The sequence below is a fragment of the Amblyomma maculatum genome, chromosome 6 (assembly GCF_055883805.1).
Source record: "Amblyomma maculatum isolate TAMU_Amacu chromosome 6, ASM5588380v1, whole genome shotgun sequence".
Lineage (NCBI taxonomy): Eukaryota > Metazoa > Arthropoda > Arachnida > Ixodida > Ixodidae > Amblyomma > Amblyomma maculatum.
In genome coordinates, this window is record NC_139349.1 from 35410470 (window position 1) to 35698827 (window position 288358).

At 45.3% G+C, this 288358-nt stretch overlaps 8 protein-coding genes and 1 long non-coding RNA gene across 20 annotated transcripts; 4 read left to right on the forward strand and 5 right to left on the reverse strand.

Annotated features, from left to right (window-relative positions):
* The first annotated feature begins 12873 nt into the window (after positions 1–12873).
* On the forward strand, positions 12874–16103 carry LOC146185495 (mitochondrial import inner membrane translocase subunit TIM44). The gene has a single exon (XM_084606437.1). The coding sequence runs from the start codon at positions 12960–12962 to the stop codon at positions 14343–14345; it is 1386 nt and encodes a 461-aa protein (XP_084462563.1). The 5' UTR covers positions 12874–12959; the 3' UTR covers positions 14346–16103.
* Positions 16104–18716: 2613 nt separating this feature from the next.
* LOC146185496 (cytoplasmic dynein 2 intermediate chain 1) lies at positions 18717–40625 on the forward strand. Its single transcript, XM_084607841.1, has 26 exons — positions 18717–18731; positions 21163–21865; positions 23087–23275; positions 23333–23361; positions 24055–24087; positions 24335–24424; positions 24493–24684; positions 24745–24905; positions 25031–25154; positions 25333–25441; positions 27562–27659; positions 28082–28205; positions 28342–28418; positions 28793–28872; positions 28960–29035; positions 29143–29269; positions 32253–32322; positions 34168–34211; positions 35339–35519; positions 36663–36750; positions 37464–37533; positions 37659–37717; positions 37796–37841; positions 38950–39127; positions 39430–39487; positions 40502–40625. Exons 1-26 carry the CDS (start codon positions 18717–18719, stop codon positions 40607–40609), a joined length of 3129 nt encoding a protein of 1042 aa, XP_084463967.1. The 3' UTR covers positions 40610–40625.
* An 11135-nt stretch (positions 40626–51760) lies between these two features.
* On the forward strand, positions 51761–107613 carry Rbcn-3B (WD repeat-containing protein Rbcn-3B). Of its 8 annotated transcripts, none has more exons than XM_084606438.1 (33): positions 51761–51883; positions 54615–54813; positions 55622–55728; positions 56561–56639; positions 58002–58170; positions 59021–59091; positions 59767–59886; positions 60449–60594; positions 62733–62756; positions 64157–64247; positions 64860–65025; positions 65931–66013; positions 66768–66927; positions 69549–69769; positions 73732–73927; positions 74819–75048; positions 76173–76308; positions 77205–77309; positions 80275–80406; positions 82289–82401; positions 83600–83746; positions 85147–85286; positions 89721–89939; positions 90705–90966; positions 91427–91648; positions 92691–92850; positions 93134–93337; positions 96071–96257; positions 96755–97025; positions 99594–99676; positions 100506–100605; positions 102428–102532; positions 104025–107613. In XM_084606438.1, exons 2-33 carry the CDS (start codon positions 54652–54654, stop codon positions 104208–104210), a joined length of 4797 nt encoding a protein of 1598 aa, XP_084462564.1. In that variant the 5' UTR covers positions 51761–51883; positions 54615–54651; the 3' UTR covers positions 104211–107613. The 8 variants fall into 8 exon arrangements, with proteins under 8 accessions (XP_084462564.1, XP_084462570.1, XP_084462569.1 ...); XM_084606440.1 differs by having other exon boundaries at positions 51803–51929; XM_084606442.1 differs by lacking the exon at positions 51761–51883 and adding an exon at positions 51897–52026.
* Positions 107614–112814: 5201 nt separating this feature from the next.
* On the reverse strand, positions 112815–160954 carry Oda (Ornithine decarboxylase antizyme). Its single transcript, XM_084607842.1, has 4 exons — positions 160825–160954; positions 114782–114933; positions 114450–114702; positions 112815–113755 (listed from the first exon to the last, which is right to left on the reverse strand). Exons 1-4 carry the CDS (start codon positions 160952–160954, stop codon positions 113640–113642), a joined length of 651 nt encoding a protein of 216 aa, XP_084463968.1. The 3' UTR covers positions 112815–113639.
* An 18916-nt stretch (positions 160955–179870) lies between these two features.
* Positions 179871–182354, reverse strand: LOC146185499 (endothelin-converting enzyme 2-like). Its single transcript, XM_084607844.1, has one exon. It carries the CDS (start codon positions 182352–182354, stop codon positions 179871–179873), a length of 2484 nt encoding a protein of 827 aa, XP_084463970.1.
* A 15004-nt stretch (positions 182355–197358) lies between these two features.
* Positions 197359–226232, forward strand: LOC146185500 (uncharacterized). Of its 3 annotated transcripts, none has more exons than XM_084606447.1 (8): positions 197359–197456; positions 198439–198471; positions 203306–203611; positions 204575–204887; positions 213401–213717; positions 216747–217163; positions 218131–218583; positions 221046–226232. In XM_084606447.1, the coding sequence occupies exons 2-8, from the start codon at positions 198460–198462 to the stop codon at positions 221331–221333; spliced, it is 2106 nt and encodes a 701-aa protein (XP_084462573.1). In that variant the 5' UTR covers positions 197359–197456; positions 198439–198459; the 3' UTR covers positions 221334–226232. The 3 variants fall into 3 exon arrangements, with proteins under 3 accessions (XP_084462573.1, XP_084462574.1, XP_084462575.1); XM_084606448.1 differs by having other exon boundaries at positions 197417–197524; XM_084606449.1 differs by lacking the exon at positions 197359–197456 and adding an exon at positions 197562–197812.
* Positions 226233–238542: 12310 nt separating this feature from the next.
* On the reverse strand, positions 238543–247275 carry LOC146185501 (uncharacterized). 3 transcript variants are annotated; one of them, XM_084606452.1, is made up of 5 exons: positions 247127–247275; positions 246506–246593; positions 245488–245733; positions 245040–245184; positions 238543–238881 (listed from the first exon to the last, which is right to left on the reverse strand). In XM_084606452.1, exons 2-5 carry the CDS (start codon positions 246515–246517, stop codon positions 238688–238690), a joined length of 597 nt encoding a protein of 198 aa, XP_084462578.1. In that variant the 5' UTR covers positions 246518–246593; positions 247127–247275; the 3' UTR covers positions 238543–238687. The 3 variants fall into 3 exon arrangements, with proteins under 3 accessions (XP_084462578.1, XP_084462576.1, XP_084462577.1); XM_084606450.1 differs by lacking the exon at positions 238543–238881 and having other exon boundaries at positions 240923–245184; XM_084606451.1 differs by lacking the exons at positions 238543–238881; positions 247127–247275 and adding an exon at positions 246953–247085 and having other exon boundaries at positions 240923–245184.
* A 13879-nt stretch (positions 247276–261154) lies between these two features.
* On the reverse strand, positions 261155–262340 carry LOC146185502 (uncharacterized). The gene is made up of 3 exons (XR_014707802.1): positions 262268–262340; positions 261404–261569; positions 261155–261242 (listed from the first exon to the last, which is right to left on the reverse strand). It is a non-coding gene; the product is annotated as an uncharacterized LOC146185502 (long non-coding RNA).
* Positions 262341–266845: 4505 nt separating this feature from the next.
* On the reverse strand, positions 266846–273287 carry LOC146185503 (uncharacterized). Its single transcript, XM_084605544.1, has 2 exons — positions 273041–273287; positions 266846–267196 (listed from the first exon to the last, which is right to left on the reverse strand). Exons 1-2 carry the CDS (start codon positions 273278–273280, stop codon positions 266846–266848), a joined length of 591 nt encoding a protein of 196 aa, XP_084461670.1. The 5' UTR covers positions 273281–273287.
* Positions 273288–288358: the final 15071 nt, after the last annotated feature.

Here is a 288358-nt window from a genome sequence, read left to right on the forward strand (position 1 = left end):
TGTGATTTCCACGCAGTACTAACGACGTCATACGCAATGTGTAGGAGTCGCATGTGTCTCATATGTCGTCCTTTCCGCCTCTGTCGTCCACACATGCGCATAGAGTATGCATGATTCATGTGACTCATGCGGAAAACACGAAAGCCACATAGGTACAGTCATTAGAAGAGGCGAATTCAACGTCATCAGCAACGTCAACAGTTTGCATCGAAGTGACTGGAAGGACACAAAGAACCTAAGTCTGAAAACTCCCGCTGCAAAAAAGACACGTTTAGCTTTAGGTACCAAACATATAAGGACGGTTTCCCGAAGGGCCTAGCGGTCTCATTTCAGACCAGGTTGCCTTCCAGACCTCTGCCGCTCCCGTCTGTTTCAGTATATAAAGATAAGATAGCGTTAGCCTTTAATTCAGTGATCGTATAAACCTTATCCGAGTTCATTTGTATTCAGTCGATAATTACAACACATTATGAAAGTAAGAATCGATCTCATGGTTAGATTGTCCCTATTCTGCTTTCACTGCTTCATATGCACGTGCTGAAGAAGTTTGATTCCCGGAACGCCAAACCATCATGTGCTTATGTTTGCGCTGTATCACTGCAGGATAAGTTAGTGGAGAGCCGTAGCAGAAACCTGACAAAAAAAAAAAGGCATAGCGTAAACGCTATGCATTAGTAGTCGGGCATGCAGCTAATATACCGTATTTACTCGCGAAAAGGACGTAACTTTATGTCCCCAAATAGGTCTCGTAATTTCGATGATGTTTTTTACACATGGGTAACCCAATATTAAAAAAATATTATGTGTAAAAGCGTGATAAATTCTAAGTTGGTGAAAAAATACCTCATCCAGCAAGACACCCATTCTAAATGCAACAAAGCATGCGTTACCGCACAGCTTTCATGCTATAGGGGACATAGTAAGCGACTTTTACCTGAAACCCGTACTTACAACTCACGTAACAGCCCACAGTGCTGTTCAAGGAGTGCACAGCCAGTGGATCACTCTAGCACAGTTAAGACACACCGAGAAGGGACTGTGCAGCGGTCAGAAAATTTTTGGATGGAGGGTGGGGTTCTGACGCCTATCCTCCCCCCATTTACGGCCCTGGACTTTATGGCTGTAGGGCCTGCTTCCCAGTAACACACTGAAGCATTCATGCCCCTCCTGAGGCTATAAATGTCGGCAAGGTAAAGGCGCGCACTTACCCTCACTTTTTAAGGCATGTGGAACATCTGGGAAGCCTTGCGAGATTCCAAACACGAGGAGCAAAGCGTGCCGCGTGGATATATAGTTTTTGCAAAATAGTTATATTATGCAACAGTCACCGAAAGCTTCCTTTTTATGTCCAACGTCGAACACCAGCAGAGCCATTGCTACTTGACGCATCTTAGTACCAAGCAGCGTTTGGCAGTGTCGTGACGCTGGGGCTATGTCGACCCGGCCTTCACTTGGTAGCGTGCAGAGACTCGGGGTTGAAGTAGGATTGAATCTTCGAAGTTGGTAAAATATATACAAGCAGGTTTAATGGCACTTTGAGAAAACTTATTTACAGGATTATTTACATGAAAAAGAAGGGTACATAAGCAAAATGACAAGCGTTAAGAGTTCATAGCGAGAAGCGACTGGATGAGCCGTTTACCCAGGGCCCAGAGCGACATTTCGTGCTCTGCAGCGTCCTTAAAACCCCCTATGTCCAGCCCCTCTCTGAAGATGCTGACCAACCAAATCCAGGGCACGCCCCTCAGGTATCGGCATCCAATCGAACACATCACTGCACTGATGGTCTGAAGCACTGACTGGTCCGGCATTCATTCGTTGGGCGTGATCACTTGTTGGCGGGAAAAGCTTGGGAACGGCGAGGAGAGGAGGTACATTTCTATTCTTCAGCAAAGAAACCACAGGCTGGTTCTGACAAGTGGTTTTACTTCTCAGAAACCCGAGTGCACGTGGCGCCGCATCCGCTCCCAGCATTGTCCGTTTTCGACAATTGCAAATCTTTCCTGCATTCCTGGGAAATCACTTAATGGCTGTATGCGTCATGCTCCTTTCTTGTCCTGCACGTCAGCGGACATGTCACTCTGTCGTCTCCTTTGGAAAGTAGGCATTCCTCACTGGACGATAGGGCTTATCGACTGGAAGGGTGAACAAAAGAAAGAAAGCACTTCCTGCATTTCCCGCAGGGGGACGTTTCTTTGTGTTTTTCCAGACGTTCTCTTGGCAGGGTCAATTTGGCATTTGCAGAGTGTCCACAAAGCAAAACAGGCTTACAAAACAGGATTCCTGGAAACAGGCTCACTTAGAGCCATTGGACCATCACCACATATTCACAGCACTTATCCATGCCCACAGGCGAACAATAGAGCGCGCAAATGCGGATGCTTGGTCGTAACAGCCTCCTCCCCCGCCAGAAGAGTCTCGGAGGGCAGCAGTCCCAGCTGCTGCATGAAGAGACGACTTAATGGCCTGCACGTGAACGCTTGAAGCTCGCTGTTGCTTGTCGCGTTGTCTTGATTGTTGTAGGCCAAATTGCTCGAGCTGTCTGAAACTCAACCACATGTCGAAGCAAGCACTCGGCTCCCGTCTGAAGAGACCAGGTTAAAAGAAAACTGCCATTGTTGTTCGAGAAAAGCCCACTCTCAAGACGTTCAGGACCCACGTATTCCTAGAAAACCAAACGTGCTGCTTTACATAGCCACACATATACAAGCGCACGAAAAAAAAAAAAACCTGATTATCAATTTGGATACATGGTGAGGAACATCTCGGACCGCTTAGAAAGAGCGGCTAAGCGCGTCCGCATTCCCATTTAACTTCCCCTTTTTGTATCTTATTTCAAAATTGTACTGCTGTAAAATCAAGCTCCACCTAAGAAGGCGACTGTTCTTCGATGTCGCAGTTTGCAGCCAAGCCAGGGGACAATGGTCCGTCTCTACGGTGAATTTGGCCCCTCCAAGATAGCACTGCAATTTTTGAATGGCCCATACAATGCAAGCGCATTCTTTCTCTGACGCGCAATAAGCCCTCTCTCTAGAACTCAGTTTTCTGCTCAAGTAGAGCACGGGGTGCTCATTACCGTCGTCATCTCTCTGGCAGAGAACAGCACCTAACCCTCGATCACTGGCATCACACTGGACCGTGAATTCTCGGCCATAGTCTGGAGCTCGCAATACCGGACGGCTAATCAGCACAGCCTTCAGGTTTACGAAGGAGGCTTCCTTTTGTTCGTCCCAGACTACATTTGTCGGTTCTGTCTTGCGGAGAGCGTCGGTCAGAGGGCTAGCCAAAGCTGAATAGTTAGGGATGTAGTGATTGTAGTACCCAGTCAGACCCAGGAATGCTCGAATTTCCGTCTTCGTGCTCGGCCGCGGGTAGTCTGCTACCGCAGAAATCTTAATCTCGCTGGGTTTCCTGAAACCTTGACCTACATTGTGACCCAAGTAGTCCACGGTCGCCCTTGCTAGGCAACATTTCTCGGCCTTTACGGTTAGTCTAGCTTGACGCAAAAGGCTCAGTACAGCTCTTAGATGTACCATATGGTCCGCCCATGAGTCGGAAAAAACCGCAATGTCATCTAAGTAAGGCACTGCGAATGTTTCACACCCCTTTAAAACCCTATCCATGAGTCGTGAAAAACAAAATGGAGCATTTTTGAGCCCGAAACTCATCATTGTTGGCTGGTAGCTGCCCGTCGGAGTGACGAAAGCCGCGTATCTGCTGGCGCGTTCAGTGAGCGGTACTTGCCAGTATCCTCGAGTAAGGTCCAGCGTAGTCACATATGCCGCTCTACTGACCTGTTCTACTCTCTCCTCAATATTCGGAATAGGATACACTTGATCCCTGGTGAGAGAATTTAGCTTTCGGTAGTCTACCACAGGCCTAGGGTCTTTACCTGGAGCTTCTACTAAGATCATAGGCGAAGCATAATCGCTTTCCGAGGGTTTTATTACTCCCAATTCCAGCATGCGAGTTACTTCCCTATCCAGAATTTCTCTTTGCCTTGGAGAAAATCGGTAGCACCTTGATCGCACTGGCACGTCTGAAGTCAGCTCAATATCGTGCTCAGTCAAATCAGTTCTGCCTGGCCTGTCCACGAAGCAGGCCTCAAACTCTGTTATTATCTCGCCCAGATCGGACAGCTGGGATTTCTTTAGTTCTCCTCTCTGCTCCGTCTTTTTGAGAAGCTCCTGAGCGTTGCTTCCTTTTCCGCTGAGGCAAATCAAGTTGTCCCCCATCTCCTCGGGAAGGTTTAACGTTAGATTTACCACGGCTTCCCTCTGCACATAAGGCTTCATAAGATTGCAATGATAAATGCGCACTTCTTTACGCCTACCGGGAATTTTCACTGCGTAGTTAGTGTTAGAAAGCTTTGCAACGACTTCAGCCGGTCCTTCCCACTGTACTTCGAGCTTATTCTGCCTTGAACTTCTCAGCAACATCACCTGGTCCCCGATACAAAACGTCCTTTGACGGGCTGTCTTATCATAGTACACCTTGGAACGAGCCTGGGCTGACTTCATGCTGGCCTCAACGAGTTCCTTAGTGTTATGTAAGCGATTCAAGAGGTTCAGAATGAATTCTACTACTGTTGGGTCTTCTCCGCGCCCCTCCCAGGCTTCGCGCACCATTCGCAAAGGTGAGCGCAGTGACCTTCCGTACACCAACTCGGCTGGGCTAAATCCAGTGGATTCGTGCGGCACTGACCGCAAAGCGAAAAGCGCTGCAGGCAGGCAGGTATCCCATTCGCGCTTGTTTTCATAGCACAGTCCCCTCAGGACTCGTTTGAGAACAGAGTGCCATCTTTCTACGCTGTTGCTCTGCGGATGATGGATCGAGCTATGCACTACCTTAATGCCGCATCGCTCGAGAAATGAGGTGGTGAGGACACTCGTGAAAACGCTACCCTGATCACTTTGGACCTCGGAAGGGAATCCAACTCGTGCAAACACTGACAGCAGCGAATCCACTACACTCTCGGACGTCACCTCGCGCAGCGGAACAGCCTCTGGAAACTTTGTGGCTGGGCATAACATAGTGAGGATATAACGGTACCCTGACTCTGTCACAGGAAGTGGCCCAACTACATCTATTACTAACCGGTGAAACGGCTCGGTAATGATTGGTACTAACACCATCGGAGCTTTCCACTTATCTTGCGCCTTTCCAACCCGCTGGCACGTGTCGCATGACCGTACAAAATTTTCCGTGTCCTTAAAACATCCAGGCCAATAGTATTCTTGCAACAGCCTCTGCTTTGTTTTCTTTATTCCAAGGTGACATGACCACGAGCTGCCATGGGAAAGTCGCAGTAAGTCTCCGCGATACTTTTGGGGAACGACTAATTGGTCCCGCTCTACTCCGCGCTTATCCTTGAATAAGCGATACAGCACTCCCTTTCTCATCTCGAAAGAAATATTGTTTGCTGTCTTAGTGGCGCGGTGGCGCTCCCTCATCTCCTGTATCTTGGCATCATTGGCTTGCTCTATAGCTAAGTCCTCTCGGGTTCCACTTAAAAGTCTCGTGAGATTACTAGACACTGGCGGCAAGAGGTTACTCTCAAGAACGTCCTCATTCCGCGTCTCATCAAGCTCCCTTTCAAGTTGACATATCTGAGATGCCTCGCTCTCAAAGTTTTCTGACCTGCTATCTTCCGCATTTACCACTGTTTTAACTGCCGTTTCCTCCGCTGTGGATTTTTCTGGAATGAGCAGTGTAGCTAGTTCTCGCGCCTTTGAACGTGTTAAGGCTTGCACAACTCTGTCTCCGAACAGGATGCCCCTCTTTCGCAGCAGCATGTCCGATTTGTTGGAGAACAAATACGGATAGCACTTAGGAAGCTTTCCTGAAACGGCAGCCTCGGTTGTTAATTCGCCGAAAGGGCCCTCGATGACCACGTTCGCGATCGGCAAGCACACACTCTGTTCCTCAACTACCTGTCGGATCCATGCACACTGTCCTGTATAGTCGGAAGGCGATACATACGCCGGATGGACAACATCCATCGTTGCGGCCGAATCGCGCAGTACCTTGCAAGGCTTCCCGTTGACTACTAGGTCATGCAGGTAGGGTTCTAAAAGCTGCATATTTTCATCGCAGTCCCTGACATACGAGAAAGCAATCTTTTCTTTCCGGCAGTTGACGGCAATGTGACCCTGCTCATTACACCTAAAGCATGTGAGCGGCTTCCTAGCCTCAAGCTTATTCTTTGTGTTCTGCACGTTGGTCACTTCCCCACTTTTCTCACTGCCGTCCTTTCTAGGGAATTTGCCTGAAGAAACCTTCATTTCTTCGTTTCCAACTCTAGCAAAGTGCCTTTCCTGACGGTTTTTCACACTGAACTTGGGATTGCGGGGCCTATCCACTGCTGGGTTGCTGAATTGTCGGCGCGAAGCATACTCCTCAATAAGTTCGGCAGCTTCAGTTGCCGACTTAATTTCGCCTCTGTCCTGTAACCAATTTCTTTCTTTTTCTGGGAGGCAGTTATAAAACTGCTCCAAAAGAATTCGCTCGACTACAGCGTCCCTATCACTGTAGGAATCTGTGCTCTTTAGCCACTCGCCCAAATTTACTCTTAAATTGTACAGGAATTCAGGGTAACTCTCGTTCAGTTCAGTTCGCGTCCTCCTTGCTTAGCCGCGCGACAACCTCCGCTGCCTCGCTGGGCAGAACCGTCAATAATCTCTGAGACCAAGTGTCTCGCTGGAAGGACAGTTTTTCGCAGGTTCGCTCAAAGTTAGCCAGATACAGACCGATATCCCCTGATATCACATATGGCTGCATGTACTTTGACATCTTGAAATCTGCCTCCTTGTTGAGACGAGGTACCGCTAGCTGGGGACAATCGCCCGACCTCTTGCTCAACTCTAGTTCTAATTTCCGGAGCTCAATTTCTTGGTCCAGCTTTTTTGCTTCTCTTTCAAGCTTCTCACGTTCGTGCTCCCTTTCCTCTTTTTCCCTCTCAAGTTCACGCTCCCTTTCCTCTTTTTCCCTCTGACGTTCGCGCTCCCTTTCCTCTTTTTCCCTCTCAAGTTCACGCTCACGCCTCTTTTCCTCTTTTTCCCGCTCTTTCTGCTGTCTGAGCTGCTCCTCCTTTTTTTGGGCGATGAGGTTCCATGCTTCACTGAGCTCCTCATCATCGGCTCCCAAATCTGTGATTGCCTTTATAATCAAAGGTTTTCGTGCCAAACCTCTTGTATCAATTCCCAATTCCTCACACAATTGCAACAGTTCCGGTTTCTGCAGCTTTTGTAGGTCCATGATCGCTCCGAGTGTCGGCTACTTCCAAAACAACAGTGCAAACTACCAAACCTAAAGGCGTTTCAACACTTTTTACCAGTTCTAAAATCTAACCCTGTTCTAGAACCTGGTCCACATCAGAAGAAAAGCCAAGCACTCACCCACACATGCGATCGATGTTCCGAGCTGCTCTCTTGTTGGCCGATTGTTGCGCCTGCTTGTTGCTTGAGATGCCACCTCCGATCACAAGATGTGGCTTGTAGATTCTGATCCACCTCGAATCACCAGATGTTGTAGCTTGTAGATCCAGATCCCACCTCCAGTCATCAGATGTTGTGGCTTGTAGATTCAGATCCCACCGCTGCCACCAGTTGTCGTGACGCTGGGGCTATGTCGACCCGGCCTTCACTTGGTAGCGTGCAGAGACTCGGGGTTGAAGTAGGATTGAATCTTCGAAGTTGGTAAAATATATACAAGCAGGTTTAATGGCACTTTGAGAAAACTTATTTACAGGATTATTTACATGAAAAAGAAGGGTACATAAGCAAAATGACAAGCGTTAAGAGTTCATAGCGAGAAGCGACTGGATGAGCCGTTTACCCAGGGCCCAGAGCGACATTTCGTGCTCTGCAGCGTCCTTAAAACCCCCTATGTCCAGCCCCTCTCTGAAGATGCTGACCAACCAAATCCAGGGCACGCCCCTCAGGTATCGGCATCCAATCGAACACATCACTGCACTGATGGTCTGAAGCACTGACTGGTCCGGCATTCATTCGTTGGGCGTGATCACTTGTTGACGGGAAAAGCTTGGGACCGGCGAGGAGAGGAGGTACATTTCTATTCTTCAGCAAAGAAACCACAGGCTGGTTCTGACAAGTGGTTTTACTTCTCAGAAACCCGAGTGCACGTGGCGCCGCATCCGCTCCCAGCATTGTCCGTTTTCGACAATTGCAAATCTTTCCTGCATTCCTGGGAAATCACTTAATGGCTGTATGCGTCATGCTCCTTTCTTGTCCTGCACGTCAGCGGACATGTCACTCTGTCGTCTCCTTTGGAAAGTAGGCATTCCTCACTGGACGATAGGGCTTATCGACTGGAAGGGTGAACAAAAGAAAGAAAGCACTTCCTGCATTTCCCGCAGGGGGACGTTTCTTTGTGTTTTTCCAGACGTTCTCTTGGCAGGGTCAATTTGGCATTTGCAGAGTGTCCACAAAGCAAAACAGGCTTACAAAACAGGATTCCTGGAAACAGGCTCACTTAGAGCCATTGGACCATCACCACATATTCACAGCACTTATCCATGCCCACAGGCGAACAATAGAGCGCGCAAATGCGGATGCTTGGTCGTAACAGCAGCAAGGCTATATCCTGGGTTAGTTGGAGTTTGCCATTGCTCATTTTGGCGCAGCATTAATGGAAAAAAAAAAAAGACACGCACTTGAGAGAAACACAGGACTAAGCGCTAAGTTGCAACTGGATTTTATTTGCAGAACATATACCTCCAAATAATATTCAGCGTGCGTGCGTGCGTGCGTGCACGCGCGCGCGCGCGCGTGTGTGTGTGTGTGTGTGTGTGTGTGTGTGTGTGTGTGTGTGTGTGTGTGTGTGTGTGTGTGTGTGTGTGTGTGTGTGTGTGTGTGTGTGTGTGTGTGTGTGTGTGTGTGTGTGTGTGTGTGTGTGTGTGTGTGTGTGTGTGTGTGTGTGTGTGTGTGTGTGTGTGTGTGTGTGTGTGTGTGTGTGTGTGTGTGTGTGTGTGTGTGTGTGTGTGTGTGTGTGTGTGTGTGTGTGTGTGTGTGTGTGTGTGTGTGTGTGTGTGTGTGTGTGTGTGTGTGTGTGTGTGTGTGTGTGTGTGTGTGTGTGTGTGTGTGTGTGTGTGTGTGTGTGTGTGTGTGTGTGTGTGTGTGTGTGTGTGTGTGTGTGTGTGTGTGTGTGTGTGTGTGTGTGTGTGTGTGTGTGTGTGTGTGTGTGTGTGTGTGTGTGTGTGTGTGTGTGTGTGTGTGTGTGTGTGTGTGTGTGTGTGTGTGTGTGTGTGTGTGTGTGTGTGTGTGTGTGTGTGTGTGTGTGTGTGTGTGTGTGTGTGTGTGTGTGTGTGTGTGTGTGTGTGTGTGTGTGTGTGTGTGTGTGTGTGTGTGTGTGTGTGTGTGTGTGTGTGTGTGTGTGTGTGTGTGTGTGTGTGTGTGTGTGTGTGTGTGTTTGTGTGTGTGTGTGTGTTTCGCCTCCATCGAAAAGCGGCCGCCTTGGCCGAGATTCGATCGTTGACTGTCACATGACCTTGTCACGATATACTCAATGATCGTTAATGTCACTAACCAATGACACAACTGATCATGACATGTGCTACGACCCTGTATTGATTAACTACTCCTTTATACTTCACTACACTATTCTTCGCATCATGACTGGTGACTCCACCAATTGATGACGTCACATCGGGCGACACATTTTGCAGACAAACTTTGCGGACATTTCCGATGTTGCCTTATTAAAATACAGGCGATTTAATTGTAGCTTAGGTCACCCCGATATGCTATATTCGCAATTACCATTGTGTCGCAGCAGGAAAATTATAACGACCAGCTGCAAATATACTCCCTCGTCGTTAGATTAAAAGAAAGGAAGCTTTAATACCGCAGTTATTACCTGGGAAAAAGAGGTTGTCTACTTCACATTGCCGCTACCACCCGACTATCAACACTGTGACTCTTGCCAATCCGCGTTTCCTTCATCCAAATATGCTTTTTTTTCTGGCTACTGGCAGTGAGCGAGCAACGACATCTTCTGGCTATTCCCTCTCGTTGATGTACAAAACCGCACGCGGCAATGCTGCCGAGCTTTCTTTTTGCGGCGATATATAAAAATAAAATAAAAATAAACAACCCATTATTCTTTATTTGGTCTCCAGAATGTTTGCTTCTTTCATTTCTGTATCGACCCCTCATTTCCCAAACAATTGTGTGCTTAGTGTTTTCTTAGTATATCATATGCTCCGGACTGGCACAATTTGTTTGTGCACGTTGATCTGTTTCAGCCATAACCTCATGCGATACTGCAACGCGCGAAAAGTAAATAAATTACGCGAAGAATTTACCTATTTTGAAAGAAGGAAATTTCCTTTGGCAGATGACTCCCCTTCCGGGCAAAATTTAAAATGGCGACAGATGCACAGGCCGTTTATGAGCGCAGTCTACTCGCGGAAGGCATAATAATGTTTGCACTTCTAAATATGTGCCGGCTTCAAGCAGAATTGCACTTAAAAGGCAACTAAACTAGCAGCTAGAGGAATGTAGACGTTTGTAGTTGCCAGTATGATTTCAAACCTAACCCTATATATACTAGAAATATTTATAACGGCCGGGTGTAAAGAAGTAGCGTGTATGATATGACTACAGATATTTTAAAAATGGCTGAAATATTCAAGCATGAAAGCTTTCAGTCATTCATAAATTATGTCTCGTGACTTCAAGTGTACAAGAAACATAGAATAATGCTAACATTATACTAATCATTGATAAGGGTGATGCCAAATACATGAAAATTGCAGACAGGTTGCCTTACTGCTCATTGCTTACAAGATGTTTAGTATCGTTATTGGTAGTAAAAAAACAGCTGCATAGAACTTTAAAAACACCTACCAGCTCAGTTCTTGGAAAAGGTAAACAGCACTAGGCCCTGATTAAAGTGAATAGTGATATAGACAAATGTCAAAAGTGCAGACACCCTGTGCACAATGTAACCGTGCGTTATCTCTACCAAGATTTAAAAAGCTACAACATATTTTCTCGAAAATTCGACGAGTGCAGGGTCGCAGATCGCCGCCTTTCATCATGTCAGCGTATCTTTAAGTGCGCCTAATTTGCTAGTTAACAAAGTAGGGAAAATTAGACAGTAAAATTACGTTTTTAACGCTAACAGAAATTTTTAATGTGAAACAAGTAGGTTAGGTCGCAAAATGCTGGTTAACATTGTACCCTTCAAAATAACTTCAGCATGGTGCCTTATTTTTTGTTCAGCCCCCCAAAAAATTAATGTCCACGAAATTAAAACAGGGTTATGGGACTATGCTCTAGGGTAAATAGGGTAAATAAAATTGTTACGGTTGAGATCCCGTTACTAAGGAAAAAACCGTAGCTGGCACTTGTCAAAACTTGTTACAAGATTTGCATCAGAAATTTCCCCCTGCATTTAGCAATAGGCAATAACTTTCATTTTCGGTAATTAGCAAATAAAGTGCATAACACAATTATATTGACATTGTCGAGACGATTGCCAGAAGCACAGCACTTGTCTAATTTTCAAAGAGCACGTTGTCGCTATTTCAAGCTTGGTACAGCTTACCTGAAACGCCCTATGTAACCTTCAGAGATTACAAAAAAGTTAAGTTGGAACAAATTGGCAGTCAATTGGGAATTGTTCAGCCATGGCGCAGGAGAGAGGTGTGTAAATGTGCTATAAGAAATACGAGCACACTTAAGCTCCGCCTTTAAATAATACGACACCGTTAATGTTTCCCGTCTACGCTTCCCTTGCTGGTAATCGTTCGTGTACACGCACTCTGCTACCCACTTGATCACTAATCCCTACCTATCTGATAGTGGGTAAAGGCAAATTGACGCACTCTCTCCACTGTTTTTTACTGCATTCTAACGATGGACAGTCTGCAAGTAAACTGAAAATGTGGGTATAAAAAGTAATGCAAGACAACTTGGTGCATATAGGCCATTAAAGCGTCAGAAATACGTTAAACCATTACAAATGACGACAACCTTGCTGAACTAAAATCGTTTGTTTGTTTGTTTATTTATTTTTTGTCGCAGCCAGCATCGATAATAATGCAATAGTACATAGACCGGAACTATTATCACTCGCTCATTAGCACTTCGGAGAAGCAAGTAACGAAATAGCTCTAAAATCCGGTCCTAAATTATAGCACGTATAATCAAAAGAAATGCCTGAAATCCGTTCTTTTAAATCGCAAATATTTGAGGTTGCATGCTAGGCATCATTATTTGCATTCTGAAAACCACTGCATTCAAGCACGTAACGAAAGGAGCATCAGTTTAAGAGCCGTGAGAACAATGTGGTCGGACGACACGCGGAACGCGCGCTTTTATGGTCCCTAGATTCTCGGTACTCTAGCCACCCTACCCTAGGGACTTATAGGGACAAAAGCCATCATGAGTCCGTTGTCGTTGTTTTCTTTCCTATTCCAATGCTGCAAAAGACCGCGTAATTTCCACAAATTATGCTGGTTCATTGCTTTAAAGTAACTGGCCACCACATATCTCGTATGTCTGCTGCAAACAATATTCCATGCACATGCAATCTGATGATCTCATTTCATGTGATTTCGGATAGCTTACTCGTCAACACAGCTCATTCACTTTCTTGTGGATGCTAAAAAAAAGAAAAGGTAATTATGACCTATAACCTTACATTGCGCTCAAAACAGAGCAACGACGAATATTGGTTCTTATATTTTATTTTTTACATAAACACGCTGGTGACGGTTTGTCGAGCGGTGCAGTGTTACAGTGCTGCCGTCTCCCTTTCTTCGTTGCATCCTCCTCGACTTGAGCCCTTACAGAGCCCCGTGAGGAACGCGAGGCCGTAGCAGCCGCAGTACAAAAATATTCGAAACCGAAACTCGTTAAGAATGTTTCTGCGCCGAGTTAGCCCTTTCCCGTTTCCGTGAAGCAACATTGAGAATCACGCGAAAGGCAAACATGGCGTTCGCCGTGCCGCAAGCATGGTTAAGTATTTCTCGCGTTGTGGGCTTGCACCGATCTTCATACGGCTTGAATTCGACGACTTCTGCGTTTCGGCACATCTGCAGCGTCCACCTTCTCAGGAACAGCAATGTAAATACCTCTCTTTTTCGAAATTCTCTCGCCGTGAGATGCTACAGCTCGCCTACGCAGCGGAAGGGCTTCTTTGGGCAAGTTTTTGAAAACATTAAACAAGAAATGGTGCAGAGCAAAGAGATGAAGGAAAGTTTAAAAAAGTTTCGTGAGGAAGCCGCAAGGCTTGAACAGTCGGAGGCCCTAAGGAAAGCGCGAATGAAGTACGAGAACATCGAGGCGGAGACGGCCAAAGGCTCGCAGCAGATAATGGAGCACCTCGAATCGCTCAAGGAGAAGATCAAGGAAGGCATCGAAGAAGCGCAAAAGAGTGAAATCGGTAAGAAGAGCCGTGAGTTTACCGAAGAGATCGCCAAATCAGCGAAGTCGGCGGCAGAAACACTAGCCAAACAGGGCGATCAGCTGGGCAAGTCTGGAGCCTTTCAAGCTGTGTCTTCGGGTATAAAGGCCGTGAAAACAGAAATTGACGAGGCGGCAGCCGTTGGTGCTCGCATATACAGGGCACCGCAGAAGCTTCGAAAGCGGTGCGAATTTGGTTCGAGCCCTGCCGAAGCTCGAGTCGTCGCTCCCAACGAAGAAGCCACGGGCGTCGAGCTGCATCGCGACTCTCGCTGGTATCAGAGTTGGCAAAACTTCCGCGAAAATAACCCGTACGTGCATAAGTTCTTCGATCTTAAAACGCGGTATGACGAGAGCGACAACCCTCTAGTTCGTGCCTCTCGCTCTCTCACTGACAAAGTGTCTGACATCTTCGGCGGCTTATTTCAAAAGACGGAGTTGTCTGAGGTGCTCACCGAGATATGCAAGATGGATCCCAACTTCGACAAAAATGGGTTCCTACGCATGTGCGAAACCGACATCATCCCCAATCTACTAGAAGCCATGGTGCGAGGTGACCTCGAAATTCTACGGGACTGGTGTCACGATGCCCCTTTCAACATCCTGAGCACACCTATCAAGCAGGCCATCCAGTTGGGTTATCACTACGACTCGAAAGTCCTCGATGTGATGAATGTGGACCTCGCCATGGGCAAGATTATGGAGCAGGGGCCTGTGCTGATTGTTACATTTCAATCCCAGCAGATCAATGTGGTGCGTAACAGCAAAGGAGAGGTCGTTGAGGGTGATCCAGACAAGATCCTGCGTATAAATCATGCCTGGGTACTTTGCCGAGACCAGAGTGAGCTTGACCCGAAGGCTGCCTGGAAGCTTATGGACTTGTCAGCGTCGTCAACAGAACAGTGGCTTTGAGTAGTCATTGAATATAAGCTTACTGTTGTTGCCTTCTTTTTTTTTTTTTTCATTAGATAGGAATTATTGCAATCTAGTTAGCATAGAATAAATGTACAGTCATGCTTTGAAAAATAATATACTTTGTACCATAAATTGACATGAAAGAAATTAACGGCGTAATATCCCTCACCATAATTGATGTCCGACCATTGCAACACTATTTGAGAAGTTTGCCTGCATATTGTTACCACCTGTTGGTGTAGGCAATAGAATGATTGACTGTGTTGCTGGCAAGACACAGCTATGTTGCACACATATTGCAAACAGTTCATATGCTTCACTGGCATTGTTACTGCATATTCCTTCTGCTTTTGATCATTGTCTTTATTTTGCTTGACAGCTAACAGCTTTTTCTTACGCATTAGCATTATCGTGGGAATATCATTTAGTTGAATCACCGTCTCGACAGTGAAAAGTAATGTGGCATTATCAATGGGCCTGATCCAAATAGTGTCATATCAAGCATTAGATATTTTATGTGGACAAATTTGTTGGTTATGTGTACAGCATTGTAGGCAGCCTGTTTAATTACATATCAGTATGGCACAAGCCGAACAATGTGCACAATGTTTTCTAGCTGTGAAAGGCCTGCCATCTGTGCAACAGGCATTTCTGAGCAATGCACTTAACTTAATAATATAAATTGCCTTCAGTACTGCTATCAGTGCATTCAGTCAGATTGTGTAATATTCAGTAGCTGTATTTACATGATTGTGCATTACAAAAGCCCTAATTGAAGTTTTTATATGGAAGGTAATTGGTGAAAATGTATGGTAAAGGCAGCGTTTCATTATTGTGCACTGTTTCTTGTACAAAAATTTAACTGCACTTTTGCTACTAGATGTGTTGTATGAAAAGAATTCTTTGTCAAATCCTTGGCTTTCAAATCTGCAGTAACAAAAACTGCATGCACCACTCACATTAGAAGTGAACAGACGAGTTGCGGGATGTAATTTTATTGGCCATCCAGTGTTTTTAGATTAAGAGATTTAATATCCTTAGATGTAAATCTTGCTCCAAAGCTGCTGCATGCAAGCATCAGTGTTCTTTTTAGCTCTTGCTTGATGGCACGATGGATCACTTTGACTGCAGAACTGTGTTTTGTTGGTGTATGGTACCACTTATGCAACTTCACTCGTGTGTTGACATAACACTTTCTTTTCCCTTTACAAAATGGTGCACAAAGCTGTTTTAGAACTTTCCTGCGTCCGCTGCAGTTTGTACAACTTCGTTTGTAATCTACATCGGAGAATTGTTGATGGCAGCGTGTATTCACTGTTGAGCATTACACCAAGAATGCTGTATTTTACTGTGATATGGCATTGTAATGCGTGTTTCCCTGGTTGTAGCTATTTTTGTCACCTCTAAGGGAATGTTTACAGCTGCATGTGTGTTAATGATTGTTTGAGGCAAAGAAGAAAGATACTTTAGGTTCAGCGTTTGGTTGACCGGATTTTTTGTAGTGGGTTTTGCATAGATGTTGCAGCCACTTTATTTAATTTGTTATTAGTCTTCAAAGGCTAAAACTATTAACTCTTCTATTTACAGTACCGTGGGAGCTCCTAAATACACTACATGTGATGGCGAAGTGTACAAATGCAAGCTTTTACGTGCCGAGTGAATGTTTACGTTGATTTTCTTCATTGCAATATGCGTACACAACTTTTGTTTTAGAGCTGCTGCCATTATTAAAAGTGTACATAGTGGACAGTGAAATACTGAAATTGGTATTTTTCATGACTTCTTCAGTTTATTTAGAACTGTGGAATGCAAGTCGGCTTATTATTTAAAATGGTGCGGAAAGGCATTCTGTAAAGAGATACATTGTGGCACTGCTTGTCCGCATTCATTTTCAGCGCTGTTTTTACGCTTCACTTAATTCAACAAGTTCGACCTTGATGATTTGAAAATTTGGTATCCTTTAGGTTATGTTAATAACGTATTGGTCTTTGCAAACACACAAATTATCACACAAAAAGCCACTCTGTGCTTCTTAATGTGTTATTGTTTAAGCTATTATTGAGGGGAAAGTCTCTTGTTCAATTTTATAAAATTCCTGAATGGCCAAGAGGGCCATGACATCACTGTTACATGACGTCGCTCAGATAATTCGAGCATCTGCTATGACCACACAATGAAACTACGGAATTCCTCATTTGTCTACAGGGTTGCAGCTTCGATTTTATAAAATCCGACACGAATCTGGTTCCCTTGAGCGGTTTTTTCAAGTGCAAGAAAATGTGGATGTCGCAAGGCGACAGGTCTGGACTGTATGTCGGATGTTGCAGCGTTTTGCGCTTGAACTTTGTCAGTTTTGTGTTAGCTACATCAGCGATGTGGGCATGGGCATTGTCGTGGAGCAAGATGCCCCCTTCGTCAATTTTTCATGTCGTTTGCTCTTGATTGCGACACGCAGCGGATTCAGCATTTCACAATATCGGAAGCGATTGATAGTCTCTCCAGGTTTTGCAAATTCTCTCAATAATGGCCCCTGATGATCGAAAAAAAGTCAACAGCATCTTTCTGGTGGAAATAACAGCCTTTGCTTTCTTTGGGGGCGGTGAAACGTGTGGTGCCTTTGAATGAGGAAAAGCATTTTCTTTGAATGGTGAAAGTTGGCTGAGCAGAATCGTTGTCCTTGTGCTCGTGAACTGGTGGTGAACTCGTGAACTCTGCACCACTGAAAGATGTTTGATTGGACGAGGAGTTTACAGGCCATATGTAACAACCACATACTGCAGAGTAAGCATTGGTACATTATAGCAACACTTAGTAATTAGCATCACGAACTACAGTTTGAAAACTGGCACAGTTTGTTGCGGCAGCATTTAAGTTGTCATAAACAGAGACATCCTGCATTGTGTCTGGAAATTTCCTAATTAGTCTAGGGAGTTTGGACGTAATCAAGGTCACGTGGCATTAAGGAACCTGTCACATAAGGCTGCCAATATTTAAAATGGGCCAAAGACCACTCCAAAAGTAGGTAGACTCCCAAAATTTGGCAGTTGCCCTTTCAGTAGAAGTTTACCCACACCAAAAATTTCAGAGTTGACTAAGGGCCAAGGGTCTAAAATATAGCCCAGCCTGTGAAAGTTTAGAAGTTGAACAACCAAGTGGCTTGGACCACGCACGCAAGAGTTAAGGGATTGAGGCAGATTGTTGGAGAAATTATGTTCAATAAATGGTCAGATTGGTGTAATCTGTCATTACCCAAAATTTGGGGATCGAGGATTAGTGAATCGAATAGGGGTTGGATTAGTCTAATTAATCGAGCTACCCCGACAGTTTGGAACTAAGACTAATGAAAGGGTGGATTAAGGGGTCGGATTAGTATCATCTGTGAAATTAATAAAGCAGAAGGTCCAAAAACATTCGAGAAAAAGTGATTACACATTCCTATATGCTATTGCCTTGCTTATATCAGTTAGTGCTTAGAATAACCCAAAAAATGTATCCTTTGTTACTGCACTTCAATTATTGCTCTAACAGTTTTGTTTTCAGCCATTTGGACATTCCAAAATATTTAGTTCATGCTCGGGAAAAGTCAGTTTTGAAGCTGCGCAACCTACCCGAGAAAAAACTAGGGGTATGTTTTGCCGTTAAGGGTATGACACAATAGTGTTTCACACACGCGAGCAATGTCTTGTCAATTTTATTAATTTTTATATACCATAGCTTAGCATCAGCAAACATTGTTTTCCATTGTGGGAATTTTGACATGTTTGAAGGCATTTTTCCTGTCTTCAGTCATTTCATAATTGATCAATTACACACACTAAATTTTCTTAATAAGAATTGGCTCTTAATTCTTAGCATTTTGACACGTTTGAATTCCCCTGTTCTCAATTTTTTACTCCTTTAATTAATTATGTACAATAATTTCCATCGCCTATCACACACCAATCAGTCATCAATTTCTATAACCACAAATTACCATGATACGATTTTTTTACGCAGCGCCCGTTTATTTGAGACACGCGGTGTCGACTATTACTACTACGCCGACGGCTTTTCGACCGAACGAGCTTATCAGCTATCGCTTATAATCGCTCCCGTGCTCGATCTGCCTCCTTTTCCCTCTACACCTGGCGCCTAGCCGAGTGTCCTTCAGGACCCCTACTGTGGGAAATAAAGTTTTACCAAACCAACCTTAGCCGCCGCTGAGGCGAGCGCCACCTGTGAGCGGCGGGGTACCGGGAATTGGTTTCATCGTTGCCATGGCAACGCCTCAGCGAGTCAACATGGCTTTGCCAAAATTAACCGGCTGGCCACAAAAAGCGCCTGCACGGTGTTTAACTCTGGGTTCTGTGATCCGTGAACTTGTCGAAAATGTGCGCAGAACAGGTAAGTTTTCCCCAGCTTTTTTTACTGCCGCCGAATTTTTCGTTTACTCTAGTTCCGGGGCCTCGGTCCACGGCAAGCGGGAGCTTATACGTTCTGCTCGAGTGAACGCGGACCGCTAGGAAGATGACCGGAACGTCGCAGTCTGCCGTCACAAAGTACAACGTCTGTTGTTCAACGTCTTTTTTTAAGGCGAAATCTACTTGTCTCATGAGTGGCATCCGCGAAATGTACCCGCAGAAAGTGTCACCAAGATGAGAATGTGATTTCGTATCCGAACTGTGACGCAACCGATCGTTGTGCACGGTTCTGAGTGGTGTCATGCCGTTTCGCTTCCCATTCGGCATCGATATCGTAGTCGAGTAGGAGGTTAGTTAGCGACAAGGATTCGAACTGACAGCATGTGTATCTCCAATTGTACGCCGCCAGTTGTAGGTGTCCGCCGAGAAGCGACACAGATACTGCGCCTTCCCTTTCCTCGTAAACCGAGCCAACTAAAGACGTTCGACACACAGCAGTTTCTCAATGCTAAACCGTTAAGCAAAGTCATGTCAAGCAGTGTTTTCGCACGTTTGAATTAGTTAAGGTAGAGTTAACCCCGGCTATTTACTTCTTTTTTTTTTTTTTCTTTTCGTGCCAACATTTGGAAGTGCTGAGCGTGAGGAAAGGGGGATCGTCGTGTTGTAGAGGTGCAAAAATGTCATAAATTGCTGACTTGTCAGTCAGGCGTCCGTAGCTTCCGAGGTGACTAGCATTGTAGGTCCTCGTTTGGATGTTTACCCCCTAATCGACTCTGTAAACTGTAGTGAAAACAAATGTCATGGTCGTTGCGAATATATTAAATGCTAGCTACAACGGCAGTCCGAAGTGCACGCGTACTGCCGCATTTAGCTGTGTGAGGTTACCGCGCGTAGGCACGTAAATTCCCCAGTGAGGAAGGACCTGTAACGTTGGTCAGCTGAAGCATACTAGATTTCATTTTCCACTCTGTACTGTGTCATGGACAAAACAGACAAAACAGCGCGCATATATATATATATATATATATATATATATATATATATATATATATATATATGCATGCGTCCGGTGCTCTTCCACCGGACGCGATATTCGGAGGTCGTGGGTTTGGTCCCCACCATCGGCACGTTGTTTTTTCTTCTACTTTGTGTTTAATTATCCTTCCCCTAAGCAGATTGCATTACTCATTTCTGTGATTATCCAAGTAAAAATTTAAAAAAAAAAGACAAAACATAATCCTCAATGCTTTCCTTGGCCTCGCCGACTGTTGGCTTCTTTCCTTCATATATATATATATATATATATATATATATATATATATATATATATATATATATATATATATATATATATACACTACAAGCGCCGCAATATGGTGAAAACTGACGCAGATGAGGCAAATACTTTGGTGATTTCTTACATCTCAACTTATATATTTAGTTTAAAGCAAACTGCAAAGAAAGCCTGCGGTGTGCGTCCGATATGCAGCCTTGTAAGTAATAGCCTGTCGTATACTCGGGAGTATTTATCGAAAGCCTTCTACAGAACCTTTGGAGGATGGAGAGAGTCCCTTTGTGTTATGGATATGCTTGCGAAATTATCTTGATCATCAAGGGTGCTGCAGTACAAGGTGCTCGTCCTAAGATTAAAAATACATTGCATTAGAAGTCCGTGGCTTATAGCGGTTCGTTTTCTCGAGCCCTTGTCAAATACGGAACAAAATCTTGAAGACACGTGCATTAGCAACGTTTGAAAGGACAAAGAATATACCCATGGTTAATACACGCCATTTTGCGAGGCCTCTATTGCACATCTCAGCTGTCTAAGGTAGAAATATATGTCATAAGCGACGTACAACACGTCGCTTATCGCTGCAGTCTCATCTTTTATTGTGGAAAGCATGATTTGTTGGCATGATCAACAATGGTCGACTCATTATAAGGATAGTTTTAACATAGCGGTGCATACAACGTGGGCGTATACGGGACCAGACAGGTGCTTACTACGCTTGCGTAGTGCCATGAGCGAACCTCGAATATGGCCCCTCGACGCAGCCGGTCGGCAATGATCGACTTGTCTTACCTTCGCCCAGAAATGCCAAAACTTGCTTATATTGTTTCATCTACTGTGACTAACAATTTTTCTGGCGCCCTTGCTCCCTGTTTCCTCCCATTCCAAACTTCATTTGCGCCGGAGCAAAATTAACGTACGGATGGTTTTATTTTTGATTTGTGATGCATGTAGTTTTATTGCTAACACCCTGAACAGCTGCTGATAGTCCAGCATTTTTCTGCTAGAAGCAAATTTACGCGAAAACGAGAAAGGGTGTCCTGAGTTGAGCTCACTGGTGTGTTTTGAGAAGGTTTGCATACGACATTAAATGGCCGCATATGTTTTATTTCTGTGTTGCCAGGCCTTGGCCTCGTGGGGTGACTTGCAACCCCTCCGCTCCAAGATGTCCCAGAAGCCGCGCTCGACCGCCGTAAAAGCAAACGGCGCGCAAGTCAAGGTATCAGAATCGCGTAGAAAAAGTACACAAGAGCAGAGTGGCGGTAGCAAGCAGCCTCGTAGCGACAGCAGAGACAATAAAGCATCCACCCGTCGCGAAAGTGTTAAGCCCCTCGGTCACCACGATACCAAGAGAAGTTCGAGTCAACATGAGAGCAGGAAGGTATCCGTACCGCAAGAAAGCAAGAGGCCCACCGGACAAGCCAAGCCCACGTCCAGACAGGTAGAGAGCAAGAAGCCCTCCAGTCACCTTGACAAAAAGGCGGCGACCGATAAACACGAAAGCAGGGCAGTCGGCGGTAATCCGAAGGCTCACGCTTCGCGCCCAACTAGAGAAGTGTCGAAGAACAAAGACTCCCTAAAGACTCAGCTGCCAACCACCGGCGTGAAGTCGCCGAGCCGTCACGCGAAAAATGGGGACAGCTCGAGCAGCCGGGGGCATTCGCGCAGTAATGAGAAATACCGAGGGTTAGAAAAAGTTGCCGTGACGTCATCCAGTGGTGCTCTAGAGAAACACGCCAAGGAAACTCACCGACCAGTGACAAGTTCCAGGCACGCATCAGATGCAGATGCCGAGGGGAAGCATGGTGACAGAGCGGAACCCAAGGGTAATCGCACTTTTCGTTTGAAATGTTCGTGGTGTGACTGCATATATCGTGCCTGACCATGTTCGTCATACTGTTGTTTCTTTTACGATGACATAATTTCGTTATCTCGCTTGTTTGTAAATATTCAGGGTGACAATAGTTTCCCATTATATACTAGGGCCGAACGGATATCTTAGTTGCATACGTAGTTCTGTAACTGTCACAATCTATATAATAAGCTTTTCAAGTTGCTCCAATTTGGCTAGTGTCCGCTTCAGACCACGTTCTAATTATAAATTCACAAGAAACACAGTTCCACTACGTTGGGATCACGTAGTTAATCTATGTTTACGCAGTGTCCATAAAATATTTTTACAGCGCATAATTCAGTAGAACATTATAACACATTATGCATGTGCTTCCATGTGGCTCATATGCGAACACCTCAAAATAGCTCTACAAAAAAAAGTACAGCATTCATTTGTTCATTCGTTTTCGACACTCTATGAGCTCAGGTGTGCTCATATTTCCTCGCAAAATGTTTGCACTCAGAAAACGTTTTAAGAGGATTACCGACGAGCGCATTTATCTAACTGTATGCAATTTTTCTTTGGCGTACCTGGGCAGATTTAACATCGAAATTCTTTTGTATAAGTGCATCAAAAGAGTAAAACATGAAAAAGTCGTGGGCATAGTACTAAAGGATGGGCCCTCCACACCAGTCTGCCACAGAAAGTATCCTTAAATAATGCCTAAACTGTGTTGCATGTAGAAGCCGTATATGTTTCTGCTGCGCTTGACGAATGTCGCAAATGTTACGCAACTGAAGATATCAGTCACTGAATGCTCCACTACATCGGGTAACACAGGTGACATTGCACAGTATTGCCGCTTCCTCGGTATTAGCGGGTTTCCAATGCAGCGCCACGATCTACAATTACGAATAATAATAATTCACAAAGTTAACGTGGCCAGAATAAAGTAGACAGTCATTTGTCTTCCGAGGCAAACAGGAGCGTTTGGCTTCAGACCGTTAAAGTTGATAAATGATCTTTTCACGATAGTTAAAACCGGGAAGCTATGTAGTGCCGTTGCTTGCACGGGAATAGCGCGCAGGTCATTTTTAACGTAATATGAACTATAGCAGTATATGTAACATAAAAGACTTCAGGAAGGCTCCACTTTTTGCTTCACTTAAGCCTGAATTATCCTGCCATATAGTTAACGAAATCTTCTTTACAGGTACACCATCAAACTCGTCCCCAAAAAACCATTCTTTGCTTAATACAAAAACTGAAAAACTGGATGCCCGCCATAAGGAGCAGAAGAGCCCCTACGAGAAACTAGGCACGTCTCGTAAAGGGCCAAAAAAGTCTCGAACACGCGAAGAAGCCGTGTCTGAACCGAAAGAAGAAGCTCAGGCTCGAACATGTGGGTACTTTGAGTGAAGGCACATTTTATTTATTTTTTTATTTCACCATCTTTAAGGTTACTTCAGAGATGTGAATGTGGTCAAGGTCAGACCGCGTTTTCCTTTTTTTTTTATAAAAAGTGCTTCATCTGTGTCGAAACATCGCCTTCTTTCCTTTCGTCCTTTCTTTTATGGCATAAAGCTACGGCCACGTTGTCCACAAAACCAAGAGCTGTAGCAAGACAAGATACTTATTCTGCAGACCATATGACGAAAGTAAGCGATTTTAATCATCGTATTATATTACGTTTTTTTTTTAATTGAAGGGGGGGGGGGGGGGGGTCTCATTTTCCCTCCTTTAGACAATTACACCATTGTCTCACTTTTAATGGGCTTTTTCTTTGCGTAGATGAACATTCGCATGCTTATTTCGTCTGCTTAATTCATGGTAGCAGCGTGTTTCTCTTTGTCTTCGAACTGGAGCTGGCGTTCGCAGGCCAATTCGAAGGAAACAGCCAGTACCGTTGAAACAGCCAAGGAGCCAAAACACGGAAGCGTCACTGAAATGTAAGTGCACACTATGAATAATAGCGCTTCATATTTGGCAGCGCGGCATCGCCACTTATCACTTTGCCTATTAATTTGACTCCTTAAATTCTTACTACGCGAATATAGTGGCTGTCAGCAAACGTCTTGTAACGCATTACAATTAAAAGTTGCGTCAAAACTCGTAAAGGTCAGTTAAGCAAAATCTATAATTCAATACGTTGCATGCAATGTCCCCATATAATCTCAACAGGTTGCGCAGAAAAACGAGTATATTGAGAAGAAGGTAAGAAACTGGTTGTGAAAGCATTCGTGGAGATTGTCTTCGGAGCGGTCGAATATTGGTTTTTCACTTGCAGATTAATTACACCGCCTGGTCCCGTAGAAGAGGTGAGCAGGCACACTTCTGCACGATTTCACACAGCTGTTCGTTTTCACTGAAAACAAAATATAGTTTCCCCACCGCACTCTCATCGTATCTTCGAGGTGCTTGCCTATGACTACCGTTTCTCGTGAATGTCGGGGCTTTCCAGGCCGTTTGCGAGGCGTCCACATCCGGTACGTCAAAAGTGAGGCATCCCTCAGTCGCTGATGACGCTTACAATTACGACGACGATTTTGAGGTGAGAAATCAAATCGACCGTTGCACTTTCGAACATGTATTGAATTCAGCCCTGTCGTGTTGTTACAGGAGTACGAATCTGACTTTGAGGCTGATGATGCACTTGACGATGAAAGCAGCGCCAGCAGCGTCACTAGCACCAGCAGCAGTGAAGGGGCTGAAGGAGGAGGGAGTGGCATCGGGTCGTCACAAAACATTCCCGTCGAGACAGCAAACAAAGACATTGTTCCGTCGTCGAAATATAGTGAAAGCAACGCAGAGGTATGGCATAGCACACCGTGCGGAGCAAATCGCGCGGAATAATCGTTTGAATATTTGCAGAAGTTGAAAGAACAGTCCCACTGGAAATCTGAGCCAGCCCTCGAAGTGGCAGCGAAGCCGCCCCCTCCGTTGATGCCAACGTCTTTCTCGACGTACAGCCTCGTCAGCTATCTGACAGCTCAGAAGAAAGAGGAAAGCAAGAAAGTTCTCAGCAAAGCCCAGTACGTTGCCTGTTTGCCTTGTAATGTGTTCTGCTGACCGCGCGCTGTCCATTCAGAGCACCTTGCGAGTGGTATAGCCGAATAAGAGCCGTAATGACTGTGGTGCTCTGAATCGCGTACTCCAGGCAGCGGGCCAAGGATGTCCTGGAGATGGTATCTCTGGACAGCATGACCTTTCAAGTTTTCGACATTCCACCGACTACATACGATGTCTACATCACGACATTCGGCCAGGCTAATGCTAAGCAGGTGAGCAGGTTATAAGTCTAAATTACAGTCCGCAATCTCCGCCCTTCTGAGGGTGTTGCGTATGTGTGTTTTGCCTAACTGCACAGCAAAAAAATAAAACCTTTCATACTTTTCGAAAGGTTGGCATTTGAGCTCCAGACGCGTAACGGTAACTAACGCGTAAATATTATTCATGAAGGTTCTGGTCCAAACTGATCTCGGCGATGAAGAAGAGTGCCAAACGGAGACTATTAAGCTCAAGGAGAAGTGGACCCAGCACCCTCCTCATGACTACAAAGGCTTCGGGGGTGAGCGCACGAATTACGTGCTTCCGTGACAAGTGTGAAACACAAGCGTCTTAGCACCACCTGGTTTGTGTTTAGTACATTAGTCACGCGCGTTTGCAGCGTTTCCAGCTTTTAATCACCCCTTTTGCGATTCGGCCGTCAAGGCGTGCTGTTTTCCAGGAGGAAATGGATTACCGTAGTGTTCTATCGCTGTGTCCACGTAATGAACACGTGCACTAAATGCCATGCCCAGAGCTTATCGTGAGCGTGGCATTGTTTCGGTTTTATCCTTATTGATTCGCAAGAATATTTCGGCTTGCCTAAATTTCTATGGTTTCACATGACCTAATTATTTTATAAATTACCTAATGCCGGGCTATCTGAAAATATACCTTATAGATATAACTAACGTTAGACGTTTACTGAAGTTAGGCTATTTTCCAGAGAGTGTCCGCATGCAAGCTTAATTACCTCGCACCCTCCATGCTTCACTGCGACGTAAAACTGAATTTGTATGCTAATACCAAACAGGCAATTAGGTCAGCAGGTCAATCAAAAGCTTTTAAGACGCGACGTTGACGAAGGAATTCAGTTTATTTGCACTGAAGCACATTACTTAAGATTTAATTTGTAATTTTAATGTGCGATTCGCTCACTCATAAATATTCTGTTTTCAAGAACGCCGACAAAATTAATTGTTATCACTAATTTTAACGCCTTTAACCACCACTGCAAAATAACTTCCGTGCAATTGCCACGACAAAATGTTTCCCGAGGCATGATTACATGGAAGCACGTTCCAGCAGTTACTTCCACCGAACTGTTCATAACAGAAGCAAACTACCTTCCCAGGTAGTCAACCAGCCGTGTCTCGAAGCCTTTTCTCTGGACGTATAACGTAGCGGGTGCGTCCGAACGGGAACCTCTAGAGTGAAGCTATCTGTTCTGCCTTGCGTGCGCAGTATTTAATTGTTTTGCTTTTTTTTAATGTTGCTATCTATTTTTCATACTGCGAAGGGCGCCTGGGTATTTTAGAACAGTTTGCTCATCGCCCCAGGTTTGCTTTGTATGGCGAATTTCAGAGAGCAGATAATAGGCTCAAAATGGGCTTCGCCTCTCACACCAGCCCGAGCTGATCCTCTTCACGAAAACAAGCCGTCCAGGCATGCCGCGATGGGACTCGGGTTGTGGGGGGGGGGGGGGGGGGGGGGAGGAGTTGAAGAGGGATTAGAAGAGGAGCCGAAAAGCGACAGGACAGTAGAAGAGACAGCGCACAAGATTGGCATTTAGTTCGCGGCAGTTGGGTCAGGAGGGGTCAGGAGTAGTCACAGCGGAAGCGATGCAAAAAAAAAAAAAAAAAAAAGAAAAAAGAAAAGAGGTACCTTACTGATCTAAAATTTGTGTTTGAATGTCACCAAGGGTTTTACTAAAGGTATTAGTTCGGGAGATAGATCGACGGGCATTTGGGACAAGAAGAGTGCCGAACAATTTCCTGAATCGGACTTAAGATAGCGAGATGGCTATCCCTGAACAGAAGACTCTAGTAAAACAATGACATGGGCTGGGCCAGCGTATCGCTGAAGCCAGGTTCCTAAATGACCGAATATATTAAACAAAAAGATAAATAAGGTTGTGTTGTATCAACATTCTGCCATATGTCGGAGTTGAAAGGTCTGTCTTATCTGGACAGTACGTTTCTCGAACTTTTTTGTTCAACAAGAAAAAGATAAGTCCTCGATGCGGTCTTCCCGCAGAAAATACTTCGCTTGAAAAGAAAGAAACAAACAAACAAAGGCTATGGATTGTCTTCGCCTTCTAACCCCCCCCCCCCCCCCACACACACACACACACTTCCCAGACCCCAATCCTCTTCGCTTATTAGTCTGCCCCTGGCCTCTGTGTCAATGTCTAATTCCATATTTTCAAGGGTATAGGAACCTATTTAACAGCTCCTGTTCTCCCGCTATAAACTGGACACCACCGTCTGTCATGCAGAGCCATTATACTTTTTTGTTTTGGTTTTCGGGTGCGTTTTCGCGTTTGCCCTTCTCCCTTCAAGTCGCAAATTGCACTGAAGGATTATTTTGTGATGGCTTCGAACAGCACCACATTTTCTGTGTCGCTTCTATTACTCCTTGTAGGAAGCACGGATAAAACGTCGCGTGATAGCGAAGCGCAGCACATAAAAAGCGGTGAAGATGTGATGGACCTTTTCGATTTCTTGAAGAATTCATCTGATGTGAGTAAGATAAGTGTTATTACTCTTTAATCAGACTGCCATCACATTTCTCAGAGGATGGCCACGATGGTAGTTGTGTTATATATCTACTTCTGTACTTAAATCTCATGTGTGCTTGCAAACAAATCAGGTAGTTCGAAATTCTTAGACAGTCCTAGCTGAATCATATGTAAGAAGGATGAAGTCGATCCTGTAAGACGAACTTTTTTTCTGCGCACGTTTGTATATTATACAGTGCCATCATTTTGATGCCGAAAGAAGCAAAAATTCTTCACAAATCACTAGAACTTTATTAATGTATAGCTGAGTTCACGTCTGTACCAAGATTTATTTTTACAGATCTTTTATTCTCACAAATTCTCGTAGAAAGGTCTCCGAGTCAGTTTGATTTCGATTTTTTTTTTCTTCTTTTTTTTTTGCAGCTTTTGCTTCGTGTAATAGGAGAAGACCTTGCTTGCAAGACTCGGCGAAACCTCAAGCAAGCCGCCGAGGTCGATGGTTTCAGCGATGGCTTTCTAAGGCTGGATCCTCCCCCCTTCGCCAGACGTGCGTTCACTTGCGATCTTTATGATTCATTTCTCGCCGTTAGTATGCGACGCGTTTCCTTCCAGTAAGATATTTTCTTGGGAGGAAGTTCCGTTCTAGGTCAATCAGTAATGCGCTGAATTTATTTCCGTTCCAGGGTCTCGAATAAGCTTCGTTTGCTTCTCTCGACTTTGTCCGAACTACCTCGCCACCGGTCACGACCTCACATCTTTAGTGAGTTGATCACGCAGCGTTAGTCTGTGTTCCTACTGTAGCCTGTCAGTATACATCTTTGAAACGTTTCTAGAACGAGATTAAAGAAACATCACGAGATGACCCGCATGAGCGAAGAGTAAATCTCATTCCGCGCGTGCTGCTTTCCTTCCTCTTCTTCTGAAAACTCGGAAGGTTTTTTCATCCAGACCGAGATTTTTATCTGATTCGTTTTATTGTTGTGCTATAATTTCTCCAATAAATCGCCGTTTTGTTCATCACTGAAACAGTACGGAACAAGGCTACGCTTTTGCACGCTCTACGTCGGCGTGTTTGGCACTGATTTCCGTCTCTTTTCTTTTTCCTTATGCTTCATGATGCCGCTGCGATAGCAGTCGAAAGACATTAGTGCCGCCATACCTGGCGACACAGTCATCTGCGTCTGGAACCTCAACAATCCAGTGAAACCAACCGAGTACGTGGCATATGCCAAAGTAACAATACAGCTCTGCCTTTGTGGCAAACCCAAGTGCGATGTAAACATGTCTCACCTTGTTTCCAGCATCCTGGTCTCTCATAACCAGGTTACTTGTTGTCACTGGTCTCCACTGAACGCCGTCTCCTTGGCAACGGGCTCGGTACGCTACAAGCCGTGCACCGGCACGTCTGTCCGCACACTCCAGGATACTCACAACTGGTGAACATGGATGCCTTTAGTTTCTTTTGTTTGTTTCGTTTCTCATAGCTGGATGGTTCGATCGAGTTGTGGGATCTGAAAGAAAAGTTCTGCCTCTCCAAGGCGGTCGTGATCAACAACGTAGATCTGCCCGGGTGCGAAGAATACAGCATGAAGATGCCAGCGTACTCTACAGGTAAACTCCCTTTGACTTGACACTCCTTGAAATCTTCACCGCTGCAGCCTCAACACTGTTGTGGTATTTGTGCCGCATTTACATTATTTTCATTCCGTTATAAGCACTGCACTGCCCGTGCATTATGTCACTGATCCGTGCAACGCGGTAAGGCATTTGAGCGTGCACTCTTAACATTATTCATCACTCCTAACATACAACGTAATAATTCACTAAAATGATGATAAAGAGATAATAAGATTATTTTCGTGCACACAAAGAAAAAAGAGAAGTAAACAGGTTGGCAATAACGTAAGCGAAGGGCCACGTGTGCGTCGAATACGTGAGAGGTGCATTTCGTCCCGGAGCACGCCTCTACATAGCTGGTGATTTTACAAAACATCGAAAGTTAAGGATGGCTGCTTTTGTTTTGTCCTTCGTTCTTCTATGAGTAGCGGGCCTGAGAGCCAGTTTACGGTTGTATGCCCCGGTGCTAGAGCGGCACGTGCCCTGCGCCTTGCGCAAAGAATTACCGTCGCTGGACCACTTCCTTCCTTCACAGCCACTCTCGTGTACTCACTTTCGCGGAGCATGCAGACTTTCCGGACAAAGCTACGCTTGCACTGCTTTAGAATTAACGTCGTGCCTTTTGAGGCGCATTGCACGAGACACGACAGCTTATTATTCGAAAGTAATAAGATCGTCGTGGTTATGAATGAGCAACGTGAACGCTTTATATTCGAATGTGCAGTACAACTCTCGGGGTCTTTATGTCGTAATTGAACATTTACTCTAAATTTAAGTTCCCCTGTCCGCCTTATATTTTCCACCAAACCTGGCAACCGCGTGACAGTTTATTTATCCTAGATGAACTTCAAAAAATACGAAGAAGTCTTTTCGGGAGCGGGTACGGGTTATTCATCGTGCTCTTGAATGAAATTGAGGCTTTGCACTTCGTGTATACACAGATTACACTGCTGATCCTAGTTCAGCGCTGGTGCTGCGGAGTTTGTATACGCGTATACGTTGTGATTCATTGTGAATAAATTGTAGGGCAAACAGAATTATGTAAGAATGTGCAGCAAATACAAATCCTTGTTTCCTTTAAAAAGTTGTTGGTGATTTATCGAAAGGCGTCTTTTATTGAAAACCATGATTGGGCGCTTTTGCTTTAAGCATCTGTGCGAGCATCTGGCCTATGCACCATAGTCACGGTGGTCGAGGCGCGGCTCTGGTTTATTTGCCATCGACTACCGCAAAGCTTAGCTCTTGGTCCTGCATCTCTCCGAGCTTGACATGCTTGTAAAGCATGTAATACTTTCACGGTTTTGCATGTTTCGATTTAACTTCCATCAGGAGCTTGTCATGCGTTGAGACCTAAACATTTGACGAAATCTACTGTGCCCAAGGATGCGGGATCGAATCCCGGCCGCGGCGGCAGTTTTTCGATGGAGGCCAAAAGCAGGACGCTGTTCAATGTCAGTGCAAGTTAAAGAACCTCAGGTGATCGAAATTTCCGCAGCCCTCCACTACGGCGCTCTCATAGCCCGAGTCGCTTTGGAACGTTAAAACCCGCAAGCCAGGCCAAACCAATGAATGAATGAAACAAATTTATTGCCTAGAATATGGTCGGTTAGGGCAGGTCGGCTTGGAGTGCCCCCAGACGGGAGCGAACCAAATTTGACGAAGTCACATGTGCGGAATTTGTGCCCCTTGCTGTTTAGGGCAAGAGATGTATCAATTCAACGCAGCTAGTGCAGAGAGAGAGAATGCTATAGGTTAAGAAAAAATGAAACCATGCATGTATAAAAATATGCGTATATGCAGGGCGACCGCGTAATTAGCCGTTAAGAAAGTCATGCAATGCTTGTCGATGGAGAGAAGACAAAAAAAAAAAGATTGTTAAGCTGCACAAATGCCTTTTTTGTTAAAGCAGGTTAAGGCGGCTAGGTCATGCAAGCTACATATCCGCCGATAAAATCAGGAGAAAATCGTCAGCGTTTAATAGGCTTTCTTGCTTTAGCAGATTGACACAGTGCTCAGCAATACTCAACGCGCATGCAGTAATGCCGCCTCGATGTGCTTTTCGAACACCTTGTATTCACTGTGGTTCTGTTTGTGTTGTGGCGTCGCAGGTGCCTCGCTGAGGCGCGCCACAGTACCGCCCGCGCAATGCACCCAGCATTGCAGAGGCTGCGCCTCGTCGTCTGGAAGTATCTGTCTGGACCACGGTGGTCTGGACAGTTAGAAACGGACGGCGAGGCGCGGTTTCTGCGGCGCTAGCACACGCGCTTCTATGTTGTACGAGGGAGCAGACTTGAGATGCCTGTCGTACTTTATTAGAACCCCCCTCCTTTCTATTGTTTTCCCCACTCTGAGGAATCACGTTTCTGAATTTATTATGTATAAGTACCCTATAGTGTTTTTTATAGTGCTTTGGTCTGTGAGTAATGTGCGTTTTGTTGGTTGGTTGGTCGGTTGGTTGGTTGGTTGGTCGGTTGGTCGGTCGGTCGGTCGGTCGGTTGGTTGGTTTTAACGTCCCAAAGCAACTCAGGCTATGAGAGACGCCGTAGTGGAGGACTCCGGAAATTTCGACCACCTGGGGTTCTTTAACGTGCACTGACATCGCACAGCACACGGACGCCTTGCTTTTCGCCTCCATCGAAAAGCTGCCGCCTAGGCCGGGATTCGATCCCGCGTCCTTGGGAACAGTAGTCGAGCGCCGTAACCACTGCGCCACCCCGGCGGGGCTTTATGTATGTATGTATGTATGTATGTATGTATGTATGTATGTATGTATGTATGTATGTATGTATGTATGTATGTATGTATGTATGTATGTATGTATGTATGTATGTATGTATGTATGTATGTATGTATGTATGTATGTATGTATGTATGTATGTATGTATGTATGTATGTATGTATGTATGTATGTATGTATGTATGTATGTATGTATGTATGTATGTGTGTATGTACTCAATAAAATCTCTTGGTATGCAGCGTCGCTGTTCGACTCGGAGTGCCACTTTGCCAAAGTCGTGGACATTTGCTGCTGGACGCAAGGCGAAGCGTTCGTATACCGCCCACTCATTTGCATGCTCTGCACTCGACCCACGTCTTTCTCTTTAATTATTCATCTTATCTTCTAATTGCAGACATTTTTTTGTGAGGTAAAAAGGAAACATCGTTTATTTGGGGACAGCTTTTCTATTTTACTATCTGCATCGTAGTGGAGGACTAAGGAGTAATTTCGACCCAGGTGGTCGAAATTACTCCGTAGCCCTCCACAACGACTCCTCTTTCTCTTTCCACTTGCGCACCCACCTTCCTTCCTTTCATTACGGTGCGGTTCAGGTGTCCACAGATACAAATGTGACAGATACTGCGCCTTTCCCTTCCTGTGAACCAATTTATTATTATTTATTATTATTTTAACAATGTAAAAACAAGCAGTATGTTTTACCGTGTGCGTTGTTTTCTCATTTATTCTGACAGCTGAAATGTAGCACTTCATAACGGCTTACGATTTCGCACTCAGCAAGAGCGGCAATTGCATAAATGGCCGTGTGCATGGGAGCATTGCATACCCTTATTGTATCGAACATAGTGACAGAGTAGTCTATAGGTGATAGAGTATACAGCTCACTCGGTCGGAAAGGCGTCGCCACTGCCGTAACCCAGAATTGAGAAAAATGTGCCGGTAGGATTGGCGCCGGCATGCGACGGCCACCAAGAACTGGTTGCTCTGACAGCTGGTGCCTCCGCTTTCTCATTTTGAGAGCGGCTTTCGCAGTGAAAGTTGCGCGTTTACATCGATTTCTCCAAGCGGAAGCACCCACAGAGGGCCACAGGCTACTATCGCGTCATATATTCTTAAGGCGGAGCTTAAGTGTCCCCTTAATTTTATTTCTTTTTTCTTTTTTTTTTTTTTGCCGGTCTTTAAAGTGTCATTCCCCTAAGCGTCTACAGCATTGTTCTGTTGTGCGCTGCTTCATCTAAAGAATGCAGCGCAGGGAAAACATGCAAAGAAGAGGTAAAAGAACAACAACTTAATTACTCACGACACAACAGTAGAAAAAAAAAATCTGGAAATGAACCTTGACCTTCCGCGTTACCTTTGCGCTGTTGCGCGATCGTTGGCACTAGGAGAATTGGCTTAAAAGCTTAAGCTTCCCTCACATTGCAAGCGTTCCTTCTGATGCATGAACGACACTTCCAAAAAATTAGAAAAAAAAAAGGTATGAAACAACTCTAACACGTTGTGAACAGTATTTTGTCTCCACCCTTTCTCTCGATCGTGGCGAATGTTCAAGGAGCCTGGCGTGACACATCTTCGGAGCCGAGTGCTAGGAAATACCTAAAATTCCTTAGGGGCAAGTGTCTGATACTCATCCAATTATAATCATACCTGTATGTGTGCGCGCGACGTCGCCTTTTTATTGTCATGTCCTCGTCTTTAGTAGCCTGCCAGGTACTTTACCAGGTGACCCTCTCCAGCATTCATCAAAAACAGCTTCTCCTCTTTTATTACAATGGTAACAGTGTAATAAATGGGCATTATCAGGTGTACCCTTTGAAACTGGAGGGCGGCCATTCTCAAGAATTTCCTCAGTATCACGTGACCAGGGTCACGCGATTTAGGTTCCCTATACATGATGACACTGGAGGCGCACGCATGCAAGGCTGTAATGCAATAGGAACTGCTTTAACTTTTTTCAGTATTTTTTTTTAACGCAACTGGAAGGTTTTTTCTTATAATATTTCTGGAACAAAGCGAAAGTGGGTTTCACGGAAAAGGACTTCGATAAAAATTCATGAATTAGAGTGTTGCGTTTGGTACAGAATATGAAAAAAAGCTGCTCACAACTTTATTTTCCCTCTAATAACAGCTATATTCCTTGGTCGTATTTTACAGGCACGGCAGGTCCGAGTCTGCGAAACAGCATCGGATTAGGCCGGGTATGTTCTACATTTCGATATAAGCGTTTTGTCGCCCTGAGATCTCTGACATACCTCAGTTGCGGAATTGCACCGTCTGCTCTACTGCCGAGTCCTAACTTCTTATAGTGAACACTGCGTACAGGGTCGGCCAGAGATCCCCAAGCCACCGTGTTCCCTTGAAAAGTATATAGTCGAGCACTTACAGCACCTGGGAAGCTGCCAAGATCCTCACGAGGCAAAGATGAAATTCACACTTCACATATTCTGAACTTCGTTGCGGTTGCAAATACCCCAAGCAAAGACTAAAACTATGTGGCCTGAGGAACTTTGAGTGACCTTGACCGTGCGCCTTTCATTGGTGACGCTTCTTAAAATCCCAGTTATGCTGTGACGCGCTCTTCGAAGATGTTAACGCGCGAAGCTGCAATAAACAATTTTTCGCCTCAGAAACCTCATGGATGACTTATTTTCGTATATGTAACCTTCTCACTGGCGTTCCGCGCTCGCGCGAGGATGTCCACCTCAATACGCTAGGTTATTGGAGGGGGGAAAAAAAAAAGAGTTCCTTCGCTACTTACTCTCATTTGCTACTCTTACGCGTTCTTGCAGATATATAGAATAAGTCTGCGTGACAAAGCAGCACCACACAGTGTCTATCGGTGACCATTATGACAAAACTTTGTTATCAACTCAAATAGTTCCCAGAAGTGTGCCAAACCTACTTAACGACATTTTCTTTTTGTGTTATTGCATTCTGCATGTTACAGCGGTCATAAATACTCATTTAGCGCGTTCATCCTTGGCTTGAATTGATTTTGTGGAGGCATGCGGCTTGATGTGTTCAGGGCGACGGCCGCGTCAGTAGACGTTTAGCAAAGCCGAGACGTATTAGCGTACACGTATACAGCTTGAACAGTTGTCTTGGTGTGAAGATGAGAGTGCCTCGAATATGCTCAGCATGAAAGAATGCTTTCCAATGCAACCTAGCTACAACCCACGTTCGTGCAGAAAGCGCACGCATTGATGTTATAATGCTAGTACATCACCGCAGTGATAAATCTGAGATACTGCCAATGTATGGTAAATGCAGCTCCCGCTTATTCTTGCCTTCTCCTTTCGCTCTGACCCGCCGTGCTCGCGTTCAGGCTCCACATCGGAAGGTTACCACGTCTGGAGTCTGGACGAGGAAGGCACGCTCGTTTCTTGGGCTGTGGCAGAGGCGCATAGCGAACCGGAGGGATCCCTAACGGACCTCGGACTGGCACCCGGGGCTAGGCTCAGGCTCATTCGCACCTCGGCCTTCCGGGTGGCCGACTTCTTGCCGCCGTGAGCTCTGCATTTATTAGTTCATGATTCTGGCTTGTGTCACAGCTCCACAAGGCCGCACTGTTGCGTAATGTTTTGGCAGTCGTGCATGCCATACTCATGTTGCTTTGATATTTCTTTTTAACTTTACAGGTTGGTAGATAGTTACTAGGCCACGTGGTGTGCTTTTTCATCTGATATGTAATGCTTAAGCGAAGTATTATTTGCATGTATCAAAAAGCGTTTAAATACTTACATTGTGGTATATGTTACCACAGTGTTGTGTAAATATTTCGTTTATTAGAATTTTTTTTAGCACTTTTAAAAATCACCTTATTTTTTCAGGGACACCGAAGAGTTAAGGTATAAATCTGTGTAGTGAAGGCAACCCTTGTCCTTACCTTTGATGCCCTGTGGTCGTCTGCAGGTGCCGTAAGGGGCTTTACTGTAGTGCTGCGGAGCAAGCTTCTTTTGCCTGATTACTTTTGGCTAAAGTTATACATGCAAGGTTGACTTTCGTAACACCCGTTCATGTCGTTAAAAAGAACGGGGAAAATACGAACCCTTAATGAGCCCTTGCAAACGAGCATGTGGGCATTTCTTTCGCATTTCTTCGCGGAAAGTCGGCGCTGCGGAAACCCACGTCTCGTGATGGTCCGCTCGGCTTTGTTAACGCAACACTTTGTTCATTCGCTATACACGGCCGGCCCTGGAGAACCGCGTTTGCTATTACGCTGATGACGTCTGCCGCGGGATCGTTATAACGAAGCACAACCACTTTGGGGGGCGCGCTGGCTATATCTTACGTACAATTGAGGACTCGGGGAGTTTTGCAAGCGCGTACACTGCGTATAGCTGCTTTATGCATCGCGGTCGTTCGCGCTTGCTTACGCTTCAAGACCCTGAGGCCCTTCGTGCAGGCTTGACTTAGAGATCGCGGCGCCGTTTCTTTATAGGTAGCTTTAAGTTCGCCGACATCAAAGCCGAGAACTACTTTCGTCTTAATTGCGCAGTCACCGGCGCGGAGGATCAGAGAGATTGGAGCACCTCTTGTTATGCATGCATGACGTATGCACGTGCGAGGGGAGAGATTGCATTCTAGGGCTTAGTAGGTCGGAACTGGGCTTTTTTGACTGAGCACTGATCGCTTCGCTTGTCACGCAGGTCCTACGACGAAGAGGCACGCAATGGCCTGAGGACCTTCGGAATGGCTCAGTTGGACGCCACGCGTGTCCTAGTCACCACAGACATTGTGAGTTGGTCGATGTTGCCGCGACCTTTGCCGTGTAAAGCTGTGTCGAAGGGCGGCGCTAACAAGTGCCAAACCGCCTGTAGTTTAGCCGAGAGGCGTGTCGCTTTGTTAGCCGCCATCTCCGATGAAGGTCGGGTGTCACTTCTTCAGCCAAAACGTTTTAATACGAAGGAGTGGCTTGACAGTGGCACATAGAACCCCTTGGTGCTATAGCGCTTTACCCGCCCACTCACGACAGTGTGTGCACAAAAATAAAACCATAACGCGATGTTTATGCATGCATGTGCAAAACCCTTGATTATTTTTGGTGCACACTATATCGAGAATGGTGATAGCTAAAGCCTTGAAGCAAGCACGATTAGCTCGTTCGGCCTAAAACGGCATATGGATATACGCGAAATCAGCGCAGCCTTAGGCGCTTCATGTGCGCTTATTAAATCTTTATTTGTTTTTGTTTTTCGCAAATAATGTGTGTGTCATGCGATTATACTCGATACCCTTTATTATTTCCAGTCGAATTGTAGGTCTTTTTTACGTGGGTGTAAGATGGTTCATCATTTCTTGAAATAAACATGTATCTTTCTCGTATAGTTTCTGTCCTTTCTACACCACTGTCTTCGCCGTTTAAGCGCACACTTTTCCGAGTGTATTCATGTTAGGTTATTTGTTTGTTTCTAACGGCATAATCGTTTTTATTTTTCTTTGCTTTCTAGGAGGTGGTTCTTCACTTCGACTTGTATAAAGCGAAAACCTCCCCTAAGGTGTTCAAGCCAAAGCAGAAATGTAAGTGTACTACATAATGCACAGTTTATGGATTACATGACGTGCACGCTAATTAAACATAAGTTTGCTATACTTTCTTTTTACTGATCACTATCGTGACATATCCTGCTGTTTGTTTCATTTAGCCTCCATTGCCCAAGAATGCTACATCTCCCTATCACCACACCATCCATCGTTTTTCCTCGTAAGTGTTCCACACACTTGTCCCTTTTCAACGGCATTAGATGCTGTTGTTTACTGTCTTGCCGTTTTTCTCTTACAGGTGGCGACCCAGAACGGCGCTCTGAGATTGCACTTCCTAGAGTACGGTAAGCCTCAAAATGAAAGTATCGTCACCTTCAATAAACGATAGAAGCCGATTCAGTTACATTCCTTGTCATAACTCCTCGAATATAAGTGCCTCGGCCAAAAAGGTTGCGTTGACTGCACGACAGAGGTACAAATGATAGCCTGTCGAAACATAACCTCGTCTCGGTATAACCATATAGATTAAACATTTAAATTAGAACACCTGTAAGGGTAAATAAGGTGGTGCAGAATTTTTGCGCCCGTCGCCCAAAATAGGCTCGTAGTAAAGCGCATTTTCGGTGTCATATGGTTGTCTATCATGAAAAATGCATCGGGGTTATGGTGTGTTTAAAGATATTCGAGAATGTACTTGGCCACACAACAGAAGCAGGCAATGCTTTGCTGAAGATCAGAGCGGCACATGCTCAGGACGGCACAATATATGCTGAAAAGTACATCAATTGGACTTCCAGGTGTATTATTGTACGCTGCAACTGCCATGTACTGGCTGCAGTTGATGAAATCTCTATACAACACTCCATGATTCGCACAGCTCATGTCTCGTAGACAAACTAGCCGTTTCTGCGGTTCAGGGAAATCATAAAACATTACCGAGAAAACCACCGTGCCTTTTCCCGGCTCCAAAAGGGGGTGAGTAAAACGGAGGAGCGAACTTTAGGGTGCCTTCAAACAGGTATACATCTCTGTCCTGCAATCAAAAAACAGTATACGATCCAAACACGGATGGGCGATGCCCGCATTGCGGGGAGACCTACGATATTTTCCGCATGGTGTGAGCATGTACTAAAAATAATCACATCCCCCTTCCCCTACCACTTCCCGAGATTCACGTGAGACTGCCCTCTCCAGTTGCTCTTAGCTGGAGTCTCAACGGGCTCTGGTGAAACGGGCGCGAGACGGGGCCTCGTCCCGCCGACCATGTAGGGGGGCCAATCTGCGGTTCTCAAACTCTAATTAGTAAACGTGGCGGTGGTGACGAAAGCGTTCACCACCACCACCAACAACAACAATACCAAAGTGCGCCATGCACGATAGGCCCACCATTGGCATTCGCGATTGCATACGACGAGCGCTACTGTCATTTTCTTTGTATTTTCGTGGTGACAGAGCAAGCCGTATGGGAGTGGGACCCCCTGGAGAAGGCAGAGTTGGGGGCGATCCTATGGAGTCCTGCTAGCCCGGTGTGGTTCTACGTGGCCACGGCGTCTGGAGAGGTGGCCGCCTGGGACCTCTCAGCGGACCACGCTGCCGGCCCGTCTGCAGTCTTCAGGTTTCCTTCTTCGAGGTGAGACCGGAGCGCGCTATACGAGAAGCCGCGCCACTTTTACACTCTATCGCTCTCATTTACTCAGCCAAGCACCTCTCACTTGAAAGAACTAAGATATATCATAGATCCATGCTTGGGTGACTTTTATATATAAGAGGGGCATTGCTACAGTTCGCATGGGGCCGATAGTAGATTACGGCAGGACATCGTAGCGTAAGCGTGAGACCCATCGAAAGAGCAAATGCCGTGGTGACGTTAAAACATTTTGAAAGCCTTGTATCTACTTATAGTTCTCACAGGTGACTTGACTGTCATTTCAGAGTATCGGTTACGGACGCTAACCACAAGCTGTCTTCGAGGACATTCGAACCGTGCCTGGTAAGATTGTGCGGAGTTACTTTCGTTACTGTACGTTGTAGTCAGTTGGATGGCGCAATTATTGCGTTCGTTACTCAAATATAATATCCGCACTGTGTCTTGTTATCAGTAATTTACGGCGAAGTTAGTTTTCTGCAACGGCATTTGTTTATATAAATCATGCTTGTACGTCTTGCGTACGATAAAACCACCCCCTTCCTGCGCAAAAAGAAAAAAAAATGTAGTAAGCATTCATTCCTGTATTTTGGAGCTGAAAACTTCATATTGGAAGAGATTGGAGACCTGCTGCACCACGCGGTCGCCACTACACGCGTGGAGAAAACTTAGCGTATAAATTTATCGCGCCAAAATAAAATTCTGAAAATTGTTATCGGCCGCGTTGGGACGACCTCTAATTTATTTTCTCTAAGTGTCCCTTGTCGAAAATCACCTGTGGAGGGTTGACAAAAGCGTGATTATTGGTCTAATACGTCCTACGATATGCAATTGCTATATGCTCAGCTTTGACCAACTTAAATGTTTTGTTTAAACGTAAACAATTGGATTTTACCAAAATTATCGGTTAAATAAGATCACTGAGCTGACCACAAAACACCTGCGTGGATTCTTGTCAATATATGTACGCTTCACAATTTTAGCTACTGTAAGCGGACCACACAAAACTATTAGTATAGGCCGCTTTTCGATGTAGGCGAAAAGCAAAGCGCCCGTGTGCTGTGCGATGTCAGTGCAGGTTAAAGAACCCCAGGTGGTCGAAATTTCCGGAGTCCTCCACTACAGCGTCTCTCGTAGCTTGAGTCGCTTTCGGACGTTAAACCCCACAAAGCCACAAAAACCACAAAGTAGCAACAGACATGGCGTTTGCGTGGTACCTTATTCTGCATATAAACAGAGCGAAACAGGCGATCGCAAACACTATCGCATTTCTATTTTTTCGGTTCAGCGTTACTGCTACTGCGCCTACTTCGGAGTTAAACACCCTAACAACTTTTGTATGCGTCTTTCTCCATCCAGGCTCTGGCAATGGATGACGGAACAGTACAAGTCCACCTCATGGATTCAAACGACGACAGCCACCACCTTGAACGTGACAAGATCCAAGAAATGTTACTGAGACCTTAGAAAATAAAACGCAGACATATTTTTAGCTTTTATTTATGGTTTTTCACGTTAGATTTAGGACTCTAGCACGGATAATTCCCCGTGGCTACTGGTTATTTCCGTTGTGGTAAGAAATTCGAATACTCTCTTTCCAGTTTCTTATCTTTTATTTATTTTCACGTAGTCGTAACGCCGGACACAACAAAAAACAACGAATGATCAGGCTGACGTATTAGGTCTAGCTAGGCGACCATGTGTACGAGGACAAAAACCAAGAGCGCTCGGAGGTCGACGATTGTTGGTGACTATTGACCTGCGCTGAATTTAAAAGGTTGGTTGGTTGGTTGGTTCATAGGAAGGGAAAGGCGCAGTATCTGTCACACTTGCTCTGTGGACACCTGAACCGCGCCGTAAGGGAAGGGATGAAGGTGGGAGTGAAAGTGGATAGAGAGAAAGGGGGCCGTAGTGGAGGGCTACGGAGTAATTTCGACCACCTGGGGATCTTTCCAGGCAAGGCACCTGCAATACTTTGTCGTGATTCAATATTCCCCTCGCCCGCACGACGATTGGCCACGCGACGCGGTGAACGCCATCTTCCCTCTTTCACGGGGAGATCTCATCCTTCCCCTCGTGGCCGCTTTCTCCCGGAGCTGCTGCGGAGAGGGCGGAGGTGAGAGGGACTAGCGTAGCGAGGCTGGCCAAAGCCTCCTTTCTGACGGATCCTCCTCCCTCTCATCTCGACGGACAGCGTCACATGGTGATCTCGAGATGGAGGCGAAACGAAGTGGCGTTCGTGTGCTGTGCGATGTCAGCGCACGTTAAAGATCCCCAGGTGGTCGAAATTACTCCGTAGCCCTCCACTACGGCTCCTCTTCCTCTCTTTCCACTTTAACTCCGACCTTCCTCCCTTCCCTCACGGCGCGGTTCAGGTGTCCACAGAAAACGAGTGAGACAGTTACAGCGCCTTTCCCTTCCAGTGAATCAATATCTCGACGGACAGCATCATATGGTTAAGGTGTCCTGCCCCGCCGGGGTGGTGCAGTGGTAAGACGCCCGACTACTGTGCCGGAGTACCCGGGCTCGAACCCGACCTCGGCGGCTGCGTTTCGATGAAGGTGAAACGAAGAGGCGTCCGTGTGCTGTGCGATGTCAGCGCACGTTAAAGATCCCCAGGTGGTCGAAATTACTCCGTAGCCCTCCACTACGGCTCCTCTTCCGCCCTTTCCTTACGGCGCGGTTGAGGTGTCCATAGAAAACAAGGGAGACAGTTACCGCGCCTTTCTCTTCCTATAAATCAATCAATCAATCAGTTGAGGTGTCCACAGAAAAACGAGTGAGACAGTTACCGCTGCTTTCCCTTCCTATAAATCAATCAATCAGATGACACGCCGCGACGTAGGAGCGCGCGGAGGCTGCAACGACCGAGCTTCCGTGTGCTGTGCGATGTCAGTGCACGTTAAAGAACCCCAGGTGGTCGAAATTTCCGGAGCCCTCCACTACAGCATCTCGCATAGCCTGAGTCACTTTGGGGCGTTAAACCCCAAACCCAACCCAACCCATCCAACAAACAGCTCGGCCCACTGGCTATGCCTCAAGGTGTCCTTTTTCACGACCGCGGATGTGGTCAGAGCTAGCGGCGTGGCTTTTCGGCTCTGAAAGTAGAACCCGAGCACCGTTAGAACCCCCACAACCTACGACAATCTCGAATATCGTAGAAACAGTCGCGCGTGGCTGCAATCATTCTGCGGGAATTTGATCTGCTTAGTCTTGCAAACGATATATGATAAGGCCCCTGCTGGCTCTTAACAATAATGCGAAAGCGTTATAATGACAACGTGTCAGCCCTAAAGCATGTATTCTACACCTTAATGCACTCTGCTACTTTGCACAATGTATATTACATGAGCAATGACTATGGAACGCTAATTTTCATCATTCTTCATAATTATATACATGTCCTTATACATACGTTGCAGCGCGCGTATACACCTGTGTGTCTAGTATACGCTCAATTCCGAATTTCGTGCTATGGAGACTGCCCCCATGCGGCTACCAATCAACACAATAATGCCACCTGCCAATTACCACCTGCCAGACACATGCTCGTGAGGATGACCGCGATATATGTTACCCAGTTTGGCAGGACCGACATAAGTATAAAGCCCGTTTCAACCAAGTGCGAACGTGCCTGCATGGCCTAAGAGTAGCGTGTTTGTCTAGGGATCCAATGGTTCGGTGTGTTCTATTCCCTTCTTGCTAACTGCTGGAACATGTCATCATAACTATACTTCGCAAATCATTACTATACTTCGAAGAGCATAACACAATCTTCAACTACCAGCACTGCTTTCGCATGGGATATTCATGCGACGGGCTTTACTAATGTCTTATTTTCATACATCGACGCTGGTTACCATACAAGTCGACGCCATGTTTTTATATTTTTTCTATAACTTTTGACCGCTTTTTTCACCACATGCTACTAGAGAAACTGAAACATCTAAGCAATTCACGGGCATGTCATTGCATGTATAAAAAATTTCTTGTTATTTCGAACTACGTTCCACAGGTATTAATCACTGCAACTCCTCCTTTATTCCTGTCACGTTCGGCGTTCCATAGGGAAGCGTGCTTGGCCCTTTGCTTTTTCTAATCTATATACTAAGGGTCTGCCAAACTACATGTCGTCCGGGGTTAGACTGTTCGCCGATGATTGCGTGTTTTACTGTAAAAGTTCTACTAATACGCCATCAGGCCTAATTGTGTGCAGATCAAAAACAAAGTGCATGTCCTTTACGCACTCCTCTTACCGTGTTCCTACTCTTATCTTAAATATGACAACGTTATATAACTTACTAATTAACTTGTGCAAATACCTAAGAATCTACTTCCAATCGGGTCTAACTTTGCATCAGCTCATCAATGTTACTTTCGCATCTGCTAACCTAACATTTGTAATCATCAGACATAGATAAAAGCAAGCGCCTTCGCAAGTTAAAATACTTCGGTACACCACATTAATCAGACCTAAAGATAAATACGCATCTGCTATCTGGGACCCCAGCCATACTACATGAGGCATAACATTGAATCCCTGCAAAGCCATGCTGCTCGTTTCATTTTTTTTTTTTTTTCATACTATTCCCCGTTCTCCAGTGTTACAACTTTAAAAATCATGCCGAATTGGATCCCTTATCACTACAAAGGAAACATGCTCTTTGATAAATTTTATCACCACGATAATTTACACGGAGACATATTTTTCAGTCACTAAGTAATTTTCCCTTGCCGAGATCCCCCTTCAAAATCAAACGCTCAACGTGTCACTCAGCTCATTACACAGAATTGTTTATAACCAAAACCATAGTCGATTGCCACTGAAGTTCGCTCAGACCAATTTCACAAAATGCTGCGTATTTATTTATTTATTTATTTATTTATTTATTTATTTATTTATTTATTTATTTATTTATTTATTTACAATACCTTAATTAAAGGCCCGCAGAGGGGTATTAAGAGAAACAATGCTGTAAGCTCACAGATAAGACAGGATGCAAAAACAAAAACAGCAGGATGTCTATACAGAAGAAATAGCGACAAAAAATGCATCGTAATTGTTGGTACACGCAATGTCACACTGAAGCTCGTTTCAAAGTTTAATAGCCAAAAGCAAAGGTGAGAATTTGAACAAGTTAGTCCTGCAATGTGGTAGGTATACTTTGAAGGAATGGTCGGGGCGTTGAGAGATGTATGATGCAGGGCGAATATGTTGAAGTCGAAAAGTGGAAGTGCTCTAATAGAGTTTGAAGAAATATATAAGTAAAGATTGCTTTGGAATATTTTTCATTTTGCCTTGATCTTTGTCTTTGTTCTCACATGTGTCTTAAATATTCACGCTTTCTGCTAATTTTGTGATTTCTTTATTTAGGTTTTATTTATTTTTTTGCGAGAATTTTGATTGCACTTATAGTATTGGTGTTCGCGCATTCCGCGTTGTTCTTTACTATTTTTTTATCTTTTTTTTTTTGTACTCACGACATGTTATTAATGTGTTTCGGTGCCCTCCGTATGTAATGCCCTTTACTAGAGGTCTCTTAAGGTATCTAAAATAAATAAGTAAATAAATTGCAGTGTGCCAATCTTCGTCCTTATAGCCACTGGCATGCATCGCGTGCTGGCGCGCCCGAGGACGAAGTTGGTCGCTGTCTTCGTATTTCGTTACATCGCCTCAAATATTCAAGTTATTTCAGCAACACTAGCTCCTAATTATTAGGTTATCTATATCATACAGTCAAATCGACATTATCAAAAATATTATGTCACTTACAACGAATTCTGGCCAATCCCCCACTGTGGGTATGTGCCATTACAACGAGGGAGAAGAAGAAGAAGAAGAAGAAGAAGAAGAAGAAGAAGAAGAAGAAGAAGAAGAAGAAGAAGAAGAAGAAGAAGAAGAAGAAGAAGAAGAAGAAGAAGAAGAAGAAGAAGAAGAAGAAGAAGAAGAAGAAGAAGAAGAAGAAGAAGAAGAAGAAGAGAAGAAGAAGAAGAAGAAGAAGAAGAAGAAGAAGAAGAAGAAGAAGAAGAAGAAGAAGAAGAAGAAGAAGAAGAAGAAGAAGAAGAAGAAGAAGAAGAAGAAGAAGAAGAAGAAGAAGAAGAAGAAGAAGAAGAAGAAGCCTGACGCTCTGCTGCAAGTTCTTCCCCAGCAGCTCGATCCACCTGAGTTTTGCCTGAATAAACACACTCCTACAATTGGTACAGGTGCTGCGGGGTACGAATTCCCATCCGCCCTGGAACTAAGAAGCCGCACATTGCCCTCTGCGTCCAGACGGATAAGACCACCTCGACATCCCGTCCCAACCACAGTCCTGTGTTCTGGCGTTCTAGGACAGCGTGACCCATGCCTCTTTAGTGGCACGGCCGACCAGGACGTCGACGATTGGTTGTTGGCGTATGAGCGTGTCGGCAGCTACAACAAATGGGACGACACTGTCAAGCTAAGTGACGTCATCTTCTGACTGCCGTGGCGAACCTCTGGTTTAGGAATCATGAGGCAGACCTCCCATCTTGGTCTGCATTTAAAAAGAATTTTGCGGAAGTGTTCGGCCGTCCTGCACTTCGCAAGCTCCGGGCAGAAGAACGCTTGAGTGAGCGCGCTCAGCATACTGAAGAGACCTTCACCAGTTATATTGAAGACATCGTTGATCTGAGAAAAGGTGTCAACCCACTAATGTCCGAAGCGATTAAAATCAGAAACATCCTGAAAGGCATTTCTAAGGACGCGTGTCAGATGCTCTGTGCAAAAATCCAGCCACCGTCAGTAACGTGATCACACTTTGCCAGAGCTATGACTAGCTCCGTAAGCAGCGCGCTTCTACCCGGCGGTCCAGTGTTTGCGACGATACCATCTCTACACTAGCCCTGGGCGGTTATACTCCATCAGAGGACACTCCTTCGATTCAAAAAATCAAAGCCTTCGTTCATGAAGAGGTCGCCTGCCAGCTGTCCCTGATCCCACAACTGCAATGTACTGTTCGTGACATGGCTCCGTCTTTAGCCGCTACCATACGGCGTGTCGTACAAGATCACATCACTGATGTCCTGCCGCCAAGTACCGTGCTGCCGCCCAGCCCCGTGCTGCCACAAATAACGGCTCCTTTGACTTGCGCCCAAGTTGCGGTCAGGCCGCTAATGTAATCCGCAACTGGTTCCTACCAGCCGGTCCCTTCCATCCTTCGCCTTTGTCTGGGTCTGCATTTCATGTCCCTGTTCCAAGGGTACGTTAATACCCTACGAACCCTTGGCGTATCGCGGACAACCGGCCAATCTGCTACTCTTGCTGGCTGCCGGGAATGTCGCACGCCTTTGCCGCCAACGCCTTCCACCTTCTCGCCCTGACCTCCAGAACTACTGAGATACCGAGCAGCCCTCGCCGAGAAATCCGCCCGTTCCGACTTTTTATCTCGCGACCTTCACACGTATACCATTCGTCGATCATCCTCCCCTCGTCGCCATTCACCATATCCGCTTCTTCGACGTTCTACCAGCGCTGTTGAGGGAAACTAACAGTCGCAGTTCCCGGGGCAAGAACTGCGCTTGGTTCGAGCTCTTCAAGTCCTCCGTGTTCTCCCGCTAACGTAATACAAGTGTTTATCAACGGCGTCGGAATACTCACTCTTGTAGACACGTGCGCTGCCGTATCCGCCATCAGTGAAGCTCTTTGCCGTCGACTTCGCAAGGTGACTACCTCGCTTTCCGACTTTTCGCTTCGCACCGCCTCATCACAGAGCATTTATCGCTCAGCGGTGTGCACGGCCCGTGTTCTAGTTGAAAACGTTTGATACACCATCGAGTTTATTGTACTGTCTCACTGCTCACACGACGTCATCATGGGCTATAATTTTCTTTCCGCTCATCGTGCCGTTATTGAATGCGCCTGCGCAGAAGTTGCCTTTTTTTTCCTCTTTTTGATACCACCTTGTCTGACGTCCCTGCCCGGTCTGGAAAACTCCTTGTCGCCGGAGACAGACATTGGTCCATTTTCTGCTGCCCTCGTTCCATTCTCTTGTAAAAACGTTACTACTTCGACTTTCTTCACACCTTCCGGCGACGCTTCAAGCCATCCCTGCCTCCTGCTTCCGTTTGCTGTTCTCGAGTTCGAAGATGGCCTTAGTGCAGTGTACAGTCGTGAGCAAAAGTGGTATACAACACTCAGCCAGTGACGGAGCTCGGGATTATTGTATAGAAATGCCATATAGCGATAGCGACAGGGACATCGACCATGACACGTGCATGTAGATAAAATGGGGCACCGCCACTGTTGTCTCGATCCCAGATAGATTTTGTTAGATGAAGTCACGACGCAGTTTTCCCGAGCTCCGCCACCGGCTGAGTGTTGTACACCACTTTTGCTCACGACTGTACGTCTCGAATCCATTTTCTTGCCCGTCCGTCTTGCTACGCGGCGAGTGTCTCGGCCATATTGAAGAACTTGATCCCGCTCCTGTAAATACTCTTCCTGTCATGCCTACTTCATTCGACGTTAATGTTTTCAGCTCTTGCGATATAGCGACCGCTTCGACACCACACGATGTTTTTCAACAGGCCATTGACGCAGATCTTCCACCCGCGCAACACGATCAACTCGCTGCCCTCCTACAGAGCTTCACTTCTTCCTTCGACTTTCCTAACACTGCTCTGGGTCGCACGTCTGTCGTTACGCACACAATCGACACCGGTACAAACGCACCTTTACGCCAGCGTCCTTATCGCGCATCGACCTCTGAGCGCCAAGTTATTGCTGATAATGTGGACGATATGCTTCGCCGGGGTGTCATATGACACTGTGGGCTGTTAGGTGGCTGTATATACAGCCACCTAACAGCCCACGGGCTTCTCCGGTTGTTTTAGTCACTATAAGAAAGATGGTTAAATCCGGTTTTGCGTCGATTACCCTGAACAAGATCACGCACAAAGACGTCTATACTCTGCCACGAATCGACGACGCCCTGGACCGTTTGCAGGGAACCAAGCATTTCTCTTTAGATTTACGCTCTGGCTACTGGCAGGTGCCGATGGCTGATGCTGACCGCTCGGAAACTGCCTTTATAACACCGGATGACTTATAGAGTTCAACGTACAAGCCTTTGGCCTTTGCAATGCCCCGGCTACTTTCGAACGCCTGATTGGCACTGTTCTTCGTGGACTCAAGTGACAGACCTGTCTGTGTTATCTAGATGACATCTTAGCTTTTCTACCGACATTTCTTCTCACCTCCGCCTGAAGCATGTCCTCACGTGTCTTGCCGATGCAGGGCTTCAGTTGAATTTGAAAAAGTGCTACTCTGCCGCTCGAAAACTCACAATTAGAGCCACATTGTTTCTAAGGACGGCATTCTCCCCGACCCCACCAAACTTCATGCAGTTGCAGAGTTTCCGAAGCCAACCTCCCTGAAGCAGCTCCGCACCTTTATCTGCCTCTGTTTCTACTTTCGATGTTTCATATTGAATTTCGCCTCTATCATCGCCCATATGACCCAGCTGCTTGCCGGCAGCTCCGACCTTTCCTCCTGGAAGCCAGCCTGCGATAATGCATTCGTCACTTTACTTTCGCCTCCCATTCTCTGCCACTTTGGTCCGACTGCACCTACGGAGACTCACACCGACGCCAGCGGTATTGGGCTCGGTGTTATCCTCATGCAGCGAAAGCCTGGTTTCAGCAAGTATGTGGTGGCATACGCCAGCCGAACCTTGACGAAAGCGGAGTGTAATTATTCCGTAACGGAAAGAGAATGCTTGGTCATTATTTGGGCCATCGGAAAATTTCGTCCCTGTGCGCAGGGCCGACGATTTCATGTAATGACCGATCAGCACGCTTTGTGCTGGCTGGCTTTTCTGAAAGACCCATCCGGCCGCCTTGCTCGTTGGGCTCTCCGTCACCAGGAGTATGACATTCGTGTCATTTATCGATCAGGCCTGAAGCATACGGACGCCGACAAGCTTCCCCGCTCGCCATTGCCTAGTTGCTAGGCAATGCGGGTGCGCTTCCTCGTCTGACCACATCTGCCCTTACGATTTTTCGTCGCTTGTCACTGTTGACATGGCCAACGAACAGCGGAATGACCTATGGATCAGTGCACTTTCTGACTTTGTTTCAAGTCCTAATCCCGGTCATTCATCCAGAGCATTCGTCCGCCAAGCCCATCACTTCTCCATTCGTGACGGCCTGCTCTATCGCCGCTGTTATTTCCTCGACGGACGGAAATGGCTCTTAGTCATCCCACGTCACCTCTGCGCTGACATTTGCGCTGTTTTCCATGCTGACCCACAGTGTGCTCACGGTGGCGTATTGAAAACCTACACGCGCCTCCGTCTACGATTTTACTGGCGTGGAATGTAACGCTTTGTGCATTGTGTGTGCGCTTGCCAATCTTGTCAACGGCGAAAAACTCCTAACAAGTCCCCTGCTTCGTTGCAGCCGTTACCCTGTCCTGCCCGCCCGTTTGACCGCGTTGCCATATACCTCTATGGCCCTCTTCCTACTACTCCCGCTGACAACCACTGGATTATCGTGGCAGTAGATAATCTTACTCGCTACACTGAAACATCACCGTTACCCTCCAGCTCCGCACGATACATCGCTTCGTTTCTTCTCAAAAACCTGATTCTTCGCCACGGGACCCCCGAAGAACTACTCAGCGACCGCGGACGCGTTTTCTTGTCCGACGCTCTTGAGGTCCTGCAGAAAGAATGTCGCATCATTCACCGCACCGCTACTCCTTACCACTCTCAAACAAAAACGGCCTGACAGAACTCTTCAACCGCACTGAGTGACATGCTGGCCATGTACGTGAACGAGGCTCATTCCAACTGGGACCGGGCTCTTTCCTTCATAACTAACGCGTATAACACTGCGATCCAGACTACCACTGGATTCTCTTCGTGTTTTTTTTTTCTTTTTCTTTTTTTTGTTTTTTTTTTTATTTTTTAAGGGCGCGAGCTCTTGCACAATGGGCACGCTTCTTCCCTACCGCCCTGATATTTCCTAATCCACGCCACTTTCGGACGCCGCCCAGCACGCAGAACAATGTCGTCAGCTCGCCCGTTCGCTTACAACAGAAAACCAGTGGCAACAAAAACACCGCCGTGACGCCGGCGAGGCTTCTTCACATTCCCCTGACTCCCTGATGTGGCTCTGGGTCCGTGGCACCACACCTGGCCTTTCAAAGAAGCTACTTGCTCGGTATCAAGGTCCTAGCTACCGGGTTCTTTAACAAACATCTCCTGTCAACTACGTAGTTGAGCCCATTGCACCGTCTGCTGACTTGCACCGCCGTGGCCGCGAAACAGTTCACGTGAACAGACTCAGTCCTACTACGACCCGTCTGTGCTTTCGGCCTCATAGGTCGCCGGGATGGCTCCTTCTCTACCCGGTGGGATACTGTATTGTGCCAATCTTCGTCGCTATAGCTAATGGCATGCATCACGGTCTGATGCGCTGCAAGTTCTTCTTGAGCAGCTGGGTCGCCTGAATAAACACACCCCTACAAAATAAATAAATAAATAAATAAATAAATAAATAAATAAATAAATAAATAAATAAATAAATAAATAAATAAATAAATAAATAAATAAATAAATAAATAAATAAATAAATAAATAAATAAATGTGCCGCCCGTGTCGGCAGCTCCCGCAAATGTAGCCATCACATGTGTTCTCATGACGTCCCACTAAGTGCCGAAAGTTAGTGCCCCGGCATATATGCTACCTGTCACCGCTTGCCACCTACCACCCAGCTGCCAGAGGCTAGTTGCCAGAGGTAGAGAGGGTACACTCTCGTCAAGAGGACCGGACAGACACACAGACACGCCATCTACGAACCTGCAATCTATGTCAGCGACCAAACACCACCTGCCAGGGTCATACACATAATTTTTTGTTGAATTTTTGTACCCGGCGCCGGCTTTTCTCGTAATGGCACTAGCAAGACAATTAACACAAACCACTATAAGTAAGTATGAGCTATATAAAGTGACACACGCACAAAAATCGCATCAGCATTTATCTGCCGTTTCCCACTAGGAGCAGTTGTATTGCTGAGAAAAGTCATACGTGCTTTTGCCGCACGTAACTCCGAGTCTGCGACGCCATCATAGGGAAGTCTTACGAGTGAGGTCGTTCAAAAAAAAAAAAAAATGATAATAAAACGTTGAACATTGTAGCGCCAAGCTGTAAAAAATAAATAAAACGTCGTGATATGCCATCTGCGTCGTCAAGGAAACGATCAAAACTGCAATACAATACGCTAGCGCGGGAAAGGGAGTTACTTCTTTCGCGCTATCGCCTAGGCCTCGCTAAATAGTGCCTAGAATATACTGACTAGTTTACATATTGGGATAGTATGTTCCTCATAATACATCTCAACGGCGTTCTGTGCTGACCAGATGTCTCTCTAGTGGTGCTCTAGTCCTCTAGTTTATTCCACTAGCAACGCACGTTTAAACATTGCCGCGCTTTTCAGAAAAACGAATCTTCAGCAAGAAGAATCATCAACACTCAAAATGTTCGTTATTTTTGTTCTCTGCAGGTCAGAAACTAATTAGTAGCTATAATTGGGAAGTAATGATTACAGTTTTAAATTTAGCAATAAGAACAGAACGACAAAAATGGCGCGTGATTTCCACGAACTGACATTTGCTGGCAACAGTGCTCTAAGGTTCCCCGCTTTTGGATCAGCGTATCGTATTCGTGTATCGTTGTTAGTAGTTCTGAGGATGACTGCTACATCCTAGAAGTCTGGTGAGAGCTTGCGTTCAATGTTCAGCTTCATACTGTGCTTTAGCTAGTAAGTACTGATGCTATACGGGCTTAAAACACTTATCGCCTACCCGCATAGGCTGCGCGGTGATCAGCGCAGCGCAGTAAATTGCACTAGGAGCCGTGTAGGTTTGTTATGTTTAATCTCACTGTTCCTTTTTTGCGAGTGGTTGTGATTGCTCAAATGTATCATCTCCATTTGGAGCGGGCAGTAATAATACTTGCATACAGCTGCAGTCGTACTGACTGTGATCGCGGCCCTGCGTGTAGTACTGCGCCCATTCTCTTCTGACGGCGAATGTCAACATTCACCCTCCTAAGAGGCGCATTGACTAATGTTATAGGCCCTGGATATGTGATAAGGCAGTTTTTATGCTCGAGAAACTCACCGGCGTAAGTTCGCCCAGCTCACCAGACCATTCGAGCGGGATCTTGTCTAGAGTCCCCCTAGGGTACCGATTGTGTATCTGGATGGCTCCGCCCCCTCTTTTGATTGGTGCACGTTATGATCTCGAAGCAGCTGTTCACGTGTGCCTTTGCGCTATCTGTGCAGCGCTGTTCTGTGTGAAATTAGTTTCTAGCATGCTATGTGTAGTGGCTGTACCAGTTCAAAGAAGCTAGTTTCCTACACACGCATATTATTCCCTAATATGCCCCTGGTAAGAAAGTTTAACGTCGTTATATGATGCACAGTAGTCAGTGTTTCTATGCGGACGAGTCACCCAATAGTTATTTCACAAGCGTTGCGGTTTGGAGTTTGCGCGATAAGCGTCATGCTCAAATCTGCTTCACACACTAGGGTCAAACAAATGATTCTCAATGAAAAATAAGTAAATATATATATATATATATATATATATATATATATATATATATATATATATATATATATATATGTATCACACACACACACACACACACACACACACACACACACTGATTATATTACTGCATTGAGGTTTATCACATCTATGTTATCTGAATGATTTAGGGCACAGGTATCACTTCCATTCATTTATTGCTACCCACTCACCTTTCCAAGCATTGACCTGTGTTTAGCTTAGTTTATGCCTACAGCCTAGTGTCAGAGCATATAATTCTAATGGTGCACAGTAGCATTACTTATTTGCCTGTCTCTCTTTACTGAGTTGCGATTTACTGAGTGTTCAAGCTTGGCGGCATTATTAATAAGGAGTTTCATTTATGAAGGTTAGTTTACGTTTGTTTCTTAGGCCACTGTTCTTAGCACATTACGCAGTTACCTGGGGCTCAGGCTGACAAAGCAGGTTATATTAACTCACAAATTCCTGACCCATTACTGTCATGCCAGGATTTTACTCAAGCTGCCAAATCCAAGGCCTGTATTTCGCATCAGTGCCTTCTGTGAGGCATTGAAATATGACATCAGCATTTCACTGTGAATAACATAAGCATAGTTTGTTGTTTTTGTCTATGTCAAAAGATAGTACTCTGAGCTGGTTGCCTCTACTTTCTCTGGCTGGTGTGTTTGGTTCAAATGATTTTTACTGGCTGCGCTGGCTTAATAGATATGCTATTCAGATAGTAAAAAAAATTCAGGGGGCACTTTGCGATCTAAAGTGCGCAGAGGCAAAAGCCTTTAACCACATCTGTCGCTGTCTTCTGTTTGACCACTGTTTGGTTTCGTTTGTTGACCTTTGCTGCTGACTCTGTTTAGCACATTCTAGACATGACACAGGGCCTAACAGCCCCATGTCGCTACGCTGGAATGGATTAATGAGACCTGTTTTGAGACAACTTTATTGACAAGTACCTATTGGAAGACTATTGGTTGACACCTGCAACCATTCCTTTGTGGTTTACACCACTGTACATGTACAATGTGAGCATTTAAGATGTCTCAGAGCTTACTAATTATCATGACTAATTAAATAACTATAATTGACTGATCAACTAATTAGCATGAAGTAATGAACTATAATTGACTAATTATCTAATTATCATATCCCAATTACCTTAATTGTATCAATTAATTAATGAATTGTCATTAACCAATGTTCAAAGACCTACTACTACATCGTTAACTATCAGTACTGAAACCATCTTAATCCTTCTGAAGATGATTGACAGCTGCTGCAGACGCACAGACATACGCACGGGCACATCACCAAGTCATGAGCCATAAAAGACTTTCGCCTTAATGCTGTGCGATGTCAATGCATACCAAAGCACCTCAAGTGGCCGAGATTATCTGGAGCCCACTACTATGATGTCCCTCATAGCCTCAGTCACTCCGGGACAATAAATCCCATAAATCAAGCTAAATCTATTTGGACGGTAAGCCTAAGGACACTTGATTGAATTTGAACACAGCGTTGAATTTCATTGATAGCGAAATGGAGAAATGCTGGTGTGCTGTGCAATATCAGTGCACATTAAACTGCTCAAGTGGTCAAAACTAATGTGAAGCTCTGAGTAGCAGTGTTTGTGATAGCCTATGCTCAGCTTCAAAGTATTAAGCCCAACATACCATTACCAAATATTTTTATAGAAGGTATTGTCTTGCAAACAGGCAATGGATTAATCTTGACTGTAACTCTAGATCATTACATCATGAAACATGCAGTATAAAAGATAGTCATGCATAACTAGCAGTACAGAAAATATGAGTGGTATGCAAAACTGGTTGCCCGCTATCATAAATTGACCACTGGCATTTCTGGCTCTTACGCAGAGTGTGTAGTCAGGCTGCTGACCAGCACAGCACCAAGATGACCATCTCCAGCCAGCTAGTGGTCCCTATGACACTGTGGGGCAAGATTGCCCCCACACACTGCATGTCGTCCGTCTTCGTCACAAAAGACCAGAAGATGATTGTCACAGGCTGCAATGACGGGCAGATATGTGTCTGGGACATTGTGGATGGTGCAAAAGTATGTTTCCTCCTGCTCTCATTTTAGATGCAAAACTCAGTGTTGTGAAAAGACAAGAAGGATATTGGTATTTGCATTTGTCAGCACATGTGCAGAACCTCAGTGGATATACATAAATCAATTAATATTCCAGTGCATAAATGTCGCATTACCTCCTATTGCAAAGGTGCCTGTTTTTAGTAGCGTTTGTATTGCCTGAATTCTTCTGCACATACCGTTTCTTGCACTTCTAATTGTAGTCTCGGAAAACCATCTAGCCAAACTTGATGCCCTGACTGTGGTATGCTGCTTGCAGACAATCTAAAAAATCTATTTTCAGCCAGGATTCATTCTTGGGGACTATACACCAAGTGTGGAGTATTTATAAAAAAAAATAAAGTTTTATTTTGAGTTGAAATTTTCCCCTGTGGGCTATTACACCCGGTGTGGCCTATATTTCGGAAATTATGGTAGTTTGATAAGTTTTAACTATTTTTTCTGTGCTTCTCCATTTCAGCTGGATTCCAAGGTAAGTAGATTCCAAGTGTGGGAAAGACGGGGGGGTACGATCATGCATTCTTAAACCATATATTACTGTATCAGGTCAGGGGTTTCTGAGAAGGTGGAGTTAAGGAGCGAGTTAAGTTGGTGTGACAGCAGGCACTCCAATGCATAAGTTCTTGGCCCTGTAGGTTTGCTTGTATTCGTTCCTTTTTTAAACTCCAAGGAGTGGAAATAAATGACAAGAAAATGTAGTGAGGTGCTGGCTTGCTGTGTGCTCGCATACTGTTTGCAGTATTTGAGCTGTTCTCTTTTTTGGCGCTCCCAGATTGTGCCACGCAGCATGTTGTTTGGGCACACTGGTCCAGTCCTATGCCTTGCCAGTGCCTCGCCCTCTGGAGATGGGTCCTTACTTGTCAGCTCCTCTGAGGCAGGGTACGTAGATACTGTTTTGCCAGAGAAACACAGACGTCTTTGTTGAACATGAATACATGACGAAATATGTGTCCTTGATGTTTGTCATGTTGCTTTTGCAGTGCACTAAGCATGACCAGAGGAGAAAACTTTTCACCTACAAAGCCAAAATTAGAAATCAAGACATGCTGAATCTATTGCCTAGTATGCTACAAAAATAAGGGGGAACTTGAAATTTTTTTTTGTTTTCAGTGAGACATCATAGTAGTCAGGGGGGAGTAAAAGTGGTAGTGAAAATGATCACTTGCGAGTGCAGTCACTGGCAACTAAATAATGTGGCACCCTGACTGTGGCACCCTGAAAGTCATGTTTATTAAATAACTGTATTGTGTGTTGATTTCACTCTGAAACCAGAGTTTTTTTGTAATCATTGGTTGTATTTTGCTCCCATGACAAGCAAAAACATAACTTCGTAAAGCTTCAGACTACTGAACTGGCTAGATGTTCCTGGTTAGATGTCTTGAATGCATGTTTAGATTTCTGCTGATGTTATGAAACAGGGTTCCATTTGGTAGCAACTCTACGGGCAGTATTGCTTCATTTAAAAGCATTCAACTTGTGATGCCGTTTTATAGAATTTTCGCTGCCTTGTATGCTTTATATTGTAGCTGTGGGAAGAAAATGCACTAAGCCTAACCAAGAGTTTAATTTCTCAGAGTTATCTTAATTTTTAAAGCCATGCTATATATATTCCAGTCGGTAACTTAATTATTTAAATGGCTGTGTGCTGCATGCTTATTTTCTAGTCATATGTGACATCTTCATATATAACGTTAAAATCCTGCTTGTGCAGTGAAATGTCTCTCTGGGACTTGACGGACGGCAGATGCCTGGAGAACACGAAGCTTCCCTACGTCCACACACGCATGCAGGTGGGGCATGTATTTCCTAAACACTTGCTTTGTACTGTTTCTAAGCATTCCATAACTGCAAACATTTGGTTAGGGTAAAAGGCAGTTGCCTTAAGTGCTCAAGGATGCAAATCAGTACAAATGCGAGGCGTATTTGAGGGCTGTAGGCCACACAAGGTTTGCTGTCGTGCTTGAACCTCTTGTTGGCATGAACACCTTTGTTTGCAGCATTAAAAGAAAGTGTGTTTGTGGTGCAGTGCTGGCATTGTAAACAAGCATGTTTTGTATGATATGTTATATAGAATGCCTTAGTTTTTCGACTATTCGCCTGCCGTGCGGCTCTGTGGTTTCGTTATTCAGTGGCACCTCTTACAACCATGGGATGAACAACAAACGCCATGTTTTTTTTCCGTTGTTAGTCAGGCGGCAGTCACGATAAAACATGCTAAATATTACGGTTAGTGCACACAGCCTCCTGTAATATCTGCGCTACTCAGCCCCTTCACACATAAAGAAAAACAAACGACAAAATACATCGCGATCAGGTCCTGGTGCACGTGAACCAAACACACACTGAACAAATCCTCATTGCGGCTATCACTGGTGGGTTACAAGCTTGGTGCAAACTTCACTAGGTACTTTTGCACATTTTAAGTGCAAAAGTTGTAAGTTATTGCGCTCTGCAAACTCAACTAGTAACTCCCCCCTGCTATTCCTAGAACCAATGCCATAGTCACCTAGTACTGCCTTGTCTCCTGCCTGCTTTTTCCCTACCTTGGCATTGAAGTCGCCTATTAGTACAGTATACTGCGTCTTTACTTTTCGCATTGCCGATTCTACACCTTCATAGAAGCTTTCAACTGCCTGGTCATCGTAACTACATGTAGGTGCATAGGCCTGTACAACCTTTAGTTTATACCGCTTATTAAGCCTAATTACGATGCCTGCAACCCTATCATTAATACTATAGAATTCATCTATATTACCCGCTATATACTTATTGACTAGGAAACCTACTCCTAGTTGTCACCTCTCTGGTAAACCTCGATAACACATTACATGCCCATCCTTCAGTACAGTATATGCCTCATTCGGCCTCCTAACCTCACTAAGCCCTATGACATCCCATTTCATGCCCTCTAGTTCCTCTAGCAGCACTGCTAAACTAGCTTCACTAGCTAGGGTTTTAGCATTAAACGTTGCCATGGTCAGTTTCCAATGGCAGCCTGTCCAGCGGAGCCAGGCATTCTTAGCACCCCTGTATTGTCAAATAAAAACGAGAGAGAAAACCGAATTGCGGGTTAGGTGCCCCAGGTCAAGATATATTATTGGTAAGAATACTTCAGGCCAATTAAACTACACCCTTGTATGTTTCTTTTTCAGTCGCACATTCTTTCGGGAGGTGAAACCTCACACCTATTCTGCAATGGCTACTACGCGGACATTGTTGTCCTTGACACCATGACCTTGACTGTGGCCTTCCAGTTAGTGTCACGTGTTGCCTCGGACTGGATCAGTGCCATGCATGTTATTAGGACCCCTAAGCGAAATGGTGAGCTGGTTTGATCGCACACTTTTGTCATTGACCGAGACATACATATACATGTACATTTCAGGAGAAACTAAGGGGAAATGCATCGCAAGAATGGAACAAAAGTGACAAAGAAGGAACAACTGACTGAATTTGTGCATGGTGGCTCAGCGGAAGAAAAGAAAAAAAGAAAGTGGGGCAGGTTTAAGCATGGTTCATGGTCACGAGAAAGCACTATGACGTTCCAGTTGAACAGCATGTTGAACACTCTTTCAGCGGCTGGTGTCACAGTTGCTATAGCAACAGTTGGTGTCACAATAGCTGTGGCAACCACGCAGGAAGGTACTACACAAACTTGAGAGGGATCGCTGTATAAGTGCTTTCGGACTGAAAGCGTGAAAATCGTAAACATGAAGCTAAATGGCTGTGGCATAACAGCAATAATGAGTTAGTACTGCCTATAGTATATCATTTAAAATTAGTTGGCTCCTTTTACACGAAAGGAATTAGGTACAAACTGCTTACCTGTGTACACCATGGTGGCTTGGCAACTTTAAATTGTGATCCCAAGGTTACGGGTTTGATTCCAGCTGTGGCAGCTGCATTTCAGTGAAAGCAGGATGTAAAAATGCCCATTTGCTGTACATGGTCTAAATTAAAAGCCGCCCCTTCCTTCCTACTCCCCCTATAGCGCACCTCATAGCCGATGTATCACATGAGGATGTTAAGAACTACATTTCACCATTTAGTTGCTTTGCTGAACTGTGCGAGGATCGTGATGAAATTAGTTTATTTTGTGTGTGAGATATGTTGTTCATTGGGCACTGTGCTTGAAGCCTGCTGGAATCTGATTTTATAATGTGCTGCGCAGATGATGTTGTCGTAGCGCTGTCGTCTTGTGGCATGGCCAAGGTGTGGACCTTGTCACCCGAGGATCTCAAGGTTTGTACTGTTTGCTCGGGCTCAGGGCAGGTTGATAAAAGGAGGCAGGCCTACATGGTCATTTAGCACCTGTTCTGACAAGCTAGACGTATTTATAAATGAGGCTACCAGTTACCGTTTAGCGCACTACACTGGCAGAACCCATAAGTGTGGCTCTTAAAGTTAAGTCCAGCGTTTCCTATGAACTCATGGTTTCATTTTTTTTTTTTTCATTCACAAGAAGCTGTTGAAAAACTTCATGCGTAAAAAAATGGCCAATCTACTGTTCATCTTGCAGATATGAAATTCTTAATTTATCGTTATTTTGCTATTATTACAGAGCAAATTGGAAGGGGCATTTGATGAATGCTTCATCACTGACGACATTGGTAAAAGAGGAATGTAAATGTTTTTAGTTCGAGATCACTACTTATTTGGGGACTCAGCTTTGCTATCGAGTATAATTGAAATAATTGGAATTATGTTTTTAGTGAATACCTGACTTGAATATAGAGCAACTTAGTCGCATGCTGTGACCTGTATATTCTATAGGGGTATGTGTAGCATGCAGAACTGCAACTGTTTAAAAACTCTGCAGGCCTTCATTGAAATGTTTAGCATTTAGTGTTTAAGAAAATTTATTGCGACGTAACTAACTACAAGTACTTTTCTGGTTATGTTTACCTGTCAACGCAGTCTTCTGACCCACTGTACGAGAGCGAGTCCAAGACCCTGAAGTGCCTGAATGCACTGTGCCTGGCTTGCTGTGCCTACAACCAGCGCACAGTGCTTGTGGTGACGGCAAAGTTCTGGCATGTAAGATCATCCATGCTGTTTATATCATACCAAGCCACATGTTCTTGCTTATCACGTGCCCTAGACCAACACATGCTAGGGATTCGTGAAGCATTCCAGTAACAGCAGCATTACATAGATATCTTCTAGCGTTTGAGTGTAGCATATGGAGTAGCTGTGGATTGGGTTAACTGGGCACCTAAGACTTCCCTGTTACATTTACTGGGATAGCCGTGCCAGTGTCACAGTGTGACAAAGCTTGCATCTGTAGCCTTGGACAGTGAAGCCCCCACCCTTCAGAGTCACCACACTATGCACCAAAATGCCTGTGCATGCAATTTCAAAATTATAACCTCTTGTTATATGCATGGAGCACCTATTTTTTCTTTTTAATGCTCTGTACGCCATCTATGAAATGATGAAGTGAGGATAGGTTCTTTCGTTCACCTTCTGTTCACTAAAATCCAGGTCGTTTTCACGCGAGATGGCTCAACTAGTTTTGAGCACGTGCATTTGTCTAGCAAGACATCATCCATTTATGAGCCCATTAGTGATTGTGGGCTACGTATACTGCTGTGCCCAGATCTATGATGCATATGACTTCTCGCTGCTTTGCTCAACGGACAACCGACCTGGTGAGCGGTGGATGGGTGGAGACTTCATCTCTGCAGATCGCGTGTGTGTCTGGAGTGACAAGGGCCGAGGTTACCTTTACCAGCTGCCAGCCAAGTGAGTTGCCTGTTGTCTGCTTTTAACTCGTCGCGGGATCTCTTCTGCTTAAGCTGACAGATACCCAGTTTTCACAAATGTTGAGGATAGTGCCTGTACTGTTCGCTTGGTTAGGTCCACATACCGAACAGTGGTTGCATCTGCAGGCCTGTCGCATACTTTATAAGATAGCTTCTTATTTTTGTCATTTTTTGAGAGGAGTTCTTATGTACCATTTTGGTGGTTGAGCTGCAACGCTGTTGTTCATGGCGTAACCGAGCGAATGAGAGCCACAAGAAAGTCACGAGCCAAAGAGAATTTCTTAGAAGAAGAGAAAAAAGAGCCACGGTCTCTTTGGCACATGAGAAAAATAAAGTGCTTTGTAACTGTGCATACATACATACAAGCATCTCTCGAATTATTTGCCTCAATATATAGCAAAAACACCTAAATAAATAGCTTCGCTCAAATTTTGCATTAGCAATTATCGTAATTGCCATTATAATTGTTTATTTATCCATTTGTCGGTTCTAAATGGTCCAGTATAGTGACTACAATGTGCCAAAAATAGCGCTTTTATGAGCACAACCGTTAGTATATGTCAAAGTTTATAAACATACTTAGGGAGTGTTCTCCTCAAATAAAGTTACAAGATATTCGTGTACATGTCTTCAATGCTTGAGTGTTTTAAAGGTTCATTTGATTAATATTTGGATTGAGTAAGAAGTTATGAAAATGAGAGTTTATGCTAAAGTTTGCTTACCTAAAAGCTGAACTTTGGAGAAGTGGAAATTAAAAAAATGTAGCTTTGTTTAACGTGGCATATCTGAAGCTAGTTTATCCATGTAAGGTCTTGAAAGACCCTGCACATCACTGCTTGCCTAATATTTCACCCTCTAGGGAAGATGTTTATATATTTGTTAACATGTCAGGAGTAGTAACTTGGTGAGGGCTCTTCCCTGGTGTTTTAAAGAAAAACTATTCTAGTTTTATTGCTAGTTAGTATAGTCTAGTGCACCCTGGTTTCTATCTCCTAAGCGGTTTGATATGGTTGATTGGCTATTTTCTGCAATTTTTTTTCTACTTTTAGCAGATTAGACTGTGCTACTGCTAATTTTTTTTTTTTTTTTTTGCAACCTGCACCACACAGACAAATTGGGCAGGACACGGATTATGTTATTACTGAAAGATAAATTTTTGAGCCCAACTCTCTATTCAAATCAAGGGTAGTTCATAGCCCCATCTAGTTTTCTGACCTCTTCTGATATATTTGGACTAACGTGAGAAAGAAACTATATGATTCATCAATGTTTCTCATGCACGTGTTGTCATATTGCTTTCTAGTATAGCACAAAGACTCGCTGCACCTTGTATACCTGTGTTATTTTTGGTATACCACCTCAACAGTTTGATAGATAAGGTAGAAGAAGACTACAATCTTACTAAAAACATGCTGGGTATGCTGGATATCTGTCTTATTTACAACCTCCTACGGGCAGTTCCCGGGGTTTTGAGTTCTTTATGGTTTCATCTACATGTTATTGACAAGGCATGCAAATAGCCCTGAAGTGCACTAACTGAGGATGATGCTCAGGAATGTGTGCTGACAGAATAGCTGGTCATAACCTGTTCCATGGCGGTGATGGTCATGAATGGCCCATATGCTAACAAGTCTTGATTTTATGCAACAGTGCACACGTTCCTTACATCTTTTTTTGATGTGTCGGTTGGACTACTACAATGCTGAAAAGAAGTTGAAGTAGCAGTGTCACAACAATCGCAAATATCTACAACAGCTTATTTGTGTGGGCATTATGAACTCTGGAATAGCACAATATTTTACGACGCATTTTTTTCTTTACACCAGCGTTGCTGACATATCCATATAATGCATTTTTGTAAGCTAAAGGCAGACCGCATAGAATGCTACTTTAATTTTTTCTTTTCTGTTTGAATTGTGTACAATAATGGAGGTTTTAAAAAATGGACGAGTTTTGCATTTCTGTGCTGTAGCAACGAATTCTTTTTCTCTGCTGCAAGCAGCCTTCGCTGTAGCGAATGCAACCGCGAGTGTTGTGGAGTACTTTTATTGCGGGCAAGAAAAAAAAAAGGAAAAAGGGCAACAAGTCAACCTTGCCTTGTTTCCTCTCTCCATACAGCAAACTGAAGGGAAAAGCAATTAGGTTGGTATAGACGACACTGGCCCCTTCGCTCGCACCTGCACCCCCCACTTGCTGTGCCTCCTTTTTTGCCTTGCTTTTATTTTTTTTCTGTGGGCCCGACGCATGCGCAGAAAGTTTCCTGCCTGCTCAGAATTGCACCCTTGCTGTTTGAGCAAGTTTACCTCCAACTCTTTCCTAGAGCTGTCGTTCTTTGAGCCTTGTGGCACCCTGCCTGAAAGGGGGAAGGGGGTGGAGGGGGGCACTGCAGTTCGTCCCTGATCATAGAGTTGGGGAAGACCTTTCCTTTCTTTTTTTCCCAATTTGGTGATTCCTTATTATAAGCATGTTAAACCGAGTCCGCCCCTTCTAGAACTCATGAGGCCTGTGATTTCTTTCAGAAGGAAGATTTAAAAAGAAAAAATAAACCTAGCTATCTACACGGATCATATCCGAGTAGAGTTCAGGTTGCATTCCTGCCAGAGTAACTGAGTCCAGTGCTTGCTAGCAATGCTCTGTGCAGTGTCATTTAGTAAGCATGGACCAAGTTGAATGAAGCCATTAATAGATCTCCAATACATATTGCAATGTATTGGAGATCTACTGGTAATTAGCGTCACCTTTACTATGCGCACAGCACTGCACTCAGCTAGTTCTTCCACAAACAACTCTCACGTTAGAACTACGTAAATTTTAAGTCTTTTTAATCAAGAAAATAAATACTTTCAGACAGGGTGGGCGTTGTTGTAGAAGTAATTAACAAAATGTGGTATAATGCCCTGAATAGAAAACCTGCACCGTGTTAAGCATGAGTTCAGTGCTCGAGCACGTTTGCTTTTCCTTTTAGTTAATATATTGTGCCCTAACCTGAAATTTTTGCAAGGTGTCTGGCAGTTTTAGTTAACCAGACTCTTGTCGGGCTGCAATATTTTTTCTTTTCTTTTATGCCATGGCTGAGCTTGTAAGTCAAAATGCATGTGTGTCTTCATGTTTCCTAATCATTCATGCTTTATCATCTTTGTATTTCCAAACACTCGTGAACTGTGAGAACAGCTTCGAACATCCATGCTATTTATTCAAATTGGTGCTTGAATGGCGCTGCAAAAAAAAAAAAAAAAAAAAAGAAGAAGAAGACTTCTCACAAGTTCACATATTGTTTAAGACAGTGTCAAACCTCGGGGGCCGGTAAACCTGCCACTTTCTTGACTGGCATGAAGCAGCAGCCTGAAGCGTTGCCAACAAACACCAGGAGAGTGATTTTTTTGTGCATTAAAGTCATTGCCTGTCGTTGGCAGCCCTGGCTGATCACTTTGAAATCACTTTAACTCACTAACTAGCACAGCGGCTCCTGGGGTTTTGACAAAAGCTGTGCTTGTCACCTGCGGACTACTATAAGCTTTCCTCATTGCTTGTGCTGGCCTTAGTGCCATTGCTGACAGCAAGGAGTTCCGAACTGGGCCAAGGTCTGAAGAAAACTCTTTCCTGTTCTGCGTCCTAGCCGTCCCCAATGACGAGGCAAGTCTTCTTGTTACTCACTCCATCACATTATCATTTATAGTTCAGATTTGCTGAGACCGGTCTTTCTTGTTATGCAATATGTATGAACCATGTCATCAACCATATTGTAAAGCAGCCCCGCCGTGGTGGTGCAGCAGTTAGGACACTCAACTACTGCGTCCAAGGATTTGGTATTGGATCTCGGCCGCGGCAGCTGCTTTTCGGTGGAGGCGAAAAGCAAAGCGCTCGTGGGCTGTGCGATGTCAGTGCACGTTAAAGAACCCCAGCTGGTCGAAATTTCTGAAGCCCTCCACTTACGGCGTCTCTCTCATAGCCCAAGTCACTTTGGGATGTTAAACCCCACAAACCAAACCAATTCTTACCGTCTAACATTATTCTGGGAGAATGGTGATGGTGCATTAACCAGGTTGCATTTATGGTAGCTGCCCCGGTTACTCTTTCGAATTGCCAGATCTCCGGAGACAGTTTTGTTGTATGCGTGCTTGCCACCACTTGTTCTTTGGGATCTTCTTGCCTTTTGCCTGTTTGATATATTTCTGCAGTACCTTGGCTGACGTTGGTACTGTCGCATAATGAGAGTCGTATTCTGTGCGCTGTGTTTCGTTACAGAGGCTGGTGTGCCCGCCTGCCATGGGCTACTTCCTGGGTACACGGGGTGGCTTCCACAAAGTGCTCCTGCGAGGAGATTCAAACGGACGAGTGGCCCTATGGAACGTCGTAGATGTAGCTGCCTCTGACGTAGCCCGCATGCGTCAGGAAGCAAATGCTGTTGTCCGTGAGTGGTTCTCTTATCTTTCATGTGATTGTCCTCTTGCAGCTTGCTGCATTGTGTGGAATCCTGGCATGGCTATGCGTGTGAAAACTCTTTAACACCACAGTGATAAAGCCTCTTTTCTAATATTTTTCTTGTCTCATGGAGGCTTTCCTGTTATGTTTCATATTGTGAAAGGGGGAGATGCCTTGTCCTAGTAGCCATTTTTGGGGGTATCAATAGTTAGTGCGTGTCTGTGAATAGTTGGCAGAACCAGGTATCAGGTGAGGAATCTGTGTCTGAACACATTTCCTTTCGGCGTTATCAATGCACTCAGCTATTTCCACGAGTGCGGAGTAGTAGTCTGTGTAGCGCCTCTCTTCAGGATAGAAAATTGAAGATTCCTGCAGCATATCACACACACCGAGTGCTGACTTGACTAATCAGCTTTAGCTTCTTAAAAAGAATAGCAGCTGCTCTGAAACGTTGTGAACTGATACCGTTAGCGATGGTACCATGAATTCATATGGTGCCTTCATAGGCCACGTTTGCAGTGCCTTGATATTTTTGTCAGTACATGAGTAGTCACTAATAAATAAAGGTTAGGATGCAATGCACAATCAGTATTTTTTTTTTTCGTTTGCATCCGTTTCCTCATTGCAGTCATTTAGCTAATTCCGTGACTTGTCAACCAGTATATTGGTATAGTATAACCGACAATGTAACTATGTATACCTGTAGGGTAAAAGTAGACACGCCCAGTAGTACTATAGTAAAAATGCTGAGTTTTTTCTGGCTTAGTTTTGGATAAAGTTTTTCATTTGTACTATGTAGTTTTGTCATTATGAGTGTCTAGCACATACAGTATAGTTCTCACGAGGTTAAAATGTGCCATGTGGTGTCATTGTTTTTTCCTGCCTATGTCCCAGAAATGGAACCTTTCCTGAGTCTAGCTCTACAAGAGGCTTGGGACGAAATGAAACCTCCACCACCTGGCATCCTAGACAAAATGGTTGGTCACTGCACCTTTTGTTTCCTAGTGAAAAGACCGTATGAGTCACAATAACCTCATACAGGTTTCTCATACTAAACTCGTACAAATGTCGTACAATCTCATATATTTCTCATACATTGAATGAGATTTGTATGAGTATAGTATGAGAAATTTGTATGACGTTATTGTGACTCATAGGGATTTTTTCACTAGGGAATTAGCTTGCTGTTTTGAATGTCAAGCATGACTGTACTGCTACAAAGTTACAAGTTTTCTTTTGTAGCCTTCAAGTGTTGCAATCTTGCAAAGACTGCTGTATTGCACTTTTTTTTTTTTCTGGAAGGGGCTGGAAATTGAAATTGCCATCGCTGAAAATGTGCTGGGAACATTCGTATTTTGTACATTGTTCTCTACAGATTTATAAATCGAGTATTTTTTAAAAATTGTCCACTTTTTATTGAGCATGTCGTGCTTCAATGCAACATGCTAACTTTAAAAGTCAAGTGCAGGAAACTGATTTCATCATTACAGTGAAAGAGAAATATTTGATTACAGAGGATTGATTGAAGAAGTGCAACTATAGGGGTTGGTAGTGAAGTATTGTCACTCAGAGGGTGACAAAATTACTTTACCGAGTACCAGATGATGCTTAGATGCACAGATAGGCTTGCTTGCGCCTGAATTCAGCAGCAAGGTGGACTAGTGACTTTGGTTTGCAAACAGTGTTTACGTTGCTCACTCCATTGGAAATCATTGTATAAAACATGTGCAGGAGCTGCCTGGAGAGAGCCAGGAGCTGAAGCTCACTGCCAGTGTATACCTTCCCCTTCAAGGACGCCTGGTGGTTGGCAGGGAGGATGGCAGCATTGTGGTGGTTTCAGCCACTCAGGCTGTCATGCTGCAATTACTCTACGGAAAGCACCACCATGACGGTGAGGAGCAGATAGAGATGAAGAAAGGGGCCCTTGATTATGCGTGTGTACAGCGTGCATTTGCTGAGACCTGGCATGTATATGCAGCGTGACATTGATAATGTGTGTGTAGCTTGACAACTGAGGAAGCCCCTGTGGTTGTTTCAATGCCCCTCTTGCGGGGGTTGTTTCTTAAATTCTTGGCTTAAGTTTTGAGCACAGGAATAAGACGACGTTATGAAACATTGGTGCTTTTCAAATGTGGTGCCACGATGTACAGCGCTTGAGTGCAGCATGGGCCGTTTATGTTGGCTGCGAGCAGTTAGGTGCAGGCACTGTTTTCTGTCGCATGAAGGGCAAAGTGGTTTGATTTATGGGGTTTTAACGTCCCAAACCAACTCGGGCTATGAGAGCCGCATAAAGGACAGAGTCTCGCTGCCATTCCTTGGCATAGGAGTTCCAAAACTTTTTATCTTCAAGAAACCTTGTGATGCTTTCAGTATGTGCCAAAGAACCCCCCCACAGTTGATTAGCGTTGCTTACTGTTTCATTCACTTTTATAAGCATTTCCCTTTCTTCCTTTCAGCAGTTAGTGATAATCGTATATTTAGCTGTCTTTGTGGGTGGCCCAGCTGTGCATGTGTACCAAAAAGGCACCACTGCCCACACCGTGAAGCTTGCTGACCATAATTAGTGCAATGCCCATGTCTTACTTATGGTTCGACCTCTGACTCTAAGATAAGGACACAGAAAATTACAGTCACAAGACAAAAGGATTCCACAGCATGCATATGCTTGACCAGCTTGGCTGCCGGCAGGGTCATATACCGTAAAATCCGCTATAATATGAGGTATTTTTTCCCGATTTTATTATGTCGGATTTCTGCCTCATATTATATGTGTATCCAAACAAATTTCAGCCTATATTTGTAGTTCCGGCTTTGTTATTATTCAGTGCTATCAGCATCAAGATTACTGCCAGAGGATGTGCTTTCTAGTGCTTCGATGGTTTCAGTTTCACCACACTGACCGCGCGATTCGCACGTGACCAGGAGGAAGTCGATTGTACCTCGCATGATGTAGAGATAGCGAAGGGATCACTCAGCATGTTGCACAGCTCTCACGGCCTCTCCAGCCATGCTGCCCACGTCCTACAGCCGAACCGCAGACGATTCACCAGCATTCCCAAGGAATGCGTCGGTCGCAACTTCGAGGAATGCGGGAAACCAAATGCGTTTAGAAGTACTGAAGAGAAAGATGTCTTTAGCAATTGACTCTTGACAGATGGTTCACCAGGCAACAGCGATCATGAAAACCTTGAATCCGACTATGCTTCCTGAGTGCGTGTGCCCCGCACCTGTGTGCAGTGCTAGGCGTAAAGAGGCGTGAGCACGGTGCATGCTGGGCAGCAACTTGTGCGCTGCAGCCTTCTGTCCGAGCTGTAATCGGTCTACTGGCTTTAGAACAAACTGAGGACCGTATGATTTCCACAATTGCCAGCGTGAATGTGAGCACGCTCTTTTCCTTATGGTGCATGCAATTCTCCGATCAAGAGTGTCAACGCGAAAAGAGAAGCAAACCAGTACCGGCATATGAAGTTTTGTTGCTGTATTCGTCGCCTTGTGTGGAGTGGCGCTGGATGCAAAAGTGCGGAGTGTGTATGTCTCGGGGCAACCGCAAAGTACAGTGCAAATAAATTCTTTTGCTGACCTTTCCTCACTTGCATTATACGCAGATGAAAACCTTTTTTTTTCCTTTTTGCTATCCCAAATTACACCTCGTGCTACACTCGAGTTTTTACGATATGTTGACATGTTTGTTCTTTTCCTGTTGGTATCACATCCACTGTTGCTGAAGTCGTTTCCTTTGGAATAAAACTGGGTTGCTAGCCATGGCTTCTTTCTTATTAGCATTGTCTTCTTGTAGTGATTAGCAAATTGCCCCAAAAGCCGGCAATATATTATTAGATACTGCATAGAGCTGCTGCAGGGGCACTTGGACAGTAGAAACAAGATAGAGTGAGAGGTGGCACGAGACATTCCCTGTCATCCTTTACTCTTTCTTTACTTAAGGCATAAGCCTGTTATCGCTCATGACTCGCCGGCATGTCCGTGCGTGTTCTGTGCATCTGCACCAGCTGTTAGTCATCTTCAAAAGGATTAGGATGGTTTGACTGCCGATAGTTGATCAATCATGATCAATTAGCCATTGTGAATTAGTTAATTAGGTAATGATAATTATATAATTGATCAATGGTGATTAGTTAATTTGTCATTTATAACGAGTGATTAGATATTGATAACAAGTTAATTAGTTATAATTACTTTATTAGTAAATTAGTAAATATTAGTTTATTAGTAAATTTTGATACATCTTAAACACACGCACTGCACATGCGCAGTGTCCTTGTGCACAAACCTCGACCGACGCCTAGCAGCCATCACAACTGTGCACGCGCAGTGACATCGCAATTGCGCAATGACCTTTCACCTCTATGCACTTTAGATCGTCGAAGTGCCCTCGGATTTTATGTGTGTCTGCACTGGCACTAGGTGGACATTTGTTGGACCTTGTTTTCCTTCAACAGTCCTTAGTCAAGGTGCGCCAACTCTTTCTTATTTATTGCTGCCCTGTGCAAACAGACCATCCACAGCACCAGCTGCTGCATGGTCATGCGGGCCGAGTGACGTGCCTCCTCTACCCAAATCATGTGCACTCCCGCTACGAGATTGCACACCTGGTGTCTGGTGGCGTCGACTTCTCGGTCTGCCTGTGGGACCTGTACGCAGGCACCCTGTTGCATCGCTTTTGCGTCCACGCTGGTGAAGTCACACAGCTGCTAGTGCCACCCAGCAACTGCAGCGTGAGTCTCCCTGCTGTGCAGTTTTTCTCTGTTTCATCCGACCGGACTGGAACGAAAGAGGAAGTGGATGTTGGCAAGGCATGTAATTAGGGGGAAAGTTGGCATGTTTGAAATTCGGATGTTTGCGGGTATACAGTCGTGGCAGTTGATGCAGAAGAGGGCTAATGGTCTACTCCCATTTTGCAGTGAACATAGTTGTAATGTGGTGATGATGATAGTTATGATCTTGGTGACCTTGAACTGACTTCGGATTTCCTGGCTGTGGCACCGATTGCATGGCTGTATAACTTAACTGCCAGGTGAATTGTTGCCAGTGCTTGGCACGTGACACTCACCTGTCTGGTTGGTGGAGGAAAAAAAAATTAACAATTCTGTAACTGAAAGAAAAAAAAAATGGGCATGGTTTAACTCTGGTCAAGCTGAAGATTTGTGAGAGTAATGTTTGGTTTAGCTTGGTTTATTGACTTGAACAGAGCCATGGTGTATATTATGTAGTTACCTAATTTGTTTCGATGAATACGCTCTTGTGATCAGTAAAGAAGTGTGTCTTGGTTTCTACTTTGTTGATGGCGTATGTTGTTTCCCATGTAACTCTATGGAATACCTGTCCAAACTTGTGGCCAAATGTGTGGTTGACTTGGATTCTTGCGGGCATAACTCCCAGTGACACCGCTTTTCCACAGCTTGGACGAATGAGGAGTCCTTGTCTTTGTTGATGTCCCCAGTCACGAGAACAGACTCCTTTTCGTTGCACCCAGGGATACCAGTAGAGATCACTTCCAAGGCAGTCTGATCGTTTGCCTGTGGAACGAGTGCAAGAGCGAGCAAACGCGATTGAGCAGCATTCACCTAGTGCATTGATTATATATATACACACCCGCCTCTGCAGAACCGCCGCAGAGCGAGCGCAAGAACGAGTGACCATCATTGCGTTTCTACAGCAACGGCGCTGCCATGGCAACGGCGTGCCAGCTGTGGCTGAGCGGCGCGTGGAGCTAAGGTCACGCTGAAGAACGGTTGTACCTAGTGTAGTATTGCTCTCGCAATAAAAATGGCAAGATTTTTAATGATGGGTGCCAGGTAACAGTAGAGACTATATTTATCTAGAGTGCACAATAATCAATGTGTTGTTATGTATCTTAAATTGTAGACAATTCTCATTGTTTTATCTTCTCATTAGCAATTTTCTTTTCCTCTATTATTTGGTCACGGCGATCATTTGTGCAATCCTTTTTTTTTTTCTTTTAGGCAATCCTACTCTTAGTAAACTGCGAAAAAGATGCTGAAAGGCGTTGTACGTTGGAAAGACATTAGTATTTATGTCTTTCCTCTGCAGTCAAATTCAGATCTTTCGAACTCGAAGAGGACCTCAGCACAATTTGTTACATATATCAGTCATTTGAAGTGTACAAAATTGCAGTGAATACACTTATTTGTAACATGGAAGCAAGAATACAGGGCTGCCTCTCTATTGACATGGTTCTTACAGCGATATGCCACCCGCCAGCATGGTGGTGACAGTGCAGTGCTCACTGCAAGATGCTAGGCCAAATCGGCTTCTCACTGAAGCTGCAGCGAACAGTCCAATGGAACTAGCCATTGCCTATAATAAATACAATCCTGTTGTCAGTGCACTATAAACAGAGTAATCTTTTATTAGAATTAAGGTATGATTTGTTACTACTGCACCTTTGATGGTGAGGCTAGTGAAGCACACCATGCATGGGCCACTGCTAGAATTTGTTGGTTAGGTTGGCTTTACCATACGACAGCAATGTTTGGTGTGGTTCAGTTTATGAGGTTTAACGCCGCAAAGCAACTTGGGCTATGAGAGATGCCATAGTGGAAGGCTCCGGAAATGTCGACCACCTGGGGTTCTTTAATGTGCACTGACATCACACAGCACACGGGCACCTTGCTTTTCGACTCGATCGAAAAAGCGGCTGGGATTTGGTCCCACATTTTTGGGCGCAGTAGTCCAGCGCATAAAGAAGAATACTAAAATTACAATTTTTTATTAAAAAAATAAAAATAAAATGTGTTTTTAAATTTTTGTTGTGAATTGTGCATATATTAAAGAAACTTCTCACCCTATTTGGTTGTTATCTGCAGGGTAGAAAAATTAACATTCAGTTTTCTGCGAGATGGGGTGCACTCACCATCGAAAGTGCCTGTGAACGCCGATTTCAAGATGCAGCTACATAGAGGCCAAGAAACAACGCAAAGTGCATTTCTGAGTTGGTACACCTGCGAGAGTACAGCAGACAACTAAAAAACAAGACCTTGAAGAAAAGGCAAATTTTGGCCCGTGACAACACAGGCCTGGCTGGTAAACCGAAATAGAAGTTTGGATTGATGAAAACACATCACGTAACACAGCACGTAATCTTCGAATGCTGTTTTTCACACCGCTGGGCTTGGCAAGCTGGAGGCAGAATATGGAGCCTAGACCAAGAGGAATGCCCAGCAAGCCGCCATGGAAAGAATGTCACGAGTGCAGACAGGGACACTGGATGGCTGTAAAGCTGAAAAATTGAGGCAACTCAAAACAGTCGCCACAGAGCAGTGTCGTGCTAAAAAGGGTGGCCCAACGTATACACTAGCTCGCTACGATTTATTAATATAGGCCATAAATATGAATAGCATGTTCTGAAATCTTTAAACTGATTTTTCTCGGTTCGCACCTTTTGCAAGATCACAATCACAGAGAAAACTACCATTTCCTATCTCTTTCGCCAAAGGCTGCTTTCAAAGTGGTTCCTGGAGTAAAATTTTCTTAGGAACAAGATAAGGTACTTTTTGGATTCCTAATCATCATCATTCTCTAAGCTAAAAAAAAAAATCAAATATGCGACATGTAATGACAACAGAAAAAATTAAGTTCTTTCTTAAAGTGATCAGATGCTTAGAAAATTGTCATACAGAGCCCATAATTGGCCCTTTTGTGCACAATGAACTACCCAAAAGTTATCTAAGAATAAGTGGTTATACATAGTACATCTTGATTAGTTTTGAAATGATAGTTTTCCTAAGCTGACACTACTCCTCATTGGGACAGCTACAACATTTATTCTATTTGTGCTAAGGGGATGAAACTTGGAACTTAAGAGAAAGGTAAGCCATCCCTGAAAATTTTATCGAAATTTATGCAACAGTTCAAAAGTTGACCCTCTAGCCCCAGCATCCCCTCTTAACCACAGCACCACCACGGTGGAGCTGACAGCAATGTGGCTCGGAAACTGGGCCCTGTAGACTGAAGGCCACCTTCAGTAGATACCACACGTTCACCTCAGCCTGTTATTTCACAGTGCTAGCGTACTTGAGTCATCTCTATGTGAAGAAAGAGTTTGAAGAGTGCCAATAGCAGAAACCCCTTAAAGAAGTGAGGCATGCATGGTTCACTGTATTGAATGGTTGGCAGGGTTGGAATTCGGTATACTGCATGACTTTCCTATATTTTTGCAGAACACATTTTCAAGGGGATAATCTGTCTATTCGATATAGCCAATAATTCAGAATATCTGGATTCGATATATATATGCTCAACTTTATTTTTTCAACAGATTTGCTTGCTGAAGGAGCGGGTTTTATTACCTGAGAAGCCTTCGTACCTGTTTATATTAAAGATGCAGCAACATGCAGACCAAAATGCAAAAATAAACAAGGGACACACAGTACTGTTAAGGTGCTCTGGTTCATCCTGACAGCAATCAAGAAGTATGGAGCACTTGTGTAGGACCTAGTTGACATAGCTTTTCCATCACGCATTAACACTACAAGTTGCTTACTTTTGTTGAGGTTGTGTCTCTGTGCTCTCGGAAAGGAATGGATGCACCTCGGAGGAGCACAGACAGCTGTCACATTATATCCTTACAGTAGAGCTTAAATGTCCCCCTTATATTTTATTGAGAGAGGAGTGGCGTTACTGCACATTTATGCTCTTACTTGCTTTCAAATTGCAGAATCGAGTGGTGCAGAGCATCTGCAGTGTAGCCAGCGACCACTCTGTGGCGTTGGTGAGCCTGAAAGAACGCAAGTGCGTCATGCTGGCCTCCCGGCACCTGTTCCCCGTTGGCGTGGTGAAGTGGCGGCCGTTCGACGACTTCATGGTGGTTGGCTGCTCAGATGGCTCCGTGTACGTCTGGCAGATGGAGACAGGTGAGCTCAGGGAATGCAAAACGGGGGAAATGCAGAATGTTATTCGCTGCTCAAAGTGTAAAATCAAAACAACTTGAAAGGATACTGAAATGGAATGCCAGGTCCAACTAGATGAAAAAATCAATGCCACGTCAAAGCAGCACATATGTCATTTTTACTGAGAAGACAGCTAAGATGAGCTAGAAAGCTTTGTAAACACAAAATAGATGCTGTGATTCCCTTTGCGAATTTCTGTTTAAGTTGAAGTCTTCATCTATCACAATTATCGTATCGCTTCCATGTACTATGCCATTTTTGTGAGCTTGTGTACTGTAAAAATAAAAAAAAAGCTGTGCAATGTTCAACAAATGATGCTGAGATGTGAGGATCTGAAGCACATTCCACCTGCTACCTACATGCTACCCATTCAGCCTCAGTGAAGCCATTCTGCTTAGCAATCTCAGCAACATAAGCCAAGCATAAGGTCTGAAACCATTCTTGCTCTCTTTGTATGGTGTGGTCACTATCAGTTCAGAATGTGAGCAATGGTACCCATTATCATGTCCCCATCTATTGATAGATATTTTAACAAAAGGTCGAGTGTTTTTGTTTTTAGTGACTTTCTTTGATTCACTTAGGGGGTGGTCACATGCACGCACAGACACACGCACGTATGCGTGTGCACAGAGAGAGAGAGTTGCTATACCATCATGCTGATACGCCTTTAGTGAATGGTCCACACTGATTCAAGCCCATTTGCTGGATAAAATTAAGGCTCTATGTAGTGCGTGTGTTGAGAAAATGAAATTGGGGGAATGACATGGTGCTTTACGCAGAATTTTGTTCGCAGGGAGTTTTATTGATCAGAGCTTTCTTTGCTGGCGATGTTACCTTGTCTTTTTGGTTGTACAGGACACCTGGATCGGGTACTTCAAGGCCTCGCAGCGGAAGAGGTTCTCAGTGCATGCGACGAGCACACGGGACACCCGGGTGAGCGCATGACAAACCCTGCGGTGCACCTCTTCCGGGGCCTGCGTCACCGGAATATGGCTGCCATTCGGCATGCTGCCCAGAGAGGTCTCCACCACCTGCAGCAGCACCACCCGCCATCCCATCACCACGGCCACAGTGGCCATCATCAGGTCAGGACCACAGGTGGCGATAGACAACCTGCAACACTGATCACCTTTGAGAAACGCAAGATATAAATTAAGCAAGGAACAGTAGGACATATGCTGGTCGTGTTCCTTGTTTAGTTCACGTCTTCAGTGCTGCACGTTTCTCAGCATAAAATCACAGCCTCTTATCCAGCTTTTCGTTGATCTGCAATGCAGCATAGATGAAAAAAAATGAAGGGAGAACACTTTCTCTTGGTGCAATGACCAGAATGCACAAGTGATCATAAAAGATCACTTGAGAAAGAGGTGGTGATAGAAATGCATATGGCGAAAGTATCTGGTTTTGCAGAAAAACAAACCTCTCGGCGGTCCTTCCTTAAGTGAAAATTGTGGAAAGCAGTTTGTTTATGTTGTTTAAGCTTTGAAGCATCCATATCCTTAGAAATGTTACTGACACCTCAAAGAGTGCAGAAAATGTATGCAGAGACTTAGTTGCCTTTCTGGCTACCAGAACCTGTCTGAGTGGAAATATTTCCAGGTTGTCTAAAAAGCCTGTATGGAAGTGTTGTTTTGTCAAAGCCAAGTTTTTCTTCGTATAAATTCTTGCCTGATATTCCATTTTAAGTATTGGGAAAAAAAAAAAGTGCTGAAAGTGAAATGTTCTGTCATGTCAGCTGCTGAGCGGCTTCCTTTGGGGATTACTTTATAGTGGGTGGTACAGTGCAAAGACACGAAGCACAAAAGAAGAGAAGCACAACAGACGAGGGAGAACTGTGTTTTTCGGGAGCATGTATGCTGCAACTGAAGACGTTCACATTCTCATGCCAACCTGCATGAATATTATTTAGGTGGACTTTAAGGAGTGGGTGCTGTTATAAACCAATCACACTTTATGGGTGTGTGTTCCATGTAGGCATGGCCAAGTTTAGTATGGCCCGCTTGAAATGGACTGCTGTGTATGCTTCACTGGACATGCTCAATCAAACATGCTTCATTAGGCATGCTCCACTGGGCAAGCTCCAGAAGACATGGCAATGGCTGTTTTCATGAAGAGGGTAACTGTGGTCTAACTTATGGTCACACAAATGTGAAAAGTGGGAAAAGTGCCTTTAAGCTCCTCTTTTGAGTCTAGCTCGCTCTTTTTGCAGCATGGCATGGGCCACGAAGTTGGTGACAGTGCTCATGCCAGGTCACGGGCGCATCCACTCATGATTCAAGGGCTGAGGACCAACCCTGTCGACCAGGACAGCCACGTGCTCTTCTTTGACATTGAAGCACTCATCGGTGGGCATCTGTGCAACCCTGAGCTTGCAGACAGCGGATTAGTAGTTCTGACAAGAATGCGTTCACGTTGAATGGCTCGTTTTGCTTCTCTTGCGCTGGCCTGGTTGGCTTTCTTTAGTACAAATGCTTTTACCCATTAGCTTATCATGCATGACATTCAATTCCTGCAGTTCTGCACGGCTGACTTTTCCCATGAGCACAAGTTTGCAATATTTTGTTACGAATTGTTTTGCTTACTTTTTTTGAACATGAATTGTAGGTAGATTGATTAGTTTGACTAAATAGTGGCTTTGTTAGCTCTGAAGTGATGGATATACACTTGGCTTACGAAAGTACAGTAAGGTATGGCTTTTTTATTTTTCTTTTTCTGATGTGTTAGTGTTTTCTGTTCATTATCCCATGCATACTCATTCCTGCATAGAGCTAGAGCTTGTCACATTTCAGCATGCTCTTTCTGAAGATATGAAGGATCTGCACAGCCCAGACTAGATGCATATTGTCTTGACTTTAACTCCAAGCTGAGCAGCATTGGCTGGCAAAGTTAACTACTATGGTTATACTTGAGTCGTCTTTTCATTGTTCAACCTCTCTTATGCAGAAGGCAGGAAATGTAGTCAGCACAAAAGTGTTAGCGCGCAAGGTTCTGCAAGGAACTACAAGTTGCGAAGCATTTGCAGGATACCTTTTCACTGTTTAAGCAGATGCATCGTGAAAGCTTTTCTTTTTTTTTGACTCCCTTTGACTTGCGTCCCTGCTTGCTTGAAAGAGCATTATTGTGGCTAATGTGTCTCACCAGCCAGCCAAACTTAAGTTGCCTGATTCCACTGCATGACCTGACACCCTTTTTCTTCTGTCTCCTGCACCATCTGCTGCTGTGTGCATGTGCTTGCATGAAGGCATCCTGCACACTCTCAGGAGCAAACAACGTAGAGACGCCTCCTTTGCTCGAGTAGCCAAGCTCACCTGTCGAGATATGTCTGAGCTGCTGGCGGAATTCAAAGGTGCGGGCCTTGTCCGGTGGCTTTTGCTTTGTCCATGTCTTTTTCTTGTCTACCGTTCCTGTGGTGTGCATTGTATTTGCACTGTGCGTGCTTTTTTCTTTTTCTTTGTGGAGTCGGGGTTAGGGAGGGGGATAAGTTTTCCGCTTATAATCTTCACAGTGCACAGAAAAGCTTGCTACACGCACGTTGTGAAGCGAGATCTAGGATTTTGCTGTGGCTTTATACTTATCCTCTTGCAGGCACATTTGGCCCCGTGCTTCTTTGGTGGTTGTGAGATTTGCGTAATCTTATAGACAAGCGTCATGTTTGTAAACAAAGATGGCGCTGCGATCGGCAGCGACATGGGGTGTAGGCAAAAGCACAGCGTGCCTACACTGCGCCAAGCGACGCTGCCTTCGAAATTAGTTTGTGCATGTGAATACTCTGAAGCTAAGCTTCGCTTCTGCATAGAAATAGTAGTTTGGTTTATGCCTGGAAAGTACTTCAGCACGTTATCAGCCGATTACTGCTGGAATTACCTGGCAAAGAGCGCTGCATTGACCATGGCCTCAACAGCGCGTGGCTACAGTGCGTATGCAACTGCAGTGAGTGATTGAGTTAAATTAAAACGAGAAAGCGCAATGTACAAGAAAGACTAATAGTCAACATTGCTCAACTCCCAGGCCTATTCCTAGCGCATGCAAGGAAGACGACGATGTGGATGACTGGAAGTGTGTTTTCAAATGCCGACTCTTTTGACTGCGCGCCTTTCTAGCTTCTTCAAGCACTTTCACTTAAGGAACAATATTATCGGCAACTATATATAGTGAACTAGAAATTACATTTCTAGCTCACTTTACTGCCAACTTAAGTCATGGAATTTCATATTTAATAAGAGCCCAATCTTTTAGTAATTGTAACATGTTCGCATAGTGCGCTGCCAACTTGTTTTCGCCTGCTCGATAAAAAAAGACGTTTGACGTCTGTCTCATCTTACAGACATAGCCAAGGTCATTCACAGGTTAATATATACATGAAGGCCTCTGAGGATTAATACTCTCATTTTTTTCTCTTCGCTCTCTAGGAGAGACGCATGAGTGCAGATGCAAATTAATGTTCTCCACGATCACTTGCAGCGAAATTTGCGCGATCTGCTGATGTTTTTGAATATACTTGATATTTGGAAATTTTTTATTCGAATGCGCATCATCTATTATGCTTACTTTACACCCCTCATAGCCGATTCCACTTTGGGACTGCCCGGATCATAAAGATGTTACTATAGAACCGGTGATGAAGAGTCACTCGAAACTCGCGAAAGTAAAAACGAGGAAAAGCTACTTTACAATTAAGTCCACAGGCCTGTTAGATTGGCAATATCGCGCTGGAGGGACCACTCAAGGTAATTGCAGTAACTTTCGTAGCAGCTTTTATGTCTTTTTCTGTGTGAATACATGCTCAGGTAATACTGCAGGTGAATGGAACTAGTGCAGCTTCCCTGCCGGATCATACGCACACGGAATATCGCGTATAAACTTCTTATGACTTGATAGTATATCAAAACGGGCACGAGTTGCAGGCATTTATTGTTATTGCGCTCTTCATCGTGCCACCGAAAAGTAATCATGACAATTAAGGGTTGCAAACGAACTCATCTAGTTGCAATGCAGAAGTGCAACGCACGTTGGCCGCCGCTGCCCTTCGTTCTCATCTTTATCCGACCGCAAGAAACATGTTAAAACAAGTGCCATTTTGTTTTTTGTGCCTCGTGACGCAATCAACCGCACCACAACTTACAGAAGTATAGGGAATTATGCCTGAAAACGCAGTAAGTGCTGCGCATCTAATGCAGACGGTTCGGGCTTTTGCCTACACCACGAAAGTCACTGCTGTCGCTAGCGCCGCCGCATCTTTACTGATGTCACGGGCTGACGCTTGTCTATAGTCTGCATCGCAGAAGTTTCGCCTTTCACAAGTATTGTGAGAGTGTCGTCCTGGCACAGTGGTTGCATAGAGCAGCAGAGCTACCTTGTTCTTGGAAACCATCCTTAAATAAAAGTTAACGCCTTAACATGCCTTGAATATTCCCAACGCTTGGATTGTTGTTTAGACAGCGGCGCATCATGCAGACTACGAGACAGCACTGATTAGCCAGAAGAATTATGAAGGTCGGAAAAAAAAGAAACTATAGCTGTAGAACACCAGATAAGTAATTGCCCTGTTTTTACCTGTGATTTCAAAGACCTCATCATAGCACTCAGGCCTTATCACGGCTTAAATACAAAAAGGCAGAAGGCAGATAATTTAACAGCCTCTTCTATGAACCCACTGCACTGATCTAATGTTCAAAGTATTGGCCTTACAGCACGAGCCATCTTTTGGCCATGGCTGAATTTGGAAAAGCTCACTTTAGGGATTCAATTGTTGGCCATAAGCCAAAACATTTTGCAGTGGCCCACCTCTGATAAGCATTTTTTATAGGCTTAATATTGCTCCCATGAATTGATTGCGATAACCTTACTCTTATGGTCTGCCTATTGGCCATGGGCTGGTTTTGACAAGTAAACTTTCTGATGGAGCAGGTATTGGTTACGTCATCTTTTATAATAATGGTCCAGGACAGGCATGCGCTTTGTGTTTGTATACATGCATTATCTGACAGCAAATGGCCTTTAGTACAAGTAGAAGAGCATTTTGCAAGTAGGGAAAGGTTCTAAACTGGCCCTTTACATGCATTGCTCCTTGCCTTTTGAACCACATTTGTATTTACTAATTCACTCCTAGTGTTGGTCACGCTGGTTGTTTAAGGGTGTCGCTGACAAAGACGCGTAGATCAAAATCATCCCAGTACTTTAGACGTGCAAAGTATGAATGCACAGGAAAGGGCTGTACTGCACTGATTTAGCATCCCGTGATGGGCCTGTTCCAGCACAGTTGCCATGGTGAGGGCTTCTGATGTCCTTGGGGCCCTTTGCATTGCTTTCAGTGCAACTGCTGTCTGAGGAGTACTCGGGAATGTCGCCTGGCACTCTGGAGTCCCAGGGGCTCATCAACCAGTCCGAGTACCAGAAGTACTTGACCTTGTCTTCGTCACCGGAGACTCACAAGAAGCTCTCAGGTGCATAGCAGTAGCTAGTCCCTATGAAATAGTAGAACCCACCGCATTTTAATTCATAGGGAATAGTGCATGTTTGTAGTGTAAGAAGCTTGTACTATTGGGATCTGCGTAAAAGTGGCCTAAGAAAGTTGCCACCTTGTGGATGGGTGAGTGGCTGTGGTGACCGAAAGAAATGGTGGCAGCGAAGGCCGCAATGAACTTGCGCGTAGGGCCTCATATCCAAAGCCTGACAGTAACAGCTGGCAAGTGATACTGTAGTACAGTAGTACAAATACAGCATTACATATTGCGCAAATGTAGAATGATAAGAAATGCCGAAAGAAAAAAAGGGGGTATCAGTTGTTTTTTTGAACTCGCCTAGCCTTGGAGTTGCATGACATTGAATTAGCTTCCAGTCAACTCAGCTTCTGCTGTGCTTGTCAATTTCACCACCAATTAAGGTAGCCTTAGGCCACCACCTTACCTACTCCATTTCAACCCACTTGGAAGAGGGATTGTTGAGGCATGAAGGAGGATCCCAGTTTAAAATTTGACCCGTAAGTTCGTTCACATGTACGACGGCTCTACATCACTAAGGTTGCTGTTGCTCACGTTTGAGGATGTGTAGCGTCATTGTTTTTCTTTTTTTTTTTTTTTTTCATTTCACACCCTGTAGTCCAAACACTTTTTAACAACATACTTATAATTGGTTAGTACGACCAGCATGCAGTCTGTTTATGAATGTCATTCTTAGCTTTGCCCCTTCTTTGCTGTATTTCCAGTGTTTACAAGCACCTTGGCCAGCTCGGATAATTTAAGCCTGTGTTGAGAAAGAAAGGAGGGGTGGGATGCAACTTACTCAGTAATTTTTAAATTGAAGCGTATATATATATTGATGGCAGAAATTAAAGAAACTTTAACTGCAGGTTGATATGAAGGCTTAACTAGATTTACTAGATTTTATATACTTAGACTTGCACACACGTACCATTTGAAACATGATAAATGTCTACACCCATTCTAATGATTAATCACTTTTTCTTAACATTTTGAGGGCAGTTTTGAAATGATACATTCTCCAAGAGTGTAGTATGTGTAGTAGACAAACTGGAGACCTGTGTCTGGCAAAACATATAGACACTTCAGTGTGCGAGTTCTTTGTTTTCTTCCATTTTTAGTGCCCCTTTGCAAGAAATTGCACGTACAGCATCCAGAGTTCTGTTGCTGAAGAAACTGGTGTTCGTTCAACTGATAAAAGTCTCCTTCATTACTTCATGCCTTACTGTTGGCTGTGTCAGTCACAGCAAAGATATCTTCTCTATGTGTGTTTCTTCTCTTTAAACCATAGATTCATGTGGGTGTTTGCTAACAATTTGTTTCATTGACAACATAGTTCTGTTGCTGAAGAAACTGGTGTTCGTTCAACTGATAAAAGTCTCCTTCATTACTTCATGCCTTACTGTTGGCTGTGTCAGTCACAGCAAAGATATCTTCTCTATGTGTGTTTCTTCTCTTTAAACCATAGATTCATGTGGGTGTTTGCTAACAATTTGTTTCATTGACAACATATCTGTGTTTAAACCGGTATTGTGAAGTTTTTTTTGTCTTATTGTGAAGCACATTAGCTGTGCCTAGTATGTTTTGCATGCTCTGAATATCGCTGGCACATTTTAATCTCGATTCAGTCTGCATTTCACTCGAAATGTGATATACACACTGCACCAGTCAAACTGGAGTGAATGTTGCGTTCTGCCAAATGTTTCTTCAGAGCTTGGTTATTTATGTAAACAGTACAGCTTTTTCTCGGTATTGCAGAAACCTGAAATTTCTTTCCAAGGCGTCATCTGAATCGTAGCTTCGCATTAGTCATAAACACAACTAATTCCCTTCTTGTACCATGCAGGCTTTATTGCAAAAGTAAAAGACACTGCAGAAACGGCCGCATCGAGAATTCAAGCCAAGGCAGAAAGCGTCGGCATCAAAACCTCTCAGGCTGATTCCTCAGGGGGCGGCAAGGTATGCAGTTCTTGTCACATTTCCTTTTGGAGTCCAGTCATATCCTCATGGCCAGTTCAACAGTATGTTTTAGAAACCTAATGCATTTTAGATTTTTGTTTCCATTTCACTCGTGCCTAATCTTTAGGTGTGTGCGAATACTGAAATTTTCAAATATGAATTGAATTTGAATATCGGAGTGAAAAACAATTGAAAAATTTTCAAAAATAGCAAACATTGTTTACCTTTATTTTTTAATATTTGCACACCTGTACTAACTTTGTTTTGGCTGCACGCAGAATGTGGAGCCCGTGTATTGTGCTTGGAGTTTGCCAACAGCATCATCTTTAACGGACTTCTTCTCCTACTCATGCTGTGGTTTTCATGGTTGAGTTTATGAGGCACAAAGGGCTCGAACTGTACACCCAACTTTTTGTCACACCACCTTGTTCTCATCATGTACGTAGAGCTAAGGCGTGCAAATCAGTCCTGTGCAAATAAGTAGTTTTCTGGTTTGAAGCAAATTCGAAGAGAATTGAAACATTTTTTTTTTATAATGATTTTAAAAGAAATAGTATTTCAGACAGTTCATGTGTGCAAAAAAATGAGCTGGCACAGTAATCATTGTCAAAATCGTGTATTTTTCCAACACTCAATTCTATTAAATGAGGTGAGGAGGCTTTGTACTGAAGCTTTTTGATTCAAATTGACAGAGCCAACCTACACACGGAGCCAACATAGTTTGAAATTGAATCTGTACCTGACTGTCGTATGAATATTTTAAATTATTGAATATCCTTACAGGCCGATAAGTTTGCAGCCACCACAAATGAAAGCACGGGGCTTAGAAACATGGCATGAAATTTTTTCTTTTTCTTCTGAGCCTATGACTCGTGTCTAGTTTAAGGGTCAGAGTCAGAGCTCTGCATCTATCAATCAAACATGCCATGTGTGTAAATTCCAAAGCAGTGTGTAGTGCAAAAAAGTGCCCTTCACTGCAGCGATGCATTGCCACAGATATTGTAGAGTTACAGAGGAGTGAAAGCGTAATTGAAGGCAATTGTTTTAGAACAAAATTCCTGCTTTCATAAAAGGGATTTACCATGGCTACTGCAGTACCGACCGAAAGTCATTACTGGTCATGTTGACTTGCGAGTTAACCCTCTTGCAACTGTAAATTTAAGTGAGAGTCCCCTTGGTCCTTTCTCTCGCCCCACAGCCGGGCGATGCAAGGAGTGCGACAGGATCAGCAGCGGGTGCCAGGCTGAAGCACCTGAGCCTGGCTGAGACTAACCTGACCATGGAGATAGCCCAACTGTTGCTGTCTCTTCTGCATGCGTGGGGCCTCGACAACGACCTGGACAAGGTAAGGGCTGCCCCCACGTCATGTTTATCAAATACCGATATACATTTACCCACTCTCGCATTTTTCTGATGGCTCAGCAACTTAAAACCGGTTGACTCTCTTGGAGGTAAACATGAAGGGACCGGAAAATTCGTTTCGCGTCCATATTTGAATTTTGAATCCTGGTTCCTTGTGGTGAATTTTCAAGGCCTGGTTCCTCCAAGGCCCCTCCTGTTCCATTCAAGGTGAACCTTCATCTTATCAGAAGTTTGTCTTAAAGGTGCCCCTAAAATAAGATATATGCGAGCATGCTAGGTACATATTGTATACGTTACATCAAAACAATGAATAATAATAGCCTTTCTCGGAGCTGATAATTGCAGATAGAGAATTTATTGCACTATCTATGAAGTGAGCTGTCGGCTGAGGGCATTAAACATCATCAAGTTATGCTGCTCAGAAATGGCATTGGCCAAGTTTTATTGTTTCATTGCCCCTTTTTGTGTTTGTGTTTGTGAGAGAAAAAAGGATAGGGGGGGGGGGGTGCGTTTTTTTTTTACTTTTATTTTTACTTTTCATCCTCCTTCAAATGCGTCACGGATGCCTGGCTGGGTAGCTATGCATCTCTCTTTACCTCATTCCTTCTGTAGCATAACCTTTACCAGTACCTATAGCAAGCACACCTCTTGTCTTTCCTGATATCTGACCATCTTTGCACTATGAGCACTGTTGCATAGGGTTGCCATGGTTCATGGTCACTTAGAAGGTTTATTAACCAAAGGACATGCGGAACAGTTCGACTTAAGCAGATATTTTTATATCAAGTCCTGTGGGAAGTGACCAAATGGTCTCGCATTGTTCATCTTACCCGAGATTTCACCTCAGTTGAGTTATCTTAACAGGAGTCTACTGTTCTCTGGGTATATAGCATTTGCGGTTTAGCTGAACTCACACCACACTTTTATTGTTTTGAATATATGTGAAAACAGTGACTTTTCTTGCTCATTTACGCTTGTGGTCGACTATTGTGGCTTTCCAAAATGATGATTGCCAGTCCGATTCACCATTCACAGTGTTCACACACTACATGCTTGTAAGATTTCTTGATAACACATAGCAAAAGCACTCACACGTTTAATAGTGCTAGGTGCACCTGATTGGCCTGATCACACACACTGACAACTGATTGATATCTTTTTTGAGCTGCAGCTTATTTCAGAGCACAGCTCTTCCACTGAGCATATGCTCCCACAGTATTCTAGCAGTGACTGTTTTCATCCTAAGCGATTTTCACCTGTTATGGTCTAAAAGCTTTTCTTCTGTATAGAAATGAAAAAAAAAAAGTTGCCAGAGGCCATGAAAGTACTTTTTAGAGCGGCAGCTTGTAGAGTGCTGAGTCTCTGCACTTCGCAATATTTCAGGTGTGCGAAGGGAAGCTAGGCCTGCTGTGTCCCATGCGGCCCATCTGCTTTGGCCTGCTGTCCCGGGGTAGCCACATGAGCCTGCTGCTGCCCACCCACACATACCGCATGCTACCCTCCCAAGAGGCAGCAGCACTCAGGTAGAGACTAGTTATGCTGCTAGCGACTCGTCGGTTCAAGCAGTGACAGTCTAAACGAATTCTAAAACTCCGCAGACCTTTTTTTGTTGTTCCTGTTTTCTGTGTCCTTGTTCGCACGTTTGCGTCTTTTATTGCAGCAGACTGATGTAGAAGAACCGAAAAGTGAGCAAGTTGGTTCATCATTGAATGACGAAAAAACAGCAGTGTCTTTAGTCTCAGCGCTGTTTTCTCTACAAGCTCGTTTCGATTTCCGTTATGGCTCTGAAACAACTTACATCAAACATTCAACCATTCCCCTGATGTGCGTTAAACCAGCTGAGCACCGTCGATACGAAGCTTACATAGCAGCATACTTACAGGGCTATTGAGGTCGTTTTCGGCATTTGTGCTGCCATCTCTCATGTCGGAGCAGAGTAGCACATGACACCAGATATCACGCCGCACACGCCGCACCAACTCAGGACTTCGACAGCCCCTGCTCGACAACAGAGTGAGCAAGCGCGCTTGGCAGCCTTGGATGCACGCAGTTCCTGGCCATAAAAGAAAGGAGCGGTGCTTAGATTTGCACGAAAACGTTTTTCAAAATTATTTTTTCGAAAATAGGGGCGGTGCTTAGAATATGGGGCTGGTCAGATTCCCAGAAATACGGTACCTCTTGCGTGCATCCACATGCTGCAGTACACTGCAACTGCATGCTGGTCACACGCAGTTTCACCACACTGCGCACTTCATTGCAAGATTTCACCATATTGGCTGTGCAGTGAGACATCCTTAAAACGCAACGGGGGTGTTTTTTGAAGAGGCGTCACTGTTACGGTGGTGCACTGCAAAAAGGACAGTAGAGGCTTTTACGATTTTTGGAGCACTTCTTCAACGTTCTTGATAGTGTACGCAAACCAAAACACCCCGCCGGGGTAACGCAGTGGTTACGGCGCTCGACTACTGTTCCCATGGATGCAGGATCGAATCCCGGCCTCGGCGGCCGCTTTTTAATGGAGACGAAAAGCAAGCATCTGTGTGCTGTGCGATGTCAGTGCAGATAAAAGAACCCCATGTGGTCGAAATTTCCAGAGTCCTTCACTACGGCTTCTCTTGTAGCCTGAATCGCTTTGGGATGTTAAACCCCACAAACCAAACTAAACCAAACCAAGCAAACCAAAACACCTGACAAAAAAATAAAAGGAGAAAAACAAAAATGTCATTCTCACTTGGGTTTCATCTTGGTTGCAGACGACCATCGTGCAAGTGTTCGTCAGATAAAATAATGCTTATGCCAACGGTTCTTGAAAGTCCAACTTTCAGTTAATTTGAGCTTTCCTCTGGTCTCTTGTAGGTCGAATAAATGTGAATTTACTGTATTCCCTTGCCAAATAGCGGTATTATCGAGCTGATCGGTTTAATTTATTACAGTGTACAAGTATGGTAGACTCTGTTTAAGACAAAGTGAAAGGGACCATGAAATTTTGTTCCTTAATAGAAATGCCCCCTGAAAACGATGAGTGAGCATGCTGGGTTTGTCAAGTACCTAGTACTTCAGAATCATAATTGAAATTGCATGTACCTGGCAGTGAGAAGGTAGTTTAAAACGAAGCAGATACTACAAACAAACCTCGATATAGCAAACGGAGATGTTATGAATAGTTGTCTCTCACGCCCTGCCTAACTATTTCTAATCATCATTAGCCGTACTATACCCACTGTAGGACAAAGGCCTTTCTCATACTCCTCGAATTATTACAGTCCTATGCTGGCTGCATTCACTTCAACCCTGCAAACTTCTTAACCTAGTCCTCTCCCCTAATCTTCTGCTGTCTCCTGCCAGACTTTCCTTTCCTTGAAATCCAATTCGTTACCCTTAGCGATCATCGGTTACCCTCTCTTTGTACTACACGCCCTGCCCATGCCCATTTCTTCTTCTTGATCCACTAGAATGTCATTAACTCGAGTTACTTCTCTGACCTACTCTGCACACTTCCTATCGCTTAAGTTTTACCTGCCATTTTTCGTCCCATACCTTTCTGTTTTGTTCTCAACTTAAGTAGAACCCTTTTCGTTAGCCTCCACGCTTCAGCACCATAGGGGAATACCGGTAGGATGCAACTGCTATATACTTTCCTCTTGAGCGATACCGGTAAGCTGCTGGTCATAATCTACGAGTACTTGCAAAATGCACTCCATTCCAGTCTTATTCTCCTAGTTATTTCCCTTTCATGTCCGGATCTGCGGCTAATACCTGTCCCAAGTAGACATATTCACCTACCTCTTCCAGTGCATCGCTGCCTATTGTAAACTGCTGTTCCTTTCCTAGGCTGTTGAACCCCTTAGTCTTCTGCATATTTATTTTTGTGCCTACCTTTCTGTTTTGGGTGTCTAGGTCTTTGCAGTTTGTCCCCCGAGTTACTTAGCAAAGCAATATCATCAGCGAATCGAACTGCAGATTACTGTGGTACGTATTCTCCATCAACCCTTGTCCCTAACTGCTCGCATTCCAACTTTTTGAATACTTTCTCTAAGCAAACTGTAAATAGTACTAGGAAAATTGTCTCCTTACCTAACACCCTTTCTTATGGGGATTTTATTACTTCCTTTATAGAGGACTATGATTTCTGTGCAGCCACTGTAGATATCTTCCAGTACCTTCACATATGGCTCATCTAATGTCTGCATGGCCACCAAACTTTTGACTTAATCAAATGCTTTTTTGTAATCTATGAAAGCAATGTATAGATAGCATTGGTCATAGTCGAAAATTTTCTATCACCTGGTTGATAATGTGGATATGACCTGTTGTTAAATATCCTTTACAAAAGCCTGCCCTGATCTTTTGGGGGATTGAAGTCTAAGGTTTTTCTAGATACTATTAACAATGACCATAGTAAATACCTTGTTTGCAATGGATGGTAGACTGATCGGTCTATTTTCTCAGGTCCTTGGCATCCCCATTCTTATGGATTAATATAATGTTAGCATTCTTCCAAGATTTCGTTGCTTTCGAGGTTAATAGGCGTTGCATACACAGGGCAACCAGTTTTTCTAGAATGATCTCTCCACATTCCTTCAACAAACCTGCAGTTATCTGATCTTCCACCTCTGCTTTCCCTTTCTTCATTGCTTCTAATGCTTTCGTTACTTCATACTTAATTACCGGCAGAATGTGTAATTGCTATGCACTACCGCTATTCTCATTATCACCGTTTTCTTTAGCTACCGTCAAGGCCAGTATAGAACTCTTCAGCTACATTGACCATCCTATGCATTTTAGTAATGACATTGCCTTGTCTATGCCTCGTTACCTCTTGACCGCTTTCAGGCTACAGCCCTTCCTTAGGGCATGTTAAACTTTACTCACGAAATGGTTTTTATGGCAGTTACTTTACACTTGTTGATCAGCTTTGATAGCTTACCCAGTTCCGTTCTATTTATTGGGTCGGGGGCATTCATGCTTTGGCGTTTCTTAATCAGATAGGAAGAGTATTCCCCCCCCCAACTACCTAACCTTTGCTGCGAGTCTTTGTTCAGCTATTTAAAGAACTTGTAAGTATGTGCCTGTCTTGTGCACATATTTGACCAATGACAGCAATGGCATGGTATTGGCTGCAAATATATCCCGTTAATTGGTACCAAATTGCCATTTTTTGAGACTGAACAAAGCATATGGAAAGATAAGGGAACGAGATAGAAATTTTGACTACAAGAACTAAGTTACATTTTGATGCGTTAATTGGCCTGGACATGTTATCACTGTATTCAGAATTCGCTTGACCAAATATAATTTAGGCCTAATTAAAAAATTCCTGCTTTCTTGTATGATGCGTCACTTAAATAGCAGCGCTTTCACAACTGGTGCCAGTTAAAGGGAGGCATTCATGAATTTGCAGATTATCTAAATATTACATGTCAGCTTTGGTATTTGGCCATGAAGCACCCTTCAGAAGCACTAAGCAAAGCACCGTCTCTAGTTGAATGACCACACAAAGCTGTTGCTACTTGTTATTTGGTAATATTTTTGAGGCAAAACTACCGTGTCGTTAAAGCTAACCAAACTCATTGTTTGCTTTCAGCACCTCTAATAACATGTTCCAGTTGAGAATATATAAGGTGTTTCGTGGAAATTAGGAACTATAACGCAGTAGATTACAGTGACTGGTCATGAAATAACGTTGAGAAGTAGGATGTTGCCAGACACCGAGCACCTTAACAGTGACGACTGAAACTGAAACTGCATTTTCTGTGCCACCTGTGCACATGTTAATTTTCAACATAGCTTTGCTATGTGTTCCATTTGGTTTGAGTGTACAAAATGAGCCTTGGCATAGGGGAAGCTTAGGTGAAGGCTGCATTTCTTGTGGCTACAATGGCACTGGTGTTATTGATGTTTATGTCGCAGATGTCTTAATCTTTTTGTCTGGCATCTCATTGTCGACTTTGATGCAGCAACAAGGGTGAGTCCCGCAAGGTGATAATTCCAGTACCCAAGGAACAGATTGAGGAAGAGGAACGAGCGCGGCGCTTCTCATCTCGCGGTCACTGGGAGCTTTCGACAGCTGTCACCACTAACCACCTGCTGTCGGTGATTGCTCTGGCTAACACGCTCATGTCCATGAACAGTGCCACCTTTGTGCCAGAGCAGGAGAAGCGTCGGAAGCTGCACAGGCAAGTGCTACTGTCATGCAACTTTACTAGTCAAAACCTTGTCAGCACAAGTTTTGCAACCTGTTCTAATTTTTAGTTCTAGCTTTGAAAAGTCTCTTCCTCACAACTCGTACAGTGAACTGCTGCAAACATCTCTTGCTTTTGGCTAAAGGCAAACAAGAAGAAAGTTCTGCTGAGCTGGAGTGCTGGGCGAAATCGTTTAAAATTTATAAAATGCCGATGTGTAAAATGCCTTGCATAAAACGGTCCTAATGGTGGCAGAACGGTTATGTCAGGTCTGCCAAAACTTACAGAGCATTGATATTTATATTATAAACTTCAAGAAATGCCTGGTTTGTCATGTGTATGCAGTGAAGGTTGCCAAGAGCAAACAGTTTGCTTGTAGCAAGTACCTACTCAGTGTAATAGAAAGGCGGCTTTATTATCACACGTTTGGTTTAAAGTACTACCGCCTCCCTCGCACACGTTCACATAAACACTTGCAGATAAGTACATAAGTACAGATACGTGCACGCATGCTTTCTTCTCAGCTTCTTCTACCCTGTGGTAATCGTGATGGTAATGGTTTGTTTGAGAAAGAAAAATGTTACAGACTGCAAAAATCACCACATTCAGTCGGGCATGTGCATGTGGCTAGTGAAAATAGGGGGCCGCAGTAGAGCGATAGACAGTAAGTGTAGACGGAAAGGTAAGGGTGGGGCCTTATTTGTGTCATGCGGAGTATGAGAGCACGCCCCGCAATTGGAGGTGTGTTTTTCTCCACAGGCGGCTGAGCCGTGCCGACAGCCGTGCCTTCATGATGGCCTCCTCTGAGTCTGGAGGTGGAGGCACGGGGGGTCTGGACAGCAGCGGGGCCCTGGCCGTGATCCAGGAGGTTCTGTCGCAGCAGCAGGCTCACGTCAAGCAGGGATGGAGCTTGCTGGCTGCGCTGCACTGCGTCCTGCTGCCAGACCTGGTCCGCACGCCCGACTTCAAGCGGCCTCAGGTGGAGATGCTCGCACGCCGCTGGCAGGACCGCTGCCTGGAGGTTGGTCATTGCTGCCTGCCCCATTTTATTTTGTTTTCCATGGTGCACCTGCGCCATTTTCTTCCTTTTTTTCAGTGGTGCGTGGAAATTTTTGAAACTTAGAATATTATATGAATATTATTTATTATTCATTCTGTTCCTTTATATATTTTGGGTAGCTCTTCGCTTAATGTGGTAGCTTATGACTGTATGCTAATGGGTATGTAAGGAATTAATAATTAAATTTATTCAATTACTAATTTGTTAGTAATTAAATTAAGAAAAAATTGTAATTACATTAATCAGTTGGGAATTAGTACACTAACTGCAAGTTCACGTATGGGAACAAGTAACCGCAAAGGAGCTGCTGATGAGAGCCATTAACGCTATATCACATCATACCTGTAAAGGTGGAGGTTTAATGCCCCCTCTCCCCCCCCCCCCCCCCCCCTCTTTTTTTTTTTTTTGTTTTGTCGCTCAGGTGCGCGAGGCAGCACAGGCCTTGCTACTTGCTGAACTTCGCCGTATCGGTCCCAAAGGGCGCAAGATGGTCGTGGACGAGTGGGCGGTCTACCTGCCCAACTATGGCGAGGCCTTTCTCTCCCCACACAACGTCCTCAGTGCCCCTGCTTCACAAGGGACTCAGCCCGGGCAGCAGCCAGCAAGCGGCGTGGCTGCCAGCCCAAACCATGTCAATATCGAGGTGGCTATCCTGGTGTTAACCTTTCTTATTCTCTATTACAGCAGGTATTACTCTCATCGCTTAGCCCATAGGGCAAGCAAGAAGTTTAACTTTTCTTACCTTGGAAAAAGTATACAACATAGTTTGTTAGCACTGGCTACCTGCATGGTCGAAACCTGGCTGATGTTCATCAAACTTGGGAAACTCTGCAGCCCCTGTGAAAAGAAAAAAAGCAGTTACATTAACTGCAAAAATAAGTTTACTGTTATTGCTCTCCAAACTTCTATGTCTACAGGCTACTGCATGCATGCAGCGTGCCTTATGTAGTGTCCTGTCACCCATCTGAGGAAAGATGCTAATGTTACATAATTTGAAAATTGAGAGGGGTACACTGGTCTAGAGTGGAGGTTATTGGTGTTCATTGTGCCGTACGAATTTGCAACAAGATTGTCTACAAAATGTGCACTTCTAGTTTATTTGATTTCATTTCCAGCATCCGCTATCAGAGAGGTGCTGAGGATCCTCCAAATGGACTTGGCATGGTTTGATAGTGGGGCCTGGATAGTACGCTTACAAGGAAAGCTTCTTGTTTTTCCAATTCCTCATGGTTGTTAATCCATCTCCTTTGTCCGTAAATTGTAGTCGTATTTGCCATGTGATGTTCCTGGCATGCCGCCTGCTTAGGGTTGGGGTGACGGTTATCCCACTGAGGTTCAAGCACTGGCAGATTCCAGACAAGAGCAGCTACTGGACTACTCCATTATTGAGTACTGCTCACTGCTAGGTGTTCCGTTGCCACAGTTTCTGTTCTGTGTAAATAATTGTAAATATGTTCTCCTTTGTGTAACAATACTGAAGAAAGAAGGAACAATGTTCCTTTCATACTGACGAAGCCTGAACCTCAAGGACCATCATTTGTCTCTTTCCTTTGTTCTTATGTTTTTCTGCGTATATCTCCTTGCATTTCTTTTATTTGCGTCTTCTGTTTCCGTCTAATAATAGCAAGAGTGCTGGACTTCATTTCTATTGCTATTGCTTAGTATTCATGCCATTTGGCTTCCAGGGTAGTGTTGCAAGCTATCAAGTTGGCACTGGGGCGGCCAGCCGGGCTTCTTCGGGAGCCAGCACACCTTCGGGGGTCCAACCCAAGGCAGACACCCAGTCGATTCGAACTAGTGAAGGACAGAATTCATCGGAGGAAGAGGATGAAGAAGAGAGGGAAGGTAAGACTGGCTACTAAACTTTCTTATGTTTGAGCAATCTGTGCTTCCATCGGCTGATATTTTATGAATGTCTATTTCTAAGCCGATCTTAGCATAAAGTTACTGCTTTCTGTAAGGGATTGCTTCAGAGGAGTATCATCCAGCTTGGTCAAAGAGCCGCTTGCGTTCCTTGCTTGACTGTTTTTAGTGAAAAGCTAAGTAATCATCTTAATAAATGGATTAAGAGGGTAAAGCACGACATGGTGCGGACTGACCAAGAACTTCACTGTTGCCAACCCTGCAGGAGGGGAGGGAGCCTCCAAGCATGCCTGGAGTGCGGCTGAGGGCCGCCGTAAGCAGTCGACAGCCATTGTTCTTCTGGGCGTGATCGGGGCAGAGTACGGCCACGAGATTGAACAGAGCAAGCGGAAGGGCGCCGATGACCAGAAGAAGAAGTCTGTCGTGGACGGATTCGGACCCACCAACTACTCCCTCGCATGGCATACCAGTGAGTCTTGGTTTTGGGAAGTTTCAGGAGAGGGTAGCCACACTGTCTCGTCATTTTATGCATTATGCCCACGTAGTAAAAATATACTGGAGTCTTTCACATGTGCATGATAATGCCATGGATGCATTGAGTTGCTTGGAGCCTGTCACTTCCTGGCACCTGGTGGTCACAAAGACAAGTGTTCATGCGCATCTTTTGTATATTTAATAATGTTGCACATCCTCATCATCATCACCATCATCATAAACAACAACCTAATTTTGGTCACTGCTGCACAAGGGCCTTTCCCATTGATCTCTAGGTAAATCTGTTGCTGCCGCGCCGCTTCCACAAAGCCTCCACTTGTCTTTCTTTCATTCCTTTTGCTTTCATTCTGTTTGTCCGTTTTCATTCCCCTGGAATCCACTTTACTGTGCTAGCTGATTAGCAGTTATCTGTCTTGCGCTTTACAGGTTATGGGGCTCGCTTTTTGCACTTCGGGCGCATATGGTCACGCGACAATAAGGACAATGTAGAATCTACTTCACGGCTAAATAGAGTCATCCTAGACCTCCTTGCCTCTATGCACATTTTTTTGCAGTCTGTCATGACGGAATGCGCGGCGGTTGCGCACTCATTGTTCATTTGTAATTCTTTGCTTCTTCCTTTCCTTGTGGTCGCTGAAGAAGGGGGTTATCGGGTGCTAAATGCGCACTGAAAAACTCCCTTGCTACTAACAGGGCATTTTCAGCGTTGTAACTTGACTAATTTTTCACATGAAGCAGTGCTACAGCTGAAAATTAAATTCCTCTCTGCCCCCTTCCCCCTCCTTTGTCTACACGCCACCCTACTTCAAATATCCTAGCTTTCAGCTTCCTTTCTATATGTTCCATCTATATACATTTGGCCATGTTAATTCCTAATCCTGTTGCTACTAAGCGCACTTCTCTCTTGCTCACCCGCAACCTTGCCCTATTGCACAGAGGTGGACCAATTAGTAACCTTGACGGTCTGCACAGGGTCACTCAATGTGACAAAGCATAAAATTTTAGCATGCAAGATATGGTTGCTTCGTATGGGCCAAGCACATATATAATTTTTATTTGTCCTTGTGCTGTGCCAGTGCACGTGAAAAATCCCCAGGTGGTCAAAATTAACCCGAAGCCCTCCACTACGACTCCCGTTTCCCTCTTTCCACTTTCACTCTCACCTTCCTCCCTTCCTCTACGGGGCGGTTCTCCACAAAACAGGTGTAACAGATATCGCGCCTTTCCTTTCCTGTGAGCCAGTTATTATTATTATTATTATTATTATTATTATTATTATTATTATTATTATTATTATTATTATTATTATTATTATTATAATTATTATTATTATTATTATTATTATTGTTATTATTATTATTATTATGCTTGCTGAGTAGAATTTCTTTTGGCTTATCATATCTAAAAGTAACTTCCAACTTTAGCGGAGAAAAAAAACAAATACACTTTTGGCGCACACTCATCATTTCCTTTCGTATCGAGCAACCATGTGCATACTATGCGCGTGGAGCAGCGGGAGCAAACGAACAGTGGGCGCAGCTCAAAGAGGTGGCACGTCTACATGCTAGCTTGCTTCTTTTCAAGAATATCCACTTTTTAGTTACAATCTTATTGTTCAGGTCGTCAAGGCAAGGTTCTGAAACAGCGGGGCTTAGCAAAATTGTCATACGGGAGTAGGGAGGGGAAGGGCAAGAACAAAACAGCTGTGTCACTGGCCACATAAAATTTCCGCCACCTCTCGTAGGCGGCTTACATGCTGCCGCAGCAGAAGCAGCAAAAAAATTTTAAAAAGAGGCATGAAGAAATACTTAACAGCGAACGCGCAGCCCACCGCTCTCGCTATGCTTCCCATCCATGCTGCTTGGTTGTTGGAAAGAAGGAAAAAAAATAATTTCTTTTAAAAAGCATGCAGAGGGCGCAAGAAAGTGAGACTAGGATGCCCCTACTTAGGCGTGATGTAGGTTATATGTCGTCCTTGTTGTCACGTGATTCCATGCGCCCAACTTGCAAGAAATGAGTCCCTCAGGTTACTTTCAACACACATCTGACAAAGATTTTTCTCTTAACTCTTATCCCTAGTTCTTAATCCAATGCTGCCGTAGATATGAAACAAATGACAACAGAGAGTTTGTTCCACTTTCCTTGGCACCCTCCTTTCGAGTTGGCTTTTTGTCACTTATTCTCTGCACCCTGCCGTGGTGGTGCAGTAGCTAGTGCGCTTGACTGCTGTGCCCAAGGATGTGGGATCGATTCTTGGCCTCGGCGGCAGTTTTTTTGGTGGAGGTGAATAGCTAGGCGCCCATGTGCTCTGCGATGCCAGTGCAAGTTAAAGAACCCCAGGTGGTCGAAATTTCCAGAGCCCTCCACTGCGGCGTCTCTCATAGCCTGAGTCACTTCGGGACGTTAAACCCCACAAACTAAATCAAACCAGAATTTGGAACTAACATGCGTGCATATGTCATGACTCGCTTTTTGTCCCCTCAATATTTTATATTAGCCTCTAACTTTTTAAGTTCCAAAGAAAAGCTGTGCACATTGTTCGAGGACCAGTTGATTGCCAAAGTGAGCCGTGCGTGCGGCCATCAGTACCTGAAAGCTTGTTGCCTCTCCATCCTGTTCTAACAAAGGCACTGTAGCCCTGGTTGTTCCTTGTCGGTGCATTGTGATAGAGTCCGACAGCCTGTGTCTGCTGCCCCTTTGGCAACAGGTCAGGCGCTAGCATACCTCCTGCTGACGCCAGCTTCACCAGCTCTGCCCGCACACACCTCGCTGCGACGAGCAGCCATCGACCTAATTGGCCGGGGCTTCACGGTGTGGCAGCCATACATGGACGTGTCTCGCGTGTTGCTCGGCCTGCTTGAGCTCTGCTGCGATTCGGACAAGCTCGTGCCCAGGTCAGTACTACTACTTCTCGCGCTAACCTGTTAGCGAGGCCCTGGTCTTCTTTAGCGTGGCAATCTAGGAAAAAAAGGGATGGTGCAGTCTTATTTTTATTTATTTTTCGTATTTAGTTGTATACCATGTTAAGGTAAGGGTGCCTGCTCAAAAGCTTTTCTTTTTAAAACTTGTGCTAGACGAAGAAAGAATTGCACCACTTATAGAGCTTGATTTTGTCTTTCCAGATCTGATAAGGAATCATTAAATGAGAAAAATGATTAATCTTACATCTGGCTAGGTACATGGACTAACAACAGGTAAAGAAAGTGTAAAACATAGATAGGCTAATTCTGATTGCAAGGACATGCTATAAGTTGGCATCTTGATTCAGGTTTTTCTTTTTTTTTCTATTTTCCTCATTGAAAGAAAAAACGTCATAATTGTCACATGCGACTTTGGAAAGGCAAATACTCGGGCCCTAGACCTCACATGACAGTGTTGTCATTGCCTGCAGCATGTCGTACGGTCTGCCGCTGACGCCGGCGGCTGATTCGTGCCGCACAGCGCGGCATGCGCTGTCCCTGATTGCCACGGCGCGTCCGCCAGCGTTCATCACGACGCTGGCACGCGAGGTGCACCGCTACAACACGCTCGCCCAGAATGCACAGTCACTCAATATTTCGCTGCACCAGACGGTGCTAAGCCGTGCACGTCCCGAGATCCTGCGCATTGTTGAGCTGCTCATCGACAAAATGCAGACGGAGGTGGCGGACCTACTTGTCGAGGCAAGTCTTTCACTATTGAGTCATGTTGAGTGGCGCCATGCGCCATTCCTGTTGCTCTCTCAGAGGTGATCGTCACATGCTGCATGAGACTACACGTGCACCTGTTGTGTTGGTTCCCTTAACGAGGTAGGCTCGTTTGCTGTGCCAAAAAGTCTGCCTTGGTCGGATCAAACTGTACCTAATATTTCCCACCGGGGGCCAACCATATAAAATGCTGTGCTGTGCGCTCCAACAAAGCACCTCATTTGGTTGATACTCTTACCATGTTTACACACGTTAGATTATTCTTTTATTGCGAAAGCAATACTACGCCAGGTCTAACCGCTCGTCGTTGTGCACCATGTTCGTGGTACCCCGCATAAAAAAACAGCCTGCCATGACGTTTGAATTTGCGTTAACCCTATGCATGGGCAGGAGCTGCCAATTTGGGTCGCTCCTTTCATACGGGAGAGTGATATCAGAATTAGCCTGCCAGAACTGTTTGCATTCTTGTTACCCCTACGACATGCAGGCACTTAGGGGTATAATGTTATCAGGCAAAAGAAGCTTCTGCCATTGCTTTCATAATTCAACTAGGGTTAACAAGAGCTAAACCACAACTAATTTTTTCTTGATGTATGGTATGGGATGTATTGATTTTTTTTTACCATGTTGGTGCTAATTTGGGACGTGCATTTGTTACGAGGGGTGAAATTTTCTAGGTGTTATTATTATTATTATTTTTCTCAAACTTTAATGACTAACTTTCACAGTGTGTCTGTTATGTGAGCAAATAGGATGTTTTAAGATATGGCGAGAGGAAAGGATACTGGCTGCACCATAACTGTCTAACTTGAAGTTGTTACCAAATGTATATGGGGAAATACAGGAGAAAAAAGTCGTTTGAAAGTACAATGCCTACTGTACAGGGTTTTGAATATTTGGGGGCTGGGATTTAAAACAATCCTATGCAAAATCTACTACACCGTTCGAGCTGAAATAACGTTCACAAAGTAGCAAAATATCGTCTACGTTATCTGATAAGTGATTCAACATCGGTACTTGCCTAGATTTTCCGAAATCGTGAAAAAACTGCTCTCGGCGGCATGCACAATTTTCGCAGAAGAGAGTTGAAAAGCTATTTTAACATGGTGCGTCATCTGTCGAGCAATGAGACAAGCTCCATCCGGGCCATTGGCGCGCTTGCCTTGCTGCCCGACTGATGACGCACCATGTTAAAATAGCTTTTCGACTCTCTTCTGCGAAAATTGTGCACGTCACCGAGAGCAGTTTTTTTCTCGATTTCGAGAAATCTAGGCAAGTACCGATGTTGAATCACTTATCAGATAACGTAGACTATATTTTGCTACTTTGTGAACGTTATTTCAGCTCGAATGGGTTAGTAGATTTTACATAAGAATTTTTTAAATCCCAGCCCCCAAATATTCAAGACCCTGTATATTTAGACATGTGTCTACGACTTCGCTGGTCAACTCTTGCTAGCTTTTCTTGTGTAAATTGTGTGCAACCTTTTTTTCTCTTTTTTCTTTTTTATTGTCACCTTTCTTAGCATTAGCAACCCAGCTGATTAGTGATGTTCAGTCAGTGTCATAAGGGTTACAACAAATTAAACGCTGCAGTGGAGGATACCATAAAGCGAATACTGCGAACTTATTAGGGTTACTTTTCTTTTTCCTACTTTCTTCTGCAGACCTTCACTTCACGTAGCACTTTATGATAAAGTGCCCCTAGCAATGCAAGGTGAAATTTCAGCAGCCTTTTAGTGTCCATAATGAAAGAGTAGTAATTAGTCATCTACGAGGTATATTATTGTTGAAACTGCTCTGAAGGGTTGCAGGTGTGCCTTTAATTTTAAAACTTGGATTGATTTTCATGCACCAGAACTACATTCAAGATCCAAGCATCCTTAGTTGAGGAGGATTTCGGATCAGTCTAGTCGATTTAAGAAGATGATGGCATATTGGCCAATGTATCAAGCACTCACCAGAGCATGCTAAACATGGCCACGCAATTCAGTTTGGCTTAAGTCATAGGAACAGTGTTGGTACTTAATAATGTTAACATTTCAGCCACGTTTGCAATGTTAACCAGGTCAACAAGTGTCAGCTGGAGAATAGGAGCTCCTAGCAACCAGTTTTTATTGCGAAAGCAATACTGCGCCAGGTCTAACCGCTCGTCATTGTGTGCCATGTCTGTGTCCATGATATCATTAAAACATCAGCCTGCCATGACATTTGAATTCGCGTTACCCCTATGCCACGGGCAGGAGCTGCCAACTAGGGTCGCTCCTTTCATACGGGAGGGTGATATCAGAATCAGCCTGCCAGAACCGTTTGCATTCTTGTCACCCCTACGACACGCAGACATGTAGGGGAATAATGTACAGGCAAAAGAAGCTTCTGCCATTGCTTTCACAATTCAACTAGGGTTAACCAGAGCTACACCACAACAACTAATTTTTTCTTGATGTATGGTGCAAAGTTTCCAAGCCAGCGAGTGTATTGTTTCCCATGTATAATTAAGCTTGTGTGTCTGTGCATTCCTGCCTTTTCTGCTTGCACGACTAAGGTGATGGACATTGTACTCCACTGCCTCGATCCGACACAACTCAAGTTGCGTGGCCTCAATGAGCTCTTCCCTGCCATCTGCAGGTATGTGTCGAGCTTGTATCTCCTGGGAATTTGTTCTTTAGTATAGTTTTTATCCCCATTCTCTGAAAGTAAATTGCTGCAGGTCTTTTTTTGTAGTCAAGTTTAGCTTGTACCACCGAGCACAACAGTGACCACAAAGTGTCCAAGTATGAAGCAAGGCATATATGATTGTGGCTAGTAGTTAACGGACCTTTATTTGCCAAAGCGAGTTTGTGGACTATGGAGCACACTGTAGTAGAAGGCTCCAGATTAGTTTTAACCACATTGCTTTTTGCATGCGTGTGTGTTTTGCATCGCTCCATATTTTTATCAAAAATGTCACCAAGGCTCTGCGAAGTATAAGCGATAACTAGCAGAGCAAACGTGGCACTGAGCAGAGCTTAGTAGAGCATGTGTAAGCCAGTTGGTGGGACATTCTAAGGAGCAGAACCGTGGAAACGACAGGACAGTACCTGGCTGTCGGTACCGCCCCGTGTTGTTGCCTTGCCTCTGTCCTGTCGTATCTGTGGTTTTGTTCCTTACAATGGCTCTTCAAAGCTGCCCGCTTGAATGGGGCATAGGTTGGCATTTAGCCTCCCAAAACTTCATTGACCGATACCAACTTGTTAATTTTGTTTCATATTTAATAATCCGCAAACCAGGTGTTCCAGTAGAGCTTCGTGTAAGGATACGTGGTTTGTAAATAGCTCACACTAACATACAAGATCATAAGGAGGCTGATAAGACATGCTTCGTTTCTTTGCTTGGTTTTTATTGTAGGCTTTTTGATTTTCTGGAAGCTTTCATTCGTAACACAGTGCTCTGAGACATGTTTAACATGTTAAACCAGGTTTAACAATGTCAGCTACTGTGGGGCAACACGGCGCATTGCTGTTGGTGCCAAGAATGGCAGCCTGACCCTGTATGAATTGAGGGCCTCCAAAGCACAGGTATGTAGCCTTTTTTTTTTTTTTCTTTTTTAAGTTTAACTTTTACAATTACTTTTCCGAAATTTTAATCTGAGAGCTAGTGTATGCTCTCAAGAGACAAAAATACAAAAGTTCTGTTTGTGGCTGTTTTAGAAGTGTTAAGAACTAAATGCCTTAATTGTCATTGTTATGGTGTTTACAGTTCCACTTAGCTGAAATAGTAGTAGCGGTAGAAAACATTTATTTAAGAGAAATAGGGGGTTGCGGTGGAGTTTAGGGTGGGGTTGGCTGAGTTCTCAGTCCAGGACATCGTTGGCTGAAGCCGCTGTCTGAGCTCTCTCAACCAAGGACCTTTGTGCCATGAGGTTTAAGCTGGACATTAAGGGGTTTTATTTATGTTGAGTTTTTTAGTAGCAGTATTGAATAGTCTGGCAAGTACGACCCTGCTATAATAAACTTAGATGTAATAAAGACAAACTGATCTCCCATTTCATCTTCCGTAGATGACTGTACAATTTTTTTTATACAAAAGTCATCTTTATTAGAAGAAAAATTGTTACTGTGTATGTCGCTATGATGCCATACTTCCCTCGCGATGATGCCATCGCAGCACGTGCTCACTTTGATACACCTCAGAGGCACATCCATGTAGATGGTGTAAATGCAAGAGCGAAAGTCTGAGCCAAACAAAAATTGAAGAAAAAAAAAAGATGGCGCTCTTTGAAATGACTTAACCACAAGGCTTCTGCACTTCGAGGAGCAGCCGACTTTTCTAAAGTTTTGCTACCTGTCAGCGTAGAATGCATGCATAATGTTGACTAACAGGCTTCAGGTGGGTGAGAGCATTTTTCTGTGAGAAAATCCTACCTGGCATGCCAGTGTATCGTATTTTAATGCGTGGTGACCTGGAAAACTTATCAGCCAAATACGAGGTGATGATGCATGCAAAGGGTATTCTTGAATGTAGTGCCTTTGCCATTGCTACTGACGGGTATGTAGCACCTCCTCTCTACCATCTCAATTCAGTTGAGTTTAATACCTTAACTACCCACGCAGGGGTATTGCATAAGCCCCTGGTGGATTATGCAGAAAAATAAGTACAATGGTTGCCATGTAAGTTCAGCATATAATATTATCTGTTACTGCTTTGCAAAAGTCTGATAGACAGGTGATAGCAGCAATGATGTGGGAAAGGTCGTTCCAATCTGATGCTGGTTAGTGAAAGGAAGCAGCGAATCTCGTCGTATGGGACCGAAGCCTGGCAACTTGAAGAATATGGCCAGTGCAATAAGATATCCGAGCTGGTGATGTGATGTAGCCTGCGTAATCATGGGCGCTGTGAAAGAACTTATGAAACAGGTTTATGCTGGCGATGCGGCAATGAAGCACAGGGCTTGCTAGGGCAGATTCTGGTTTTAGAGACGACAAGCTAATTTGATATGAATAGGTATCGTAAATGAATCTAACTGCACATTGTGTGTGTGTGCGGTTAGATTTCCTCTCTTTCTTTTTCCACTTTCCTTCTCTCCACTTTGCCACCTGGCAACCGAGGCTTCAGACGAACAGATTTTCCTGACATGAGAGCTCCAACACTAATGCATTAAAAGGAGAGCATGACTGGTATCGGGCATCTTACCAAGAGACGCCCAAATCTGCAATTTTTTTGCAGAATCATGGGAAAATAGAGGGGCGCTTTGCATGGGTTCTCTCTCCGCATCAGTATCGGGAGACCTGCTTTTCTCCCGACGTAGGGATTGCTTTGATGAGATGGCGAAGTTCCAAACTGTGCTGAGTGCATGCACCGCCTCGTGGCACTGAGCTTCTTCTCACCCCGTATCTTCAGGTGATAACGGCCCATTCTACATCTGTGGTGGCCTGCACGTTCTCCCCGGATGGCAAATACCTGGCCACCTACTCCAGTGGGGAGAACAAGCTATGCTTCTGGCAGGTGAGACCATTTTCACTGCCATTTGTTGCCGTACACTCACTGCACACTACTGACACTGTTACTGGGGGGCAACAGCGGTTCCTAAGATTAGTTTGGTTTGGTTTATGGGGTTTAATGCCCCATAGCGACCCAGGCTGTGAGAGACTCCGTAGTGGAGGGCTCCAGAAATTTTGACCACCTGGGGTTCTTTAACCTGTACTGACATCACACAGCCCGCAGGTGATTCTTTGCCTGGTTCTTAGTCCTTAGCAGGTGCGGCGTGGCAGCCGTGCTTGAAAGAAGAGGTTGTGAAGAAAAGAAGCGTGTGGTAATGCATGCGTACAACTGCTCAATTGAAACTTTATTTATGAAACTAAACAGTAAATTGTGGCTTTATTTCTGAAACTGTACAGTTAGAAATGAACCATTGCTAATTAGACTTTACTACTTAACTTGGGAGAACAAAAATATACTAGACTAGGCCACGCGACTCTCGCAATAGCCCTTAGCTAATTTTACTGGGCACTTATTCTTTTTTTTTCCTTTAAATTTGGCTACGTTTAGCTGAGACATCAGTACACCTTGCCCATTTGAAAGCTTTCAAGTGGGTATGGCTGCCAGATGGTCAGGTTAAAACAGTGATTGTGTGACAACAGTGAAGAAGCTGGCATTGGACTGTCACGCTGTTGTATGCTTTGTGCAGTTACGCTCGCCTTTTGGACTCCTTTAGAATGTGCGAAGTTGACCACTTTCGTTTTCTTTTTTTTAGAAGCATTGCTTTGAGTAAAGGGTTGATATAAAATTTTATTGCTGTGCATCCTGGGCTAACTTCTGGCATTACTATAAAAATTCTACAGGTTTAGAGGTGCCACATTTTCCTTAATGTATTTCTGCTTTGTAATTATGTGTAAGACATTGGGGCACAGCATGAATTAATTTAACTTAGTCTGCCAATCAGTTGCGGCAGTTTCAGGTTGACGAAAGATGGTTACGGCATCACAAGTACACGATCACATGGGACCTCCAAACATTTTAAAATAATTTCTCTTTGTCCAGTCACTGTCATTCCAACTTCTTGAGCAGCTTAATGTAAGAGTTCACATGGCTTAAAACTACAAACCAGTAAACCTATTTCCGCTTTTTTATATGCGTCACATTATCTCATACTTTTGGCATCTGAACCTTCAGTTAACGATCAAAGAAAAATTATTGAGTCCTGGCAAATTCCATGTAGTGATCCATTTTTACTAATGTAATATGCATAGTTGGAAAGTAAACTGCACCAAGAAATTTTGTATCTCAACCTCTTTTAACAGTTCAGGGTCATTACAATCTGACTAAGTGTCAAAATCTCAAAATTTGTAAGGAAGGGAAGAAAGTAGATTAGGGTCACACTCAGTGGAAGTGTTCGACGTGCTGAACTAGTTCAGAAGTGCATATAGCCCTGACGTGCAATATTCTTGACCACACATACTTAATTGTGAACTCCGCAATGCCTTTCATTTTCGCGCAGACGGCGGCTGGCCTGTTTGGGCTGGGCAACGCACAGACGCGTTGTGTGCGCACCTACTCGACGCCACCCCTGCCGGACAGCGTGCGGGCCAACCCGCTCAAGATGGCACGGCTGGTGTGGGTGACAAGCCGCATTGTCACCATCATGCTGCCCGACGGGGCCGAGCACAGATTCAGCCTGAGTTAATCCACTTTATCCTCTTCGCCAGAAGTACATACCTACCCCCCACATTCGTTGCGTTGGTGTTAGCGTCGGGGCTGGCAATGCTGCACATGGCTGATGAGTTTTTGTGTCGCTCAGCTGCAACCATTGCGGTAATTGGGGTCAGCAAAAAGCAGTGAAACATGTGATAAACAACAGGAAATGGGCCCTCCTTTTTTTTTTTCCAAGCTTCGCCTGCTTTGTGTTCTGGCGCGATCACTGCTGTTGCAGTGCACGCGATTGTTGCACAAATTCGAGAGAGTAACAGAGTCTTACCTAGCTGGGAGGATATGTTGAGAGTAAGGATAACTAGTTTTGTTTGAAAATAACAACGTTCCAGCTGCCAGCATGGAGGAGGGCTCTTCCACGCAGTGACTGCCTTTGCTTTATGGGGCAAGTCTTGGTTGACCTACGAAACTTCTTTGCTAATATAATTTTTTTTCTAATTGTTTGTGGAAAACGTTTGAGGGATTAAAAACTCTTCCGTAATAAGTTACTACTGGCATTGAGCTTGACAAAACAGTTTTGGAAGCTATGTTGGCAGTGCAGTTCTCAGTCTTGTAGCATTTTTAATGTTTTATAATAACGTGGCAACCCTTACCAGCCTGTGCATGACAGAAGTTTACAGCTTTAAAATCTGAAGGTAGGGCATTGCTGGCAAGTATGGTACATTAAGGTAGCACTTCACAACAAAATGTGTAGTCATAGAAGCATTCAACAACAAGGTGTCACTTTAATATATACCTGCATGAACCTATATTTTTTGTTTTTAGGATGAGTGAAAATGCAAAATTTGCATGAAGCTACTGAGCTGCAATCTGAGGTGGGCAATGTATCCGACCATAAAGTGATAGACGTGAATTCTAAAAACGCCATGTTAGGTAACTGGGTTCTTTGTATGTTTTTAGTGAACCACTTGTGAACCAGTAGACCTAAGCCTGAACTTTCATTCAGCTTTTGTTGAGGAGCACGGCATATTCTATAAGACGAGGTATTTTTCTCTAGACTCCCTTCTTGCTGTCATGGGGCCCACATGGTCTTGCCGTTTTTCTGCGGCTAGGAGTCGAAAAATGCTTGCTCCATAGTTTTATTTACAAGAACTGTTGTTTTGCTTCTGTTTAAGGCACCCCATTATTGCCTGCCCAGTTAAATTGTTTCTGGCAATGGCATGTTCGAAGCATAGTTGTTGCAGAGATGGAATGTTGTACATTTGTTTATATATCTCTATATTTCTATATTTACATATGTTGTATACATAGGCAGGTTTTACCCTGCACCATGTCAGTACTGTTTAGTAATGGTTTCTTTTAATGCACTGCAGTGTGGTTTATTTTTCTCCTTTTCGTAAACTGATGTCCTGACATTGTTTTCTACTTTTCCTCTGTAAATATTGTACTCGCTCTCAAGCTTGTTAAGCATGCCTGATGCGCTCCTCCGCCTTCTTTTTCTTTTTTATTTGAGTGATGTTGATGCTGTTGTATACATATTTGAAGCACGGTTTTATATTTCATGTGTTGCCACAATAACTGAAGTTTGAAACGATAAGGCATAAAAATGTGACAGTTGCACTCAGGTTGTGCAGTATGCGATCTTATATGGCCTTGATCGGAATAGTTGACACCTGTAGATATTTTCCTCCTTTTTATATTTCCGATAGTGGTGATGTGCAGAACGCTGTCAATCCAGGTGAATTTGAGAAGGTACTTACCTGGACGCACAGTGAGTGTTATCATTGCCATGTGCTACTTCAAGGGTCTGTGCAGAATGTCTGAAATGCATATCACTGCAGGATTTTCCGGATTTTTTTTTTTTTTATGGTTTTAAATTATACATATATACAGTCAATTCTGGATATAATGACCTTGAAGGGGATTGCAATGTAGTTTTCTGTGCAAAGCATAGTAGTAGTTAAGCCTATACGTAACCTAGGAAGTGGAAGCATTGATGTGAGGCCTTTCAGCATACTGGGGCTCAGTATCCGGCTACGACGGGAAGTGCACCGTTGGTTAGTGTTGCTGGGTTTACAGCGTGCATCAAAGCTGCAGTGGGTGATGTTTGGATATAACTGTTGGCCTGTCGTGACAGATTTAATCTTGTTACCTGTACTATATAAACAGGGTAATATCTCGTTAAAGTTATAGTGCACTTAATTTCCACACCACTTACAGCTACTAAGCAGGCCACGCAGCAGGTCCTGGAAGCTTTCAGTCAGCTTCGTTGGCTTCACTGTATGAAACTGAGCAATCCGGTGGAGTTAAAGGGCTTATTAAAAGTTATTTACTAAAAGTAGAAAACGGCTCTAGCAATAAGTGTCCCATCAGTCCTTTTCACAATGAAAATTTTTTAAGCGAACTTCATTAGCACCAAACTTATTTGCGATCGAAAATGATGCTTCTCCTCTCCTCCATCCTCTCCCCAGCATGCAGAAAAAAAAATGAAAATTTTTTTTATGCACTGTGGTCTTTTAGAGAACATTTCAGTTTCTCACCAATCTTGTATAACTTGTGCTATATTCCTGACTTGTGGTGTATCTCCACTAACTGCCAATTTGTGAAAAAAAAAAAAAATTCTGGCCCATTGCATGCGTTTTCTTGTAGTCAAGCTGCACTTGTGTTTGGTTCAAATTTATAAATGGCAATTGTGTGTGAGCATATGTGTGAAATTTTGTCCAATTATTGGCATAGGATTGCAATAGCACACATAGGCAATGATCCACTATTATGGCATGCAAGTCAATAATGCTGAAAACAACTGTTTTATGTGTTTGTGTCAAACAAAGCATATCTTTTTTCATTGATGTTACGAGCGAACTACGAGATGTTTTGCCGGTGCCCTGTAAATCTTCGTTGGAAGTTTTCAAGTACCCCTGCTAATTGTTGTGCTAGCTGATGAATTATTGTATGTGAGGCACATACTGCTGCCTGTGCAAGATGAATGGATCCTTTTAATTCTTGTATTGCTCAAGTTATGCGAGACTCTTGTGTATGTCATGCATGATCATGCGTTTTGTTTTATACATGCCTAGCTGGTCAAATACTGTACTGAGCTTATGCACGGATCTGTTGTGTTCAAGAAACCTGTAGTATCATTTTGCTCGTCAGGGGCATTATCTGCTGAACTTCTTAGGAAAGGAGGGCATAGAACAGGGCCATTGTCAAGTCAGTTTTGCTGAAATTTGTGCTTGTTGGTTCGTTTCCTTCAGGCTTCGCTTATAAGTTGCTAGTTGTAATGTTTCTTCATGGCGTTAGATGTAGGGTGCCATCAGAGTAGTCTGTGTCATCAAAATCAAATACAGTAAAACCTCGTTGATGCGTGTTTTTTTAATCCAGAAAAAACATATAATCTGAACTGCCCGATTTTGAAGAAAAAAAAAAAATGAATTCTGAATGAGATACACAGGCATTTAGAATTAAGATTTCACAGCATATAAGTGTAGGTTCACATTTATAAACATCAAGTATGTACAGCCCCTTTTTTTGCTCTCGCAGAATTCAGTTCGCATTTGCTTTGGCCTAAGTGCGGAAGATACTTAGCAACAAGTCCGGTTCACAGAAGGTGATGACGAGACGGAATCACTTCTTGGTTGTTTCCGGATGCTTTGCCCTCTTGCACCAGTGACATGTGGAGAAGCCATCGTTTGCAGTCGCGTTTTTGCTGATGCCAAGTCCCCCAGACCTGGCCCGCTCGTACTCAACCGAATAGTTGTAGTTATAAAATTGTTCACCTCTATGCCCCTAGGGCACTGCAAAGAAGCCACTGCATTTTTCTTCATTAAGTCATGTTTCCGCGGGAACGGGTTCCTCGTATATTGGCTCGTTGGCTTTTTTTAATGCTTCGCACCTGTGCATTTAGGCACTGCAGAAAAGAAACTGGCGGGTGAGTGCCGCTAATCAGTTTTTTATGTTGCGAGCGCTCGTTAGCACATGTTCGGACAGTTGCAAAACGTATTACATGACCACAATTTGCCGAAATTTCGAACATAGCAGCCGGGAAATCGTGTTATGCGGGAACATATTAACCGGGAGAAAAATAGTATAACTCTATGTAAGATGTTTTACTGCCCACGATCTTGTGCGTATGAAACAGGAAATTTTATGAACTGGGAACGTATTAATGAGGCTCTACTGTAGCTATATTTTAGCTTATGGAAAGTGGCAGGCTAATAAATGACTAGGAGGCTGTGTATTTGCTGTTCTCTAAGCATGCGTATTCCAAGAAGTCATGTAAGTTATGGTTGGTTGTGTTGGAATCAAGTATGGAAAGTATTGCCAGTAGTACCATGTATAATATACCAAGGTTTAGTTTGAGAAATTTTTTATAGGTTTACGACTGTTGTCCTAGTTTAACATTTTTATATTGTTGCTTGATTTTCAACTGTGTAAGCTGAACAACTAGTACACAGAGCTCACCTGCGATTGCAGAATGCCTTAGGCAGAGAGTTTGTTGTCTAAAACGGCATAAATTGTTCAGTTGTCTCTTTCCCATACTCCATGCTTTGTCGAAGCGTCTCGGCATTGGCTGCACTAAGCTAAGGCCCTAAGTACTTGTGAACTTTGCAAGTCTGCGTGTTGTATTCCAGTCCCCTCTCCGCACACGTAATGTCAAAGTCGTTTGTTATTAGATGCATGGATTTGAGCATTCACTTGCTTTCTACTGTAGATACTTCCATTTACAGGTTCCTGGCCGTTGTGCTTCATGCTATGTTTTTTCTGCTCTCCGTGTTTCAGGATCACATTCTCTATGTCCTAACTTCTTAACAAGCTGCTGCTTCCGCGAGCCATCTGACAAAATGTAACTGTGGGACGTTTCTGTTTCCTTTATCCTCAAGACACTTCCGAGTGTGCTGCTGTTCTGGAAGGCAGCTCAGTCTTGGACACTATAACATAGGGCAGTCTCCAGGAATGCTATTTAAGGAGACTTTTGCGTGACGTCTAGTTTTAAGAACCGTCAGCCCCAACGTGTGCCTGCAGTGGACTGTCAGAATGTGCGAATGCCCTTTCGTATCTAGTCTAGCATATAACAGGCTCATGCAAGATGTCATTGTTCAGCGTAGCATATTTTGCATGCAAGGTATAGAAATGCTCGACAAGCGTGGCTGTTTCATTAGCTATGCTTTTAAGGTTCCATGAGAGTTGTGTATGTATATTATTTGGATTGTGTACAATAATTGACCATGCTTTTCAGGTCGACATATTGTGTGCATATATAGTTAATAAATGTGTTGACTTGAAGAGTCTTGGGAATTCCTTTGGCCCATTTACATTAGAGAGTACACGTTATGCACATGCAGTTTTTGTGTCGCATGCTATGGTCTGACTGGTTCACGCCAAATGTGTGACCTCACCACGTGCTAACACAGTGCATTATTAATGAAATAATCGCACATTAAAATTAAGGTACAGTTGGATAGAACAGAACTGGCAGGGCTGTCAACTTAGCAAGTTTAATGTAACTGACACAAGGAAATATGTGCCGATGAATGAAGGTACCTCAAGAAACTCATGATAGCTGATAATTGGAGGTCCATGCTAAGATACAAGGAAGAGAATGTCATTATCAATATGGATAAGATCATTAATGTAGCTGAGGATTTCACGTATTTCTAAAGTAGCCTAAGTAATCGGGACAATAAGTGTCTGAGGCAGGTGTCGAGGACTTCTGAAATCTCGCCAATAAAGAAAGTAAAGAAAGCCTCATAAACGGTACACATGGTAAACGCAGCTGATGAGGAAACTGTTTTCCACTTTGAAACTGTTTAACATAAACTTTATCCGAACTCTGTGTTCACAAACAGCTTATGGGTCTGTTTAGGACAGGTGAATAGTTCGCAGCACGACAAATGCAACTCAGTTGAGAGTGCAGCATACTGTTAGAAATTCCTTTTTGTATTCATTTTTGCATATTTTTTCACACGTTTAGTATTTTCCTCACATTTTTAGTCTTACCCTGATTCTCTCTCTCACAGAGGATAGGAAATCGAGCGAACTTGAAATGCAGGCCGAATTCTGTTTTGCATTCAATTTTTTTCTCTCTGTCTCACTGCCGAGGATCAGATAAATGTAGATTTATTGAAGGACTATAGGAAGACTGTGCTTTAAAAATCGGCCTGTATATGCAATGCCTCCAGACCTCAAGCATACCTGGATCTTGCAAGATGCTAACATTTTAATCTGCAAGAAAGGGGGCGTGAAGGACTTGGCTGCAGCTTACTGTCTACTCTGCATTTGCATAAAAGATAATTGTCAAGGTAATTGCTAATAGAATCAAATCAACTTTAGACATAATCGGCCACAAAGGACCAGGCTCGCTTTCGTTGAGCCTACTCGACAGTGGGCCATATTCACACCATCATTCAGGTGATGAAGAAAGTTTAGACCAGCCCATATAGGCCATGTCCAGTTTTCATATATAGCAAGAAAGCATGTAGCTCTATCGAGACCCCAGCAGTCAATAGTCGGAGATAGAAGTTAAAGGAGAATGTCTTTGCAATTTGCTGATAACACTGCCTACTAAGCAACTCAAGGGGGGGGGGGGGGGGGCTACAGTAATATTCAGAATTCTAGGAGAAAAAGAAACAGCAGCTGGTAGACTGCAAACTGTTGAAAGTTGCAAGAGAATAATCTACTTAGGGCAGGTACCACAGATCATGTCCACGAGAGAGAAATAACTATGAGAATAAGGGTGCACCACACTTGGCAGGTGCTCTAAGATCATGAATGACAGTTTACCAATATCCTTGAAGAGAAAAGCATACAATTTACAACAGCTGTAACATTTTAATCTGCAAGAAAGGGGGCGTGAAGGACTTGGCTGCAGCTTACTGTCTACTCTGCATTTGCATAAAAGATAATTGTCAAGGTAATTGCTAATAGAATCAAATCAACTTTAGACAATCGGCCACAAAGGACCAGGCTCGCTTTCGTTGAGCCTACTCGACAGTGGGCCATATTCACACCATCATTCAGGTGATGAAGAAAGTTTAGACCAGCCCATATAGGCCATGTCCAGTTTTCATATATAGCAAGAAAGCATGTAGCTCTATCGAGACCCCAGCAGTCAATAGTCGGAGATAGAAGTTAAAGGAGAATGTCTTTGCAATTTGCTGATAACACTGCCTACTAAGCAACTCAAGGGGGGGGGGGGAGGGGGGGGCTACAGTAATATTCAGAATTCTAGGAGAAAAAGAAACAGCAGCTGGTAGACTGCAAACTGTTGAAAGTTGCAAGAGAATAATCTACTTAGGGCAGGTACCACAGATCATGTCCACGAGAGAGAAATAACTATGAGAATAAGGGTGCACCACACTTGGCAGGTGCTCTAAGATCATGAATGACAGTTTACCAATATCCTTGAAGAGAAAAGCATACAATTTACAACAGCTGTACTTTCGGGGACAGAAATGTGGAGGCTTAACAAAGAGGTTGAAATTCAATTACAGGCATACCATTGAGAGATTGGAAGAGTGCATAGTGGGTCAGGTAGCAAACATGCATAAATGATATTCTAGCTAAAATATAGAAGTGGCCACATAAGAGGTGTATAATGCAAAGGCAATGAAAGGGCTGGTTTATAAGAGACCACGACTGCAAGCTTGTGGGCATAACGTGGCCACAGGACAGGGTAATAGAAAAATGCTCAAGGCCCTTGGCCTGCACTGCCCGCAGTGAGGCTGACGATAGCTTGCTTGCACAACACCTTTCGCAGAGAAACAAGCTAAGCGAGCACCACCGTAGGCTTCAGTTGACCGACCTCACAGCATGACAGCAATGTGGTGCGGAAAATTATTTCGAGAGGCCACCCCAAGAATGCCCCTTGACTTTTTTATTGCATGTGGCCTAGGCTGCGCATTTGCCGTCATGAGAAAAACTACTTGCAGAGGCATGGTTCGATATAGTAATCTGACAAAATTGTAGTTCGCCACACTGCACATCAAAAGAGTAGCATGCTTCACTTCACAGTTCAAATTCTGTCCAAGGGTGTTCAATTGAGAGTCCACTGAATGTCTGATATTGTCTAGATCAACAGGTGTAATCATGCTCTGAATTCACTAATCAGCATATATCCGGGGCTGGTAATATCTCATTGCCAAGGCAATTAGATCCACTGCAGAAAACTTCAAGGAACAATTTAGGAACAAAACTAGCTTCGCTTCCTAGTAGAGGTAGAAAATTCTTCAAACCTTTCAGACTTACTTGGCTGCAAATCTTTCGTTCAGAAGCAGAATGCTCCTTATTTTAGGAGTATTTGCTTGTATGAAAATAGATGCCATATGCAAAATGATCCTCACAAATGTAGCACCTATAACACACCAGTGGTAGCAACACAATAGACATGAATACCAAGAGCCTCCAAATGAGTGGAGGCAATATTGGTTTAAAATTTACATAATTTTGCAAATTACAGTTGCAAGGAATTGTTCAACTTATTATGCATTCTTAGTTGCCCTCATGCTATTGATGTGAACTTTACATTGATAAACAGAATATCAATCATTTGCAAGTGTTTCCCAGCTTTTGTGAAAATATTTTCATGGCACCTTGTATGCCTCACATTTGGGTGAGAGATTAAAAATGATATGCAAACAAAAGGTCAGCAAGACAAAATGTTTTATTTGTACTAGAAGGAAGAACCAGAAGGTAGTGGAGAACAGAAAAGGAAGGATGTGTTACATGCAAAAACAAAAAAAGAACTGTGAAGCAAAAAAAAAAAAAAACTTCACAATGCAAAAAACGTGTATGAAGAAATGACGCACACAAGGCCATTTGTCTTTTTTGAACATTTTTGGCAGTTTATGCATTTTTTTTTTACATTTTTGAACTTTACGAGTTTACAAGACGTCCTGCTAGCCTAGCACAGGAGGAAGCCAGTTGACCACAAGCGAGGTAAATGGGTGCCTTAAATTTCAACACACCAAGTTTTGTTTACTGTGCTAATGGAAATAGCCCAACCTCTAGTTTAAACCCCAACACTGACGGGATTGGTCCCAAACAAACTTCTAAATAGATCCCCTACAGCAACTAGACAGGTGCAATCATACAACGCACACGCACGCACCTATTCTCACATAATCATGCCGCCACACCTTCGGTAGGTCAGTAGCTCAACAGATGCACAAACTCCTAATGCAAACTACAGCCTCGCTTGTGGATATCAAGCCCTAGATTTAACGCGCGGTCTCTGAAAATGCCCACCCTGAAACAACATCCCAATAGTTGATCGCTTTGCCCAACCCATTAAAAATTTTGCCACAAAATTTTGAACCCTTTTTTCTTTCTTTCTAGTGTACGAACTCGAAAGGTTACACACTTTGGATCTCCTCCCCGAAAGAGTTGCAGAAAAAGGAACAAAACGAAGAAACTATTGGTGCAGCAGTAGTGCCAGGAAGCGTAGTGGGTTGCCGGTGTCTGCCATGTCTCACTCAATGGCGTAAGCCATGTATAGGAGCCCTTCAGAAGTGGACTGCGGCACGAGGGGATGTCCTGGGGCCAGAACACTGAATCCCAGGAACATGAACGTGCGCACAATGCCAGCTACACAAAAAGAAAGAGCATAAGACAGTTTAGAAGCAAGCAAGAACAAATCCTGCAAATGATGGCCGTGCCTAATCTAGGGTGCCAACCTGGCAATGCCTGCACCCAATTCGATAGAAAAAAAAAGCTGTCGAGCACGTATGCAGCAAGTGCGAACCGATAATTCCTGTGCACAAGCGATCACAACAAGCAGCCAGTTCAAGGACTGTTGCAAACATTGCAACAGGAGCTGCCAGACCGCCTCCAAAACTACTAACAAGGCAGAGCATTTCCTGGGATGAGAAAAGTGCCACCCCAAATTGTCTCGAAAGCATTAAAAACATGCTGTATTTCGAAAGTCTCTTGATCAGGCAATAATAAAAAGAGCAAGTTGTAAGAGTAAACACGAACTAAACAAGGCGTAAGGCAGGCAAAGTGATGGCTTAAGGCAAAGAAAACAAAACCTGCCACGGGGGCAGAAGAAAGTTACTGGCCACAATATAAGCAAACTTTTTCCCAAAGGCTGTGTAAGATTCACCTCTACACTTTCAGCAATAGGCAGCTGAGCAACAGCAAAGGAAAATCAACAGATGCTTTAGGCCTGGCAGTTTGAACCGGCCAAATATATCTCCAGCTTTAGAGCAATAGTGCAACTCTTTCTCAACTAACAACCCTCAGAAGCTTAAGAGGAGAAGCAGCCTAAGTGACCTAGTACCTCTGTCGGTGCGATCCTTGTTGAAGAAGACCAGGACATGGGTGCAACCCAGCTGTTCCTCGGCAAACTCGAGCAGTGTGACGAAGGCTTCACGGGAGCCATCTGGCAGCACGCAGGACGGCAGCTGCACATACAGCCGGCCCTCGCACAGCACAGTTTCCCAGTTCACCTCAGTCTGCTCCGTCAGACGGCAGCGGAACGTCAGCCGCACCGCTTCCTCGCTCCACTGCCGCGCAAACAGCTCTCCTCCCTTCTGCAAGAGGTCGCACCGTACAGTTAGCAATTCAGTTCGACAAGAGAAGACAGTGGAAGGGAAAGAACTCGCAACTGACTCGAACATGGGAGTTGTCCACAGGGGGCGCTTTCAGAGACCCCACGCCGCTGCCTCCTGTGCTTGACAGCGACACGTCGGCGGCATGGGGCGCATCAGGAGCACCACAGAGGCCCAGCACCCAGAGAGATACAGTAGTGACGCAGCAGCGTCCTGCATTCGGAAAGACAATCTAACATCAGCACAGCTCATGCTCTGCTTAGGAGTCCATATCATAGTGGGGCCATGACTTTCATTGCCATGTACAGCCTTTTTTCCCCCCATTGTCAGACATTGCATGATTGCACACCCAAAGCCCATTCATTATTGGCATAACTTTGTACTGAATCCATGTCCATGTATCGCAAAGTATGCAGTGCACAACTAGCAAAATGGACAGCAGCACCCCCACATAGATTTCATGCTAAAGAAACATGCAGAAGCATTAGCCTACCAATGGACTACTGCAATGCCATGTTGGTTTATTGAAAGTCCTTCAAAAACAAAGTAACACTGTTGTCAGAATTTGACTACATAGATAAAATTGCCCTACCGTAGCACATGTGTTTACTTGGCTTACTGAACGTTCAGTGCACAGTTTGGAAGAATGTCAGGCTTGGAACGTACCAGCAAGATGAGCTAGACACATGCAGCAAACTCCAGTTATTAAAAACTGAACATACCATTGAAGATAAACACTATGACCCAAGAAAAACTGCCTGCTCCAGGCAATACTGCACCGAAATTTCATACCTACTAAATCTAAGATGTTTTTTACACATACCATGACATAGAAGCACTGCACAAGCAAGCTCATTATCCTGAATATCAAGCTATGTTAATTACTGGCTGCTTAGAACTGCGAGTCATTTTAACTGCAAAGGCCCCTGTAATTGGTGGTGCATATGGTAGTCTTTTATTTATTTTTATTTTTTCATAAATATTCAACAGGCCACAAGAAAGAACAGCATGCTTGTTTTGAACATTCCAGTACTTAGGCCGTTTTTGGAAGTTGTATGCCACAAAAACTTTGATGAAGGCTTATGTAACATTTGAAGCAATATACAAGTTTTGCAGCTACTGTAGCAAAAGTACAGCACAGAAGAGCTGGATATCCAAACCATTTAAGTGAACAGCAGGCATGCAATCCACACAGACACACACAACAAATACAGAAGACACAGCAAAGCTTCTAGAAAATGGGTGTGAACGAATTTATCTCCCCTTACCTTGTGCAAGCTTCCCTAAGCTAAGCTAAGATTTTAGGCAGCGTTTAGCATCAGCCTGGCATGGCATTAGGCAATGTCCATTCCTGTGTTCCATCTTTCATTTGGAGTAAGAGAGGCAGTATATTCAGTCTGCAACAGCCACTCCACTCGCAACTATAACAGGCGGCGAATGCACAAACAGCTAACAGTTGACTTACAGTCAATGGCAGTAGACACGAGGCCTTTATCTCCCAAAGCCACCTAGTGCTCAGCTGTTATCTATACTTCAATTTAAACATTGGCAAAGCTTAACCTTATTTATAGTAGCGGGAAGTAAGCCTGACCAATTTTCAGATGAAATTCTGTAAACAAATACTTAAATTATGGACACCTTTCTAGGCCTCAAAAGCAGCGATTGCAGTAACGTCAAGGCCTTCCCGTTTCTTCTGAGAAAAGTAGAGCTTTAACAATGTCTAATCATTCTAGACAGATATAAGTACTGCATTGCCGCGATAAATTCCACGAGACATTCTGAACGGTGCCCGAAAACAAAAATTGAGGTGCAAGAATCCATATCAGGAGCAGAAAACGTCACGGCCTAGAAAAATATTGCCATTCGTAATGGAACAGAAGCGGAGAGATGAGTTTTGAGGCTCGAATTTTTTCAGACAACGGAAGGAGCAACGCAGAGATAAAGGCGCACGAGAAAGGCCACGACCCCACGCGGTGCCTGAATATTGGCGAAGACGGGATTCCACTATTTACATGTCTGCACGGGCAGCAATGCAGATTGTGCCCAAACAAAAATGAAGATGTCTTGCAAGAAAGTAACCTTGGCATCTGAAAACGAATTTTTTTCCCTATGCAATAATCAAGGTGGGGGGAGGGGGGTGCTCAATCTGATAATGGCATTATTACAGTTTACCTCCTGCAATCCACTGCCCGCATTAGGAACCTTTAAAACGGGCACTGTGGCAGTGCCACAGTTAAAGCTATGTCATCGTAACACCCTGCGGCGCAACACAATTGGGTCACAGCATCGACGTACGCAAATGCCTGAAATCCCAACAACGAAAAGAATCGGGCGAGGAGGCGAGGGAAGGCAGTGTCGCGGATATGGCAGCCAACGGGAAGTTCCGCCGAGGCACGGTCACGGGACAACAAAAGACACGATAGCATTCAGTTTGGATACTGCCGATCCAAACAGTACGCAACGCCTGTCACTGGACAATGCCTACGCGCAACGAACTTTACAATGGCAAGCCGTCTGCGGTAAGGAAGTGATCAAAGCTCAACATAAACAATAATTTCGTCCCGTTTCGGAGCGTCGCAGTTTATAAACGTATTTAACTGCGCGTAGAAACACTACGCTAAGGCATCGTGAAAACTTAAAAAAAAAACTTGTCACGGCATCTGTTGGCTTCCTACAAGTCCAGCTCTTCGCTGAAGCAGCGCCATGAAGAAACTGGGTAAGCAGACCGTAATCAAGGTCTGTCACGCTCGCCTCGAAAGTTAGGCTTAGCCCGGCGAAACGAGGGACAAGTTCACAAGGCAATTTCCACCGGCAAAAAAATTCCATAAAGACGAAAACAAGAAATCCTACCTCATGGTGTTGTCCGGACAGCTACTACTAAAATTACTACAAACACCTGGCATGGCGGCCTCTTTACTACTTAAACTTGATAAGGCGAACTCAGCCGAACGATTCATACCGCCCCAAAGGGTGGCGTGGATGCAAACTACACGCTCGCCCTCCGCGACTTCCTTTTTATACCTCCGCAAGAGTGACGTCACTGATAGCGCACGCCGCCTGGTGCTGAAACATGGCAAGCATTGCCCGCAGTTTCGTTTTCGGGTACAAGCTCCGCGCTGCCACGGCCGCTGCGTGGTTTCGCTGAGCTGCTCTGTGCGACTGTAGTGCGATTCTGCGCAGCTGTAGCACAGTTTATTTCTGCTGTTTATTTTTCGGCATTACGAAGCGGCAGAAGCTCCGCCCGTCTGTCCCGTTTCAGCGAGCATCACGCGAGGGCAAGGTTGGGCAATGCCGTTCTCGTTCGTTGACCGGAACACCGGTCAAGGAAAGAGAGCGTTTCTCCTCTCCCATGCTCTGCCCCTTTCTCTCAAGGGCGGTGGGAAAAGGTAGAAGTAAACAATCCTCTAGGTCAGTTCAGAACAAAGTAGGCGCGTTTGCTAGGTCAAAACCCTTGTTGGTTTTTCGTAGGGCGATGGCGTAACGTGATGAGCACTGGGACATTTTCCTCTTTTGTTTCTTTTTTTTTTTTTCTGCGTAGCCTTTATTTCACAGAAGCAACAGCGCTTTTCGCGAATGACTGTTCTGATGCTAATCGAGTGTTGGAACGTGTATCAGCGCTCTTAACTTTCAGTGGTGATAATTTAGAATATTTTATTCACACATTTATGTTTGTTGCACAAATCGCGTATTTTCAGTGGCATTTCCTATATTATTCCAAAATTCAGCTAAGTTACTGTCAAAATTTTATTCCCGTACAATATTTTGCTGAATGCGAGCGTTTCTTTTTCCAACCGGAATGCCTGCTGCGCAGTTCCTTGAGGTTTGAAGAGCAACCTTAGCTCTCAAAAATTCCTTATAAATACAGATACGAATTAAAGCATAATGATTTGTTTTGTTTTTATCGCACGAACTGATAGCAATTAAAGCATAAGAGATTTGTTTTTGTCTTTTTTCGGTTGGCTCTCTTTGCAAATATATCTGTCGCGACACATTACACTTTCCCCCCATACACGTTTCGGGTTTGGTAACGAGCAACCACGATATGGTATTTGAAAAATAACACTTTGAGCCTTCAGTGAAATCATGGTTATGATTATGCCAAGTACGGTACTGAAAGAGAAAAATTCGCCGTGGCGTAGGTCCACGCTGCTGCCCCAGCCATGAGTAGCGTTTCACGAAACAAATTTGATCGCCGTAGATAGTGCAAAATATGTCATTGGTTCATACTCATACACTGAATTCCTCACCTTTAAAAAAAAAAAAAAAAAAAAAAAGCACGATTTTCGCTACAAACTAATGGAGAGGTAGCTGCGGAGGGCAAGCTGTTGACTTTCACTAAAAAATCGAAATGCCTGGTTGCAAGCGGGCACTGCATCCCAGGAGGTATATTTTAAAATTGGATGCAACCTTTAAAAAACGCAGCACTTGCTAACTATGGGTCATCGTACTTGGCGCGTGTTGCTCCGCTGACCAGTAAAAGGAATTAGTTCTTAAGTGAAATTTGATCGCCAAATGCATCGAAATTATTGATCTTAATTATAATTTTCTCTGTTGCTTATAGCTTTTTGCTTGGATAACCAGAAAAGTTTCATCAGTGGGCTACCTTCTGCCACGTAAGAATTGCGTGTTGCGGTTACTGATCTAATGACACGATATTCTTGAGCTTTGAAAATATCGTTATGTATTCATTGCAGTGCACTGTTATGGTAATGTCGCCTATCTGCATTCACAGTATGCAAACGTGCCACGCCGCCTTTGTCGACTGATCGAGGCAATACACATCCTACAAAGTGATGACGATTTGCTGCAGGTTGTATATCTGCGCCGAGAGATGGATGTATATGCTGCATTGGATACACTAAAGTGGATCAAGGTTTTTTAAAAAAAAAAAAAAACCAAACCGCTCTTCCGAATTGAAATCCGGTGAATAATGGTTAACAGTTACGTAAAGTTTACCGACATTAAAAAGACAAAGATCATGGCGTCTTGCCCTATCAAGTCCTGGAGCATCAAGGGACAAGAAGTGGAAGCTGTGACAGATTTTCTCTTCTTGGGCTCCAAGATTGCCTCGGAAGGAGACTGCAGCCATGAAATTAGGAGACGGCTGCTTCTGGGAAAGAGAACAATGGTTAGCCTTGACCGCCTAGCAAAGAGCAGAGACATTAGTCTGCCAACCAAGATCCGTATAACTCGTGCTATGGTCTTTCCAGTTGTGATGTATGGATGCGAGAGTTGGACTGTGAAAAAGGCTGACCGCCGAAGAATTGACGCGTTTGAATTGTGGTGCTGGCGAAGACTCTTGAGAGTTCCTTGGACTGCCAGAAGATCAAATCAGTCAATATTGTCGACTATAAACCCTGACTGCTCATTGGAGGGTCAAATTCTAAAGTTAAAGCTCAGCTACTTTGGTCATCTGATGAGAAGAGAGGAGTCGCTGGAGAAAGATTTGATGTTGGGAAAGGTTGAGGGTCGCCGGAGAAGGGGTAGGCAGCGAACGCGATGGTTAGATGGCATCCTCGAGGCACTGCAGATGAAGTTATGTGATGTTAGGAAGATAGTGAGAGACCGGAAAGCGTGGCGTGACATGGTCCATAGGGTCACGAAGAGTCGGACACGACTGAACGACTGAACTGAACTGAATTTTTCTTCCGCTGAACTTTCGCAATTTGGTCGACATTAAATAATTAACTTTTTAAAGCTGACCTGACGCTCAGGCGTCTATTGGAAAGTTGTCAAGAGCCTTTGAAAATGGTCTGACCACATATGTGCTTTCTTTAGTGTGGTTTTACGTCACAAGCGAAGCTATGAGAGACGCCGTAGTGGAGGGCTCTGGGAATTTGGACCGTCCGGGGTTCTTTAACGTGCACGGACATCGCACAGCACACAAGCGCCTAGCTTTTGGTCTCCATCGAAAATCAGCCGCCGGGGCCAGGATTCGATCCCGTATCCTTGGGAGCAGTAGTCGGACGCCCTGAAACAACTGCACCACCACAACGGGGCCCGACCAAATATGTAGAACCAAAAAGGAATATAGTACAATCGGCTAGAACAAAAAAAAAAAAAAAAGCCAATTCTGCAGCACAAAGGAGCCCCTAATGCCAATAGCACCAACCGATTTTCGTGAATAATCCCTCCGAACCTCCAAGCCGAACAACACAGAGGGTGGCGGATGAATGGAGGTTCACATCAAACTTTAATCCGAGAAAACCCGTCGTCATGAGGGTCGGTCAATACCTTTGGATGAAGAACTTCCTCTGAGGAGCATCTTCCGCATTTTTCTTGACTTGTATACTTCGCATAACTCTCAACATCAGCTTTAATAAAATCCGGAAAAACGCTTTCATGTCTTTCTCTCTTTTTTTTTTTTTTTTTTTTTTTTTTTTTTTTTTTTTTTTTTTTAGCGAAAGCTACAATGCGGTGGGTTTTCAAGCCGTCGGCGTGACACTGTGGAATACGAAAAAGAAGATGGAGAAAAAAGAAGAAAAAGAAGTAAAAGAAGAAGAAGACAGATAACTTGGTAGTTGGTAGAAGCGAACGACAACAGCGAGTTGTTGGGCAGAAGGTTCGTTCGAACGTTGTGGCGGCAGTGTGCACTGGAGTTCGACGTACAGACAATGTCATGCCACTAGGAGTCTTCTACACCTGAATGAGAATGGTCAACAACGAGAGGCAAGGGGTGCTCATACGTGAAGTGATTCCCCTATGGCATAAATAAAGCTGAAACCATAAAGTAAACTACTATGCGCAAAAGCCATATCTTTACTTTGAAGCCGCACCCAAGCTATAGCCATGCAGGTTGCTTCCGCGTAACGACAAGCCACAGCTAATTTTTTTTTTTAACTTAGATTCATTTTCTGTAACATCTGTAGTTCAATAAAGTCGTAGTTATATCAGCTGTTATATTGAGTTTATTTTTGTCGAACATGAAACACTTGCAGGCGGCATTACCGAAATTTCAGACAAGCTGTTACAGAGACTAGCCGGAGGACTTCAGTAGCAATTGCAGAAGTACTTTCTTTTTTCTTTAGTCAGAGCGGGCAAAATAATAGGGGAGAGAAGAGGGGAGAGCGGGGGGGGGGGGGGGGGGGGGGAATCATCCTGACTGCAAAGTAGAAGAAGCGGAATCCATTGAGCAGAAAATATATCTCTTGAAAAAGCACAACAACGCTGACAGTAGCTGAAATGTAATTTAGGCAGAGCTCATGAACAAAAACATGGAAGTAATTAAGAGTGCAGAGTGTATTTTGCTAGCGGCTTGACTACTCTTTCTGTAAGCGACATTTTCGTTAGTTCGGTGACGTTACCGTGTCTTGCCCGCGGTGTCAAAGTCACGGAGGAAAGTTTCCGGGAAGGCTGCAATAACCATGCTCCATCCTAGTGTACTTGCGCGTGAAAGTTGTCTTATCGGTAGGACCGGTTGTCAGCTGGATATCTTCAGCATGAGGCGGCGCTAGACGTGTCCAATCTAAGAATAAGAATAATGTGTTACTTAACATCTTGATGATGTTGGGTGCGCCGGCAAAAAGCCAGTAGAAAGGCTTGACGAGGCCGACGCACCCTACAGAGGCATTGCAGTGGTAAATAGCACAATATCACTTTTACAAAGAAGATCAAACATAAAACAACCGATTTTTCATTATATATACATTCGTTCAGACTGTTTATTTAATTGATGCGGGAGAGTAGCTCAGCATTTGGTAACCATAATTTGTTCCGGTATGCAACGCCGTCAGTTCCCTGCTCCCGAAAGGCTCGACTTAGAAATGTCTGTGTATGCTAAGCAATGGAGCAACCATGTGCATTAAATATTACCCGTAAACAATTAATATTCAATATCCAAATAATTTAGCGGGAGTCGAGTGCAGCAGCCATATATATTTTCACATAAGTGCTGCTTCCAGGTATAAGCCTGGAAGCAGCACGAAAAAGACAGGGTCAAGAAAAAATAAGCACTTGCACGACTGAAAAAAGCTGAATGACAAGGGGTGGAAGGGCATGAGTCAGCTCATGATAAAAAAAAAAAAAAAAATTTAGAGTGGGCTAGCCGGGACAAAAACGAGGACGATAAAAAATCAGCATAGAAACGACATCGATGTGTGCTGTCCTGTCGTTTTGCTGCTTCTTTTCCGTCCTCGTTTTTGGTGATTGATGTTTTCTATCACAAGGAGGGGGGGGGGGGGGGGGGGGACGGTGGCGATTGACCATTGACCATTGGTCACGCACTCTGCATCTGGATTTTTTGCAACGTTTGTTATCCACAGGAACCCCAGGCCTTAAGTAAAAGGAATAGATTAAGACCTGTGAAATATTTGCCAATGCTGTGAATTTTACGCAATGTAGCGTAAGATACCTACATACCTACCTACCTGGAATGACACTGCATGTAGGGAGGTCATGAACAGTGCAGGCATTGAGCTCTGTAGGTCGCCAACAGTGAATTGCGGGTAGGTGGACAGCCAACAGTGTTTTAGATTAAATATACCGCTAATAGCCCTGCAGCCACATATGCAGCCAGACGTTACTGCTGGTAATATGCCTTCCCAGAATGTACAGCCGTGAGCAAAACTGGAGAAACCATGCGCTTTGAGAAAACTTCCCGCAAGCTTTTCTGGTATTGAAACGATTATTTCTGAGATATGCATAATGTACCTTAGAGCCATGGTTATAGCCTTGACCGCCTAGTAAAAAGTAGAGGCATTAGTCTGCCAACCAAGATCCGTAGAACCCGTGCTATGGTCTTTCCAGTTGTGATGTATGGATGCGAGAGTTGGACTGTGAAGAAGGCTGACCACCGAAGAATTGATGCGTTTGAATTGTGGTGCTGGCGGAGACTCTTGAGAGTTCCTTGGACTGCCAGAAGATCAAATCAGTCGATATTGTTAACCATAAACCCTGACTGCTCTTTGGAGGGTCAAATTCTAAAGTTAAAGCTCAGCTACTTTGGTCATCTGATGAGAAGAGAGGAGTGGCTGGAGAAAGATTTGATGTTGGGAAAGGTTGAGGGTCGCTGGAGAAGGGGTAGGCAGCGAACGCGATGGTTAGATGGCATCTTCGAGGCGCTGCAGATGAAATTATGTGATGTTAGTAAAATAGTGAGAGACCGGAAAGCGTGGCGTGACATGGTCCATAGGGTCACGAAGAGTCGGACACGACTGAACTGAACTGAAATATGGTTGCCATCTCGCCAAAGTAATTTTGTGCGGAACGTCGTTTTATACAGAAGAAAAAAAAAAGAAATCGTAGCGGTTCGCGTGATCTCTCCACTTTTCCTCACGGGTGCACATACATGGAGAATATAGGCCCGCAGTGTGCATTGTGCCTTCTCTTGTGTCTACTATAGGTTGAAATAACGCACTGCGCTACAAAGGACGAAGATTAAACACGTTATGAACAGGACAAGCGCACGTGTCGTGTTCATTACGTGTTCAATATTCATCTTTTGTAGCGCAGTGCGTTATTTCAATCATGTCTCTGTACCAATTCGCCCTACACACTCAGTGCATTGTAGGCAAGCTCAGTGCACGATGTGCTACACACAATGTGTCATGGGTTCTTTCCGTACTTCGCCTGCGCCTACCCTACATTGCAGATTAATGCCCACTGCCCAGTTTCGCGTCGCCAAGCGTGGATGACGTCACAACCAGTTCCGCCATATTTAGTGCCCTGCAATGACAAGTTTCTAGAAGCAGCTTCAAGCGGGCGCACGCTGTGCGAACATATCTAGCTGTGCGTTCACTGTGCTCGTGACTATCGGCTATCTGTTGGACGTTAGAACGCAGATAAAAGGATATTCCAGCAGACGCTATCTAAAGGCTCAAAAGTCTCCCAGTGACAACTACCACAGGGAGCTAGGCCTGCGCTTACACGTGACGGTCACTAGAAATAACGAATAAAAGAGGTTCATCAAGGGTTTCGAGGGTGACAGGGAGCCACCAGGCCTGGCGGATGTTGACATATGTCGTCGTCTTGCTGTCGATTAATGACTGCGCAGGACACGCCCGCTAGGGAAGAAAATACATAAAATAGGGGACAGACACTAACATATGCATGTAAAGTTGCTGGTTAAGCTCCTTGTCTGAATGCGCGTCAGGCAGTACGACCGTAGGCCAAAGTCTCTCCTAAGCGAAGGGAAAGCATGACAAGTGATTTTGAGGAACTCCTCATCCCTCTCCTCGTCCTTGCCGCATTACTCTCAGGCTCGCGTACGTCTAGTTCAAGTTGCTCACAGCACCAGACAAGCTGGAAATTTGTAATTATACGGTCTGTCGCAACGACGAAATATTTATTTTTATTTCTTGGAACAATGATTTTGAAGTCTCGCACTGAAATAAAAATGGCTATAATTTTGAGCTTACGAGCAAGCGGTATATCTTTGCAGTGTATATAAGGTTGCAACATTTTTTTCTCTCCTAAATCGTAGAAGTTGATCTGCACGATTTGTAATTGCTCTAAACGACTAAACACATTAAGAACAAATGATGAGCGCAGCGAGGGGCTTATTCGATGCGCCACCAAATATGACAGAAGTTGACGCACATACGGGAAAATGTACAAAAATATGCACAACTTAATCCATTGTCATTCCTACAGCAAAAAAAAAAAAAAAAAAAAAAATTAAAGAAAATGACGTTTGACATCGGTACATGCAGCGTCACTGTGTTATGAATTCTACATTACAGGTCTTCCTGCTTTCTCAGAAATATTTGCAGAAATTTTGCTGCTCTTAAGAATTTTTGTTGCATGCGGCTGACATTTTCTTGTGTAGGCTCAAGTAAATTTGTGTTTCTCTCCCTCTTTCTCTCTCGCAATTTGATAATGGCCGCTGATGCTTCCATGCGGGACCATTTATGAATCACCCTATCTGGCCTATATACGGCTTTCCACGCGTCCCCTTCCTATTCGCGAATTGTATGCACAAGGCACGCCGCTGTTGGCAGCACTGGCTATCAAATATCGGTGTGCAATTTCTAGGTTTTTGAATGAATTTAATTTCGGTTTGGCAAAGCATGGGGCCGCAAATGAAAACAGTATTCGCAGGCCTTTTGCAAACATCCCCGCGTCAAAGGACGAAAGCAACCGCGAATGTCGCCATGCGGTTGTACAGCCGCGCATCTTAACTCGGCAAGCAAGAGGGGAGCGTAGATAAGGTCTTGTATGTGTTCAGTACACACACAAGCTACCAGCCCATTAAAGATAAAAAAAAAAAATGAGAGCGGTGGCTTGGCAAAACGACGCAAGGTTGTTCCGATAAGGTCCGAGGAACAAAGCGCTACATCCGAGCACGGCTATAGTCTGGAGCTGTTCTTCCCGCATGCCTTTACTACTGACTCCTTATCACTGGTCCTGTTGATAAGGGATTTGGAATTGCTCGACTAGGCTTTGTATGGATTCTTGAATTATTGCATGGGGGAAGGAAATAACTTAGGAGAGGCCCTGACGTCACTTTTTGAAGCCGACGCGCCCGCGCCGCGACCGGACGTTGCAATGTCTCTCCTCCTCCTTTACCCTCCCGCATTTTCTACCTCCGCGACGCTCCCGTACCTCGGGCCCTTAGCAACGATGTTGCTAGTTGCCCGAGTTTTCATAGCAACAGCGATGCCGTTGCTAATGACCCGACTTGGCTAACCCTAAATTTTGACGTCACTTCCGCCACACTTTTTCCAATGCATTGGGAATGGCAAGGGCCTCTTCTAAGTAGTTTCCTTCCTCCATGAATTATTGTATTATCTGGAATGCCTGAATTTATTTCTATAATCCTTGAATGCTTCGGTGAGTCAGAATGCGCCAGATTCCACAGTGCCGCAGAGTGATATCGTCTGTTGGCAAGACTTTAGCGGGAGTCAAGTGTTCTGCTATAGACTAGTTGTCATGGTGTCGAAAAAGCAGACATGCCGCCACCAGCCAACACCACCAGTAGTAATTTAGGGGGTGTTGCACCAGCACCTCTTCCTGGGTGAATTTTCTTTCAAGCCACACTGTCCCGCCTCCTCCGCAAATAATGATTTAAAGCTATGCGGGCAACATAGCGCGGCTTTCCCTTCCTCCTTTCACAATTGCCCTAGACAAGGGTGCAGCTACCAGCGCGCTGACAACAGGCATAAAGAAAAATAAAAAAAAGAGGCCCGTATGGGGGACATTGTGCATGCTCTGATATGCTTGACAACCCGCGTTGTCTGAATTCAGGCTGAACTTCTCAGCCGTGATTCACCACTTCCACATGCCGTCGTGAATCTCTGTCCTCGATGACAGACGACCTCCATGCACATATAGTCCTATCTGATTCAAGGGACGACCCATATTCTTATAAAAAGGCGATAGACAATGACTATTCGTGGGAAGGTGCAAAATATTGGCAATCTAAGATGCACTGTAAAACAGCGCGCTGTTTTTAACATGTTACGATGAGAAATTAAACCTGGTAACAGGTGTGGGTCATCAGGTTTCATGTCACTTATTTGTGTATATTTTCGTTACTTTTGGAAGCATATAGGAACTTTTCGCCTCTTTGTAACCCGTGTCATTGCTCTCATATGCCCACATTTCGAGGCTTCAGTCTTTTGTAGGCAGCATATGTATAGCAAAGGAAGGTGTAGAGGCTTGCTGAACTCAAAAACATGTGCACACGTTTCAAATCTTATAACTCTTAGTCACCGTTTCTGCTTGTTTGTTCCTAACCTTGAGTTCTTTGTCGCATGTTCCTAGTCTACTTATTCCTTTGGTTCTAATCTCGAGTTGTTCCCAATCTTCAGACAAGTGTCAGCCGCAATGAGTAAGAAACCCGAGCGAGTCATCCCTCTGAGCTGGCACGTGCTCTTGCAGCGACTAGGGGAATCAAACCTGCCAAAAATCTCCATTCGAGAGCAACAACACACCTTCTCTGACCTCGCGAAGGGACATAGTTATTCGTGGCGATGGACACAGTATTCACGCGGTTCCATATTAGAAGCAGTTTCTTGTGGGTGTGGAAAGGACGGAGCCCGTGGAACGAACCTTCCGTAACATCGGCGCGAAATAAATCTCTATGAAGTGTTTCTCTATAATCGGGCATATATAGTGAGAGGAGCATTTTTAGTTTTGCCCACGAGCAAATTATTCTTTTCCTGTGAATGTTCGTCGACATATACGCGCCGTCAGTCCCTTATGCAGTGTTGAGCTCCCTTTTTGTTTGTTGAATGCACCGTACGTCTTCTGCTTCCTGTTGTCTCTTTTTGTGAAGCGACTCTTCCTCGGAAAATGAGAGCGTCCGCGTAGTGAAGGGGGAGTCAAAGGCAGCCTAAAAACCACCGCGGTGTCACGAGTGTATTCCTCGCTCGCAAGTGCGCGCGAATATTTGCGGTGCGATACAAAACGCCAAGAGCAGCACATGCTGTTTGGCTTATTCGGTCATATCTTAGACGTGCGACGGCCTTGACAGAAAGCAAGGACGCTCAGAGAAAAGAAATTCATCGATGGTTTTGTATTTGAAGTAACGCAATTTTCAGCGGCTTATAGGGTTCAATCGACCGGTAATACTTTACATAATTATATCATTAGTTTAAGTAGTCCTACTATCTAGGTTTTGTATCAGACGAGCTATTCATAGTATTATGCAGATTCCAGTGTCACTACACACCGGCTTTCTATTCTGCGCAGTGAAAAGTTATGTTGAAAAGCCAATATGTAAAGTGGTAAAAGTGGCGGCGATGCTCTAGTGGCCTCTAGTATCTTAGCATCTAGGCTTATAGATCCTAAACGTGTTGGTACTGATGGCGTTCCAAATGCGTTTCGATATTGATCACTAATTTCTAGTACTGTTCCTGTCACTTGGAAGTTGGTGAAAGTGCTGCCGTTGCTCAAATCTAGTAACGAACACCCGGTGTTTGCAACTACAGGCTCATTTTGCAAACATCTATAATGTTAGATAATATCATTCATAAACATATTACAAAGTCTTTGGAAACAAATAAAACAAATAGAGTATTATTTAGCATCCAGTATGGTTTTAGACGGTGGTTTAATACCTGTAGGTTATTTCATTTCTGATCAATATCGTCGTGATTTTCCGTCTACTTCCGCCCTTTCTCCATTGCAGTTAATAACATTATCTAGCCGCAGTCCATTGAAACTGGGAAATTTTGTGTGTGTGCTGTTCATGCTCAGATTCGACTTTCTAATCCAGCCCAGTGCACACAAACTTAAAGTCGACAATTGTTATGCTAGAAATTATTTAATTACAGCTTATTTTCTTGTGCCATCGTTGTTTGGAACAGGCTGCCAGGCTCATATCGCAGTTTCCATTGCATACGTTCAATAACGCAATCAGCCGCTAATGATCCCTCACTTGATCAACTTCCCTCAATTATTAGTATACATCTGCTTTTTCATAATATCACCCCCCCCCCCCCCCCCCCTCATGCTATAGCTCCGGGAGAAGCTGCAGTATGTAAAAACAAACAAACAAACAAACAAACAAATAAATAAATATTTCCCGAGTCTTGTTAGAGGTGGCGGATGAACGCTTTTCGTGACGTGGAAAGCGACCCCTTTAGCGCAGAGAGATAGTACGTTAGTAACTCCCTTAACACCATTGTGAACGAGGTCATGTCGATATCAAATATTACACGAAGCAGATACTGACGTCGGTCTGTATAGATAACTGGTTTTTAATGATAAAAAAGTCATATTTGTCTGAAAATGAAGCTATTATAAGCTATAGAAAATTCTAAAGAATTAAGTACAGATGTCCTGGGCCGATTTCGAAATTAAAGTACGTACGCTGACACAGCTCTCATTCTTTTTTTTTTTTGTTTGTTTGTTTTTGATTGTTTTTTGCCCGGTTCCTGGAGGCTAATGCACGGTTATTCGGGTCAAAGCGGAGGTCAAAGAGTTTTTTTTTTTTTTTTTTTTTTTCCCATTGGCAACTTCATAGTTTGAACTGAGTGACGAAAGAATTCATCAAGCCATATTTTTTCCACAATAAGCGCGTCTTTTGATGGCGCGCAAAGATCTGCGGACGCAACTATAAATAGTCGCAGAGTCGGTTTTCGGTAACGTAAAAAATATACGGAATCGTCCTCAGTGTATCCCTCCGGTGCCTCCAATCAGTGCGATCGATGGCAGCCTGTGTACCTAAAGTAAATACAAAGCTAGTCGAAAAGGCGTCAGATGCAAAGTTTACAGGGATCATTATCATTCCGCTGTGTAGCTGCGATGTGCATCGTGGCGCCTGGCGCATCCGCCGGTTTTGGCGGATGATTTCTGTGTACAGATACACCGTCGCAAAAGACAAGCAATAGAAACGGGAACGGAATAATGCTTGTCATTCTTTGTTCAACGTCCTTAACCCCCCTGCAGCCTTTTAAAATATTCAAGATGAACGAGGGAGACAGCCCATCCTGAACAAACCGTCTCACTCAACCCGCGCTGCGAGTTTGGTTCCATGCCAACCGGGTTAAAAGCTGCCCGAAGTGCCGAGGTGGCCGTGCGATGAAACATGGTGTTCCCATTTCCTGCACGGAGTGGCGACTTTTGTTTAACACTCTACAAATTCACCCCCGTCCTCGAAAAAGAACCAATGCAATTTATAGACCACTTGTTTAGTGAACCTCCCGCGCAAGCCAACGTCAGTCCTTCAGATGACGGCCACAACACGAGTGTTGAGCCTGTTAACGACTTTTTGTTTTCTGTGGTTCTGCTCTGTCGACGATGAAGAAATTTCGAAAAACAAGCCTTCTATAGTTACGGGTCGCCTTTTATTTTTTGTTCACTACTTTTGTTGCTTTCACTGGGTTCCATGCAAAAGAGGTCATATACGCGTACTCCTCAAGCAGCGCCGTTCGTATCGACGTTTGGACCAAGGACCTTCTCTAGCTAGGACTCTCTGCAAGATTCTAGTGGCGCTAACGTAGCTCTGAGGCAGTAGAAAGCCACAAAGGCAGTCCTACTCATCGCCTATATGCCCCGGACGACTTTCCATAGGTGGCCTGGAACGGGAAATGACCTGCTTATTTGTCACCAAAAAAAAAAACGTGCATTTGTCAAGACGTTTATAAGAAGGGGCAGTGATTACTCACAGCAAACATTGATCATCATTAACAGCAGCAGCCAGATTATACGGTAGGAAATATAATTCCAAGAGATTCCAAGGTACTCCAAGAGAGGGAAATATTGCAGGGACAATAGCACAGAGTTCTCAAATTGGACATTGTCCCAAAACTCCGCAGCCATCGAAAAGCATCGACCCCGCACATTGTTCCGCCGCTCAAAATATATACTCGGTGAGTTCATCTCAGTAAGGATCCCTCCTTGTGGGAAGACCAAGGCACGAAAGGGAGACATACGTTCTCCCTTGTCTTTCTATTGTGTTTTGCTTTTCCCACGCTGTGTAACGCTCACCACGCTATATACGACCAACTACCCCAAACCATTAGTGTGGTTATTTCAGTTTCTTTTAAATTATGTCTTGCTGTGCTCGATTTCCGCTGCTCTCATGCACTTTGCACGAGAAACGCTCTCATGTAAAGTGCAGCAGTGCAGCTGCACCTTCGCATGACCGGTGCGGAGTTTGGAACTACCTCCGCGGAGGCGATAGACGGGCTCGTAATCACAGACCAACAAGGACGATAGGAGAAACCTAACCGCGCTCATTACAGAAACAGGATAACGATACGCAGGACGGACACAGTAACAACGCATCTGAAAAGGGCACAATAGAGCAAGTTTTTCTCCTCTGCTGCTACAGTATTTTCTTTTTTTTTTTCTTTGCCCGTCTTAATGAATGTTCCAGGCAGACTGCATATACTATAGGTATCATGTTAAAGCCTAAATTATGTCCAGTCCTTCTGGACGAATCATTAGCTCGTGTACATGTCCCTACTTGCCGCTCAATGCATAGATAGCTATGTTTTCTGATCGGCTGTATGAAGGATATTCTACGTGCTTCACCGTCATGCTACTGTATAAAACTAGTCTTGGAACCTTGATTTCCTTTTTTTCGCATAGAGTAACTGGAGTCGCAGGTATAACCTGATTATTGCCAAACCGTTCTAAATTCGAGACGATTCATGTATGTCGTCATACGCGTTCAAGATGCATTGTATCCGGGTGCAATAGACCGGGTGCAATAGACCGGGTGCAATAGAGAGTGTGCATCATCTATGGCAGAGTGGAGGACGCGTTTACTGTGTCTATGCTTGCGGCTTAGAATAAACTCGCTCAGTTCTTTAAATTTCACATATCAGAGGCGACATAAAAACGTCGAAGTATGTCCCTGAATTGAATCCGGCATATTAGAGGAAATTAACTGCCAAAACACTAAGTGAAAAAAAAAAAAATGGACCTTTGCTAACCTTTCTGTCGCCGATCTGTCACCGGTATGTTTGCATTTCATTTCAGAAACACTTTACCGTTGTGAACTTCCAATTTCGATATAGATGCGACGTATTTTTTTATGAACTGTGTCAAGACCACTCTTTCTTTTTGAGGCTGTTGATCATTACTTTAGCATCCCTTGTAAAAGGTTTAAGATTGTTTACACCATCAATCGCGCGCAATTTTTCATCCACTGAGTTATTTATAGCCAGTGCGATTTCATCGGCAAACTGAATGCTGCTTTAAGGTGTACTCTCATAAACTTTAGGCGTCGATCTTTCCTATCACACCCTCTGAGTACCGCTTGCAAAAACGATTTAGAGCGGATAGGCTGCGGTACCCTACCTGACGCCTCAACTGACGCCCCATCTGACTGGCATTCTATTAAAACACCCCTTTAATGGAGCACTTGGCTGCTTCGCGGTTAGTATGGATATTGTAAAGAATTTTTTACTTAATATATATAAATAAAAAGAGGTTGGTGCCTTGCTTCTGTGGGACTGCGGAAGACGCATTCACTCGTGTGGTCTCCCGCATTCAACGCTTTGTTTATGCGCGCACGCACTCAGCTTTCGCGACGGGAAAACGACGGCACCGTCTCTCTCAGGGGAACGCGCGGCATGACAAGCTACGACCGATCCGGGCGGAAGTGCGACAGCCGAGCTTCTCAGGCAGCCGGCACATTCCTTTCATTGTCCTATGACGACAGCTGCGTCGCGGTGTTATGCTGCGACAGCCTGGAGCCTCAGCTTTAGGCCTCCTACGAAGACTTGGCGCTTAGAATAGCAACTCCTTAATTGTGGTACCAATGGTATTTGTGGATGTGTATTTGCGAGAAAAGAGGGACGGGACTTCATTGTACGAAGCTGTCCAGTCGAAAAAAAAAAAGAAAAAAAGACGACTAAGAACAGTGTCAAAAATGCGACAAAATACGTAGGTCTGTCATGAAATCAGACTTTTCTTCTTCTGTAATTTTTCTGTAATACTTTTTTGTATATTCTTTAGTTCTGTAAGACACACAGCTTAGATGTTACTAAAAAAAGTTCTGTTGTCACAACAAGTTCACGGTAAAAAAAACCACACAGAAAGTTTTTTTTTTTTTTTTTTTTTTTTTTTTTTTTTTTTTTTTTTAGAGTTGAGGCTACAGATTGGGATCCCTTTAGAACTATCAAGTCGGGGCAGAACTCGATAAGTGATATCAACGTTTGGAGCAAGCGCGTTATTCAGCATTTCAGGACGCTACCGAAAAAATTTAACTTGATGGTGATCAAGAATTCTTTGTTAGCCATCTCGTAAGTCACCCTGCCGCTGTGACGCAGTGGTAAGATGCCAGAACCCGATCGCCGGCGGCTGCGTTTCGACGCAGGCGAAACGAGGAGGCGTCCGTGTGCTGTGCGATGTCAGTACACGTTAACGATCCCCAGGTGGTCGAAAGTGCTCCATAGCCCTCCACTATGGGACCTATTTCTTTCCGCTCTCCCTCCCACTTTTCTCCCTTTCCTTACGGCGCGGTTCAGGTGTCCACGGAAGAAGTGTGACGATACTGCGCATTTCCTTTATTATTAACCAATTGTTATTTATCATCTCGTAAGCCTATGGAATAAAAAGAAGGAGCTGGAACAAAAGCTCAGCCAGAAAAGATCGAGGTGACTGCCCCGCGCGGTAGTGCAGCGGTTAAGATCAAAATCAAATCAAATCAGACTGCAACCATCAGCCTAAATGGACTGATGGTTGGTTGGTTGGTTCATAGGAAGGGAAAGGCGCAGTATCTGTCACACTTGCTCTGTGGACACCTGAACAGCGCCGTAAGGGAAGGGATGAAGGTGGGAGTGAAAGTGGATAGAGAGAAAGGGGAGCCGTAGTGGAGGGCTGCGGAGTAATTTCGACCACCTGGGGATCTTTAACGTGCGCTGACATCGCACAGCACACGGATGCCACTTCGTTTCGCCTCCATCGAAACGCAATAAAACATTAAATTAGGGAATAGAGGGACGCGGCAAGGGTCCGTCCTCTCTACGACCCTGTTTCATGCGGACGGTTTGATGCTGTAGGTGAACAAGGGATGAACAAATTTAGAGCACGCTTTAGAAAACTATAGATATAATAGAGGAATATCGCGATCCGACTGAGTTGAAATGCTCGGCAGGAAAATCAGAGGCTCTTTTTCTATCATGTCAAAAAAGGAAAGGAACGGTTGAAAGGGCTATAATGTTGCTTTACGAGTGTATGACAATTCCATTCCGTCCGTAGACAGTATTAGTGTCCAAGGGCTGCGCATACAAGCAAATGACAAAGTCACTGAATCAATCATGAGACTTGAAGCCAGTAACTACCAGACGTGCCGGCTATTCAAGCGCATTTTCAGCAACCACGTGGCGATGAAGAAGGCCATTTTTTTTTTAGATTGGCTCCAACCTTAATCATAAGACGTGTGCTATATGTTGCCTCCTATCTCAAACTGGGCAAAGCAGAAAAGGGCAAAATTGAAATCAAAATCATAAAATGGATCGAAAGTGCACTGGGCCTATGTCTTCTCCGAACACTTCGAGTTTAAAACTTCTAAGCTAGGTGTGTCCACCACCCTTAATGAGTTCGTAGAACTTTTAAGAAGCAAAACTGGAAGAATGAATGAATGAAGCCTTTATTGAAAGGAAGGGATGGCTCTCGGCCGCTGTTTGGGTTCTTGGGGAGTTGGGAGGGATGGGAGTGTAACTTCTTCGTCTTAACGGTTCTTCAAGCTGTTGCTTGTTGCTTGCCATGCGGCCGATCTTCGCGCTGTGAGTCGACCTCTCTCACACTACTCGAAGCAGGCCGCTCTCACTGCCGTATGTAGCAATGGAGTGTTGTATTTCGGTGCTTGATATAACCTGACCTGCTAATGTGGGCATGTCGTCGTGTGGAATATGCGTAATTTTGTTTCTTCCTTGTGAAAACGATGGACATTGCCATATAAGATGTTCTAGGTCTGCTGTACACTGTTCCTGACAGTGCGTGCATATGTTGTGTTTGAGTGTTTCGTGTCTTCGGAGAAACCACTTGTCAAGTATGTGCGGTGTGTAAGCAGCGTTTGTTATTACTTTGTTGAGAAATATTTCTTGTGGTCGAGTGAGCCCTTTCGTGTCCTCAAACACCGGCGTTGGTGTCGCTTCATGTAATCTAAGCTTACTGTCGTGTTTTATTTTTGTGCGTACATAGTGCATCATCGATCTGCCAGAGGAGCCTTTAGTGAGCATTGTTTGGTAAGGATTTAAGTCTGTCGGTGTAGGCATGGAGTTGGGGTGTGGGGCATTGTACGTTTCAGCAAGCCCACCCGCTTGCGCGGCGGCCGCTTGCGCGGCTGCGTTTCCCCCGTCCGTGCCAGTATGTCCCGGTGTCCATATAATTTGAATTTCTATTCCAACTTCCCGCATTCCCTTCAGCCTCTTTCTGATGTCCTTGGCCACTGCGTCGTCTGTAGTTGGTGCCGTCAGCTCTGCAATCGCTGCATATGATTTGGTTAAAATTCGATAACCATTGAAGTTATCTTTTCTGGCTGCAGCGGTAGTAATAGTATTTATGGCTCCCCATATGGCAAGCAACTCGTAGTGTAAAATTGTTCCTCCAGGTAGGTGGCACGTGTGCTGTCCGTTGTGCTGAGGCGCTGGCACACACACCCATGCCACACTCACCCTTTCATTTCTAATTGCAGTGTCAGTGTAGATGTCTATTGTATTGAGTGGTCTTGTGAGGGCAGTTCTCTGTGCTCAAAGTTGCCTAGCTACCACATTCCGTCTACTAATAGGTCGTTGTGGCCTTAGTGCGATTACCGGCGCCTCCCACGGGGGTGAAGTGTCTGTCCCCAGGGGCCTCGGAGCAATGTTGATTCGGTTGTCCCATGCCATGATCTGCTGCCCTTGGGTCGTGTTTTCCAGTCGGGATCGCATTCTTATTTTTGCTTCTCTTATAATGTCTTGTATGGGTGGTATGCTGACCATTTTAAGCAGCTCTTCATTTCTCGTGTGCTTAGGAAGCCCAGTAATGGTGCGAAGAGTGGCCCTGTGTAGCTTTTCGATGTCTTTAACATCGCGATTAGAAAACTCATAGACAGGTGCCCCGTACAAAATCCTGCCTACAGCAACCGCTCTAGACTAGGGATAGACTCAAAATTCCACCGCTGCCAAACAACATGTATCCGGCATCACAAAGGCAGACGCTAAGATAGGGCTGTGGCCTTACAGGTCAGACTTCAAGGAATATGCGATGTGCTCGATACGGTCTCTGCTTAATACGATAGCAAGGCAGCACACTCAGCAATAGTAGTTCGTGAGAGTGGAGATCGTACTACTGATGCAGAAGTTGTCATTGCTCTAGCAACAATACAAAATCAAAACGGTACAAGGGTGACAGCAAGGCAGACATTAAGAATTATGATACGGGCAGAATCTCTGCTTCAGCCGCCAAACTTCCGAGAGAAGGGCAAGTGCCAGAAGAACGAACCACACTGATCTGGTCCCCGACTCATCGGGGCCTGTGGGGGGACGAGAAGGCGAACGCGATCGCCCGAGGGCTCAATTTCCGGTCACGCGCCGCCTCCATGCGAGGAAACCCTCCGTACGGGTAAAGAACTCGCAACATTCCAAGAAATCATTTCTCATAACAAGCTCGGTAGTGAGACCTACCCTGCAACGCATAAACAGGTCAGCAGGAAAGAGGAAATCATCTGGAGGAAATTGCAAACCGGAGTGTTCCCATACCCTCAATGTACAGTAAATGGCACCCAAAAGTTTTTAATACTAGATGTACGCAGTGCAATAGCACTGCAGATGTAGTTCACATGGTCTGCATGGACCTGCCCTTCGTATAACGACCCGAATAGAAACGTAGAACCTTGGGAGATCTTGTTACTCAACCACGAAGCAGACGAGCAACGCAAACTCATCGGTCTCGCCCTGAACGGCGCCGAGTCCTAAGGGATTCCGGCCGACTGTTAGGGGGATGAATGGGGGTTTAGGCTAAAGCCTTCCCCTGTCATTTTTGACAGGTGCGAATAAATGTTTATCTCCCTCCCTCCCTCCCTCCCTCCCTCCCTCCCTCCCTCCCTCTCTCTCTATCTCTCTCTCTCTCTCTCTCTCTCTCTCTCTCTCTCTCTCTCTCTCTCTCTCTCTCTCTGTATGTAGATGTTTTTCGACTGGGCATTTGAGGTTTGAGGGACGAGGCGTAGTGGTAATTTAACCACCTAACCTTCCTAAGCTTATGCACTGTAGTCGAAAGGAACGTGTGCGTTTTTCTAGCCCAACTCCGTAACCTCTGAGCCATTTCAGCTACGCTCGCTGTCTCCGCAATAAATGCCAGGGGAAATCCACGTTGATATATTTCATGCTACCTTATTGATATCATCGATCTGGATAGGTGGCACACAAACTGAGACTCGCTCAGCTATTCCTGTTATTATATCGTCTAAGTCATCGACTGAGTGATACCTATATTATAGAGACCAGAATGCGCAGCTTTTAGCGAATATCCTAGCTTCCGATAGAGCAATCGATAAGAAAAGCTTCATATCTATCGCTGCTTTCGTTCTTCGCCTGCATAACGTCAGTCACGTTACACCTTGCTATAATGAAGATTTCTCAATCATTAAACTTGAATCATGCATGCAAATAAAGGTGAAAATCCCAAATAGAAATGATAATTCATGGCTCTACCACGCAACTGTAATCAGCCGGGAGACCAAGATAAGTCATCTTGTCGAACCGTTGGTTGGCGCACTGGAGCTTCCACTGAACCCTTGTTCAGTTTGCTTTGTGTTCTCCCGTAGAAAAGGAAGGACAACTAAACCCTCGAGAACTAAGCGACAAATGCCCCTCAACAAAGGCCCAGTGGAGTTGACCGACTGTCACGGCTGTTCGGCTGACCCATGATTACCCAGTTAATCCCCTTACTCCGGCCAGACCAATTGTGGTATCACGCTAGCAGTAGCATTGGTGTTAAAAGACGTCATGATTGGCGCCTTTGGTAGAAGTTCCTGTTTTTAGACGCATTTATGGCTTTATTCATGCTCAATTACAAGATAGGTAGAAAGGAGGATGGCACTCCGGATTAGTTTTGGGGCAGGGGGATGAGAGGTCTTCGGGGTGTCCTCGGTCAGGGTGCCCTCGGTTTTCTAGAAAAAGAAAATTAAGACGCGTGTTTTGCCAATCGAAACGGATGTGTTCCAGACAGAGCTGTCGCGATGGGCGAGACAGACCCCTTGGTATTTCTCGGCAGCCAGTTCGCCGGCGTCAGTGGCGTGACAGAGTCGCGTACACGAATCGCGAACGAACCGTACGCTGAAGCTGCTAGCGTGGGAAACGTCGGTTTGTGCCGATGTAGACGGGGGAAGGGATGGAGGGCTTTGTCAAAGGCGGACATTGATTCTGCCCTCTCTCCAGACATAACAAGGCGAAGGAGGTCGTGGAGAGGGCTGGTGAAAGAGGCAGCCTGCGCAGTGGAGGAGTGCTATGCGCACCACATGGAAACGAAAAGTATTTTGCACCGACACCGCCAAGGGGAGGGGATTGATCGCTTCGCGATATGGCGGGAAAAGGTGACCTTGTGCCACTTTGCGCGCGCGCGAAGTTCCCACTATATATATATATATATATATATATATATATATATATATATATATATATATATATATATATATATATATATATATATATATACTTTTTTTTTTTTTTTTCTGCCGGCCTTGCCTAGAAGTTGGGAGCATTCGCGGAATCGGCGAAGAAATTTCCTGCTCCACCGCTTTTTGCACGACTGCTACTTGTCTTAGAAAACTTGGTACACCACATTTTAATTAATTACATTTATTTGTTAACCAGTGTAGTCAGAGTGCCAGTTTATGGCAAAACAGTAAGGGAACGAAAAGCAACCGACTCGGTCTCAAGGATAGACAACAAAACAGAATAATATCCAGAAAATGATCCCTAGCACAAAGAAACACGTTTTTTACACGATGGCAATTGCTCGCCTGATAGGCTCGGACGGGACAAAATAAGACGATATTTTACTGTCTCTGAATGGGACATGGGAGTTCTCGGAGTTGTGGGTGGTCCGCCTATTCCGGCATCCCAGTGGCCTGCGCCGCAGCGTGGGCCCTGCGAACCAGTCCTCGTTGTTTGCCCCGCCGGGGTGGCGCAGTGGTTACGGCGCTCGACTACTGTTCCCAAGGCTGCGGGATCGAATCCCGGCCTCGGCGACCGCTTTTCGATGGAGGCGAAAAGCCTGGCGCCCGTCTTCTGTGCGATGTCAGCGCACGTTAAAGAACCCCAGGTAGTCGAAATTTCCGGAGTCCTCCACTACGGCGTCTCTCATTGCCTGAGTCGCTTCGGGACTCAGGCTATGGGTTAAACCCCACAAACCAAACCAAACCAGTCCTCGTTGTTGGTCGGGGTCCTCGCTGTGCAGAATGGCCTCCCACTGCTCCAAATCGGGAATAGGAGGTTTATCGATAAAAAGATATAATTAGCATGCCCACACCATGTGAAAAGCAGTAGCTATTCTAGCCACCATAGTGTGGGCACTCTTGTGTGTACAGTGAGGGGTGGTGCAGGGTGTAACGAGAGTGTCTGTTTGAAGCCGGCGGAGGGTGTGTTCATCCGCCTTGTCTAGAGTTTTGTGAGGTGTGATGTACGTCTGTCTCGCCTGTCTGTAGGCCTGCAGGAGTTCAGCAAAGGTGATTATGGGCTGTGTAATATGCTCTTTTTCCTCGTCGGCTAAGGGGGAATCCCGATGTAAGAGAGCTCGGGCGTGCCGTTGGGCTGCGTCATTCCCTCCCGTGTGCTCCGTGTGTCTTGAAAACCATATGATTGAGGCCTGATTACGAGGGTGTTTTCCTAATAGCGTCAGACATGATTGATGGATTAGTCCGCTGGTAATATTCCTGCACGACATTTGGGAGCCTGTGAGTATCACACGTATAGTACAATACGCATGGGCATGACCTTGTCGGAGCTGTAAATATTAATAATAGTATCGGAGCTGTAAAAAAGGAACTATTTGGTATATTGGAAAAAAATGGTACCGTCGGATAGAGCGTCAAGGAAAAAAAAAAAAAAAAAAGGTGTGCAAGTGACAAAATGGTTGATGTGGATTAATTAGGTAGTTAATTAGATCCAATTAAGTGTGTAACTGGGAGCCAAGATGGCCGCCAGCTAACTTTCTGTTTCGGTTCTTTGCTTCCGGTCACGCGTATCAGTGAAACGCCTCTTGTTGTTCCCTTGAATCGCGCCGTAAGGGAAGGGAGGAAAGGTAGGAGTGAAATGGATAGAGCGAAAGAGGTACCGTAATGGAGGGCTGCGGAGTAATTTCGACCAAATGTCAATTACAAAAAGGAATCCAAGCTTTGTTTTTCGTACAGTTACGACAACACCATCCTGAACTCTGTCACTGAGTGTAAGTATTTGGGTGTCGTTATATCATCACATGTGGAATGGGCGGCTCATGTGGACTATGTGGCAGACAAAGTGATGCGAAAGCTAATGCTCCTGAGAAGGACCCACTCTGCAAAGGAAGCCAAGATTTTGGCTTATGCGACGATTATACGTGAACGCGGAGTGGTTTCCGTTCACCAAAAATCAAATATCTACGCTCGATGCTGTTGAACGAAAAGCCGTGCGTTTTATCTGTAACAAATATAGGCGAGCCGACTCGCCGACGCAGATGCTGGCCGAGATCGGCCTTCATACATTAACTAGCCATGCGATGCTTCAACGTCTCAAATTTCTGTATCTCATCCTGCATAACAAGATGAAAGTAAATCCTGACACCTACAATTCGTTTAATACTGTCAGAGAAACTCGACATACGCATCAACACACACTAAAAGAATATTTTTGCTAATAACACATAAAGTTTCTCGTATTTCCCGCGAGCTGTGCGGATCTGGAACTCACCGGGCAGTGGTCTCACAGTCCACAGTCAACAAATTTGTTGAACTTGCCGGAAAGTCTGTATTGTCAACCACGATGAAGTGATGACATCATTAATTTGTTTGTTTTACTTTCTATGTATAACGTGAACCTGTGATGACGTCAACCTGTGAGTGAGTGTATCTTTCATTTTAATATTTCATATATCTTGCCTCTTTTTCTTTTTCAAGTTGCAAGAGTTTTCGATTACACCCTTCTGTACGTATATGTGTGAATGCCTGTATAAGCAAATGTCTACAGGCCCTTGTAACCCACTCCTGTAAAAATCCCTCATTGGGATTGACAGTATCTGAAAATAAAATAAACAAATAAAAATATTGTGGAATTGTAAAGAGGAGCCGCCCCTGAAATTTCTAATACAAGTTCCTACTCTCGAGCAATGGTCAGCTCAGACCTAGGAGTTCAAACCCGGGTTATTGAATGGGTACTCAGGTCGCTCTCAGTTGTGGACAGATAGCCACCTAGCACACATCATCTTCATTTTGCCTTTTCTGACGAAATAAATGTTTTGCAATCAAATGGTACAATAGGTACAGGCTTCCTCCTGGCAACGTCCGCGGCTTTTCATTTTTTATTTTTTATTGCCGGCTTGGCAAGACCTGTGCAATATATCCTTTAAAAAAGCACTTCCTCTACTTGGTGGAGCGTCGATTAAAACCGTTTGTAAGGTCACTCATTATACAAGTTCACTTTGGCTCCCGAGTACATCTCTGATATAGACAATACTCTCAATAAAGTACTGCCTCGTAGGGCGAACATCCACGTCCGCATTGAGAACTGCCATCCGCACCTTCCACAGACTGCAGTCCCAGTAACATAAACATATCTAAAGGTACGGTGACATTTCATGAACAAGGTAGAAACTGGATGCCACAAGACGACAACGAGAAATCTTTCTTTCTCTCTTTTCTTTTTTTAAATGTTCGTTGGAGGATGTCCTATAGGAAAATCGCGTCCAAGCATTCAAGAAAGATGTGTTCAATACTCTCCGGTTTTCTACAGAGAAGTCAAATTACAGACCAAGGAACAGAAATGTCATTTTCTTCTAGCCAAGGCTTAACCGGCAACCTATTAGTGTGAGGCTGGAAGAAGGTTTTCACTGAAGACCGAACTGATTTTTCCTTAACACTAGCTCTTTATGACGTCACCGCCTAGAACTGCACTATATATGGAATGGTATAGGGGGGCACTGATGCCCGTCGGATGCTAGCTTCGGCAGGCTTGTGGCATAATGGCATGTATAACCTGTTGACTAATATTTATTATAATGAATAGCTTCACAACAGTATTAGACTTCGCGCTTAACTGTGGTTACTTAGTGGATTACTTCCATATGGAAACTATTTTTTGTAGTAATGTTACTGAGGATGCTATTAACAGGGTAGGGACCGTCTCCCGAATAAGCCCAAATTGACCCTAGCCTGGAAAAGGTGAAATTTTACAAACAGGCTCGCCATTCACTTATCTGGTTCGATTCGGAAGCTTAGCAGGAGTTACATATGATTCACAACGTTAACAGAACATAGTTTTTTTTTTTTTGCCGTAATTTTTCTTGCATGCGCCCCTCTTATTAACCTTATTAACAGTCAATTATATAATACCTTCACATTCTGAGCTGAAATTGGCCGCAGCCATCCGGCATCGTAATTACGGTAACTTGATAGTCCAACCTGCACTTACTAGCAAAAAAGAAATCTTCATTGGCTTCATTCTCCGGAACTGTCATCGGGAGCGCGACGTCACACTAATATACAGGGCGTTTTTGATTTTGGAGAATAAATGTGTGCGCATTTATGTCTCGTGTATGCGTCCCCTCACCTCGATCTCAGTCATCCATTTTTCCACTTTTTTTTTTCCTATTCCGGAGCGCCAGGTACACCTGGTCGAGGTGCAGCCCTTGTCAGAAGTAGAGCCGAATGGGGTTTGCTTCTGAGCCGTGTACAGTGGAAGACTTCAGGTAGACCTGGTCGAGGTGCAGCCCTTGTCAGAAGTAGAGCCGTATGGGGTTTGCTTCTGAGCCGTGTACAGTGGAAGACTTCAGGTACACCTGGTCGAGGTGCAGCCCTTGTCAGAAGTAGAGCCGAATGGGGTTTGCTTCTGAGCCGTGTACAGTGGAAGACTTCATCCGTAGAAGTTGCATGTTTTGTCACGGTGGCCTATAGTGGTTTTAGTGGCGACACATAGGGGAGGTTCGGGGGATCGATCCCCAGCACCACCGAGTACCCACCGGACAGTGGGTACAACCTATTCCGTATAGTCCGGCCATCGCCTGCTTCGGGTGAAATCTCAGGAAAATATAGTTTTCTCACCTTACCTCATGTAAATTTAAAAACAAAAATGCCTTGTACCACGAAAACGTGTGGAGAATTTTTCTTTGGGCGAAAATCCGCCATTATCATCGCCAAGTTTTAGCGGGACAAGGATGAGAGTTGCTTTCATCCTCAATGAAAGAGGGATGAGAGAGGGCTTGGAACGCTGGCGACGCGTAACGGGCCACACAGTGCAGCCGTGAACGGAACCCCTTAATATCTTTACTTTTGACCTGCTGCCAATCTCCCTGCCATTCCCCTCAACCAGCAAGCAGAGCTCATTTTTGCTGCCTACATCGTTATTTACTCCCTGCATGGCGCTCTCCGACATGCTGCTAGGGGCACGTACTGTTTACAGGCTGCTCTAACTGGAGTTTTCAGTGACCGATGATGACCAGCATACGTATAAAACCTGAAGATTGACATACAAGTGGTCCTTCTTTCTGCTTTGAGTCCTTTTTCGCCTAAATACATTTTATCTAATTGCGCATGAACACGGCTTAAGCACGGATCTCTGACTCTGTTCTCTCCAGGCGCTCACGGCACCGTTAGGAGGGCTTTGTTCGTCATTTGACGAGCACTAAAACCGTTTCTCTTCTTGTCTTGGCATCGGTTCCTGCCAAATTCCTCTTGAGCAACCGCGCAAATGCAAGCCGTTTCAAAACATCCTTTGTGCTTCCTATTCTTATTGCCTATTTTTAAACGGTCCACCTCCTGTTTTTTTCCGTTGTTTATAAAATGGCTGGGAAACGGTAGCTCACTTGTCACAGATAGGGATCTTATACAGTGAGATCACGGCCTTACTTAAGAGAGTGATAAGGCCAGAGATGCTTGAGGTCGGCGCGTCAGTCGAAATGCGTGCCCAGATGAAATGCATGCGCTGGGTCCTCTAGGAATAGGTAGTCACGCGTCTGCGTTCTCGGCAGTGTTCGTAAGACACACGTATATGTAATGCCTATGATGCGGCGTAATACGATGTGATATGATTTGTTATAATGCATGATGTGTCAGATATCATATATTATACGAGAAGTGCTACATTGAGTCTACTGGGTTTTGATGTTCCCAACGTGCGGGAACCTTCGTTTAGGTTTGGCAGGCCCGTAAGTGCACTTTTATGTACGTAAAAACTTCAAAAATAATATGACGTGATGCACTACATTGTTACGAGGAATGAGCGTAATATTTACAAAATATGCGGGGCATGCATGAAAGTCAAGAACAGGCTTGTCCCAGAACCAGTCGATCCTCGCGCATCCACCTCGTTCTTCTCTTTCACATGAACAACACCTCATTCATGCATTCCCCGCATATTTTGCAAGTTTTACACTCATTCCCCGTAACAATATTTACCTGTTGGAACGCGCCAATATCCACCTCAGTTCAGTTCAGTCGTTCAGTCGTGTCCGACTCTTCGTGACCCTATGGACCATGTCACGCCACGTTTTCCGGTCTCTCACTATCTTCCTAACATCACATAACTTCATCTGCAGTGCCTCGAGGATGCCATCTAACCATCGCGTTCGCTGCCTACCCCTTCTCCGGCGACCCTCAACCTTTCCCAACATCAAATCTTTCTCCAGCGACTCCTCTCTCGAGGCACTGCAGATGAAGTTATGTGATGTTAGGAAGATAGTGAGAGACCGGAAAACGTGGCGTGACATGGTCCATAGGGTCACGAAGAGTCGGACACGACTGAACGACTGAACTGAACTGAGGTGGATATTGGCGCGTGTGGATAATTACCACGTATGGTGCGTTACAACATTCACTTCGCACCAGTATCTGCTCTGGTGCGGTACTGCAGTATCGCTACAGTATCTGCATTCACTGCACCAATATCTGTACTCACTTACCATGCGTTTTCTTTTCTTTTTTTTTTTCAGAGTCTTCGTGACGTTGCAGAAAAACGTAACTGCAACTGACAAACCGAGAATCGGGTGATTGATCTCAACTCGATTCAGTGGATAATGAATATTGTATAGCTGCCACAGAGTTCTGTGGAAATCTTTCAAATAAAATAGAAGCGCCCTTATATCTTCAGGGTACACCGTACTTCGCTACAATGCATTCATAATACAGCTTATTATCGAATGTGCTCACAGGCCATGTGTGCCCTTTCAGAATTGTCATGCTAGTGTGTTCTGCGAGGGCGCAATCTAATTAAATCACTGTGGAATGCAGAGAAAAAGAGTACGGTTCTTTTGAATGGTCGGAATTCTTTAGCAAGAAGCAGTACTAATATAATAGTGGCTGTGAGCTGTAGGCAAATGCGCCAGGATTCCCGACATTACATATGTATTGAGCTGTCCATACATCGTTTCCTTATCGTTGCCAGTTACTGCAACGTATAGCGTACAAAAGAATGGACCTTTAGCAGCACGCTGTTAGAATCACAAGATCTTCACGGACGTTCTTATTGTCGTTGTAGTATAGAAGAAAGTAGTAGTAGCAGTCACTGTAGTAGAACTAGTTATTATTGCTGTGGTGATCGCAGTTGTAATAATAGTAACAAAGTCGAAGTAGAAACAGATGTTGCGGTAGATGAAGTTGTGATGGTATAGTACTCATAGCAGTAGCACTCTCAGTGAAAAGTAATAAAAGGGCTGGTCGCGGGCATCATCGCTGCCTATAACTGGTGGGCATGCAACTCCACCAGCAAAGCTGTATACTTACGATAAAGACAACGTTATTTGTCATTCCTGCCGCGTTCCCAACGATATGAATGATAACAGCCGCTAACTATTCTCAAGAATCGGTGGCTCTACCACCCTCTCCCCCCTTCATTTCCTACACGTTTTGTCCACGGGGCGATTTACTGTTGCCCCCAATCCGCCTGAAGCAGCATATTTTTCTTCAAGGCCTGAGAGGTTAGAACCTTGTTGTCCTAACGCTCTCGGGAACATCTCATCCATTCACTCTTTCTCTCGCCCTGAACTGAACCGTCGCGCTGTCATTCACTCCAACCACGCGCGTGGCTTATCGATAAAAAAGAACATAAGGGCTGAGCGCATTGTGTAGTCAGTCGTTTAGTTTGCTTCAGGTGATCTCCACGGATCCGCGTTCATACGATTCCGACCGGAGGTACAGTTCCAGCCACTGTATCGGAGGCCAATGAACTCAGCGCGTGTGCTTGTGTCTAGTGACCTCTATGGGCTTTCTATGCAATACTCAGCACCATTCAGGAATGCCGCCCCGTCGCAAGGCACCGGAATCGCGTATTGCCTGCGCGCCGCTTTGCCGTACTGTTTATGTCACTAGGCCGTCTCTGGGTCGCACGAGCAACGCGGGCAGCCGGTGCATGGGGTGATTCACGGGCACGTGGAAAACAACCGCGAGAATAGCAACGGCCGCCTTCCTGCGCAAGCGCTCGGAAGCCGCCCGCGTTTGTGGTGCAAGTGGTGCAGGGTGGTCGCCCGTCGGAATGCGACACTCCGGAGGATCCCCTCGCTCTGTCGTCACTCGAGATGCGGCTGACGTTGCCACACGGCATGGGCGCCGCTTTCCCCGGGACGTACCGGGACGATAAATGCACTGCATCCTTTGTCAGGAATATGCATATAGGTCACTAGGCTGGCTTCTTTTGGGCCAAGCAATGTAGCTTGTTCTGCCAGCTGTCAGAACTGGTCAAGTGTAGGGACAACTATCTTCCAGGGCATGGTAGCTACAGGGACGGCGCGAGGGCCTCACTACGAGATCGTGTAGAAAACCAGGTGACATATCTGTTAAATACAAACTATAAAAAGCGGGGAATATACGGAGTAATGTGGCGCGAAGCTGCGGCTGCAGGTAGATTTTGTCTGTTGCTTTACACCGATCGCATTTATCATAGCGTCGTTTGGTATGATTTAATATGACATGTAGGCTTGCATGGTGGGAGGAAGCTTGTGAGGTGGGTGTGTGAGTAGCTGGTGGGCTCATCTCATACACTCCTCTCATAGGCTCTTGGTGGCTGGATTCAAGAACTTTGCATGCGTTTTCCTTTGTACGTGCATATTCGGGTGTTTTGATGTAATGGATGTCAATGTCCATTCAGTCAATCCAAGAGTGGAGGAAACCTACAAACACTGCTTCATTGCTATGTCCCTAATTGGCACACTGATTATGTCTCGAAAGGGCAGTCAGCTCGCAATAAACGCCGCGTCATGCGAATAATTTCACTCTTCTAATCGTAGAAATAACGGCACGATACAGAAAGGTGTCACGAGAAAATCTATGTTTTTTATCACTGTCAAAAAGGTGATTGCTCAAAGCCGTTTACTAGACCCCTTCCCCCTTCAAAATGACGCCGTTAAGAGTGATTTTGTGTATTTTGTACAACTTCACAACTGTCTGATGCATGCAGGTATGCAGCGTATATTGCGAGCACGAAAGTATAAGGCGTCAATACAGATTTTCAGTATATTAGGCAAAATTAGAAAAAAAAATACTTTTGCAGTGAAAGTCCGCGTGTACTCGACGGATTCTGCTTTCTATCGTTCTATGTCCCCTGGCAGCTGTACAATGTCCCAATGGTCGTGGGACCTGGCAGCACAGACCTCATTGTTCTCGTATTGCGTGCATGGATCAGTAAATGTTTGCTCTCCCGTTTGTTTGTTTCGTCTCGTATGTAAACTACGTCTCAAGTGTTTGTTCCATTTCTGGAGATAGTTGGCAGCTATTCTTCTGCTCTTCCGTTTTTACGATGATTGTTGAGTAAGTATGGTTTATTAATGAAATTGAAAGACGGCGCCATTGAACTTAACTGTGCACATCACATTCCTGCATACAATGCTCGAACCACAACATCGAAATGGAGGTGGGCAGCGGAGCGTTAGGTATTGTTACTATTCGTTATGTAGAAAACAGGAAACAGGCGAGTTTATCTGTACCCTATAGAAACAAATATACATTGCGCGCTCGTTAGTAATGCGCTTCTTGCATACATGGAACGTACCGCCGGCCGACGTCATACTGGCAGTGTAATCCCACACTTCGCCTCGGAGCCCCAGCGGGCGCTTCTTTGTAAATATAGCCGCTGCGTATCATAAAAGGGTTAATCCTGTTATCAGTACACTGTAAATAGAATAATCACTCATTAAAATTTAAGCACAGTTGCTTTCCACAACGCCACCGGCAGCGGATCCCTCCAGGCTAAGGCCGCCACTAATCTTTAGTTACGTTGGCTTCACCGCATAATAGCGACGCGGGGTATTAATATGAGATAAAGAGACCTGATGTTATGCCCAAGCGCACCCCACGTTCATCTCATCTCAAGATTTCGCAACGTTAGATACATATTCCAGCAGGTGGCCAAGGCCAGGCAGTTCCCACGATCGACGTCGAATTTCCGTCGCCTCTGCATGCTGTCCTGAAAGAACGGCGTATGTTGCTGTTCTGCCTCGCATATTTTACTGCCCGCAAGACGCGGCATCGAATCGGATTTGTGGATTTTTCCTATGTTTTGTAGAATGACGGTGCACATTGAGGGTTTGAGTCTCGTATCTCATAAGTAGGATATACCAATACAGTATGTAGTGGCATAGGTATTAACAGTGCCCCTTATACCTCGCTAGTGTGGACAGTGTCGAAAAATTGTGTTCATCCGATGGAAAGGACATCTAAACGTTACACTTTAATGTCATAGTTTTTAGTTCCACTTAAAGAGTTTAGAGGGTTATTTGTTTTTTATTCTTTTCTTCGTGCTTTTTTGTGATGTGCTGTTTTTCATTCAGCTATTGAATCAGCTTCCTCTACTCCACTACCCCTTAAAACCTGGAAGCCAGGGCGGTAGTACACGTACTGAATCAAGTTAAAATGTTACAGCTCATAAGGCACAATTTATAGAATACTCGTCGCACTATTATGCTTCTTTCCTTCTTTTTTTTTTTTTTGACGTTGATGTAGTCATATAGGAAGAGGTAAGGAATAGCAGGAGACGCTTCCCCCGCTTCACGACCAGAAAGTTTTGCACGCCTGTCGCAGGCGGAGGGCTGGAAACGCACCTGGCGTGCAGTTCGCGGAGGGAGTAGCTCACTCTAGTATAATTGTGACTCGCTTGTCTGCCTCGTGAAGAAGAAAAAAAAATAAAAAATATCTAGAGCCGTCGTCTTCGCTGTCGAGAAGAAAGGAAGAAAAATGCGGCCACGCTCGTTACGCGTGATTTTAAGAAAGTTTCCTAGACCGGATTTATAGCTCAGGCGTTGGGATGATGCAGGCGCTTGGGAAAGGCGGTTCAGAGCAAAGATAATCAAAACGCGGTCATTTTATGCAAATCTTTCCTTTTTTTGTCTTTTACCGATGCGCGTCAAATCGGTTTAAGGGGTGATGTCCCTTAAACCTGTCCATTGAATTTGCGCGCCGTAAGCTGTTATTTTATAGTTCCAGCTGCAGCTGGCGGAAGAACTGCAGACTTGCTTTTTGGTTCCTAATGACACTGTTGCTTTTAAACTGTCCATCTTCGATCAGTTTAGTGGACCTGTGCTGCCAGAAAATAATCCGAAGCGTGAGACCGCAGAGATCGATCGCAAGACGAAGAAACACTGCTGGTGTCTAGTGGCGCCAGTCTGCTAAAAAAAAAAAAAAAAAAAAAAGACAGGAAAATTCACTTATATCCATGATAAAAACTTAAAAAAAAAGGAAAATAACCTTGACGTCTTCTTACACCCCACTTTGTTGAAAACTGCAAATCTATTTCCCGCTTAAGAGGAGAAGCGAAAGTAATAAACAATCAAATACTGACAACAGGTTTGGTAATAATGCAAATCGGGATGACAGTGTTCTGAAATAAATAACAATTAAATTACCACATAAATGCCTCAAATTTAAACAATTCTACGGGAAAGCACTGCGGATGCTTCAGACTCGATGCTATCATAGCCGCAGTGACCGCGTTGATTGCTTCATCGGAGGAAAAATAAAAAAAGATAACACAGGAAAAAGTGTAAGAACCGCGCAGAGGGAAATGTTTTCACAGCGTGCTAGTATTAAGTCGGTATGCGCAGAGGCAGAGGCCACGTGACCCCTTCCACCGAGGTCATTCTGCTTTGTACGCAGTTAGTTACCTGTACAGCGTTTCGTCGATAGCAGCAGCCATGTCGTCTTCTTTTCTTCCCTCTTCGTCCCACTGCTTCCTCAGCGCAAATAAAGCACAGCCGCTCTTTAGCACTTTGGGCAGGCCAGTGGCTCCTCGGTTCCTGACGCCACTACTTGGCTTTCACACTGCTGTTTACAGCGCACACGCACGACTGCCTCTGTGTATGCAGGTACCGCGCGCTGTTGCCGCTGTCAACCGCGACGCCTCTCATTCAGAGTCGGAGTGCAAATCGCTCTCTCTGTCTCTGCTTCAAGTGCCGGGTCCCACCACCGTGAGGCAACAACAAAGGTGGGGCGGAGGATCGGAATAGAGTGACCGGGGAGAGGAGGCGAAGCACGCGCAACAGGGGGTGTTGGCAACAGCCGGCGAGAGTGATGTGGTGGAAGGTGAGGATAAAAGTTTCGTAATATGGAATTACCCTCTCTCTCCCTCCTCTATTTCTCTCTCCATCCACCCTTTCCGTCTGATCTTCTCCTCTTCGCTTCTTTGAGGATGATGCGGGAAAACAGCGATCGATTCTCTTGAGGGCTTTCCCAGCAGCATTCAGCCGGATTACGCTTTTCTGTGTCGCCCGACCAAGCGACCGAGTTATGTTGTTGCTTGCGCGCGTGCCTTCTTGTGGCGTTTGTCAACAGTGGGCGAAAAAGCACGAAGCGGCCGTTTTGGGCGCAGGAGGCGGGGGGACACAACAGTTACGTCATGGCACGCCACGCAATCATTCGCGTCACGCGACTCAGTGGCACGTCGGTCGCAGCGAGTCGTTGCCAGGGATTTATTTACTGTTGCTTTTGTATAGCCCCCTCACTCCGCCGCGCCAACAATGCAGGGTAGGGTATCTGCTCTGTAAGAACCTTGCGGGCCTTCGTAGTTGTGCCCTCTTCCGGTCTTCCCAGTGCTCCAAGAAAGAGATGCGGATTAATGGTACTGAGAGAAGTGTAAAAGAAATGGAATAGAGAAGCGCTGTTACATTGCAAGAGAAAGAAGAATATAGACTCCACCATTATTCTTCAGTGAAAGTCTTTTGAAGCGTTATCCGGCAAACGTTAGATTTTTTGATGCTTACGCAAGTAAAGTTTACTTTTGCTATCGCGCACATTGGCAGCAAGCATTTCTATTACGCAACGCGACAGACGGGTTTAACGCGAATGCATCGTGTATTTTATGCTGTCCGCGGCTGCACATGTGGTCTAATTCACGGTGGCCGTTCTGTGGCACGGGGCGAGAACAGCTGGTGACATTATTTATGGGAAGGAAATTGGGGCCCAGCTGACGTATGTCTTTTCGAATGCAATGTGTTTGCGTCTGCGACGGTCAGTCACACACTTATGTTTGGAAAAGTGCTTAATGATGACTGCAAATTTCGCGTTTGAGCGTGCCTCGTGCCGTTACAGCGAGCAAGTAATATCGCAGGGGGTGTAGCCAGTTTCCTACAGACATTTATGCCACCTGTGTTAACAGCAGGAAATGTAGTATATGTCATGGTGGAATTTGCATTCCTGCTGTCGCATTTCACTACAGCTATCAATTGCAGTATTTATATATATATATATATATATATATATATATATATATATATATATATATATATATATATATATATATATATATATATATATATATATATGATTGTGTTTAGATTGCTGAGAATGCATTTGCTGACGACTTGAAAGCGATATATGTCGTTATATTGTTTGTGAATTCTGACCGCTTGCGAGACTACCAGCACCTGTGTGACGACATCACAATCGCCCTGCATGCCAGTAAAGTGAAGGGGAAAATTCCGCGCTGGTTGACGTCCACAGTACTTAGCATTTCCGCATACGTATATGTGTTTATGCTGTCCTAGAGATATATACGGATCTCGATTCGGAAGCCGATAAACTTTTTTTCTTTTTTCTTTCTGTCAAAGCATTGTTTTATCCACTTGAACAGTAATGACAGGGTAATTTTCCTTTAGATTTGGAAAGATTGCCTTGATAAACGCCGTTGTAAAGGTGCTGTCCATACAAGTTTGTCACAAATAATGAGACATTTGGAGACGTTGGTAGGCGGAGTGTAAAGTCCAGAGCCGACGCGTGAGCAATGGGTGACGCCGTAAGGATGGGCTTTTTTATTTACACCAGCCTGAACGCTCTTTAGTTTAGCGTGTTCTGAAATCGCACAGCGCATAGACGCTTCTGTATTTCGTATCGATCGCAATGCAGCGGTCCCAGTCGACATCCGAACCCGAGACCTGGAGATGAGTAACCAAGCGCCAGAGCTGCTATGCCAGCGCGGTTGAAGAAACGGTTGAACTGCAATGCACTACTGCATTTCAGTAAGGCGGGCATTACCAAATTGCCTTTTAGTTCTCGCGTTTAAAAATACTATTCCACTTCATTAATAAGTAAAAAAAATAATAATAATGCAATGCTAGCGGCGAGCAAGATTACACTTATATTTAGTTTTTAACATTCGGAAAAAAGTTCTGCAAACAATAATTGAAATAACGCATGCCGTCTTCAGTCTCTAAAAGTTCGGCCTAGTCAGTTTTCCAGGTTGCAGGACATGAATTCTTGTGAATTGCGATGAATTGCTTTGGAAGTTCCCGTCTACGTCCAACCACAGAAAAGGACAGCTATATCACAGCACCGTTTGTCATATGACCTTATAGTAATGTGACGGAAAATACTCAAAAGCGGCCAAGAATGACTGTGGCACCGCTTTTCTTTCATTAGTATAGTAATGGGAAACCGCATACGAATGAAAGGCCCTATGCAACGCTGACGACGCCGATTTCAAGCGGGATTAAATTTTCATGGATTCGACCATGCGGTGGCCTTCGGCATTCCAATAGGCCTGTGTCGTTATACACGACACACTGCGCAGTTTAGGAGTTCAGACAAACGTGCCAGGTGCGAACCAAGTCTGAAGCCCGGGAGAGTTGCCAGAAGCCTGCGCTGTTTATTGTTGTTCGACCGGCGGCCTCTTCTCGAAGCAGGGCGCGTAACATTCATTCACCCATTTACCCCGCTGGCAGATCGGGGTGCTTTCCACCAGGAAACATTTCACAGATCTTGCTTTCCTATTGGGTCCTGCCTGAGGTTGCGTGTTGTGTTAAGGTTCGTTGAGGTCATCGGCATCTGTGGATGACGTAGTCAAAATGCGCGATATTGGCTCTTCCGGAGGCGCCCGGGAAATGTGAATAACTGCACCATTTATGCTGTCACACGGCGCACGTAAGCCCGAACTCTAGCAAAAACAAAAGAGCATCAACATTAGCGACAGCCACGTTGCTGGAACGCACGACTCCCTCTGGCTCAACAAGCAAGCTGCAGAGAGAACCGTCTAGTTTTATGCTTCTCTCTCCTTATCAGATCACTCCCACTTTATTAAATAAATGAACTCTCAAACTGTGTTACTGTCTGATGCCAGGCAGTATACAGTATCGAAAGCACCAACAACACAATTAAGCAATGTTTGGACACGTACACACTTTTGGCCTGGAATAAGAAAGAAAATACTCATGGCATGGAACAGGTGGTCACAACTGCTGCATGATATCTGGGGAGGGTGGGTGGGTGTTCATAAAATTAGAGATTAAGTACATCAGAGTTTTGGTATCATAACTAGTTCTGACAACTCGTGTAGTTCGTAGAAGCTGTGTCTCATATACCGTGTAGTGCTGGGCAAGCACAAGGCGGATGTGCTAAATGGATCTTACATAGTTGGATTTCTAATGTGTTTGGCCAGTTTAAACTTATTACCAGTGAACATTAAGCACGTTGTGCCTTTGAAACACGGAGGCCACGTGTTCCAGCCGCCCCAGGGTTTCAATACATCGAATGGCTCGTTTCTGGAGAATAGCAAGTCTGTCAATGTTGGTCTTAGTGGCTGGACCCCAAACTAGTAAGCAGTAGTTAAGACGAGACTGGATGAGGGTGAATGAAGTACAACTGTCGTTTTAACCGTACAAGGATTAAGTGCCTGATCTTCTGTAGCATGTCAACGTATCTAGATACGCTCGCGTGTATCTTGCTTATATGAGGCGTCCAGCTCAAACGCTCCTCGAAGTGAACACCCAAGGACTTAAATGAACACACCCTGTCTCATATAGCGCAATTAAATTTAATATAAATAATGCATCATCAGGTTTATTTCTAGGTTTAAAGATGACGCATTTCGTCTTACGAACATTTCAGTGGTAGTTATTTGCATTCAGCAAAGACGATAATTCTTGCAACCATGTATTCGTCCGCCCTGCGAGAGCGGCCAAATTATTGCCCAAAAAACACACAAACAAACAAACTGGTGTCATCAGCGTAGACAATAATCTCTAGTAAATTTATCAATAATATCTTGCAACAAACATTTCTCTCGCAGAATTTTTCTGCACTTCCAAGACAGCGTTTTCTCTTAGGTCCGCGCTGTATTCAAACACGTTGAAGCTTATACTGAACAAGTGTAGTTCCTATCTGGTAAAAAAAGGCTCGCAAGAAGTCGGAAAGTTTTGTTTTAGAATATATGCTAGGCCACCTTTATCATTATTAGTATACCGTTTCTGTTAGGTACCTCTATTCTCTAGCTAGAAAATATTATTTATCATTTTCTTCAAGATGTTTTCTTTATTACTGAAAAAAAAAATATGAAAGTGTACCGGTGTCCGGCTTTTGATATATGAACATGCTTTTTCTTTTTTCAGCCGAAGCCTATTTTGTAACTCGTGAAGGTCTGCACGTAAAGGAGAAAATAGCATGTCTTTGATGAGCTCAGGACAATTTGAACAATATAACTCTCCACTTTCTTGACTCTTTGAAAATAGAAATGTGCTAACGCGCGTGGAGGGCGATTTGAACGCAGTTGTGTATGCTAAAGAATTTGCAGCCGATTGCCCCAGGCATTCGACGAGTGGAGAGCGTTATTGCTGGCTCGCGAAATATCCGATGCAATGTTGACGTCACGCACGACGGCACTTGCTTTTAGAGACGTCGCACCTCCTTGTGAGCCGGCTGCCGCGATGGGAAGCCAGAGAGGCACTCGCTTACTTCCTGAAAGGCAACCGGTCTTCTGGTCCTACATGGCGCTTCGGAGCAACATATGCACGCACTGACAGACAGTCGTTAGCGTCTTGCAAAACTGTTCGACCAGCAGTTGCAGCCTATTTAAACGCAGCCCCTTCGACCATTTTGATGATGCCAACCCGATCTGGTGCCCACGTGCCGCTCCGCCTTGTAACATTAAACGTGCCGCAATTCTCTGAATATTAATGACTACAGACGGATGCAACTCGTCTGCGCTGACCGTGGACACACATATCCCCCACGACAAAAAATAGTGCGCTGTCAAAGCTTTATTTTTTCGTTATCCAAAAAAGAATCTAAACACAAGATCAAATTGTAAGCTGAAGAATTATTTGGGGCTCTGACTTTTTAGGTATTATCAACCATTGTAAAATGGGCTTCGTTTGCTATTGGGATTTCTTCATCTGGCAGCAAGGCATCACTAGGGGTGTTTATATAGGCATAGTCCTTCAATACTTATCCATTGAATTACTCAGATATAGGTTTTAGCTATAAACCCCACAGGTTGTCACTGCGCTGCTGAGATGAAGACGAGTTCATTTGTTGAAGTGTTGACTAGCAGACTGAGGCTCCGCTCAACTATTTTCCAGTTTCCCTTTATCTTCGTTCGCAATTACGCGAAGCCGTGTTACACTAGAAATACTAAATACTAAGCGCAAATAACGTCACACATTACGAGTCACAAATAATGTTGCACAATATTAGTTTATGATTACTTTTCCGCCGAGTTTGCTTTTCTTAGCTCTTTGGCAATCGTGACTGGAATAGCACCGGTGCCGATAACGGCTATTTCAGCAATTACTTTCGGAAAATGAGTGATTCAGGGGTGATATAATTACAGTGCCCATATCAGATTCATCAAACCAAGCGCTCAAAAACTGAAAAGGAATAGCGCGTTTTCATTTGCTCTCTTCTATGATTCCATGTGGAGTATTCAGCAACTGTATATCGTCCGTGCGTCATCTGCTCGTTGGTCAATATTTTGTTTCCCCGTAGCTACTTTGCGACATTCCCGTGGCACCTGAAGGCATCTGATGAATAGCTATTTCGAAGGTGCACACGGAATGCCAACTTTCAGTGTGATTCTGCGTTGTCTGCAGCACGTGACGGGACAATGTTATCCATTTTCGTGTCAATGGTATCTAACTTATTCTCTGGTTACCATGTTCTAGAAGTGTCTCGAGGCCTTCTAACTGAAAAATCCCTTTTCTTCTATAGATATATAAATTCTGCAGAAATTTGTGCATGTTTTGAAAGCAATGAATAATGCACATTCTTTAAAGCGAAAAATCGACATCGGTGAAAGCGCAGTCTGTGCTGAATATGAATATGCGTATACTCGTACTCTGAGATGGCACTGATAAAGAAGCCCTAAAACCTCCCGGCATATAATGATATTCCGTTCAAACCTCTCTAACAGTCGTCGAAATGCATTCGCAAAAACCTACCTCTTACATTGATTACATAACATTTTCTAAAATTCGCTTTTATACCTGTATTGTTCTGTACTTGTTAGTATATAATAAAATACTATTTTTTTATTATAATAGTCGCAGATACCCGCCGGGTTGGCGCAGTGGTTGCGGCGCTCGACTACTGTTCCCAAGGATGCGGGATCGAATCCCGGCCTCGGCGGCAGCTTTTCGATGGAGGCGAAAAGCAAAATCGCCCCTGTGCTGTGCGATGTCAGTGCACGTTAAAGAACCCCAGGTGGTCGAAATTTCCGGAGTCCTCCACTACGGCGTCTCTCATTGCCTGAGTCGCTTTGGGACGTTAAACCCCACCAACCAAACCAAACCATAATAGTCGCAAATGATTATTTATCTACCAAAATAGCAACGACTACTTCTTTATTGTGTTACGTCGACAAAATAGGCAGCAATAAGGACATTCCATTTCCTGCAGCTTGCAAAGAGTCATTATTCTCAACTGGCAATATTTGCTTTGAGAGCTAGCTATATATATATATGTAGTTCATTTTCACTTTTCTTACTGGAATTCTGCCGGTATAGGCGTTTTCTTTTTAGTTTTGTGCACGCTGATATGAGGTTCCCATGTGGGCTGTGAGGCCTTCTTCTTCATAAAACTATTTTGTATAAGACTGGCAGATAAGTATTGCAGAACATTGTAATAATGCGAAAAGGTTATATGTTCAGTCAGAACAAAATTCAGCAGCGGCGTCCATGGCATGAAAATCACGACCGTACCTATATATACCACCTGCCAGGGGCATATGCTCATCAGGAGGACCGGGCAGACATACAGAAAGACAACGACTTTTCGGGGGAGTAGATTGTGGCCCCTTGCCGCAATTGAATCACACTAATGCAAAAGCAGCTTACCGGTATCGCTCAAGAGGAAAGTATACAACAGTTGCATCTCACCTGTACTCACCTATGGGGCTGAAACGTGTAAGCTAACGAAAAGGGTTCTACTTAAGTTGAGGACTACACAGAGGGATATGGAGCGAAAAATGGTAGGGGTAACATTAAGAGATAGGAAGCGTGCAGAGTGGGTCAGAGAAATAACTCAAGTTACCGACATTCTAGCGGAAATGAAGAGGAAGAAATGGGCATGGGCAGGACATGTAGTGTGAGGAGAGGATAATCGATGGTCGCTTAGGGTAACAAACTGGATTCCAAGGGAAGCGAAGCGTAGCAGGGGGCGGCAGAAAGTTAGGTGGGCAGATGAGGTTAAGAAGTTCGCAGGGGTCAAGTGGATGCAGCTAGCCCAGAACCGGGTTAATTGGAGAAATATGGGAGAGGCCTTCGCCCTGCAGTGGGTATAGTCAGGCTGGTGATGATGATGATGATGATGATGATGATGATGATGATGATGAAGGCAAAAGCATTAGAAGCGTCACTACGAGGAAAACCCGGCGTCCTTCGAAACTCTTTAAGCATGCTTTTGCCAGGTGGTAGTTGGCAGCTGATATGGCCGGACACTGACTAATTGGTCGGCGGGTTGTGACGTCACAGGGCCACATGTCATGGCTGAATATGCTGGAACTGCCAGTTTGGGCAGCGGGTTTGAGATGAAAATCGAACACACCGGTATATTCTTAGAATATCAGTCAGACACGCCACTTCCAGACCCTGCATGGATTTGTATCCATGTCGCTCCTGCCAGCTTGTGCAGAATATATCACTGTCCTCCCGAGCATGCCCCTGACGCGACATTAGGCAGGTAACATGGCCGGACACTTATTGGTCGACTGCAGCATGACTCAACGCTTTGCAAAGTAACGTAATGTAAAGTGCAGAGTTTGTGCGGACAGTAAGCGCAGTCATGATTCATAGTCATTATGCACCGTAGCATGACTCAACGCTTTACAAGGTGATACTGAATACTGTAAACTAACACTGTAAAGTAAACTGTGGCATTTATACTTAAACCTGCTTATTTGTGTGAATGCGAAGGCAACACAATGCCTTGGCATTCACACAAGTACGCATCAAGGCTTAAGTATCAATACCACTGTTTTGTATTGCATTATGTTGTACAACGTAAAACGCGAGCTATACCTACGCATATAAGGTGACGTAGAAAAAAGAACCCATCTCGTATATTCTTTTTTGCCGTTTCCTTCTTTTCTCTTTCCAAGCTCATCGTTAATCGGCCGACCTGGCCAAAGATGCTGCCGGGGTCGAAGAACTACCGACCTGCAACTAAGGCGACTGTCCTATAATCTTCGGCGTCTAACCCCCGAAGTGGGGTGGTCACTCTGTTGGACAAAAAGGAAGTTCTCTCCCTCTATCTGTGTAGCTATATGGTGGTTGAGATCAACCTTTTCAAGCACAAATCGTCAGCTGCACTGGACATCACCTGAATAAAACAAGCATGCTAATTAGCTACATCAATGAAGAAAATATTCTAATTTACTTCTTGTTGGCTCGGATGGTTAGCAACTTCACAGCCAGGGACAGGCGGTGCCACTTCTGTTCTTGAAAAGAAGAAAGGTACGTTCTCTAAAGCAGGCGCGAAGAATGTCAGTGTTTGATAGCAAACGCATCGTACAGTCCGCGTAGTATATACTTCACAAGTGATTTTTCGCCAGACACAAAACACTGATGACAAACAAGTGCGCCTACTGTCGCAAACAGCAGGCTTGCAACACCTTATATAGAGTTCCACAACTTGTTCACAATAACTGAGACACACACGCAGCATGTAGACACCACATGGCAACACGCCAACCCTACCCGACCAGATGCCATCTAGCATGCGCATACAACATGCCATTGCGGCACATGGCAGTGAAAGCGGCCTGCTTCGAGCAATGTGTGTGGCGTGTGTAGCGGGGGGGGGGGGGGGGGGGGGGGGGTCGACTCTTACCGTTTACGAAACGCAGCAGCTCTGAAGGATGTGAAGGACCGAGAAGCTGCTCCTCAACCTACGTCCTATCCCTGCTAATTCCAAAACAACCGCTCTTGCGTTGCAATAAAGGTTTTAGCCATTATCTTTGTCGCACAAATCCAAAATTGAGCGTTCGAGGAGCCAATAACTTTAAGTGCAAGCGATCGATCTAGTCTAGTCGAGCCGACTGCAGTCCAGTGCAAACGAAGCTTCTAACTGGGGACGTGTTGCAACGCCTACGATGCCTGCGTTGTGGACCATGACATGTTTTTTTTTTTTTATTTTGCTTCCTGGCATGGAAGCAATAAAAAGGAAGGTAATCGCCGACTACATAGTCATCATTTTTAACACCACCGACGTCAAAAAAAAAAAAAAAGAAAAAGAAAATGTGCCGTAGCACAATAGGCCACACAGTTCCAACGGGACAAGTTTGATATCGCAGCACGTGCCCATCCAACGCCCCCTTCATTTTTGTCAAAATAGAGGAGGCGCCGGCCCAGCGGACGCTTCCTTTGCATTGAACATCCTGCGCATCTCACGTGGCCAATTTGTTCAGGAGAAAAATCGTTAGGTTTCGCGGCGCTACATGGCTTCAGAGACCTTTCTTTTTCTTCGATTAAAAATGGATATAGCATCGCATTATCCGCGGCGATGACTTCGCTAAAAACTGTGACATAATGCATGTCCATTATTTATAGAAATTTTTCCGCATAAAACTATTTTTTTTTTTTAAATGAAATCTACTCTTGCACTTATCCGGAAAATACAAAGATCTGGAACATGTATTCTTTGATGGTTCACTAATGAGCCAAATTTCACGGAATAAATCGGAGTGGGTCAAGCGCAAACTGTGATTCATTTGGCATAGAATGCCTTGCTTTAGCATAGCGCGTGAGAGGTATGGTAGAGGCGGCAATAAATGCATGCATAAGAGCATCCATGTGCGCCAAATATATCTGCTAATAATGCAGCCACGCAGTACGTGGCTGCATTTCCCCTACGCTGCATCCAGTGCGGCTGTCGGAACCATCGTGCGCTCGCCGTGTTCTCCAGACCGTGGTTGAATGCCATCGCCGGAGGCACGTTGACAACGACGGGTGCTACCTGGCGCGCGTCTACGCTCGACGCCATGCCGGCTACGAGCGCAGTTCTCTCACCCTCCCGTAGCGCGTCCTCGCCAGTCGTCACGGTTCGCCAGCCACCCTAGTCAGGGTTCGCCGAATTGTGCTTCTCGCGTGCGCTGGTTAGAGTATGCGTGATCGTCTAAGCTGCCGAGAAAAGGCGCGAGTTACAAAGATGCTTTTCTAGAAGGTGCTGTTTTGTTTCAGCCTTTTCTATTGCGCTGGCAGGCTTCTTCGCGCAGTTTGTTTTCCAAGGCGGAACAATAACCGCGCCAGCCCCACACTGGCACATCACTGCGCAGAGAGAGAGAGAGTAACATTGGTTAGGCTTTGGTCTCGGCTTAGTGGGGGCCAGATCTCTGTGCTGTTCCCTTGCAAAGCGACGCAGGCTACATCGGAAGAGTAATCAAGGAAAATCAAATTAATAGACAGTTATGGCAGTCCACCATGACACACGGGCATCTCGAGAAGTGTTATGGGTTTATATATTTGTCAGTGCCATACTATATATCGATGCTAAACATGGTAATTTATTTGTATGCGCCAAAGTCCTGGGCTACAAGGAATGCCGCTGCGCATAGTGGACAGATCAATCTTAATGCGAAAGCACTTCTTGGCTCTTGAGTGGCACCAGCAAAGCGTGTCATCAATGCATGTCACCAAAGTGTGTCACCAGAGCGTGTTTTCATAAACTGACACCTGAAAAAAAAAATTATGTCCACGCTATGGATCGAACCACCATCCTTCGGTGTGCCAGCAGGGCGTGCTGATCCCTACTCTACGTCGGCCTTTTTTTTTTCAACATGATATTTATTACAATAAAACAATAAACACAATAAAACTATGTTTTATAAACTTTATACAAAGTACAAGCGCAACAATATAACATCAGCATGGTGTAGAGTACGACAAAAATAAGCAACAATGCGCTAGCTAGGTAGTGCAGAGTACAACACTAAAAGGGAGAACCATTCTGGTTCGACATTAGTCAATATATATATATATATTATTTCAGTCACTTTTCTATTTCAGATAGGCCGAAGCAGCAGCTACCGACTAGCCACAGCTCATCAACACTTCGTCTTCTTCCCACGACACGATGACCGATGATGATTACGTTGATATATATATATATATATATATATATATATTTGGTTGGTTTTTTGGTTTTGGAGTTTAACGTCTCAAAGCGACTCAGGCTATGAGAGACGCCGTAGTGGAGGACTCCGGAAATTTCGACTATCTGGGGTTCTTTAACGTGCACTGACATCGCACAGCACACGGGCGCCTAGCTTTTCGCCTTCATCGAAAAGCGGCCGCCGAGGCCGGGATTCGATTCCGCGTCCTTGGACACAGTAATCGAGCGCCCTAACCACTGCGCCACCCCGGCGGGGCATATATATATATATATATATATATATATATATATATATATATATATATATATATATATATATATATATATAATCTGTAACGTCAATTACGCTGCGCCGCGCTGTGTTACGCCTGGGCGAGGCAGTAGTGGAGGAGGTTGACACTACGTAATGTTGTCGTGGATGGCCATCCACGACACTGTAAAACATCTATCCCTTACTCCCAAGCCCTTAGATTTAAGCGCATCTGCTTACGCACTCAAGATTTTGAGGAAAACGCCAACCGCCTGCGGACGGTCTTTAAGAACCAACACTATCCGGCTCCTATCATTAACGACGCTGTTAATAAGGTTACCGAACTAAGTCGCGAGAATATTGTCAGGAAACGTCAAACTGCAACTCTGAATCTTCACCCCTCAAACCTCATACAAACTTTCACAAATAACGCCCCTAACATCAATAAAATTTTGAAAAAGCATTTTAATATTATTGAGCAGAGTGACCGACTCCAAAATTTTCCCAGATCTCCACAGGTAACCTACAGACGGCCGAAAAATATACAAAATTATGTAGTCCACACTAAAGTCAATAAACTCACCTCCCGCAGGTTGCCTACCTTGTGGCAAAAGTCGATGCCAGTTGTTCAAACACATGCAGACAACAAAACAGGCTAACAGCACACATTCCGCTTTCCAGATGCAATACATAGGTCAAACCCACACTCCCTTCAGAATCAGATTAATAACCACCGCGCACCTACCAAATCACTACCTAACCTTCCCCTATCCAAACACACTAATCAAACAGGTCATGAATTTGAAAAACTAAACGTTACTCTACTACAAAGCAATATATATAGTTCCCTTAAATGAATGATCATCCCCACTGGAATGATCTTTCATAGATAGAACATACTAGAAATATCGGTCCATCATGCGTATTTTTCTAAGACAGTGTAGGTCACTTAAAAAGAACATCTCTAAAGGATAATCGACAAGCGGGAGTGAGGTGCTTCAAATGGGACTTTATAGATAATTTACTCCCACGATGGGGCTGGGACAGGTAGGTCACCGCCGCTTGCAGCGGGGGCTAGCCTGTTACAGGATTTTTATCTGCTGTGGGCCGTCGTTGCACCCGCCACCGCTTCGGTGGTGGACGACGGCTGTTGTTGCGGCGCGCGTCTTTCTCTCCCTCTGCCTTGTCTTTCTTCTCTATTTTCTCTTCTGTCCGCACGAGGCAGCGGAGGTGGCTCAGCTACAGAGCCAGTAGCAGGCCCGTGCATTTTCTTTTCCTTCTTCCTACAGCCACAACAACAACAACAAAAAACGCGAGTGCAGTGAGGCATCTTTTAGAATGCAATGGCAAGTGAAGCCTCTTTTTCATGATCGATTGCAAAATATTCAGAATATTACTGCGTCCTTGGAATTAATAAAGCAGTGTTCTATTGTTTCTGAAACATTACAGAGACGGCAATTCACCGTATACATGAAAATGCCAGTTCCGTCTAACCATGTGCACGCTAGGCCGGCGCGCAGAGAATACAAAGGGACTAGTGCAACTTGAACAAAAGGATGACTGTTTATTCACAGAACTATGGCCATCGCCAGACTTCCTGTTTTGACGCTGTACAGAGATATACGACCACGAAGTACAAATAGGGTACAAAGAGCGTATGTACAAAGTATACGGTGCACAAAGGGGGGTCATGCAAGCAATGAATGCCTTCATCTTGTTTCTGCATTCCCTTGAATCCTCAATGCTAGGCTGCAGTGCAACTAGCGTGCGGTGAGACAGATAACGTGTAAATATACGGAACAGAGATAATTATGGAAATCTGGGGCACATACAAGCTGCCTCGGCATATTTTGACCGCGTATTCATCGCATTCTTTGTTTCGAATTGTCGAGAGCGGCGCGAGTCAGGCAAGTCCTGGGTCCAAAGCGTTGTTACCGGGGCGGCTGCCGAGCAAACACGGGGCTCGATCCTCCTCCGTCTCTCCTGGTTCCGTTTTATGCTTTCACTTGGAAGGCTTCCAAAACGTGTGGCGTCTCAGCTACCGTGCCTGCTGCTCCGAGGCGGACAATGTGCGCCTGTTTCCTTCCCGCGGCGAATCAAGACACGTGCGGCCGCTTAGCATCTGAACCGGCCGTATACGGTAACGGTGGCCGCTTGTTTATTAGGCTCCATCATCAATCCACTTCACTTCAAATCTGTCATCGAAGATCATCTGTATCCGCATTAATATTGTTTTGCTAGCCTACCCCTCATGTAATGAATGTCCTTTATGGACCTTTCAGGAATAATAAATAAATGAAATAAACAAACTAAACCACTGTCAAGAGTTTAATATATATAGTAAAAGTTCATGATCACACCTTTACTCATTTATTGGGCTGCAACTTTGAAGCTAAGGAGAAGGCTTGGGGGAAACTTGAGGGAAACTTGAGGCCAGTGCAGCGATGGAATGGAAAATTATACGTGTGAAACGTTCACGACATGGTGAGAGCATCGTTGGTGAGAGAACTAACGCGTTACTGATATATTATATCCCAGCTGAAATAGTAAGGGTTCGAAAATTTTGAAAATATTCGAATATTAGAAAATTTCTAGTATCGAGCATAGTATATTGCTATTCGATTCGCTGAAACAATCAACTGGTGCATACAGATCGAATTCGTTATCATGTTTCCGAATAGTTTTCACATCACTGGCACAAAGTTACAATACTACGTGCAGGTTTTCTTTTTCTTTCTTTAACCACAAATGTTTCGAATACAGGCTGCAGATGCCGCACAACTTGCTGGCGACGCCTGTCTGTGCGGGAAGTGGAGCTCAGTCCACGCCACATGTCCATCGATTCCTGTGGCAGCATTAATAAAGCTTATTTGTGTATGGTCTTCCAGTCTAAGCAACACAACAAAACACAGCCATGTTAAGCCAACACTGCCTTAATGTTCAACATCAAAGGCCATCGATCAAACTCTCCTTTCTCTTCAACTTAAATTTGGCGCTAGTTTGATCATTTTTTTTTTCCTATGCTTATATGACATCACTGTCAGGGTTAATATACGCTGGCTTTGCGTTACGTGTCCGCTGGTGGAGATCAAGGTTGCGTCTTTCTACAACTGCGGAAGAATTATAGAGCAATCGCTAACACTCCGCTGTTTCGCAACAATGTCACCTTGAACGAACATCCGCACGACCAGTTAATAATCATAAAAATTTGTAGTTACTTGGGCCGGTCCAAATAAAAATCACATATATTTGAGAGAACATCGGTCTCCACATACCCTCATCGTCATGTGAATCTAACTGTTTTGTGCAAAGTTTGGAAGTAACAGAAATGTTGGAGCCATTGTCGAATCGGCATTTACCTGCGCTCTTTTTATGCTGTTCGGTATGAAAGCTAGCCTATTTAATTTCGATTCGGCAGTACATTTTTGGAGCTGCCGCGGTAAGATGTCGAAACCTGCTACATTGCCCGGCTTAAGATATCCTGCAGCAGAATGCCATAGATAACCGCTGAGCCAAAAGTGCTTAAAAGGTCGGTAAAGACATGCCAAAAACATCTCGCAATGATCCATTATAACTGCCCTCTTCCACCTCTGCTTGCTCCGACGCGCGCGCGCGCGCGCGCGCGTGTGTGTGTGTGTGTGTGTGTGTGTGTGTGTGTGTGTGTGTGTGTGTGTGTGTGTGTGTGTGTGTGTGTGTGTGTGTGTGTGTGTGTGTGTGTGTGCGTGTGTGCGTGCGTGTGTGTGTGTGTGTGTGTGCGCGCGTGTGCGCGTGTGTGCGTGTGTGCGTGTGCGCGCGTGCGTGCGTGCGTGCGTGTGTGTGTGTGTGTGTGCGTGCGTGCGTGCGTGCGTGCGTGCGTGCGTGCGTGTGTGTGTGTGTGTGTGTGTGTGTGTGTGTGTGTGTGTGTGTGTGTGTGTGTGTGTGTGTGTGTGTGTGTGTGTGTGTGTGTGTGTGTGTGTGTGTGTGTGTGTGTGTGTGTGTGTGTGTGTGTGTGTGTGTGTGTGTGTGTGTGTGTGTGTGTGTGTGTGTGTGTGTGTGTGTGTGTGTGTGTGTGTGTGTGTGTGTGTGTGTGTGTGTGTGTGTGTGTGTGTGTGTTTTAACGTCCCAACGCGACTAAGGCTATGGGAGACGCCGTAGTGGAGGACTCCGGAAATTTCGACCACCTGGGGTTCTTTAACGTGCACTGACATCGCACAGCACACGGGTGCCTTTCTTTTAGCCTCCATCGAAAAGCAGCCGCCGAGGCCGGGATTCGATTCCGCGTCCTTGGGAATAGTAATCAAGCGCCTTAACCACTGCGCCACCCATAGATAACCACTGAGCCAAAAGTGCTTAAAAGGTCGGTAAAGATATGCCAAAAACATCTTGCAATTATTCATTATAACTGTCCTCTTCCACCTCTATTTGCTCCGACGTGCTCCTCGCCACGCGACAGCCGCCACAAAAGCGGGACACACTTGCGTGGGCTCAAATATGGAGGCGTAGAGGCGGCACTGACCCTTTCAAAGAATGTCCCCGCACCCTATCACCTGTTAGACCACAGTGCACCTAGTGGGAGAAGCGCGAAACGCCCGGCGTGGCTACGAGCCACGCTACGCTGAAGAGCCGACTTAGTAGCTCATCTTCGCCTCGCTTGATCTCGGAGAGTCGACTAGAAAAAGCAGGGCAATCCCAGAGTAGATGAGATATGCCGCCGCGCGTTAGAGTCGTACAGTGGGGGCAAGTAATCATTTCCTCTGTATACTAACGCCAGCGGGCCATAATACGTGGCGTGTAAGCCGATGGGCGATGAGCTTATTCAAAAAGACTTCTTGATTTCGGGTGAGGTGGGTTTTCCGCGTAAAAGGTGGGTCTGGTGCGGCCACCTGCATGCGATGCTGACTGAGGTATGATTTGAGGGACGATCTGTGCAAACAATGAAAATTCTGTCTACTCCCCTTTACCCCCATTCATGGCCATGATCCTTCTCATTCAATAAAGGACATTCAGTCAATCAATCAATCAATCAATCAATCAATCAATCAATCAACCGTCTCGCTTATGACGTCACACCATCTGTTAGACTACAGCGCACCAAGTGGGAGAAGCGCGAAACGCCCGGCGTGGCTGCGAGCCACGCTATGCTGAAGAGCCGACTTTGGTGGCCTGCTCTCGCGCTGGTATGACGTCAGCAGTCACGTGGTGTAAAGCGTAACTACCGCACCACGCTACGCTGAAGGCTCGAAACCTGGCGTAGTATTGCTTTCGCAATAAAAATATGAAAACATGGTCTTGACCTGGTTAGGTGTAGGTGTCCACAATTCCGTGGCGTCAACTAAAAAAGTATAAGGCTCCTTCCTTTCCCAAAACCTAATTTAAATAAAACTTATGAAAAAACCGCGGATTGAAAAGCAGGTGTTAAAGAGGTTATCGCTGCAACACTCGCAGCTTTCGCTTTATCACTAAGTTAATGCCATACTGTTGTGCCCAGCCAAAGCAGCCCAGAAATTCAGCCGGACGCCAAACTTCTCCGGCGAACGCATCCATCACAAAATCCGGATACTTCTCTGCAAAGCATCGGTGCACTGGAGGCGAGTCGTGCCAAGGGGAGAGAAGCGACGTGTTTGAGCATGAACTGAGCATCCAGACAGCTCGGCGCCGTGGCTCTGGCGGTGGACCCCTTCTCGCCCCGCGGCATATTTGAAGCAAGAACGCAGCAAGCTCTCCCTTTGGCCCTGCGAAAGTGCTGCCGTTGGATTGGACCATTTGAGCGTCAACGGATTTTCGGTTACGGAGACTGAAATGCTTCAGCTCGAGACTCTGAGAGTGAGTTCGTCACTAGCGTCCATCGGGAGCAGTTCGCCCTCTGAGGGAGCGGACGCGGCGGGATCTCCCCGGCCGTCGCCGCGCGAGAACAGCCGCGTATGCTATGTTAGCTTTCGGCCCCATAACCGATCTCGTTGTGTAAATGCCTGCAATTAGTGTATAAAGCCTTTTCTTCATCTCACCAGCGCCGACTTGGATTCATCGCTACCGCCCAGGGAGCTGACAGCCCTCGTTCACAAAACGGGTGAGGAGCGCTACGCAACCAACTCCTTGGCACAACCCTGTTGACGGTTGTTGTTGTTGTGGCTGTAGGAAGAAGGAAAGAATATGCACGGGCCTGCTACTGGCTCTGTAGCTGAGCCACCTCCGCTGCCTCGTGCAGATAGAAGAGAATATAGAGAAGAAAAGGAAGAGGGAAAGAAAGACGCGCGCCGCAACAACAGCCGTCGTCCACCACCAGCGGTGGCGTGTGCAATGACGGCCTAGAACAGATAAAAATTCGGTGCCAGGCTAGCCCCCGCCGCAAGCGGTGGAGACCCACCTGTACCAACCCCATCAGGGGAGGTGGGCTACTGTGTGATAACCCCACCGGCACAACATTGGTGGCAGCGGTGGGATACTGTATGATAACCCCACCGGCACAACATTGGTGGCAGCGGGTGCTACTGTGTGATAACCCCACCGGCACAATACTTAACCCCATTTTTTTTTTCGCCGTGCAGCAGCGCCTGCTCGTTATAAAGGCCGTTCGAATTATACCGGAACTTTCATTGTGGGGTGCAGTCGAGGAACAATATTGCGAAAACAGCACATTTTTATTCCGCGATAATCCGCCTTCCTCTTCACTACATTAAAAGCCTGGTTGCGATGTCGCGCACGTTAAAGATCCCCAGGTGGTCTAAATTACTCCGTAGCCCTCCACTACGGCTCCTCTTTCTCTCTTTCCACTTTCACTCCCACCTTCCTTCCTTCCTTCCTTCCTTCCCTTACGGCGCGGTTGAGGTATACACAGAAAATAAGTGAGACAGTTGCCACGCCTTTCCCTTCCTATAAATCAATCAGTTTTCTTTTTTTAAATGATGAGGCAGACAAAATTGTTGCGCGGAGGAGTCCAAAAGCGGCAGTGAGTGTACACCTCGGCTCACTTTGGCTCCAGCCTAAGAAGTTACCGGAAGAAACGGAAAGCTAATTATAGCGGTGTCATTCATACCGAACGAAGATTGCTTTAACAGCGACAGAGTTCCAGCGAAATCTGTCTGGGCGCCACACTATGGTATGTATATAAACATGCATATCAGGAACGCTATCTCTAGGTGTGCTACGTGGAAGACGAGTGTTTTGCTCGGAGCTGAGCGAGCATACTTTGAAAGAAGTGCGTCTTCTCGGAATGCTCCGTGCGCGCCGCGATAAGCGGATAAGTCCGATCAAGGCGACACTCTCGTCGTCCCTCCAGCCCAAATGCGTTCAGTGCGCAGCCTTACACTCGTCCGGCAGGGTGACTGAGGAGCGAATCGAATGTCCAGATATCAGTTCTACTCTGATAGCTCCAAATGTCAAGTTCCGTTTTGTGATAACGGAATAAACTGTAGAAGTACGTGTAGTGGTCACGTTTCTCGAGACTTTCTTCCTTAAACATTGTTCGAACCCGACCTCGGCGGCTGCGTTTCGATGGAGGCGAAACGAAGAGGCGTCGTGTGCTGTGCGATGTCAGCGCACGTTAAAGATCCCCAGGTGGTCGAAATTACTCCGTAGCCCTCCACTACGGCTCCTCTTTCTCTCTTTCCACTTTCATTCCCACCTTTCTCCCTTCCCTTACGGCGCGGTTCGGGTGTCCACAGAGCAAGTGTGACAGTTACTGCGCCTTTCCCTTCCTGTGAATCAATTTATTTATTTGTCCCCTCATTCATTCTCGGGTGCATGCGAATAAGAAATGAGGAGTTGGTGGTATTATTAGGGAAGCTTTGTGTTGCGTTCACTAGAGAATTATGCGTCCTGGCGACGCCAAAGCACGAAGCAAGATATATCGGCGTAAGGAGCCATCTAATGATGGATGCGGGACCGGATGCAATGCGCCCATCGCAGCGCCTCAAGCATGTGTCTTTCCTGGTGCCCGCTTTCCGCGTTCGATAACAATTTCGTGGGGCTACGTCTTTGACCAGCGGCCTTGAAAGTGTAGCCAAGTCTTGCTGACGTACTTTCTTGTACCCAGATAAGACAAATTCTCCCGCACCCCATGCTCTACATAGGTTTGGTTTTAGTTATAAAAAGAGATAAAAGTTTGTTGAGACGCGTTACTATGCGGTTAGAGTGACTTCTTGTCGGATGTTCACACCAATTTTTCGGGGTGTTTGTTCTTTTTTTATACTTCTTTTATTTCTTGCTAACCTTGTCTTGAGGCGTTAAACCCCATAAACCATAAACCAGTACGGCGTAGCCCTAGTCGTTCTGGAACGTTAAACCTTCTGATTCCAAAAATCAAGCCCATGTCGATAACCAGTTCTTGCGTTGTCTGTATGGCTTCGTTTTTCCGTCCCATAGGCTTGCAAGAGAGTTAGACCATGTCGATAACCAGTTTGTATGGCTTCGTTTTTCCCGTCCCATAGGCTTGTAAGAGAGTTGGTCAACACGGCATCCTGTTCATAAACGAATGAACTGCTATAGTTTCATCTGAAAGAAGCGTTTACGGCTAGGGTCAAACGGGGCGCCCCTCCGCGCATATATAACTTTCTCAGTGACGCTGTGGGTTTGCCTGTAATTCTTGTAATCTTCCGGAGGCTCCAACATCGCGCACAGAGATCCACTACACTTCGCTTGCCGCGTATACAAGCAGCCTCTCTCGCACCGCCCTCAACTCTTGTGCAGCAAGTGTAGCAAGTGCGTGCTCCAGAGGAGCGTAATCTCATGCACGCATATGAAGAGGGGGTCCAAGAAGGGAAGAAAGACACACACCTTATCGCGCCAACAAAGAAGTTTCGAGAAGCGGCGCGGCGATGTCAGCAGCAACGTCGCTGCTGCCCTTGCGAGTGCTCGTGTAACGGGCTCTGTGTCACAAGGACGTGCGTGCCACTTGTCGTAAGGGAGAAAACGGAAGCGGGGAGATGCGTAAAATAGTGTTTTTACGCGGCATGGAAGACAGCCGTCGTAAACGACGACGGAGATGAAAGGAGGAGCAACCTCTGTGCGAGTGTGCGGCAGGCAATACTGCTTCCGCGGCGTCGTAAACATGGGGAGAGGAAGAACAGCGTTCATTCGCAACTAAGGCTTGTTTCCCCCGATCGCGCTTTAACCAATGAGTTTCATTGCCAGAAACTCACAAAACAAAGAGAGTAAAAAACATTGAACGAAATGAAAAATAAAATCTCAATGATCACGTTAAGGAATGGGCTATGTATGACCCCTGCTCTAGACTAATGTTCCGCTGGTGACTGGCGCCGGTACTTTCCGCCTCGTCCAGGTAAGCACTGTACATTACACGGCTGCACCTTGCAAGATATATGGCATTATGGTGCCAGGGTGTCCTGCGAATAACATGCGAGCGTAAGTGTATTGCGAAACATGACAGGATGAGGAAGGGAGATATACCCCCAATTCAAGGTCATTAGAGATAATTAAGCCATAGCATTGACACTCTGTCGAATTACGACCTTATACATGACCATGTCATCCTAAACAAAAGACATCACACGTCCCAAAACGTGCATTAATATGTACACTACTTGTCGTTATGAATGTCATTCTTCGAAGAGTCATTGCGTCCGACACAGCCGCATGTGGAATCAGAGCGGCGCAGACGCAGATATGTGCGGCCGTGTACGACGAAAAATGAAGCTCCGAAGATTGTGGCCACCTACTCCCATGCTCGCTTTAACAATGGACGACCACATTACATGCGCGGTTTGCCTCTTAACCCCCCCCCCCCCCTCCCCCCCCTCCCTGGCCAGGCAACTCCTTTCTTCTTACTCTGAGCGTATCCTTTTCCAACCTTTTTGCTCTTCGCTTGTTGTTTGCAAGTGGTCAAAGTTTACGCCTAGTCGACGTAAAACAGACCAATAAGGAGAGCGTTCGGAGTAATGAGCGTATTTCCCTAGCCGGTGTGGCAGGATCGAACTGAAGTTAAAAGTACGTTCTATAGGCCTTCGTGTCTTCAGTTGCCTTCGGCTGCGCTCTCAGATCTCGATTGAATGATCACGCAACATATCATACGTGATGAAACTGCTGAACTAGCATTCGGTCCGTGCTTATTTCATTTTCTTTGTTTAGTTCCGAAGACAATGGGAAGGACTCTGATAACGACCTTCCGTGCTTTTGTCAACCATTTGCGGATTTGAACGGTATCACGCGTCACTCGGAGATCTTGCGCGCCCACTGCATTTTTCCCGATCATATGATATCGCGTAAGAGATACTCTGACGATCCTGAAGTGGGTCGCCGCGTGTGTTACCTTAGCGGCTGGCAAGTGTACTACCAAGTTCACTTGGACAGCTCTGACAAAGCATACATTTTTTAAGTGTAGAATGATACACAACTCAGCAAGGTCACTGCTCGATATGCTGTGCAAAGAAAACGCGAAGGACATAAAGATTGGTAGAGATATATAAAATGTGATTGAAAACAAGACCGACCGAATGTTTGCTCTCAAAATAACGCCGTGCTGTTAAACTGTATATCGGGCCGTAATGAGCCATGCCTCCGAGGCCAGCAAACCTGTGATTTTCAATGCCGTGTACAAAGCTCTCTTTAATTACACCCATAAATCCTTATTTCAGGTTGTTTGCAATCCTAAATTTCTCCTTTTTCCGCCGATAGATTTTGTGGTACATTTCCTTAATTATGCCTCTTCCACGAACCCAGAGCGCACGATTTTTCAAGTACTTGTTGTCTCTATTTTGAGCTTTGCGCCCAGTACGAAAGTCCTAACTTAAACATGCACGGCGGAAGGAACGATCCAGAACTTATCTCCTTTTGTTTTAATGAATCAACATTAAAATATTTCTACGAAATTAACTTTAAAAAATTTCCCTCCCTGAGGTCTTCTGAAAATTTGTAAAGGTGCAATTAGACACAATCTTAGAGCAGCATTTTTTTTTTAAAGCAGAAATATCCTCGAACGAAACATCCCTGGCACGTCTGAATTACCATGCTGCTATTGGGGATTGCGGACCGTAGGAGGACACCGTCTGTGATCAACCTAGTCACAACAACAAGTTTCCTTGAACACGTGACATAATCACGTTGTCTCACTGAAGGTGAGTGCCTAGTTTGAGCTAAACGCTCCGATTAGTTGACGCAAAACAAGACGTCGTTGGCCTGTACTTGCAAATGCCTGTCGTGCGAGCGAAACCTAGCACAATAGCCGCATGACTCCAGCGCTGAACGTTCCTGCTCGTCGGTAATGTAAACAAAAAATATGCAAGTACGTCTCGGGCATAATGTTTCATCGTTACAGCTAAGCAAGGCTCTGCGAAATCACTGCACGACGTCGAAAGCTAAAATGGTTTGCGATGGTTTCGCTTTAAACTGTACAGTAATTTTGGCTTTCAATTCAGGAAGCCGAACCGCAGTATGATTTGTGTGTGTCTTTCACTTCACTCGAGCAAGCAACGTCATTGAGTGTATTTTCATGACCAGCGTACTTTTTTTAAGGTGCTGGAGTGTCCTTCCTGCGAAACAAATCCTAGCATGCAGCCACTGTGTCTATATAGGCAACATGTGCTCGTTCCTAGTTTTTTAATTCTATGCAGTGTCGCTTCAGAGTGAGCACGAACCGATCAACCCATTACCCGGCTGTAAAACTTCGAGACAAGCTTTCTCACGTCTGTACGTTGAGGCGTCAACTCGGAGCGCTCCTTCGTCGTTGGCGCGGCGACTCGCGCAGTAGGCGCGGCCTTCTCTTCTTGACGTCACTTGCCGGTTTCTCAGTTTCTAGGCGTGAAACGGGAGAAGTAAAATTTATTGAGGTTGTCTAATGTGTACATTTAAAGTCAGCCCAACCTGTCTCACCACATTTTTTTCTTCTTTTTTCTTTTTTTTTTTTCATTCTTGCTCGCTGGCTTCAACTCTTTCAAACGGGCTCGTCTGTTCGCGTCCCGGTCTCTCGACTTCATCGCTTTATTTTGCGACCTGTGAAACGAAAGTGTTTAGAATAAACTAGCGCCAGTGCGAATGTACAAAACGCAGAGATAAAGATGATAAATGTGGAAATTGCAGCTAGGGTTACGACAAAGTACGTACAATTTTGTGAGTGTGACTGCTGCATCGGGCAACAGCCATGCAACAGCAACCGAATCGAATGCAAATCGAATATCGGTGTGATTATTTGGTACCTCTTCGAAAGTTCGCGCAAATTCGTACGAAGACCACCTACATCACATTTCACTTGAAGACTGCCAGCATTTCCACGAGTCATGAAATTGTAGAATAACCTGCGAAGGTTATTCTAGAATGTAGAATAACCTGCGTACGCCCTAATAAGCTCTAAGTCATTAGCGGTCAAAATAACCCAGTCGGGCGGCGTTGCAGTTGTAGTGGGTGCTTGGCGTGCGCTTGTATGAGAGCTCTTCTCTCCGGTCGATCTTGAACGACACGACCTTTGCGTGTCCAGCTGTCATTTCATTCTCTTCCTACTCATTTCGGAGGCGGAGCGCTCGATCGTTTAATCTTAGGTCATATTTCCGGCAATGCCATTAAAGCCATGTATCCGCTCTTCCTCAACGCTAAGTGAATGCCTGGACAGCTTACCAGAAACCCTTAGCCCGTTTCGATTACGCCGGCCCCGCCCCCATTTCTACCTCGCGTCATGCTGCCTCATTCAATATGAATCAACTAGCATGGTCGAAATGGACGATTCATTTTGTGATGACAGGAGTAATGCGCGTCTCCTTTTTCGAGTGAAAGGCAACAAGATATGTTCCCCTAAAACCGAGACAGGATTACCCAGAGTTCACTGCGGGTCGTTATGTGAACACCGCTTTTTCCGGAGTGTAGAGGAAGAAAAAAGTTCATAAGGCTTTGGAATGGCGGAGTGGGCCAGAAGGAAATGTCTCACTATACGTACTGAGGAGTCGTGTTACAAGCTGGCGATCCCGAGAAGTAAGATTAGAAGGGGCCAGCATCGGAGACAGACCAACCCACTTAAAGAAAGAAGGGATAGCGTTAACTGCTGCTTCCTACCACGCTGCTTAGCAGCAAGTTGCCGTCGAAAGAAGGGTTCACTAAAACTGTGCGGTAATCTAGCGCAGAGAACCGCCATACACATCTCGTCAGGAACTAATAACATCCGCTTGCAAACGCGAAAAAAAAAAAAAAAAAAAAACATCGCTTGTTAAATATTACCGGAACTATTCCTGAAAAAAAAAAAACGCCAAAATATCGCCCCGCCGGGGTGGTGCAGTGGTAAGATGCCCGACTACTCTGCCGGAGTACCCGGGTTCGGATCCCGACCTCGGCGGCTGCGTTTCGATGGAGGCGAAACGAAGAGGCGTCCGTGTGCTGTGCGATGTCAGCGTTGTTGTTGTTGTTGTGGTTGTAGGAAGAAGGAAAAGAAAATGCGCGGGCCTGCTACTGGCTCTGTAGCTGAGCCACCTCCGCTGCCTCGTGCGGACAGAAGAGAAAATACAGAAGAAAAAAAGAAGAGGGAGAGAAAGACGCGCGCCGCAACAACGGCCGTCGTCCACCACCACCGAAGCGGTGGCGGGTGCAATGACGGCCAACAACAGATAAAAAAAAATACTTATTTATAAGAAGGGAAAGGCGCGGTAACTGTCTCACTTGTTTTCTGTGGACACCGCAACCGCGCCATAAGGGAAGGGAGGAAGATGGGAGTGAAAGTGGAAAGAGAGAAAGAGGAGCCGTAGTGGAGGGCTACGGAGTAGTTTCGACCACCTGGGGACCTTTAACGTGCGCTGACATCGCACAGCACACGACGCCTCTTCGTTTCGCCTCCATCGAAACGCAGCCGCCGAGGTCGGGTTCGAACCCCAACAACAGATAAACATTCGGTGGCTGGCTAGCCCCCGCCCCGAGCGGCGTTGGCCCACCGTCCCAACCCCGTAGGGCCAGAAACTGCCACCAGGACGTTAAAGATCCCCAGGTGGTCGAAATTACGCCGTAGCCCTCCACTACGGCTCCTCTTTCTCTCTATCTAATTTCACTCCCACCTTCCTCCCTTCCCTTACGGCGCGGTTCAGGTGTCCACAGAAACAAGTGTGACAGATACTGCACCTTCCCTTCCTGTGAACCAATTATTATTATTATTATTATTATTATTATTATTATTATTATTATTATTATTATTATTATTATTATTATTATTATTATTATTATTATTATTATTATTATTATTATTATTATTAATCATTTAAACGTGTTCCGCGTATTGTGGTGCATGGGAGACACAGACTTGGCGGTCGATCACTATAGCTGTCGCTGCACATATTCGTCTGCCACTGCAACATGAGGCGCTTAAGGCACCGATAATGACTGCTTCTCGTTCTTTTTGTTTTCTTTTCTACACTCAAAATTTCAATCATGAATTGCATGTGTTTTTCTTCACCCATTCCAAACTATGTCAAATATTGGACTAAGATCGCAGAGAAGTTATTCCCTGAACTAACGTCGAAACTATGACGCACAGCACCGAAATATCCGTCAGGAAAAGTGTCCGTCCACAATTTCATTCGGTGTATCAAGGAATAGATTTGCCTTACTTCCAGGTGCGCAATTCCGTTCTCTCAACGTTCATTCATTCATTCATTCATTCATTCATTCATTCATTCATTCATTCATTCATTCATTCATTCATTCACCTTTATTCATAAGGATGACGTGAGTACTGGTTGTCTATCAGCGAGTTTAACGGCGTTGCTGACAGGTGTCTCTGAACGCAACCTAAAGATAGCATGCACTCACTGAAAGCAGCAAAATGATTAAGGTGAAGTTAATTGCATAGTGTAACCGTGGTTATACCGTCACCTCCTGGCTGGTTTCGCGGCTATTGAGAGTCGAAAACGTCACATAAAGCAACCTAAAAAGTAACACACACCAGGAAATATGTTAATTAGTAATTTAATTTGAAAGTTGTGAATTAAAAAAATTCACAAAAAAGGCAGTCAGAGGATTCGAACATATGTTAGAGTGCCGAGATAAGTGATGTTAATCCACTGCGCCGCAGGAGGAGGAGGAATAACTTTATTTGGTGTCCGGCAGAGCTTAACGCGACTGGGCCTGATTTTTTTTATATTTATTGCCTTTAAGGCTGTACGATAAATTATAACAAAACATTACAAAACAACAGTATACAATGCAATATACAATACAATATAACACAATAAAGTACAATACATGTATAATACATTGCAATAAATACACGCCATGTTTTCACAGTGTGCAATGTAACTTTTTTATTTGCCTCAGGTTTTCAAACAGGGCGGCAATTTCTTCAATGCAGTCTCTGTCGATCAGGACTTTATGGAGTTTCGCAGCGCTCTCCGTCACAGAAGCGACTTGAGTGGCGGGCTTTAAATGCGCTCTTATTCGTTTTGACAATATTTCCGTTATTTGTCGCCATGGGAGATCCTGCTCGGAGGACTCTACTGTTGAGAGAACGGAATCACGCCTTCCAGGTGGATTCAAACCAGGCATGAATTAGGTTCCCACGCTGCCGACCCCTGAGCATCAGCTGTAGTGGACTATTTGGTCATGGTCATGCCACAATATGGAGGGCTCTTCTTTGCATCGACCAAATTGCCCGAGTCTCTTTGAGATGTTGAAGAATCTAAACTCATATTTTCTTCTTTTTTATCGATTGCGCAGGTGCACTATTTTCTGTTTTCGACTTCTATCTACAGAAACATCTCTCAATGCCTGTCAATTATCTATTTCTTTGAAATGCACACAGTCATGTTTATTTTTTATTTTAACAGATTTGCAGCTGCCTCGACCGGGATATCAGGTAAATCACAACCATGAGCTTCTATATTGTCGTACAGAGGGGCATGACAATAACAGATTCGTAAAGTGTGTTCTGAGAGCGGAACCTTAGCGTATATGTCGGCGTTCTGGTCTATGTTGTCATGGTGGAAGGCAAAAGTAACCACGTGATCGCCGATTCAACCCTCAAGCAGGTCGACCACTCGATGTGGACGCCTGGGTATTTGGCCCTCCTCACCGTCCCTTACCAGATTTTCTTAAAGAATTTGGCTTGTGCCTGTACTTGCAAATAACACTTTATTCTGCAAGGCGTGCTATCGCAATTAAAGAAAAAAAAAACATGGCGGAGATTATATGCAACAGGTATATTTGTAAACGTTGGTATACACCACGCTTTGATGGACGTTCGATAAACGAGAACACCAAAGGTCGCCTATCTGCAGTTTTCGTTGATGAAAGCACCATTCATTGTATCCAAATTTATGCTAAACCCATATCACTATGAAGACAACACGGGGGAATCTCGAGTAGCTCAACGTATGGGTGCAGCGCTCACAAAACGAAGTATGTGTTGCTTCGTTGTGTCAATGACTTAATTTTTGTTTAAAAACATTACTGTTTAAAAATATGGTAGTAATGAGGACAATGATAATGACCAGTTCATTCCGGGCGCATTGAAATCACCAGAAATGATCATCTTGTAAACATTTATCCCTTGCTTAACTATATAATGAATTAGTTCTACATATACGGTCTTATAACTATTAGGAGGGCGGTTAACAGCGCCGAAAGCAACATTGAAACCGAAGCTTGATTTTGCACCACCCACTTCCAGTTCCTACGCGGTCTGGCAGCGCAGAATACTCAACGGCGTTCTTGATGAAGACTGCCACGTCACCACCGCAACCTTACTACATAACCAAGGGTTAAACAATCAGAATCCTGAATAGTTTCATTCACCCGAAATCCTCTAACACAATTACAGAATGTGGCACTCGAACTGATCCAATTTGTTACCAGGCTTCCAGCGTTTATGTTGAGCAATCACAGAATGATTCTAAATGCAGTCTATTGCGCTGCAATTGCGGCTGCCAAATTATTTAACAAGCACATATTTTTCTGGGTGTAAAGTGCAACGGACATCAGTCAAAACCTTCATTTCTTCTTTTGTCAGCGGTTGATTTCCACATATCTTTCCGTTATCTGCCGTGCACGCGCGCTGAAATCTTCGTTGACAAATGAATTGCTTGACTGCGACTGCTGTAGCTTAATCTTGACTAAACTACAACCATAGTTTGACGTTAGTTTGACGTTATATTAAAGAAGAGTGTTCATAAAGTGGCCATGGACAACATTAAGTCTAAGGCAATATGTCGCGAAACAACTTTTTATAAGGCAGAATTATGCATGTTCAAGTGTATTACATTAAATGGTAGCATAACCCCTGAGCAACTAGAGCAAAGCGATGACATAACTATGGGAGGTATGAGGTCTATGGATCAAAAAGTAATCTGACTGTTACATAGGGCGGCAACGGAAACTCGGTACTGTTTGCAGTGCACTGTAGGTCTTTCGAAGAAATTGAAACCGACTGAGGAGACGAGTACCCGTAGGAGCACACGTCTTGCGCAGACTTCTAGTCAATCTGCATCGAGTTTTTGTGAATTATACTAACACTATGTATACGTATACCCCATACATATGTATGAAAATAACTCGATGCACTGCATAAGGTCACGTCTCCTGTACGGTACACTATTTTGAGCACTATTTACGGTGTTGGGCGCTGATTCGGTAAATGTTTGCACTTCAGAAGAAATTACATTTTCTAGCTGGGTTCATGGGCGAGCCAGGTGGGCACTCAAATGCAGCCGGAAAGTCAGCGTCGTTCTTGACCGCTTCGTTGCACGTAACCTGCGCGTACTGTGTATTCTCGGAATCGTGTGGCGTGCAGAGAATGTAGCACATGAGTACGAAAAAAGTCTGCGCCTTGTTGAACATATGCAGTCGCAGGCGGTCTGGCTTTCGCAGGTGGCGCAGACCGTCTAGGGCAACACCAGCCGACGCGGCGAGGTGGAACAGATCCAGCTTGTCGGTGTGGTACCTGTCGGCGAAACAAGCTAGCTTCTTCTGAGCGTCTTCATGAGGGGGGGATTCGGTGGGGAGTCGAGAGAGGAAAGCACGGAACGACGCCGTGGCGAGGATAGTGCCGAGGGCACCGAATTTGGCCGCATCGCTCAAATGTGGATCGTAGACCGGAAGCATCGCGTGCATAGGAGGGAGCGAGATCGCACCCTTCCGGTCGTCGAAGAGGCTGTATTGCTCCTTCGCCACAAGGTCCTTAACGTAGGTGGTGGAGATGAGGTTCCTAAATGTCGCATTCACGCGGTTTGAAACTGCGGCGACATTCATCCAGTTGCTGAGTAGCGACGATGAGTTGGAAATCCTCCATGTGATGTTGAACGCTTTGTCCAAGGCCTTCATCGTATCCAGGGTGTGGTCGACGATAAATTCGGACGCGTCGAAGTGCCGCTCGTCTCTGCTGTTACTCTTTACCCGGGTAGCTTTCTTGCCTAGTCGGTCCAGTATGGCAGCTCTCATAGAGAAAAGATTGGTTTGGCTTCTGTCCCCGCTCCAGGGCGTAAAGAGACGGAAGGTGAGCGGCCCGACAAGGCTCTCCACAAGCTGCAAGCAGTCGGCCTGCGACCTTTGCTTTTCCGACTCGTACATCTCCGCAGTGGTGTCCTCGTAATCGTACCAGCTGCTAGCGAGGGCTTTACTCATGTAGCGCCTCATAAGCTGGACCACGCACCAGCCCATGTAGTAATGCAAGTGTGGCGAGCCTACTGTGGCTAATATCTCGTCAAAGCTTCTAACGTAATTCATATTTATCACATGGACTTGCGCTACACTCGACAGCTTTAACTTATTGGCCGCCACAAGCCAGCTTCTTTGCTCGATGTTTCTGGTAACCGCGGCTAGAGAGTCGACCGATCGCAAAAAGGTTACATTGGGTGGGCCGTATAGTTGTTCTAGCCCGACAGCAGCAAGAACGTCGTTCTCAATCTCGACAAACTGCTCATACCGCAGCTCATGGTACCCAGGACTGCTGCTATTGCCGGAGTAGATAGTTCTAGTTTCCTCGAATAATCGCTTGTAGACACCGTTTAGCAGCAGCCTGTCGCGCGTTTTATTCCATGCGCCCAGGAATCCTTCATCGGGTGCTACCTCGAGCATGTCGCCTGCGGCACTGTTTATTAGTCTTCGGATGCGGAGCAAGGCGGTAACTCCGAAGTGGGCGTACACTTCGACCACCGTGAGCAGGAGGTCCGGCTTCAGCGAGACACTCGGCCACGTGACACCGACGCGCCGCAGCTCGTCCCGGAAGGCAGGCAGCTCGTCAGCTGTGCCCGCAAGCACGGTAATGCAAGCCCGGTACACAGATAGCACTGCCGAATCCGCATCGTGCTCTTCTTGCGCACGATCCGTCACGTGCCCCAGAATCATGTCCATCTCTGCGATGAACCTCTGCACGTGGCTGCGGTAGACGGAGACGTTCTGGGAATGCGCCCAACCGTGACACACGTAGCCGTAGAAGTCACTGCAGGCGTCTTTCCCTTGGTCCACACTGTCCTTCAGAAGAGCTTCCAGCGCAGCACAGGAGACAGAGGTACAGACAGTCTGATGCGCATCTGGAGGCACCGTAACCAGCAAAACGATGGTTAGCACGACGCAGAAAACGAGGACAGTAACCGACATGACGACGTACGCAAGTATCGTGGAGCTCTGGCTGTCGGCGGTCGAAACCGTACGTGTATCGGTTTCCTTGCTGCGTGTCGTGTTCGTTGCCCACGCTTCTCTGGGGGACGCAGATGTGAGCATGCTGTCCGCGCGCCATGACACCTTGCTGGTACGCCGGATAGGCCGTAGAGGACACGAGGGTGGCGAGAGAATCAAGCCGGTTCGCAGTTCTAATGCGGCTGGTGGGGAGTTCTTGGCTAGAAGCGAGGGAAGGCTCGCAGATGAATCCGAGCTCGCAGTGGGTGATGCAACGACGGATAACCCGTTGCCACCGAATGGAAGACACAAACCTTCCGTCCGCCCGTCTGCAGGTCTTATGGATGAATCCGAGCCGTGTGTTGCAGATATTGGTAGACGACCTCCTGTATTTTCTTCGGACGATAGCGCTGCAGCAGGAACTGCGGAGCTTTCATATATGGTGGGTGACAAGTAAGAGGTAGGTGACACGAATGTTTCCGAGTGCATGGTATCGTCATCTTCGTGGCGCGGCATTCTATCGCGGTCCGCTACCTCTGAGGCTACTAGCGCTGTCAGCCTATCGGAAGTGTCCTTTTGTCCTCTTCCATTTGCAGCAGAGGACTGACTCATCTGCAAAAATGCAGGCGTGTTTATTAAAGCCCCGAAATGACGTACATTGGCTCTCAAACAGTGCGAAACGCTTACTGTCGTTCACCGCTGCCAAATGGCACATGTGCCATGGACATTACCACCGCGCGTTATGGTAGAGCTCTGTGAAGGTTTCTGTCTTTTTTTGTGCGAATGGGCTTTGAATCAAAGCCTGCAGTGTACCGTCTACTGTAGATACTATTCGGTCGCCCGTAAGCTTTTTACAAGCTCAGAATGCAGTCAACTTCACTTAGAGATAAACAATTAAAGGCAAGTCAAAATCTTACGGTGATCTTTTCCCCTCTTGAAGGTACTGATAAAAACGAAACTGCGTATATGAACAAGGGGAACTGGATCTAGATTCGGTACTTTATTGTAAAAGGGTTGTGGAATATTTAGGGTGCAGGCCACTGTATTTCGTAGCGTCCTTATGCGATAAGAAAGGCACAGGCAATCGCCGCATTCAGCTCGAGGCCAACAGGGTGGGGGCATGATTCAGCTTGATTCAGCAAAACGACCCACTTCTGACAGCACTGTCCATCAGACGGCGCTTGAGCAAACGTTATGGTCAACCGAAAAAAAAAAAAGATGGCGCAGAAACGCGTGACTCCACACGGAGAGACAAAAATTTGACTTTTGCGTGCGTGATTGGAACATATGCATAGGGAAGGGCGGGGAAACTGGGAAACTGTTTTGTAGAGACAGCTACACGAAGTGAGCAGAAGCGCATTTCACCGCGCCCAGCCGGAGCCACAACTGCACATGAACCGTTACCATGACAGCCGGGTTCGCCGAGCCGTGCCGGTCTCGTAGCGGCGCCCGTGCGTGACGTCACGCTCCGTTATGCTCATCATCGTCATACTGATCATCAGGCGTGGTCATCGTGATCATCTGCCTATCGCTCAGCTGAGAATATAAACCGCGGCGCGTGCGCTCGCTAGATAAACGCACAATTAAAAGAGGCGGACGACGAGCGCACGGGCTGTGAACGTCATCAGCAGAGGCTACGCGAAGAAGCGTCGGTGGATCTAGAACTCATCACATGGCGCGAGGCCGCCCGATAACGTGCGGATGAAGTAGAGAAGTCTCTGAAGAGCGGGAAGAACGTCTTGCTAAGCGGAGGCGTCAAGTCTCAGATTGGCAAAGACGCAGACCGTTTAACGATACAACAAGAAGAAGCCGAAGCTCAGCGAATGTATGAAGGTGAAGTTCGATTTTAATTTACCATCGGAACCTCACATTCAGACTACCCAATGGGGAACAACCATTGAACAACCCTAACCTTTCGCTACGTATATCCTGGCCTAGCTGAGATAGCCACAGCAATTTTTTTCCTTTCGGGAAAGTATACGGGCCAAACAACTGTCTGACTGACGATACACATCTGAACCACGCCACAAAGAAAGAAATGAGAAGGTAGAACAGGGAGGAACTAAATGGCCGGCGGTCTCAAGTCAGTTGCTTACCCTGACGACCGTTGGGCTTTAGAAGGCAGTGGGAGGATACACATAATTTTGTATTGAAACCAAAGGTTACCAATTTCTTGCCTTCGTGCTATCACTAGTTGTGAGAGCTACATTTTGGACGTAAGCGGCATGAGTCTCGGGCTCCTCCTCCCCTTTTCCATCCTATTTTCTGGCTATCGAGCCACGGGAGACAAATTTTGTCAATTCAGTTCACGCAGTGTCATCAGATTCAGACCCCCTCATCTACAGAGCAAGTTGGTGCTATCGCAAAAGTTCTTGCCATAGAGCAAGAATATGTCTCTCTTTCGTTACCAGACATCATATCGTGTCAACCTGAATTGACGGTGGGCTTGTCTTCTATAGGAAGTCGTTGGAGGAGGAGTTCACTTTCTTCCGCCATCGCCGCCACTTCACTGTACTATATGCACTTGGAGCATGGGTACGAATCTGCGAAGGCGCAGACAATCTGTCGAAGTGTCAGAAAATCAAAATTGGGGACTTAAACCACAAAAAAGCCTGGGGAACAAGCAGCGGGCAAGGAAGGGCGACTAAGGGAGGAGACAGGAATAAGGAGAACCGGGACCAAGAGTCAGAATACAGAGTGCCCATTGCATTGCCAGTTTTTGATCACGGAGCAAGGACGGATGCTGCAGATAACCGACAACAGTTCGAATAAGACAGTTATCAGGGCAGAAGAGCGTGTTGTCGGGCACCACGATGTCTTGCCTATGAAAAGTGTCGGGTGCCTTGTACGCGCAGTTCCCGCGGACCATCTCTTCTAAAAATCATAGGGGCATCGAAAGAACATGCGTGAAGCCCGCTGTCGGAGCCGTAAATCACGAAAGAATCCTTAGATAAAAACTTACTTTACCGAAGCGTTGCAGTAGTCGAGACGAACACCTCGGTGCGTCTTGGACGTCGGGGCTTCGATCTTCTTCTGCTTCGTAGTTCACGCGCTTGCACGCGAGCATGAATCGCGCTCACGCTTGATCGGTGTGATGATGATTTCATTGCGAAGGCCACGTGCCTCATACTCAAATTTACTTTACTATCAAGGCCTCTGCAAATGATTCCAAAAATTAGGTGCCACAGTAATATGTGGCACTGCACAACACAGAAGCCAATCTATTTCGTTGCCTATATCTATACACGTGAATTACAGAGAACGTTTTGCAATTCATGACTGTACACCGATTGTTTCAAATACTTATCGACATAAAGATAGGAGGTAGAAAAAAGAGACTTCTTAATGTGGAAAGTGATCAAGCGTTGAGTTCTCAATCGCACTGTCTGCCGAGGTGGGGACGTATAAGAAAATGTGAGGTTTTAAGCCTGGCTTTAACCTAGTGATAAAGCGAAACCTGTGAGTGTTGCAGTGAATTTTGCTGCGGACACCTGGATTTAATGTGTCGCCGTCACAACGTTCGAACGAACCTTCTGTCCTAGCAACTCGCTGTTGTCATTCGCCTCTACCAACTACCGAGTTCTGTCTTCTTCTTGTTGTCCTTCTTTTTCTTCCTCTTCTTCTTCTTTTAGATGTATGGCTGATATTGGCTGCGAAGCAATGGAGCGATTGCCTCTGAGCAGAAAGTGTTACTATGGAGGAAGCGGAGGAGCAATCTAAACGATAACTATGAAGCGACATTTTCCAGAAAGGAGATCGCCAAGGTGGTGCAGCGTTTCGGAGAGTATACGACATGCGTCCGCAGCCATTATGCAAAGGACAATGAAGTACCTCAGCTTCCATTACGAGAAACACTCTCAAAACACTGCTCATTGAAGTGGCGCACATTGTGCAGTGTCGCCGCCAGTATACTGCGCCTGATAGAGGAGCTGCGATATTTTGTTTCGCATTGCGCCTCCGTCTACATGCGGCTTTCCAGCTTGTATACAACCCAGATTCCTTATTCACTATAGTCACAATGACGCACGTGTCTGTAGATACACGTGGCAGAAACATTGAAAACAACTCTGTCATGACAAAAAAAAAACTGGCACGAATTGATTATGACAAAAAAAAAAAAAAAAACGTCGGGCCTGTCTCTTTAGGACGAAAGCAGGATTACACACTCTCCCGCTCCTAAAACTTAGAAGGGACGAGGTGGAGAGTGGATGATTCACTCGACTCCAAACAAGGAGCTGCTCAAACTCGGCGTTCACAATACATACGAAGAACTGAAAGAAGCACTACAAACTGTCCAAATAAGGCGCCTGTCTAGCACGCCCGGCGGCAGGAGCTAGAATACTCGACAGGCTAGGCATTGAGTACGAATTCCTAGGTTTCCCTCAAGCTATCCACGCAACGTCCTAAAGAAGATCACCATCAAACTTCTGCTTTGAAATAGGAACCCTACAAACCCTAATCAAGGACGAAGTACGAGCTAAGAAAGAACCTGCACAAGATCCTGAGCTGATAAGAGAATCTCATCTCTTGATAGATATCGAACTAATATAGACCCCATCTCATGTAGAGAATGCGGGAAATGGCTGCTCATCAACGCGCTATAGATTTAGCCAGTCGAGCGGTGACGCAAAGTTAGGAACCAGAACCCTTCCTCACAGACATGGAGGTTTGGGAGAGCGCGGTCTCCAGCTCCGACCCGGCCTCAGCTAGAGGCTGATGGAGTGGGCTAAGGTTGCCTCTAGTCATAGACTGCTGACCACCAGACAAGATAGGAAGCCGCCCCAACCCATGAAACCTGTACCGGGCCCCCAAAAACGTTTTCAGCACTATCATCCTTTGTACTCTTTCTGCTTGTCTGACGGCGCCCTATATACTCATCCTTTTCCTCTGACGGCACCGGTCACGCGGTGTGGTGAGGGAATTAAAGCACACATTTAAAGGTAAGCCGTTTGCTAGAGTGGGAAGACCCCACGCGAGCCCCGACGATTGCTGCTCTTCTGTATAAAAAGATGCGCCTGGCAAAATTTCTCGGACAATATTACAATCATATCAAGGAGGGCAAGGAGGGTACTCTATGTATATTTCAGGAATATCCGCATCACTTTCAGAAAAAGCTGGCATGCAATTTCGTCAAAGCATGGGTATGTGTATCCTCTCTCCACTTTTGCGCATGGGTATGTGTATCCTCGATGAAAATTTCCATCGCAAACTAGACTCCAATCTGACTAGCAGATGCATGCTAAATGGGAAGTGAAATGGTATGATACCACCCGGAATGCAGCAGAAAGAACGACTGCGTCGCAATTCTGATATGAATGAGGAGACAACTGGCGTCACATGGAGGTCTGTCAGTGATGCAATGCGAATAAACAGCGTGTTAGAGCGGATGGGGGAGGATAGACCCTGCCACGGGTGAAGAGCACGGTGGGGAAGAGTGACTCGAATTTCACAACTCCGTTTGAACGTGTATTGAGGCCCTGCCACAGGAGAAGAGTGACACGAATCTCACGGTTCCCCTTGAACATGCATTCTGGTGGTTTTGGTGTCTATCAATAAACTTATTTGAAATATGTTGTCTGGCACAGGAGAAGAGTGACACGAATCTCACAGTTCCCTTTGAACATGCATTGTGGTGGTTTTGCCACGGGGGAAGAGTGACTCGAACCTCACAGTTCCCTTTGAACATGTATTACGGTTGTTTTGGTGCGTGCCAATAAACTTGTTTGAAATCTGGTGTCTGGCACAGGAGAAGAGTGACACGAATCTCACAGTTCCCTTTGAACATGTATTATGGTGGTTTTGCCACGGGGGAAGAGTGACTCGAATCTTACAGTTCCATTTAAACATGTATTGTGGTGGTTTTGATGCGTATCAATAAACTTGAAATCTGGTGTACATGCCATCCCACTCGCCGATTTGGTAGCTTTGGCAACGGCTGTCGCGACGCCATCTTTATGATACAATCTAATGTTGACAACAACTCCAAACGGATTTTCGCGTAACAGGGTGGTAAGGGTTTTTTTTTTCTTTTTTTTTTTCACGTTACGATAAAAAGTAGAAAAATACTGAAGTTTCTTAGCGAATACGTTCACAACCGAAAAAGCTTCTTGGAAGGTTTATAACCCTGTGGTTTATAGCCTTCTAGTTCACTATAGTTTATAGGCTCCAAATGCGTCGCGCGGCGGTGCTGCTGATTCGGACGGGAGCGCCATCGGTGGCAGGAAAAATTAGTTGTGGTTTAACTCTGGTTAACTCTAGTTGAATTGCGATAGCAACAGCGAAAGCTTCCTTTGCCTGCTACATTATTCCACTATCATGCCCTATCAGTGTATACGTGCAACATTATTGGGGACACTTAAGCTCATCCTTTAGGAGTACGACGCGAGAGCGTAAGCTACCAGCTCACTTATAAATGAGAAGGGCTTAATGCTGCTGAACCTAATGTGGAGCGAAAGCATTAGCTGCCGGTGACAGAGCGTTCTTCTTCTTCTTCTTCGTCTCAGTATTCGCGGCTGTTCAAGGTCAAACATGGCCCTTCCCGGGACGACGCGATTTGCCGAAGCCTGGCGCAGTATTACTATCGCAATAAAATAGAACCTGCTAATATGGGGCCTGCGCAGGCCGCCCTTTTTCCTTGCACTGCCACATTCCCGCTCATTTGCATGCACGTGCAGATAATCTGTGTCGGGTCACAGCGTACCGTCAGCAGCGAGGCATTAGAAAAATCTGCTTGCTTGACTTTTATTTTCCGTAAACTGAACCCGAATTAGGTTGAAAAGTTTGTTAACAACGTGCACTCTCATATGCAGACGGCCGACAACTACGATTACACGACTGGACGCGATGTGCGCATTGGAAGTCAGCGATCACATTGCATACCCCGCGTCCTTTGTATTTGTCATTCTAAGTGATAGCTTATACAGCTCGTTCGTTCGAAATGCCGCCGGCGAAGTGGTGTAGCAGTAGACCGCACCACGTCTCCGAAATAATCGGGGGCTGCGTAAAAAATCGCATTATTGTTATTTGTGTCTCGAGTGATTAATGATTGGTAGGAGTGTAACAATTAGCGTGGACGAGTTTATGAAATCAATGTAATTATATTATTTATTTGATGAATGAATGAAATAATGATGATGACGAAAACGTTTATTTATAGCCACAACAGTTTAGACATTGGTGAAAGCCATGCACTGTCCGTGCTCTTTCGACAAGATCGTGTTATTCTTCGAGATCCGAGCTGGATAGGGCTGCCTCCCAGCCCTCCTACGTTGGTTGATTAATTACGCCAATACTGGTATTTTTCTGACAAGTCCATACTATGCGGTATAAGTTTGTCCTCTCGCCACAAAATTCGCACTGCGCCTGATAGGAAAGAAATGAAAAACTTAAAGAGGTTGTTCAAATGTGTCAAAATGTTCAGAATCAAAAGCCAATGCTTAATTATGCTAAATAAAATTTAAACTGTTAACTGATCAATTAATTCACTGAAATAATAGAAAAATTAAAAATGCGTTCAAAGGTGTCAAACTGCTCAGAACGGAAACCCAATGTTAGCTGATGCCGAGTATCGACCGTATAAAATTTAGGAAAAATAAATGTAACACAAAAAATATAAATAATATATTTCTTAGGGAAACTCGGAGAACCTCAAAGGCAAAAAAGAATTGGAATATATAGGCAAATATTACTAAAAAAACGTGCTTTCATGCAGGCGAAGTACGGTGATCCTGACATCCCCAATACTTCCTCATTCATGACTCAATCCGATTAAGCAGCATGGTACCGCTTTCCTACTCGGCGCTGAGACCGTTAATATGTCTCCACTGAGACTTGGTGACCTGCGACTGTGACCTTCTACGGAGTGACATAAAATAACGAAGGTGTGTTTTGTACTCCAGAAACCTATAGCAGAAGGCTCTATGATTAAGGCCTATATGACATTTCACCCGTGTACATATAAAGCTAGATGAACGGGCGGCAAAGCCGGAAACTCCACCACAATGCCCTTACGCTTTCTCAATCTGTGCCCTCTGTATTGCATCTGCGGGGGTAGGTTCGAGCGAGGAAAAATAAAAAACAGACAACGGCAGCACCAAAGAAAAGCCACTAATTATAAGGTGCAGACCTTGAAAAGGGAAGAGCTTCGAACAAATGTAACTTGGGAGGGCAGAGCAGTGTCCTGGCAGTGTAGACAGCACTCTCCGAATTTAATTACTGACAAAATGCCATAGTGCTGATGACCTTATACACTGCGCGGTACACAACGAATCGTCAGGGGATTTTTGTGTGCGTAGACAGCGGAGCGCTACACGTGCCAGCCCAGCGTTGCGCGTGTGCACGTGGGAATTATGCTTGCAAGACGACAACGAAGAAGAGTGGAGAGCTGACGTTTGAGGAAATCGAGGTGTGAAGAGAGACAGCCAAGCCGAGAACGGGGGATTCAAGCACGGAGGTGGCAGCTGACGGACTGTGGGTCCGTACCGCAGAGATCACTTGCTTTAAGATACTATCACCTGGCTACGCTTCTCCTGCTGATGCCAAGCTCCGGGGACTGCTGACGGGAGTCCACCGGCGTCTTCCTGTGGTTCTCTCCGCCCCTACTTCCACCTGGCTCCATTTCGCCGTTTTTTCCAACGAAACACCAGCAACGCGCCGCGATTCATCCACCCACGTCCGCCCTGTCTACAAGGCATCCCCGCTTCAATTGGAAGGATCATGATAAACTCTTTCCTTTAACCTGTATAGTGTTTTGCGCGTGCTGAGTGTGTGGTTGTTTTCTTTTTTAATCGATATTTATTGCCTCAGGGCACCAGTAGGTTATGAGATGAAGGATGAACAAATGATTAAATGAATGGAAAAAAGTTGGCTGATTTTATGAAGTTCATGAGTGAGCGATGATGAGGTCCCTGGTCCAAGCGACATATGAGGTGGTTCTCTGAGCTTTTTTTTTTTTTCTTGTTAGCTCTTTATCTTTAAATTATAAACACGACTTCGTTTTGTTTTGGTTGATCTCTCTGTTGTCTCGCTCGAACCTGCACGCGATAGCATTCCCCTTTTGCAGTTGGGAATGCGTTTCAAATTCGAGACAATTGGCGCCCGCGACAAGACGAAGCCGTTTAACTTCTATTGAGTCTTACTTTAAGAATGAGAAACCGATGAGCAAGCTAAAGGATTTAACTGAATTAGGCAAAGAGCTGGGGTTGAGAGATGCCGATCTACATTCTTGGGTTGCCGCTGAGTAGGAGAAGGAACGCGATGCACGTGCAGCCGAAAGCGGTCCAGCCGAACGCGAGCAAGCCAAGGACCAAGCGGGAACAGCACGCGAGCATGCAAAGCCAACGCTGAGAAGCGTAGATTGCAGCTCCAATTGAGGCTCGCAGAAGCTGACGGGGGTAATCGAGAACCCACATCGGGGCCTTCAGCAATGGTTAGCCCGCGCAAGTTGATCCCGCTTTTCGATGATCGCAGGGGTTACTTAAATACATACCTCAAACGTTTTGAGCGTGTCGCAGAAGGGCACAGCTGGCTCAAGAAAACATGGGCTACATCACTTAGTATGTCTTATGGGGAGGCTCTGCGTATGTTCGGCCGATTGTCTCCAACATATTTAATGGACTATCACAAAGCACTATGATAGCCCACTCTCCAATGTTTCAGGCTCACAGCAGAGGAATATCGCGAAACATTTCGGGAATATTATGGGGGTTACTCTAGGAATAATGCACAAAAGGGGGCTAGAAGCTGCAGTCGCCTTCTAGCCCCGACGTGCCAGCCCTAACAGACAAAGCTGTACCTGTACCCGGCGGGTTCGGACCACAGGGAACAAACACCGAGTTACGTACTCGAACAGGCTTTATTTTGCCCGAGTACACGGCAAAATGCAGCACTCAATGCAACCGCCGTAGCGAGCGAACATCCCGCTCGCGTACGGAGGTGAAATAAAACCACCGAATGGGGAAGCACACGCAAGGAGTTGAGGGAGGAAAGAGGGACGAGAAAGGGAGGAAAGAGGGAAACCCGTGGCAGCGTCGCTGCGGGAGACTGGGAGGCAGTGGGAGGCGGACGATGTGCCCTCCCCTTACCATCCTCCCTAACAGCGCGCATTAACTCCCGTGATAATTACGCCTGGCCGTTGTAATGGAGCTGGGGATTCATTTGCATCCCCACAAAGTAAGCCGCATGAAAACAAGCAAGCAGTACGCGACACGTTTTGATCGATGACTCGAGATGCCGGATATGACCACAGCGTACTATGCCTTGCGCGGCTTGATGGAAGCCGAACAGTTCATGAGGAATTGTCAGAGTCGTCTAGCGATTTTCATTCCAGAAAGAGAGTGCTAGACGCTGGATAACATGGCTGAGACTGCAGACAATTTTCTGCAGGCCCAGAGGCAAACAAACTTGTTATCGTTCAAATAACTGTTCGAGGTGGCATCCCGAGAGATAAGGGCGTTCAATAAAGCAGACAATCAGGAAGGGGTCTCATTTTTAACCTACCTGGAGAAAGGGCTGCCGACTGTTGCTCTAAGCCACGGAGTTTCTTACTCTCGCAATGAAGGCATAAAAGTGGTTTGGCTTGAAGCTAAGAGTATGAAATTCTATGCCCACATGTTTTTGCCAAGTATCCATGATAAACTTGTAATGCTATGGAAAGGTCCCTTCGTGGTGGCTGGGAAAAAGAACAACGTAGATTATTAGATCGAGTGTGGCCACACTAAGAAATTTACTCCACACCAATATGCTTAAACGATGCGAAGAGCCTACGTCCCAAAAAATCGTGCAGGCGCCATCTATCGCGTAATAGAAGAAGGCGACTCAGAAGAACTACTGCTTACCCTTAGCATGATCGAACCACGGTTTAAGGGATTAAAATCGTGCAGAATTTTGCCAAGCTCGATGACGAGAAATGGGAGGAGATTCGAGGTTACTTGAAACGTATGCAGACATCTTTGCTGAGACTGCTGGAAAAACTAATCTAGAGGAACTCAGGCTCTACTTCTGAAGTCGTGAATACCCCGCAATACCAGTTGCATTTTGCCATAAAGGAGATAGTCGAGAAAGAGACGAAATTGTCAAATTAGGGGTCATTGAAAGTTCAAAACCTCCGTAGGCCCCCCGCCCCTTTCGTTCTGATTAAAAAGAATTCGACAGCACCTATCGCACTTACATCTACTTTCGACGCATCAATGACATTCTTGTGTCTGATGCAGACCCCATTCCAAGAACATACGTAATATTTTTCGAGGTTGGAACCAAGGTGTCTGTGTATATATATATATATATATATATATATATATATGTGTGTGTGTGTGTGTGTGTGTGTGTGTGTGTGTGTGTGTGTGTGTGTGTGTGTGTGTGTGTGTGTGTGTGTGTGTGTGTGTGTGTGTGTGTGTGTGTGTGTGTGTGTGTGTGTGTGTGTGTGTGTGTGTGTGTGTGTGTGTGTGTGTGTGTGTGTGTGTGTGTGTGTGTGTGTGTGTGTGTGTGTGTGTGTGTGTGTGTGTGTGTCTGATGCAGACCCTATTCCAAGAACATACGTAATATTTTTCGAGGTTGGAACCAAGGTGTCTGTATATATATATATATATATATGTGTGTCTGATGCAGACCCCATTCCAAGAACATACGTAATATTTTTCGAGGTTGGAACCAAGGTGTCTGTATATATATATATATATATATATATATATATATATATATATATATATATATATATATATATATATATATATATATATATATATATATATATATATATATATATATATATATATATATATATATATATATATATTTTTTTTTTTTTTTTGACTTTGTTAAAATTTAATAGCAAGTACCCTTGGAGGAAGCCTCAAGATCGAAGACAGCGTTATATCCAGTCGCTATAAGCTCGTCTACATGCCCTGCGGCATTAACGCACCTTATGCGCATTATGTCACAGGACATAGACAATGTCATGCATTACATCGACGATGTTCTCGTAGCGACTTCTTCATGGGAATAACATGTCCTTGCAGTTTAAATAGGCTGTTTAGCAGGGTACGCGAGGCCGGCCTCACGGTCAAACCAGAGAAAAGTGAAATCGGAAAAACTAAATTAACATCTCTTTTCTTGGACACCAGCTTATAGACAACCCGAAATTTTTAAACGGTGGTATAGGAAAGTTTTCAGCGTAAATGCCGCTTAAAAATGTTAAGACCAAGAAGTTACACAGCGATTGAACGCGAATGTTTGGCGGGGCTGTGGAAAGATTTCACATATTCTTGTACGGAACTTTAATCATCAATCAGACTGACCATAAGCCCTTGCAATATCTAGCGAAGGCAAAGCAGTTGAACAGCAAAAGGTACTGTGTTGGAGCTTAACATTACAAGAGTATAACCTTTCTGGTACAGTATATCAAGGGCTCGAAAAACGCAAGCGCTGATTGCGTGAGTAGTTTGTAAATTGCCTAAGGGTGATTCCCAACGTACAGTGCTGCAATCCAGCGTTTTCAATGGGTATACCTTCGCAAATTTAATGTGGTGGTGTTTTTTTTTTTCTTCCTTATCCCCCAGTTATAAGTTGTTTCATGCGGTCAGTGTTTAAATTTTAGCCTTTATATATGTGTCCGCGATGATTGGAAAGTTTATTTCCTCTTTTGCCATATGTACAATGCTTGGTCCTATGTTCCCTCTGTGCGCGTCTACATGTGCCTCCATATATGACTGTGCAAAATGTCTAATTCTGTTAATAGGCACGACAAATTTCAAATTCTATAACTGCTTAAAAGAACATACAGTGATAACCACAGCTCTCTTGTGTATACGGCGTATCCGACGCGCACGAGAACAAATTTTTCTACACACCCACCGGGGAGGAAGGGGGAAGGCACCCCCTGAATTCACAACGAACTTGAATGTAACTGTTAAGAAAATGGTTAAGGATGGGCACATCTATTTCTGGTTGTTTAGTATTTTTTATTAGTAGCAAGTAATAAATGGCAGCATCTTGCAATGGTTCATACTTATTTTACTAGTTTATTGTTGAGTGAATTATCGGGACTTGGAAAGTGCCTGTACTTGCACATATACTCGAGTCGATAGACATATATTATGGTGAGGCTACAAAAAAAATATATAAAATAATATGCCTCTGCCGGTTCGAGGGCCTTCGAAATGCCCGTGTGACAGCAGTATAACCAGTGTTTTTTTTTTTTTTTTTTTTTTTTTTTTTGTGGCAGACGTAAATTCATATAGATGTGCCAGTGTAATGCCATGCACATATCATCCAGCTGATATTTCTCGACACATTCTATGTGGCCATTGTTCTTTAGTCATTGTTGTGCATAAATACGACTTCAGTCCATGTGTAAAGTTCAGTAAGTACTCGCTGGCTTTCTGAGTCAGAGTCATAAACACTGGTAATCAGTTCTACTCGACACATCAATGACACAAATAAAAATTAACACTTACTACTTATTCTCCTCTACCATCCAGCCCCCTCTCCCACTCCTGACACCCCTAATTTCAATTCCCGGGGAAACCCCTGCACGAGATGGGAAGATCGACACAAACTCAGTGCGTGCGCCTTTGCGCTCTACACGCAGCTTGTGCTTTTCACCACGTACCAGCATCTCTTAGATCACATTATGTTATCACGCTGAGAAGAAAAACGAATCCCCTGCAAGTATGGGCGCTGCTTGTCATCTGATTTTATACAGAGGCGCAGCAGACGACGCGCTAGACATGTTGAAAAGCTAAAACCCGTGGGCTTTATGAAAAGCACGACTGCAGCGCCGCTATATAGTTCCAGCAGTTCCAGCGCCGTGCACTGCCGTCCACACATGCCCTTCCAGACTGGAATTGCTGTTCCAGGCGGCAAGGTGGCGTCATCTTTCGCACGTACGAGCAATCGACCACGGGCTAGGGAGCGCATGGAAGGCGCTGGCGTTGACAACCGCACATAAAGGTAAGGAGGCAAATGTGCAAGGCGGGCACCACAGGAGTATCTTCACGAATAAAAATGCGACGAATCAATGGCCTCTGGCGACGATACAATGAATATAGGCCAGTTATGCCGTCCAAGGCTAACTAAAATAGTGTCCGTTGCCTTAGTTGGTCTCATCTGAGGACAGAAGAAAATGTACAGCACAGCGACCTGTATGCAGGCAACCTAACAGTGTTACCGAAACTATTCTGCTTCGCTGTAGTGCAACTTAAATGTAGCAAACCCCAGAAATGTGTTACGGTAGAGCTATGCAGCACACAAGAGCCGCACCCTGTATTAATTTATAAAGATACGAACTAGCTACAGCTTTCGTTCAATGACCGCTTCAAGTATATTGGCGGTTTTTCAGCCAGTACAAGCCGCAGCGCTTGTAGTAGCGTCGCCAGTTGGATATACCGCGCTGCTCCGAACTGCGGCCTGCGTGAATCTTCCAGGTGTAAAACTAGTTTTTGTGAGAGCGGGCCGCCTGCCGGTCGCTTGTCTCACGGTTTCGCTCGTGCCACGCGTCGTACGTCGACGATGCGTGACCGAGTGGTGCATGCGCATTTGTAGGGCCGCCATCTCATTTCCTCGCAATGTCACTTCCCTGCAACAAGCTTCCTTCTACAGGAAAACAAACCGATCAGGCAGCGGCTGCCACTTGCGGGTAGCGTCCACGCCTCTCTTCCTGGTTTACGCTTCCACGTCATTGAAGAAAAAAAAAAAAAAAACTGCAAGCGCTTCCATTTCATTATGGAAGGTTACGCAGTGCGGAAATATAGGGTTGACTGTAAAATTAACACAGCGTTTTGTGCTGCCAGAAAGGTGATGATAGCGGTAGCCAACTTGCCACATGAAGCAAATCTCTCATCATTATCCCGAATAAGCCAGTTAACAGGTTGGGAAATCAAGCAGAACTATTTAAATGAAATCAAATCGAAGGTGGAGTGCGCAAGGGTGGAAGAATTTGCGAACATAATGACACGTCTCGATCACTGCTTCCGATATGTCGGGTGGCGTTGTGTACCCAGTTTTCACAACATAACATGTACCCAGTTTTCACAACAGTAAAGGGAAAATTTTCATCGCGGTTTCCGGAAACTGAAATGTGTTAGCCTGTGCACAAAATTTCTTAAGCGGGGCATTCGTTATAATAAAACCATTAAATGCTTCAAACGAAGTATTTTTCACTTGCGACGATAGCTAACAAGCGCAATGTCCACCCTCTAAGCACCGCCATTTCAAAGCGTGCTGAACTTTCTGGCACCTAAGATCTTACGGATAAGAAGCGAAAACATAAATCCGATTCCTGCGAGCACATTTGAGGAAAAACAGCATAACGCTTTTACACAAAACCAGATGGCCGCCATTGTTGTTTTTAGACAGCAGGCAGGCAAAAACGTGGTGCTAGCGTACACTTCAAACATAACTTCGAATATTTCTTTCTCTTGCATTAAGATAAAAAGCACTTTAATTAAATATAGTTACTCATTTATATTAGATATTTTACGAGTCTGAGATAGAAACAAATTGTAACAAATAACTCAAGAACCAAAACCAGGCACGTGGCGGCGCTAAATCGTACCAAGCTTTTTTTTGTTGTTCGTTCTTTTATTTGTTGTGTCATTACTGGCGCTAGGACTCGTATATAGGGTAAGCTTGGTCGCAAGTGTTTTGCGCGAATTTTTTATTCGCAAGGAAATTTTCCGAACAATTATTCGGTAAGCTGTTGTACTGTTGCGAGCGGCGGGCGTGCGTTAGGCCTGCCGTCACCTCATTTACGTTTGGTGGGACCAGGTCACGGGGCGCATTGTCCGTTGTCTTTTGAAGCCCCCTGGAAACGCGGCTAGGCGGGTGGCAGAGGGGAGATGTTTTAATTTCGCGCGTTGCGTCGCGCTCAAACGGAACAGTCGTCAGCAGTCGTGTCGTAGCGTTCCTCGAGCCCTTCACCTCTTGGAGGCGAAGTGGTATTTGCACCAGCGCGCCTCGGAAGCCCGTCAAAGCGACCGGTAAACACCGCAGCTTCTCCCTACGGCTTTGGTGATATGGTGGAATGCCTATCCCGGCAGTACCCTCAGTCGGTGATGGCGGACTATCCTTCATTGCTCACTTGTTAGCGGGTTTGATATCTCCTTCATGCGGCGTGACTTACGTTAAGCCAAGAAGCCTAATGACCCCGTATCACCTGTCGCAGTGACTATTTGTGCCGAATCGCCGTGCTTAATTTAATGAAGCGCTTGGTCGCAGCAGTTTCGGAAGTGATTTTTCCCGGTCGCGGCGGTTTCGGCGGCGCATAGATATCCTTGGCTGTGTCGTCTTGATTTTGAGTCAGACTATTGGCGATGCTGGTCCCCTCAAGCGCCTTTACGTTCGCTTTTCGTTAACGTAGCTCTGCGAATGATTTTGATCAACGAGTCCGTGTGTCATTTCTGCAGAAGGCTCATTTCCCCCTGCTTTCTGGTCGAGCGCTGAAAGTGCGATCATTGGTCATTAATTCTTGCTTATTTATGGCTCTTTTGCAGGGTTATTTCTTTCTTGCCCTATGTTTGGCGCATTATTATGGTTTATTTCTTTTGATTCTTCAGTTGCCAATTTCGCTTATGTGCTTTTTTTTTTTCTTTCGCTTCTTTTGTAGAGCCGAGGCAGGTTTTTTGCCATGGATAAAAAGGTAATGAAGCCCTTTTTGTTTGTGCTTTGCTAATTATATTTTTGCACGTTTTATTTCTTTTCACGTTTTGTGTGCGCACTCGGAAAGATACTGCCTAGTCGCGCAATGAAATTGTGATTGATCCCCTATAGAGATTGCAACATCTTAACTGCAGATACATCACTATGCTTTGGTGTTCGCACGTTTAAGAAACAAATAATTTAAAGCACACCACCGTCTTCCTGGTTTCGCAACACCCCTTGCTGAGCCTGCACCTGCTTGCAATTGCTTCTGTATATATGGCAGCAGAGTGGTTTAGGCTACGTGGCCTGGCGTTATTATTATTGTTCATTTATTCTTCTGATATATTTTTGCATAGCCACTGAAGTTTTGTGCATGCTTGCTAGAAGCAGCTTCCTATTTAGCACAATTTTTGCCAGCTATTCTTGTAGCGATGTGCTACGTGTGTTATTGGCTTATTTGATTAGATGAAGGTTGTTGCTGAAAATAATGATGGGCCTTCCCATTTAACTTAGTGGCAGGATGTTCCCATTTATTTTTAATCTAGTATTGGCATTGTGCTGTACAGTGTGTCCATGGAACACCAAGTGATATACACGACGAAAAGGCATTGAGGTCACGGCTTGATTTTTGACATCCGTCTATTTTCTGCAATCTTAACGTCCCAGTAAGACTTTTGAGACAGTGAAAAAATAACCGGTGCTGACTGTATCATAAGTTTTATTTCTTGTTACATAATCACTTTGTTCACTTTGTCATCAGTGGTTACTGTGTCGCCCTGGAGTACAAAATAGTTTGCATTAACTTTTGCTCTGTTGCGATGTGTCAGTAGTTAGATGCTTTACCGCTTATCCTGAGGATACGGGTTTGATCCTTGCTGTGGCAGTTGCGTTTCAATGGAGGTGAAACACAAGGCGCCCTTGTAAAGTTGTCAGGCTTTATTTTTTTTCACCTGTCTGATCATTATCAACACAACAGCATTGAAGACCCCATCACCAGCAAATCCGGTGTCAACGTCGCGCGAAAGATCACGGGCGTACCTGTGAAAGGTGATAGCTGGCAGGTGACTGGCTGTGTATTGACTGGTAGTTGGGTTATGTGATGTCACGAGACCACATGACATGGCCAAGCTGGCAAGCACTGCCAGCTCGGCGCTCACCTTTGAGATGGGACGATGAGACCAGAATCCAGCCTAGCAGGACCCTTCGACCCTATTTTAGACATGCTGGCCATAGTCCATACAGGCACTTTTGTACGACTTGGTTAGGTTAAAGTAGCCATTTATGCCTGTTTTGGAGGGAGGGGGGGTCTTATAATACGCTAGGTTAAAACTGTAAACCATTGAGCATGTGTTGGCTAAATTACGAATTAAAGAATTAGCAATTAAGTGAGTAGCAAAGTGTAATTAGGTGAATGAGGTAGCCATTGTTGCATTATAAGCATAGATGCAGAGCTTAATTTTTGGCGTCTCTCATAGCCTGAGTCGCTTTGGGACATAAAATCCCACAAACCAAACCAAACCCTAATGTTTGCACAGACCAATGAAGATAGTAACAAACTGTAAGCTTCTCCAGAAGCTGAGTCATTGCGGAGAAAAAAAAGGGGGGGATCCGATGATGTTTGTGGGGTTTATGGGCTTAGTAAACAAGCTAATCTTAAGCTGCGTTTACACTTGTGGATACCATCGGGATCTGGTCGCTACATTTTTCGTGAATGTTGCGGAAGCTAAACATTCATCTCCCATTTTAGGCAGAAACTTAAGTATATGCTAGTATGTAAGCATGATGGCATTTGCAGTTCAAGTTTTGTGGTTTCTAAGAGATGCTAACAGTATTGTGTGTGTGTGGTCAGAATTATTACTGAGTTGAGGCATTGCATTTTTACTGACCCACCTGTAAGAAAGTGTCATGTTCACATTATTGCATTGCATCCCAGAGCTCCATATGATGGAGCCCATTTTCACTTCTGACCTTCTATACCCTGCAGGAACTTATAGCAATGGTAGAGCAGTTTTGGGGCCACCCTCTCTTCTTATACAGGGAAATATTATATTTCCCTCCTAAAATTATTCATTTTCTCTCACAAACATAACATATTTTCAATGTTTGTTAGTTCAGGCATAGATTTGACACAACTGCCTAACTTTGGCATTAGAAAGTGAAGGGGAAAAAAATTATTTTGGGTACAGAAAATTCACTAGGCATGTCTTGTTGCGAGAAGGTTCCATGCAACATGTATACAGCTGCACTAGCGACGGAGTTGGGCTATTGTGGGGAAAGCGATGTACCAGGTGGCCTAGTGCACAGTCTTATGGCTAGACTGTTTTGCAGAATGCTGGTTACTAACGCGTCGCCTCTGGCATCTTTCCTTTCGTTGCCAAAGAATATTATTGCAAAGTGTAGTGATTTCAGTAAGACCAAGAGAAAATTGCAATCTGAAAAATTGTAGTCTGTGAAAAATGTTTAGCACAGTTGTGGCATTTGAATGGAAACTCATTGTACTGCTTGTAGCTGCATGATTGCAGTGTTTGCACTGAAGAGATCACTTGCGCAGGAGCCCGGAGAACACCGGATCGCCAGTGCTTGTTCATTAACTCATTTTGTTACAGCAGGAAATAAGAGGCAGTTTATTAAGCCCAATTTATTAAGCTATTAGTGTGAGCATTATGATTTATTATAGGATAGGGACAGCATATTGCATATAAACATAGCTGCCTGAATGTCATTTAGCTTAGCTACACAAAAATGTGAAAACAAGTGAATATTGGGGAAATTGGGTGAATCTACATTTTGTTGCTAGTTATGTTAGGAAAAGCCACAAAATACCATCATCTCTTCATTTAAAGTCACCACCCCCATCAGAAGAAAAATAAAATCAACTTGCCCCCTGTGACAGCTATGCTGACTATGAACTTTCTGGAGGCAATAGAAAGCGCATTCGCTCTCATAGTCATTCTAAAACAATCTTAGTCGCATGTTTTTATTCTGATGCTTTTCAATATGTGCAGTTCGTTTTCTTTTGATAAGTATGCTTATTCTGCTTGTTTTGGCATTGATACGAAAAGATTACTTCCACCTCTCACTTAATGGTCAGTGCACTGCAAGATAAGTACCATTTTCCGGCGCAATCGGCGTGAAATGATGGCACCTTTGTTGATGCGGTCAAAGGATACTTCTTGATGGAGACTAAAAAAAAAACAAAGGAAAGTCTTTAGCCGAAAATTAAAGAAAACGAAATCTGAAACTTGAAGAAAGTTTTTCAGCTTTAGGCAACACGTCAATGCAGGTACGCAAATGGTCGTATATGTGTGCTATGGATTGTTCCTTGCTGTCATTAAAAATGCATGGAGTTGAATAATATCGGTGTGGTAATGAAAGTGTTCTTGCTTGGAGCTTCTGAAATCAGACCTACGTATTAGCTGTAGAATTGTTTATTAATAAAAGTAAGCACTGCGTTAAGCATTTTACTTTGAATAAGACGCACTGCAGCAGTCGTCTCGAAGAGACTTACGCATTAGCATACAGTTACATGAAAAACTGCATACATACTTTATAAACCCCCACATTGTTACCAAGGCATACAAGCCTTCCTTGTGGCTTAGTCGCTAGGCTGGGATCAGACTTGATTTATATTATTGTATGTTTTCAATAAATTTCTATGCACTGAAAGAAGTATGGGTTATTAGCATTTCAATGGCATATTATGTGTTGAGTCTGGAGGCTGCATATGTGTAGTGGACACCTGTGCGTGAGGCAAAAGTGAATCGCTTGTTGCAGTTAATATATTATAACCCTATCAGTTCTTGCCTACATTATCGTACTAAAGAGCTTGATCAGTTAGACATCAGTTAGGAATGGTTAGGCATTGCATGTCCCCTACTAATTATCTTTAAAGTGTTCATCGAGTGCTGCGTACACAACTGCCCACACATAGCATTGCGTTATCCAAGGCGAGTCAACTAAACACACTGGATCTGACGCGCATGTACCTTCGAAAATAGTATTTTACTAGTAGTTACTATAGTATTTTTTATGTATATTGGTTTGGCCTATGGGGTTTAACATTCCAAACCAATTTAGGTTGTAAAAGGGGCTCTTTAATGTGCACTGACATCGCATAGCATGTGGGCACCTAGTATCTCGGCTCCATCACTGCTGTGGTTGACCTCGGCTCAGTAAAGCACCCCAACCACTGAGCCACTGTGGTGGGATGTTACTGTACATAATTGTAAAATGTTATTACCATACATAACTACATTTTATTTTTGTGCAGAAATAGCGTCCACTGGTTGCCTTTTGATGTTTGTTTCCAAGTTTTGACTTTGCTGCTCAGTTCCACAAAATATCATCCACGCAACTTGCATCTAATCTCACTTGAAAAACGTCACAAGCAGTTTGGAGCTGCAAAATCCGTGAAGCATAAAGTTTGGTCAAGACTGTCATTGGCACCCCTATTGGCAGCTCCTCATCCGTTTGAAACTTCAAGGCTTTCCGATGTAAAGTACTTGAAAACTCTGTTGGTGCTTTAGGCGACAGGTACTGGTTGCATTCGTGACCTGAGGTGTGTTTGATATAACACAAAGCTTCATCTCTACTCTGAAAAAAAGCCAGTTTGGTGGGGCACAATTTTGTAGCACTCTCTTCAAAATGGCATTGTCTTTATAGCTTTTTTTTTTTTGCTTTCTTTATGCACTGTAGTTTTTTTTCTTCTTGCTCGAAGTTGTGCTTTGTTACTTGACGTTATGAAGCTTCTACCTTATTACGATGCGATAGTGTGGCAACATTTGTTTTTTGGAGTAATGTTCTGTTGTGATTGGAATTTGTTGGCATTCCAGCGGAGGGGCCGGCCATCCAAGGCTGCTGTCGCTGCTGTGAAAGCCAAGGCTGCCAGCACCAGCCCTGCTAAGACACCGACTCCAGTGAAACGGGGCCGTGGAAGACCTCCGCGTTCGGGCAAGAAAAAGTTGGCAGTGGCGTTGGATGATGCCAAAGCACCATCTCCACTGCCAATCGCGGAGGCTGCTGCAACTCCTCAAAAAAATGGCACCAGCGGTCCTGAGTGCGACCGCTGCCTGCGCACGTTTACCACAGAACGGGGCCTTAAGATGCACCAGCGGTGGCCCTGCAAGCCAGAACCTGCTGTAAGTGACGAGCCAAACGTTCGCAGTCTAATACGTTCTGCCAGCAGTGTCAGATATCTACTTGTTGCCATGTTTTCTACGGCACGCAACTTATTCGTAGATGGAACTTGTTGTTCGTGGTCCTTTATTCATTTTTTTAGCATACTGTGTGCATGAAAACTGAAATTAGCAGGATGATTTGAACTTTGCATTGATACATGAAACCAGCATGAAACATTGATGCATGACACCAGCAAGATGAGGAAATTGTAGCATTCATTCCTTTGAGTGAGTGCTCTGTCTTGCCGATTTATCACTTGGTGATAAACAAGTATTTACTCTGAGCTGTAGTAGACTATAGCCAGGACGTTCATAATAAGCCCTTGTTTGTGCTGTGCATGATGTGCAATGAGTCAGTATGTTTTGGAAACCACTTTAGGTATATTTTTAGTGTACAAACCTGTTTCTTGAATGCAAATACAGTCACTTGCCAGTTTGCTTTCTGGCATTGTGTGTGCATATGTGTGTTTGGGCAGTAGCGAGAAAAAACTTAAGAGCAACCTTGGATTTTCAGCAAGGCAATGAGCCTGACTATACAGGAGTCCAAATCACATGCAATGGTTTTCACTGGTGACCTCAAGCCAATCGCATGGGTAGCCCTAGTGGAGTTGTGAACCAACGAAACTGCAAGAACTCTGGGTGGAAAATAACATTGAGGCTAGATATAATGTAGCTGAGTTTCTTTGCATAGTGTGATGTGGCACCAAGGTTTTTCTTGTTGCAAACACTCTTTGTGCCTGCATGCTTTTTTGGGTGTGCAGGCGGGATAAGGGAGTTCACAGGGATAGGGTTTTAACCTTATTTGAAGGCACTTAAGTGAGGCACTCGTCCTGCAACTGGTTTTGTGGTTGATGGTTGATGTGACGACAGCAGGGACGCACACTTTCATTGACGAGGGGACGGGCATATTTTTTCGCTTTGTAGAAAGACGATGACGAGGCATCAGGTGGCCTGCCCTTGGACGACGTGCTGGACTCTGACTCGGATTCAGACGTGCCCCTGGGAAGAGTTGCCAGTGGCAGGCGCAGCCTCGCCAAGGTCAATGCCGAGGAAGAGGAAGACGATGACGCCAGTCCGGCCAAGGGCAAGCTGGGCTCCTCTGGTGGCAAGCCGCAGCTTATTTGCCAGCGCTGCGGCCTGAGCTACGATCCCAAGCGGGACGGCCCGCGCTGCAAGCACTGCACCCGTGACAACGAGCAAAGTGGCGGAGAGAGTGGCGACGACGAAGACAAGGCAAGTGATGACGGCGATGATGATGATGCCCGGCGCTCTCCGCGCTCTTGGCAGGAGGAGCTGTATGGCTGGAGCCGGCACGAAGGGCCCTCTGCCTTTGACGGCCTCTTTTCATTCACGGCGGGCAAGTTAGCCCCACGACTCAACGCCGTCGACTAGTGAAGACCATCCATCCATTCAAATATATTTTTTTACTTCATCACATTGTAACAGTGGTGCTTCGTGAAGAGATGAAGGTGGCGGCTCAGAATGGTTGTGGGAGGCTTGAGGGTGTGCTACTAGTGGAATTCTTCACATCTGCATAGCTAGCTGTGGTGCACAAGCCAGCTGTCATCTAATGGCCAGTTTTATGCTGTCATGGGGGCAGTGAATGTGCAGTCTTATTGTCTGTTCAAGGCTCCTTTCTCTTCCCTATTTGTGGTATCCCTTCGAGCGTTTGCTACTTATTGTGTATTTCTGAAGCTAGAGCTCATGCAAAACAAATGGGGACAAAAAGAAAGGTTGCCAGGTGGCATATACCTTTTTGTTATTGCTTCTGTCTACTAAAGACAGATGTGATACAAAGGAATGCTGATCTTGATCAAGACCTGGGAGTTGCGATAAAGCTTTCATTGCCGGAACACCTGTTCTGCCCACTCTTGACCATTACCACTCTGAGTCCCACCTTTGCTCTTAACGTGGCCTTTCACATGGTGCAGCGCATTTGTTGCATAATACTTCTCGAAGTGCCTGTGTCAACATCTTATCATCGTCATTTCATCAGTTGTGGCGAAGGAAGTGTGACAGTTTATTGTGACCTCAGCTGTTCCTGTGGGTAGAGCCATCTTTTTGTTGGATCTAGTTTGTTGTGGGAGCGTGGACATGTGTCCTAGCTTGAACTCTGAGAAAAGCCACGGAGGAGAGTGCAACCATATTCGAATTCTGCAAAGTACAATTGCACTCGTTGCACTTGGATGGTGACAAACAACATTCCCGTATGTCGGTTGCTGCTGGGTCCACTGCTTTGTAGCACCGAAAAAGCGCAAGACCACTACATGTGTCCTTTTATTATTATTATTTTTACTATTCCTTTCTTTTTTTTGCATCCAGAGAATGAAATGGCTGCAGTGAAGGGCTACCATAGAATAAAAAGCGGCAGGGCTATGTTCTAAAAAGAATTTCTGGGAGTGTGGCTTTTGGTGGCACCCTGAACGGCTGGAGTGGCCTAACTGGATGTCGTGGAGTTTCACTTCGCCTCAATGCATGCTTGGCATCTGCGTTTCATTGTTCTGCAAGCTGCTCTTGAAACTGTGAAGCGCCTGCCTCCGTAAACTACCATTGTTCGTGCATTGGTTTCTGCAATGGTGATGGCGCTTTTCCTGTAATACCGCCGTGCCTTTTAGCTTCCAGAACAAAATGCCAGTTGCAGTCTTTAGGCCTAGACGACAACATGGAACGCGAAGTGTGGGACATGCTAGGCATGTTATAAGTGGGCAGAATCTGCGGCGTGCACTGATGTCCTTCACTGCAGCCAGACATTGCCCTGGCATTGCAAGGAAAGCAGTCTTCTGAAGCTGGCTTCAGGACTTCATATTAAAGTTCTTCTTCGAGATAACAAGGTGGGTGGGGACAGCTCAGCGTTTCCCTTCAGTTTGATTTTTGTCTTTTTTTTTTTTTTCTTCTGAACACCTAATTTTGTAATTAGCTTTATGAGCAAGATTAGCCCTAGTCCAAAGCAGAGGAGAAAGTGCTGGTTGATTTTTAGGTGCAATACAACGCAGTGAAGCCAAAGCAGATGTTTCTTTTATTATTTGCAATTACAGGGATTGGCAATGCGCGACCTTATCTTATTGGACTTTTGCTTGTCTGTACTTTCACTGAAACTCTGTGATAATGCATTGTACAACATTGATATCAACGTGTGAGAGAAGTTTAGTGCTGGTCTATGCATAGCTGAACAAGACAATTTGGTGGGGCAGACTGATGGCAGAAAGCTATGAGAGAGTTTGTTTGCTGGTCTGTTGTTACCATATAGCAGTATCAAAAATTGTTGATAGTTGACTGTGCAATGGCTGTACAAGCTGCGACCATATTGGGCATTAGTTTTTGAGCATATCAGCGAGTTCATGTTTCTAACAGTTTATAGTGTTTCTGTCTAGTCCTCGATAAATATTTGGTATCACCTGCATTTGAGGTAGCAGTGATAGTTGGAGGGAATTTACTAGTCGGTTGTCAGTGCTGCATAAGAAGCAGTAGTAGCACATTCTGCCATTTTATCACATTAAAATCAGTTTAGTTCCTTGCCTGTGCAGTACAAGGGCTAGTCATAGTCAAACATGCGTCATCCTTGGGAATATCAGTCAGTAGGCATTGAAAATAGTTATTTATCTAGTTTGGGGCAAAGAAAAATGCCTGAAACAATGTATCCTGTACTCTTTTCCAAAGAAACATAAATTTTGTTAATGTGCAGCTATCTGTGCTGGCAGCAGAATAAAAATGTACATATATATGCATATATATATAATTATTATATTTTTTTTTGGGGGGGGGGGGGGTGTACTATAGAACTGGGAAATATGTTTTGCATTATGCGCTGGGTGACTTTGGATGCAGTGTACATAGAAAGGTATAGCAGGAAGATTTGGAGCATGTTGCTAACGATCTCTACTGTCGCCTTGGCGTTCTGGTTTGTCTGTGTAAGGTTCAAGGCGAGAACTGTATTTCTGGACAAAAACTACAATACTTACCAACTCCACTGCCATCTGAGTGCCTCACTGAGTCATCAATTAGGAAATAAAATTTAAATGTTTGTATTTAGCTTATGCTAATGCAGTCAACTTTAATTCGAACTCAAAGAGGGGTTTAAAATTTGTTTGAACTAAGGGTAGCTTTTCTAACATGCAGGGCATAGATGGGACCAAACTGGCGGTTTAAATAAACCAACAGTTCGATTAATGTGATTCCGCTTCATTAGCACACTATCTTTTTTGCTTTTATCAGTTTCATTTGTGAGTGTCATTACTAGTGATGTTTTCTGACAGGTTTACTACAAAAGATGTGGTGCCTATGTGTTTTTGAGCCTTTTTAATTCTTTTTAGCCTTTGGTTTTCATGGAGATGAAAAAAAAAAAAAAAAGAATGGCATATATGTATTTGTGGTGCCTGGAAGTGTGCTAACTTGTGTGATTGTGGCTGTCTTCTGAGTGGCCTGCTGAAGGACTGTTGATGACACATTGTGGACTCTGGTTTCTGTCAATACCGGAACCATGCGTGTGCATGTAAAGTGTGGTATTCGATTCACGAATCGAAGTGCGCCGTGCAGCAGTTTACATCTCCACACTTTTGTGAAACTTCACCGTCCTGCTGCTTGACACAGACTCACTCTTTCACACTTGGTTTGCGGGGGTGTGCAAATTCACCAGGATTCACCTGTCAGGGAGCCAATTGGAGCTTAGAACGTGATTTGCCAGTTCGATTCGAGAACCGAATGCTCACTGCGGCCAAATTAAGCTCTTTATACTAATAGGAGGCACTTTTAGGCACATCTTTTCATTGCAAAAGTCTGTGCTTGCTGGAATAGACTGCTTGAAATGTTACATGAAATGAGCTGTTTAGAACCCTCTCAAGAGATGAGTGATTGTTACTGCTTCTGCAGGACTCGGAGCTGCCTCCCGTGTTCAGAGTGTTGGTTGATAAAATACAAGCACTTCTGTGTTGCGTGTTAAGTTTTTTCATGCAGGCTTGAGAGAGTTGGGGATGCATTGTGTGTAGTGTTCACTCGTTTTCCCAATGTGCCAAGCGTGAGCTCAAATTGTGGGAGGAGAACTTTGTTGGCAGCAAGAGTGGGACGCAGCACCTCTGGGTGCTGGCAAATCGATCTCGCAAACTCTCTGCCAGGGACCACACAGCACCAAGTGGAGGTTCTCGAGAAATGGGGTATGTGTCCCGTAAATACATCTTTGTCTTAAGCTCTCTGAAAAGCAGTGCATGCGTCGGCTGGCAGGTTTTGTCCGAAAATGTGGATTTGCACACTCCTACGCCTCCTCACCATTTACTTTGTCAAATGGGTTTCTTTTGGTTTGTCACACACTGCCTTTCCCATGGTCACTACAGTGTGCTCAGCACACAGTAAGAAAAAACTTCATGAAGTCTCTTTCGAGGAGAACACTGAATTCATGTGAAAAAATGTTTTGCACATTATCTTACAGTTGTTGGATTTCCGATATGCATAGTCTAGTTGTAGAGACGAGACTCCAAAGCATTTTTTCATTTTCTCTCACAGTGAGCGTTTGTTTCAGTGTGTCGACTTTACTTTTCATTTTCTCTGCCTTGTGTCCTCTGTTCTGTCTGCTTTTTCTTTTCTTTCTTTTTTGTTTTGTCAACTGTGCAGCTGTGCCTTTTTTTTTTTTTATACTTGGTTACATATTGCATGCGTGAGACATGAAGCATTGGTAAAGCTAGCAGGCTTTCTTTTTTGTTTATTTTTTAATATAGTACTACAGAATAACTATAATATATTATAGTATTGTATAATTAGACCTAGTGGTGAATAAACTTAAGTCTTGTTTAGCAATTTTTTTTTAGGGACTATCTGAGTGCCGCACAAAGTGTTTGCTTTTTTTTTTTTTTTCGTCAGGCTTTCACCTCGCGTCATTTGGTTGAGGATTTCATTCGAGCCCTACCAGTAATAATGCAATTTTTTATTCCTGGCTGCATGCTTGAGGCGCAACTTTGTTAATCAATGCTGCCCTTTCCACTGAGAGGAACTCAGTATGTGTGTTATTCACCTTTTAAGTATCTAGGAGAGTGATGGCAAAAAAACTTCCTGTTAGCTCCTTAATTGGAGTCATAAAGAACCTGCTTAGCTTTACCAATGTGGCATGCCGTAGTTAGTGCAGTAAGTGTAGTACAGAAGCAATCTTATGCAGTTTGGAACGGACTGTATTGTACTATTTTAATAAGCAGGCTTGTCCTGGCCAGGTCACACTGTGAAGTTTAATACATTCTAGCACTACAAGTTTGTCCGTCGTGTCATTTATCTAATCGGTTCTCTCTAAATGAGTTTTCTGGTTCTTTTAAAGGGGAAGGGGGTGAAAACGAAAGATATTTTCCTTGAATGAAGTTGTTGCCAGCCACTCAGAATTGGACTAATTTAATGCAGCATAATTAATTGGATCACTTCATCAGGTTTGTCCTCAACTAAACCTGCCCTAATTTGAGAACAGAACTTGGAAATGTGAGTGGCTTTTGAGTAGGATGGGTGGTTATTTCTGTGAAATAGACAGCAGTCTAGTCATGTGCTTACTTAGCTGTTGGCTTTAGGGGATGGCTGTGTGACGTTTGGCTCGAAGCAGCACGCAGACCACTGTGATTACATGTCGAGGGTCAAACACTAGGTTGCCAAAACCCAAGCAGTATTAGAAAAATCTCAGTACTCTTGTTGACTTTGAGAGTAGCAGCGGATATTCTGCATTGTGTGAGACCAAGAAAAGCTGATATTCTCGCATATTTTCTCCCTTAATCATCAGTAAGGTACTACGGTTTGCTAGGCATCGGTTTAACAATACGAGCTGTGTGTCTACAGCATTGTAGTTTTTGTGCTTAATAACTCACCTTTGTTTGTTGTTTGTCTGTGCTGTCTTGTGCTGAAGGCTGCATCTGCTCCTTTCTTCCACACTGCTTGTACAATACAGTGATTTTCTGCTGCTTTAGACAGCTGCTTTGTTGGGTTGTCCGCACCTGTCTTTCTTTTTGTGTTGCTTTCAGAATTCAAATTGCCAACAGTGACTGTGCATGGAGTGTTGTGCCTTCCTTTTTCCTTCTTTTTCACACTCCTGGTGATAATGTTCACATCTTAAGTATTGTTGCTGGTTTTATTTCTGCGATGCTTTGTTTGTCAGTATTTGTTCATGTGTGCCTTGCTTTTGAATAAACAGTGATGTATGTTTGGTTGTACAGCAGAAGCGGTTAAATACTGTTGAGAATATTTGCAGCGGGAGGCAGAGTAGTTAATTATTAGTCATGTTTTGAAGGTGGTGTCTCCTCTGAACTATAGAACAGGATGCTATTAATAGTTTACCTATAATGCTAGGTGCTTATTCCTTTTCATGCAATACTACCACTAAGCAGCCGTGTTTGCAAATTTGCCAGCTAGCTCTGTTTGACTGAATATGTTGTTTGGACCATATTAAGTGGGCAAGGTTGGTAAAGGGGTAGGGGAACAAGTTTTTGTGACTGTGGGAGCTAAAGCACACGCAATTCCATGCTTACAAATACGATTTGCATTAATTATGACTGGTGGAAAGCAGCAAATATGTATTTTTGTCTCACAGTTGTATCTAGAGAACACAATACACTGAACTACCACTCCTGTTGAAATCACTGTTGCAATACCAATGTTTAGGTGTTAATTGGTATATTTTTTTCCATGTGTGATGCTGATTCAGCAGCTCTGTTTGCTCATGTAATATGCTCTGTAATCGTGTATCATGTCACCTGCACCTTTCAGCTGTCTGGAAGTTGAATACAGTTTATTGCGTTCAAGATATAGGCGAAAGTCACAACTGTGATTTGAATGAGTGTAAAGAAAGACAATCTGAGGCCAGAAAGGCATTAATTTAAAGCTCACTGCCCCCTGTAGTCTAGAGCTCTTGAGGCAAGTAAAAAACCTCTAAAGGGGTCTTGAATCACTGCTTGAATGTGGCAAGCTGTTTAGTAGATAGGGTACAAAGCTGTAAACATTTTCCCCAAATTGTGCAGTCTTTAGTCTGTGTGCACCAATCGCAGATATAGACCAGAATAAGTTCTCTCATTTCCTACAGCTGGTTATTGTTTAAGTTAAGCAGATGCTGTGTGACGTCGGTGCTCTGTATCTGTGCATCTGCCATTGGTCAGTAACAGATTTCTTTGGAACAAAATGACTAGAGATGAGCAATAGTAGCCTACAAGTTTTTTAAGGAGTGTACTTTTTGCAGCACTAGTGACTGGTGTCTGATTGAGCCCCCACTCCCATGCTCCTTTGCAGCGTTACCAGTCCTGATAAGGCATGCTTAGGAACTGGACTTTTTTGTTTATTTCAGGCTTTTTTTTTTGGCAAGTATTATTTTCGAGGAATGAATCTGTTGAGTTTTTGGTGGTCTAATAAATGAGTTAGCTAGCATATAAAAAATTCCAGGGGTAGTTTCCTAAGAACTAAGGTGACATCTTATCTTTTAGTTGTCGCCCTGGGTTGATCGAGAGGGCAAGGGAGAAATTGTATGGGCTGCTTGTTGATGGCAGCGATGGAAACAACATTGAAACCTCGCAGTAGCTAGAATGTGATACTTTCTCGTGATGCTTATGCACGATTTTGTGTCAGCGTTCACATGCAGTTGATAGACCCGTACTTAACAGACTAACTGCACTAAACGTGGCGGTGATAGTGAATAAACAGTGCTTATAGCATTGAGGGGGTGAAGAGGTAGTGCTTCCCAGCTTGTAAAGGCATGTAATCTGGTGTTCTGCTTATCTAACGATACTGCCACCGTATTACGCCCATGGCTTTCTTATTCGGCTCATTTTCAACTTTGAATGAGCGTAGCTAGTGTTCAACAGGCTGCTATTGCCTCTTCATGGCGAGAATATTGACCTTTTTACTTTAAAACGAAGTATTAAAGACTGAGTTCAATGTACTTTAATCAGTACTGGTTGATTTAAACTGAAAAGTCCAACTCCTAGGTATGCTCTGCAACAACTTCCTTGTAACAACCTTCTAGCTTTCACGTAACTTTTACGTGTTTATCACATACCGAGAGTGTTGTGATAACCGTCATAGGTATGCAACAATGCACTAATAGTTGAGAGTGACGTCACCTATGAATTCCAAGTTCAAGGGAAATGGAGAGATTAGAACAAGCGAAGAGAAATGTCAAGGAACTTTTTAATGCTATTTATCTCTTTGTTGGTTTTGTTTCACACATAACATTGACTGCTTTATTCATAAGGCACTTTGAGGTTTCAGGACATTTCTGGTAACAGACCAGAAGGTGTTTTAGGGCTCCTTTAAGGCAGTTGCAATGAAAACCACTTGGCTGTTCATTTGCTTTCAGGTTCATTTGTGTTGATGAATCTGATGTTTTGCTGAGTTAGTCTCGAGAAAAAGACATTTTGGTGGCACCAAAAGTGGCCTCTTTTCAGCTTCGCATCACAGGATGCATAAAATTTTGGCAGAACATTCAGCATTAACACTTAAGTGTTTAGGATTTGGCTATATCATTGGGAGCAGGCTCGAGCTGGTTTTCTAGGGCTATTTATTCTGTACTTCAAGAAGGCTATTGCATAAAATGACCTTTATTTAACATTATATGACTGGGATGCTATAACAAGGGCTGCAAGCTGGTAAGCGCTCGTTTAGGACTCCCTGATTGTTTTTTTAGGCTCTGAATTCTAGTTCGTGCTTTGAAGAAGAAATTATGTGGAAAGACAAAAGAAAAAAAAAACTTTTTAGCAGCATCTCCTCCTGACTTGTGCCACCCCCCTGGCGGTGGGCTCTTACAGGAAGGTGAAAATGAAGGTGCTCACCAGACAAATGGGGAGTCTGCACCAAAAGGAAAAGAAGCTGCCAATGACAAGAGCTCAAGTGCAGTTGCGAATGTTATCAAGGCGGTCAAGGCTGAGCAGCGGATGCAGCAGATGAAGCGCAGGAAGAGAGCGGCGGCTGTCATTGGCGTCGGCGCCAATGAGCTGGACTGCCCTGTCTGCAGCAAGCAGTTCACCAAGAAGTACTACCTGCAGCGCCACCTGCAGATGACCTCCTGCTCTGGTGGCCCACCACCTGCTCACCCCTGCGAGGTGTGCGGAAAGGTCTATTCCCGCAAGGTGAGCGATGGCAGTTCATTTCTGTCGCCGTGAACTCTTCCTTTGGTCTTCTGATTTGCTTGTTTGACCATTCCTTCATTAGTTCATTGTGATACGGCCCACTCCAGTGGCTCGGCGACTGATGTTTGGCTACCACACCAAGCCCAAGGTCACACAACCAAATTTCTCGAACTGCAGCTGTGTTTTAGAGCGAGTGCAGAAATGTGTGCTGTGCAGTGTCAGTGTGCTCTGGCCTCATAGTTCACTGTCCTTTATGGATTACATCGCACAACCCGCTTGGCTCAAAGGACAGAAGTGGATGTGTTGGCTCGGCTGCGGTGAAAAGCTTTGAAGAAAGTGGGCCTTGACGTGACATAGGTAACATAATAGCAAAGCGTACACTGGACGCTATGGTGAACGGAAGCCAGCCTATTGAGATTTGATGGTTTGCGACTGCTCTGATCCATCACGAGCTGTTAGAGTATCTGGCATTAGCTGTTAATGCACTGCCTGGCAGTATGAATGCGAATGTGCCATTATCAGCTGGGGCACTACAACACCATGTTTGATGTGCCAGAGCAGGCCTTCAGGCTGTCAAAAGTCACAGTGTGGTGATTGCGTGCTAAGTTTGTGTGAGGAAAGTTCTTAAGACATAATTACCACCTTCTTCGGAGGGCGTCTTAGGTGGCACCAAATAAAATACACGACGAGACCGACTAAGCTAGCAGCACATATATTTGTCAGTACACATTTCACGGGGACCCCGCCGGGATGGTGCAGTGGTTACGGCGCTTGACTACTGTTCCCAAGGACACGGAATCGAATTCCTGCCTCAGCGGTCGCTTTTCGATGGAGGCGAAAAGCAAGGCGCCCGTGTACTGTGCGATGTCAGTGCACGTTAAAGAATCCCAGGTGGTCGAAATTTCCGGAGTCCTCTACTACGGCATCTTATACCCTGAGTCGCTTTGGGATGTTACCCCACAAACCAAACCAAACCAAACATTTCACGGGACGAGAGGTACTAACAACTGAGACTAAGGCAAAACACATTGTCAAAAGTCACTGGGTGCTAGAGGAGGAGAGAGGAGCCGGTGCAGACGCCCCCGGTCAGGCGGAGAGGGTCGGCGAGGGGGGGCCCGGATTAGCCCAGCCGGTGGCTAGGCCACTGGAAGGGGCTCTGCTCTTTTCTCCTTTCTGTTCTCCTCCCCTTCTTTCTTCTTTGACTGCTGCCGCTTTTAGTTTGTTGAAGGATCTTTCACACACTAGTTCTTCACAGCTTGCTGGTTACCTGTGCTTAACTCCATGTGATTACCTCCTTGGACTGACCTTGGGCGTGTCAAGTGTCGTCACCAGCACTGTTCAGGTGGCAGTGACTACATGTGTGCTTTGCACCAAAGTGACATTCTGAACATTTTGTTTGCGATGCCTGCTAACACGTACATGACATAAGTCTACGCCTTTTGTTTATGCGCTTCGGAAAGAATAAACTCCTCAATGGTGCAGTAGAACCTCATTGATATGTACCTGGTTCATACACGCTCAGTCTCGCGCAGTAAAACATCTCCCCTAGAGTTACACTGTTTTCTCCCAGATAATACGATTTCCTGGTTAATACCTGCAATACTTAGGTGCAAAGGAGCGAAGCGTCAAAGAAAACAGACGAGGTAACGTATGAGGCGCCCATTCCCGCGGAAACAAGACTTTATGAGGAGCAACGTGGTGGCCCCTTTGCGGTGCCTTAGGGGCATAGCAGTGAACCATTTGATGACTACAACTGTTAGCTTGCATAGGCGCGGGCTGGTTCGGGCGGACGGAGCATAAGCAACAGTGCAGCGACTGTAAGCTGTTGTGATGGCTTATCCACATGTTACTGGTGTAACAGGGTGAAGCATACTAAAACAACCAAGGAAACAGTCCCCGCTCAATACCTTCTACGAACCAAAGTTGTTACTAAAATTCTTCCGTGCTTAGGATAATATGTCTGCAGACTGAACTCTGCGAGAGCTAATTGAGGAGCGTGCATACTTTACGTCTATACATGATAATCTACACTTTTATGCGGTGAAAGTTTCAATTTTAAATGCCTTTGTGCCTCGTTCAGCCGTTAAATGTTTCATTATCACACAGTTGGATATGTTTTCCCGGATAATATTATCGTTAATTTTTTTAGCATTTTTTTTTTCAAATGTATCAGCGAGGTTTTATTGTTTTGTAGCTCTTGCTGCGCTAGCATAAAATGTATTCGAAACACAGCTGCTGTCTGCTTAGATGTCCAATCGCAGCAAAGATTGGTGTTTAGCAGCGTTGCGGGCAGCAAATACAGGTCGTTTTATGTCCAGAGGTCATCACAGAGCCTTGTTTTTTCACTACAGCACTGTATGAGCATGACTAGTGTAGTGAGTGAGTTCACGCCACAGATTTTCTTCTCCATTGTTTTTTCTTGAAACAAATGTGAAAAATGCCGCACTGTTCAAACAAGCCTAATATTGTTTTTATTTGTTCAGGCTTAACGGTATCTGGCACCTTATAACGCTCATTTAAATAAGCCATTGTCGTGGAACTAGTGATTTGGCTGATGTCTTCTTTATCTGCTTGTTAGCAAAGTGCCACCGCTCCTTGTGTGGTGCTACTTGCGGATTGGTCTCAACTGCTTCCTACACTCACTGTTACAGCCATGCTCGCTATCTGCATCTGACATTTAGGCTAGTTGATCTCGCAGTCTTCTGACATTCTGACTGAAGTTAGAATGTGGGACCAAGTGATCGAAATTGTAATCCTGAGCCCTTTTCTATGATGTCCTTCATAGTGGACATGCAGCTTCCTGCAGGTGTTTCAAATTTAGCTAGGTTAAATTGTTTGCGTAGCGAACTTATTTCATTGTTGGCATCAGGTGTTGACGTTCATACGATGCGAAAAGAACTGCCCGGCCCGCGAGTCCCTTAGGGAAACTGGTTTGGCTAATGTGGTGAGAGGTCTTATGTCACCAGCATGAGCTCGCTTTGCCTTGGTAGGCCATGTAGAGGAGCGACCGTCACCCTCTCATTCTTCAGGACAACCTTCGGGAGCACTTGCGGGCTCACGCGGGGGAGGTGACGCGGCGCAAGAAGTACAAGTGTGAGCACTGCGGCAAGACATTCCACGGCATCTCACTCCTCAAGATCCACATCAGAGTGCACACTGGTGAGCGCCCCTTCTCCTGTGACTTCTGCAGCAAGGGCTTCCCCTCGGTGACTGCTCTCAACAAGCATCGCCGCATCCACACCGGTGAGAAGCCTTATGCGTGCGCCGAGTGCGGCATGCGCTTCTCCCTCAAGGGCACGCTCAATCGGCACACGCGAATCCACACGGGCATCCGGCCACACAAGTGCCCTTATTGCGGCAAGGAGTTCATCCAGGGAGGCGGCCTTAAAGCACATCTCTTCCATCACACGGGCATGAACGGCTTCAAGTGCTCAGTCTGTGACAAGGTGAGGTCCCTGTACCAGTGCAAATCCACTTCGACACAATAGCATTTAAGAACACCACTGTTTTAGACGACTATCGTGACAAAGCTAAATGAATTCGTTTTCTATATATATGCAAGTTCTTTTACGTTTTAAACTGCATAAAGGTCGCTGCAAGACTGCAATTCCTGGCTCGGCCTTTAGACCATAATGTGTTGTTAATTTGCCAAGATAGGTTGTGGAGAACTGGTGAGAAAACTCAAGAAATAAGCTAAGCTGTCTCAGGCATAGCCTAGTGGACAAGGTCTCTAATATTCACCTGGCTGGCTGGATTTGTTTTCCAGGTGAAGTGTGTGTCAACTTTTATTACTTTTGTATCCATATCTGCTGTGCAGAGGCTGTGTGCTCGCTGTGCACTGTATTTTACCCGCTTATCTCTTGTTCGCTGACAAAAAATACTGGAGTTTCAAATTTCTACAATGTGCTAAGTAGCAAATAGTTCAGTTCTCTTGGTGGAATATTAATTGCACAGATACGGGATAAATAATTGGTGATATTCCAGTTCTGGTTTCTAAGGGGAAAATTTAGTCTACTGTGATATCGGAGGGGGGGCCAATGCTAATCTGCTGGCCATCACATCGGCCCATAAATTTTTGGCATGCTGCTGACCAGTTGATCTTTGTGTTCCATGTAACCGAAGCGCATCTTGCCGCGAAGCAGCTCTACCTGTTATACAGAGTACTGACAACTGACGAGCTTCATTTCATTTTGTACCCGTGATGTCTGCATGTCGTGTGGAGCTCCACACTGAGGCTGTCATTTGTGCAGGTATTGCAGTTATGTTTCTGTATGTTCTGAATGTTCTAATCTGTGTCAGCTGTTTTACTTTGTAGAGCCATTCTGATAGCCTTGTGAAAATAACCCGCCTTGATACATGTGGAGCTGTTCCTGATGTTGGGGCTTGCTGCGCCCCTCCCGCTGTTGCGCGCAGGTGTTCAACCGCAAGGCCCGCCTTGACCTGCACATGAAGTACCTGCACCTGAAGGAGAAGCCACACGTGTGCGACGACTGCGGCAAGGGCTTCACGCGGCGGGAGGACCTGACGCGCCACTCGGTGCTGCACACAGGCGAGAAGCCCTTCCAGTGCCCAACATGCCACAAGCGCTTTGCCATCAAGCCCTCCCTCAAGATTCACATGGTCACTCACACCAAGGAGGAGCCGCGTTCATGCCACGAGTGTGGCCGCGCATTCATCCGCAAAGACTGCCTGATGCGCCACATGCGCAAGCGCCACCGTGACCTGCTCGACCGCATCCTTCTTGATGAGGAGGACGACCGCTTTGCCCCGACCCCGGTCGCCACGCCGGGCGGGACCACTAACACTGAGGGAGGGGCCAAGGCCGGTGCCCCTGCTGGAACTGTGGCTCGGATCCTGTCTGAACAGGTAATAAGCTTGCACTTTGTTTTTAAAAAATGGCTACTGTTCGTGGCTACATGGTTTCTGATGAGCAAAATAGGCACTCACTCTGAGTTTTAGAATCACATCAAGGACATCACAGCCATGTCCTAATTTGTGGCAGGTAGCCAGATGCTGAGAGCTACAAAGTGTTGTGCGCTTGCACATAGTTTCAATGCCGATGTAAATCGTTTTTATGCTCTTGGAGACTGAAATTTGGACTCCCCATTTTTTTGGACATACTTTATTATTCTGAATTTTTATGGCACTGCGGCATGCTTCGTAAAGCCATTTCTTATGCGCAGCCGAAATTGCGGATGCCTTGTGACTGATTGTTCAACATTTCGGACATCATTTGCATTTGCCGCAACACCGCTAAGCCTCCATATAATATGCGTAGTGGAAAGTAGAGCAAGGGTCAAGCTAGAAAGGATCACGTTTAGAAGCGGGAGCCCTTTTTTGCAGTGCAATGCAGTAGCAGTGTAGCCTCTTCATAGACGGCCGCCCTGTGTTTTGAGCATGCTCAACTGTATGGACTTCAAGGACTACGCAATAAAACATTCTCAGGCCATGGTGGTTCAAACCCACGGTGGCAGGTTCGCTTTTGCCCCTGGACTTTGTCAGTGCGTTCACCTGCGATGTTCCGATAGCAATACAGCCATCGGAAACTGATTTCTGCCCATCATCTGTGTAAACATTGCACAGCGAGACCGCCAAGCATACGAATGAGCGCAAAACTGTTGACCCCTTCCTCTACCGTAGTGGCAATCTGAAGTTTATGTAAAGTGATTTTATACTATAAAAGTCCGTGGTCCCTGGAGAGTCCGGAAAATCTGTTATCGACTGTATTACCATCAAGCCCACTTATAACGGCTGCAGTAATAACAAACACTCAGTTATTATTGCTAGACTGATAAGTTGGTGTGACGCGATTAGCATGTCATTTTTACTGAACATATTTTTTTTATAAGCCAGAAAATTGCTTAAAAGTGAACTGACACTTAGTGCCACCTTTTGCAGCTTTGTACAGCAGCTGTCGGCACCGTATTTGTACGCTTTCTCTAAAAATGTGATTCCACCTTTGATGGACAATTACTGACGTCACGCAACCGAAAGTAGAGCCAAAAAAGGGCATAGGATGGGATTGGCACGCAATTTGAAAGTGCCAAAGACTATTAAATGCATTCCGCAAGCAGATGTGCCATTTAACACCCTGTTGGCCAGACACGCAATGACTGGTAATGCATTGTTGGTTGGTCAGTGTGTGGAGACTACAGTTAGAGGCATGTGTCATGGCACATCGGAAGCAATCCATAATGAGGTGGTCTGTGAAGCAGACGTCTGTTATACATGTGTATATGTTCTGTAGTATATTGAACTCTTTCTGCCTCTTTACTAGACCACCATTAGCTATCAGAAAGTGCTGAGGAACTTCATGTGTCTAGGTGTCAATAGTGAAGACGCCCGAGCTTGAAGTCGTGGGCCTGGGCCAGACTCGGGCCCCAAACTGAGTGAGGCTCATGCAGTGCTCTAGTATGAGCAGTTGTGGCGTAATTAGCCTGAAAATGAAGTGTGTATAGGAAAGCTTAGGGAGTTCAAATGTGCATGACAAATTGTTGCTCAGTTACTCCAAAAAAAAAGGCACCCCAAAGAAGCTTGAGGTTTTGCAGCACTCAGTTTTGGAACCACTGGTGTTGTTCTAAGGATACGCACACACTGAAAGGAAAACGCTCGCGGCATTGCGGCAGGCCACGAATCGGGAGAGCCAATGAGAGAAGTCCGGCTCAGCAACATGAGCGTCAGTGTCGCCATCTCGTGGTTACTACCGAAGTCAACTTCCAGCGGCAGCGAGACCACGATCAAGCGTTCTGTGCCAGCCGCGACAAAGCAAGCATTCTCTTTTTATGTCTCCACATTGAAGGCTCAGCCTCTGTAAGACAACTTATGAAACACTTTCTCAAGACTGTTCGGTTATTCCCCTTTTACGCGAAAATCGTCCGACCAGCAATCATCAGCAAACCATTCAATCTTGCAGGTTAGTGGTTTTCATACTGGATCTGAGTGCCCGCCGAACATTAACGCCGGCAAAAATGTACACAGGTCAGTACACTTGTTTAGTCTGCTCGAGCGGTGTGCTGCGGCGTAAACACGATCATCGCGGTAAATGACTAGGGACGAGAACCTTAAATGCGGCCTGCTGGCCGAAAAAAAATGTCAGAGCTGCTCGCCCAGTCGGACACAATTCGAGATAAGCGCTGTCACATGACCTCTGTGGCGACTGCCGCGCGGGACCGATGGGGCCTCTGTGCCACTCGGGTGTCCTCCCGCTGGTGGCGTGCCACGCGCGTTCTCCCCCCAGTGTGTCTGTACTTCAAAAGGCGTTAAGCTGCGTGTTGGTTTCTTGTACAAAAAAAAAAACAGCTTCTGCTCACTGCCATCTTTTTCCTTAGGCTCTGTGCGAGAGTATCCGTGAGCTGCTGGGCCTGCTTGTGGATGAACCGACGCTGAAGGGATTTGGATACCCAGATAAACCTGTGGATGAGCTGTTGGAAGCAGTCATTCGCCGCTGTGGCCACAGCCCAGCCAGCCCGGATGATTACAACTACATGGACCGGCTGCGCGAGAACTCCAAGCTGCTCTTCACGGTGGTCATTGACGACAATGCCGTGAAGACTCTGCTCAACAACCAGACTGTTGACGAGGTCATCTTGCACGTGCTTCGTCTGGCAAAGTCCTAGTTTCTCAGTAGTTGTGGCCTGCTGCCTCTGTTGGCTGATCACTTCTGTGAGGGTGCATGACAGCAAACGGTGTGAACATTTCGCTCGGAGCAAAGAGCTTGCATACTTCATCATAGAGATGTATTCAGGGGCTATCCTATAAAGGGACCATGAAGCGATAACCAGAGGTTTATGACAAGAAATTTTTGTTAGTAATGCACTGCAGATATTTGGGAGTCCTACGCGTTTTATACAGTTCTAGTTCGTGTTGGCATTTTGTGGGTTAGATGTGACCCCTCCTGTGCTGTGGGGTTTGTTTAGCCACTGGGAACTTTTGCAGACACGTTTGAACTAAAGTGGCTATAACTGCAAAATGGCCTCTCTCGATACTGTTTATGCAAATCGGGCATTGTTACTCAAGTCAGTTCCAGCGTGATAGCTTTCCTCCAAACCATGCTCTGCCAAATGTTCCACCTACCGACCTGCTCATTTTGCTCGGCGAAATGCCTTTAAGGTCTCATGGGGTCATTACATTGAAGTCGGTCTGCTACAAACCAGCTTGTCACATCAGCTAGGATGCCATTTGCAACAGATTTGTGTTCATGCACCCTCATTGGACTTTCATCATATATTCTTTTTTTCAACATATACCTTTCTGCCTTCACTTGTATTCATTTTCTCATTGCACGATGCTCCTGCTCAGACAAACTTGGGCAATCCAGACAGCTAGACATTTAAGCTCAGGATTATCTTCTTAGCCTCGCTGTAGGGCAATAGGGTGGATTGATTTAATCGAGAACATCATGGGCAAGTGCCAGGCCTCAGGGGATGCATATGAAGGAAGGCCAACAACTTGTTGCTCATCCAGAGTCCGCATTCAGAGTTTGTCTTTATCAGAAGTGTCCCTGTCTCCTTGATGTTGAATCCTCTGATGGTGACTACCACTTCAGATTCTGCCATTTCCACCAATCGGATGACTCGACGTTAGGGGGGTAGCGACACTTTTGATAATGAAACACTCTTAATGAGGACCCAGGTGACAGCAGACAGCCCAAACGTCAAAGTGCTGCCATCTCTCTGTCTCCTTTTTTACTGCCTTCAGTATCACTGCTTCCGAAAACTTGCTGAACTGCAGGTGTGAGAGGGCTATCACAAAAGCTGCTGTTGGTTTGCATTACCATTTGTGTTACTTGAGGTTACAGTGAGGTACTTGAGATGACAGCCTACTTTTTGGCTCGTGGACACAGCTTGATACAGAGTAATGCTGTGTGCGAGCCGAATGCAACTGAAAGGTCTTCCAGTTCCCTAAGGAATCTTGCACCTGTCCAGGCTGGTAGGAACAAGACGCCCAAATGTGAGTGCTTGTGCAGTTTATTTGTAATCCCGGTTAGGTTTAATGACTGCACTTATGTCACTCACTGCCAACTCATAGGGGAAAATTAAGTCATATTTATAGAAGCCGCATACCAAGCACTGATTTTCATGAACTGTATCTCTAATATGTGCCTCTATGGTGGAATCATCAACCTTATACAACGCTGTTTTCAATCTTAAGTTTTTGCACAAGAAAGTACTGCTGCCATGTTTCCTATAAACCTAGAGGTGTGGTATTGGAAACCAAAAAGCTCGGCAGTGTAAATTGCGGAGGAACACTAAGTGTGCACGCATGCTGTTGCTCGCATAAGCAGAAATTGTTACAGGTGACTCAGAGGCGGTGCATATTTTATTGTGAAATGCCTTAATGGCTAATGTTGAGTAGTGTTGAGGGCACTAACTTAAGCCAGTGTTTCTCAAACAGGGGTGCGCGGACTCCAGGGGATCCGCGAAACCCATTCCCACAAAAAAATATATATATATATATTACGGACGATTTACATACGAAGTAGATGCGTAGCACTGCTTAACCGTTGTACTTAGCACGTCAAGCATGGCGAACCTTCGCCGCAGTGCCAGACGACCCGGCTTCATCCAATGCGACGTGAAGCAAACGCCTTTCCTTACACCATCTTCAGAAAGGAACAAAAACTGGCACAATGTACAGGGTCATCCACTTCTAGCTATAACATGGTCACTGTTTTCAAAGCAACATTGCTTCAGACACAGGCACATATCGATGTAAAGCGATGCATGCACAGAGGGACCCGGACGCGCAGCTTCACATGGTCTGCCACTTAGCTTTACAGCATGGCTTGGTTGAATGCAGTGATGCTTTGAAAGCAGTGACAGTGTTATAGCTAGAAGTGGACGAGGCTGTACCTCTTTACAATGCACTGTTCTGCGGCTGAAAGGTCTGGGATGGGATCATAGGGGAAGAGACAGAGAGAAGAGAGAGGGAAACGCACTAGAAGGCGAGCGCCAGTTAAGGCGCGGAGGGAAGCACAAGATGCTTCACGATGCGGTGAGCGCCTCGGAGCCGAGGTCCGGGGAGCACCACGCGTGCACGTCTGCTGTCCGTGAAGGCTAAGGAGTGACTGATGCGAGGGGAGAGATGCCGAAGTTGAGGACGTGCGAGCGACACACGACTGCTCACTGTGCAACGCTGCCCAGTGACGACCGCCACGTCCGCAACTGACACACCCCTCTCTCACTGGGAGACAGGTGGATAGAGAGAGAGCGGCTTCTGCTGCAGCTGTGCGGCCGCTCCGCCTCCTCAATGCTGCAGACTCTAAAAAACGCAGGCGCGTCCTTCCGGCGTCGCCGCGCCATCTCCCCCCCCCCCCCCTATCTGCCCTTTGCCCATGCCTCCCTCCACCCCCCTCTGTTTATCTCTTCTTCCCCTTCCCCTGCACAGCCCCGTTGCGGTGGTCCCTAAATTCTACTAGGAGACAGTTATAGGGCAGTGCCCCTAATTCTTCAGATTCCTTATCCCCCCTCCCCATTAACAAGAACCTCAAGTCTCCTCAATGCTGATCCGCGCGATGCGCGTCGCCACCTAGTTCACGAAGAGAGAGAGAGTGAGCGGCTTCGGGTAGACATCGGCGAAATTCGTGATTGCGGCTAGTAGTGCTACGCACTAAAAAAAAAAAAGGAAGGTCGCATAGTAGGTCTGGCCTAGCTACACACAGTTTTGTAAGGCTTAAAATCACGGAGCTTCAAAGCAGACTTCAGTTTCTCAAAGTGAAATAAACGCAACAAGAGTATGGAAATGGGGAGCGCACGCGAGAGAGAGTCTATGGCATTTGTTGATGCCAGCATCAGTGAAACTCGAGCTCTGGCTGCGCTGCTGGGCTGTGCTACAAAGCAAAGCACCTCGGGTGTCCGACAAATGGGCGAAGCAGTGTTGGGAAGAGTAGAACCCCTTCAAGCGGCATGTATACTGCTTCTAGCGACGTGCATACCAGCGTCCGCATCCTCTGCAGGCTGTGGCGGGCTGGCTTATCAAGTAAGCGCTTTTTAGAGGTCACTTGAGCCTTAACTCAATCCTAGTCTATGAGCTGCTCCCGAAACTGCACCGACAGTCCAACAGTAGTCCAAGAAGACCCTCTCTCTCTCTCTCTCTCTCTCTCTCTCTCTCTCTCTCTCTCTCTCTCTCTCTCTCTCTCTCTCTCCCCTGGTTCAAAAGGTCCCCCATCACTTCCACTGGTTCACAGGGGTCCCCGACACATCCATTGCTGAGAACCACTGGCTTGAGCTGTACTAGACAGACCGTCAATCAGCTACAGCCTTAGTCACTGGTTGGTTTCCCCTAGTGTTTTTTGCTAGGAGGTGGAAATGTAGTCTGTTGGTGCTGTGCCTTGTATTCCCTGAGCAATAGCTCCGGTCTGTTATTGATGTTCACACTACTAAATGATACCGTTTCTTGTGCTGTTGAATATTTTTGCTAATTTTCTGGTCTGCGGCATCCTTTCATTTGTTGCCCTAATGTAAGGTCTGGTAGGTTGCTTGTGAAGGGAAAAAAATGCTTCTGAAAACTAATTATGGCTGCAACCTGATGGGCACTTGACAGCCTTGATTTCTCCATACATTGTTCAAAGAAAAAAAAATGCTGCCATGTATACTGAGCAGTTGAACCATTCCGTTGGGTTCATCTGGTGGAGATTTTTCAGGGACAGCGTGTTCAAATGGTGCCCCACCATCACACTGTCGTCATTGTGCGTAGAGTGACAAAACGCATTAGTGCAAAAGCACTGTGAAGCCAAGTGGCGTTTATTTTGATAGTAGTTCTTTATCTGGAGCAGCTGAAAGCACCTGGTGGTGTAGGCTATTCATTGCCAACAAGTTTTACATTCCGCCACAATTGTCCCTGCAGTGTTTTTCCTTAGGTTTTTAACTGCAACTGTCGTAGCTGTTAGCCAAGTGCTGTCATTCTAATGCCAGTGCTCTTATATGGATGTTGAAGCAAGTGCCTTCCATATAGTTTTACGATGTGTTGTCTCTTTGCAAGTGCCTCTTTAGGCTAAGGTTGGGAGCATAGAAAGCTCGTGGAAAAATGAGTATGGTTTCAAGCCACATTTTTTATTCCTGGGTGCTGCAGGTATTCTCTCTCGAAGTCTGTTGGAGCATTATAAGTATCTCGGAATTGTTAATGTTGTGTGTGGACTGTGTGTCATTATGTAAATATGGGAAATGGGATGTCATCAAGAAGCTTGGGTGTGCCTTATGAGACGAGCTAGATTTTGTGCTTTTATTTTAATGTGTTACTTCCTGAGCAATAATACTTGCACAAGCTCTTAACCTTTCAGCAGCATGTGTAGTCGTGCCACAGTGGGTGCTGCTCGAATTGCTTCATCTTTTTTTTTTTTCTCAGAATCAAAGCTTTTCTGCCTCTTGTGTACGAGAGTATTCTCACTTTTTGTCTGACATAATTCATTCTTTTTTTCTGTGTGAAGAATATATTTGAAGAGCAAATTTCATGCATTTTACTGTACCTGTTCTGTCTTTGCTCGTTTATGTGAACGATTCATAAAAGGTGCGAATTTAGTTTTGTCTTATGCTTCTTCCTACCTTTTCTGTTTTTTGGTAACTGCTAGCACCATATTGCTGATATTGTCATGGCTCCCAATTTTACCCTTGTCTCATGGCCACTTTCAAAGGGCCTTGGCCTTCCACAGTTGCTGATATCACCATTGAAAACTATGAAAATCTGCACGGTAGAAATAGAATGCCTTACAGCTCAGTTGTAATCTCTGCAATATGTTTGGGTGCTTGCCCTTTGCATATTAGTGCATTCACAAAAGAAAATTTCTCTACCTTGAGACAATTGTGCCCTGCATAGAATGGCTCTTACTCGCTATGAGAAATTAGTTAAGACTTGCGATAAAAGACCTTAGGACAATGAAATGAAAGCATAAAAAATTCTAGGGGGCACTTTGGATCACTAAAGTGCGATGACCTTTGTTTGAAACGCCGCTGATTCCTAATGTACTGCATCTGCTTCTGTACGCTGAGCGGTGCGGCGTGCCAAACTAAAGGCACAGCACGGGCGCCCGGATCAGACGGCCAGCGGGGTCAGCTTCGCATGTGTGAATCCGCTGGTGATGTCATCGGTCATGACATCACGTCTCGTCATGACCGGATGTGACGTCGTGATGGTGTCGCAATCTCGCGGTATCTTGCGGAATCTCGCAAAGAAATGGGACACTTCTTGCGGACACACGCACAGACCGACACGCTGGCGAGTCATGAGCCATTGAAGGCTTTCACCTTAATAAACCGCATACTGACTTCCGCGAAATAGTGTTCATTGCATGAACAAAGCCTCGTCGGCCGCCATTTTTGCTGCCCATGTCAAGTAGAAATGAAAAACTTTGCTACGCATGTTCAATTCCTCAAACAACGACATGACGAACTTAGGGCAAAAATCACATGATCTCACATGTGATCTCTCATGAAGTCGCATGATCTCTGGATGTTGCACACCTTGGTGGCCAGTCAGGACTAGGCCATGTCAAGTTGAAATTTAAGAACTGCCGACCTGAACAATCTTGTGGAAGCTAAAACATCTGCTTTTTTGACTTCAACCTTTTTGTATGGAGATCCTTTAATTTTAGCCATCTTCCCTAGCCCAAGTCGCTTGGTATGTTGAACCCCATAAACCAATCAATCCAATCTTTTAATTTTGAAATGAATTTAGCTGACCAGACAAAATTTCGTCGCACCTTAGATTTCATAGGCCATATACTGCCTTTCATACGATGTCACGCAGTCAATTGTCAGTTGTCAGAGCACCTGCAAACTTGGCCATGCCATAGTCTCGTGACGTCGCAATACCCGCCCAGCAATCATTACTTGGCCATGTCACCTGCCAGCAAGGATTTCCTTTCCTTCACTTTGCAATCCGCTAGTTGTTGGAAATAGTCAGTTGATTGAGGTTGTTTTATGATGCCAGTATGGTGCTTTTAATGGTTTTGCATTAACTGATTGTGGCAGGTGATTTGTGACTCCACTGGTGCTTCTAATGATTTAATAATTGGGTGCAATGCTCTACTTCCAGTCACCTTTCTGAGGCTCTGCTACCAAGGCCAAACAGAAAAAAGGAGATGGGCCTCTGTCACCGTTGTATATCACGGCGCCAAGAAGGCTGAACTGTAGCGTGAAGGATCGATGTTTTGGCCAGTTATATTACAAAAACACTACTTGCCTCTGTCCACCTTTACCAACCCTTTTATTGCTAAAGCAATACTATAGGTTTCAAGCAATCAGCGTAGCGTGGCCGGTAGCCACGTCTTGTCCACGTGACGCTGTGACGTCACACCCCACGTGACACTAGGGTGAGATCTGGGCTACCAACTCAAGCGGTCGGCAGGAGCTGCCAACTTGGGTCTCTCGTTTCACATGGGACGGTTATGTCAGAATCAGCCTGCTAGGACTGGCATTCACGTTACCCCTATAGGCCACTAAGGCACATTCATACGGCTTGGTTAAAGCGGGGATTTATATGTGGGCTGAGGAAGGAGAAAAGGAGAACGCTCTGTCACCCGCAGCTAATGCTTTCGCTCAATATTTGGTTCAGCAGTGTTGAACCCTTGTAATTTTTTTTTTCTCCAGACGCCGAATCCTGTAAAGGACGACTGGCGGGGCCGTTAATTGCTAAACGCGAGAGGGGTCGACTTTGGCTCAAGCTCAGGTCTGTTATAACGCGGAGTGACAAAAGCGCGTACCCCCCCCCCCCCCCCCCCCCCCCTATCCCTTTTTTCCCCTGCCTACGTTAGCTGCACAGCTACAAAAATTTTCCAGAAACATTTTCTAGGTCCTTTCAGATGCGCGCGTAGTCTCCGCACGCACTCTCATCGGGAGAGAGCGCGTGGGGTACCCTAAGCCAGCGTTTTTTAGTCTTGAATTAAACAGATGGAGTGCATCGCGTGACTTTGGCCTGGTGATGACTCACGCCTGGCTGCTGTGGCTAGGCGAAGCCAGCAGTATACTCGGCTACTGCCCTCAAAATAAGCCCATGCACCCACTTTTTTTAAAGGAATGTTTACAAAAAAAATAATAATAAACAATACACGAAGCCATTCCATACTTCGCTTGGCGGCCTCTAGATGGTTGAGCTAATGAAAAACTGCTTTCATTCATAAAATGTTGGGAATGTATGGTAGGCATATCAGCTGTAAAATGGTGATTTCCTCAACAATATGGCGCTTACCCAGCTAGTATGATTGGCCATAATTAGTAGGTAAAGAGTATTGTAAAGGGCCCATAAAATGCTATTTACCAAAACAGAAAATGGGCTCGAGCAATAAGTACCGCATAAGCCCTCTCCGGAACGAAAAACTTCAACTTCATTAGCATCGAACATACCGGAGATAGAAAATGATGCTGCTTCTCTCAAGCCGAAGAGCGGGGCAAGAAAAAAGTCGCGACAATGCGCCCCGCCCTGCCCGCGTCACTGGGAGCGCCCATTGAGGGCGCAACTATAAACTCGGAGACGTCATCGGAGAGGGAGGCGTCGCCCTAATCGGTTGCCAGCGGTCCCATGAGCAAATTATTTATAAATTATAGGCTCGACGCAAAGCTTTTAAATTTGACTTGAATACTCAACGACCACCTCACGAGCCCTTTAAAGGGGAGAGTTTCGAAACACCTCGGATCGTTTAGGTGTACGAAGGCGACGAGGAGGATTGATTTTATAGGAAGGGAAAGGCGCGGTTCTTGTTTTCTGTGGACACCTCAACCGCGCCGTAAGGGAGGGAGGAAGGTGGGAGTGAAAGTGGAAAGAGAGGAACCGTAGTGGAGGACTACGGAGTAATTTCGACCACCTGGGGATCTTTAATGTGCGCTGACATCGCACAGCATACGGACGCCTCGCGACGAAAAGGAGAAATCATTTACAATGAAATGATTTGGGAAAAGGAGGTGCGTATGGTTGTGGAGCTGGGTGGCAGACCCGGAACGTTATTGGCCGCCGCCGCCGCTGCCCTAGCTCTCTGGACCAGGGCACGCTGGGCCTCGGGTCCGAACTGAACAGGGCCGCCTCCCAATTTTGCTGGAAGGCCCACACCATGTGGTATAGGTCAGCATACTGCCCACAGAATTTGCACCTACACGTGAATATCGGGTCCACGTGTTTTAGTATGGCGGGATTTAGAAAACACCCGGTTTGGAGCCGTCTAAGGTGGCACTCCTCAGATCTGTCGAGATCTTCGGCGCGTCCCGGCAGTGCCCTCTTGCAGAGGCGTAAATGATTTGTAATGTCCGCATAAGTTATGAGCGGGATTGGTATGGTTGCCTCGGTAGAACCGGAGGATTGAGCGGAACCCCGGGAGAGGAATGCTCGGGCAGCCGCGTGAGCGATCTCGTTTTTACTGGTAGCCGAATCTGAATTTCTCGTATGTGCCAATAATATTCTGCGGGCGAGTGGCGCTATATCCTACCCCGCACGTAATTTCGGCAAGCCTGTTACGAGTCCGACATTATGTAGGCTGCGTCGCTGTGGGTGGCGGCCAGTGCAATCGCCACTTCCTCCAACTGTTAGTTTTTATCGAGAGCCCGCTTACCTGCCTTCCTTCGTGCACACCAGCAATGGTGCAGATGCCACCCTCGGTGGAACCCGCTGCATCCACGTAATATGTGCCTGTCTTATTGCCATAGTCATTTTGCATAAATTTTTCCCTGGCTTCACGCCTCCCCTGATTATACTCCCAATTCATGTTTTTGGGGAGCGGCTTAACCGTCAGAGTATTTTTCCACACTTCCAGGATGTATACTCTGTTTTCTGTGGTGGGAAGAAGCCCGAGATGAAGGCAAAAGCTCGCTCGCGCGTTGCACGTGGTGGAGGGAATTCATTAGGGAATACAGCTGAATTTGGATTGGAAAACATTTATTTCGTCAAAATGCCAGCCATGGACTGGCCATCGCTCTAGATGGCCAGTCCATGGCTGGCAGCGACCTTAGTGGCCCACTCGGTGGCCAAGGGTTGAATGCCCGGGTCCGAGCTGACCAGAACGGCCTCCCATCGCTCAAGAGAAGGAATTTGTACTAGATCTTCCGTTGGAGGTCCTTCTTTACATTGCCATAGTATGTGATCATACGTGGCTGTTTCGCCACAGAACCTGCACGCGGGGTTAAAGTCATCCGGGTACATTATTGCTATAGGTAAGGGCTAAGAAAGCTGAAGGCGCGTAAGTCCGTTCGAATCTATCGCTTGACAAGCAGGTTCATGCCATCCAGAGCGCTACATGAAGAATGGTTGCGCCACATTTTTCACACGAATTAGGACAAATCTGGCCCACGATTCCTTACGAGGAAACGGCGGGCCTGGGGTGATAAGGGGGAAGGGGAGATACCTTGCGTAGGAGTTTCTTCCACTCGCCGCTTCGGTGGCTCGCCAATGGCTGGCGTAACGATGACGCGAGTGGGGGAACTTGAACCCACGACCTTCTCTGGGACTCCAACTCTCGACCTCATGCAGGGTCAGGACACAGTCATATACATGTTGTTAATTTGGGGGTACTTGCATATTACCTTTCTCCGGCGAAGGTGAAGCGAGGCGAAACTGCTGTACCTGGATTGGTAGTAGAGTGGCGTAGCCGGACTGGCTTTACAGCAAATAGGTAACGCGTTGCTACCGTTGCCATTCTTCATATAGCTTAGGAAAACTTTATTAATAAAGTTGATCACATCAATAGTCAGGAGGGCGCACTTGCCCTCCAGCCAAGCTGTTGCCATTCTTTCCTAGCACATGCCGTACAATTGCAGTTGACGCGTAGTTACCGTGTCTACCGTACCGTACGACGGTGCTATGACTGCCTTTTAGAGAGGAAAAATTTTAGACTTGGATTCAGGTGTAAAATGGGCGTTCTGCGCTAAACTTGGGAGCAGATATAAATAAGAAAAAGAGTATAAAGCTTATAGAGTCGGCGTTTCGTATCAGGAAGAAAATACTAGCATATATGCTTCGGGATATAAACCATAAAAATAACGCCTCTTCGTTTTCTTTCAACACGTCTGCGCCCACGAACTCATTCTGTCACGAACGCATGCCTAACAGCTCGCGCTCCACGCACGGCTGTCTCCATTTTTAGGCATCTAGCTTGCATAGCAGGCTACCGTAAAGCTCTGAATACCCCCCGGTACCATGGATCAACACCAAAGGGTTCGTACGAAGGCATTTCCTGCGGATGACGGCACTCTCGTGGAAGCGCCGGTGCGGCCGCGACTCGCGGGCAAGTTCAAACGGGGCAAGACCCCAGAGGTGACTTTTTACGAAGACGAACTCGCAAAGCGCGCCGCGAAGGACTCGGGGGTCAAAGGTCCTACCGTCGGAAAGCCAATGCCCAATTCGACTGTGCAACCCAAAGCTACTGGAGCCCAGCCTGCCAAGACTGTGCCCGTTAAGAGAGATAATCTCAAGGCTGATCCCTCTGAGACTGAAGATGTCGGGGCTCAGCTCAAAGTGGAGCGTCCGGACGCGAAGTACTTCGTGTTTCAACCACAAAGAGCAGGGAATTCGGAGCTGGAACGCTCGAAAAAGGAAAATGTAATGGATGAACGTCCTAAGTCAAGAGCATCAAACCCAGCTTCTCGCCACGTGGGACCTTCATCGCTCGTCGGAACGTGCAACACTCATAAAGCCGAGTCGCTGCAGAAGGCTTCGCCAGGCAACGTCGGATCTACGAGGGGTAAGCATCGTCCAGACCCCAGTGAGAGTGATGAATCGCTGGAAGCAAGCGTCGACAAATCCGAAGACGACGGTCGCGACAAGTCATGTGCGGCAGTGAAGCTGTCCGACGGGGCCTCTTCTGGGCAAGACAGCAGCGATATGGAATCGGGAGAAGATGCACGCTCGGAGCGCGATTTGGTGCGCCCCTCTGGATCAAAAGGGAGTAGTCGAACGAGTCGCTCCAAAGCTGCTTCTGCCAGGTCATCAAAGGTTATAACTGCCAACAGCAACGCCAAGTCATCCAGCAACGTTGGAGAGCGTGCAGCGGCGGACCGTCGGTCGAAGTCCGTTCGGAATGTCAGCTCTGAAGACCAAGTTGCATCCCGTGGCCCGTCGATGACTTCAGCGGCAACGACGAATCGAACCGGCGGTTCGTGTCATGTCAAGGCAGCCCGCCCCCAGGCGACTTACGCCAGTTCACAGATGCTTGGAACGATCAAGGATGGCGGAAGCTCGAGCGGCGAGGAGTCGACCAGCGACCACGGCAAGAACGTGGACTGCAAAAGGCGACCCAATTCCGGTCGCAGCGTTTCTTCCAAAGCACGGTGTTTATCGCGTGGCACATCGAAGGGATCAGCAGTGCCCTTGGACCGTACTGGTGGTTCGCGTAGCGTCAATGCTGCTTACTCTCATGCAACTTATCCCAGTTCGTTAGCACACAAGACAGCCACTTGTGGCGGACGCTCAAGTGGCTCAAGCAGTGCGAAGTCGTCCAGCGACGACAGGAAGAGCTCGCAGGCCGAACGCAAAACGAAGTCTTGTCGAAGCACATCTGCAAAGGCGCACTCTGCATCACATGAAAGGTCAAAAGTGTCAGCTGGGGGAACTCAAGTCGGTACTAAGTCCAAGCTTCTACGATCCGAGTTGTCTGCCACAAACGTGGCCGAGCTGTCCGAGCATTCATCCGAGAAAAGCGGAGGCGTACAGCGCGAATACCAGCGCAGCTCTGGTGACTTAGCAGGGCGCGTTCATTCTCGAAGGCGTCAAGAGCCGTCCGACGAAGAACAGGTACTTATTTCTGAAGCTGGAAATATCCTGCAAGCCACCGAATTCGAGCCTTCCAGACTCTCAGATTCCGAGCCTCCGCCTTCTGTCAGCAAAACCAGCACGAATTCATACACCGACGACCGACTGAGCTTCAGCGGGGCACCTTCATCATATTCTGATGCACAGGCGCAAGACGATGTAACGTCTTCGCGCTCCACCAATAAACTAACACTAGTCAGCGCAGACTCAGCTACGGAGGCAGTACATTTTCGCGAGAGTCCCTGTTACATGAATCGTGAGCTGGCCAGCGCTTCTAGGGCGCCGTCCAAACAAGGCGCTGCAGACCTGACGAACCTCACGCAACAAGCCAGCACACCTCGTGTTCTGCAAAGTGGCAGCTCGCCCGTGGTCGTTCGGCAAGAACTATGCCTGTATCCACTCTCACTAGTGCTGGCCATGGCTGCGTTCGTAGTTGCACTAATGTTTTTCATGCCGAAGGCGAAACAGCTTGCCGTGGCGAACAAGTTGCCTGTAAGCTGCAGCTCACCGAGCTGCCAACGGGACTCTGTTTATTTGGACAAGCTGCTGAACTGGAACTTTGACCCGTGCGATAATTTCTACATGTTCGTCTGCAGTCGCTGGAGGAATCAGTTCCCCGCCACAGAAGGAGGCCTTCACGTTTCTGCGGACGACGACTACGTTAGCATGTTGGAAAGCCAGATTCACGCGCTGCTTCAAGGTCCACCGCTTGGCTCCTATATCGGGGTCGGAACGATGCAAGACCTTTACTACAAGTGCGCCAATGACAAGCTGATTGAGGACTCCGGCTGGGACAGCTTGCTCGAGTTTATGTCCGACGTCTCTCTTGATGGATTTCCGCTGACGCCTCCAGTCCGAAGCAGCGTTTCCTTGTGGAAGATAGCGGCGAGGCTTCTTAGAAAGACTGGAGCAGCTACGCTGATTAACGTCGGTGTAGCTTCCCATCCAGTCATGCAGGCAAATGACATCATTTCCGTAGGGCTTCCGGAGACTTTCAGCGTGATCGACGGTATGGACATCAATGACATAATCCGTCTTTATACGTCCATCGTATTCGCGACTTTTAAGGCGTTGCGGAAGGACTTCGTTCCACCAATGTACACGCTGAGAGTCGTCAAATTCGCCAGCGATCTCGAGAAACTTTCCTCGCTGTTCAGAGACCAGGAAGCCAGAGTTGAAGCGCTCGATACTGCGTCAGCGCTGCAGACATTCATGGCCGAGCTTTTCGACGGCGTTTCTGGAAGCGCCTACACTGGACCCGGCTGCAGCGTCCTCGTTCAGTCGCCCAATTTCATCGCCAAGCTCGTCGCGCTCGTGAAGGAGACCGAGCTTCACACGGTGATGAACTTCCTCGGCGTTCGGCTAATGGTCCAGGTGGCTGCGTTCATTCCACAGGCCGGTCTCGCCGAGGCTTATGCGACCCTGCTGTATGGCAAGTGGAGGCAAGCTGATCTACGCTGGAAAGTCTGCGTGCGCGTCGCTGAGAAGGCAGTCTCCCCACTCTTTCACAGGGCTTCACTCGACAAGCTGGTCGCGCAGGTTCCCTTGCCGCGGTTCACGGACCTCGTAAAGGACATCGTACGAGAGTTTGTCAGCGACGTAAATGACACGTCGTACCTCGACGACGTCGCGAGAGTGGCTGTTAGAAACATCGTTTCCAGGACGCGCTTCGAGACTCTGGCCCCCGCCTGGATCTTCAACAAGACGCTCGTCAGCGAGTACGCGCAGAGGATTCCTCCAATATGGAGCGAGAAGCCCCTAATGTCGTACGTCGCCGTGCACGAGTATAGCTTCGTGTCGTCATTGATGCGCGGCTCCGGCGAGCGCTGGACCCGTTCCATCTTCAGCACCAACTGCTGGCACGAGCTCGGGCCCAGAAGCATATATGTTCCTATGCTTCTCTTCAACCTGACTTTCCTGTTTGATAACGACGTTTACAACTTTGAACTTTCCCGCACTGGCTTCCGTATCAGCCAGTGCATCCTGGGCATGCTGCTGGCGGAGGCCAATTCGACGGACTCGACGGAGCGATGGCTTAACCGCGAGACCATGGCGAAGATGGGGGAGGCGCAGCTCTGCTTCGGCAAAGGCCACGCTCCAAAGCATATGGCGAGGGAGATGCGAGACGCCACAGCGCTTCGTCTCACCTACAATAATTTCCGCAGGAAATCTCGTGCTAGAGTCATGAGCTTTCGCTTGGGGCCGAGGCAGAACATCAGCGCCTCGCAAATGTTTTTCGTTTACCTCATGTTGCAGTCCTGTGAGAGGAAGAGCTCAAAGGAGGAAGCGTCTGCAGAGTCCGGTGTTTCATGGAACGTGGCGCTCCGCAATCAACGCGAATTTCCGAAGGAGTTCCGCTGTCCATCAGGCAGCGCCATGAATCCCGAAAAGCAATGCGATATCTGAATGTGCTCTATTGTGCAGTGAACGGTTATGGTCGCTTTACATAGGCATGCAGGAGGGCCTTCAATAACAATAGCCTCTGGCCTTACGTTTAATACATTGTTTAGACCTAGTCCACTAACGCACCAGAAGTGGCGACTCCTTCGTATACAGGGTGCGACCCAAACGTATTTGGTGACTGTCCTAGCGTGTGAACATTTCTGTGCTGCAATGTACTTCAATTTTCTAGCACTGCATTTTGTTGTATTGTTTAACACTCATTTCAGACCCAAATACATTTTGCGATACGATGGTTAGATTATCTCGCACAATAAAATGTAAATTCAGCGTTTAAAGGGTCAGGCAAAATGTTCCAAAACTGGCGATAACAGTTCGCATCAGAGTGAACGATTTTTCGCGGCTTCGTGAACTGCTTTTTTTTTAGCACACTGCCGGGAGTGTGGCGTCTGTAGCAGCGCAATGAACCTCCACAAACAGCCCGGGGGTGGAGGTGGTAGGTCAACGTCGCTTGCGGCGGGGACTAGCCTGCCACCGAATTTTGAAGCGAAAAGCTTCATTACGAGGGTCAGAGTCGATTGGTTGGTTGCACAACTTTTAATTCCATCGGAAATGGGCGTCCTCTTCCCCGTCCCCGGCACGCGTGCCGGGGAAGACGGGAGCTTCGAGTATGTCGTATGCGGTATACCGCGACCAAGTGACGTCACAGCCAAGGCCAGCTGCGCAGCCGATATAATTCGGGCGGCTTCTTGTGAGACCCTGCCTTTTCCGATATTCCAGATAGCAGTTTTACTGTCGCTAAAGATCAGTCTAGCCTTCGTTCCGACGCAAGCGAGCGCTATTGCGACCTCTTCAGCCGTGTCTATATGCTTCTGCTTCGGATGGTGGCGGAGACGACTGGTGCGCTCCGCTACCATCGACTACCGCGGCGATTGCCGCCCCTGATCGGCCGCCCCCGATCGGCCGCTTGCAGCGTCTACGTAGGAAACTTCTTTTACTCTGAATTCTTTTGCTCTTTTAACCAGTGCTTCTGCTCTTTTTTCCCGTCTCTCCTTGTGGTATTCTGGGTGCATGTTTCGGGAGAGAGGACGGACGATGTTCTCGCGACATTGTGGCGGTATAGGGCAACCTTGTCGGCTATGCCCCTATCTACTTTTCGGCCCACCCATTCTAAGATTATTCGACCCGTGCTTGACCTACTTAATCTCTCATGTTGGGCGCTATCAGCTGGAGCTAAAATCGATCGCAAAATCACCCTAATTTGGGTCCCAGCACGTCCGTCCGTCTCGGGCAACGAGGCGACCTATGATTTAGCCCGAGATCTCTACTTCCGGGCAGACGTGGAGCCGCCCGACTGCCAGGAGATGGACGAACGTTTGCAAACCTATAAATAAATCACCGAAAATTACAGATTAGGAAGACGTCTGAGGCCGCCACCGGATCCTAGTTTAAATAATAAAGAGGCCATAGCTTGGCGGCAATTACAAGCCGGAAATTTCCCAAACCCTGTCTGGTTGTTTAAATGAGAGAAAAAAAATGATAAATGTAAAGCCTGCGAAGCGAGGGGGACGCTAGGGGCGCTTGGGACAACATTACAAGTAGAGAAGCCTGGGTGACCCTGCTGCGAAGCGACGTCCCCGCCGACCAGCAGAGCCGTCCGCCTGGCGGCTGAGGCCGCGAATAACCAATGTATATTCGCCAGTCCTTAGTCGCGGAGGTTTTAGCCCCCGTTCCTCAGGTCTGCGTGCCAGTCTGCGTGCCAGGGGCAGGGAGTAGAAGCCTCCTAAATTGGTGGAAAATAAAGCTTTAATCAATCAATCAGCTGCGCAGCCCCCTCGCCAAGCTGCCCATAGGAACCCATGCATTTGGAGGACATCGTAACTATCACTAACCATGATTTACTAGTTAAGGGGTGCTTAACTCAGGCATTAACTAGTACTCAGAAAGTGCAAGTCATGGTTAACTATCACTAACCTATAGTAAAAGCTCCGCCGGCGTTGCAGATACTCATAGAAACCCATGCATTTGAAGGTCATCGTAACTATCACTAACCATCACTTACTAGTTAAGGGGTGTTTAACTAACACTAATAAGAACTAGTACTCAGATGCAAGTCACGGTTAACTATCACTAACCAATCGTAATGGTTAGACGTTTCGAGACGTCCATAGCCGTCACATGGTGACGTCATCGGCCGTGATGTCATGATTGGATGTGATATCACATCCGGTCATGTATAATAACCGGAAGTGATAATGACTTCACATCCGGTCATGACTGGTGGTGATGTCACCAGGAGATTCACGCATATACGAAGCTGACCCTGCCGGGCGTTCCATCCCTGTGTCCGTGCGGCGCCTTTCATTTGGCGCTTCCTCGAACGCCGCACTACAGAGCATGTGACGTCACCCATCTGCCGTCAGCTATGAGGACCAAGCGGAAACGAGTGCGCTCCAACGCCATCGGACGGCGCTTCTTTCCGTCCGCGAGTGACAGATGCTGCACCTTTCACTTCCTGTAAACGGATTACAGAACGCCGGTGAACTTAGACGCGCTCGACATGGAAGCCAAGGAGAGTTCAACTGCTGGCGAACGGCGCAGAAGACTGAAGAAATTAACTTCTGATCCCGAGATAGTCACTGCTTTTCGCTGGCGAAGCAATCGAAGGCGAGCGCAACGATGATTGATTGAATAAAACTTTAATTTCCACCGATTTAGGAGGCCCCCTACTCCCCGCTCCTGGCACGCAGGCCTGAGGAACGGGGGCTGGAACCTCCGCGACTAAGGACTGGCGAATATACATTGGTTATTCGCGGTCTCAGCCGCCAGGCGGACGGCTTTCTGCTGGTCAGCGGGGACGTCGCTTCGCAGCAGGGTTACCCAGGCTTCTATGAGGCAAGCGGTGTGATGTCATACCAAACTGCGGCGAGCGCCGGCGTCCGCCAGCCAAGCGGGCTGCTAGGCAACGGCTCAAGGTCATTTTGTGCCTCGTTGGAGCACCGCCACAGCGAAATCGCAAGTTCGTGGCCAGTGTAGCTTTCGCTACAAACAAACAAAAAAAAGGTACAAGTAGGCGTTAGAAGTGGTGCGCCTGAAACGGCGTAAAAAAAAAACGGTACAAGTAGGCGTAGAATGGTGCGTCTGAAAGGGCGTGGGGGGAGCGGAGGTGGTGAAGGGTGGCAGTTCCTGGCTATCGTGCCTAGAATATACTCCTGGCCCAACGGGGCTGGGACGGTAGGTCAACGCCGCTTGCGGCGGGGGCTAGCCAGCCACCGAATTTTTATCTGTTGTCGGCTGCCATTGCACCCGCCACTGCTTCGGTGGTGGACGACGGCTGTTGTTGCGCACGCGTCTTTCTCTCCCTCTTCATTTTCCTTTATTCTCTATTTTCTCTTCTGTCCGCACGAGGCAGCGGAGGTGGCTAAGCTACAGAGCCAGTAGCAGGCCCGTGCACTTTCTTTTCCTTTTTCCTACAGCCACAACAACATCAACAACAAATGGCGTGACTGGCCGATGCGCGAGCCCGATGGCATCGATGAGATGGCGTGAATTTAGGAGAATCGAAACAAACCATGCTCGCAATGAGGGACTTCCGACTGTGGTCGCGCTGGCCATATTGCGCACGCTTGAAATCCGCGAGCACTACTGTTCCATACAATTTAGGTTCGAGGAGGGCATTTGTACTATCGCTGTCTTCGCCGTTCGTACCTCTACGTGGTTACCCATCCGAATTAACCAATGCGAAACCGCCCATGTATGAATGGACGAGCGTCCGACGCCATAAACTTACATGAGTGATGGCAAAGAAAGCGCTTCTATTTCGAATTATTGAAATTATAACGAGGATTGAGTATCTTTGAGGCTTCATTTCAATACATACCAACCTCCCATGCTGCCAAGTACAAGGGCAACCATAAGATCCCACTAAAAGCTGGTTCGTCAAAAAATAATAATAATAATAATTAGAGGGTGTCTCTCAGGAGAATGGCGAAAGCCTACCCTTCCTCTCCTATCACTTTCTTCTCATCGTTTGCCTCTTATCGGCGTTCGTTGCAGTGCAACATATAATCAGTTTACAGGAAAGGGAAGGCACAGTATCTGTCACACTTTCTCCAGCAAGTGCGAGTTTGGACAGTACACCATCGCTCCTGTCCCATGTTCAAGTGTGGGATTGCAGATGGCAGGAACACTAGACAACGAATAGGGAATCTCGCGGAATATTACAAATCTCGCGCACAGATCTTGCGCACGGGATTTCGTTCCATGAGCCTAGAAAAAAAAGTCTGCACGGCAGCATGAGCCCATCTCCATCACCACATGCTTTCAAACAAGCTAATATACACTACTGCACTGAAGCATAGGAGAAGAGAAAAAAACCTGCTCCCAGAAGGCATAGAAATGCACTCCAATCAAAACTGCTAGGAAAGGTCATGCTTTGGTTGGCTTACTTTTAGCCGCTCATGTCACCCTCAACTACAGTGAAGCATCTACTTCGAAGCTAAACCATGAAAACCAATGAACCATGTTGGGGAAGGTATGGCAGGCCTATTGTCACAGCAGCAGTGCTACCACGGTGCAGTTTATGGCAAGGACTTCTTTGTAGTGCAGTCTTTGTGCAGATTCTATTTGATAACTGAATGCTCAATCTCTGTGGACAAGAACTTTCTTGAAACTGTTGGGCAAAAATTTGAATCTTGCTCAAAGTTTAACAGCTTTGTATACAATGTTCATCAGGTGCAACTACCTTGAGGAATGCCTCAACAAAGTTGGATCGATCACCATGCTCGTTTGAAGAACACAGACAGTGCTCCTCGTTAAGTACTGTCACTGAAAGAATGACAAGTCCGCATTGTCTCAGACTACTGCATAGCAAAGATTTTTTCCACGCAGTCACTTTGGAAGCTATCTGCTTTTATGCGAAACCTTTTTGAAGTGCTGCATTCGGTACAGCTAACTGGCATGTCCTTTGACATCAGACAAATTTGCAAGACTCCATTGCTATGTACAGCACAGTCGTAGTGCAATGCAGTGAGAACTGTAACTAATGACAACAACTATTAGAATCAAGGCATCTCTACTATGCTGGGAGGAAAAATGGTTTATTTCAAGAAGTACAATTTGATCATTAATATCACAGAAGTCCTGCTCAATCCTCAGCACATTCACAAGCATCGATGGAGTGGCATTACAGAGCCTACGTATACACTTGATATTACTGGAACAAACCATATATATCTTCATATGAGCACATACAGCATTGCTTTCCAGGCTCGTACATAAGTAAAACAAACAGAAAAGATGGCACTGAATGCTCAACACTATTACTCCACCTTTACAACTCGATAATGCAGTCCAAATGTGATAATTATATCGGAGAGCGTATCACCTCTGTCTCTTTCATTTATACTTGCAGTATATAATTCTTGGATACAATGAAAACGCAAGCCTTGCGAAGCATGTCTGCACATGTGCTGTTGGGGCTACACTATGTACGACTGGAATGGGCATCTTTTGACCATCACACGCCCTGGAAGGAGGGGAGGACATTAAAAAAAAGTTGACTCTTGGTGGACACCTGCTCTGCACACTGAGGTAAAGGATGCAGGGAAATGAAAATGGGAAAGAGAGGAAGGTGTGCAGGCACACACCACGCATAGTAGGCTTAGGCAGTTTCACAGTGCATGTTTCTCTAGAATTTCACCTTCTGCAGCCACTTCCTCACAGCACAGTGTGTCTAGTAGTGTAACTGAGGGTCCCACATGTAGTAAGAAGCTCAGTGGAGGGCACTCTGGCTTTCGTACAGCTGTTGTCATCGCTTTATCACATGCGGAGCTGCGACACATCTATTCTTTCCACCCTTTTGTTTCAGTTTGGTCTACTCTGCCTCTTCTATCTTTATACGGCAGCACTAGTTGGTGCCACCCAAAAGGCCAATGCGCATTCGTTATCTTCATGCACCAACTTACAACTAAGAGGTTGCCGCACTTCTTACTTTCTTCGAAAGCTTTTCCTTCTGCTCCTCCTCCCAAGGCGGGTGGCTTTCAATAAACAGTAGCACAGATCTCACCACCCCAACAGTGTCCCCTCTTCTACCTGCATGCTTATTTTTAACAATGAAAACATTGTGTCTAAAACATTCAGCGATATGACACATTCTTTATGTGATTTTCGACAAGATCATCTAAAAGGTTTAGATTATGAGTGCACATTTTATACAGCCACACAACCACACCTATTTTCACAGCAGGGCCATGTCGCCTCCATTAATGACGAGAAGGTTTGTTTGTCCACACTGGTAACAACAATTCTCCAATGACTCGTAAATTTTCACCTAACGTAGTGGTTTCCACTGTGACTTAATTGTGAGCAGTGCACCTGGGAAAATAAAAGTTGTGTCCACTGCCCATATTGGAGAGCAGTATATCCCACCCAAATTTCATGTTTAAATAGACAATGCACATTTTCTGTCCATTTGAACAAACATGACATTGACAGGTTGATTCACAATAAGTCTGAAGTTCTGGCACAAAAGGTTTCAATACAAAAAGATGGCACAAGTTTAAATTATAACAAAAGAAAACAATTTAACCCAACACAAATTAAACTCCATCGTTTCCATGCCAAAAAAAATGCTGACAGGAGGCAGTGAACAATGAAGCCATATCAAATAGTGGGACCGACAGTAGGCTAGGTTGCTTCCCACAACACAATTTTTGCTCGGCAAAAAAAAAAGAAAAAAAAGAAAGAAAATGCAAGCTCAAGAAAATCTCTGCCTGCCAAAGTTTCATCATTAACACAGTGACTTCAACCAGTATATAAGTTGACTAAACCAGTAAGAGAACAAGCTCTCGCAGACTTGTTATGCCTCAAAACAATTCACTGGCTGTGTCTGCCAAGACCGGAATACAGTGCTCGTTGTTCACTTCAACAGCAACAACAAAAAACAATGCTAAGTATGAAACCCTACTTGCATTCATGTTTTCCTGAACAGTTTAGGATAACTATCGGCATGGTACAATGTAAACTGGTGCCTTGGAAACTAACTTTAATAAGTTTACGACCAAGCTGTTCCTGCCATGACACTTGGGATACACACCGGGGGAAAAAAAGGGGGAATAATAAGGAATGAGCACAACACAGCCTTGTAAATAGCCTGTGCCAGCAGCAATCGTTGATGTGTACACATGTTGAGTAAAATGTCTACGATGCATTTGGAATGGGCATTTTGATAATGAATCGCTTTGTGTGAACGAGGCGCAAAGTAGAGATCCCATTAAAGCTTTGAAGTGGTGGTGTGCTTGATTCAGGTATTGAAATAAGTATGTAATGCCCGTATCAGGTGTGTCAGCCCAAAAGTAAGTACAACTACTTTTGCTGTATGCTCTTCGCACCTTGTAGCACAATATTTAAAAGAAAATACCGAAGACGGCTGATGTAGGAGATAGGAATCGAAAACATGTTGGCTTTCATGAACTATCAGCACTTAAGGAATGTTGAAGGAATGCTATTAACGGTGACTGTACAATGGGACTCGTACACACAAGACACCAATCCACAAAGAAAACATTCTCCAGTACTGAAACAAACACACGGCTGAACTACAGTGCAACTTGAACCTGAACAAATAACCAACACATGTAAAACAGAACCTCAGTTATATATCCACTTGAAGAAGTACAAGCCACTATTGTAATATGTTCCATGAAGATTAATAACTTGCAACGGAACATTTTCTTAATGTCGTGTGATGAGAAATCCTTCATTACTCCTCAAAGTTATTGCCAAATAGGACCAAAGAGCAAGGGAAAACAAAAATCACAGGAGATAATTAAGCTTAAATTGGTGTGGAATCATCTTGGTATTCATCAAGATTACTGGGCATGCTAGCAGAGACAATTATATTAGAAGTTGTAGGTGATATGACTTACAAATTACAGGTCCCTGCCATACTTTATACACAATTTTCTGCATACTTTGACTCAGACCAAGAAATGAAATTTAGCCCAGTCTTGCCAACTGCAGAACTTTATCCAGTACTGCATCGACAGTTTCATCATTATCGAGGAGCTTTCCAGCAACATCATCCTCAAGGACCTGTGTAAAGAGTACCTTGCAGTTTTCTCTCAGCCTGTCTGCGAGTGATTCAAAATGAGACTGTGATGGACTACATCCACAATGGCGAATTACAGCTTCCAGGAGCTCACAAATATTTGCATTGGGCCAACCCAACTGCTTGAGTATCGGTTTTTCAATGAGAAAGCAGAGGAACTCCTGCACATGACTTTTGAGATCATCACAATTCTCCTCTGGCTTGACTTGCTGCTCTTCAGATTTAATACCAATGCTATCACCGTGCAGTGAGCGATGAGGCACGTCAGATTCGAGCGAATGTTCCTTGGTGGAAGTAATGCGGTCTTCAGCATGTACATGTATACGTGACTTTTCAGTGCAAAGCTTTCTCTCACTTGATGATGTGATGCATGACTCCTCAACGAGTGGGCAACTCTCAGTGTTCTGAGTTTGGTGGAATGCATTAAGCCTGACATACTTGGGATGGTTACTCATTTTGCATTCCTGCTCCTCAGAGTTAACATTAACTGGTGTATCATCTTGGCCAAGTGACATTTCTGATGCAGAACAATGAGCTATCACAGAGCTTTCTAAGCATACATCTTGAGCAAAAGCCCTAGTAGAAGATGACCCGTCCGAACCTCCTGTTATAAGAGCCAAGCTGCTCCATGCCGGGTTAAGACCACCCAAAAGCTTCCTGTCTAAGCCATGTCGCAGCTCTTGATGTGTGAGGAGATCGTCTTTGCGAGAAAACTTCTTGCCACATGCGGTGCATTCAAAATGCCGCTGGCCCTCATGAACGCAGAGTATGTGCTCCTTCATGCGAGCTTTGCGTGAGAAAACGCGACCACATATACGGCAAGAAAACCCATCGGCAGCTATATGAGTAATAAGATGCGTCCGGAGTGCCACTGCCTGGATGAACTCCTTGGGGCAGTGAGGGCACTTGTGATCGCGTACTCCAGTGTGGGTGGGAATGTGCCTGTTGAGCGTGCCTTTCAGGGAAAACCTGATAGGGCAATAGGGGCAGGTAAAAGGCTTTTCCATCGAGTGGCACAGCTTGTGCTTGTTCAGGGCACCTAAGGAGACGAAGGCCTTGGAACATTCGGCACACGTGAAAGGACGCTCACCCGTGTGTGTTCGCTGATGGATCTCCAATTGCGATTGTGACCAAAGAAGTCGGCCACATTGGCTGCACTCGAAGCGCTTGAGTGAAGACTTCCGATTGCTGTCCAATGGTGTGCCATGCATTTTGCAATGGAGGTCCAACTTTGCCTGAAATCATAGCAACAGGTAAGAACTTTTAGAGGCTAGAAAAAGAAGCACTACAGAGGTCGCCAAGCAACAAAAATTATGAAGTAGATACATTATAATATGCTGAAGGGGAGCAATAGATCTCAACTGCTGGAAATGTGGTGAAACATCATCTGTTTAGAAGTCTGAAGACTCGTTGCAATGTCACAACTGCTTTCTACGAACAGTGCTCAATATGCTGAATGCCATGCGGTGCCATGGATTTCATAACGGCAGCATCAAAGAAACACAAGGAGTCTTAGTCGATGTTAAACATGCACATACCTTCGAAGTAAAAACTTTACCACATGTAGGGCATGGTAAAGAAAGTCCTCGTTCCCCTGAACACACAGCATTTCGCAGATGCCTTGCCAGGTGATATTTTCGACTAAAGGTCTTCTTGCAGATGGAGCATGAGAATTGCTGTGAAACACTGTCGCAGTTTCCAAGGCTTGTAGAAATGACATTCTGCTCACACTTCACATCGACATATTCACATTTTTCTTCCTTTGCATCTCGTAGATGACCACCCTGCGCAAAATGCCAATAATCCAAGTACATCTAATTTGCAATGAAGTGCCACTCAAGCTTCTTAATATTCCACAGCTAAACAGATCAACAGCTGTGAAGTGCCCCATTCAAAACATAGACACAATTTCGTCTCGTATATATCGAAAGACGAGCCATGCAGTATGTAGAATGGAATACACAACTGCAATGTAAGAACACATCCACAAAGGATTGAGTGAAATGTCAATTTGTACCCTAAGTAATCTATACACAAGACTGAGCCTTAATTAAAAGCACTGTTCAGGTTCTACTTGGTAAAAAAGTAACTGTCAATTTGCTACTCCTGCAAACATCACTCACACCACACATGAAAACAGTGCACAGACCAACTATTGACCTAAGACGTTAAAATGCCTCAGTTAGAAGTTGTTTTCTTCAGCAGCACATGCAGAACAGCTCTCTTTAGGAAAATAAACTTTCAGTTGGCTTCATGTGACATCGCATGATTTATACTGCATTCGCTAACCTATGAGATAACCTGTGCGTAATAACTGGGCACGCATATCATGCAAGAATAAAAACAAACTCCTCCTTGCAACAAATTTTATAAGGAAAGTAAATTCGAATAACAGCGCATGCTTTTGTAGATCTTGGCACAGGAGATCCATGGCACGAGAAAATCCGGTCACGGGAAAACGTTTGAGCAAGAACAAAAGTGCTTATTTGCAGTACTAGCGAATTTATTATCAAAGAAGCAACATTCCCTCGTAATATCCAAGTGCATCCGTCGCACCTTGGTTGGCATGACTTCTGTAAAGCACCAACGCCGCCAAGTACAAGTTTCTTCCGAGATATAGCTGCGTGGTCAGGCCATTCTACGGCTGAAAAGAAAGCACAAAATGTGTTTGTGAGCTTAACTTTATAAGGACACTAATTTTCGAGCGCTTAGAATGCATGGTGTTCTAAAGATGAACTGCGCTTCGGATATATATGGTAGCACTATATAGTTTAACATCACTTCCTTCCGATGAACGCTCAAAAAAGCAGCATCACGATTACCACAACCACTCGTCTCCAACCACGTTGTTCAAAGCGCTCGCCACCCAAATTACTGTGAACTGGCGCTCGTGATCTAGACCGCGAAAAAGGAATGTCTAAGTACACCGCTCATTGCATACACATGGCTTGAATGCATGTGCGTTCGTTCGGCAAAGCTAGTTTAATCAGAATGCTTACTAACGCTCGCGCAGGGAAGGCGCCTTCCTCAGTGCAGCGCATGCATCACACAGCGGCAGCGTCCACTGACAGATCACAGCAGTCAACTGCTTTTATAATGGAGCTTCGAGCACTTCATCCGGCTAAGAACCTGATTTTTTTTTTTTTTTTTCGAATTAAACGGCTCGATAAAACTCACAATATCAAAACACGGCCGACGAGCCCAAGCGTATCGATGCTTCTCGTGTCACATGTCCGGAGCGATCGGCACAAAGGCAAGGCAGAGACGGGGAAAGCTGACAAGCTTTTCGCCCTCTCCGGCGTGTTTCGTTTCCTTTTTCTTTGCTTTGGTTGCTTTCAGTGCGCACTGCCACCACTTGTTGGCGCAGCGGTTGTCACGCCCGAGGCGGCGTTCAGCGGCTTTCGAGCTAAACAGTTCTGCGCGGGAAATATAAAAGGCAGCAGATGGTTGTGGTAGCAACTTCTATTGCCACAAAATGAAAGGAATTATTTTGGACTGGGGCGAGTCCAGGGTGGCCTCCAGTTGGGGGTGACCTCTTGAGCTCGCGTGACGAGGGCCAGTTGCGTAGTTTTTCTTGGGCTGGCCAACAGCTTGTCCCCCATTCCTCCGCTGAGGGAGCTGGCAAGAGTGTCTTTGATCTTGAGTGGCCTGCGTCCCGTTACCGCAGTGCCGGCATGCAAAGTTGTATTCTCCGTTCGTAATTAAAGATAATCGGTAGGAGCTAAGAATGGCCTTTGTTTGTAGACGTCTGAGTGTCGTGGCTTGTGCCCGTTCCAGATCTGACATCTGGAATAATCCTAAACAAGTATGAAACACTGTAAAAAATGTAATGTCCGAAAACAAAAAAGATGGCATTTCAGAGCTTTTAATAAATGGTTTGTCTTATACAGGAACGTTGCTTGCTGACATACTTAACGAGCATTTTCTCGAATCAGGGGCTTCAGGTTCATCACAGACAAACTACTGTGATTGCACAGCAAACGTCGCATGCAGCAACAATAGATCAATGTTCCTGTTTCCAACAACAGAGTTTGAAATCAATAATATAATACAAAAGTTAAACAACAGTAGTTCCTGCGGGGCTGATGACATAAAAGCTAAACCAGAGTCCTTCAATAGGACTCTGGCTAAACCTATAAAATCCGTCAGCAATTTGCTTAGCCAGTCACACACATATGCAACCTAATCATGAATACCGGAGTGTTTCCAGATAAATTAAAAATTGCGAAAGTATCCGTCATACACAAGGGGGGGGTGACAGAAATGACTTAAACAACTATAGGCCAATATCAGTGCTGCCGATTTTCTCGAAGATAATTGAACAAGTTATAAACATTAGGCTTCTTGACTTCTGTCAGAAAAACAGTATCATAGCTGATCAGCAATATGGCTTTCAGAAGAAGAAATCTACAGAAATGGCACTAATAAAAATTTTGAACAGAAATGTACACAATAGGAATATTTTTGGACTTTAAAAAAGCTTTCGATTACATTAAGCACCCAATATTATTTCACAAATTATCCAAATACGGTACTAGAGGAGTCACGCTCACACAAGAAGCTACCTGCCAAATCGATTACCCATGCGAAACCAAGTAACAGGTCAAATACATTATGGAGTACCGCAAGGATCTAGTCTTGGGCCACTGTTATTTTTACTTTATATAAACGATATAGTTAACGTGACATCTACACCAGAAATAATATTGTATGCTGATGACACTAATGTAATTTTTCTAGGGACAAGATCTGGATGCTCTGCAGTTAGATGCCAACACATAGTTCGAAAACTTATCTGTATGGCTACAGGCGAATAAACTGGAATTAAATATAAATAAAACCAAGTACATTGTTTTCAGAGCACGTAACAAGTACATCAGACATGAAGCAGTGATTCGCTTTCGCGGTGAAGCTATCGAACGTCTCATAACACATACATTTCTTGGCGTCATATTTTATTAGCACTTAAACTGGTCACCTCACATTGATAAAGTACGTACGGATATATATATATATATATATATATATATATATATATATATATATATATATATATATAAATCTATCGGTATTATATATAAACTTCAGAGTCTATTGCTCACCGGCTGAATAAACAGCTATATTACACAATGGTTCATTCGCGTTTTCACTACTGTCTTCTTGTTCAGGGCACAGCTCCTAAAACAATCTTAGAACGCATATACTTGCTCCAAAAGAAATTTATACGGTTGATAAAAAATGTACCCATAGCCTCCTTTATACATGAGTATAAAGGAGGCTATGGCCATACTCATCCATTGTTTAGAAAATACCAGTTGCTTACCATATGGAATGTCGTAAACGAAAAGACAGTGTTAGTCGCTTACTTAGAAATGCGTTCCGATCTTCTCGCATTTTACCACAAGTACACTGCCAAAGTACACAACTACAACACGCGACACACAAATTTCAATAAAGCAACAATTCGCACTATCTACGGCACCTAGAAACTCACATACAGAATTTCCAATTTTTTAAATGATCACCATCCTGCTTTAAACATTATCTGAAAGCAAGTCTTTGAAAGCTTGCAAAAAGGACATCGTTTTGTGTCTGTTGTCACTCCAGGCGCAACCATTCTATTCACTTATCTAGTTTTTTTTTTTTGTCTGCTTTTTCGCTCGTGACCATACAGGCGTTTCATCATGTCTGATTATGAATTATGCACTGAACTGAGTGTGTGCCTTCTGCTTTGAATGTCTTGTGCTCCTGAGTTGGAGCAATAAGGGGGCAGACTCTCCGTCAGGCACTTATTTGCCTTTTGGCCTGTCCCATAGACAACTGTAACTGTTATTGCCTGAAATAAAACACTTTGAACACTTTTAAGATCGAGGTGAGGGGCCGCGTACGTACGTGCGTCTTAGCTCGCGATAAAAGTTTATCTTCGCGCATGTGCGCGGCGCCTCGAAGGGCGCGTCCGTTCCTGATAGATCTCCGTCTCCCGGTTGGTTAAGCTACAGTGTTCAAACACTGTAGTTAAGCCTCGGGCTAGGCGGTCAACCCCTTCGTTTCCGGAGTTACCCGTGTGAGCCAAAACCCATACGAGATAGATATTGTGATTGAGAGATCGGTTGCGCAGAATTCGCGTCGCGACCTCGCTTACAGAATTTTTGGCGAAATTTTGAACGGCGCTCTTTCAGTCACTTGGAATAGTTTTGGTGCGGGGATCCGCAATGGCCAGTGCGATAGCTACTTCCTCTGCCTCGCATATAGAGCTAGCATGAAATGTTATGGCGTTAATGAAGGCTGACTTGGGAGTGGCCATACATGCCACGTATGCTCCGTTTTTGATGTGTTGAGCTGCGTCCACGTACACTGCTTGTGGATCGTCCTCGTACTGTTTCTCAAGGGTCCGTGCCCTTGTCTTCCTGCGGGCATCATGTCTGCCTGGTAGCATGTTTTTGACTATTAGTATAACAACTAGTCTACTAGTAATGTCAGCTGATAAATGGGATGTGGCGCATACCTCCTCAGTTGGGTGTATGTGGAGCTTGTCGAGAATTACGCGTCCGGCAACGCAGCGTGACAAGCGGGTCACTTGGGCTGTCTTATGGGCTTCAATTAGTTAGGTAGCGTGTTAAAAATTCCCAACTGCAGTAGTCGATCTGATTGGCGTATACCGGCAAACCAAGGGGCGCGCTTTGTATGCATTTCTAATTATGCTATTAAGTGCATCTTTGTCCCTACGATGCAGATGATGGTACGGGCAAGCGTACATGATTCTGCTCATCATGAAGGCTTGAATGATCCTGCACAGGTCGTCTTCTCTCATACCCCTGCGACGTGTGGCAATGCGCCTCACCAGCCCACCTATCTGGTGCGCCGTGACGCGTAGACGGCGTATAGTTTCTGTGTTCTGCGTATTATTCTGAATCAACATTCTGAGAACTCTGATCGTGGCTACCGGGGGTATCGGATGGTTGTCAATGTGTAACTGGCAGTGGATAAATTTACGTGTGCGTACCTAGTACCTCGAACGCGCCCGGTATTTTTATTATTATTATTTTTTTTTTCTGAGTATTTCAGACATATCAGATCGCCGGGGTTCGAGGTTGTGTCTAAAGGTGCGCGGGACGGGCACCCTACTTTTTTTTTTTTTTTCGCTCACGTCCGCCATGTATCTCATAACATTTTCTCGTAAGTTGTATCACGGGCACGACGGCGTGGTGGTGGTGATATATAGTGATTGTCATCTACTTGTGGTCATAATAAGGCAAATTCAAGCTGACGTGGTTTTTTTGCCCAGAACGGCAGAATGGCGTTCGGTACGCGCTATTTGACAGCGCCAGCAATGGACAGTTTTTACTCTTGCCTATTTCCTTACATGCGGCACATGTGATTTTCTGCCGTAACATATATGCTTGTCCACATCCCGAGTCAGGCTATCCTTGAGGTATAGTACACTATACTTGCGGCGGTCTTGCTCACCAGTCGACGTTGACTGCAGTGCTATATATCCTCATCTCGTGTGGCAAAGGCTGTGCAACTAGGGCCGTCCGGCTGGCGCCAACTTCTAACTTTTGGAGAACAGAAAGATCTGAGCTGGGCGCTTGTCCTATTTCCCCAAACTTTACCCACGTAATATCGCTGTTCGCCCCGCTGGAAGCAGAAAGTTAACGCTTCCGGCTTTTCGTTTGATCCTGCTTGCAGTGCAGAGGAGCACGTCTCGGCCTCGGCAGGCTCACAGCCAGGCAGAGCCAGCTCATCGCCTCTGTAGCGCAGGCTTCAAGTATAGATTCGACATACCTTCTGACATGACACTGGCGAGTATATTATAAAAATTAAACTACAAGCATCTCATTTACTTTGTCTGCTGGATAAAACTGCAATGGGCAACGTTGGCAGGTTACCGTGGCCAGTAATACCTCTCTTGGATCCGATGCAAAGTTCGCGCCATCCCGAGATGCCCTGCTGTTGGCTCACCGTGGAACGCCTGCAAAATTTTCTTTCGGAGTTCCTTAGGCACAACAAGGAGGTATGTGGTCCTTTTGGGTGCGAAATTCTTCTTCAAAGACGTCTTTGTGCAGCACGAAGGACAACAGCTGATGTCTGAAGACCGTAGGAGCAGAAGCCGTCTTGCTTTGTAGGTAATCCACCAGGTCTCTTAACAGAGGTTCCGAGTGCTGCTGCTGCTGTGCAAAACTGGTGGTGCTTACCGGTCCCAGGAAGGCGGTGTCGTCACCTTACTTCGGAGATACGTCAACAGGAGCCCGCGACAAGCAGTCTGCGTCAGAATGTTTGGGACCAGATTTGTGCGTCACGGCGATGTCGAATTCTTGCAAGCGCAAGCTCCATCGTGCAAGGCGGCCGGAGGGGTCTTTCAAACTGGCAAGCCAGAAGATGATCGTTTATTACCTTGAAGGGTCGACCATATAGGCACGGGCAGAATTGCGACGAGGCCCAGATGATCGCGAGGCATACTTTCTCAGTCGTCGCATAATTGGTTTCGGCGTTTGAGAGGAACCTGCTAGCGTAAGCGATAACTTTTTCTACTCCGGCATTCCTAGGAACGAGGACGGCGCCTATACCTACGCTGCTTGCGTCGCTACGAATTTGTCTCAGCGTTTTCATCAAAATGACCGAGGACACCTGGGGACTGTAAGCGGCACTTGAGTTCCTCGAAGGCTTCTGCTTGCGGTACTTTCCACTCAAACGGTACGTCTGCCTTTGTAAGCAGCGTCAAAGGTTTGGCGAGGCGCGAAAAGTTATTGACGAATCGTCAGTAATACGCGCACTATTCGAGGAATCGGCGCACAGCTTTGTTATCACCTGGCTGGGGAAGCTGCACGATCGCAGCTGTTTTGTTTGGGTCTGGACGAACACCGTCCTTGCTTACGATGTGCCAAATGAACAAAAGCTCCTCGTAAGTGAAGTAACACTTCTCTGCTTTGAGCGTTAGCCCTGACGACTTGATTGCGTCGAGCACTGTGCAAACCATTTTCAGGTGGTCTTTAAAGGTCGAAGAGAAGACAACGACGTCGTTTAAGTACATCAGGCAAATCTGCCACTTCAAGCCAGCCAAGACAGTATCCATTACTCGCTGAAACGTCGCGGGTGCGGAGCAGATTCCGAACAGCATTACCTTGAACTCGAAGAGGCCGTCTGGTGTGATAAACGCGGTCTTCCCGCGGTCCCTTTCCTATAGACCTAAATTTGCAGCAGCCGCTCTTTAAGTCCATCGATGAGAATTACCTTGCGTTGCACAGCCGGTTCAGTGTGTCTTTAGTGCGAGGGAGAGTGTAAACATCCTTCTTCGTTATGCTATTCAAGCACGATAATCGACGCGAGAAACGCAGCGTCCCGTCTTTCTTCTTCACCAGAACGACTGGTGCTGCTCAGGAGCTCTTTGACGGCTGGATGACGTTGTCACGAAGCATTTCATCGACTTTCTCGCGGGTGGCTTGCCGTTCTCGCGGCGATACGCGGTAGGGGCTTTGGTGCAGAGGTCGGGCGTCTTCCGCATCTTCAGTGGGCAGTCCTTGGAAGATGTGGGGCTCCCGGGGCTGCACGAAGATCAGGGGTTTCTTGTTCATCTGGCATATCGAGGGTATTCCACGTTGACGGAATGCAGCACCTCCACCAGATGTCACAATGTGGTGACAATGCCGTTGGAGACAAATGAGGAAGCTTGAAATTCACTGGAATAAACTCTTTATTGGGCTGGTTTGCGCCCGCAGATGAACTAATCGTTTCGGCGGCGACGATAACAGCCAACGTGCTCGCTGGTCGTCGAATAACGAATACCCGCCGCACCCGTCAACGCTTAAACCGTCACCGTCAACCGTGACCGCAAGCCGTCAACTTAAAGACGGCGCAGAAACATTTAGATAAAGCCGCAAACAGTGACTAGTGCAACCTATAGAACATTGCAGAAATGTACGCGAGTGACCGGAATCTTCTAGACACATCTCGGCGCGTCTTTCGCGACAAAGAAACTGATAAAGCTGCATCTCTTGACAACGGGCATGAACAAACAAAGAATACAGAATCGATCCGTGAGCTACAATCACACTTATAAGGCTGCATGCCGGCGATTGTAACAAATACAAATTTGAATGGTATGCTGCAATATGATGCGTTTTAACAGTTTCCGTCTGCGGCTTTCCTTGCGGCTCCTCGTTCGCTTAGATGTAGTTTCTGCTCAATTAATTTCATTTCCCTTAATTTGTGCCTATCTTACAAATCCTTCTCATAGCGTCCTAAGCTGCCATGTAATCTAGATATCGGCCGCAAGCAAACACACGACATGGATATATAACGCCTTACTTCAGATATGGTAGTAATTGAATTACTGATGAAATTACTGTGATTTCATTACTTTCTTGTATTTGGAAATGTAATGAATTACTTTTACGGTCTAGTGATTTATCAATGTAATGAATTACTTTAGGGCAGTAATTTCGCAGCAAAAGAAATTAATTGCTTTCGAAATTACTTTTACTAAACTGCGCCTTTTCTCTTTGCATTAGAAAAACAATGTGCGCCCGGTAGAGCGCCTCAAAAGTGAGAGCGAAGCGTGGCAGGCTTGGGGCATCCTCAAGGATTAGCAAGAAGGAAGAGAAATGAGCGGAACAGTGCGTCTGAGGGAGATCGAAGCACTCGTGACATTCCCCCGAGTTGCGTCGGCTAGAGTTCGAAGAAAGTTATCCAGACCACCTGGGGATCTTTAACGTGCACTGACATCGCACAACACTCGGTATAGGTTTCCCCGAGTCTAAAGCCTGCGTTGTTCCGGTTAAATATTCCAGCTCAGCTGCTGCGCTTTTTCTACAGCATTTGAACACAATCGCTTTCTCGATCTGTTGACAGACATGTTTTCATTTAAGCTGATATGAGACGCAGAAGCGAAATGATTAAGAGGCATTGCAATAATATAATCGGACTGGCAGTTGTCAGAAACTAAATGTGACTGCGGTAGACATGTATGCAATGTATTTTACTTATTTCTTCTTTTTTTAAATAAAGACTACCAGCTGAGGTGAAGTAAACGTTTATACATGTTGCTAAGGCTCCTGCCAGCACCTATCTCGTACTGTTAAAACCTTCACCATATCCGAACAAGAGAAACAGGCCAAAAGCTTCGAGGTTTTGCGTGGTGTCGACCCTCGAACACGCAGGACATAGTCTGCAATACCTCAGTGTCAGGTGCACATTTACTCGATGTCGGAAAAGCAGAGGTTTGGAGATGAATATAGTCACGCGTAGTAATGTCATGTCCGTTGATTGTTGCCAGACCTTAATTATCAGTGTACTGTTTCTTTGAATATCTGATTATGCTGAGCCATTCTGTGAAAGGACCGATGACTCATCGATCGCTCCCGCGGCTACTCGTATATAAGATGCCGAAGTCAGCCGACTGAATACAGATGTGAAATAGCGGTTCTTGGGAATTAAACAGCCGTAATAGGAGATATGTGTCACCACGCTATAAGAAGTCATCACATGCCTCTGGCATAGAGGCTTCAGACGGCAACACATAGTTTTAAAGTAATGGCGACTAAACGACGTACTTGGGGCAGCTATGATTTCGCTGCCTATTGTTATGTACAAAATCGGGCCTTAATCAAGGTTGTATTTTTTAATATCTCTCTTTCTTCAGGATTACTTGTTGAGGAGGACTCGCTTTATGCTCAACCTTTATCGGGAACTCAAATATATATGTCAACGGGGCACATGCGAACTCATGCATTTTGCGAAGCGACAACAGAAATGCGCGGTCAGATAGTGCTGAGCAGTATGCCACCGTTCCTGCGGCCTCTCCACTTTGGCGCAGGACAAATATTTGGGCGTTGTAATATCGAAAGAGCGCCGATGAAGGACACATGCGGACTACGCCGTTACCAAATGTTGACAGAACGTTGAATTCCATTCAGAGAAATCTGAGATCTTCGCGACTAAGCTTTTAAGAAAACTGCTCTCCTGCCCTGCGTGCCTATAACGATATATGTCTGTGGTAAATCGGACCTTGAACAGCAGTCATTAATTTACAAACAGGAGAATTCTCAGCTCGGCAAACATTTTCGTTTTGGGCAGGGCAAAAAGACCGCTGTAGAACAATGAAAAATGACGTGTAGTCTGTTGGTCACTGCAGAAGTAAGTTACGACTGAGAGCACTCCTAAATTTACTGAACAACCAGAGTTTATTGCAAAATTTGTTTTATTGGTGTTATTTTTTATTGAACTGACATTTCCGTTTATAAAAGACATGTTCATTCTCGTTAAAATTAGAAGTAACATGATATGTATATGCTTGAGAATTTTTTGTAGTTAAATCTATTAACAATTATATCGATTTTCACACACACAATAGTGTACTTTCTGAACGAAGACGTGTTTATTTCCTATCCGTAAAAACATTTGCCAAAAGCATTCTGGTAACGTCGTATAATTCTTGAGGGAATAAGTAGCGCTGTGCGCCTTTAAGCACTTAAAGAGATTATGTTTCCGCTGTGTAATGTCACCTCCTTGCCGCTATAATGTTGTTGTTGTTGTAGTGGTGATTTTATTATATATACAAAAGGAAGGAAAAGATGTTTGCCAGCCCCGGTATCTGCTATCTGATATCTGAAGCACTTGAACTGGGGTGGCGGAAATAAAGGGATAGCGAGGAAGGGGTAGAGGAAATAAAAGAGGTGAGCGATAGGGAGCAAGAACAGGGTAGGTAAAAATAAAAAGAATATATATATATATATATATATATATATATATATATATATATATATATATATATATATATATATATATATATATATATATATATATATATATATATATATATATATATATATATATATATATATATATATACTATGGCACAATATACAGTTGTTTGCTTGAGGCCCACCCGCAAATGTCTTTGGTTACTGAACACTCGACACATCGGGCGGGCCTCCGCAATAGCTCTGCGTCCATGTTTACTGCGCACGCATGTGCACACTTTACAAAACACTGACGCCCGATGTGCCGAGTGTTCAGTGACCAAAGACATTTGCGGATGGGCCTCAAGCAAACTACTGCATATTTAGCTATTTTCCTTTTTTTTTTTTAATTGCCTTAACACAACTTCTAAACTACACAAGACACGTGCATTGAACTCTGTGATCTGTATAGGTGTTCACAGTATATATAATGGGCGTTTCCACTTTAGTTCTTAGTGAACAACACGGAACTCGTTTTGTACTCTTTTATTGGCAATCACTTGGCGAAAATGAAATGATTAACAATGACCAGAGGTGTGCATCTAATGCTACTATAATATTTTGTACACAGTTCCATGAAAGTTTCACACACTGCCCCGTAAACCTGACGTAACAATCAGCAAACGAAATGCCGATGCACATGTAACTCTGTATAGACAACCACAAGGAGACAAACTACAAGTAACGCAGAAAAAGAGGTCGAACTTTAATCATTTCTTTGGCCCTGTGAGCGAAAATTCAGCCACTGGCGATGGCCGGCGCCGGCGTATGAATTTCTTTGGTTTAATTAGCTGCATTGTGAGCCTTTGAGTCAAGATACCCTGCACAAAACTGCGCTCATCGTTCCCGCAGAAACGACGGGAGCTTAATACTTCGAAGTGGCATAGCAAACTTTAACACTCACCGATGTTTGAAAAGACTGTGGAGAATCTATCTTATACTCAGTTCCGAAAATCTGTACACTGGCATCACTTTAAAGTGGCCGACTGCGACACTTGCCATTTGCGTTATTCTGTTCGATGATAATGTACAAAAAGTATCGAATTTAGCATAGCCTAAAAACCAATGGATTAATGACCACCGGTATTCATTACCGTCTGGTAAGTCTACAGAGGCGCCGCTGAATCCTTCCCGGAAAAAAAAAAAAAAAAAAAAAAAATTGGTCTGCGATAAAAGCTTTTTGTTGCCTTAAACGATATACAGAGAGTATAGAACGAAATTATAGGCTCAAGAATTTTCATTCATGTGGCTTGTTAGGTGTAAAAGATCGTTAAAAAGTTGACTTTATTTAGTGTTGTGACTGGTTAGCGGATTAATTCTGGACATTGCAAATAACGGCATATTATTGGTAACTGCTGTTATCCTACTCGGGACCGTATATTTTCGAGAGCTGCCTTCTATTAGCTTTACCCCACTGCTAATTTCTAGTTTTGCCTCGAAGAAAAAAAAAAAGTGCATTTCTTTAATGATCTGAAGCATCGAAGTCGCTAACGCTACATTATGGAAGAAACTGGAGCTAATGGCGTGACTGAATTTTGCGTATGTATCGATGAAATACTCAGGGACACATCATTAGGGAAGTAAATGATCACTCTTAGACATTAAAACGCGATAAATTTCGCAAAATCAACACACCAGCAGGCTACGCCGATGATGCCTACCGCTGGAGCTTTCAGCGATGAACTCAAAGCTTCAAAGTTAGTTTAAAGCTTCAAAGTTAGATCTTCGTGCGTCTAATAACATTTACTACCTACCTTTACTAAAGTTGTCACGAAACTGAGAAATAAACTGAAAAGCATTGTGCGTGCAAAGCGTAACGGTGTGCACAAAACGTCAAAATACATTTTTTTTTTTTTGGTGCGATAAAAAGCAACGAGAATCAATATTCATATTGTACCGAAACGTACGATACTACCCGTGATCGTTCGTGCAACAAAAGTCATACGTGAACTGAACATCTTATACGCAGCCCTGTCGCATATCATTACAGAAACACGTTTCGGCAACATTATGGGGTGAGCAGGGAAAACTTGAGACCTTCTTTACCATTAAGCTGACATGCCCACAGCTAGCCTGCACTGGCGTATACCCAAAAATATTTTTTGGGTATGTTGTTTACAACACGACATCATTGACTCGAAATCCAGAGACGCGAAGGTAATTCTAGCACTAAATCTAACAAAAGCATTTGACAACGCAAAACACCAGGTAATTCTCGCGGCACTGCAGGAATTAGGAGTCGGCAAGAGGACATATATCTACGTGATGGATTTCCTGACAAACAGGACATTGAAACTAAAGTTGCAGGACCTAGAATCCCCCAACTTGGGAAGTAAAGGAACGCCGCAAGGCTCGGTGCTTTCTCTCTTCCTCTTTAACGACAGCAAAAAAAAGAAAAGAGGGGGGATGCAGATGGGAAGATGCAGTGCTCAGAAAATTTGCATACTCCCCTGCCTGTCCGTATACAGCTAACCTTAGTGCGCTGCACTATGAGTGACGTAAATCGTAGATGCTTCAACAAATGTACATAACACCGAAGTTTGGTCTCATGAACATCATCAGTCGTCGCACCGATGAAACGAACGAAGAACTAAATAGTTTCAAAGACTTTAACATAATACCCTGGCGCCCTGCATGCAAGCATCTGGCTTGAGCTTTACCCCTATCCACGCCATGACTCTCGCACATCGTGAAATTTTGACACGGGGCTTTATTTTCGTTTGAACCTTGTTCGCATTCCTATTTCTTAACGAGTTCGATATTGTCAGTTACCAACCGTACAGTCATGGACGAAATTATGGGTCACTCTTGGAGAGTGATGAAAGGGGGCAAGGAAGAGGGAGGACGTCTCTGTGAACCATGAAGTGCTCTGACTTCTTTGGTTGAAAAAACTGAGGCTACGTTGTTTTCTTATTTGAAATATCTCACTTCGACAAAAGGGCTACTGCATTCTCGCCCACCTCTCTCTCGGATCCACCCTTGCACCCAGTTTTATTCTGCAAGCATGATCGGCTTAAAGCTATCGGGTTGTTTTTTCAGTTTGGACCTTGCATTTCGAAACAGGCCATCTCTTTGTCCGTTAGACTCTCTGATAGGCCTCTCTGGCAGACCACGTACCGCACTTTCTATCGTACCATCACGCTGTTCTACAGGTCGTAATGTGGAGGTGCGTTTCAGCTTACAAGCTATCATTTTTTGCTGAAAATGCAGTTGTCCGAAGTCTATGACTACACGATTATATCGAAACAATTTCAGTGTAAATATGTCGCTTTCAAACGAGGCACGGTCCGAAGATGGTAAGTAGACAGCGGTGGCTCGAAGCGGGCGTATAGACTAGGGGCTGACGAGCCGGCGAATCGAGAAATCCTGCTGGTGCGCCAGGGTCAGCGGTGGTGGTGGAGGCAGCGTCGGCTGGTGCGTGCATTGCTGGCACAACCCGTTCACCACCAGACGACTTGACACCGGGAATTCAGCGCTACACTGCTGGCACTTCACGTGGGGGCAGCCTGCACACAGACGCGTCCACAAGCACTGGGTCTATATACACTGGGCTTAGAAGCAATTAAGTCCCTTGAGCTCTTTACTTTCGACAAACGCTGAGCTTTATTAAAGTTAGTGCAGCCCTGCTAACTTGGTTCTTGCAAATGGTGCCTTGTTCATATCTGCATGTGAATTGTGCCATTGTAGGAGCTAGGCGCGAAGGGCTTGTTTTAATTGACTCATGAGTGGTGTGGACAGGAATGTTAGACAATATTTGTGTACAGAGCGTGTCCGCACAAATTTTTAATAGGCAAAAAACATTACCGCGTCTGGGTTTCGAACCCGTGTCAGAACGTCCAGATCAGCTTCATAGCCCACGCACGAGAGCATGATACCATCGCCGCAGACGACCACGCCTCGTGTAAATATGCAACACACTCTCGTGCCGTAGAGTAAACATGGTCGTCATCATGAAGTTCTATCTGCACCGCTCCTTCATTTAACAAATAGGTAAATACGCCATACTAATACGGCATCTGACTGAATGCGGCTGACTTCCGCCCGTATAGTGTAGGGCAAATCTACCAGGTGACGTGACAGAAGTGGCAATGCTTTCGCATCATTGCACTTAAGCATACTTAAGTTCGCGATTGGGATGCACGGATAAGCTATACTATTATTATGAACTTTTGAGAAAACACTGGATGTCGGGGGCAGTGATAAACTACATACCTCTTCTGAGTGCGAGGTGTATATAGAATGAGAAACTGCTTTCTTTAGAATCGTTTTTGATAGTGCTGACAAGGCGCTCTGATGAGGCATGATATTATCTTGCTTTGAGCAAAGCACAAATTTGTATTCTAATCCCTTGGATATGGGTATATAGCGAACTAAAGTGGCCGACTGCAGTTCTCGCTTAACAGCGTCTCGGCAGCGCTATACCAAAGCAGCACTGAAGCAAGATACAGGCAACCATATTTTGCTCGTACCTTCCTGGTGCGTTTTCATATGCGCACGTAGGTTGCAGGCCAAGGCGAAGGTCTTGTGACAGACGTCGCACGTGTGCGGGCGATCACCTGCGTCAGAAAGATAGCAAGAGCTTTCGTCAGACTTGCTGCGTGTTGAAATCAAGCAATACATGCGTAGTCATGAATGCAACGCAATAAAATTTCGTCAATCAGAAACGCAACAGCAGTAATCCACAGTTTGTAGGCAGTGCGAGTCCGTATTAGCGTACCGGTGTGCAGGAGCAAGTGGTTCCTGAGGTTGGTGTGCTTGCTGAATCCTCGGTCGCAGAGGTGGCAGCGGAAGGGCCACGAGCCGCTGTGCACGTAAGCGTGGGTCTTCAGGTCTCCAGGCGTCGGGAACGACTTGGCGCACACGGGACACTTGTGCGGTTTCTCCTGCGCAACAACCCCCCGTGGACAGACCACAGTGCACGGTCAGGCATATAATGGATGAGTATACTTTCGGTCAAGAATATGTCCTTATCTGGAGTACAGAATCGATCACGCTTGTCTTGAGCGGTCGAGCAGTTTGTGCTCACGAAGTAAAGTAAAATTCTAAAGATTTCGACTTCTACTGATACCACTTGCGCTCTAGGACATGCGAATTACAAGAACACAAACCCATTGCCCTAATAAAGCAGTTTTGTTAAATTTTGATGTAATCTGCTTCGTTGCACAGAACTTCATCGCTTTAGACTAGCGTGATACTACTGTTCTCAATATTCGATAGCTTTAGCGTATATCGAAGACGTGTTAGAATAACCCTTGAACATACGTACAAACGTCAAAAGCAACTATCGTTGATCAACGCGCCACTGTCTTACATTTTACAGAAAATAAGTAACCGACTACAATTACAAGTTACTCAGTCTGAAATGCAACTGATTACAGTGGCGAATCACAGTCGCAGGAGAGTAACTGAATAATTATAGAACAAGAACTATTGCATTACGTTTTTGCGAACTTTATTGCCAGCGCACAAACTCGCCCAAACTGCAATATACTAATCTGGCTTTCTTAATTTTTTTTTTTTTACACGTACTTATTTTAAATGGGGATGACTTTTAAAAGTTGTCGTCAATTTTGCAACATACCTCACGAAGACATCAGAACTTGCTACACTTAAAACTCTCTCAGTGTAAGTGCTAGAGGTCGGGGCGGTGTTACTCGTTGCCCAACCCTTCGATGCCAGAGGACGTAAAAACGTCCTCTATGAAGCGCCGCGCTTCGTTGCTGACGGTGCGAAGTCTCTGCAGGTAATGCCGCAGAAACGTTTAAAGTGAAAAAAAAAAAGACAGTTATTTTTATTGCAGCGAATATGATATTGGCACGACTTATTGCGAGTAGCATCTATACTGATTCTAGCTACACCAAGAACGAACGGCCAGGCAACCATGCGTGCGCAAATTTGTGCGGTCGAACAATTGGACGCCTTAACATCTATACCGTAGCCGTGATCCTTTTTCTTAAAAAGTAATTGATTACCGTTAATCAATTACAAAAAAATTAAGTGAACTACTGAAAACGTTGCTGTTTGTAAAAAGTAATCCATTGGTCACAAGATTAAGCAAAATGTAATTAATCCCAAGTAATCACTTGCTACATGTAATCAATTATGTACATCTCTGTTCAACACACACAAATACACACTGTGGTCATGAGCTGGCAATGGACGCGCACGGGGGCTCTCGTGCGTATATGTACTCGCCTTGGAGTGGGTCATGCGGTGGTAGTAGAGGTTAGAGGAGGCTGTGAAGCGCTTCCCGCACACGGGGCACTGGTGCGGCTTCTCTCCCGAGTGGATTCGCCGGTGCGTGTTGAGCGAGCTGGAGGTGCTGAACGCCTTGCCGCACACATCGCACGCATGCGGCTTCTCGCCTGCGTGATTATAACGACGGCAGAAATCAACTGAGACTACCCCCTGGTGAGCACACAAAGCTTCCTCTAAACGGATATCGTTCTCTATAGCCAGCGACACGTAGATCGAAAGCTACCTTTCGCACAAAGTTCCTTCGCTACGACTGGCTCTGTATGTGTCATCGGCGCCCGAAAAGGCTCGTTTATTATTATACCGTGTGAAGAAAAAAAAAAAACATCTTCGTACCAAATCTACACCAGGGATATAAAGCAGAAATGCGACCATCTGGTGCATGTCTGCGAGCGTTTCCGCATTTCGCCTTGGTTCAAGTTGGGACGCTACTGATTTTGCGTTAATCAGAAGTTGCCACGGGGGTTTTCAATTTCAGAAGAATGTTTGTATTCATATATACCGGGCCAGCCTGTCGTCTCGAGAACATTTATGAGCTGTAGTTCTCGAAAGTCACATGGGTGGGAGCTGTACTAGAATATACATCGGACAAACTGCACTCTTGCTCGTTGTCGAGAAGTGAGACCGATGTGTGCCAGCGTTTTCGCATAGTAAAGCAATGATGGTACTAATTTGCTCACAAAATGGTCCTCGAACTAATTTATTAGGATACATTTTCAAGGTCAGTTCTAAAAGCGGGGAGTAATTCGCGGTGCCTGTTATTTGCATTGGCGCCCAACGTCGGGTATTCCGTAGCACTCGCACACACGAGTGACAAATGGCATCCAGTCCAATATGCTTGTGGTATTTTTAGCGATAAGACTAAATTCGTAAAGCAGTTAATACCACCCGCCAAAGCGCCACCATACGGAGGGCTATACTGCTTTCAAAAAAGCGCCGCAGGGGAAATATTCCTCCTGATCTGAAGTCCATTTTTCAAATGCGAAGGTTTTGCGCGAACTGTGCATACATAGAGAGAGTGGGCAATTTAATTTAAAGAAATATGAAAAGTTACGCTGACAGTAAGGCTACCTCGACCTGCTACTCCTTTTGCAGCCGTAAGGCGGCGATTGGGTAAATACTAATAATTGCTCGCTGATACAGTCTGTCAATGGCTTTTAATTGCTTTCACATACCTGTGTGCGTTCGCATGTGTCGCCTTAGCAGAGATGGTCGGTCGAAGGTCTTGGTGCAGTACTCGCAACTGAGCATGCACTTTTGGCGCCGCTTCTTCTCCTTGCTTTTCCTCACCTCGTTTGGCTGCAAAGTATACAGACATGAAAAACGTAACGTTAGCGTCGTCGCTTCATTGAATCAAATGCGAATAAACGATAAGGAATTTTCATCCTGTGTAGGGCTGCATTTTCGCCTTTATAAGATGATGTGGTTTGCAGAGCTGGATGAAATTCGGAAAAGTCGATTACACCGTAAAAACATTTAGAGAAGCGCAACTCCGGCGCGTGTAAACTATGCACCTGTATATTCTCGTTGTTGGCCTCTGAGGTGGACGCGGAAGAGGAGGAGGAGCTGGCCGACACGGATGTGGAGGTGATGGAAGCTGGCGTCCGAAGCGGGCCCGAAGACGACGACGACGTCGACGACGACGCGCGACACGAATTAGGAGACGCGGATGACGCCGAAGTCGACGTTGACGGCGACAGCAGGCTCTGGGAAAGGTCCAGCGGGAAGTCTGCGAGCGAAGTCGAGAGCAGTAGCTATGACATATTTCTGGCCTTAAAAAAGTTTTTATCATGCATACCAACCCTAGTAAACAGCTGCTTAGACTAAAATCAGTCCTTAAAATGACACCGTACTGGCGTGGATTAAAGCATATATCCTTCTTTTAGATACCAGGCCATTAGCATCGAAGAGGTAATTTGAGTCGAGCATTCCTCAGGGTTCCGTTCTGTCAAAATAGAACTTTTTGCAGACCATTATATAATTCCCACAAGTCATCCGCATTTGATGACCAAAAAACATTCAACTCATCACTCGGTAAAATACAAGCCTGGTGTCCCACGTGGCAAATTGCCATCAATTCTAAAACACACACACAAAAAAACAAACAAACAAAAAACGAACACAAACTCGGTGAACACGCGTGGTTGCCGCCACGGAGGAATAGGAGGGCTTAGCTGGGGGGCTGAGAGGGGGGCGGAGCTGATTACGAGGCCCGACGTCGACGACGACGCGAAACGCAGGAACGGGCGCCAAAGAGCTGTGCTCTAAAAAAAAAACGCTAACATTCAGGTATCACATCGGCAAGCATAACCTAGCATCAGTGTCTAGCTATAAGTACCTGGGGGTCATAATAACGCCTGACCTTAGCTGGAATGAGCGTGTCGATTATATTAAAAATAAACTAATGCGGAAGCTCGGATACCTCAGAAGAACTCTGCAGGTAAGTCCCTGCCCGAAGTAAAACTGTTAGCTTACAAAACAAATTCGACCAGTAGTAGAACACACCGCCATTGTATGAGCCGCTTTTACTTTAACAAACATAGCGAAACTAAAAAGCGTTCAGCGCAAATCCGCGAGGTTTATTTACAACGGTTATAGCTGCCGTACATCCCCCCCCCCCTCCCCCCCCCCTTTTCTTTTGCAGATTTCTAACTTGGAAAAATTGGAAACACATTGGTATCGTGAGAGAATGACATTTTTTTATTCACTGTATCATGATAATATAGGGATTGACAAGAACCTATGCATTCAGTCAACAAGTATGCGTACTACCCGTTCATTCCACAATAAAAAGGTTAAAGATTTCGCATCCAAGACCAATGTGTTCAAGAACCCCTTTTTCCCCACGAATGATACGTTCCTGGGAAGCGTTGATGCGCATATTGCCGAATGCTCGTCTCTCAGCGCTCTCATGCACATACTTTTAAACCATCTTTAGAATGATTTATATATCTATAGTCTAATTTATGCTTGCTTTTTGTGTGCTGCCATTGCCTGTTTTTCAAGCTTTATTTCATGGTACAACTTTTCGTACAGCTTTGTCTAGTGAGCCTTGAAGTTTTCATACTATCAAGCCGATCCCTTTCCTTTTTACTTTTTGAGCTCGTCTGTAGGCACCAGTTACTCTGTAATTAACTTCCACCAGAAATTTTGTTCCTATAAAAGCTCTACTTGGTTCTGTATATTCTTTATTTTTGCTTTCTTTGCGCGATTGTATGGTTTTTTTTTTTTGTTATTCTGTTTTCTGTTATTCTACGTTCTTGTTTACCTTCAGTATTATTTCTCCATCAATTCCTGCCGAAAACCTTGTATAAGGTTTTCAGTACTTCTCAAATAAATAAATTAATAAATGAGGCGGGCAGTAACGGCAGCTGCCAAAACACATGTAGAAGTTATAGCCCCCAAAAATACAAAAATATGCTTGATTAGCCAGGTAAAAAAATTGTAATTCTTTCTGGAAAATCATGGATTCTCACTGTAGTGAAAAACTTAATTTGTGCCCTTTTGAGACTAGTAGCACTATAGCAGCACTTGGACCAATAGGCTGTGAGGGCATGCTACCAGAATTCAGCCACGTATAATCACTACGAGTTAACTTGCGGCTTAGTGGTCACAGCTCGTCCTGCTGGAACTGTTGCGCAGGCTGGGGTTGGGGAACTAGATTGAAGTCATCGAACGGGGCTCTATAGAGGAGTCGAAAGTAAAATAGGTGTCCTGGCCCATGCTCAAGATGGGACACACGCTATATCTAGCCTCCAGTCGCACGTCATAAGCGACATTGCTGAAGCATCATGGACTCTCACACTGCGTCGATGATAATGCTGTGGATCCCAAGTTCGTATGAATGAAGCCATGCTTTCAAATTTCAGCAGATGTAAGCGACAGAGATATGAGCAATGCGCATCTAACCTTGGAGAGTTCTTTGGAATAGGCGGCGCTCCAGTCCGACGGCCATCTTGGGCGTCGAGGTGGTCATCGGGACCACTGACAATGCCTCCTGTGGCTCCTCTTCCTCTGCCTTGTCGTTGAAGAAGGCCACCAGCTCGCTGTTAGGCTGCACTGGCCGCAGCACGCGGTACAGCACGGGCACCTGTGGCGGGGGCCGGTGCCGAGAGGAACGCACGCGGCTCGCCACCAGATTGACTCGTGGCGAGAGTCGCCTCGCTAGACGCACGAAGCGCACCCAGTTGCAGTGGCGCACCTGGCGATGCTCCACCTCGCGTATCTCGTCGTAGCAGCCCAAGGAGTGGCGGACCTGTGCGACGCATGTTCAACACACGTTCGTGAGTACCTGCGTGACGCTTTGCTTGCAGTATATATCTATGGCTGTCCCTCTCTTACGTCGAAAGAGGGCCACAGTGTTGGTACTTCTCTTTCCATGACTCTGTGCAGCTTACACATCGGGAGTATGACATTGTGTAACGGTCTTCTTCATTTTCGGAGAAAATGCCTAGAGAGTGATCTGTCCCTGGAATTTTTAATGGAATATCTTCAGCTATATGGAGTGTGTAACTACGTCACAGTGGCCGTCATTATGTGGTGCATGTAGCCCGGCCAAAGGTTGTAGACATGTCTAATCGCTTTATGGTCGCTTGCTCCAGATCGACCCGCTGAAACTGCATGCGCTCTGCACCACTAAATGGCGCCCATGATGCGTGCACGGTTGAATACTTCATTTATAGACTGGCATGCTCGCGCTGCTGAACTAATGAAGGCTTTCAGCTTGCAGTCATACAGAAAAGACTGCGGAGGCGAATCAAAAGCGGGGTGTGATGAGCCGTGCAAAATGAACGAAAGTGGATCAGATCTTGTTAGAGAAGCACGGCACGATCAAACTTGGAGCGCTCTACACATAGCGCACGTTCCACCTAAACAAACTCGCCGTTTGCGCGAATATTTGAATGCAGCCTCATAGAAAGCTTAGTTCTTCCGTCGATAAAAAGAGCAGGTTCAGTCATAGAGAGGCGCTCGCACGGGTGTCACGATTGTTACCGCGGAACGCCCCCATGTAGAGTTGACGTTATATTTTGGAAACAATATTGGGATGGCTCAATTCCGTCAACGTATTCTTCGAAAAAAAAAAAAAAAGACCATAAATTCTATAAAATATTGTTGACTCAGTTCCACTTGATGTTTCCTTATCGCTTCTATCCCTTATTTTCTCTTATTGTCTCTGCTTCCGCCACTGCAGCTCAGGTGTTTCAGAGCGCGATGGAAGATGCCCCCGCTGGCACAAATCTTGTCCTTCATTTTTAATTATTTTCAATAAAACATTGATGATGATGGCGAATTCAGGTTGTGTCCTCTCCTTATCATGGGCTAAGAGTGAAGACAAACAGCTCTTTACTTTCCGTCGACAATACGATGTCAAAATGTGGTGCTGTCGGAAGCCATGAAATTTACAAATATTGCCTAGTATAGTAAATAATACTGCACAAGTCTGTGAAGAATGGTCACGTAATGTCTAGTGCCATGCCTCACGTCTACATGCGTCTATGGAATATGCGGACGCCGCCAACGCCCAAAACTCAAATCACTCACACAGATACACAAGCACAGAGAAAAATCTGTTCGAATCCCCCTTAATCCTTAATTAGACGATTTCCGTCAGCACGAATCCTGGCCTCGGCGGCCGCTTTTTGATGGAGGCGAAAAGCAAGGTGCCCGTGTGCTGTGCGATGTCAGTGCACGTTAAAGAACCCCAGGTAGTCGAAATTTCCGGAGTCCTCCACTACGGCGTCTCTCATAGCCTGAGTCGCTTTTGGGATGTTAAACTCCACAAACCAACCAACCATTTCCGCCAGCAATTAGATATAGAGTGCGTGAATAGCGCTTCTTTAAAACTGAAACCGATACGAATAGCCTACCTCTTTTTTATTGAATAGAATACGAAAACTTCAGATAATAACCGAATCAAATACGAATCGAGTAGTGAACAAACCTAATTGAATTAAAATCAAATGCATTGATGTTCGTGTTCCCCATTTGTGTGTTATTCGTAGGAAACGAATAAGCATGCTAAAAAAAAAAAAAAAAAAAACAATCTACCAGTGATTACGACACTCGGTAATGGGAAATTTGATTGGTTGGTTGGTCGGGTTTAACGTCCCAAAGCGACTTAGACTATGAGAGACGCCATAGTGAAGGACTCCGGAAATTTCGACCACCTGGGATTCTTTAACGTGCACTGACATCGTACAGCACACGGGCGCCTTGCTTTTCGCCTCCATCGAAAAGCGGCTGTCGAGGCCGGGACTCGATCCCGCGTACTTGGAACAGTAGTCGAGCGCCGTAACCACTGCGCCACCCCGGCGGGGAATGGGAAATTTGAGCGCGGAGCTCCGGATATTCCAGCTTTTGCGGCATGCCGAGGGAAAAAAATTTGAAAACCATGCTTATACACATGCGCAATTTCAGCCTTCTCAGCATCGAGTCGGCTTATTAACTCCTGGCCCGACATCTTATATGCATAAAAGATACATTTTGAGTATTGAGAGCACAGAGCATAAATCAACGTCACATCTCAGTAGATTAGCACACGAGAGTAATTACTTATTCACCCAAGCGGAACCAATATTTCTAGAGAGGAAAGTTGTATAGCTTCAATTTGCACAGTAGCCGTATGACTGCTTTTGGGTGGATGCTAATGAGTAAATGCTCCTACAAGCCTCCTCCACTTTAGGGGATTCCCCAAAACATTTGCCCCACCTCGAGTTTCTCAGATTCTCATCCCACTGTTTATACATGCGGTGGCTAACATAAAGACAACGAAACTCAGGTAATACCTTTCCACGGCTATAACCGGGTGCACCCAGTGTTGTGTTATTTTTTAACTCCTATTCGGTTTGATATGTATGAAGCCAACAGCAGCTGAAACCAAGGAAAATATAGGGCTCTAGAGCGTTAGCCGCGGGGGCTCCACTCGTCCGGAAGTCATCATTTGTGTCCCGTCGCGGCGGCTCAGTAATTACGGGGCTCGACTGCTAATCCTTAGGACATGAGGTCCAGTCCTAGCCGCGACGGCCGCTTTTAAAGGGATGCGAAAAGCAAGGCGTCTGTGTGCTGAGGAATGTCAGTGCCCATATGGTCGAAATTTCCGCAGCGTCTTCTCTCATAGCCTGAGTCGCATTGGGACGTTAGAAACCATAAACCTAAACCTAACCGTTGTCTGCGACCATGCCTGCCCCATTAACCTTGAAACAAAGAACATGAGAACACAAGTGAACATAAGAACACAGTACTGCACGCGAGTACTGTGCTATCGCCGTAGCCGAACGTCGCTTGTGTTTTACAGCCACCCTCTCCCAGTGTACATCGCATATCGTCAACTTCAGTGCCATTTTTTTTTATAACCTACACCCGCTTGTCCTTAAGGCTGCCAGAACCGCGGGTCTCGTTAAGCTGTTGAGCAGACAAACATTGTGATTGCTACAGTGCTTAACGACTCTCTAATTTAAACTTTTCGCCCGTACCTAAATTTCAGAAAAGCTGCTTACCCCTCTTAACGAAGTTTCTACTGGGAAGCATGACCGTCGGTGGCGGTGCTGGTGCGGTACGTGACACTTTAATTGAGAACAGCTTTAAGGTCAGGCTTTTTACGAAGATATGAGCCAAGGTGACGAGACGCATGGCAGGGTCGGGTTCCGCGAGGAGACCAATGAGCCCCGGGTGGGGTTGCGGGAAGGATAGGCAGGAGACTGGAAGGCATGTGCAGCACTGTGTACGGCAATATTCTATCCGCATATACGCTTCAACATTTGGAGCGCTGGAATGTCGAAGTGTACCGGCACAAAGTTTGGCAGGTTTATGAAGGAGCGTATAGTATTTGTAATATTGCACTTTTTATTCCAAAATATGCCACCCATTTATAAGCTCTTCTTTTTAAATATACACGAAATAGTACGTAGCTCAAACCTTGAAATGACAGCAACACTAATTAAAGACAATTTTAAACAGAAGGTCCTCTATACCGCCTTTAACAGCATGTAATGCGGACCATGTCTCAGGCTTTTTCTCGTTGCCTGAAACACTACCACGCTTCGAATCCTTTTATACGCTTATTTTATTTTCGCGGGAGGCTCCACGATTGAGCTGTACACGACGGTAGTCAGTGATTTTATTTTTTTCCCGGAATGCTTATCGGCAAGCACGAAGGGTTTGTATATTCGGCCTTGCTATTTTTCAAAAGCTTGTTCTTATGCCAAAGCACACGAAGATTCAAATCAGTTAAGACCAAGTCTAACTAGAAGCGATTTCTGCTAGCATTGCAGTATGCGAATTAATATATATTAAAAAATTAGGTTCAGGCTGGCTGCTGTTATTTTCCTCGAACTAAGCATATACGGTGTGGGGCTCCTATTGCCCCTTTCAGCTTTTCAAATCACGCGCTTTCTTTTCCCGTCGTCTAGCTAGGTGCCCGCGGGTGCAGCGCAGCGCAACCTCGACAGGCTTCTATACGAAACGCCGCAAACCGCGATGCTCACAGCGGGACCGCGTCGTAGCAATGTTACAGAAACACTTCATATGGTGCAGCGCTTTCGCCGCATTTACCTGGACTCATCGTCCCTGCGATCACACGCCACATTTCGCGAGCAGCTGTTCGCGCATGCGCAGTTGAGCTGCACCCGCACGAACCTACATTACGGGAAAAGAGAGCGCGTAGTTTGGAAGGCTAAAAGCGCCTGTTGGAGTCCTACAACGAATAAGTTAACACGCGCCTGTCACATGGCATCCGTTCTTTCATGCAGGGATAGAGGGAAATTAAAACGCGCTAAATAAGACTATAGCTCCGAAATGACTGCAGGCAAGGTTTTACATACTCTGAGGTTTGAGTTTTTGCACCGTCATTATTTTCGCCACACTGAACGCGAATCTAGGATTATTTTTATCAGTCTGCTTTCCTTTATCACCAGTATTAAGGACTGTTGGCCACAGCTGTTTCTCCTTCCTATAGATGCAGGTTACCGTAAACTACTGCATAACTAAAGCGCATGTGATTTCTTTCGTGCAATAATGCATGCTTAGGACCTTCTCAATTAAACCCCCTTTGCTCTCATCGTGTAGTGATCAAATTCATCTTCTACGCCACATTCGGGACGTCAAGCATGACGATTTATAAACGCACCGTGACTGGGCACGCCGATGGCGACCCTAACAGAGACATTTATTGTTTTGTTCGCGCTGTACGTATACTGTGTATACACGCACCTTGCTTACACTTTGCTTACCGAGTCACTGTACGTATATTTTTCCACAAATTGCATACAAATTTGAAAACTCACTTAAGCACTTTAAAGAACAATGCGCTTATCACGCTTCGTCATATTATATCTCACAAATACCTAACTCAATGATGTATACCTTTGTAAAGGTTACAGCGCTAAAAAAGCTGCGTAGCCTATGCATAAAAAGAAGCAACCTTTACCATTTGCAACTTTTACAAAGGTTAAAAGTGGAAAGGTTACATTGTGTAACCTTTACATTATAGGTATACTTCAATGCGAAAATGTGTACCTTTACAAAGGTTACCCAAAGGTTACCGTGTTTAGAGTGCATGACTCAGTCAGTCAGGTCGCTTATCTCAAAATCACCATACGAAGCTTCGCATTGCTAAGAGGTATATTGTGAGTCGCCACGAGTTTTGCGGGAACCTGAAATTGACACTCTAGTCGTTGACGGATCTCGTATTTTGGGAGAAACCTTCACATTTGCCGTTTTGAAAAGAAAGTTTTCAATCTAGATTTAGTTGGCAATGCGTTTTATAGCCCCACAGAGGATGGGCGAAGTTTTGACTCGTCAAGCTGCTGGCCAGAAACCTTGCCCTACGAGAAAGTCGCTGACCGAAATCGAACGCTTAAGGCACAGCTTAAGAAAACAAAAAACAAAAAAAGAACGAAAAAAAAAAATAAGCAGCTTTACGCAGCGACTGATCAAACTTACAATGCATTTACAAGGTAGATTGCTCTACAACAGTCAGTAAAGTTGGCTACTTCAATTGTACTATGGAATGGCGAGCATAAAATCGCGCAAGAGAAATTGTAATAGGCTGTATACAAACGATGATTGATTTCCAACGGCTTAAAATAGTGAAGCGCCTTACGTCATTGTCGTCCAGCAGGCTGTATACTTCTAATCGGTCCAGGCGTACAGACCCCTCCGCCGGCGAGAAGACTTTTCCGACGGGGATGGCCTGGTTGGCCCACAGCCGCACTTTCATGTCGTACGGGTGAGTCCTCGACGTGGTGTCGTCCTCGTCCAGGTCGCTGTCGTGCTTGGTCGAGTCTTCTGTGGTGCTTAGCACAAGGCTGAACTCCGGTGGCATCAGGACGCACGTCTCCATGGCAACAATGGCCTCTACCACAGTACAATATCGCGTCGCACAATGGCCCACGGAGTGAAGCTTGAAGGGCCTCTTCCATGGTTCATGGTGCGGTACTGATGGGCTGCTTCATGTCTCCGTCTGTGGTATCCACCTTTGAGAATGGGTCGCGTTCTTCAAGCGCCGAAGTCTGCGAGTCAAGGGGCCTGTGTTCCAAAGCTTCACAACTCAAATAAACTCGAAGCACTACAAAAAAAAAAAAATGGCTATAGCGGAGGGAAGGTCCTTGCCTTCGTTAGCAGAGTGACTGGGCTTGGAGAGAAGGCGGTATTGAACGTGGTCCACTCCAACCAGCTGTACGCTCTTCTTTTTTGATAACTCGCACTTTCGTCGACGCAAGCGTTCTACTGTAGGGAGTTCACGGATTCTGAAACGGAAAGGACGAAATACCGAAGCTAGAAGTCTGCTCGGCGCAAGGTTTGAAGTCTAGAGAGCTGGATCGAGTTCCAAAGGGGTGAACGTCTACTGAGGCAACACGTGGAGCGAAGACGCGTGCTAAACGGCGCGGGGGAACCCGAAGACAGCGAGACGGATGGGCCTGGCCCAACTTGGGGTGTTTCGAATACACAAATAGCAATCAGAAAATGACAAGATGGGCTCTATTTTCGGATGATGCTCTTGCTGATGCGTATGAGGACAGACACTCCTTTCGGCTGAGCACCGGCTGAAAGTGTCCACGTGCGAGGGTGACGAAACGAAATCTCAGACTTTGAGTGCACGAGTGAGGTGTGTGTACGAAAGCGGGCGAGGGGCAACTAGGCGAGCAAGTAAGCAGGCAGGCCGACAGGCAGGGACGTCGGCGCGGAGTTGTGCAGCCGGCTGCTGCCGGCGCCGAGGATGCTGCTACTCCGTCCACTCGGATGCGAGGGGGGCAGTTAAGTGATGGTGATGCTGATGCATGGCCCTGGGGCAGGTGATTGGCTGGCAAAGGCCGAGTCTTCCGCGAGAGAAGAAGCTTCCTCCGAGAACGCTCACGGGGGGTGAGAGGGGCGGCCGAGAATGAGGAGGGAGATGAGGAGGAGGAAGAATTACCTCCTCCTCGTGCTGCCTCGGCAGAAGGCACCCGGTCTCTGCAGCAGAATGGATGACACCCGGCTCCTCCAGCGAGAACGTTGAGCACATGGCTTTAGAGTCACGGACAATGACTGTTGTCCCAGCATGCGCGGAGAGTGCGTGGTCAAAGAGGTGCCGCGAGATCTGTAACGATTAGGCAAAGTTGGTTGTGGCAAAAAAAAATATGAGAAGAGATAAATGCATGCATTGAAAAAGAAAAGTTGAACCATTTTGAAGTCGAGATAGTATTTCACGTTAACCAGCTACGAGAAAAATAATACAACGTCAGATAAAGGACAGAAATAAGACGAAAAGAGCTTAGAGAGAAACATGTAAAAAAAAAAAAAGAATGCATGTTTTACCCCACTTCTTCAGCGTTAATTGCGCTCTCTCTATTTTTTTTTTTTTTATTTTTTGACTGATGCCTGGATAAATATTTCATTTAACAGAATGAGCTCCACTGTAGAGTATTGTTGGCGTAGCCAGTGACCAGAAAAGGGACGTACCCTATGGAGCGCTTTAACTATTTTGTAACTTAGAGGATGGTAAATCCTGCGCGCGTTTCGTACCTAGAATCTGCGGAACTGATTCGACGTTTTGAAATAAGAGGGCACTGAACGCTTTCTCAGTATTACGGAACGGAATGGCTGTGTACCGCTTCTACTGGAATAACTAACGAAGATCGGGCTCTTATTATAGCAGTAACCATGTTTTGTCCAAATAGGCAACGCAGATGCTAAAACAAACCGGCTGTAAACTTACAGGCACAGTTCCTCTGAGAACATGGTGACGAATACGTGACACAATATCACGGAAAACGCTGTTTCTTTCACATGCTTAACCTGGGCCAGAGCACTTTCAAGCAAGAAGTACAATTAAATCACGTATAAGACAGACACAATGCTGTTTTTGTGAAAAATATGACTAAATGAAGCAGAAAATATATCAACACGTGAACCGTCTGCCCATGTCTTCACCATTCTTAAACACAGTGCTTGTCAAATATTCGCGTGAAGGTAGAGACTAGCGCTTGTTTTGAAGCGCATAAACAGGATGCACAATGTAGCAGCGTAGAGCGCTAAAGAATGCAAGCTTTAGACGCTTGGAAACATATGGGGCAAAGAACTTGAACACAGGTAAACGATGATTGCATCCTGCTATGAGACGGATGAAAAGGCACGAGCGTTTAATGCGAGGCGAATTTTCTGCGAAGCTCGGGCTCGACCTTGAATCGACTTCTAAGCACCGGAAAAAGCATACGAGGTCCTGGACTGCCACTGCACGCAAGAAAAAGGAGATAGTGGTATAGAGCAATTAGATCGCTGACTCCGTTACTTCTTTATTGCTTCATATTAGGGCTCGTCTCAGTTTCTTGCGTTTCAGTCCGAATGATGTGCTCGCAGAAATCGCTTTATGTTGCGCACAAAACACATTTCTCTGAAGAACTTGAGAATCGGCTTCAATAAGAAGGTCTCAATAACCAGTGTAATAAGCAGTTAAATATATGTAGGGGACCTTAAGCTTCAGCGGACATCCGCCGGTGTGTGCATCACGTATTTCTTAGATAAAACTTTCGCGGCTTGGTTTTAAGTACATTAGAACGCAGAACTTACTTAGGTAATGGCCGAACTAGTTTTGAACAAATCAAGCTGTCGCATTTAAGTATATAAGTTAAAATGCAGGGATGGCGGCAAAAATTATTTAGGATCATAATTTTTTGTAAACACCTGCGAAAATGACTGACATTCGAAATTTCTAACCCTCATCATTTTTTAAAATTCTGGAAACAGAGTTGTGGTAATTATAGAAGGATACAATTAAACAAACAGCAGTTGATAACTATGAGCCAGTTCTCGGCGTGCGTGCTACTCTACTGAATAGAAAATGAAACCAGTTTTTCATTATGTTAAAACAGCACTAGAACACAAACAGAGGCAAACACACATTTCTCTCTTTCTATTTGTCCGTGTTCTATAGCGCTGTTTTAAAATATGTTCAACCAACTCGCCCAACAAGCCACTTACTTTTTAATGTTTCACTATATGTTTCACACATAGTTTCATAGCAGATTTGAGTTGTATCCATCTGTATACACCTATTGGTAAGTATTAAGCAAACAAAGCTATCACACTCTAGATTTGATCTTGTTTACCGCAGTCATTCACAGGTAATTCTTGATTAAAACTCACGTCCCGAGCGTAAACAGTACTTTCGTGCGCTTTAAATGAGCTCAGGGACTGGACATACAGTTTCATTACCCTTTCTTAGCTACAAAGTAAACATTTTGTGATTCAGCAAGTGCGGAGAATTTTACCAATATGAAAATGATGCGCTTACTATACATTTTACTGTCAACAGTAATCAAGCTCTCACTTTTTGTTCTAAGTCCAACTAATTTTATCCATGTCTACGTAACGAATGCATAAAAAGGGGGCAGTTTTACTTTCCTGTGTCCTTGAATAAAATATGACGGAGTCATGCCCGTGGTAATGTACCTAATCTTTTTTTTTTTTTTTTTTTTTTTTTACTGCATACTTCAAGGCGATATCGAATCGTTTATAATATGCCCTACATTAGATCGTTGGCGAAGGATCAAATAAACAATATTTGCCAAACGGGGGATATAAAGTCTACTTATAGCATACGGCCTTATAAGGTTGCGAAAAAGACTAGTTCGCGGGGCAGGCTAGTGCGTCAGGTGGTAATTTTTGGATAACGTTTAGAACTCAGAAACTGAACCCGGAAGGTCGAAAGATAACTTTTATTAAGCCGTTTTCTACGCAGTCTAGTAGGATGCATTTCTTGTCTGCGACATTCACCGTTTTGTCTATCGAATTGGATGCGCTGTATAGGCAGCATACTAATAATCGAAGGTAAACAACTTTTTTCGTGGAAATGTCGCATAAAAGGTCTGATCGTTCAGTAAATTTTCGTCTCTTTTCTTAGAAGCACCGCATTGGGAGCTTACTTAAGCACACAGTTGCCTCAATTGTGAGTCCTGTTCTTTCAAGAAGCATTTACTCTTACATTCTGGGTTTGAAGGACGACCTCCCTGCCCTAGGTACGCAGCAGCTGTGTTCCCTCTCGCCTGCAATTCCTGCGGTCTCTCTTGTGAGGAGGTGCGCTTTTGCGTATGTTGGTAAGGCGCGCATTCTCGGAACGAGCTTGGAAACAAGCTTGCCCCTGCCAGATTGATACACGGGAGCTGGAGCACGCGATCGTCCAGCCTTGCCCGTTGGCACACGAAAACTCGTTCCGGCCGAGCAGCCGAGTAGCGGGACTAAAAAGGGGAAGTTCGTAAGGGCGAGAGGGGGGGCATCTGTCGCCCCCGTACACTGGGGCGCGGCCACACACACTTACCGTGTCCGCCGATGATGGCGCACTGGTTTGCGAAATTGCGCCGCTTCGCGCACTCTTCCAATCCCCCCTGGCCACACACCTGTTGCCGGCAGCGCGAGATTCCTATCACGTCACCATGCAGAGCGGCGGATGCGGACGATTACCTACGCTCCGGCTCGAGCAACCAACGAGTGCCCGGCCCGTGTGAAAAGGAAGAAGCATCGCGACGAGAGGACGTTCGCTGAAGTCCGCACTGGCCAATTTGCATGCGACGACGCTCTCAAGCGCGCGCTGTCGTTCTGTCCTCGGTTTATTCGCTCCAGTAGTTAACAACAGTCCCGGATTAGGGAACTGTTATCGGCTGAACGCATGTCCTCCCTCCTGTGGTGCAAGGCTGCGAGAGCGAGAGCTGCCCCTCCCCCTTCCCCCTCCCCCACCCCACCTCTAAACCTATGGATGTTTATGAGTGTGCTGACTTCAAGGTCCGCATCGGTCACGCTCACTTTGCTCACGTGGACAGGACAAGGTGTATTCCCAAAAGAAAGCGCCAAACACTCTCCGGAACGCCCGATTGACGTTCTCATTGGCTAGCCGGTCTACGCAACCTTTTGGCTTCTGTACTATTCCACGCCAACTTACCGTTTACTCTGGAGAAGGTTTAAACCTACTGCCGGAGAACTTCAGGTAAAAAGGAAAAGAATGACGCTGTTCTTTGGCTTATAATCTTGCTCATGTCAGGACAAGTTTTTAACAAACATCACTGTATGACCTCTATTCATTACGTTCATAACCTGCGTAACGGTGATGCCAGAAATACAAATGATTAATTATTCAAGAAACGACGAAGGATGCCCCTTATATCTAACAGGTATCAAGACTCTAAAAAAAAAAAAGAAAAAAAAAAGAAGAAAAAAAGACGACTCAGTACTGTTAAATTGCTGGCGCTTCTTAACCGAGCGGTCGATTAAATCGACCAAGGACAAAAGGTCGAAGGTAATTTTTTATCTTCTCTGACTAGCAGTAGGTAATACGTGTCTTTATTTCGTGAACCATTGCTAATTTATGTGCACACAACGCTACACACTACAGGAAAATCGGGCGCCGTCATTTTCTTAAGTTTTGTGATGACGTAGCAGCATCCTACATAATGATATCAAATTTATGAATATTTCATGAATTCGAAACGTATGGATCCGGGGTGAAATGCGGGTTAAGTGGGAAGAGAAATGTTTAAAGCACCTTGCCTTATTGATTATGAGTTGACTGCTAAAGAGCGTCAGATAACAGTTGTTTTCTTTAATGTTATTATATTTGCAGGCAATATGGTCCAAGCCGCTGCGTTAAGGAAGCTTTATTTTTTAAATATTCATTTACAGCGTCATATTCGTGACATTAATTCATTTATTAAATGTCATCCATATCGGGTGCGTGCATAAAATATGTCTATCAGGCTTTGGACGACTTTGGTTTTACACATGGCACGCTATCCTGGTCAGCAGCGAGAACTGCAACAATTCTCTTAGTGGCACCTGACTTCATTATTGCGCAGGAATTAGAGTAATATTTGTCCGCATCGCTCTCCCTCCTCCATCAGAAATGCGCAATAGTAGAACGCCCATATAAGCGATAGTATGCGCGGTCTACAGGGTGTGTCCGAAAAGTGGTGCAATTTTATCGGTATAATATATTATTCAATATATCGTTAGAAACGTTTAAAATTGTTTTGAGTAGTCATCTTCGGTATCTGCACATTTTTGCCAGCGACTCTTCTACGCACTGTACGCATCCTGGAAGACGTCGACAGGAACCTCCTCCAAAGCCTTTGTCACGACGGTTTGGATCCCTTCGATGTCCAAAAAACACTCCTTTCAGGGCGCTCTGGATTCTCGGGAAAAGGAAGGAGTTTGCCGGAGCCAGGTCAGGACTATAGAGGGGCTGGGGCAGTGTCGCCAAGATGTGCTTAGCCGAAAACTTCAGCATGTGCAGAGAGTGTGGCTGGGAACTCGCAGGTATCGACGATCTCCTTTCCCACTCGAAGGACCCTTTGTCTCAATCTCTCGAGCGCATCCACCTGATAGACAACGTTGATTTCCTGTCCTTAGTGGATAAATTCGTTTTCGACTATACCATTGGCGTCAAGGAAGACCATTTGCATTGTTTTCATTTCTACTGGCTCATCGTTGCCTTCTTGAGGAGAGGGGCTCTGAGGTGTGCCATTCAGAACTTAGGCAGTTCGCGATGCTATAAGAATAGGAATTCGGCGCTATGAGAATAGGACAAGGCAGATTTCCCGTAGACATGCTGAAACATTTGACAGATGCCTGTAAGAGTATTAGTCAGTTTATCACAGAACCTGACCGCGTACCGTTCGCGTGCAGATGCCATCACACATCGTGACAAGGGCACTATCAGTAGGTAGACGGAAACAGCGATCATGACGCTCAGAGCAGTCTGCGGTAGGCAGCGATGAAAAGTTGAACGTCCATCTTCGCCTAAACCAGCCAATCCGAGCGCCGTGGGATCAACTACAGCGCCAGACAAAGAATAATTGCATTACTTTCCGCACTCCCCCTATATAGCACCTTGCTTTTTACTTGAGTTGTCCGATCATGCAAAGTTGCACATTTTCGCCGCCTTGTTCCACAAAGGAGAGCTGCAGCGGCAAAGCTGCTTGCAATAGTACAAAAAGTGCAGGGAGAGAGTCCGCTTGGGGCTTAGCGGTTTCTATTCTATCTTGAACGGACAGGCCTCGTAGCTTCAGGCATAAAATACCTATCCGTCATTCTAAATTATTAAAAATGGTTGGTAACTGTATGACTGCTGCATTTTGACGGTGTAGTCTGCCGAGGAATATAAAAAAAGGTAACGTTACGCGGCTGTTAATCAAACTGCTGTTCCCAAGGACTGTTCCCAAGCAAACAAAGTGAGACGCAGCTTCCCCTTTCACCGTCTATCTCCCTTCTAGACGTCGGCCAGAATCAGTTGGCTTCCGGCGGCGGCCTGGGCTTGACGGAGGCGAAACGGAGAGGCGTCAGTGTACCGTGCGATGTCAGTGCACTTTAAAGATTGCTGTTGCGACTGTAGGAAGTAGGAAAAGAAACTGCACGGGCTTGCTACTGGCTCTGTAGCTGATCCACCTCTGCTGTTGTTGCAACTGAAAGAAGAAGGAAAAGAAAATGCACAGGCCTGCTACTGGCTTAGCAACCTCCGCTGCCTCCTGCGGACAGAACAAAAAATAGAGAAGGAAGAAAAAGAGCCACCTCTGCTGTTGCTGCGGCTGAAGGAAGAAGGAAAAGAAAATGCACAGGCCTGCTACTGGCTCTATAGCTGAGCCACCTCCGCTGCCTCGTGCAGACAGAAGATAAAAAAACATTGATTTATAGGAAGGAGAAAGCGCGGTAACACTCTCACTTGTTTTCTGTGGACACCTCAACCGCGCCGTAAGGGAAGGGAGGAAGGTGGGAGTGAAAGTGGAATGAGAGAAAGAGGAGCCGTAGTGGAGGGCTACGGAGTAATTTCGACCACCTGGGGATCTTTAACGCGCGCTGACATCACACAGCACACGGACGCCTCTTCGTTTCGCCTCCATCGAAACGCAGCCGCCGAGGTCGGGTTCGAACCCAGGTAAGACAGAAGAGAAAATAGAGAAGAAAGAAATCGAAGGGGAAGAGAAACACGCGCGCAGCAACAACAGCCGTCGTCCACCACCGAAGCAGTGACGGGTGCAATGACGGCCTACAACAGATAAAATTCGGTGGCAAGATAGCCCCCGCCGCAAGCGTCAGTGACTATTTACACACTGCCAAAGCTGAAATCTCCGTAATTCCAAGCGGGGCAGGATTGCTCGAAAAAAATAAAAAAAAGAAGGTGAAGTACATCGGACTGAGCTTAAACGTCCATGCATGAAGGCGTGCCGTTAGTCGCTGTCTTGTGTGACTCTGCGGAAAATTCCCGTTCCGCCTGCCCGCTGATCCTGCTGATCGTGGGAACCTTGGGCGCCTGCAAAAAGAGTAAGAGAGGGAGAGAGAGAAAATAAGCGTTCAGTTCCAAAGCCTAATCGAACGGTTCGCCTATACTTCGGCGTTCCGCTCTACGCGCACGCCACAAACGAGCGTATACTGAAAATTCGCACGGTTCCTCCTGGGCAACGTAGAGGTGCAGATCAACGTAGGCCACCGTGAACGAACAGGCGTCGAGGCAACGGCCAAGTGGCACACACAGGACCGAGGGCGCTCACTTACTACACTAGACGTCGCCGACCGACCCCGGCCGGCGCACGGCAGCGTGAAGTATCACCTGCAGCGGCAGCGTGGTCAACTTTGTTTTCTTTGTACGCGTACTGTGTCCTGTATTCCCCTCGCATCCAGAGGCCATCGCCGCTCAGCAAAAACGCAGTACGTGCCGCAGGCAGGCCTGGGCTCGCTGTCTTTTGAGGAAGGCAGGTGATTCTCTTTGCTCCGATCTCCGCTCAGCACGCACGAAGCTCCGGAGGCCGTCGCGGGGGAAAGGACAAGTCGGAGCGTCAGGGGACCTCCCGGCAACGACTGTCGTGCCGCCGGCCGCCAGAGAGGCAGCTGAAATCGGTTCAGCCGATATAGACAGCACGTAGAGGAAGGAAAACAAAGAATAAAAGGTACTAAAGAACTGGAGGGACGGAGCTACAGCATGCATGTAGCGGACGTCTACAGGAGGGATGGTTGCCCGTAACGGGCGGATTCGCTGGCGTCAATGATGCGCGTCAAGTCTGTATGGCGTAGATTCCGTATCGAAAGGCATAACTGTTCTGCTGTCCCAGGTCGTCCTTCCGTAGGCAGAGCCCGGTTCTCACGGTAAAAGCGTATCCTCTGGAACCGCCGTTACGCACAGCAACTTCTGGTCGGAGTCATCGCGGAAGTTTGGCGGTCATGACGTGACTCACCGCGTGGCTTGAACGCATAGTTTTTCTGCCGAGGCGTTCAAGATGCGGATACTTTGCTTGGTAGTGTACAGTTCGCCCACCGTGCCCTTGTTGAGGGCTTTTATATCGCCGTCATCGTCATCATCATCATTATTATCCCTGTCGTCGTCGCCGCCACAAGCTCAGCTACATCTATACTGCAGCACAAAGGCACCTTCTACTGGGCTGGAATCAAACCCTGCATATGCCAGCGCCAGCTTCGGCTGAGCTAACCCCGTAAAGTTATAGTAATCTCATCTGCTCATGCACTTATCTCCGCCACGCTATGCAGTCCGTTTCACTTCTCTTCGAATTCACTTGGTTGCTGTATTGTCTCACCGGTTTTCATGTATAGAGTGTCACCTCTAGTCTTCTTTTATACGTGCTTTGGACGTATAAAAGTACGCCGAAGGACGCAGTGTAATTTAAGCGAGCTGCGACGCGTGGTTGGAAACGATTGTGTTTAGTTAAGCTGTGTGAAGTATTTTTATGTTTAATGCGCCCGACAAGTAAAGCCCAGTTGGTGGATGGTGGAACTAATAAAGTAGGTCCGATTCAAAAGAAGCAGTTCGCAGCCTCCTGGAAATAGGGGGAGGTGGTGTAAGTAGAGTCTCAGCGCAGCTGTATTTGCACTGCGGAATTTCTCGCGCAATCTCGCGCGAACTCTGTCTGTCATAAACGTCATCAGGCCTAAAAGCACATCATGCACATGAACGAGCACAATTAAAGGGAACAGCAGCACAGGTCGAGCTCAATAACCAAATTTATTTTTATTTCTGCACCGAACTGGATAAGGCACTAGGATTTTAAGACGCTCGAGGTAATACACATTCGTGCAAAATGCGTAAGCAGCCTATATGGGGGTGTGCTACAAATTGCCACTGACGGAATTTTTGTGCCAGCTAGAGAACGCATCACATAATATCGTTACAGTAAGGTTAGGAGTACATTCTTTGATATGGCCAAGTTGACAAATTTTCTCTTTTCTAATAATTTTTATCTTGGCTTTTTAACGTCATATGTGCGTCTCAAATAGCAATTGCGGGCTCTCGCGACTCATCGAACACATGCTCATAGGACGATCGCTGGTGTTTCGAGTTTATGGCGTCCAAGCAATATGAAACTTTGTGCAAACTTTTCTATGTTCCTGCAGATGATTTACACTTAGTGTTTTGCACTGTGAAACTAAATAGTTGGCTTTCTCGGGGACTGCGTGAGCTACTGAGATGGAATTGTTTTTCGGTGGAAGCGGGGAGCGTCGTCTGAAACGGTTTAAGGAACCATTCCCCTGCCAGACAAATGTAAAAAATAAAAGTAATATTCTCACGCATTTAAGGGGAGTAAGCTTTGACTGCATTCTAAAGAGGTGTGCTCTTGGTCGAGGCGGAAACGGAGAGGTGATAGAGAGAGAAAGATAGGGGGTGGGGGCGGGGAGAAAGGGAGGGAGGGAGGGAACTTTGGCTGAAAGAACACGCCGGCCTACAAAGAAAAAGATTTCTTATAAGCATGAAAACTATTTGCAAACAACTAATCTGGATTCACGGCTCACTGTAAACTCATAATAAAAATATGGCGTGATACAAGAAACGTGGGAGAACTGCCAACGTCAATCTCTGCGTTACGACTAAGGGAGCCAATGACAAACAGCCACTCAATAGTGGGTGGAATTCGGTTAAAAGCCTCACAGGTCCTTAAAGTGTACTAATCATCTGGCTACAGTTGGGCAACAGTCGGTATATATAGTTACACGTCCAAATATCTTGTTTTCCCATAACAGTACCGCGCAAAAGAGCAGGACGTCGTCTTGGTGGGTCACAAGATAATAGCGATGGGAATTTTTACGGAGAACGTTTTGAGGTGTGCTCACATCCTTGCAGCTGAGACAGCAGTGTCCTATCGATATTACCACATTACTAAAAACCCATTGAACACAAAGCAACTATTACTGCGATGTTTTCTTTCTTTTCTCACATCCTTGCAGCTGAGAAAGCAGCGTTCTATCAATTTTGCCACGTTACTAAAAACCCATATTGAAAACACAACAGCTATATGGCTGCAATGTTTCCTTTCTTTTTGCTAAAGCCAAACCTAGCTTGACGTGAAGAGTATATAACTGAAGTTTAAAAATGAATACGAAGAAATTTAAGGCGGTGTTGAATATTATGGAAAGGAAATGGCGGTTTACGATGGGACAGCGAAAATTGAAGGAATGCAGTTACCACATATCCGAACCAGAAGGGGGGGGGGGGGGGGGGGGGGGGGGTATAGATGGGCGAATAAGAATGGGATGAAGCGCACTTGTCAGCCACTCTCGATCATGTCGTGAATAGCAGCTCATAGCAGTAAAGCTCAAAATAAAATTGCGTGACAGTTGTATAGGCTCAACTATCCTTGAACCAAGTTTCACGAACGTTAGTCATCGGCCGCAGGCGCAGTCGCTGCCGCTGCTTCGATCTCGGCTCGCTTCCGCGTTTGGTAAGCTTCTCTGCAACGGGCTAGTCTGGCTTTTCCTTGCTCGATGGTATCGGCAGTCTGTCTGACATGGCTACAGACTGTCTTTAACGAGAGTGGCTTCTACTACGCCTCGCCGCCTGGTGGATTCGCCCGATACTACGCTCGCGGACCTCGCTCGCACTCGCTCAGATGGTTTATGTGTATGGCGTTTTACCAATCAGAGAGAGGCGCAGATGACTTCATGAAGATGACGATGTTCATAGCACAGCGCAACGGTGTGCTATAGTTGGAACTTGAGAAAGTTGGCGATATTTATTGCACAGTGCGAGAGCTCAAGTTAAATGCTTGAAGCCAGGTGACCTTGAGGTTTGGTATGGAAGACATAGAGCTTCCGCTCTGATGCTATAGCTGTACCCAGTCATCGCCCACCTACGAGGCAGAAACATGGAGGGTAGCGAGAAGGCTTACAATTGAATTGGAGTCAGCCGAATAGGGCTATGCAATCGAAAACGATAGGTGCCACGTTAAGAAAGAGGGAACGAGCTCAATGGTCTAGGTAGCAAACATGGGTTAACGATTTAGAAGCTTAAATTATGGTTTATGGTGTTAAGTTCCCGTAGGGGCTCTGAGGGACGCTGTAGTGGAGAGATCTGTGTTACTTAAGACCATCTGGGGTTAATCAAAGGGCGTTGACGTCACACATCACACAGCACACAGTAGTTTTTGTATTTGACGTCCAACGAAAAACAGCAGCCGGGTCAGAATCGCACCCAGGACCTTGCGATCAGCCACCAAACGTCAAAGCTATTTGGGTCTCGTGGTTGATCCTATACATAGTGAAAATCGAGAGAAAATGGGCATGGTCAGGACAAGTGAATAAAGGAATAACGAAAAGTTGTACGAGTTGGGTTCGCTTGAACACCGTAACGTAAAAACAAAACGACGGCACCATCATAGAAGACTGGACAGGACAAGTGAAAATATCTGACATTCTCTTAGAGTAAAAGAGTTGATTCCAAAAGGAGGCAGACGTATAGCAGGGGCGGCAGAAAGTTAGATGGACGGAAATGACTAGGAAATCTGTAGGAATAACTCGGATGCAGCTGGATCACAGCATAGTTTATTGATGCTCAGTGACAGAGGCGTTTGTCCTTAATGGGAGGTTTAGCAAGGCAGATTACTACGATGGTGATTTCAATGTGTACGAAATGTAAGCGCATACACTAAGACCTTCCTAAAGTAAGTCAGTGCCAGGCCACATGTTCCTGCTTTTTGGACACGGATCACTTCAGTCTGTTGCCACGATATGCCAGCAGCCAATTACAATAAACCACAAACACACTTGTGGTCGCCCCGTCCTCCTTTTTCTTTCAAGTTTACGCTCCCCGAATGTGCATGCATGACCGCGCGACTGCGACAGACCGCGTTCGGCCCATATTTACACTGTCGTTCTTCAGGGAGCCGAATATCACCCATATACAAGGGGCGCGTGGCTCTTCAGTCCATTGCGCATGAGTTCACTCCGTGGGGAACATACGGCAAGCAGCGGCATTTGACACGTCTCGTGACGCTCGCAAACCCTCCAGTGCTGTTATGCGTATGCGCACACGTGCTGTGCTATATAGCGTATATATACTTGTACAGTCCCGCTATGTGTGTGCGGATATCCCATTTCTGGGGCGGCGATACGTTTCACACCAGTAGATGCGTCCTTGCACACCGCTTTCGTGCACACACCTAGCGCCGTTCTTCTTTCTGACTAACGCTTTGGTTTCTTTTATTTCCTTGCCCCGATGACTTCGTGCAAGTCGATCTGCAGCGGCTGTTCTTACGGCGGCTGCTCATCTGTCGACGGCGCCATACGCTGGCGCGTGCGCACGCCGCGTCTAGCCGGGAAATTGACTTCACGCACGAAAATTCGGCCGTGGCACGCACCCGATCCAGACGCATGTGCGACGCCGGCAGTGGGTATGCCCTGCACAGCTATGAGGGAATACAGATTTGGAGGAAGACACAGAGAGAACAGAGTGGTGAACTGAAAAATAAATCTGGAAAGAAATTAAGATACACAAAAACACGCTTCCTTCTTTTATCTTTTTCTTTTTTTTTTTTCGTTGGTCCCTGCCCGACTACTTGTTACATGCGAGGGAGTCATTCCTCTCGTCGAAATCTCTTTCCGACGTCCGTTTCACGTCTGTTAGCTTTTTCTTTCCTTTGAAAACCGCTGGAAACGCCATATGTGGTTCGCGCGGGCTCGGGCAGAAGCGCACCTCCATCTACGCGAATAGCGGCTGCTGTTATCCTGAGAAGCTGCCAGCCAAGGGGCTCTGCTTGGCAGACGCTGCATGCGTGCATACAGCCGGGTGCCGATCGCACCTTGACAGTGCTTTCTTTTAGCGTATTCCTTTTGCCCTCTTAATAGAGGGTGCGGGCGAGATTTCTGTTCACCCTCACACAAGAGGGGTGGAGGCCCGGAGGGAGCGGGGGAGAGCTGGGAAGGCATGAAAAGAGGCTAATAACGGGATTCGGAGAACTGTATTATACTTCGAGATGGTTCACTGTGGTTTCCCCCCTTTGAACTGTTGTGGCTGGAAGAAATTGTTACATGTACGGACCACGGTGGTGCGGACAGGGGTTAACTTTATTTTTATTTTTTTCTGTGGTTTGAAGGGAGCGAGGGTAGGGGGGGGGGGGGTGCTTCTGCCGTTGCGCAACCGCTCTCATGCAAGGCGCCATGCATCCGTTAGTTCAGCGCGAGAAGATGAGGAGGGAGGATGCAAAAAATAAGAAGTAAAGAAAAGAAGAAAGAGGGAAGAGGCTGAGCCTGTTACGTGACTTCAAACGTTTTTTATCGAGCGCGGCCGCGCATGACCACCTGTTCGAGTTCGCGCTTCGGCCATTTTTTTTTTTTTATCATATCGGTAGAGTACGTCCCTTTCCCGCCAAGTTCATGCCTATGGAACAAAGGCTTTACGTCCACACTTCCCACTTCGGGCCCTGATTACTCTTGATGTATTTCAAATTGGCCGTGCGCGGTTACGACTGATTTGCTGCGCTTCGCTATTAAACGACTTTGCGGTTAGGCGCGTCCAGTGTACGCCAGTATAGCGTCTGGAAGTGGCGCCGTCTAGGCGGCGGTACTTCGCTCTGTGCCGTTCGTCTTCCTTTTCACGGCCTGTTATTCTTTATCCACTTCTCCTTTTCCGATTTCTTTTTGCCGGCGGTGGTCCCTGGGCGGCAGCGGCGCCGCCACAAAA

Excerpts from the sequence above, each read along its gene's own strand:
- LOC146185495 (XM_084606437.1), top strand. The coding sequence starts at position 12,960 with ATGGCGTTCGCCGTGCCGCAAGCATGGTTAAGTATTTCTCGCGTTGTG.
- LOC146185496 (XM_084607841.1), top strand. Across the intron at positions 24,685-24,744 it reads ATAGTGAAAGCAACGCAGAG|AAGTTGAAAGAACAGTCCCA; the intron begins GTATGGCATAGC and ends GAATATTTGCAG. Across the intron at positions 35,520-36,662 it reads GTGGCCGACTTCTTGCCGCC|GTCCTACGACGAAGAGGCAC; the intron begins GTGAGCTCTGCA and ends CTTGTCACGCAG.
- Rbcn-3B (XM_084606438.1), top strand. The coding sequence starts at position 54,652 with ATGACCATCTCCAGCCAGCTAGTGGTCCCTATGACACTGTGGGGCAAG. Across the intron at positions 56,640-58,001 it reads ACGTCCACACACGCATGCAG|TCGCACATTCTTTCGGGAGG; the intron begins GTGGGGCATGTA and ends TTTCTTTTTCAG. Across the intron at positions 60,595-62,732 it reads CTTTACCAGCTGCCAGCCAA|CAAACTGAAGGGAAAAGCAA; the intron begins GTGAGTTGCCTG and ends CTCTCCATACAG.
- Oda (XM_084607842.1), bottom strand. The coding sequence starts at position 160,954 with ATGGCGTCGAGCGTAGACGCGCGCCAGGTAGCACCCGTCGTTGTCAAC. Across the intron at positions 114,934-160,824 it reads ACAGCCGCACTGGATGCAGC|GACGCTGCTGCGTCACTACT; the intron begins GTAGGGGAAATG and ends TTCCGAATGCAG. Across the intron at positions 114,703-114,781 it reads TGGACAACTCCCATGTTCGA|AAGGGAGGAGAGCTGTTTGC; the intron begins GTCAGTTGCGAG and ends GACCTCTTGCAG.
- LOC146185499 (XM_084607844.1), bottom strand. The coding sequence starts at position 182,354 with ATGCCGCGCCACGAAGATGACGATACCATGCACTCGGAAACATTCGTG.
- LOC146185500 (XM_084606447.1), top strand. Across the intron at positions 203,612-204,574 it reads CCTGCAAGCCAGAACCTGCT|AAAGACGATGACGAGGCATC; the intron begins GTAAGTGACGAG and ends TTCGCTTTGTAG. Across the intron at positions 217,164-218,130 it reads AGTGCTCAGTCTGTGACAAG|GTGTTCAACCGCAAGGCCCG; the intron begins GTGAGGTCCCTG and ends TGTTGCGCGCAG.
- LOC146185501 (XM_084606450.1), bottom strand. Across the intron at positions 245,185-245,487 it reads GTAAAGTTTTTACTTCGAAG|GCAAAGTTGGACCTCCATTG; the intron begins GTATGTGCATGT and ends CTATGATTTCAG.
- LOC146185503 (XM_084605544.1), bottom strand. The coding sequence starts at position 273,280 with ATGGAGACGTGCGTCCTGATGCCACCGGAGTTCAGCCTTGTGCTAAGC. Across the intron at positions 267,197-273,040 it reads GCCTGCTGGACGACAATGAC|GTCCGCCACTCCTTGGGCTG; the intron begins GTAAGGCGCTTC and ends TGCGTCGCACAG.